Source organism: Panthera onca, chromosome A3 (assembly GCF_046562875.1).
Source record: "Panthera onca isolate mPanOnc1 chromosome A3, mPanOnc1 haplotype 2, whole genome shotgun sequence".
Taxonomy (NCBI): Eukaryota; Metazoa; Chordata; class Mammalia; order Carnivora; family Felidae; genus Panthera; species Panthera onca.
The window spans coordinates 123,776,158-124,061,567 of NC_138341.1; the positions used below are offsets into that span (position 1 = coordinate 123,776,158).

The window sequence follows — 285,410 nt, forward strand, 5'->3', positions numbered from 1 at the left end:
TCCCCGCCTGTGCAGCACGTGCCGGACGACTTGTAGCCACACTGGGAGACATTGCGCTTTTTTTCTTAACCCTACGTCCGTCTATTTAAAATTGCCAACACCGACCTTTGTCTATTTATGGAGAAAAGTTGAGAACAGAAATGCAGTCTATCATCAAGTGTGTGTGGTTTTCGGGTTCGGTTTGGGTTTTGGTTCTTAGTGTTGTTTGCAGCTGTTCCCTGGCCCTGGCGGGTGTCCGTCCCGGCGCCCAGTGCTTCTCTCCGTTCCTTTCTAATAAAACTTCCGAAAAGTTGAAACTCGGTCTGTTCCTTCATGCGCTTGGCGAGCCAGACCCAGGCCTTCCGAGGTGCCTTGTGGCAGCAGCTCTGCCCTCGACGCCAGCGGCATCTGGGCCCAGCGTCACCTGCCGTTTACTCGCCCGGAGGGGAGGGTCTGTGTGGACGACTGCGCCTCCGTGTCGCGTCTGCAGAAGTAGGACAGCAGTGGCGCCCACACACGCCTGCCGGTGACGATGGCGGTCAACGGGGGCAGGGGGCTGGCCGCGCAGGGCGCATCTGCCTGGGGGAGGCGAGAGCTGGGTTCGGGGAGCCCTGAGGATGCTCCCAACCTGAACGTAAGGGGCAGCCCAGACAAGGGCGTCTAACCCAGATTTCCCAACAGATGTTCAGTGGTGATACCAAAAAAAAAAAAAAAAAAAAAGTAATAATTATGTGACTATTTTAACTGTATCTGGAAAAATCACAGTTTCTTGGTATGGAGGAGCCCTCCCATCCCCACCCCCACCCCGTCGGCTCTCAGGGCCTCTCCCTCTGCCACCACCCATCACCGTCACCTCCCTTCTCCCAGATAACAGCCCCAGGGCTGGGGCGCAATCTCTCTATGAGCAGTTTCCTCACTGGAGGGCATTTTGTAATCCACTTTGGAAAAAGAAAAAAGAGAACCAAACCAACAACAAAAACAACATGCTGTCATGTCAGTAGCATCATTGCGATGCGAAGCATAAATATTTCATGTGGTTACAATTTCCTTTCCTGTGTGGAGCTTGTCAGTAACACGGTGATGACTTAGTTTAATATTCGACTCTTGCTTCTACATTTGAGAAAACAGTGTCATTGGGATCCACACAGACAACCCAAAATGATGAGTGTAAAGCTCTCAGGTTCTTGCCGGCCCCCCATTGCTGCCCTGGCCTTTGGACGTGTCCACGTGCCAAGGCTGACCTCTCCATTGCAAGGGGCGCTCCGAGATGCCCAAGCGGAGTCTAAATACCCTGCCTGCAGATGTCAGGGGTTGTCCGGTGGCACCCCCAATCTGCCAAGGCCAGTCTGCGTCTGGACCTTAGAGCGGTGCCCCTGACATTGTAAGGACCTTCAGCCCCTGCAGCCCACCCGCCCTGTCCATGGAGACGACCCTTCCAGGTGTCATGCACCTGCTTCAGATTTTTCCACCTCCTCCTGCAGACAGACTGGCATCCCAGCAGAGGCACAGCTTGGGCAAAGGCCAAGCCTCCAGACCCCAGAGGAAGGGGTGGCTGGTCCCAAGAGTGTCCAGCACTAATCCCTCCCTGGAGCTCCACAGGAAGTTCCACATTAGATTGGAAGATGGACAACACGGCACGGAGGGGCCTTCCAATTACTCTTTAATTAAAGAGTCCACAATGTGGGCGCCTGAGTGGCTCAGTCGGCTAAGCGACTGACTGTCGATTTCGACTCAGGTCATGATCTTGCAGTTTATGAGTTCGAGCCCCCCGTGACAGGCCCTGTGCCGACAGTGTGGAGCTTTGCTTGGGATTCTCTCTCTCCCCCTCTCTCTCGGCCCCTCCCATGTGCTCTTACCCTCTCTCTTTCTCAAATAAATGAACTTTGATTAAAAAAAAGAACTAATCGTGGTCAACAGTCCAGTTACATCTTAAAAAAAAAAAGACGAGTCGCCTGGATGGCTCAGTTGGTTAAGCATCCAACTTCAGCTCAGGTCAAGATCTCACGGTTCGTGGGTTCAAGCCCCGTGTCAGGCTCGGTGCCGACAGCTCAGAGCCTGGAGCCTGCTTCAGATTCTGTGTGTGTCTCCCTGTCTCTCTCTCCCTGCCCCTCCCCTGCTGGCACTCTGTCTCTCTCTCAAAAATAAACAGTTTAAAAAAAAAAATAGAGTCCACTGTGCTGAAATTCAATGTGTTCATTCAGCAACACTAAAAACAGGTGAGCGGTTACTTTCTGCCCCAGCTGAGCACCCGGGATGCCTGGGGAATCGCACACAGATTCCACCCCTAGGAGCTCCCTAGCTGTGGTAGCAGAGAAGGAAAATGGTAACAGCTATAAAAGTGTAAGTGTATATTATAAATCATAAAAATATAAAATTCACGATACTATGTGACGAGTACGAAAAGGGGCCGGGAGAAGGCAGAAGAGGGGCCCCCAGGCTAGCCAGGGTCCGCAGCGTCTTCCTGGGGGAGGCGATATGTGGGCTGCTCCCCATCCAGTGACCGGGACTGAGCCAGAGCACTGACATGTGGTTCTAGAGTGCCGTGCTTTCCTGATTCAGGACCCCCAGAGGCCGTGGCTCTGTGATTGTGATTCTCTGTGATTATGAATCCCAAAGAATTCTCTCTGGAAGAAGCTGAGGCTGAGTCCACAGAGCTGCGTGGGGATCTCAGAGGCAGGAACAGGGGCGGCTGTCCTCAGGTTGAAGGTGAACCTCAGGCGCAGTGCATGTTCTCACCTGCCGGGGTCTGGGCCAACCGGGCTCCCTGTATGGTAGGGGTGGCTGAGGGTGCCATGCGTGCGGAGGTGGTGTGAGCGTGGGTGACGTGCCCCTGTGTGTGAGTTGTGTGTAGGGTGGCGAGGTGTGCACGTGTGGTGTGTCTGTATCTGCAGGCTTGTGCTGCGCACCTGCAGGTCTGCGGGGTGCACGTCTGTGTGGTGTGCTTGTGAGTACAAGATGCAACGTGCATGTGGTGTGTGTACGTGTAGTTGGTGTGCATGTAGGAGAGGACACACGTGTGCACTGTGCCCAAAACACAAATGCATGCGCACACATCAAACTCACACGGGGGCACATTACACACGCCTGCACCCTACGAGCACGCATGTGCACATGCACACACATCACACGCATTCACGGTACATAATGCATAGCACGTGGACGTGCACACCAGACACATCACATACCACAGGCACACAACGCCCATACACACATGTATGCTACGTGTGCGTGCATATCATGCAACGACACCACACACATGAGCATGTGCACACGTACATCATACATATGCACACTATGTTCATACACACAAATGCACCGTGCACATGCATACAAATATCTTCCTTTCACCCACCCACTGGACACACAAGTGCATATATATATATATACATATATATATATATATATATATATTTTTTTTTTTTTTTTAAAGGGGCAGAGAGTCTGAGGGGGTGAAAAGCAGGGGGGGGAGAGAGAGAGAATCCCAAGCAGGCTCCATGCTTAGCATGGAGCTCGTCATGGGGCTCTATTCCACAACACTGGGATCACGACCTGAGCCAAAATCACACGCACAAACCACACAACTGCACATCCTCACGCACGGCACATACGTATCCATGCATAAGTTAATGTGGGAATGAAATGTTCTTGAAAATTTGGAAGAGTTCACATGCAACAAATCTGGCACACACTTATAGGTTCGGGGGCTTTAAAAAAACTGCCCAGCACCTCCGTTATTACACAGCTCTGCTCCCTAAACCTCCCCAAATGAATAACCCCAAAGCCACCAGAGGCAGAAGGGCAGTCACTCAGAAGTGGCGCGCGGTGGTGAGGAGGGAGGCGGGGCGGAGGGCACCCCTGCAGACTACGGCTCGGCTGCCCGCTGTCTGTGTGCCACGTCCCCCTTCCCGCGTCCTGCAGTATTAACTGTGGGTCAGCGTCCCCTGCTTCCGAGGTGCCGTCACGTAAGCTAACGCTCACTGCTGGACCAAGCCGTGTACCTGAAACGTATTTTTTCCTTGAATAATTTTCTGCTTTTGCTTCTCGTTTCTCGAGTGGTCACTTTCCCAGTCTCTGCCACACGAGCCTCTGGGACCTCACGGCCCTGTGACTCACTCTGCCTGTGCTCGGATGCTGGTGCCAGTCCGTCCTCTTTCTGGAGGTGGCCTCGCCCTGAAGCTTCCTTTCTGTGCTTGTGATTCGCAAACCCCTCTGTTGTCGCCCACCAGAGGGTCCTCTCCTTTCTGGGTTCCATCGAGCCCTCTCTCTGGCGTCGCTTCTCCGTGGTGGCGGGGCACATCTGCCCCTGGCTTTCTCAGAGAGGGCAGATGGAGAATAAAGGTGCAGTTCCGCCATCATTTTCATTCTCCCTGCGCCCCCGGCCCATGGTTTGACTGGGTGAAGGTGTCTAACTTTCTCTGCGACCCAAGGCACTGCTTCATGGCCTCCTGGTCTCCAGCTCTGCTGCTGGGGAGACTGCTGTCATCCGCTTCTCCGCTCTTTGTCACTTCATGTTCCCCCTTCCCTGGTAGCTTTCAGATTTTCTGTCTCTACATCTCGAGACGGCACAATGGTGCACGTTTTGAGGGTCTTTGCTGTGCCGGCCCCGAGTGGGCCCTTCCAACCTGCAGCGAGCTAGATACGGCATCTCGCCTCCAACTTCGGTCTTACAGACCGTATTTTTGTAATCAGAAGGCAGGAACTCGGCTTCCTGGCGCTCTTGTCCATGAAGAAACGGTAGCGCCCATCACTAATGGGAGGAGGACGTGGGGGACAAAGCACTTCAGGTAATTGTGCCCCGGAAGTGTCTCGTGGGGGTGGGGGCTGGGAGGACAGGGTCATGCTCCCTCATCTTCCTCTCTCAGGCTGGCCCTTGGCCAGACTCACATCCCCAGCTCAGCCAGCCCTTGTCTAAGCCCCCGGCCGGCCCACCTTCCATGAAGACAGAGGACCAGTTTGCTAGGGGCGCCATAATGAAACACCACAGACTGGGTGGCTTACACAACAGACATTTATTTTCTCACAGTGGAGCCTGGAAGTCCAAGATCAAAGTGTCGGCAGGCTTGGTTTCTTCCGAGGATCCTCTCTTTGGCTCGCAGATGGCTGCCTTATCTCGTGTCCTCACCTGGTCTTTTCTCTGCGCACAAGAGCCCTTAGCATCCCCCCCGTGTGACCAGATTTCCTCTTCTTATAGGGACACCAGTCCAATTGGATGAGGGCCCACCCTAATGGCCTCATTTTGCCTTAATCACCTCTTTAAAGGCCTCCTCTCTAAAGATGGTGACCTTGTTAGGTACTGGGGCTGAGGGCTTCGACATAGGAGTTACAGGGGAGACACAGGTCAGCCAGAACAGAGTGGTTGGGACTGATTAGAAATCCCACAGTGAGGGTTAAGTCCACTCACCGGTTCAAGGGCCAGGCGAAAGGGAACTGTAAGGACACAAACTGGGAAGGATTCCGCCCGGGCGCATAAAACAGCCAGATCACTCCACTGGGAGAAGGCTGCGAAGTCCAAATGTGCCTCGTCTGCCTCCAGCTCACCATCGTCCGTCCCAGGAGACCCACGCATCTGATGGTGCCTCGCGTGCTGGAATGACTCAGAGAACGTTTCCTCGCCTGTCAGGGGAGAGCGCTGAAGGACAGGACTGCCTCCCACATCCCTGGCATGACACTGGGCCACAACCTCTTGTCATCTCTCCCGGGTGCCTCCCCAAACCAGATCTGATTCCAGTCCATGAAATGTTATGAGCACCAATGGAGGTGCAAATGCAAATGACCTCAGAGTCGGGCAGGTAACATAAACAAACGACTGAGGCAGGATAACAGGCCAGGGCGCGGCCGAATGGAAGGTGCCCTGCCAAAAAGCATTCAAACTCAGGGTGTCTGAGGACACCGCGCAGGCCAAAGCACAACGAGCTTGCCAGCCCAGTGCAGCCTCCGGGCAGTTCGCGCCTCCTACGAGGAGACGGTGAAGAGATGGGCCTTGAAGACAGACCTGGTTTTGAACCTTAGCCTCGTAGTTGCAAAGCACAATCGTGTTTCAAATCACAGAGCTGGTGTGAGGAAAATATGAATTAATGTATGTAAAGTGCTTAGTGCAGGGCCTGGCACATAGTAAGTGCTTAATTTATAGTAGCTGTTATTACTGTGGTTAAGTCGGTGGATAGCAATGGTGATGAATTTTGTGTAAAAGCAGCCTGCCTTCTCAAGAGCGCATCTGTGAGACCACTCATGTGTGGGGCCGTGGCGCCCCCAGGTGGTCAACATCGATAACTGCAGTGCAGTGGAACAGGCCGAAGAAAATGGTTAGGGGCCAAGTTAAGCTTTAGGGTGAGACAACGGGTTTGCGTCCAGTTCTGCTGTGTGCAAGTAGGTGACGGGCATTCACCTGCACTCTCACCCTCCGTGTCTCCAGCAACTAGAATCCCATGGAGCGGCCCTAACAACTTAATGATACCGTCCGCCATGCAAGGGATATGAATACCCCCTAGGAAGTGCTGGCCATGATCCCAGCATGATCCTGCCGCGATGCCAGCGCGACGGCAGCGTGAGCCTAGTGCTCAGAACACCACCGGCCCCACACTGCCAACATCCTTCCATCTTGTGGGGAGGAGAAGGTGGATGCCCCTTTGTTATTTACTTTTCTTATTGGGTGGAGCTGACGGGTGACTCTGAGTCCCTGACCGAAAAGAGACGCCCCCTGTGGATACCTGAAATCTCACTGGAGCCAAGTATTCTTTTGATAACTTTTGATAACGCTTTGCTCCATCCAGACTTTTTCACAGTGACAATCCCCCTGTAACTTGCAAATGCCCAGATGAGGATGACGGTGCACCAGCCGCTTTCCTCCCAGACAAGAGGGGCCCGGGGGAGACTGGGGGTGAGGGACGTGTTGTGTTGTCATGATCTCTAGAGAGACCCCCACTCCACACACACACCTTTCACCCCACTTGCTTTTCTGCCCCCACAGGCGACTTCCTTCCTTCCTGGAGACCAGAAGGGGATGAGGGGCCCGCTAAGGGAGGCCTTCCTAGAGCGGGACGCCTGCCCTCCAGCTGTCGAGCCATCCCCAGGAGGTGGAGGACCCGAGGCCAGGCCTCGGCTTGGGCTGCATTTCCCTCTGGCCCAGCCACCCCCACACCAGCCCCGCTCACGCCTCCTCCCTGGGCTTGTTTTCCAGGAAACTGAAGTTCCTTCTGTCCAGATACCCAGAGGGGCCTCTGCTTGCTCCCTGAGCATCGTTTCCTACTGCCCTGGAAGATTCCTGCCAAGACCCTAAGGTAGTGGTCAGTGATCATAGGCCCTGGCAACGCCCACAGGGTGGTTTCAAGTTCCCCTTTGGCACAAGACACCTTAAATGAACACTGGACGTGGCAGACGACGGGAGGCACTTCCCGGAGCTGCGGCTGGCCAGGACTGGGACGGTCTGTGTGCGGCACCTGAGCCACCAGGGGGCGCCCGACTCTGACCAACCTTCCCTGACTGGGAGACTCCAATGGGGGCTCAGGAAGGAGCCTTCTTTATCTTCTTTTTTTCCCCTTTCCCACCCCCGATGAGCCTTCTTTTCAAACCATCCAAGGCGATTCTAATGCAGTCATCCCTCTGCCCCTACCCCTCGCTCCCACGTCCTACACACACACCCCCCCACACATCCCCACCCCTTTGGGACTCATGGGGTCCTCCATCAAAATGCAAGGGGGCTTTTGAGAGGGCTTGGGCAGTAGTGTGGTGTGCAGCCATGATGACCCATGTCTCCATCTCTCCACTTCTCTCTCGGCTGGGCTTTACTACATAAGCGTCGACATTTTGCGGAATCCTCACTGCAGTTGGACATAGCTATTATTATTTCCCCTGCTTTATAGATGAGGAAACTGCGGGTCACAGAAGACAAGTAAGGGGCTGAGCAGGACTGCAGGCCAGGAAGACCTAACCTCAGAGTTCAGGCTCTTTCTTCTACCATACGCTGCTCAGGGAAGGTTCTGGAAGTCTGCTTTAGAAATTCAGGGTTTGTCCTAGAAGGTCTTTGATCTGCCCCACCAGAACTGAAGCCCTTTGGCTGCCCCTCAAGAGGTTTTAGAGAAACTGTGTGTGTGAGAGAGACAGGACCCCCAGCCTCTCTTGCCCCCCTTGGCCAGTGCCTCAACCAGGGCCCACAAGCAGACACCACAGCCCCACCGCAGCCCACGAGCAGATGCAGGTTTATTATTCCACAGACCACAGCATCCTGAACCGTCACCCCAAACACCAGCTCTAAAAGTAGGCCTGGGAGCTCTGGTGCCTGCAGCTTGCCCCCAGCCCTGGGCCAGACCAAAACCCCGGCCGTGGTCTCAGAGCTGAGGCCCGGGGCCCCCCGGCCCCAGCAGCACCCCCAGCCCAGCCGTCATCTCTTTGGAGTCCAGAAAAGCCCACACACAGATGCAGAGCCTCGGGCCGGCTGAGGACGGGGGAATCTGCGGGCTCCCCTCCAGAGAAATGCAGTCCCAGATTCCAACCACCCCGTGCAACATCAGGAGCCCTCAAAACAGCCAGCGTGGGGCTGGAGGAAGCTTCCCAAGTACTGAGGGGGAGAGGCACAGCCGACCTCTCATCAGAAGCAAACTCGAGGTTCGACCACGGCACCGAAGCCCCAAGTCCACAGACACAAAGGCTGTGGAGCGGCCAAGGCAGTTCTGCTTGGACGCCACTGCCACAATCCTCCCTGGGTTTGGAGGGGCCTAGAAGCCTTTTCCTCTGTCCTCCCAGGTGCAGGGGCCCCGCGAGCCCTCGGCTTGCACCCGGCCCCCCAAGCACAAGGGAGCGGAGGCCTGGGGTGGCTCAGAACATCTGTAATGAGCTACATGCAAATACCGTCTTCTGCCAAGCAAGCCAAGGGGCTTAGTATCGAACAGACCGCACCCACCGGGGCCCCCAGACTTGCTCTCCTCTCCCCGGGAAAGCCTGTCTCCGGCACCTGCCCCAGAGTCCGCCCCGGGAAATCTGCCTGGGCTTCCAAGGGCTTCCATGCCCACTCTCCCCTGAGCTGGCGATGGGCCCTGGTGAAGGAAGCGGCACACCAATTCACAGGTGCCCCGCTAGCTTTATCGTGGCAGCCCCGGGGCTCCTGGAGGGTGAGCCTAAGCACTCTGAGCACACTGGAAGCCTGAACACAATGCCAGCCTCAGGCTCAGGCACGCCAGAGAACAGGGGCCATCCTAACTGCCCCTATGCCTGCTTCCCACCCCCACCCCGGGGCCACCTGGTCAGCGGCCTCCCGGCTAAAGGCTCCAGTGCCTTGCGTCTCCCCATCCTCTATGGGTCCAGCAGGGAAGCTAGCTGGACCGGTGGGAGGAGACAGGAGCACCGTATCCCGGGGTTCTCAAACCAAGCGTGTCTGTTTCCTCTGTTGTCATCCAGAACATCTGTAAGCAAGGGACGGAGTGGATGCTGCGTGGAGACCACGGAAGGCAGGGCCTCTGCTCTGTGGGCAGCTCTCTGGCTCGCCCACCACAGGGATCTGCTGCAAGTTAAAACAAAGCAGGGGAGGGGTGGAAGGAGAGGGGCTGGGAGTTATATTACTGTCCTGGTTCAGTGATTTCTCCCGAAACACACGAAAGCTCAGGGAAGGGGGACCCCGGCAGCAAGGCGAGGGAATGGATGAGGACGAGGGACAGGAGCGCTCAAGAGACCGGGGCTCCTCCTTCGAGGCCTCCCCTGCCACAGGCACGGAGCTCCTGGAGGATCCCCAGCACATTCTGTTCCTCTGGGCACCACTGGCACCCAGCATAGGCGCCACGGGAGGCCTCCAAAATGAACGTGGTGTGCACGTGAGCTGGATCCCGGGGCTCCAGGTCCAGAGTCCAGTCCTCCTTGGCCACCCTGCCTGGCAGCGCAGAAAGACGGGTCCTCACATCCTCAGCAGGAACTCCTCTGCAGAGAGACAGCAAGAGGGTCAGGCGAGAGAGGGAGGGAGGGAGGAAGTGCTAACTTGTCCGGTACGCTCTTCCCTGCCCTCCTCCTCCTCACTGCCTTCCACCCTTCAGGTCACAAGCTGTCAGTCCCTGCAGCCATCATTCCCAGATCCCCTGTAAAATGAGGCCCCTGCAGAGCTCAGCACTCACCCCCCAGGGCAGCACCTACCAGGCTAATGTCGTCACCGGCTATTTGCAGGGTGACTGGACAGGGATTTTCTTCTCCTCCTCTCCTGGGACGGAGTAGGAACCTCCAGCCCACACTAAGCTAGGATCAAGGGAGGGGGTCTTTGGTTGGGAGCAGGGCAAGAGGCAGAAACTGTTAGCATCACCAAGCACAGGCTTTATGGTGTAAAGGCTGGTCCCAGCAGGCAAAGATTTTATTTGTGGTGTGAGTACTTCACCCTGAGACTCATGAGGGCCACTTTCCCTCAGGCCAGCCCAGCCAACCTCCTTTTCCCAGGACCTTACCAAGCCCTCCCAGCTCCATCGTGGGGAAACAACTGACAGCAGTTGGGGGGAGGGGGGGAGTGTTTCTAGAAAGGAGGACTGGGGGATGGGGAGGCTGGGGGTGGAGGGATTACAGACTGAAGCGGGCAAGAGAGAAAGGGAGGGCAGAGAGAAGGGGGCCTGCCCATGCCAGGCAAGCTCCGTGAGACTGTGAGAGTCTGGGGAGAGAGTCAAGAACTGTTTTGCCTGACATCCGCATGTCTGACTTCTGCCTGTAAGTTAAGGGTTTACTTTCATCTTCACCCTGTTCCTTAGGGCAGGAGTGTGTCCCTCCTGGATCTCTAAATCCCAGCAGAGAAGTGGCCCAGTAAATGGTGATACATTAATGAACAAGTGAGTGAGTGAAACCCCCAGTGCTCACCTGACAGGGAGCAGGTGCTCTGCACGTGTTGAGATAACGAGGTGTGTGTGTGTGTGTGTGTGTGTGTGTGTTGTATTGGGGAAGGCACCATCTATCAAATCCACACTCTAGGTCCCTGCCTCTGTTGGGGGATGGGCCTCAATGAGCTGCAGGACAGATGCCCAGTAGGCACCTTCCCTCCTCCATCACCCTGGTGCCGAGAGCTCTCCACAGGCTCCCACCCCCTGGTAGACCCACCTGTTAGACCAGGGTCAGGTCAGGAGGTGAACGAAGAGGATGGCCAGGCCGATGTTAAGCAGGATCACCATGCAGATGAGGACAGTGTTGGGGACCTGGGAGCAGTGGAGAGAAGCTGCCTGAGTTCCCATGGCCTCTGAAATACCCCCTGCCCAAGTCCCTACAAAGCTGGACAGAGGAACAGGAACTTCCGGAAGAACCCTCCTCTGAGCACCCCGCATTTTGCTCACTGCTGTGTCGGGCAACTGGACAGCAGACCATCAGGGCTGGAAGGATTCTGGGAAATGATTAACCAAACCATTTAGGGTCCAGGTCGCAAAGCACAACAGTGGGCAGCACTGGAACTGGAAGCCAGGAACACGCCTTCCTTTCTGCGAATCCCCGCTGGGCCGCATCCATGGGTCCCACAGACCTAGCTTCATTCTGGTCCCTGAGTTTGCAGCTCCCAGCCCCTTCTAATAAGCCCTACTGGGCCCTTCCTCCACTGCCAGGAAGCCCTCCCTGCTACACTCTGTAGCAGATGCTGCTGGTGCTCAGCTCAGATAGCCCTGGTCCCGCAGATGCACTCACTCCCTGCCCATCCCCAGCTGCCTAGGGCTCCCAGCACCCCCTTCCCCAGAGCACTGCCTCTGACCAGAGGGACCAGAGGGAGAGGCCTGTCCCCTGCCCCAAGGTGCGGGCCTCTGCAGTGAAAGTTACCTTCCCCATGCCTCCAGGGATCAGGCTACACTTGACTAAGCCCACATCCCTGCTGGGGATTTCCCTGCCCTATTCTGTGCGCTCGCCCTTCCCACCCCCAAATCATCCTCACTGGAATCCCTCCTGAAGCCCAGCCACCCTGGGGGACCCGACGTGGGACACCTCCTTCTGCCACAAGCTTCACTCACCTCCTCCACCTCCACCTCGGCCTCCGCTGCCTGCGTCGCCTCCTTCCGAGCCTTCTTCTTGGCCCCCGCCTTGGTCAGCCCTCGGGCCTCGGTCTTGCGGGCCTTGGCCTTGGGCTCGGCTTTGGGGACGATGGGCTTGGGCTCCAGCTTGGCGGGGGAGTTGGGCGCGGGCTGGGGGGCCCGCACTGGGGCGGCGGCCGGCGACGGCGGCGCGGAGTCGGGCCCGGAGGCCTCGGGCTCGGGCTCGTCCTCGAAGGGCGGCGGCGCGGGCGGCGCGGTGCGCACCGCGTAGCTGTGGTAGCCCCGGTACAGCGCCACCTCGGGCTCGCGCGACGGCGCAGGCGGCGGCTGCAGCGCCTCGATGGCCATGTGATCGGTGGCCGGCCGCGCGGGGCTGCGGCGGCCCGCGCCCTCGGCACCCGGCTCCCCGTTCCAGGCGCCCGGGCTCGCCGGGCGGTCCTTGGTGGCCCCCGGGCGGGGCCGCTTGGGCTGCGGGGGCGTCCCGGCCGGCGACGGGGGGCCGCCTTCAGGCCCGGGGGGCTCGTGCTCGTGCAGCTGCGGGCTCTCGCGGGTCCGCTGCTGGGGGCCCGCGGCCCCTGGGCCCCGCTCCGGGGGCTCGAGCAGGCTCTCCGAGTTCTCCAGGATCTCCTGCAGCAGCCGACGCTTCTGATACTCCGGACCTGCCGGGAACAACCGGCGAGGCTGGCCTCGAACCCCGGTCCCAATAATGATGACCCTGGGCAAGCCATTTAACCCCAACCTCCTTTATTTACTCAGCCAGCAGCTTCCTACCACCTGGCCTGTGCCCAGCACTGTGCCAAGCAATTTCCAAACAGTAGCTTGTTGAGGTGTTTTAACAACGCTATGAGCTCCGTGCTATTAGCCTCATTTTTACAGATGAAAGAAAGGGAGGCTCGGAGAGGTGGCATCGCTTGCCCCAAGTCACCAGTCTGACAAAGGGCAGAGGCAGGCCCAGATCCAGTCCGAATGGCTCCAGAGTTTATGTTCTTAACTGTGGCACTGGTTTCTTTCCACTCCCTTATCTGAAAAGTGGCCTAATCATACCTACTTCACAAATACTAATGCAAGGTTTAATTGAAAAATGCATGTAAAATGCAAAGCTCAGGACCTGGCACAGGTGAAATTGGGGCTGGGAGGTGTCGTTCTTCCTGGGACCAGCAGGGGGAGCGCTGTGACGGGAGGCAACTTACAAGTCTGCGCTCCAAGGTCCCCCAGCCAGTCCCCAGTGGTCTCCTTGCTACAGCCAGAATAACATTCAGAAAATACAAGTTTAATCGTGCCACTTGCCATAAAGCCCTTCAATGCGGAGAACGGTCGCCCACCTCCTGGGCTCCCACTGCTCTACCCAGGCGCCAAGTCTGTATCTGAGTCAGGGGCTGCAGAATCCTTACTCCGCAGCCGCATTTCCCACCACCTCCGCTGCTTGTTTTACCATCTAGCTGGCGAGGAAGCCTGCCACTCCTTTCCGTTTCTGTGCCTTTGCACCCACAGTCCCTTCCTCTTGATGTGCCGGTCCCACATAGCACTACATGGTGCAGTGATTCTCAACGAGTGGCCCCAAACCAGCAGCACTGGCACTTCCCAATCCTTGTTAGAAAATCACACTCATGGGCTCTATTCCAGACCTACCGAATCAAAACCTCGGGGTGGGCCTGGTGTTCTGTGACACGTTTGAGACCCACTGATCCGAGGGCAGCCTTCTCTAACACCGCCCCGCCTGGAGATGTAACTCCCTGGGTTATGTGCTCCCTATGAGCGCCCAGAGCCCCCGTTCCAACCACACAGAACGTACGCTGTGTGGAATTTAATCGTGAAAGGGAGACGACAGCCAACACCAACAGTTATTGAGAGCCTGCCATGGACTAGGCCGTGTGCTCTTCACCTGACGTGCATCTAATCTGCTGCCCAAAAAGTATTATTCTTACTCCCATTTTACAGATCAGAAAACAGGTTTACAGAGGTGAAGGAATTGAACAAGGTCTCTGAGCTGGTTAGCAGTGGAGTCAGGACGTGAATACATGCCTCACGCCCTGATATGCTGTCTTCAGGATTCAATGCTCCTCTAGATTCTGGATCCCGGCTTTGTACCCCAGAACCCAGCACAGTGCCTGACACACAGGCAGCACTCGATTAAACTGAAAGTGACGCGCAAGACTGGGAGGGCTTAACGCCTCCTCCTCCACAGAGACCTCTCCCTTCACCACGCTTCATCAGCTCAACTGCCCTGCCTGCAGCAGAGAGAGGAGGCAGCCAGGAGTGGGGCCAATGTGCAGCTGGGAGCCTCTGATTCCCCACCACGACCTCAGCATGGGTCCCCTGGTGTCACTCTATCCCATGCTGTCACAATCCCCCGTTCTTGGACTCACAGACATTTGTGAACCCACCTGGGTATCTCAGCTTTCCAGCAAACAAACGAAAAGAAAAATGGTCCAACCCTGGGGGCCTCCCCTCACCCTGTCCTGCCCGTCCCCTCCCTGGGTGGCCCTACCTGGCTGGTAGAAGTCTGGAGCCAGCTCCCTGGCCAAAGTGCGGGCAATGCTGGACTCCTGGTTGGCAGCCACGGCGGCCTGTTCCGCTGCCTCAGCTTTGGCCTTGGCGTGGCTTGTCCTACGGAGAGAACATGGTAGAGACTCAGAACCCTCCAGAAAACCAGGCCTCTGCCCACAAAAGACAGGCTGGCCAGAGCATTCGTTAACTTGGGCTGTCGAGGAATATGTATTGAACCCTGTGGCCCAGACTGCTGTGCACTCCCTAGACCATTCCCTCTTCTTTCTGAGCACACAGGCCACATGTCTCTTGCAATCAGTGTGGTCAGGCAACTGAGTTCTGGCCAACGCACTGTGGGAAGACATGACATATGCTGTTACCAGGCTGGGCCCATGAAAACTTCTTCTGCAATCTACATCCTCTCCTTTTGCCCTGGTGCTGGTTGGATGGAGGAAAAGCCAACACTCCAGAACAGGAAACTTAACTTCTTTTGGGTCCCAGACCCCTTTGGCATCTGGTGATACTTATGGACTCCTCCTCAGAATAATGTTTTAAAATGCATAAAATACACAGGATTACGGGGCGCCTGGGTGGCTCAGTCGGTTAAGCGTCCGACTTCAGCTCAGGTCACGATCTCGCGGTCCGTGAGTTCAAGCCTCGCGTCAGGCTCTGGGCTGACAGCTCAGAGCCTGAAGCCTGTTTCCACTTCTGTGTCTCCCTCTCTCTGACCCTCCCCCGTTCATGCTCTGTCTCTCTCCGCCTCAAAAATAAATAAACGTTAAAAAATTTAAAAAAAAAAATACACAGGATTACAAAGGGACGCAATTATACTGACACACTGTTACCGAAATACTTAAAGCAACAAATTTGTAATATAATGTCTGGGTCCTTCCTCATTAACACATTGAACAAAATATCTAGCAAGCGTATCAACTACACTCATTTTAAAGTATAGATTAGCATAAAGGGTATTTCAAAGATATCTGCAGTAGGGGCACTGGCTCAGTCAGTGGAGCGTGTGACTCTTGATCTCTGGGTTGTGAGTTCAAGCCCCACACTGGGAGCAGAAATTACTTAAAAAAAATAAAATCCCTTTTTAAAAGAAGATATCTGCAACAATAATAATGTAATGTGAAAGTGTATGTGATTTATACCAGTGACAAAGTCACATATATTTCTTCATTTTTTATTTTTATTTTTGAGTCAGAGAGAGTGCAAGAGGAGGAGGGGCAGAGAGAGCTGGAGACACAGAATCTGAAGCAGGCTCCAGGCTCTGAGCTGTCAGCACAGAGCCCAACATGGGACTCACACTCATGGACCATGAGATCATGACCTAAGCCAAAGTTGGATGCTTAACTGACTAAGCCACCCAGGTGCCCCAAGTCACAGATATTTCTAGTACTATGGTTTTTTGCCTACCTCCATAATTTGAAGCAAATGCTAAATTTCAGTTAGAAGTTAGTACAAATAAGATAATTTCCCCCTCTGTTGTAGAAACTTTTGGTGCTCTGCCCAGATCCCTTCGCTGGGCAAAGGCACCACCCCTAGCTCCTGTATAGGCTGCTAATGGCTCATTACTGTCCTAGAAAATTGCACCCAACAGAAGCCACATTGCTCCAGAGGTCAAATCGCCACCCACTCCAATCAAGCAGCTCACAACTAATGACTGATGACACCCCCCAGGCCCCTCTTGACCCAGGAGGAACCAACTCTGTGGTAGCCACAGAACACTCCCCCACCCCCTGCCGTGGGGTCAGGCTGAGGCGGGACTGCAGGTAAGATTACATCCTTGTTGGGTTCCCTACCCTACTCTGTTTCTGTCACCCTCCCCTCTCCTGAAAACATCCCCTCAAAAAATCATCTGCTCATGGGGCACCTGGGTGACTCAGTTGGTTAAGCATCCAACTCTTGATCTCGGTTCAGATCGTATCTCACAGTTCTTGAGATGGAGCCCCATGTCGGGCTCGGTGCTGACAGCACAGAGCGTGCTTGGCGTTCTCTTTTTCCCTCTCCCTGTGCCCCTCCCCGGCTTGCGTGTGCACACACGCTCTCTCTCTCAAAATAAATAAACACTTAAAAAAAATAATCTGCTCAAGAATCCCCACCTCAGATTCTGCTTCTAGGGAATCTCACCTAAGACAGCATCCAGGTTCACAGACTCCCTGAATTCCATCCACAGAACCCGCTGTGAACCCCATGTTAAGAGACACAGTGGAAGGAACCGAGGTCCAGAGATGATTATAGATAATGCGAAGTTCCCTTCCCATAGTCCCACACTGGAATGTGGAACATTTAGCCATTACATTTAAACATTCAGTGTGGAACATTTAAAGAAGCCTTAAATGTTTATTGTGTTAACACCTGAGATCTGGGAGATGTTCCTTTCAGCTGTTAGTCTAGCCAGAAGCACCTACTAAAATAACAACTCCATTGTGGGCCAGACACAGTTCTGAAGGAATTATCAAGATTATCTTATGTAATCATCATGATGCCTTAGGGAGCTGGTGCTGTTATTATTTTCCCTATTTTACAGAAAAGAAAACTGAGGCACAGACAGGTTAAATAATTTGCCCTGGGTCTCAGGGTCATTAAGTGCAGGAGCTAGGAATTTGAACCCAGGCAATAAGGCCCAGGGCTCGTGCTCGAGCACTACTCTGGAACACGTGCCACCCCGGGGCACTGAGGACAGAGACCTGAGGATAAGACCAGCCCTGTCCCTGCCCTCACTGCCAAGTGAGGCAGGAAGGAGGTAAACAAAACAACAAAATGTATTAATACAATGCAGTTAAATAAAAATAACTTAACTGCTGTTGTGAGAAGTGCCATGAAGGAAGTGCCATGAAAATATAGAAAAGGTACAGCACATATACTTAAAAAAAAAAAAAAAAATTCTAGAGCAGGAAGACAAATAGATCAGTGACAGATGTGGGACCAGGGAAGGTTTCTTTGAGAATGTGACATTCACTGAGATGAAGAAAAACATAAATTAGACCCATAACAGGAGAGGTGGGCACAACAAGGCAGAAAGAAGAAAGAGCATGTGCAAAGGCCCTGAGAAAGAGGAAGAGCTCAGTGCTTTGGAGAACTAAACAAATGAGTGTCCACATCTGCTGATGAGACACACCTCAGGGAGCTGACGTGTGTCTTTGCATCTCAATCTCCAGTATATCGAATTGGGCCTGGAATAAGGGAGGACAGGCCCTTTACCTACGTTACCCCTTCAATCCTCAAAATGTCTGGGAGGTAGTTTTTACTGTTTGCACTTTACACATGGGGAAACTGAGGCTCAGAGAGGTATCTTCTCAAGGATGCAAAATAATAGTTAATACTTACAAAGCATTTACCACATGCCACGGGCTTTATAGAAACCAACTCATTTGAACCCCCAATAACACTGGGTAGCAGATATTAATACCACCACCCCTCTTTACTGAGGAGAAATCCAGGGCACAAGGCTTTAAGGAACTAAGGCAAACTTATACAGCCAGGAAGTGACAGAGCAAGATTTCGAACGGAGACATTCTGGGATCCAGGGTCTGTACCTTTAACTGCAGGCTGTCCGCTCACCCAGTAGGGAACAGTGGAGTTCAAACCCAGAACCCTGTGATTTCCAAGCCCTGCCCTTGCCACCTTGCCACAATAGTGTTTATACTGACAGGGGCGCCTGGGTGGCTCTGTCGGTTAAGCGTCCGACTTTGGCTCAGGTCATGATCTCGCAGTTTGTGAGCTCAAGCCCCTCATCGGGCTCTGTGCTGACAGCTCAGAGCCTGGAACCTGCTTCAGATTCTGTGTCTCCCTTTCTCTCTGCCCCTCCCCTGCTCACGCTCTGTCTCTGTCTCACAATAATAAATAAGCATTTTTTAAAAATTAAAAAAAAAATTCTTTACTGACAGAAGAATACCTAAATATGGGATGTCTGTCTGACTTGGTCAGTAGAGCCTATGACCCTTGATGGGGTTGTGAGTTCGAGCCTCACATTGGGCATAGAGTTTACTTTAAAGAAAATGAACACTTAAATGAACTCACGCATGTGCACAGGTATGCGTGGAGGGGCAGCACAGGGAACGGTCAAGAGCACAGCTTTAGATTCCAGTTCGGATGCTGCCAAGGCTGGGGCTGAAACTTAGGAGGATGCCAAAAACTCAGCAAGCAAGAGAAAACAATGTTTTAAAGCAATATTTTAAAAGTCAAGAATAATGCCAAAAAATCCTTGATGAACAAGTTGTGAACAAAATTTAAAGACTGGATCAGACCCTGCACTTTGCACGACCTTGATCACTTCACCCTAGTCCTGATCCCACCGTGACTCTAGGACCTTGGGTGAGTTGCTCTGCCTCTCTGTGCCTCAGTTTCTTCATTTGTACAATGGAAATAATAATTTCCCCCTCTTGGAGTTGCTGTGAAAGCTCATGATTTAAGAGGCAACATATGAAAGCGTTTAGGCCACGATGTGACTGAGTGGAGGTGCCAGTAATGGTGGTGATGGTGGTGGTGAAGGTGATGGTGGAGGAGGAGGTGATGAAGGAGAAGAAGGAGGGAGATGAGGTTTATGACATCAAACCTGAGTGTGGTACATGCATATCCCAGGTTCATATTTGCCTGCGCACGAATGCATGTGACTCAAACTCCTAAACTTTCCAGAAACACTTCCCTGGCAACCTGAAACCCCAGGTCGGGGGAGGAGGGAAAGTGCTGGGCAAACCTTCAAACAGAGAAAATGTCCTTTTTTGGTAACGCAAGCTGGATGGTGCTTGCTTATTTCCTTGGTGCCCTGGGAAGCTGTGCTGCAGGACTCCTCCTAAGGCCAGACAGGCAGCCTGCACATAGAGCCCCAGAAGATCTGGGGAGATCAACCGTGGACACCCCCCAGAGCAGCCAGACAGGGGTTGAGAAAGGGGCGGCCACACGGCCCAAGGCAGTGAGAGCTGCTGTGTTCACAGGAAGCTCGCTGCTCTTTCCCATGTCCATCAGTCTGGCCGGCTGACCCCCTTGGTCTCTGGTCTCAGGAATGGCTGCCACCCTTCCAGCCAGACACTCCCGTGTTCTCCCACGCCCTCCTCCTCGGCTCCTTGCGGCAGCCACGGCCATCACTCACCAAGTCCCCTCTCCTAGTCCTGCGAAAGCTCCAGCATCCACAGCCTCTCCCTCCTTGTGTCACTGCTCCTCAAAGCCCCCGTGTGCTCCCTACAACTGATCACAGTGGCATCGTGGGCTGGCTTAATCCAGACGTCCAGAGGCCTCAACTCTTGCTTAAAATCTTTGCAAGGCTTCCTACCACGCTCAAAATAAAGCCCAAGGCACTTAGCGCAGCCTTCCAGCTTCTCCAGATCCTCCGCTGAGGCCGTCCTGATGAGCGTATCACCAGCTGCCGTCTCAGCGCAGCCCTGGCAGCTCACAGGGTGAGGGCGGGGAGCCTGCTGTTGCCCAGAGGCTCTTGTAGGTCAGGGCCACTCACAGTGTGGCCCATCACCCTCCTGGCCCCTCATCACCTGGGAGCTCATCAGAAATGCAGGTTCGCGGGCTCCATCCCAGACCTACTGAGTCAGAACTTCAGGGTGAGGAGCCCAGGAACCTGTGTTTTAGAAGTGCTCCAGAGGCTTCCACTTCTCACTGAAGTCTAAGAAGCATGTGCTGGTAGACGGAGAAACCAGCTCTAGGCTGGGCAGCTCCCAGCCTGCTCAACTCTCCGGGAGCCTTGCTTGAGTGCTTCTCCTTAAGCACCAGGATCCCTTCTCTGGGTTCAGGTCCTGCTAAGGAAATGCTGGACCTGTTTCTTCTCCTGTGACCACTCACTGTGTCTGGGCTGAGACCGCTAGGGGAGGGTCTCCAAGGATGGCTCTGACCTACGGGAAAGGGAACCAGCAGAAACTGGGGCAGGGGGAGGGGCAGGGATCAGTCACTCTTCTTGATTTCATTGGGATTATCTTTCGTCAGCGGGGTTAAAAATAAGGCTGGTGGTTCTGGGACAGGGGCAGGGCGATAACCCAACAGAAGTGCTTCTGAGAGCATCCCCCGCACCCCAGCTCCTTCTCCTCACTCCTAGCTCCCTAACTGCTGGCTACAAGTCGTCTCCACCAGGTGTCGATGGCTTCATGGACCAAGGGAGATACCTGCTGGAATCATCCCCAACTCCGTGCCTTTGTTCAGGCTGTTCCCCCACCTGGATGGAAGGCTCCTTCCCCTCTGTCCACCCTCCCAGTCTTAAAGGGCCAGCTCAAAACCCACTTCTATATATTGATTCATTCACTTAATATAACTTTCTGGAGTGCCTACTGAGTGCTAGGAGCCATTCTGGGTACTGTGGATCTAAGAGCAAACCAAGCATCTAAAAACCCCTTGCAGAGCTCACGTTCTAGTGCAGGGGGGTCGGCAAACTGCAGCAGCGGGCCAGCCAGTGCTGTCCGTGAACAGAGACTGGTTTGTATATTTTTGAATGGTTGAAAAAACAAAACAAGAGTGATATTTTCTGACACATGAAAATTACATGAAATTCAGAGTTCAGTGTCCATATAATGTTTTTTGGAACCCAGCCACACCCATGTGTTGACACATTGTCTAGAGTTAAGCAGTTGCCACAGAGACCGTGTGACCTGCAAGGCCAAAAATATTTACCACCTGCTCTTTGACAGAAAAGGTTTACTGACCCCTGTTTTAATGCATTCACTCAACAACTGTCTCTTCTACGACTACTTTCAACACTATTAACATCTGTTATTTGTTGACTACCTTGTGCCCAGCTCTGTGCTATGGCTGCTTTACACAAATGACCTCAGAGAGGTGGAGTCACTTTCTCAAGGTCACACAGCTAGAAAGGCAATCAGCCCGAGCTCTTACCCATTACACCAAGCTTCCCCCCCCACCCCCCCGCCACTTGCCAGTAACTCTGGGCCAGGTGCTGGGCCCAGAGATGGGGATCAATAGGACCCAGCAGCCACCTGAGCCTAACGCAGCCATGCCAAGCCAACCACACAACAGCCCTGCAAACCAATGGATGAAGAGAGATGCAGAACAAAGCCTCTAAACTGCTGGGGAGAGCCGCTAAGAAGAGAGAAACTCCAGCTAGGTAGCTTGGGTGAGGGGTCCTAGCACTGCCCCCTTGCAACCAATCTTTGGCAAGTCTGAGCTCCCTGAACCCCGGTCTCCTCATCTGTAAAATGGGGATAATAACAGCAACTGCCAGGCAGAAATGATGTAAGAAGTAAATGAACGGACAGTCATCTGGCCCTTAGAGCAGTGACCCGGATGCAGGAAGACCATACAGTGCTTGTTAATAAAATAAATAAGCATACTTTTTTGGAGAAGCCTAAAAATCCTGGACCACGTGCCGCTGAGTTGTTTAAAAAAAAAAAATTAAAACTTTTTTCGTTTTTAAAATGAAAAAAAAAATCTTCAGAACACAAAACCTCTGGTATGCCTGCAGGACAGAGGCAGATAATGAGTCTCCAGCTCAAACCTCTGCCAGCCTCTCTGGAGGCCGCAGAGGTGGCCGGCAGGGACAATGCTGCCAAGTGTCTTCCTGTGGCGGGGGATGCTTCAGATGCCACTGCCCTGCCCTCTCCCAAAATAGCCCCTCGCCCACAGCTCTGGCTGGCCGTGGCCACTTCCTCCAGAACAATCATGGTCAGAGTAATCACAGAGAGGAACCACAGCTGGGGTGAAGAAAGCCCCCAAGGATGTAGGCAGGGGCACGGTCAGCGAGTCTTGACAGAGGAGGGAACTTCCTCCCCTCTCCACCCCAGCCCCAGGGCTTCATTTGGCAAATGGGGCGAAGTCCCTCCAGGAAGCCCCCCTCACCAGAGGGGTTAAGGGCAGAAGCTCCAGTCTAAATAATAGCACCATCACACTAGAGGTATCTGACCTTTGCTCACCGGTCTCAGTTTCCTCAACTGTGAAATGGGGATAATAATACTTCACAAAATTACTGAGAGTCTGAAATGAGCATAGACGGAGCATTTAACAAACACTAGCTTTCATTATCATGGTTTTTGTAACTATTATAACAATGCTTCCCAGCATTTCTCTTCCAGAATTCTATGGACTGCCAATAAATTGGGATGTAAATATGCATTCTTGTGGAAGGATATGTCCTCTGAACGCTGTTCCAAGATTCACCCATTCTGTACCTGTGTCCATACTTTAATCCTTTCTTCTTTTTAATTTATTTTTATTTTGAGAGAGAGAGAGCATATGTGAGTGGGGCAGGGACACACACACACACACACACACACACACACACAGAGAAAGAGAGAGAGAGAGAGAGAGAGAGAGAGAATCCCAAGCAGGCTCCACACTTAGCACAGAGCCCAACACAGGGCTTGAGCCCACAACCCTGGAATCATGACTTGAGCCGAAATCAAGAGTTGGACGCTCAACTGACTGAGCCACCCAGGCGCCCCCATACTTCAATCCTTTCTACCAACAAATGTTATTTTACCGTGTGCAACAACTGTATTGAGTTTACCTGTTCTTTAGCTGATGGACATTCGGGTTGTTTCCGCTTCTGCCTGCTGTGAATAATGCCGGTATGGACACTGGTGTACCAGTTTTTGTGTGTCTGTATGTCTTCACGTGTCATGGGTGCCCACCGAGGAGCAGAATTTCTGGGTCATGTGTTAAGTCCATGTTCCGGCTGAGGAACCGTCAGGCTGGTTCCACAGTGGCTGCACCATTGTACATCCTCCCCGGAACATAGGAGGGCTCCCATTTCTCCACATCTTCGCTAACACTTGTTATTATACCCATCTTTTAAATTTTATTCATACTAGTGGTTTGTGAGGTGGTGGTGACAGTGATGATGGTGGTGGAGGCATCATTAGCCATTGGGGAAATGTCCACCTGCATTTTCCTGATGGCTAATGACGTTGAGCATCTACTCACGGGCTTCGCGGCCATTTGTGGATCTCAGGAGAAACGTCTCTTCGGATCCTTTGTCTTTTTTAAATTGGGTTTTGGTATATTTTATTATTGAGTAGTTAAAGTTCCTTATATAGTCTAGATATAGTCCCTTATCAGATATGGTGCCAGTCATGTATTGCAAATATTTTTCCGTCCTGCGGCTCGTCTTTCCACTTTCTTGATATCATCCTCTGCAGCATAAAGGTCTTTAAGTTCAATGCAGTCCAGTGTATCTGTTTTGTTTTTGTTTTTTCTTTTGTTGCGTGTGCTTTTGGTGTCAGATCCAAGAAGGCTTTGTGTAACCTATGGTCACCAAGGCTTACTCCCGTATTTTCTTCTGAGAGTTTCCCAGTTTTCGTGCTGATGTATAGATCTATACATATGCATTGCTTCTAATAAGAAAAATGGGAAATAACCTAAGGGTTCATGCCGCCCTGTTGAGTTAGGTACTACCACCATTGTACAAATGAGAAAACGGAGTCACAGAGAGCCTAACTCACTTGCTCATTGCTATTAAAATGAGTGTTGAGCCAGAAGGAAAGGAAATCGAGTCTGGTAGGAGACAGACAAGACTGAAAAGTCCTGTAGCAAAGCAAACAGAAGTCAACAGAGTAGGAGAAAGCCCATCCACCGTGTTACGTGTTCATAATTTGTCTTTTGTTACTTTCATATTATATAAAAAAGATAAAAGGTACAGGGGTGCCTGGGTGGCTCAGGCGGTTAAGCCTCCGACTTCGGCTCAGGTCATGATCTCATGGTTCGTGAGTTTGAGCCTCGTGTTGGACTCTGTGCTGACATCTCAGAACCTGGAGCCTGTTTCAGATTCTGTGTCTCCCTCTCTCTCTCTGCCCCTCCCTTGCTCTCTCTCTCTCTCTCTTTCTCAAATAAAGATTTAAAAAAATTTTTAAAGGGTATAAAACGACATGACTTCATTGTAGAAAAGTTCTGAAAATCAGCAGGTTTTCTTTTTTAAAAGAAAAAAATGCCATCAATGTTTTGGTATTTTGAGGTGGGTAGGAGCACAGTTGTAGGACTGTGGATGACTTACTAAATTTTCTGTGCTTTGATTTTTCCATCCGTAAAATGGGGCCATGAATAGCCCTCACTTCATTGGGTTGTTGGGATTATAGAGTGAATTAATGTAACAAAGCATTTTGAAGCGTAGGCTCTATGCAAGAGTTTGAAACTTTTCCATAAAGTGATTTTGTTCCAGGTGAAGTGGGCAGCTACACCTGCCACCTCCTCAGGGCCCCAGAGAATACCCCTGCCTTGGAAACCCAGCCTGGAATTCCCAGGCCGTGGACATGAGGTCTTCCAGATCACGTTATGTTTTGTTTTTTTTTTTTTAATTTATTTATTTTGTGAGACAGAAAGATAGCACAAGCTGGGGAGGGTCAGAGTGAGAGAGAATCCCAACCAGGTTCCTCCACACATCAGGGCGGAGCCCGATGGAGGCTCGAACCCACGAGCTGTGACATCATGACCTGAGCAGAAACCAAGAGATGCTCGACCCACGGAGCCACCCAGGGCCCCCCAGATCATGTTTTATAGCGACCCTTCTCCCCTGCCGAAAGAAGGCCTCCTCCGTCCGCATGCCAGCAGGTGTGTGTGACCCCCGCCCCCAGCCTAGAAGGCAGAGGCAAAGTAGTAAGAGTTGCTGTTTACTGAGTGCTATGTGCCAGACATTTGACCTATGTGGTCAGCTGAATAATGGCCCAAGGATATCCCCATCCTAATCCCTGGAACCTGTGAATGTGACCTTATATGGCAAAAGGAGCTTTGCAGATGTGATTAAGGATCTTGAGATGTGGGGATAATCCTGGATTATCCAGGGAGGCCCTAAAGGTGATCACGAGTGTCCTTATAAGAGGAGGCAGAGGGAGGTGGGATGGCAGGAGAGAAGGCGAGGTGATGACAGCAGCAGAGACTGGACATGAAAAAAAAAAAGAGGGAGGTGCCTGGGTGGCTCAGCCAGTTAAGCGTCTGAGTCTTGATTTCGGCTCAGGTCACGATCTCCCGGTTCACGGGTTCGAGCCCCGTGTAGTGCAGAGCCTGCTTGGGATTCCTTCTCTCCCTCTCTCTGCCCCTTCTGCTCTCTCTCTCTCTCTCTCTCGAAATAAATAAATAACCTTAAAAAAAAAAAAAAAGCAGAGACTGGAGCGGTGTGATGTGAAAATGGAGGGGCCATGAGGTGAGGAATGGGGCAGCCACTGGAAGCTGAAAAGCCAAGGAATTGGATTCTCCCCTGGAGCCTTGAGAAGGAATTGGCTGTGCTGACCTTGGCTGTAGTGTGGTGAGACGGATTTCAGAATAAATCTGTGTTGTTTTAAGGCCCCACATCTGTGGAAATTTGTTATGGCAGCAACAGGAAACTAAAACAACTTGTGTGATCTCCTGTCATCCTCAAAGACAACTCACTTTGGTGGGGGGGGGGGCAGGCGGGGAAGAAACGCAGGCTCAGGAAGTCATTTGCCTGAGGCTCGTAGCTGGAAGTGCCAGGGCCAGCTGGACCTGCGTCCAGGGCCGTCTGGCACCAGAGCCTTTGCTGGCCCGCGTGTCTGCTGTGCTGCCTCCGTTCAAGCCCACGTTCCAGGAGGGCACAGCGGCCACCACCCAGCCTCTTCCCCAGGGGCAGCGTGAGGCCCTGAGTCCCTGTGCCCCTCCGAGAGGGCCCAGGGCCAGCAGTTACTGGCGGTGAGAACCCTACTTCCCCAGAGAAAGGCTAGTCCATCGGGGCCTGGGGACTGCTGGCTGATTATGTATGGCTGAGGTGTGGCTGCACTTTGGTAACTAGTGAAATGACAGGGAGGGGACCTGGGTCTTGCACCCCTCCCCCAGATAAAACTGGGTCCTGCAGTCCAATCTGGAACCTGGCTGCCGCCAGGGTGGCCTCTTCTGCATGGGCTGGCAGATAGACCTTTGGAGCAGCACAGAGAAACTTCCTTTTTAAAACGTTTATACCAGGTTTGAAAGCCAATTTTGTAAATTATAAAAGCAGTAATATTAAAGCTGCAGCACCTTGAATCCACTGAGCTCCCTATGCACAACCCAGCTTTTAACAGGGCCGTGAACACAGTAATGATTCAGTTTTGGGGCACAGCGCTTGAGAGTGTGGAACCTGCAATCACACTGCCTGGGATCGAACCTGACTCACACACGAGGCTGTGCGGCCTGGAAAAATTGCTTAACTTCTCTGTGCATTCATCTCTTCTTCAGAACAATGAGTGTGGCAGGCAGATTTCTCAGAGGGCCCCTGGCACTCACACCCTTGTCTAATCCCCTCCCCTCGTGCATGGGCTGGACTTAGGCTCCTAAATAAAAAAACTTGGGAAAGGTGATTCGTTTATAGAAGACAGTGACTTCTCTCTTGCTAGCAGCTTCTCTTGCTGGCATTGACGGGGACATCCAGTGGCAAGGAACTGAGGGCGGCCTCTGGCCAACAGAAGTGAGAAACTGAGGCCTTCAGTCCAAAGGCCCACGGGAATATTCAGTTAAGCGTCCAGCTTCGGCTCAGGTCATGATCTCACGGTTCGTGAGTTCGAGCCCTGTGCGGACAGCTTACAGCATGGACCTGCTTTGGATTCTGTGTCTCCCTCTCTCTGCCCCTCTCCCGCTCACACTCTGTCTCTCTCTCTCTCTCTCTCAAAAATGAATAAAAACATTTAAAAAATTAAAAAAAAAAGACTATGTCTCTCGTGATATTGTGATTTATAAGAAATACAGCTGACCCTTGAACAAAGCAGGGGTTAGGTGCATCAACCTCCATACAGTCAAAAATCCAAGTATCACTTCTGACTCCCCAGAAACTCAACTACTAATAGCCTATATTGATCAGAAGCTTTACTGACAATCTAAGCAGTTGATTAGCACATATTTTGTATGTTATTTGTACTGTATACTGTATTCTTTCAATCAACTAAGCTAGAGAAAAGGAAATGTTATTGAAAACCATAAAGAAGAGAAAATACATTCCCACTACTGTACTTTATCTCTTGAAAAAAACCCGTGTATCAGGGGACCCGTGCAGGTCAAACACCTGTTATTTAAGGGTCAACTTGAGGGTCACTCAGATGACCAAAATATATTTCTCATATATATTTGATCTTCATTCATGGTTCCTGTCTCATGGTTTCCAAAACTCTTGGAATTTCCTGAGTGATAAGAGCAATGGGACAACCTTTTGTTACAAGATTCAGTCTCTTGTCTCCAGTTCCTGAAATCACTTCAGAGTCATAAAAACAAAACAGGTGTCTTGATATTCATAACAAGACCCTTCCCACCACACCTGCGTTTATGATAAGGAGGTGACTTTTGGAAAGCACCTAATGATGGAGGCTGGTTACCAGGGGCACCAACCAAGAATGGAGGGTTGGAACTCTCAGTCCCACCCAGTGATTTCAGGGGAAGGAAGAGGGGCTGGAGGTTGAACCAATCACCAATGGCCAATGATTTAATCAATTGTGCCTATGTAATGAAGCCTCCATAGAAACCTAAAAGGATGGTGTTCAGAGAGTTTCTGGGTTGGTGAATATGTGAAGGTACAGGAAGAGTGGCACGCTTAGGGCACAGAAGCCCTGCACAGCTCTTAGAAACTAGTAATCTAGAAATAAATTGTTTCTCTGAGTTCTGCGAGCTGCTCTAGCAAGTTAATTGAACTCAAAGAAGGGGTCATTGGAACCTCCTACCTACAGCTGGTCAGTCAGGAGCCCAGTGACACCCTGGACTTGCAAATGGCATGGGGGGATATGCCATCTCGTAGGACTGAACCCCTGACTTGTAGGCTCTGATGCTTTCTCCTGGTAGATAATGTCAGAATTGAGCTGAATTCCCAGAGCCCCAGCTAGTGTCGGTGAACTGCTTGGTGCCGTGGGGGGGAACCACGCCCCCCACCACCACATGTTGAAACTGGGTGCTAAGACCCCTTACTACCTCCTAGGGTTGCTACGAAAATTAGAATATACACAGCAGTGGCTCGCACAGAGGGTGCACTAAAGGAGTGCACTACTACAGATTTTACACTTAAATAATTTTCTGTGTTTCTGTATATTCGTATTTAGCTTTCAAACTGCTCAGCTTTTTCCTTTAGAAATTTGGCATCTACCTCTTTTCAGTGCCAGTGATTCCTCTTCTGGGAATCTGGCCAACAGATACGCTGGAAATGACATATTGCAAAGGCATTTATGGCAACATGGTTTGTAACAGCAAAGGACTGGAAACAAACCCAAAGCTAGCAGTAGGGACCTGGTTAACTACGCTCTGGTACGGCCACTTGAAGGACTTTACGCAGCCAGTACTAAGAATGAGATAGATCTTTAAAACAGAGTGAATCCTGATAGGTCAAGTTATGGAGCAAGGTGTAAATTAACATATATTGTATGCAACGCTTGTGTAAACAAACAAGTGAGTTTGCTCTTCTATATGTGGAATATTTCTGGAAGGATAGATAAGAAATTGGTCATAAAGGCTGCTTACTGGGATGGGAACTAGATGGCTGGGGGTGGGGGGAGGTGGAAGGGAGGAAGATACACATGCGTGAGCACACACACACACTCTCATTTGAGCTGGGGACTTTCCTTTTGCCTCATCTCCTCCCCCCTCAGCTCACACATCATTCTCCACCCTGCTCTGCACCCTGGGTGACCCTCCTCCACGGTCTGCATTCACAGCGCCCTTGCTCTCTGGCTTCCAGCTGGGTTTAGCTGATGGGGGCACCAGCCGAGGGCTGGAGGAGGGAGAGGGAGCGGCTCCCTGTTCCTCTTCAGGGGGGTTCTCTCCTCCACAGCTTGCACCCATCGGCTCTAATGTAACACCATTTCCTCCCCTGGCTCTGTCAGACCCAGGGAACTAATGGCTTCCCATCATTGCTGGTCCTGGGTACCTCAATATCCTGGTTAATTTCCTGCCTACCTGGTATAAACATCCAGTTATAAGATGAATAAGTTCTGGGGACCCGATATAGAGCATGGTGATTATAGTTAGCAGTAGCGTATTATATGCTTGAGAGTTGCTAAGGGAGTAGGTTTTAAATATTATGTGACACAATGGAGGTGTTAGCTAATGCTAGGGTGGTAATCATTTTGCAATATATAAGTGAGGCAAATCAACACCTTGTATACAGTGTTATATGTCAATTATAGCTCAATAAAGGTGGGGGGAAATCCAGTAGCTTCATGAAACTGTCTGCAGCTGAACTCTTTGCAAATATCCCTTCCTGCCAGGACTCTGACTGATACAGCCCTTTTAGATCTTTTGAATGTGCATATAGTATTCCTATTGCAAGATAGATAGATAAATAAATAAAATTTAAAAAACCTAACATCTATGACTGCTAGGATTTTTAAATGATCTAATTTATTCCTGAAAACAACCCTAAAGGATAGTATTATTATGTCCACTAAATAGACAGGGAGAGCCACATAGCCAGGAAGCGCTCTAGACCCCAGGTTGGCCTGATTCCCAAGCCTGTGTCAGCCAGTGTAGGATGGCCCCGTCTCACCTGCTTACCCAGCAGGAAGAGGACAAGGACTGGGCTAAGATCCAAGTTTCCCGATCTGGTCCTGCTCTATCCGATGTTCTACAATGTTTTCTTAGAACCGGAACTTGACTAAGATGTATACAGCAGAGGGATATTAAAAATATTGAGCAAGTGCTATGGGGGGTGGGCACCAACCAATGAGAGTAGTGTGCCAGGTGGTTAACCACTTAGTTGCTGGGTCTGGGGAAGTCAATATCCTGGGCAAGAGGCCAGGTGTACAGGACGGTAATGGGAGGTGGAGAGCACTTAGGGGGCTCAGGGGAGCTGATGGCTGCAAATTGACACAAATCAGACTATTACAAAATGTTAACAATTGGTATGATGCTACAGGAGTGTTCAGCTGGATGCTAACCTTGGATGTAAGTTTTCCTTCTTATGCCCCATCTGGTTCAGGAAGCACTCCCCAGAGTCTACCCCCAGTAAACATGATCTTGACCCTCTGCCGAAGCCCCCTCAGTGCCTTTCCCAGAGCCTGGAGGATGATGTAGAAATGCATTATTATGCTATGCATATGATTTCATGACCTAGCCCCTGCCAACCTCTCTGGCCTTCATTTAAACCAGCCCTCCAGACAGCCAGAAATTTCCAGGTCCCCACATGTGCTCTACTATTTTCACTTCTGGGGATTTTACACAGGCTGCTCCCATTCCTGGGAACACCTGTTCCCTCCTTCATCTTGTCATCTGGCAAACTCCTATTCATCCTTCGGAACGCTCTCTCAGGAAAGCTTACTCTGACTGCCAGCTCTCTGTTCTTGCAGTCCCCTGCACTTAGCTGCAAGGTCACTTTCTCTTCCTCCACTTGGTCTGTGAGCCCCCAAAAGGGGCAGGAGCCTCACTGCTGTGTTTCTACCAAAGCAGTAGCAGGTACGTAACAGGTGCTCAGTAAATATTTGTTAGGTAAATGTGTTATATGCATTACATATTGGACTGTGAGACTCACACATCTCTTCTCATTTAATAACACAGTTATAAGATGGAGTAACGGAGACCCAGAGAGACCTGTGTGATCATTATTTTTTAAATGTTTATTTATTTTGAGAGAGAGAAAGAAAGTGCACCTGTAGGGGAGGGGCAGAGAGAGGGAGAGAGAAAAATCCCAAGCAGGCTCCATTGTCAGCACAGAGTCTGCCACGGGGCTCAAACCCACAAACCGCAAGACCATGACCTGAGCCAAAATCAAGGACACTTAGCTGACTGAGCCACCCAGGTGCCCCTGATCATTTTCAATATTTGAAAATTAATCATGCTGATGGTTAGCTCTGTTACAGACATGTTAGAAGGGTCACTTACTATGTGACAGGCTCCAGTCTAGGTGCTTAGACACATTACATCACTAAACACAAACAACTGGATGGGAAATACGATTATCACCCTCGGTGTGCAGATGAGAAAGCAGGACTCTGGGCAATTTCAGTAACTGGCTCGGGGGCACACGGCCAGCCAGGGATGGGCATCCTGATAGTCTGGCTCCAGAACCTGTGTTTCTCTGACACCCCACTCTGCTGCTGTTCCACAGTGTGGCCACAGGCTCCTTGAGGGACGGCAGCAGGCCCTGCTTCTGGGCACCAGCCCAGACCTGGGTACACAGTAGGTGCTCATGGAAACTTCGGTCAATCGAGCTGACATAAGAGCATGATTGCACACCAGATATTAACACAGGGTAAAACCCACACCCCTTCCAGTCTCTTGCTCTGGGAATCTGAAAGGCTTCAGACAGGCTAGGAATGGCTCTCTCTACAGGGCCATGATTGTCACTGTGCTCCAGGAGGGGACAGAGCCCGCCGGGAGATGGCCCCATCTTTTGTCCACTCTGCTGCCTGGGTCGCATCCAGTGAGAAGGATGCTGAATCCTGAGAGCCATCACCACATTACTAACAGACAACACATGTTAAGCCCCTACTGTGTGCTGAGCACGATGCTAAATGCGTTACTCCACTGAAGCCTCACGATATTCTCCAAGGTAGATATCACTATCGATTCCCATTTCACTGGTGAGAAAACTCAGGGTGACGAGGTTATGTAATGGATCCAACCCCCACAGCCAATAAAGGGGGAAAGCCAGGAATTCCAGTGTGGCTACCGCCAATATAAGAAGGTGGGAACATTAGTTAGTTAGTGTTGGGATCAGAGACCTTGGCTTCAAACCCCAGCACCCTCTGTTCCAAGTTTCATGACCTTTGCCAAATCACAAAACCTCTGTAAATCTCAGCCTTACCACCTGTAAAACGGGTTGATAATTAGCCACCACTAGAATTACTGTGAGGATCAAGTGAACTGTGGAATGTGAAGTGTATATTCACTCCATCGTGACAAGTATTTACTAAGCCCCAACTGTGTGCCAGGTCCTGGGGTAGATCTGGGAGTATAGCCATGAGTAGGAGACATTTACCCCCTGGAGGTTACAGACTGGCTTCACTCAGTGCTCTGTGTACCATAGGTACCCTGAATGGTAGCTACTATTTTTGTAATTATTACTTAGAGAGTGATTTTTCTCCCCAAGGGTTGAACTTTCCATTGGGATTGCTGGTCCAAGAGCCCACTGATCTGGTTCCAGGAGTGCTCTGCACGCCCCACGCCCCCACCCCCGCTGCCCCCCAACCTGCCTGGTGAGCCAGCCAGTCATGGCATCCCACAGGCCAGAGTCAGCAGACATCTCCTGCCCAAATAAGGACAAGGCGCCCAGGAGAGCTTTCTGTGAGCCTGAGGAATGTGACAGCTGAGGCCTCCCTGCCCAGCACCCTCCCCCACCTCCGGCCCCTCCCCAGGTGGGGCTTGGGCTCTGGCATTCCAGCTTTTTCCAGAGCAGTCCTGAATATCCCCAACACCCCCCTCATCCTACTCCAGGCTGCTGTGAAAACTGATAAGGAGCCTTGGGAAGGAATTCCAGGCAGCGACAACTGTTCCTGGGGGCTGGCATCTCTGTCACCACAAGGATGGGGAGGAAAAAACCACAGAGAGGGGCCAAACCCAGCCCCCATCCTACAGAATCGCATCCCTTGGTTCAAAAAGCATTTCCAGAGATTTTATTTGGCTCAGGCACTGTGCCAGACTCCAGAGGAGAATCTGGCTCCATTGCTGTCCTCCTGTCACAAAACTGTGTCACAGCAGAGTCCTGACTAGGATAAGTGTGTGGGGTGGAGGAGGGGGAACACATCTGGGCTTGAGCACAGGATCAACAAAAACCTCTTAGAAAATCTGAGCTCACAAGCCACACTTTGGGTGAGCATGAGCCCCACCTCTCTCTCTCTCTCTGCCCTCGAGGGATTCTCTCTCTCTCTCTCTCCCCCCCCTCTCTGCTCCTTGATCACTTGCATCCTCTCTCTCTCTCTCAAAAAAGAAAAGAAAAGAAAAAAGAGAAAAGGAAAGGAAAGGAAAGTTAAAGGAAAGGAAAGGAAAAAAGAAAAGAAAGGAAAAGAAAAGAGAAGAAAAAAGAAAAGTTCATGCTCAGATAGTGGTTGAGCGAGAACACTCTGGCCCCAGATGATCTGGGTTCAAAACCTAGCTCTGCTTCTTCCAAGCTGTGTGACCTGAGCAAGTTACTTTTATCACTCTGTCCCTCGGTTTCCCCTTCTTTGAAAGGGGTGAATAACACAACCAACCTCATAGGGTTGGGAGGGTCACATGCACTGGAATGTGCAATGTGCTTAGAGCAGTCAGAGGCTTTGTTTAGGGTGACTGGAGAGCTTATCCAAACCAGGGAAGCTGAGGGTGAAGGGGAGGCTGCTAATAATTACACCTAGCATGAGTCAGGACCGTCCCAGGCACCTGAAGCCGTGTGGTAATCTCAGCCTTGACCACACTAAGGTGCCAGCTGAGGCTGGAGACAGGAGACTGTGTCTGTTACTCTGTAAGCCCTGCAGCACTGGGCAGACCCAGCACATGGAAGGTGTACATAAGGGCTGTTGAGCTTTTGTCTAACAGATCTGATATTCAGACTGTTCGGGAAGAATAGATAACCCACACAAGGAAGACCTGAAGACATTTAAAGCTGCAACTTTGCTCAGAGTCCAAGGGAAAAGTCAAGGATTTCCGTGCGTTAATAGAGATGTTTATTAGACTCTTCATGTGGGGTCCATGCCTGGGCCCTGAGGTGGTGGGGTGAAGGGGGAGGAGAAAGAGGTGTCTCAAGGGAGTAAAGAAGCAAAGGATTCCATTCCTAGTGGCCAACCACGGTTGGCCGGGTAACAAGGAAGGATTTGGAGACAAGGCCAGAGACACAGAAAAGACACCATCAGGGAGGAGTCAGGTTGCAGGTGGCCTGAAGGATATGTTCACAGGAAGGGATCCAATGTGGAGAGGGCATGCCAGGGAGGGCACGCGGGTCTGCCTGGGCAAAGGCAGAGAGGTGGGCAGGAAAGGGCCCTGTGGGTAGGGAAGGGCATGTGATGGCTAAGAACCAGGTCCTGGGACCAGATGCCGGGGTCTAAATCCTATCCTCGTCCTTCATGCCCTGACTGACTTCCGGCTCCTCACATGACTCTATTTCACCTCACTTCCTGTAGCAGGAAAATGGAGCCCTGCGAGGTTTCTGGAAGCTGAATGAGACAGTGCCTGTGAAAGCCCACTCAGTTTGTGGCATGTTGCAAACATAGGACGTAAGCTCCACGAGGAAGGGATTTTTATGTTTAGTTCATTGCAGAATCCCTGGCACCTAGAACAGAGTCGGGCCCAGAATAGGTGCTGAATAGAACTTTGTTGAATGTAGACACATTACCATCATCATTACTGTGCAGTGATAGGCCTGCCTGGCTGGAACAGAGGATGGAAACAGAGGGGGAGGGATCCGCCTGAGCTCACATGGCCAACAAGTCACAGAGCATAACGGCCCCCCTCACTGGGCTCCTCAGCCCCACCTTGTTCCATCCCTCTTCCTGCCCACCCTGGGCAGGGTGCCTCCTGGGTGCCTCCTACGTGCGTGTGGGCATCCAACAGTGCAACGGGGGACACAAAGGGCACCGTCCTGGCCATAAGAAGCTGACAGACACATAGAGCAGATCGACAGGAAAACAATCTAGTTTGGATAATGTTCAGGCTCCTAGAGCCGATGGAGGAATTGAGCCCTGGGCGAGCCACGTACGGGAACTGCTCGTCCAAGCTCTTGCTCGAGACAGCCCATCTTGTCACCTGTCTTCCCAACTCTGCACTTCGGGAGCGTGAAATGGGCCACGGTGGCAGTATTTACACCACGGAGATCAGCGGCCTCCAGGAAACAGGCTCCCACCTCCCCTCGCCACCCGCCCCTCCAAGAGCTACTTCCTGAGCACACGACTCCTCGGAACAGACATGAACTATAAAACAGTTAACTGTCTCCGCACTTTCAGACCCTTGTGTTCCTCCTCCTCCCGGGACAGTTCCCACGACTTTGAGAAACAGGTTCCCAGCTTTCTAGCCAGAGCTCTTGAGGTTTTCCATCTCTGACTATAGATCCCCTATCTATCACAGGACAATTCGGGGAGTGGCATCGGTGCATAAAAGAAAACCTGCAATCGGCTTTAGGAAGGAGGTGGGAGAGTGGCTGGGGCTGTGGTCATGCTCTCCACACCCCTGTAAGCTGGTCAGTCAGAGAAGACAGGGAAGAAGTGAGGAAAGGCTGTTCTAAATAGAGGGAACTGTGAAAGCCAAGGCACATGAGGTGTTAAAACTAAGAGACACACAGGGTGGCCTGGGTGGCTCAGTCCGTTAAGCATCTGACTCTTGATTTAGGCTCAGGTCATGGTCTCTCGCTTTGTGAGATCGACCCCTGCATCGGGCTCTGTGCTGACAGTGCAGAACCTGCTTGGTATTCTCTCCCTCCCCATCTCTCTGCCCTCCCCACCCCAGTAAATAAATAAACTAAACACACACACGCACACACACACACACACACACACACACACACAATTTAAGAAACCGAGAAAAGTTCAGCCTGATAATGTTAATGTCATGAGTGAATGAAAACATAGGACAGAGGCAGATGATAAAGGACCTTGAGTGCCATGTTCGCTAAGCTGAGACCAGTTTTCAGTTCATCGAGCCGGTTTCCTCTTCTTCCTGGGCACACACTTAGGATGTTCCCCAGCCTCCCTTGCAGAAGGTGTGGTCCTGTGACTGGATTCTGGCCAATGGAATGTGAGAGGACATGACAAGCCCTGCTTCCTGGCTGGCCAATAAAAACCACCCACTTGCATCCTTCCGGGTGTTCTCCCTTTTCACTGGCTTGATGCAGAAGAGCAGGTCAACCCTGGAAGCCAAGTGTAGAAGATGGCGGGGCCACAGATGGAAGGAGTCCGGGCACCTGAATCAATTGAAAGAGCGCTGTCCACCAATGAGGGCACCAGTTTTGGATTTTATATGAGCAGGAAACAAATTTGGGCTTGATCTGTTCCCCTGTGTGCGTGTCTGCATCCCACAAACGAATGAAGAGATGGCAGAAGATGAGGCTGGTCCTGTGCTCCTCCTCTCCACTCTGTGTGGCTCCTCTTCCAGTGCTCTCCCAGCAAGACTCAGCTGTGAGGTAAACCATTTGCCACAGGAGGACAGAGCAAGAGGAAGCCATGTCCTCTCTGCACAAGATCCAGGAAGGTACCTGTTAGTCTGAACGCCCATCCTTTCATAAGAGCCCCTCAGGCTCACTGAGAAGTCAGTCACTGACAAGCATTGAGTGCCTACTGTGTGCAAGCCTGTCTAAGCTCGGGCGCCTCTCACCCAGAATTCCACAGAGTCTGGTCCCTGGACCACAGGCCCTTCAAGATCGACTTTCCCTCTCTCTTTCTGAGGATCCGGGAGGAGGGAGAGGAGAAATCTGTCTCTTCAGGCCGATGTCTATAAAGTGTGGAATGCTTACCACGGGTAGGACCAAAACTGATAGGTGGTACCAGGACATTCATCAGGTAATACTGTTCTTTAACATTCAAATTTCAGGGGCACCTGGGTGGCTCAGTCAGTTGAGCGTCCAACTTCAGCTCAGGTCATGATCTCACAGTTCACGAGTTTGAGCCCTGTATTGGGCTCTGTGCTGACAGCTCAGAACCTGGAGCCTGCTCAATTCTGTGTCTTCAGCCCCTTCCCTGCTTGCGTTCTCTCTCTCTTTCTCAAAAATAAAAAAATAAAATTCAAATTCAAATGTCCTGATTTCATCAATGAGAAAGACTCCTCTGATGCTTATATGTCTTTAATGAGTCTCTTACCTTTCATTTTTTAGCAGAGAGTGCACTGTAGCAAGCAGTCTTGATCTGAGCTTTCAGTGAGCAACAGTCAGAGGGATGGTTTAATGATGCTTTGCTCCATTGTATTTTTCTCTTCTTGTGTGTGTGCACACGCCTTTTTATTCTTTTTCTTTTTTTGCTAACTTTTTATCTAACACTGGATTTCTATTTATGGTGATGTAAAAAGTTCTTTTATAAAAATAAATGTAGGTTTAAGAAAGTTAAAAACATTTTTAAAACAGCAAGGAAATAATAACCAGATGGCACGTGGTTACGGCACGGCTTAGGAAGGTCCATCAGTGATTGGCATTTGGGAAACCCTGCCTCACTCCATGCTGCCACACCTCTGTGCCTTTGACCATGCTGGTCCCTCTGCCCGCTCTTCCATGCTGACCTCATTGGGCCGCCGTGGCCTTGGCCAGGGCTGAAATCATTTCCCAAAGAAGCTGTGGCAACAATAGCTGCATGTGGCTGGGGCATGGGAAAGGCCAAGCAAGGAGACGAATCTGGGTCGGCTATTTTTCCCAAGGACAAGTAAAGGAGAGTTCAGTGCTCCAGGAAACAGACCCACAGAGGGCAGGGACCTACCCAAGGTCATTCAGGACATCAGTGGCAGAGGCCTTCTCGCCCTCATTTAATGTGGATGGGAAGATAAAATGGGACAACCACTACAGGGAGCCTTTGATCCAGTCACTGCCCTTTGGGGAATTTATCCTAGAGATACACTGACCCGTGGGAGAAATGGTGAGTGTCCAGCTTTATTTAACATAGCAAAATTCCGGAAGCTACCCAGATGATCATGTTCAAGCATGAGGGGCCTGATTAAATCAATTGTGACCCAGCCATACAATGGAATACGACGCAGGTGTTAAACTGGTCAAGGTCTTTATTTTGGAAGTTAGGGAAAGATCTCCAATTCACGCACAGAGAAGAAAGCAAAGTTCAGGACAGTATGCGGGATATGCTATCTTTTGTGTAAGAAAGAGGGAAATAGGAATCCAAGTGTGCATTTCCACCTCAGGTGGAACTGTATGAAACTGCCATTTTGGAGGTCAGCCATGGTCCATTTCCTGGGTCCCACCTGCATAGTGGGATGCACAAAGTAACTGGAAGGAAAGAAAAGAAACTGCAAACAGTCGCTGCCCATGGGGTGTGGAGGTGTCCTCACGAGGAGGACAGGGAGAGGAGATGGACTCAACATTAAAAAAAAAAATTTGTTTTAGTTTATGTATCTTGAAAGAAAGAGAGCAGGTACAAGTGAGCGAATGCAAGTGTGGGGGAGGGGCAGAGAGAGGGAATCCCAAGCCCGTTCCACGCTGCCAGCTCGGAGCCTGACTCAGGACTCCATCCCATGACCGTGAGATCGTGACCCGAGCCCAAACTAAGAGCTGAATGCTTAACCGAGTGAGCCGCCCAGGTGCCCCTCTACATTTGTGTAACTGTGGGGTTCTGAACCAAAGGAACATGTGACCTATTTAAGAAAAAATAAGGGAAGAAGTAATTCAGGCTCCAGGGTGGCTTTTCTGCTACACGATGGTTGTCTCTGTACCCACCCCAGTTGGGGTGATTAGGCAAGGACTGTTCAGGCCTGGAGCTCAGCGGGGCTGTCCCAGGTTAGCCTCCGACAAATCCCCTTCTCTGGCATTTCTGAGCCTCTCCCAGGTGGGTCAGAGCTGAAGGGCCCCCACCCCTAGCCAGGCTTCTAGCAAGGCTGCAAGTCCTACAGGGTACAGTTTAGGCAGCGGGCTTCCACGATCTTGGGGTAACACCCCCTTCCCAGTCAGGGTTGCCCGAGCCAGGGCTGATGGGAACGGCGCTCAGCAGTAATGTGACAGCCCTCACACAGGATGTGGCTTGGCCAAAGGTGGCTGTGGAGATGGATCCCACTGAAGCCCCTCCTCTTCTGTGGCCCCACCCCACATCCCTTCTCGAGATGTACAGAGAGAGGCTCTCCCTGGAGTGACTGCTGGCATTATGGGAACACCATGGCGACCCCAGCCGAGAGCTCACCTGGTCCGGGCTCCCTGGTTCCTCGTTCAACACCACCAGAAGGACTCACTGAAGTAAGAGCGGTAACAAGTACAATAATAAAGACAGCAACTGCCTCTACAGCGTGACTGCTGTGTGTCAGGCACTGTGGGTAGTTCTTGGGTTACCTTGTTTGGGCCTCACAACACCCTTAGCAGTAAGTACTAAACTGCTTTCCTCCACATTCCACAGCCCAAGGAGCCAGTGTTGTCTATCCGGCCCCCAAACCTGTGCTCTGACACCAGATGATGTATGTCTGTGCCTCTGTTTCTCCACCTGGAAAATGGAGTCAGTGAGGAGACCTGAGAGCAGAGGCCAACGAAAGGGAACCTGGGGCAGTTAAGACAGTCTTTAAATCTCTGCAGGGATGTGGGTCAAGGGCAGACACTGCCAGCTGCTCACCAAATATCCATTTTCTCCATGCTCCCCACTAACAGAAGGCTAATCTTGTTTAGGAAACATGTCTGGCTAAAAATACTCATTTTCCCAGACTCCTTACATGCAGTTAAGGCCATGCAATCCGTTCTGGAGAATGAGATGTCAGTCCCTGGGGTGGGGTTCACTTACCCATGAAGAGGAGTTGTTGCCTTGTGACCTCTGCCCTGGAATGCAGAGGTGAAGCCAGGGGATGTGGTGGCCATCTCTGAGGACGAGGGCACAAGACACATGCTCAGGAGAGCAGGGGGGGGAAGACAGCTGGAGGCAGGTCACTGTGGGCATCACGGGGCTGCCGCGACAGCCTTGTATGGCCTCTCTGATCTTATGGGAGAAGGTCAGCCCAGACGCTAAGACACTAAAGGCAGGTTCTGACACCGGCGGCTGAGTACCGTTCTAACTGATACAGGCCCCAAGGGCAGAACTGGGTCTGATGCTCAGAAGGTACAGAGAGGCAAAACATTCTTCTGGTTTTAGCAAACCCAAGTCAAAGCTCTCCAAGGTTGGCCTGGACCTTCTCAGGAGGGGTGTCTCCTCTGCCTGGAGATACAGAAGCAGTGACTGAAGGCCCACCTGGCAAGGATGCTGGGAAAGGCATTCTGACATTGTCTGTGTTTGCATGCTTTAATCATACCCACTTTGGGAGGTGAGGAAAGGACCCCCGGATGTGCATCCAGCTATGGACGGGCAAGGTCGCAGGCCCCACCAAGGCACTGTCCAATAGGGCTTTCAATGGGGGAAACGGACTCTGTCTGTGCTGTCCAATGCAGTAGCTACCAGGGCTTGACACATGTCCAATGCAACCTAAGAATGGAGCTTTCGATTTATTTCATTTCAACTAACATAAACTTAAACTGCCACACGTGGCCAATGGCTCCCATGCTGATATAGTGACGTGTCCTTGCCCCAGCCCCACATTCTCTCTGGCCTCTTCTGCTACTGATCTCCTCTCCCACTCCACATCAGCCATGCTGGTCTCCTTGCTGTTCCCAGAGGACACCAGGCACATGCACACCTTGGAGCTTCCTCCTGGCTCTGCCCGCACGTGGCTGGGCTGCTCTTCCCCCAGACATCCCACCGGCTGATTCTTTCAACTCCTTTGTATCACTTTCTCAAGGAGGCCTGCCCTGACCACTTATGTAACAAGGCGGCTCACCCCCTACCCCATGCTCTATAATTTACTTCTTCTGTCTGCTCAACTAGAATTTCAACTCCATGAAGGTCAGGATCTTTAGCTTTCCTTCCCCAAGAGCCTAGAACACTACCTGACACATAACAGGTTCTCAATAAACATTTGTTGAATGTATCTGAAGGCTTAAATGAGCTTTAATGAGTCAAATGGAGATGTTGAGACCTTCCCATCATGAGATGTTTGGGACCTAACCTTAGTCAGCAACACCTCCTGAGCCCCACTACGTGCTGGGTGCCATGACAGGTGCTGGTACCAGGCAGTGAACACGGCAGGCAGGACCCCTACCCTCAAGGAGTATACAACCTAGCAGAAAACACAGGATGGATACAGACAATGGCAGGAGGGCTGCAGTTGAAGCAGGGGCACATAACACAGGGAAGCCGAACCAGAAGAGAGCTCAGAGGAAGCAACATTTGAGCTGAGTGAGGCCTGATGAATGAGAAGGTGTTGTTAGCAAGGTAAAGAGTAAGGGCCATTTCAGGCAACATGAACAGTATATGCAAAGGACCAGAGGCAGAAAAGAGAAGAACCCTTTGGAGGAACTGTGGCTGAGGCTGGGTGACAGGGAGAGCACGTGAGATGGGGCTGGTGGGGTCAGCTGGAGCCAGACAGGAAGGGGCTTATGGGCCAAAGAAAGAAATCTGCAATTTCTCCCAGAAGCAGACATCCCCGATGCCCATATCACATCTCCTCAGTGTTCTCCTAATTTCACCTGCTGCTGTGGAGGGAAGTTACACACATTCCCCTGGCACTGCTGGTGTCTCACCCAAGCACAGCTTTCTGCTTTCTGCCCAGAGCCTACTCTTATGCTGCAGGAGGCCCCTGCAACCCCACCCCAAGTGCAAGCACACCAGGAAGTAGACAAGGATTTATACCCCCAGGGGAAATCTTCAGGGACTGGGGGGCTGGAGTGGGTGGGCCATGCTTTGTCCACCCACCCTCCATCCTTCAGGTGACAATCTGGGGGTGTTCTATACTAAGGTCCCAGCCCATCCATTCCCTGTGGCCTGTAGTAATGCCTCAGCAATACACCCTTAGACTGGCTTTTCCTTCTTCCCTGTCTCTACTCTACCCACTTACCCCTCTTACCTTCTTCCTGCATCACCTCTCAAATCAACTACCTGTACCCAAATCCCTGCCTCAGGCTCTGCTTTTGGGGGAACCCAAACTAAGGGCCCCAGGAAAGTTTTGCTTACCAGAGTGGCATGCTCAGGCTTACATTTACAAAAGCTCACTCCAACTGTTGTGCAGAGAAGAGTACAGGGCAACAAGAGGAGTGAAGAGCTGCTGAGGGGCCCTTACAGTTCTGCAGCGAGAGGGGCTGGTGGCCAGCACCGGGCTGGTGATAGTGGAGACAGGCAAAAGGGGCTGGAGACACGTGGATCCCCCTTGGGACCAGAGGCTTGGTGGCAAGGTGGGGTGGTATAGAGGCTTGGCCCGTGCCTGCCTGACTGTGAGAACCAGGTCCGCCAAGTTCTATCCCTCAAGGCCAGCCTGGCTCTGGAGACCAGTTGCAAAGGCACTATTTTTAGAGAGCTGGGTGTTTACTTGAAGGATTTGAAGACTGGGCTTTATTTTTAACTCCTCTCCCAATGGCAGGGACTCACTGGTGTGGACTTAGGAAGTCGAGTGGAAGTTGGACTGGGCTTTGGAAACCCAGGGGAGCAAAAGGGCTTGCACTTGGGGACAGATGAGCTTGGAGGAAGAGCCTGCTGGCCTCTCCATGTTCCGCTTGCCTGAGTTTCTGATGATAAAACTGGCCATGGCCTCTACTCACCAAGCACCTGCTGAGCACCAAGACCATACAAACCCTCTAAGCACACTCCCTCATTTAGTCCCCACCATGACCTAGGAGGCAAGGCTGACACTGTCCCCACTCTACAGGTGGGAACATACCTCTCTAGAGGCTCAGAGAGGACCAAGGACACACAGTGATGTAACAATGTGGGATTCGAACCTCAATTTCCCCATCTTCCCAGCCTATCCCCTCAACTACTCTGCCATACAAAAGGCCAGCCAGGTGCCAAGGCCCAGGCACCGAATGTCAGATGGGCAGGATAATGATTTGAAGCTGAAGGACTTCCCCTCTTTCACCTGTGCTTAAGCGGGCAGAGTCCGGATCTGAGAATTCAAAGACTGGTTGTGTCAGTTATTTTAGGCCTTTGGGCTAGTTTCCTGGCCTACACAATGGGTTATTTATTACATATAAACAGCACCTCACTGTGAGGACTAAATGAGATGGTGTGTATAAAGGGCATCAGCACAGAGCCTGGCACACAGTGGTGGGAACGGGGCACTGATCTGTGCCAAGCACTGACTTCTCATATGCCCACGAGGCAGGTTCTCTCAGGATCCCATCTTAGAGAAACGGAGGTACAGGGGAGTCACTAGCCCATGTGGCCAGCCAGTGTCCAGGACTAGAACCCAGGCAGCCCAGCCCTGAGCTGAGCCCTCGAGCCACTGCCTTCCCTCTGCATCCCCTGTGCTGCTGGAGCTCCACTCAAGTGCCAGAGTCAGGGGCCAAGCACTGGCTTCGTGTGGTCAGACCTTTCACAGGATGTGGGGAAACACTTGCATTGAAAGAAAGCAGCATTCTTCTCCTGAACGTGCAGGCTGTTGGGCCTGTTTTCTGACTCTGCTATTGAGGCTAAAAAATCAAGCTGGAAAGGTTCTGGAACGGGACTGCAAGCCTAGTTTATAAGGGCTAAGGGTAGGGGAGAGAAAACCATGCCTTTCCACCTCCCAGAGCCCTGTTCTCTTCCTAGTTGATTTGTTAAATGTGACCCAGAAGTCAACTGAGATTTCACCAGAGCCCTCCAGCCATGCCTCTCTCTCTCTCTCTCTTTCCTCTGCCCCTGGTTCACTGCATGCCCCTGGTTGGGTGCCTCTCCCTTTCCAGACCTTAGTTTCCCCGTCTGTGACATGGGCACATTGGGCTGTGTTCTCCCTAAAGTCCAGTTCTGACAGGCTTTTTCTGAGGAGTGATAGGAGCTCACTGGGTCTTTTCTCTGGTTTCCCTTTCTCCAAGCTTAGAACGTCTGGCTCCCCCAAGTACACTGCCTCATAGTTTGAACATCTTCTTGCTGCCAGGGGCCCAAGTAAGGTCTTCTGTCTCCCCAGACCACTCAGCTCAGAGGCCGGCCTTGGAGTCACAGCTGCCTCTTGTATGTCACAGGAGACCAGCTCTGACAACTCAGGACATTCCATTCACCCCAGTCTTCAGTCTCTGGGAGCAAAGGGATTTTGTCCACTGGCAATTCTCCAAGGAGGGATGTGATGGAAGGCAGGAGTCGAGTGTCAGGGGCCTTTCCAACATCCTCAAGACCTTCTGCAGGGAGTTTAATCCCCCTCAATGGAACCCCAGGCCAAGGAGGAACCTCAAGAGGCAAGCTAAGGGCTAACTTTTGCCTCTATGACCATGGGTAGTTGATGGTGGTCACTGGGTTTATGGAACACCTGATTGTGCTCAAATAATTTGGCAAGGATGCAAAAGACTGATGATACATGGTGTTGGTGAGAGTTTGAGGAAAACCGCCCTCCTGGGCACTACTGGTGGTGGGGGGAGGGTATAAATTTGGTGCAACCCCTTAGGAGGTTAACTGGGGCTCTGGTAATAATAAAAACGCACATTCTTTTTGAATTGGCAATTCTGCTTCTGGGACTGTAACCCATAAGTGCAGATCTGTGCAAGCAAGGACAGGCAGAGACATGGGGGGCATGCCAGCAGGCTAACAATCCAACAATTATTCTTAAATATCTATTGAACAGATATGGTGGGGGGACATCAGACAGGAATGGTTTGGATTTCTGCTTGTTTGTGTAAATCCTTGAGTACTGGAGGAGAGAGACCACCATATTCACATTTTGACAGTGAACGTCAAGAGTTCAGTTCCTTGCAAAGACCCGGGTTAGCTGGCATCATATTTCCCATGCATTCCAAGGACGGTCGAATGTCCCTGATGGAATAAGGGAACGGGCTAAGCCATCCCTTTCGCCAGCCTACTCTTCTGTGAGCAAGAGTATGTGTCCAAGCAGGTTCACTACAGCCTTTTTTGTCAGTGTGAAAGCGTGAAATGGTTTCAATGTCCCTCAAGAGAGATCTGGTTAAATAAATCATGGTATTTCCAAACGACGGAATAGTAAGCAGCTGTTAAGAACAGGGAAGATTTATGTGTAGAAGATAGGAAAAAAAACTCCTCAAAACACATGAAGCCAAAAAATCAAGCTAAAGACCATTATAGAGGTAATCCTCGTTGCAAAAGAAAACAACAAACTCAGAATAGGTAAGAGGAAGAGGGCTGTAAGTGAACGCTTAACAATGGTCACGCCGGAGGTGTGGCTGAGACAGAAGTAGGAGAGGGGTTTGATTCCTTTTTTATCTTTTATTATTCTGAATATCATTTAATTTTAACAAGTATGTTGTTCTGAGCAATGTAAAAAAAAGAAAAGGAAAAAAGAAAAAGGAGAGAGAAGTTCGCTGTATGTGAAATGGTAGTATGGTGGAGGACGATGCAGACGCTGGGGCCAGAATCTCCGCCCCAGCACTTACTAGCTGTGTGACTTGAAGCATATTAAAGAAATCTCCATGTGCCACCATTAGCATGAGATGAGTGAATTCAGCTGGGCACCTAGAGCAGTGCCCGCACACCGCACGTCTGACACTCCTCAAGCTGGCATTCACAGCCCGTCCTACCCTGGCCCTCGGCTGCCTTCCCAGCCTTATCTCCAGTCTATTCCCCGCCCGCTCCAGCTCCCCATGACTCACTGCTCCCAAAATACACCACACACGTTCCCACCTCCGTGCCTCTACCTGAAGCGACCTTTCTCTCCCTCTTCTCCATCCGGCAAACTCCCAGCCAGAGTCACCCAACACCTGCAGGGAGCTTTCCCAGACCACCCCCGGGGCAGTTCTTTCCTTGGACCTCCCTCCAACCCACGATGGGCTGTGCTGAAGCCCTGTCTGTCTTTGCCACTAAGCTATGAGTCCCCAGAGGATGCTGACCACACTGGTCCACTGGGTGCTCTGTGCCCCAGCACAAACCTGGCAAAGAGTAAGTGCTAATCAGTATGTGAAAGAAAACCTGCCAAAGGTCAGATAACAGTTAAGAGCATTCTAGAACCAGGTCTTCTGGTTCTGGGGTGTCAGTTCCCAGTTCTGCCATTACTCAGCTGAATGACTATATTTAAGATACTTAACCTGTCTGTGCCTCAGTTTCCTCATCTGTAAAGTGGTAAAATAGTACCTTCTTCATAGGGTTGTTTTGCGGATTAACTAAGTTAACACACATAAGGTACTTAGGATCCTGCCTGGCCCTCAGAAATAAGGACTACATGGATGTTTGTCAATTGAAAATGAAATAAACAAATTGCCAACATCCTCCTGGTTGTTGGTCCAACCAGGTCCAAGGCCTGGCCCTCTTCCCCCTGGGTCTGCATACCCTGGTGATTCTGGAAATGAGGGTTGGCAGGTGCAAAGCCCCAGCCGGAAACAGGGCCAGACCCATGTGTCTTATTGGTCTAGGACAAACCTCGGCCAGGCGCATATAGGTCTTTCATACCTGTCAATCTCTTGCCAATGTCTCTCTTTAACAAAAAGAGAGCAGACTTCTGGTTTAAGCACCTTTGGTAGTAACAGTTTGACCTCTGTTTCAGAACATGATATTGGTTTTCCATTTTCAACAGTGATTAGAAAGTCTTCCTTTTCAATAAACATATATAAGTACTTTTAAGTAAGTTGATCTAAAGAAAGATATTAAGAAAGTAAGTAGAAAGGGGATGGGATGTACCAAGAATTGGGATGGTGGCATGCACAAGGGGCAAGTTTCGGAAACACAGTTCTAAGGACTGTGACAGAAGATGGGGCTTTCCCTCAGGGCAATTTCATTCTCAGGGAAGACGCTTAGATTAGTACAGAATGATGCATGATTCACAGTAAAGCTTATACTACCTTGCACGCCTTCAACACATAGGCCCTTTACGTGGGCTACTTTTTTTTTTTTATTCTCTTCAACAACACTTTGAAGAAGGATTCAATTAATTCTCACTTGACTGAAGAGGAATGTGAGTTTCAGAGAGGTGAGGTAATTTGCCTAGGGTCACACTGCTTATAGGGAAGCTGAACCCAGATTCAAACCTGGGTCCATTCAACATCACAGTCCGAACTCTTTTTTTTTTTTTTTTTTTTTTTTTTTTTATTTTTGGGACAGAGAGAGACAGAGCATGAACGGGGGAGGGGCAGAGAGAGAGGGAGACACAGAATTGGAATCAGGCTCCAGGCTCTGAGCCATCAGCCCAGAGCCTGACGCGGGGCTCGAACTCACGGACCGCGAGATCGTGACCTGGCTGAAGTCGGACGCTTAACCGACTGCGCCACCCAGGCGCCCCTTCACAGTCCGAACTCTTAGCCACCATAACACACACGCTCCTGCTCACCCGACAAATCACCTCCCAGGAACCTGCAAACCAGGTCTAACCTTACACTCAACTGGGGAACTTCCAGGGCCAGTCCAGGGAGGAGATGTGGGGGCGGGGAGCAGAGGAGCAGAAGACAGGCCCACTCAGCAGGTCCTGTCCTCAGGGCCACACTGATGTCACCCTGCACAAAACCTGAGGTGTTCCAAACCTCACACCCTACGGCAGCTGAGAACTCCTGCAGGGCCATCCCCTGGCTCTGCCCTAGGGACACAAGAGCAGGAACGAGAACAAGAATACTACGATGACCAAGCAAAGCAGCTAACATTTACTGGGCTCTTCCTCTTCCAGTCCTATGCTAGTGCTTCACGTGCAATCTCTGACTTAAGGTAGTATCATTATTTTCCTTTTAGAGATGAGAGAACTGAAGTCTGGAGATAAGATAAGATAAAGCAAGCAAAACACAAGACCAAAGCAGCACTCTTAACCCCTCACTCCCTGTGCTCCTTATGGAAGGGAGCCATTTATCATCACAGAGCTGGCATAACAACCAGAAACATTCAGGCACTCCCCAAACATCCAGCTTCCCTCCACCAGGATCTATAACCTTAAAAGGCATTACAAAAAGAATTTTTAGTGGCTCCTGGGAGGCTCAGTCGGTTAAGTACCCGACTTCGGCTCAAGTCATGATCTCACTGTTCATGGGTTCAAGCCCCATGTCAGGCTCTGTGCTGACAGCTCAGAGCCTGGAGACTGCATTGAATTCTGTCTCTGTCTCTGTCTCTGTCTCTGCCCCTCCCCCACTCACGCTCTGTCTCTTTCTCTCTCAAAAATAAGTAAACATTAAAAAAAATTTTTTTTAAGTTTTTAGCCACAAAATCAGAAGACCTGAGGCTAGTTCCCCCTCGACCACTTAGTGGCCACAGGTATTTCTCTGTCCCTTTCTTACTGCGACTCTCCCATCTGGTCAGGGAAGGGGTTGGACTATCTCCTGGAGCCCTGGATGGGTCTAGAGCAAAACTGTCCAATAAAAATACAATGTGAATCACATACGTAATTTTTAAATTTTCTAACAGCCACATTCAAAAAAGTAAAATGACACAGATGAAATTAATTTAATAATTATGTTACTAACATTATTAACTTAATAATAATATAATGATACATTCTACCCAGCCCAATATGTCTAAAGAATCATTTCAACATGCAATCAATATGAAAAATCAATATAAGATTATTTTATACTTTTTTTCTTGCTAAGTCTCCAAAACCCAGTAAGTGCATTTCTCCCTTAACAGCACATCTCAGTTCAGATCGGCCCCATTTCAAGAGCTCAGCAGCCACCGAGAGACTACCCTATCGGTGACTGCAGGTCTAGAATCTTTTTCAGTCCATAGCCCATTTTAGGGGGACATACTTTCTCCACTTTCTCTCTTCCCCCTGGAAAAGCTACCCCAATCCTAGAATCTGAGCTGACAAGATCCATGGAAGCCCAGGACCAGGAACTTGAGGCCACAACAGAGAGAAACCCCAGGTCTGCCTGGGCCGAGGAGTCTGGTGGCTGCTGGGGATGCCCCCTGTTGCTCTGCAGCTCGATTACTCACCAAAACCCCTGTGAGGGAGACAACCCTGCTTTCCCTCCTAACCCAAAGATTCCCTTAATTGGAAATTCAGTCTGAGCTTCAAACGGAGCCAGGGAGCTGCCCCCCACATGGCAACAGCCCTGTAGGCATACAGGATGTGTTCCCTAGACCCACGAGGAATCCAAATCTTCCCTGCGCTCCCCTCCTGGCAGACCTTGTAGAAGAAGCCAGATACTACCTTCTCACTCCCAAGACTCAGTTCCCAGTCTGGGCCTGGCAGCTCCAACAGAGCTCGTCACATTCAAGGGCACAGGATTTGGCAGAAAGGACAAGGAGGTCAGGGAAAGCAAGGGGGGCAGAGACGGCGAGATTTTGCCCCCAGCAGGGAAGAGCTCAGGGGAAACCCCTCCTTCTTCCCCAGCTTCCCTTTCCTCACCTTCCAAACCAAACATGTTAGATGATGACCATGACTGCTTTGGCTCCTGGCTTCTCTGCACCAGACGTTTTATAGGCATTAGCTCATCTACTGCTCAAAACAACTCTAGGAGGGAAGAAGATCCGGGGTTCAGAGTGGCGAAGCAATCTGGGCAAAGTCACACAGCTCTGCAGTAGAGGAGCAAGAACTCTAACTCATGATCTCCCAAATCAAGAGCCCAAGCTCTTACCTATTGTGAGCTCTGCCACGTCCCAGGGTGGCCCAGGACAGTGCTGGTTTATGCCTGCCATAACAATACACGCTTGGCGTAATAATTTAAAATGTTCCCTTTGGAGGAAGGGACAGATCTTCCTTCCAGAAGAGTTCCAGCTAATGTATGTTGATACTCCTCCCTCTGGAGCTTCATTCCAGAACTTTCTCCCTCTGAGGTGTGGACTGAACCTAGTGTCTGCATTCCAAAGAACAGAGTGTGGGAAGGGGGAAATGGTAAGACACCAGGTGATCAAGGTTAACATCATCTGTGACAAGTCATGTTGAGACCTGTGTCCTGATATGATGTGATAAGGACACCTCACCTCTACATTCTTCTTCCCCGAAACCCATAACCTCCGTCTAACGATGAGACAAACATCAAACCGAGGGACATTCTACAAAACACCCAGCTGGTAGTTCTCAAAACTGTCAAGGTCGTAAAAAACAAAGGAAGGCTGAAAAACTGTCCCAGACCAGAGAAGATTAAAGAGACACAACAACGGCAATGCTGGACACCGGATGGAACCCAGGAACAGGAAACGGACAGCAGTGGAAAAACCAGTACAATTCAAACGAAGTCTAGAGTTTAATAAATAGTAAGGTACCAGTGTTGGCTTTGACCAATGTATCATGATAATGTAAGAACTTAACACTAGGGGAAACTGGGCAGAGAGTATGGGTACTTTTCTGAAGATTTAAAAATACCATCTTTCTGTCTTAATGCTACTAACTGCTCACACATTCACAGCAATTTAAAGTTCACAAAGTTCAGAGATAGCAAGACGTGTTGTTTAAAGCTTTTTAGAATCAGAAACGTCGGGGCTGAAGCCTTCGTTCTCTCCTTTGCTTGCCAGGCGGTCTCTGGCATATTATGTGCCTTCCTGGGCCTCAGTTTCCACATCTGTATAATGAATTCACTAAATGACGACTGTGACTAGTAATGCTTACTGAGCCCTTGCTCGGTGTCCCACACTGTGGCAGATACTGTGATGCGCCACCCAGTTTCCCCTTCGGGACTGAAGGACTTATTTCTCCTCTCCTCCTCTCGGCCACTCAGAGTGATACTGGCTGTCAGCCCTGTCCAGGGATTGCCCTTGGCTGAACAGAACCGTCCAGCCCCAGCTCACACCCTTTTCTTTCTTTCTTTTTTTAATGTTTATTTATTTTTGAGACAGAGAGACAGAGTGTGAGTGGGGGAGAGGCAGAGAAAGAGACACACACACACACAGAATCCGAAGTGGGCTCCAGGCTCTGAGCTGTCAGCAAAGAGCCCGATGCGGGGCTTGAACCCACAAACTGTGAGGTCATGACCTGAGCCAAAGTTGGATGCTTAACCGCCTGAGCCACCCAGGTGCCCCTCACACCCCTTTCTGGAAGGTAGCTGCACCCAATGCAGAGGGTGTAAAGATCCAGCGACCTCACCTCAATTAGGGACAGCTCTGAAGGTCATCTCCACAGCAGCGTACCCCTCGTGGTTGGCTGAGGCCTTTGTAGGGACTGCACTGCAGCCCAGCGTCTCCTGCCCAATCCAGCTTCCTTCCCTTCCCCACAAATGTTGATCCTGAGTCCTCCCCATAAACTTGCTGTACCCTGATCTCCACCTCAAACTCGGCTCCCAGGAGAACTCGCCCCGTGACAGGGCTGTAAACCACAGGAGCTGCACTGTCTTTGTGAACCCTCAGACTAACCTTATTTTTCAAGATGACACAATGGAGGCTGAAGAAGAAAACGGACTTGGCCAAGAGCATACAACAAAGAAACAGCGGTACCACAGGTGGGGAAACTCAAGCTGGGACAGGCAAACTGATCCACCCAGGTCTCAGCTGACAGAGGACAGATCCGGGATTTGGTCTTAGGTTGGCTTAACCCTGAAGACCAAAGAGCCACAGCCTCCAGCCCAGGCCATTTAGAGCCACCAGCAGGATTGTCATGGGCACCAGGACAGACAAATGCTTTTCACCACTGTCCTGTCACACCCACTGATGTCCCTGCAGCTCACTCCACATTTGTGAGACGGCAATAATAACAGTACCTACCTTTTTGAGATGTTACAAAGATTAAGTGAGTTAATATAAGGTCTCAGTTAAGTAAAGGTCTCAGAACAGTGACCGGCCCATAAGGAGCCCTTTATAAATGGCAGGCTAAAAACAAATCCCATGAGCAGCATATAGCTGCAATTGCAAGATGTTCTAAGAAAACGTCCATGCAGTTAAGTGACAGGGACTGGGTTTCATCAGCCCTCTAAGGGAGTCAGGCTTGACCTGAAGGAAGAGTAGGAATAAGATGGGCAACAAGATGGGGCGCCTCAGTGGCTCAGTCGGTTAAGCGTCCGACTCCTGATTTCAGTTCAGGTCATGATCTTGTGGTTCGTGGGTCCGAGCACCACGGTCTGGCTCTGCGCTGACAGCGAGAGGAGCCTACTTCTGATCCTCTGTCTCCCTCTCTCTGCCCCTCCCCCACTCACCCTCTTTCTCTCTCTCTCAAAAGAAAGAAGGAAAGGGAAGGGAAGGAAAGCAAAGGGAAGGGAAGGGGGCTAAATAGAAGTGTAGGAACCAGATTTATGAAGAGCCACTCACTACCTGGGTGATTTGGAACAAGTCACTTTATCTCTCTAAGCCTCATTTAGCCGATCTGTAAAATGTAAATAAAAATAGTACCCATCTTATAAAGTCCTTAAGGAAATGAAATGAGTCAATATTTATAAACTACTAAAATAGTGCCATGTGCACAGCAAGAGCTATAAATGTTTGAAGACAACATTAGAACCTTTTCCGAAGTACAATGAGAAGACATGGAGGGATCTGAACATGAATGAAAGGGTGGTTGCTGAATGGATACAGGTTGTGCCTGGTTGTGCCTGGACACAGGGCTGGTAGATGGATGGGTGATAGCAGCTGAGTGAGTGGAAGTTACAGTTGGACACTGGAGGGGGTCGGATAGACGGATGATAGATGGGTGCTTGCGTGACTGGGTAGGTGGGTGGGACTGGACGTTGTTTCAGTGGATGGAAGCATGGCTGGGTGATGGGGGTGGTTGGATAAATGGAGGAGACTTGGTGAACGGAGGTGGCTAGGTGAATGAATGCATGGATGGATGTTAACATGGGTGGCTTGGTGCAGAAATGGACCCACAAACGTCTGGCAAACTAATCTTTGACAAAGTGGGAGAATATCCTGCGGAATACAGACAGTCTCTTCAGCAAATGGTGCTGGGAAAACTGGACAGTGGCATGCAGAAAAATGAACCTGGACCACTTTCTTACACTATACACAAAAAGAAACTCAAAATGGATGAAAGACCTAAACGTAAGACAGGAATCCTAGAGGATTGCTAGAGAAATCCTAGAGGAGAAGGTTGGCAAACCCTCTTTGACTCTGCCAGCCGCAGCAACTTCTTACCCAATACATCTCCGGAGGCAAGGAAAACAAAAGTGAAAATGAACTATTGGGACCTCATCAAAATAAAAAGCTTCTGCACTGCAAAAGAAACAGTCAGCGAAACCAAAAGGCAACCAACAGAATGGTGGAAGATATCTGCAAATGACATATCAGGTAAAGGGTTAGTATCCAAAATCTATAAAGAACTTATCAAACTCAACACCCAAAAAACAAATAATCCAGTGAAGAAATGGGAAAAAGACATGAATAGATACTTTTCCAAAGAAGACCTCCAGATGGCTAACAGACACAGGAAAAAATGCTCAACATCACTCATCATCAGGGAAATAAATACAAATCAAACCCACAATGAGATACCATCTCACACCTGTCAGAATGGCTCACATTAACAACTCAGGCAACAACAGACATTGGCAAGGATGCGGAGAAAGAGGAACCTGTTGGCACTGCTGGTGGGAATGCAAACTGGTGCAGCCACTCTGGAAAACAGTGTGGAGCTTCCTCAAAAAATTAAAAATAGAACTACCCTAAGACCCAGCAATTGCACTACTAGGTATTTATCCAAGGGATACAGGTGTGCTGTTTTGAAGGGGCACATGCACTCCAACATTTATAGCAGCACTATCAACAATAGCCAAAGTATGGAACAAGCCCAAATGTCCATCGATGGATGAATGGATAAAGAAGATGTGGTGTGTATACACACACACACACACACACACACACACACACACACACACACAATGGAATATTACTCGGAGATCAAAAAAAATGAAATCTTGCCATTTGCAACTACATGGATGGAACTAGAGGGTATTATGCTAAGTGAAATTAGAGAAGGACAAATATCAGATGACTTCACTCATATGAGGAACTTAAAATACAAAACCGATGAACATAAGGGAAGGGAAGCAAAAATACATTAAGAGACTCTTAAGTATAGAGAACAAACTGAGGGTTGCTGGAGGGGTTGTGGGCGGGGGGATGAGCTAAATGGATAAGGGGCACTAAGGAAGACATCTGTTGGGATGAGCACTGGGTGTTATACATAGGGGATGAATCACTGGATTCGATTCCTGAAATCATTATTGTACTGCATGCTAACTTGGATGTAAATTAAAATAATAATAATAATAATAATAATCAATCAATCAAAAGATGGGTGGCTTGGCGGATAGAAGTAATAGGTGAGTGAACATGGGTGGCTGGTGAATAAGGGGTGGATGGGTGGTTGAATGGGTGGGTTAGTCTAGGCGGTTGGGTGGACAGGTGGATGATTAGAGGGTTGGGTGGGTAAAAGGATAGAAAGTTGGATGGGTGGGTAGGGGTGGAGGAGGAAGTGGTTGGGTGGGTGGGTGGTTGTCCAGGTAGATGTTAGAGAGGCTGAGTGACTGGAGGTGGTTGGCCTAATGGAGGAGTTGTTCAGGCGGGTAGTTGAGAAGTTAGGTGAATGAAGGGGCTGGGAGAATGAATGGATGACTGGGTGGCTGGACGGGTGGCTGGGGGTTGAATGTGTAATCAGAAAGTGGAGTGGGTGGTTGGGGTGAAGAGATGGTCGTCCAGGTGGCTCTTAGAAAGGCTGGATGAACGGAAGGGTTGGATGAATGGGTGGATGGACAGGGGACCAGAAGCACCTCCAGTTAACTCTCTAAAGGTCGGGGAGAAGCCCTGACGGTGAAAGAAGCAGAACAGCCTTGGAGACCGGGCCTCCAGGGTCGCCCTGCCCCCGGGACCCCCTTCCCCGGCGGGGCCCACCCCGCCTGCGCCCAGCCCCCGGGGGCCTACCTGGAGGCGGCGATCTCGGCCTTCTGGCGCGCGATGGCGGCGGCGCGCTGGGCGCCCTCCACGCTGTGCTCCACCTTCTGGCGGACCTTGCTGCTCTTGAGCGGCAGCACGCGGCGCTTCGTGCCCTTGACCAGCACGTTGTGGCGGTACTTGCCCTCCTCGCGGTGGCCGTCGGGCAGCGTGGTGCAGCCGTAGCCGTGGCGCAGGTTGTCCAGCCACTCGCCCTCGTAGCGGAGGCCGCTGGAGCGCTCGCTCACGCCGAAGCCCGAGCGCTTGTCGTTCTTCCACTCGCCCATGTAGGTCTCGGTGGTGGTGGCGTCGATGTCGGCCTCGAAGGGCGCGGCCTCGTCGGCGCCCTCCGCGCCCTCGGCGCCCTCGCCCAGGCTGGCGGTGGACGCGGCGTCGCTGGCGCCGGAGCTGAGGTCGCTCTTGAGGAAGCTGACGCGGCTGCGCTGGCTGCCCAGCGACGTGCGCGACTCCGCGCGCCTCAGCCGGCCCAGCAGCGCGCCCCGCTGGAAGAGGCCGCCGCCCTTGGGCGCCCGCGCCGCCTCGGCGTTGGCCAGCAGGCTGAGCGCGAAGCCGCCGCGCGGGATGGCGGCCGGGGGCGGCGTCGGGCCGTCGGGGGCGGGCGACGCGGGCGAGTCCGGGGCCACCGTGCCGTTGCTGTGCTCGCTGCGCAGGGACGAGAGCGACGTGCGCAGCGGCGAGCGCACCACCACGGCCATCCCGTAGGGCACGCTCTGGCGCACGCCGTAGCCGTGGCGCATGCCGTTGGTGAACTGGCCCTGGTAGGTCCCTGCGGGCGAGGAGAGGGCGCGTCAGTGGGCGGCTGGGAGGGCCCTGCGGGCGCGGGGCGAGGCGGGCCGGGGCGACGAGCGCGCGGGTGGGAGGGCGGGCGACGCGGGGGGAGGGGGCGCGTGGTCCGTGAGGGTGCGAGGACAGAGTGCGACCCCCCCTCTGCGCAGCGCAGTGGCGGGACTATTCCCGGCGGCCACAGTGAGGTCGCGCGAGTGGGCGTCAGCGTGTGACGCTGCGTGAGCGGGCGAGGCCCCGGAGTGTGTGCGGTTAAACGAGTGAGTGGTCAGAAGGAGTCTGCGGGATGGTGTGAATATTTCTGTTGGTAGGAGCACAGCAAGGTCACGAGTGTGCCAGGCGGGGTGAGTCAGTTTTAACATGCGAAGTTGCCCGAGCAGATGAGGTTCGGTGAGTGTGAATTTGAACGAGTGCACAGATTGTGCAAGAGCATGAGTGGGCAAGACAGTGAGTTTGTGCCCTAGTGTGAATATTTGCATTTGTGGGAGTGTGCAGGGTCCTGGAAGCCTGTCAGATCATGAGTGTGCGAGGCAGTGTGTGCGCAGAGGGTGACCAAGATCACATGAGTGTGATGTAATGAGATGTAACGTAAGGTCATGCGAGTATTTGAGGTCTTGAGTATGAAAGGAAAGGCAAAATTGAGTGAGGGTGCAAAACCAGTAGAGGTTCAAAGCGTGCAGACTTGTGGGAGCAGGTACATCTATCTATGTGTGAGGTTAAATGCATGCACATAGTCCATAGCGTGCAAAGTGGGCTAAGTGCCCAAGTTCCTGTGGAGGTGACATCATGGGGATGTGAGATGTTCTAAGTATGCAAGGCTGTCTGAGTGTTAAAGCACAGAATAACATGTGGCACTTGAGGCTGAGTGTATGAGGCTGTGGGCAGCAGGGAAACTGAGACCATGTAAGACCGTGTGTATACAGGATAATGGCATGTACAAGGAGGTATCATCAGTGCAGGCCTTGCGTGTCCATCGGTGTGAGCACGTGAGCTCCTGGGAACAAGAGCCTATGTGAGTAGCCTGCCAAAAGCCAGCTCCCTGCCTTCATCTTTATGCCTTCAGCATGCAGGACAGTATCTGCCATAGTGTTCACGGAGTTGAGGGGGGAAATTCAGAGCCTTTGTTTTAACACGAGCTGATACTTTACCCTGGTTAACCAAAAAAGGCCCCAAATGGCCTTCTTCCCAGCAAATGCCCAGGATGGCTAAGGAACTGAAACGGCTGGCCAGGTAAGGGATTCCTAAACTCAACCCAACAGGCAGGCTCCCGTTCGGGCCTTTGCACTGGCTGGTATCTCTGCTTGGAACTCCTTCCCTGCAGATACGCTTCATGTCTCTGCTCAGTGAGGCCTATCCTGACCACCCTATTTAAAATTGCCATCTGCTTGAGCACAAGCACCCTTATCTACCCCTTATCTACTGTTTTCTATAGTATGTATCCTCTTCTAACATATCATATGACTTAATTGTTGCATTTATTGCTTTTCTTTCCTCACTAGAATGGAAATCCATGAGGGCAGGGATCTTTCCTGTTTTGGTCTCTGATGTAGCCCCAGCATCTACAATAGGGCCTGGCACATAGGGGTGCTCTGTAAATATTTGCTGATTGATTGGCTGAACCTCCCCAGAAACTCCATCTCATTGTGTGACCTTGGGCAACTCTCTTCCCTTCTTAAGGCCTCGATCGCCCTGTCAATGACATGTTAGATATGAAACTCTCTAAAGTTTGGCCTAACTCTGAGACACTGGAATTCTAGAAGGACCTGCATTGTGACTCTGCAGGGGAAGGACAGCATGTCCCTATGACTCTATACTATCTGGTCCCTCCCAGCCCAGGCTACTCCACCTTGGGCCCCTATTCCCACCCCGCCCCCATCACTTTCTGCATGAAGAGACTGCATTAAGAGTCATGTACAGTGCCGAGGGCTCATTTAAACATCTCAAAGTTCCTATCAGGTGGGTCCCTTGATGATGCTCATTTACAGGAAAGGAAGTTGGTGGTCTGAGAGGTTAAGTGACTTGACCAAGGAGGCAGAATCCAAACCCAAGTCTATCTGATGCCCGAAGTTCACACTCTGAGCCCCCAGTTCTCTATCCTGGATGCCCTTCAGAAGCTCTAAAAAATACCAGTTTCTGGGCCTCACCACCAGAAAGTCTGGCTTAATTTGTTTGCAGCCTCTCTACAGGCAGGCACACAGCCAGCAGTGAGAGGGACATCAGAGCTCTCCTCCTGTCAGTGACCAGCCATGGAAAGCCAATGACCATGGAATATGAGCTATAAAAGGGCCAAAGAGAAGTGGAGAGAGAGAAAGGAGATATCACTGGACATGATCTCATAGAAGAAGATGCAAATATGATCTCCATTTCACAGGTGGATGATTCAGAGAGACTGTGTGACTTGCCCAAAGTCACCTAGTAAGGAAGGAGCAGAACTGGGGTATGAACCCAACGTCTGACTCAAGCTGAGGAAGTGGGAAAATGGGTTTGTGTGGCAGGTGCAGAGAGCAGAGCAAAGAGAACGTGGTCCAGGGGATGAGAAAGTAGAGAGTTAAAACTAATGTGTTCCCCTTTCTAAGCTCATTCACATGTGGTCACATTGTATGGGAGGCAAGGGGACAGACAGAAACTTGCAGTCAGAGACAAACTGATCTCAAATATCTAATCTGGAGAACCTTGGACAAGTTACTTCTTCAGATTTTCAATTTGCTTATCTGGAAAATGGAAAAATAATACCCACCTTCTAGGGTTTGGGGAAGATTAAAAAGGAAACAACAACAAAAAAGGAAACAACCCCGGGTTCCTGGGTGGCTCAGTTGGTTAAGCGTCCAACTTCAGCTCAGGTCATGATTTCATGGTTCGTGGGTTTGAACCCTGCATTGGGCTCTCTGCTAACAGCTCAGAGCCTGGAGCCTGCTTCGGATTCTGTGTCTCCCTGTCTCTCTCTGCCCTACCCCTGCTTGTGTTCTGTATCTCTCTCTCTCAAAAATAAATAAATTAAAATTTTTTTAAAAAATGGAAACAACCCAAATGTCCATCAACTGGTAAATGGATGGACGGTGGTCAGCCACACAGTGGAATACTGGTCAGCGTTAAAAAGGAATAGACTGCTGGCATATCCAACATGGATGGATCTCAAAAACATGCTAAGTGAATAAAGCCGGAGATGAAAGAATACAAACTGTGCGATTCCAACTACATAAAACCCTGGAAAAAAAACCCTAAAGTATAGTGACAGAAAGCAGATCTGTGGTTACCAGGGCTGCAGGTAGGAGGGATCTACCAGAGAGGGGTACAAGGGAACTTTCCGAACTGATGGAAATGTTCTACACCTTGATTGTACTGGTGGTTACACAGGTGTATACATTTGTCAAGACCGTGCACTTAAAATGAATTCTCTGCCTGGAAACTATACCTTGATGTAATAAATAATCTAATTTGTAAATAAATTTTTAAGAAAAAAACCACTCCAGCACAGCATTCTGCAAATAGCCATTGGAAAATCCTGTCAACTCTCCTTTCCAAGTGATTCTGAAATCCGGCCACTTCTCACACCCCCCTGCTACTAGGCGGTAGCCTGAGCCACTGTTGTCTCTCGTCCTGGATTTTCATAATGGCTGCCACACTGGCCTCTCTCTGCCCCGTGCGTCTCTGTCCATTCCTAGCTCACTAATCACAGGGATTCTGTCCAAATGTAATAAAGTCAAAAATCACGACACTGCTCTGCCTCTTCTCATTCAGAGGAAAAGCTGAAGTCCTTAGTGATCCACAGACCTAACCTGATCTCATCCCCATCACTCCTCTGTCCTCACATCCCTCCATTCCTCCTTTCCCTCACTCCACTCTGGCCACAAAGTCCTCCTTATTGTTCCTCCCGTTCCATGAGCCATGCCCCTGCTTCGGGGCCTTTCTGTTTGCTGCTCCCTCTGCCTGAAACAGTCTTCCTCCAGAAATCTGCACAGCTCACTCCCAGAGAGGTATTTAATGGTTCCTATAAGACCCATCCAAGGTGACAAAGCTAATAAATGTACCAAAACTCCCATCCATGTCCAGCTGTGCTCCTTACTGTGCTCAGAAGAAAGAAGAAAAACAAATATTTGAAAGGAGAAAGTGAACAAGAATGGAGCAGAGAAGTTGGTAACCTGGGAGAAAGACAGAGGACATCTAATCTCTGGGTTGGACACATTTGTGAAATTAAATCAACCAATCTACCTTTAGCTTAAAGTTGGCGTGAGATGGGCTGACATGGTCCCTTTAAGCCCAAGAGAAACTGAGATTGCTCTTGGCCACCAGCTGGGGAGGAAACGGCCAGGCTATATTAGGAAACTTACAAGCAAGTGGCAAGAGGCACAGACACCCAGGGGAGACTGGGAGTGACGGGGCCCTGGGAAGGGGGAAAAGCCAAGTGCTGGGGCCATCCCCAGCCTGACTCTCTCTAAGACAGGACAGCTCTCCCTGGGGACTGGAAGAACGCAGCATCTGCATCTGAAGAGAGGGAAAAGGAGGACCCTGCCCACAGCCATCTGGCTAAGATGAGCTTTCTATGGAAGGAAGTGCTTCCTGATCACCTTTGGGCTGGCCCCTCACTTGGCCTTGTAGACTCTACAGGGATTCTCACTGCCCTCAGGGTAAGAGGCAGGATTCTCAGCCTCTGACCCCCTCTCCAGTCACATTTGCCTTTCCACCTCAGGACCTTTGCACATGCTCCTGCCGCCCTCCACCTCTTCTCAGCATGCTCTTCCCTTCTCTCTTCCCCTGGCCAACTTCTTTTGATATTTCAAGTTTCAGCTTAAATATGACTTCATCCAGGAGGGCTTCTTGAACCCTGCCCCCTGAGTACTGCCATATGATGTCATGTCTCCCTGTTCTTCTTGGCACTTTTCCCAATTGCAATTAAATAACTGTTAAGGTCATTTGTCCACCATAAGCCTTTCCCACTGGACTTTGGCTTCCAAGAGGGAGGGAGCCATATCCAGCTTATTCCTGCTATGATCCCAGCATCTAGCACAATTCCCAGGCCCAAGGAAGCCTACAGTAAACGTCTGATGAATCTGTATCTTCTCTGCAGTGATACCCTTCCATTCTTCCAGGGGCAGGAACCACATTTTCTTTTTTCCTTCATGACTCAGCACATGGTAAGTACTCAATAGTGACTGGCAGTGGCTGCCAATGTGGTCAGGTCTAGATTTAGCAGCCCAAACCCTGGAAATTATTGGGGTACATGTAAAAGGCTGGTAAATACAGTTCTGTCCCTCAGACCAGGCTCCTAAAGTTAATAAAACCTGAATATCATCTTCCCCCTGCAGTTGCCCTTCTGGTTTAGTACAGAATAAGCTGGGTTTCAACCTTGACTCTGATGCCAAATAGTTCTAAAACATGTCGAACTATTTAAGCCTGCTGAGCCTCAGCTTGTCCTTCTTAAAATGGAGATAATGATACATACTTTAGATCATTGTTCATTCACTTGTTTGAATTTAACGAGTATTTGCTATGGACCTGGAATTCTTGGTGTTAGATACTGGGGACACAGTGATAAATAGACATGATCTCCACCCTCAAGAGGCATAGAGTTGAGCGCCAAGGATAGACTAGATTTAAGCAACCACCACAGAAATAAATGTTAGGCAGCCACACCAGTGATGCAGAGTGATAATGGTCCAGGCCTTAGGTGGTGAGGGAGGATTGGCGGACCAAGGAATAAATGAACCGTATGAACACAGTAAGTGCTCAATAAAGGCTAGTTTTGGCAGGCTAGAATCTTTGCTCAGAAAAGCTCGCCCAGAAAGGATTAACTGGAGAGTTGAAAAGGAGCCGGGGAGGAGAGAAAGAACTCAGAGGGAGAGAACGAGCCCAGCTCCAATTTTCCACCTACGTCTGCTTGCTTGTAAGAAAGCAGGCTTATGCGCTGGGATGCCCAGGCTTGGCTGCTTTGGCCACATCTCTGACCCAGGAGGCCTTAAAGTTTCTGTCCTTGGGAAGAAGAAAATTTGGGGGGGGGGGGTCTCTTCATCAATGAGACCTGCCTCCACACCCTCTAGACACACATGAGAGAGTAGTTTCTGGAAACCATATTTATAGTACAAGATCCACCCTTTGGGGGAGAGATTATGACTTAACTGACGTGGACACTGGAGTTTTTTAAAGCACCTCTGATGGCTCAAATATGCAACTTGAGTAAGAGCTGCAAAACTCTACACTAGCCTCTCGTTAACCAGTTGGCTCCGTTCCTTCTGTCAAACCTGTGACATGCCGTACCTGGCAGGTGTCATGCAGATCCCAGTGGTTACCCAATAGTGGATTTCTCCTTTGCTGATGGAACCTCGTTCTGTTCAAGGGCCCAGACCTCCTTCCTGGGCCTCAGAGAAAGGTTCCTTATCCAGGGGTAAATCCTGATTGCTCTCAGCCAGACTTCATGTCTACTTACCTTGCCAATGATTGGATTCGATGTGAGCATTTGATGAAATCCAGCAGTGAGACCGGAGGGAAAGTTTGCTGGGGGGCGGACCAGGGAGGCAGGAAAGAGTTCCTAGTTCTTTTAAGGAGAAACATGCAGGCATATACTCTTCTGCTGCTGGGTATTGCTGCATGTGGAGGTGACCCCTGGAGCTGTGGCAGCCAACCTAGTACCATGAAGCCACTGAGAATAGAGTTGACACTATATGGATGCAGAGCAAAACATGGCAGGACCCTGGGTCCTTGTTGACATTGTTGAGCCTCCAAGTTAACCAATCCTGAGACTCTCCTACCTCTGGATTCTTCTTTATGTGAGATTATAAATATCCTTATTGTTTAGGTCTGTGCTGTCCAACATGGCAGCCAGGAGACACAGGTGGTTATTGAGCACCAGATTGCAAAGAATTGGCACCAAAAAAATGTAAAATACATCACTAATAATTATATATTGATTACATGTAGAGATGGTATTTTGGTTAATGGGTCAAATAAAATATATATTTTTTAAGGAGGCTCCACACCCAACATGGAGCCCAACGCAGACCCTGAAATCAAGCTGAGATCAAGAGTCAGATGCTTAACCAACTGAGCCATCCAGGTGCCCCTAAATAAAATATATTATTAAAATTAATTTCACCTTTTTTACGTGTGGCTACTAGAAAATTTTAAATTACATCTGTAGCCCACATTATATTTCTATAGAAAATGCTTGTTTAATTCACTTGGAGTTAGGGTTTTCTGTTTCCCACAGACAAAAAAATATCCTAACAGGTATCGGTGTCACCATTGTGATTTTATAGTTGGAACAATCGAAACTAAGAATTTAAATTACTTGCTTCAAGTATAGCAGCTGTTGGTGGTCACAGCCAGGTGTCCTGACCAGTGCTTTCTCCTCTACGCCTCTAGGAATCTGAGAACATCCCTTACGAGCTAAAGGTTTGCAATCCTTCATCCAGACCTCAGCTCTGAAGGGAGCGGACCATTTCAGAAACCCAAGGGAAGTCTAGGAGATCCAGAACCCACTTTGACCAGAGAAGAGACATGTGGCCCAGACCAGGGATTCTGCCTCCAAATACAGAATGGACACTGAGAACATCACCCCCTCTGGCCAGTGACACCTGCCTATTTCCAGGAAACTGTCTGAGGTCTGAACACCAGTGTCCCTGGAGGGCTGAACAGAGATGGAGAGAGAAGAATCAGGGCTAACTCCTCTCCTGTGGTCCCCGCTGCCTATGGAAGTCCTGACCCGACAGTCCATTGTCTTCATGACCTGGTCCCAATTCACCCTCCTAGTTTTGTCTTCCCAAATCCACCAAAGCCCAGCTTCAAAGTCATCTCCTCCAGAAAACCTTCCTGGAGTATCTTTTTTCCTCCATACTCTCATTGCTTGAGACATTTGTCACTTCTTACCTCTTATACAGCTATCTCATCTATATCTTATCTATTTGGTCTAATAGCCATTCTTGGTCCTTCCTCAAATCCTTTCCCATAGTGTCAGATGTCAGCACAAGATCTTTGGACAGGACTATGGAAGTGTCATCAGCAGATCTCAGACATTGTTTAAGATGGAGAATGGCAGGCAGGGGACTGAGCAACCGAGAGTCCAGAAGTCAGTGGCTCTTGTCCAGGTGCACCAAAATTGGGCCATGTAAACCAGGAATGCACAGCAGTGAACAAGCATGCCCTTATGCCACAGATACCTATATAGATGCTCCTAAATATAGGAGACCCATCCCAGCTCAATTCTAACCCACCTTGATAAATACCATGGACCAGTGTCCCTGAGAAAGCAAGCCAGGCCTGAGACATCTTTGGGGGCAGCAGAATAATGGAAATTGTTTGGGCTTTGGAAACAGACGGACCTGACTCTGAATATTTCTTTAATTTCCCCCACTTCTCTTTATCTTCACCCTGTCCATCTAGTCCAGGCTGCACCAGTGCCTCCTGGTTAACTACAACAGCATCTCCCCTGGTCTCCTGCCTCCCCTGATGCTGCAGTCCACCCTTTGCTGCTGCCAGAGTCGTCATCTTAATAAGATGTAGATCTGATCAGGTGACCCTGCCTAAAACCCTGCAGTGGTTTCCGAGTGCCTCAAGGATAGTCTTGGGTCCCTAGGAAGCCAAGATTGCATGTGAGTGATTTTGGGGGAATACTCTTGGGATGAGCATCTGTAAGGAAGGAAGGAAGGAATCTTCTGGATTCAACTGCAGAAGAAGTTGAACTTCTTCAAGTTGAACAAGCCAAGGCTTGTAGTGATCCCATGGGGATCTCTGGAGCTAGTATGGCCCTTCAGAGTTGTCCAAAGAGGCTGGGTCTTTGGACTCCTGTATCAAGCAGTCATTAGCTCTGGGTTGCCCACTGAGCTAGGCAGCTCCTTCTGACAGACAACAGTGCCTGGCTGTGAGCCATCAGCGACCAGTGGTCCTGGCAGCAAGGGGAAGGAGGACTCTGCCCCTGGCGGGTATCTGAGGGTGTCCTGCCGCGTCTACTGCTGGAGTATTTACATGGGTTCTCTAGCAGAGGTCTCAGACTCTCATCAACAAATGTTTGCTCCCTTCACCTCATGGGAAAGGATTGCAAGGTAACCAGTCATCCCAGTTTGCCCGAGACTGAGGGATTTCCCAAGATTAGGAGTTTCAGTACTAAAACCAGGACAGTTCCCAGGCAAAGCAGGCTGCTTGGTTACCCTTCATCTGGGTGAGAAGGAAAAAAGGGCATGTCATATTAGCACAATGTTCAATGGTGTGCTGGTAGAATAGCTCTTCGGAAAAATAAACAAACAACCCTGATTTTGTAGTGCTAGCCAATTTCCATCTTGTAAGTATACCCACCGCGGCCAGACAGGCTACCAACAGTTGAACAGCCAGCTTGCAAAATTCCTGAAAATTTAGTAATGGGCTCTCATGAGATGGTAGCAACTGGTGCCAGCACCCGTATGTAATACAGACTGGTATGTTCCTGATACCTACAAATGTGCAGCATGTTCACTGACAACCTCAACTTCAAGGTGAGACTATCTCAATCCCGAGAATAAGTGGCCCTCCGAGACCACCTAGTTCAAGGCAACAAGTAATCTGTCATATGGTCCATCTCTTACCCACAGTGTGTCCACAACAGTAATTGCTAATCAGTCATGATCCTGATATGGCTGAGCATAGGACCCCTTATCACATCTTCAGGTAGCTATAGTCAATTAGCTGGTGTTGCATATAAGAAAAAAGTGACTTACCCTTGGGAGTAAGTGTGGTTCAGCCCCCTCATTTTACAGAGGAGGAAGCTTGCACACAGAGAGGTGGAGGGGCCTGCCTAAGGCCACACAACCCGGCCATAGCTCATCTGAGATTAAAGAATAGATCTACTGCCTTGCCAGCTCTTTCAATCCCGCCTCGCTTTGAACTGCTGAATATCCCAGAATGGAGAGGAACAAAGGGGGAATCTTTTGAGATCTGAGCCTAGATTCTGGGGAACTTTGCTTAGAGCCTCCAAACCTTTTTTGTACCCTGACAGTTTCTTTTCTTTTCTTTTTTCTTTTTGTTTTTTGGTTTTTTTGTTTTTTTGTTTTTTTTTTTTTTTTTTTTTTTTGAGAGAGAGAGAGAGAAGCAAAATGAGAGGGAGAGAGAGGATCCCAAGCAGGATCTGCACCCCCAGCACAGAGCCCAATGCGGGGCTCAAACCCACGAACCATGAGATCATGCCCTGAGCTGAAACCGAGAGTCAGACGCTCAACCAACTGAGCCAACCAGGCGCCTCACCCTGAAGGCTTTTTATTTGTATATGTAAGTGTTGTATATGTGTTGGTGGGCAGGACACTCTTTAAAAATATAAAAGTTGGGGTGCCTGAGTGGCTCAGTCAGTTAAGCATCCAACGTCAGCTTAGGTCATGATCTCACAGTTGGTGAGTTCAAGCCCCACATTGGGCTCTGCACTGTCAGCTTCGGATACTCTCTATCTCTCTCTTTCTCTCTCTCTCTCCCCCTCCCCAACTTTCTCTCTCTCAAAATACAGAACTTGGAACAAAATTATAAAAATCATATATGCTCACTGCACAAAATTCAAACAATACAGGAGTATTTAAAATTAAAAACAACAACAACAACAACAACTTGTGTACTATTTCCCCAGGGTGAGAAGGGTAATCACTGTTAACAATCTAGGTCCTAAGAGGCCTTTTCTGCTCATTTACAAGGATATACATATAACAAATAGACTAAATGTTTAGCTGTTCCCCCACTCTACCATTAGCCCCATCACTGAAAACACTGCCTAGCACATAGCACTCAATAAATATTTGTCAAATGGTTCTTGTTCCCTTAAAACGTCTTAGTATAGGTGGGTCTGCCTTTGTCTTTTTAATGGTTTTAGTACTTCATGGCATGGTTCTCTTGAGTTAGTGTAGCAGGCCTTTTGTGTGAGCGTTTAGACTGCATTTCTTTTTTCCCATAACAACCCCAAGGCCTTGTTCTCTGGCTTGCCTGCAAGGTGGCACCAAACTCCCTTCCCACGGCTCCCAAGTGCTGCCACCCATCAGAGCTCCACTGTCCCTGGTTTCCCGGGATCACCGAAAGGCAACCCAAAGCGGAGAAGCTGGCAGCATTTGTGACCAGCTCCTGGGAGCAGAGTCAGGTTACAGCGGGTGTAGGACAAGTCCCCGTGGCCTGCGGGGCTCCACCATCCCCACATTCAGAGGCTGCTACCCCGGATGACACCCCACAGCTCACACAAGAAGCAGGGAATTAACCAGGCGACATCACCTGGGTGCTGCCAGCTCTGCGGACCAGTCACCTGGGTGAAAGTGCCTTTGCCAGGCTCTGAGTCGGCTCAGTAACCCTGAGGGCCTGGGAAACCAGAAATAATTGGGTGTAGGGGAGGCAAAAAGATATCAAAGGGAGAGAGTCTGGGTTCAAAGGAGGCCCCCCATGGTCATTCAGGCCCCCTTTTTCTAAATTTTTTTTGAATGTTTGTTTATATTTGAGAGAGAGAGAGACAGACAGACAGAGAGAGAGAGAGAGAGAGAGAGAGAAAGAGCAAATGGGGGAAGAGAGAGAGGGAGATAGAGAATCCGAAGCAGGCTCCAGGCTCAAAGCTGTCAGCACAGAGGCCAATGCAGGGCTCAAACTCACAAACTGTGAGATCACGACCTGAGCCAAAGTTGGAGGCTTAACCGACTGAGCCACCCAGGCGCCCCATTTCAGGCTCCCTTTCTATGCTCAGGCCTGCCCACAACCCTCATGCCCAGGTGGCATGTGCAATAGGCATCTCTCACCCACGACGTCCAACACTGAGCTCCTGACCTTCCCTCTTCGAACTCTTGGCCCATCTCAGGTCAGGGCAATGCCATCTTTCCGAGGCTTAGGCCAAAGCCTTGGAGCCATCCTGGACTCCTCTTTCTCTCACTCCCCCTATCTAATCTATCAGCAAAATCTATTGATGCTACCTTCATAGTAGATCCAGAATTCAGCCACCTCTCCACCTCTGCCGCCATCAGATGGTGGCCCAAGCTTGTATTCTCACCTGTCAGTAAGCTCACTGATTTGTTTCCCTGCTTCTACCTTTCTGCACCACCTCCTCTCCCCAGTCTCTCAACAGAGTAGCCAAAGGAATCCCTTTAAACAAGATCTGACCATGTCACTCTTATAGGCCTCATTTTTCTCATAGTAAAAGCCAGATTCTTATGATGGCCTACAAGGCCCTGCATAAACTGCCTCCTCTCCACACCTTCCTGGCAGGAATGGTGTATATATAGGTGATGCTGTGCCCTCCTCTGTACATCCCATCAAGGGCCTATGTTGTAAGACCGTCCTGTCATCAGTGATGTGAAATTTGATCACTTTACTAAGATGAATCCTTTACCCATAAAGGATTCAAATTTAATTAAAAATAAAAGTCTTAAAAACATCATGTGTGCAGGGGCACCTGGGTGGCTTAGTCAGCTGAGCGTTTGACTTCGACTCAGGTCATGATCTTACTGTCTGTGGGTTTCAGCCCTGAGTCGCGCTCTGTGCTGACAGCTCAGAGGCTGGAGCCTGCTTCGGATTCTCTGTCTCCCTCTCTCTCTGCCCCTCCCCCACTCGTGCTCTGTCTCTCTGTCTCTCTCTTTCTCTCAAAAAATAAACATTAAAAAAATTTAAAAAAAACCCATCGTCACTGTGCATGCCAAATAGAGCATTTCCTGCAGGCTGTGTGCAGCCCTCAGGCCTCAGTGTGTGACCCCCACTCTACATTGCCCAGATGATGGTCAACAGCATAGGCTTGGATACTTCCAGGCTCACGGTGCTCACTACTTGCCTGGGGAGAAGGGGTTCTGGCCTTCCCACAGCCCCCGGATCATTCTATAGATTTTTCCAGGTGGGTCTGGGCCAGTCAACTCTCAGTTATAGAGGAACGAGTAGGGGTCCTGGATGCTTCATTCGTGACCAGACCTAACTGTCCACCTACTCTGTGGCTCTAGCTCCAGAAGGGGTAGAAGAGAACAAGGGTAGCCCTCTGGTCTAGGGCAGGAAGCAACACCATCCCCCCGTTCAGCCTGCACCCCAACCTCAACCAGGGCCCTCAGAAAATGAGGCTCAACATTCCTCACAAGGGTGTGGCAGCAAGGGCTGGTCCAGGGAACAGCTGTTGGGGACATGGAATTAGCAGGCTCTGGAAACAAGCAAGCCTCATGAATCCCAAGGGCCTGGCCTTGGACAGGAGCATGTGTGCAGAGACTTGGCCAATTGGACACACACATCACAGAAAGCAAAGCTGCAGAGAAGAAAGACTAATTGTGTCCACTTCCCTGTCTCCCTGAGGGTCTGCTCGGCTCTCCTGGGGTCCCAGATAAAGCCAAGAAGCTGCCATGACAGCAGCTCAGCCGGCTGTCACACTGGCCCTCTGGCTGTGAACTGGGACATGAGATTTTCAAGATGAGGTTAAATTATGCTGATTCTACATTCGAAATGGAATCGTGCCTGGCAGGAGTTCCATCAACACTGGCAGGACTCAAGGCAGAACTAATTGAATCAAAGTCTTAGCTTATTAACTGCTCCCAAGTCAAAAGCTAGTTTCTGTGCTGAAACAGTCTCCCCAAAACAGCTGTGGTTCAGACCATCCTGAATTAGTTCACCCTCTAGACGGTGAAGGGAATGCAAGAAAGGAGAATAGTTTCAGCACTTTCTATGTGCCAGGCATTATGCTAAGTGCTTTTTATGTGTTATCTCATTCCATTGTTTCAGCCATGTTTTGAAGGAGAATGTGATATCCCTAAGGGAAAAAAGGAAATGGAAGCTCAGAGTGCCCACGTTCAAAGATTTAGGAAGTGGCACAGCAGGGGAGCACCTGGGTGGCTCGGTTGGTTGAGGGACCAACTTCAGCTCAGGTCATGATCACGTAGTTTGTGAGTTTGAGCCCCACATTGGGCTCTGTGCAGACAGCTAGGAGCCTGGAGCCTGCTTTGGATTCTATGTCTCCCTCTCTGTCTCAGCCTCTCCCCTGCTATCTCTCTCTCAAATAAATTAAAAATAAAAAATTAGAATTAAATTAAAAAAAAATTTTTTAAAGAAAGAAGTGGCACAGTGGGCATTTGAACCCAGATCTGGCTACTGCAAGCCCCACATGCTAAGTCCCACGTGCCCCTCTTAGGACTTCCACGCTTGATTTTTAATAGCAATCGAGAAATTTTAAACTAAAAGATGTTCCTTTTAAATCTGAAAAAGAACAAAAAAAATCCCACTGGAACTAAAAAATTAATTTAGCAGGGTAAATTAATTGATTCAAAGTCAATGACAAAAATAATTGCATTTCTATAACCTAGCAATGAACAATTGGAAAAATGAAATTTAAAATTCCATTTACAATATCGTTTAAAAAGCTTGTAACTTTATTCAAAGAAAAAAAGTGTGCAAAACACTGAAAACTCCAAAACATTGCTAAGTGAAATTAAAGACTTAAATAAATAGGGACTTATACCACGTCCATGGATTGGAAGTGTCACTACTGTTAAATTATCCATTCTCTGTAAATTGATGTATAGGTCTAAGGCATTTCTTTTAAGTTTTTGTTTGTTTGTTTGTTTTTGAGAGAGAGGGAGTGAGCAGGGAAGAGGCAGAGAAAGGGAGAGAGAGAGAATTCCAAGCAGGCTCTGCACTGCCAGCATGCAGAGCCTGATACAGGGCTCAAACTCATGAACCACGAGATCATGACCTGAGCCGAAATCAAGAGTCGGACACTTAACCTACCAAGCCCCCCAGGCACCCTAGGTCTAAGGCAATTTTAATCACTTTAATGCCTATCAGTCTTTTTACTAGAATGAACAAGCTGATTTGATAATGTATATAGAACCGGGAATGACCTAGAAGAACCCAGCCATAAGCAAAAAGAGCAAAGTTGGAAGATTTACTCTGATTTTAATATTTACTATAAAACTGACTATAGGGGTGCCTGGGTGGCTCAGTCGGTTAGGTGTCCATCCAACTCTTGAATTCGGCTCAGGTCATGATCTCATGGTTCATGAGTTCGAGCCCCTCATCAGACTCTGAGCTGACAGTGCAGAGCCTGTTTGGGATTCTCTCTCTCTCCCTCTCTCTCTGTCCGCCCCCCCTTGTGCTCTCTCTCTTTTTTTCTCTCTCAAAATAAACTTAAAAAATAAAATTTACTGTAATAAAATAAAATAAAATAAAATTTACTGTAAAGCTCCAGTAACAAAGGCAATGTGATATTGGCATAAAGGTAGACAAACAGATCAATAGAAAAGATATTCCTGTGGATAATGAATGGATGAATGAATGAATGAATAAAGTTGCTTCAAGGAACACATATCCCAGGCCCAGATAATGGGACACTAGGTATTGCTCAGACCCAGATCCTGGCAAATCCATTTTGCTCCCATGTTCAGAGTCAATTGGGCTAAAATGAGCTTAAGCCATCAACTTTAGGCAAGAGAAAGAAAATTGGATCCAGAGAGCAGAAGCTTGGGTTTTTGACCCAGTTGTCATAGCTAAACATGTAATAATAATAATAATAATAATAATAATAATAATAGCACTAACCCACATGTTAAATTCTGTTCTAAGTGCTATACTCTATCAGGGCAGAGTTTAATTCTGTCAACAGGATGGAATAAAAGAGATAATAGCAAGTACTGCATATAGGAGGGGAAATATTTTTCAGTGATATATTTCAGTTTTACATTTGTGTGTGTATGTCTAGAATTACAATGTGAAATACCTAACTTATAGCGGGTTGTAGTCATAAAGATGTAAACACCGCTAGGGTAGTCAATGAAAGTATTAAGAAGCCTGAATAGTATAAAACGTGTAAGATTCTTAGCACAGAGCCTGGCACAGAGTAAAGACACAGTAAGTGGCTCATGCAGATATGGCCGTTGTCAAGGCCTGCTTCATGAGCATACCCCCTGTGTCATAGCTCCAGGCTCTGCACTTAGAAGGCCCTGCACTTGGTTTAATTCTTGGCTGTCAGTGTGTTGAAATTCTTAATGATATTGAAGAAGGGGTCTTGCGTTTTCATTTTGCACTAGGTCTCACCCATGGTGTAGCCAGTCTTATTTTGTATAGTTGTTTATTGTTTATTAAAAATAGTTATACTGTGAAATATTTAATTATCACTTACTACCATCCGATTCTATGTCTGCCTCTTACTAGCTAGAGGACCATGAGTAAAAATACAGTGCTTAAATCATCTGTCTCTGTTTCCTCGTCTATAAAATTGGGGTGATAACAGTACTTCCCCACGAGGTTGTTGTGAAAGTTTAAATAACATAGCGTGTTCCATGCCAAGAACAGCACCTGGCACATAGTAAGCACACCAAACATATTAACTATTATTATTACTATTGGCTTTATGAACAAAGTCAGCCTTGGGCCTGGTTTTTCCACTGCACATTTGGGGGAGGGGATTGCTGACTAGATAAGTAAGTAGTTCTAGAACTTATTGGAGCACCAGATTACTTTAAGAATCTGAGGGCTCTCTGAGGAAAAACACAGATAACCCATATGCATATGCACACATATTGCCTGCACCCTGATGGGCCTTTGAGGCCAAGGCACGGGCCCCAGATCAAGAACCTAGGAAAGCAAAGATCGCCAATGGCCCTTCCAGTCCTGGAGTCTGTGAGTCCCTGGGGTGGAGACAGCTAGACCGTCAAAGGAGCATTACTACTTAAGGCCTGGGTGTATGCTTGCTTTGGAGCTTTAAGTCAGCAGCTATTTTTAGTTTTGCTATATATGGCCAGGGCAGGAAGAGGGCTGTAGGCAGGGGAGGGGTGCCATGAGGCTTATAGCAGGGTTTGGGACCCCAGGGGGCACCTTTCCTTCCATCTTCTCCTTCCGGGGGGGGGGGGGGGGGGAGGGTTGCTGGAGAGCTTAATTAACCCCCAGCTGAAGTGTCAGCCTTGGAGGAGAGGGAGAGTCTGTGGACGTGGGAATGGAGAGGCTTGGATGAGGGTTCCACGTCAAGTCACTTTAGAATAGTGATTTTCAAATGTTTTTGACCATGACCTGCAGTAGGAAATACATTTATACACACATCATGTAAGAAATACACGATGCATGTAAACACAGAAGTTTTTATACACACACACACACACACACACACACACACACACACACACACATTATATATGTACATATATCTTCAGCTGAACAAATGTTTCAGGAAACAATGCTTTCTTATCCTCTGTGAAACACTCTGATTTTTCTGTTCTGTTCTTTCATTTCTAAAAATGCAGGTCATGACCCACTAAATTGATTTTACTGCCTATTAATGGGTCAATACCTCCAGTTTGGAAAACTGCTGTTTCCTTTGGTTTATTTATTTTTATAAATTTTATGAATGTTTATTTTATTTATTTTGAGAGAGAGAACAAACGAGCAGGGGAGAGGCAGAGAGAGAGAGAGGGAGGGAGAGAATCTCAAGCAGGCTCCATGCTCAGTGCAGGGCCCGATGTGGGGCTCGAACTCATGAACCATGATATCATGACCTGAGCTGAAATCAAGAGTCGGACACTTAGCCAACTGAGCTACCCAGGTGCCCCTCCTTTAGTTTAGAGGAGGCAGTCACCTGCGACATTTGACCGCAAGGCAAGGTGGGGACTGGAGGAAATGGAACATATTGTCCCTTTGATCAGTCCTTCCGAAAACTGGGGATGAGATGCAACTTTCAGCTTTATTTCCTGGATGGCAGTAAGTTCTGGACCTCCTGACCTGTGTGCACTGTTCTCTCCACCTGGGGCACTCATCTCCCACCCTTGTCACCTGGCTCACTCCATACTTCAGAGCCCGGCTTGCCACTTACTCCAGGAAGCCTTCCTGAATGCCTCAGTCTGATTAGTTGCCCACCTCTTCCTCCCTTAGTTCCCAGTACTTTCCTGCCTAGTACCTAACACACTATAGTACAATTTCTTGTTAGATTCTCTGGAAGATAGGGACCTTGCCCATCCTGTTCATGTCTATACTCCTCCCTCCCACCACCAGTATAGTATAGAGCTAGCTTCATAATAATCACTCAATGCATATTTATTGAATGAGTTAATGAAGGTGAATAGTAATTATAGCAACTACCATTTATTGAGTACCTGTTTATCTCATGAGAAATCTTATGAGAGATTAGCATAGTCCATTTTATTGGTGAGGAAACTAAGGCTCCAAGAGATTAAATAATAGGATAGAGCCACAATAATAACCCAGGGCTGCCTGACTCCCAGCCGTTTCTAATCACAGGATCTTATTTGTCCACATTCTCTTCAGCACTACCCAGGATGGGGCAAAGGGCAGGTCCTTAACAAACCCTCGGGGAACTGATGACAGGTTGATTAAGGAGATTTTCCGAAGCAGTGGCCACATCTAATTTTGGAGAGTTGCACCTCGTGTGTGGCTTGGGAGAGATCTGAGGTTTCCAGGGCCGCTGGATGTGGGACTGTCTCATTCGGAAGAAGAGTCTGGGCCTCTGACAAACCAGAGGAACAGGCCTTCCAGTTACCTAGCCTGAAGAGCTCCTGTGCACACCCAGAATCAAGCCCTGGGCCCTGCAATGCCTACGTGATCTGGCTCACACCTTCAGCTCCAACGTCAACCCCTGCCTGTCCCCCTCCACTCTACTCCTGCCACCCTGGCACTCTTGCTGTTCCTCAAGCATGCCAAGTCCAGTCTTGCCTCAGGGCCTTTGTGACCATCATTCCTTCTTCCTGGAAGTCGTTACTCTCTCCCTAGTCCTCCCATCTTGCTTCCCAGGCTACACCATCCAAAAAGTCACCCTCTTCCTTCTCTGCTATTTGTTTCATAACTTTGCTTGCCCACTGCCCTGGCTCCTGGAACTTGCTGTAGGATGGAGCCTGACACCTGGTTGGTGCCCCATAATATTGGTTGTGTGAATGAATGAATGAATGAATGCATGAATGAATAGGTTTCCCCCTTTAAGACACCTTAGGGAAGGAACATTTGGCACCCTGTGCACCACTCTGCATGCGTATCTGACACCCAGCAAGCACTCAAGGATCATCTCCAAGTTGTAGCCAGAGAAGCTGAGGCCTGCTCTCTACTTGTCCCCAGTGCTCAGCGCAGTGTCCAGCATAAACATCCAGTGAATTGAATTGCACCGAATTGCAGACATTCAGCAAACGGCTGATGGTCACCAAATTAGGAAGCGTGGAGCCAGAAATTGTCCTCAGCGCTGTCCAATTCCAGCCAGTGCTGTGTAGCTGCCACTGCACCCACAGAAACTCCAGGGACGCAACCTCATTAACATGCAGATGCATTTGAGGGTGGGTCCTCACCATGGGCTCACCAATGGGCAGCCCAGTCAGGAGTCCATCCTGTACGTGAGGCCCCTCTGTGTATGCCCACTAGCCTCAGCTTGAGCACAACTTCTGCTCTGGGCTGGCTCATGCCCCTTCCTGCCCCCTCCCCAAACCCACTCTGGGACTGTCCACTGCTCACCCTCTGTCATAGTGATATAATATAACTATGCATGCATCTGACAGATGCCAAAATATATAGTTCTGAGGTATCTGTGTTAGCTCCTCTTCCCCATGGGGCAAGTTACGGAGACTTCATAGAATTATCCTGAGCTGGGGGGAAACTAAATGACCATTTAAAGCAAGAGCCAGCCAATTCTCCTGTAAACAGTTGAATAGTAAATAGTATTGGCTTTGTGGGCCAAAAGGATATTATGCAGGGACTTTCATACAATTTCCACATGTCACAAAGTAGTGTTCTTCTTTTGATTTTTTTCAAATATTCCACCCTTAGCTCACAAGCTGTACAAACACAGGCAGCTGGCCAGTTTGGCCTGCTATCTGTCATTTGCAAGCGCCTGATCTAAAGCATTGCTTCTTAAATTTTAATGTATATGAAAATTTCTAGGCGGGCTTGTTAAAGCAAATGCCTAGGCCCGCCCTCAAGATTTGGATTTGGATTCCGAAGGTCTAGTTGGGGCCCCTGATTTTGAATTTTGAATTGGTGGATAGATGATGCTGATACTGTCTACTGACCACATTTTGAGCAGCGCTGACATTCTAAAACCGATTTTGTGGATGAGGAAACTGAGGCTCAACTAAGTGATACATGCAGTTGTACCCAGTGGATGATGTGATGATATCTTCTCTGCCACTCCCCACGGCTGTTTGCCACAGAAAATTCCTCTCCATTCCCTTAACCCATCGGGCACGCTCATGCTTTTGAGCTTCTTACTCGTTCTCTCCTGCTCTCACACCCTCTCTAAAGCAATTTTCCCAACAAGATCCAGCTCAGATGTCACCTCTTCTAAAGCAGCCCCTGACCTCCTCAAATCTAACTTCTCTGCCACAGCACTCTGTACCTACTCATGTATAATGGCTTGTTTAAAGCCAATCTTTGAAGCCTTGGGCTGTATCTTATTCCTCTTTATATCTAACTCTTTTCATAATACCTGGCAAATAGGAGGTACCACAGAAATATGCACTAAATGAAAGGATGGATAGATGGATGAATGAATGTGTGAGTGGATGATTAGATGGGTGGGTGGGGGGATGGATGGATAAGTGGGTAGATGGATGGGTGAATGAATGAACACTTCATGATCTATTGCTTGAAAATAACTTTCATGGCAAAGTTGAGATTAGACCCAAATTCTTCTAGAGCACAAGCCAGAGTATATTCCATGGCTGTTTGTAAGCCTAGCATGCAAACAGTAGTAGTTAGGTTTTACTGAATGTGTGTTGAGTGTGTATTTATACAGCAGGTCTTGTCCTAAACACCGCTGCCAGCCCTCTCAATGGCCCTGTCATTGGCCCCACCTTTACTGACAAGGAAATGGATTCTGAGAGAGGTAGGGCAGCTTGCCCGGTGCCACACAGCAAATAGCGTCCTGGCTCCTCTGATTCTGTGTCATATCGCCCCTCCTTCTTCCCACCCTCCACCAGTCTCCCTCACTCATCGCCCCCTCTGCGGGGCCCCAGGCCGGGCTCACCTCCATCTGCATAGGTCTCCGTGCCGTAGCCATCCTGCAGGCCATTGTTCCAAGTGCCCTCATACTTGGCACCGCTGCTGCTGCTCTGTCGGGTTCCGTAGCGTCCCTTGAAGCCGTGTGTCCACTCGCCCTTGTAGAGCCAGCGTCCCTTGGTCTCTATGCCCAGCCCATGCCGTTTGCCCTGGCTCCAGTATCCCTCGAAGGTGTTCCCACTGGGCCAGGTGTAGACGCCCGCCACTTCGAAACCAAAGTTCCAGGAGCCCGAGTATTCGCCCTGGCCCTTGGGGCCCGTGCACAGTCCATGTCCATGGGCCTTTCCCCCCTCCCAGCCCCCACAGTACGCCCCGCCATCATCAAAGTCAAAGCGGCCCCCACTCATCTCATCGTAGCCCCTGACAACCTCACCGTCCTCCAGCGTGGGGGAGAGAGGGTGATGGGGGGGGGGGGTGCCAGCGACACTCTCCAAGCACACTCAGGGCTGGACGCCCCTGACTCACCACTGTGCCCCAGGAGGGGGAAAGCAAAATGCCACCAGAGACTGAATGAGCCCAGGAGCCAAATCAGCACTGGGTCGGCTGGTCAGTGCCATGCCTGGGAGGCCCCCACTCAACCAGCCAGAGGAAGGCTGCCAGTTGGGAAGGAAGCAGGAGGGCAAGATTCAAAGTCTCCATAGAGCGTCCCAAGTCTGGCTTCCCTGGAGTCAAAGGAAAAACGGTGTGATCCCTTTAAGAAGCACAGTGAAAGGGGTGGGGTGGAGGGGTCCCCAGTCTGTTTCAAAGTGGAGAAATTCCTCTTTGGTGACAGCCCCCAGCCCGAGGCTGAATTCCTGCAGCCGGCTGGCCCCCTTCTCCACCCAGTGGGTGTGCGGGGCTGTCCATCTCCCAGCCGCTGCCCCGCCCCTCTCCAATCCTGCCCTCCTCCTGGGACGGAAAGGTCAGTGTTGCCCTAACAAGGCCATTGGATCTCTGAGGCTGCTCCCAAAATAACCCCCTGGCCAGCCCAGCCTCCTTCGAAGCGGGAGGGGTGTTTCAAATTGGGCTAGTGCTCCAGACCCAGCCGAGAGGCTGGAGGGGCAAGGAAGGGCAGCGGAGAACTAAGTGTAGGCAGCTGGGACAGTTTGGTGGCTTTTCTTCCCCTGGGTATGAGCTCCCTTCCACCTCCAGCGTCCCTGGCTGGCCGGAGTCTGCAGAAAGAGAACAGGCAGAGGGATCGGGGAAGGGAGGGGAAAGGAGGACTAGAGGAACACCCAGTCCTGGAACACTTAAAATCCCCCAGAGCAGAGCGATTGGCAAATCTCAGCCCCACCACCACTCACATGCCCTAACAGGACCCGGGGCTATCCACGCTGCCAGCCCCATAAAGGAATCTGGTGACCTAAAGAGAAAGGAACGGGCATGGTTCACATATGCTTTTGAAAGCAGAGGAGGGAACTAGGGAAGAGAAGTGAGGTTCTGGAAACAGATTCTGGAAGATAGAGCAAATCTGAGTCCAGGGCTCACGCACAACCCCCAGTCCCCCTCTGCACCCCTGGGAACACCTGGCAAAGAGCCCAGAAAAGGCACCGATGGCTCCCTTTCTCTCTTCTCTGAGGGGCGAGGAAACTGTCTTTATCTCTGAGACACAGGGTTGCTGGTTATTTGGAATGAGGTTGTCTTAGCGGTACTCAAAGATCATGATTTTTTAAAAATATCCCCTTTCCAAGCTTTCTTTCTCTGGTGTCCTCAGGGCCTGTGAGGCCAGACTTCAGAAAGCTCTTGGGGCAGAGTCGGGAGCAAAGGGCCTGCGTGGATTCCTAGCACTCAGGTTCCCACCAAACTCCAGTGAAAGGGACAAATAAATCTCCGTGACATGAAGCTGTGGCCAGGACTAATGATTGGAAATCCCAACTGAGCCCAGGGTTAACAGGAGTATAGAGTAATTCTGGGAAAGGTAGGAGACACCAAGAACAGGAAGTGGGCGGGGGGTGGGGGTGGGGAGATGTAGAGATATGGAGAGGGGGGAGGATAGAAATCACTTAAAAAGGAAGCCCAGAAGGCATTTGAGAACTACTGGACTATTATCTGACTTCAAACTTATCAGACATACTCCAAATCCCACGATGACTCAGGCCACTTGAAGTCACTGCGGAAGATTTGTCCTTGTTTCAGAAATGGACAGAACATGATGTCTCCCTTCATCCCAGCTGACTCCAGTTCTTACTGGTTCCTTCACTGTTAAAGAGCCCCATCTGGGCCCACGTTTCATCCCCAGGCAGAAACACCCAGCCTCTGAGCTCACCAACACCGGCAGCTTGCCGAGCTGACGGGCAGCAAGTAGCAGTAGGTAAAGACTGCATCGTCTAGGTGTTTGACTCACCATCCAGCCAGTGAATGGATTTGACTGACAGATTTTAAGAATGCCTCGCTGCCGGCCCAAGAGAGCTCTGCTTTTGCCACTTATCACCAAGGTCACTGGAGAATCACAGGTTTCTTCCCAACTCTGCTCTCAAGGGGAGAGGGGAGAACCGCTCACAGTGGAAGTTAGAGGGGTTTGAATTGCCCAAGTTAATACTCTTTGTAGTTAAACACTAGGCAAATCACCATAATCCTGTTCTAAGACTGGGGGGCTGCCGTGTCCTACTGTGCTGTTCCACCTGATAAATTTAGCCACTGTTCATCCGTGCAGCTCCCTATGGTGGTTCCCTACCAAGGGTGGGTACACTTAAGATTTAAATTCAACTCCTGTTGAACTTATAAACAGATTCCAGAGCCCTCTCCCCCAACCCCAAATCAATGATAGATTGTTCCGGGAAAAACCTCAGGTAGTTTTATTCTTTTTAAAACTCCTCAGATAAACCCTTATCAGTCAGTTAATCGTCCAACTTCGGCTCAGGTCATGATCTTGCCTTTTTTGAGTTTGAGCCCCACGTCGGTCTCTGTGCTGACAGCTCAGAGCCTGGAGCCTGCTTTAGATTCTGTCTCTCTCTCTCTCTGTCTCTCTCTGCCCCTCCCCTGCTTGGGCTCTCTCTCAAAAATAAACATTAAATAAAAAAAAATAAAACTTCTCAGACGGATCTGACTCATTTCTGGTTAAGAACCATTGTATGGAGGCACCTGGGTGGCTCAGTTGGTTAAGCATCTGACTTCAGCTCAGGTCATGATCTCACGGTTTGTGAGTTCAAGCTCTTCATTGGGCTCCGTTGCTGATAGTGTGGAGCCTGCTTGGGATTCTCACTCTCCTCTCTCCCTGCCCCTTCCCCACATGCATGTGTGCTCTCACTCTCAAAATAAATAAATAAACAACAACAAAAAAGAATCACTGTATGTTTTTAAATTAAGAAACTCTTTCTTAATAGCATTTACACATTCGTGAATCCAGTACCCTATAGGTACTGGATAAGTATACGGTAGGTAGTTGTGGATTTGTGTTCAAATCCCAGTTCTGCCCCTCACAAGGTGTGACCTTGGACCAATTGTTAATTTCCCTAAGCCACAAACCCTTCAACTGTAAAAGTACCTGTCTCAAAGGATTATTAGTATTCAGGATAACAGTATCTTCCTTCTTTGGTTGGGTGAGGATTATGTAGGTTGGTATCTAAAAAGGCTTAGAACACACTAACACCTAATAAACATTAGCTAATTAAAAATTATCCTCACATGATAAGTTGCTCTTCAAATAGAATGCTTAATAAGATAGTCACCAATGAGTTGAGAGTCACTGCCTAAATACCAAACCCCTTGACACGGAGGCATTCCTTACTCTACACAGTCCATGTTTACTCAACCTTGTCCTGTGGTTTGTCACTTTTTAAACTGATAAACCATGTTATTGGTAAAGGGACACTTTGATTTCTTAAAAGTTTAAGGAAATTTTTTGCCCAGTTTGGTATTGGCCTTAGGTGATTAGTGTCGAACTTCTCACGTTTTTGCCCCTCCCTTTAAGCCAAATGCATTTCAGGGAAAGGGCGACCTCTTGAGGCCATCCGTGTCTGTCAACAGATTGTCGTCAGGAAAACCAAGTTCCTCAGACAGAAGGGAATTTACTAAACTTGGAATGAATTCTAAACTGCTTTTAAAGGTAGCTGTCCCATTCTTGCTTTTCCCCAGGTCTTTCCGTGCTCCGTGGTTCTGTTCTTTGATCAGAGAGGGTAATCATTCGCTTCCTGTTTCCTTCTCACTTCGCAGGTGGGACTGCTTCCTAGAGAGCCTGGAGGGGAGGGACCCGAAAATCCAGAAGAGAGAGAGAGGGTCTGCACCCAGAAATCCACTGGAGTACTTCTCAGCTGCAGAAGCCCCGCCTCCCCAGACAAGGTTGCTGGCTGGGTTAGGTGCCTTCGCACATTCGGGCTCTTCCTCCAAAGTAAGTTGTTTGAAGGATTAGCTTCATTTCAAAAAAAAAAAAAAAAAAGCACGAACCCCGTACTAAGTGCCCGGCACTCGGGCCCATCCGTGTCTGCCCAGCGCCTGCACATTGTAGGTGGTCACCTTTCCTTCTCTGCACCACTTGGCAGCTTACAACTCTCTTCTTAGTTAAATGCTTTTTCACCTGGCTGATAGGCCTGCTCTCTCTGTTCTGCTCCTGCCTCACTGGCTGCTCCTACTTAGTCTTTGGCTAGTTCCTTTTCATTCTGCCGACTTCTCTACCGTAGGAATATCCCAGAGCTTGGTCCTCTGTCTGGTTCCTCATCTACATTCACTTCCTAGGAGGTCTCCTCCAGTCTGAGCTTTAAATGTCCATAGGCTAACGACTCCTAAATTTGTGTCTCCAGCCTATGCCTGCCTCTCTGCTGATCTCTAGTCGTAGGTCCACCACCAACTCAACATGGCCACAGGGTGTCTCATAAGCACCTCGGAAGACAGGAGCAAAATCAGACTCCCGACCTCTCCCGTATCTGCTTCTCGAGCCAACTCCCAGCTTCTGAAATCCTTTAGAGTCCTTAATTCCAGTCTTCCTCTCACACCCTGTATCCAATCCACTGACAAATCCCCTCAGCTCTACCTCCACCATACTTCCAGAATACACCTTTTCCTCTGCACTGCCAAGTGTCCAAGCCACCGAAAGCCATTGCCTGATTTACTGCAGTAGCCTCCTGCCTCCTTGCCTCCTCTTGCCCTGCTCCCTTGGGTCCACACAGAGCAGCCAGTGCCCTCTGTAAAGGCCAGTCTGATACCTCTCCTCCAAACTCCTCTCGCCTCTCCTCACCTCTCCTCCAAACCACCCAATGGCTCCTCACCTCGTTCAGGAGTTGCAGCCTTTAAAATGGCCTGCGAGGCCCTCTGTGATATGCCCCTGCCCCATGCTTCTGTGACCTTGCCTGCCTCAAGCCTCCTTGTCATCTTTGCTGTTCGTCAGGAATGCCCTTCCCCCAAATATCCACGAGGCTCACTCCCTCACTTTCTTCAGGTCTCAGCTCAAATGTCACCCACCTCATCACAGGAGCTTCTCTGACCACCCTGCCCCCTCCCCAAGCCCTTATGATCTCGGAATCCTCTTCTCTCCACTGAGGGCAAGGGTGTAGTTCTGCTCCCAGCATTTAGTAGCACGTGCCTGATGCTGTAGGCACTCTAGGAATATTTGCCGAATAAATGGGATGAATGAATGTTCTGTTATTAAAGGCACATTGTCAGGATGCTACTTTTGAAAACATTAGAGTAAAATTCCTCAATCCACGATCTGGGTGCATTCAAGAAAGATTGCTTCAGTAAACTGCACTTGCAGAAGGTCAAGTGTTCCAATGTGAGACACTCATGTGAAAGCTGGCCCAACTGGGTCTAAGCAGAGTAATTTTTAGCCTCAAGATTCATATTTTGAGAAGATTTTGACCGAGGTGTAAATACTTAAAATCGATTCCCATGAATCTGGAATGCTTAGCCTTCGTCCAAGTTTGGATTTCTTTAACAGGTTACTCAGCCACTGGAACTTTGTCCTGACACCACTCCTCATGACAACTGTGAAAGGAAGGTGCATCTTTCTTCGTTCCCTGGTGACTGTTCTGTTAGCATACAGAATTAAGTAAACAACCAGGTCACCCGATTGAAAAGCAAACTAAAAAGGACTTGAGACTTAAAGATGAGGAACCATCTTTATTCAAGTAACACGCTAAGCCCGATTTGCTCCACTCTCGCCAGTACAGAAGGTAAAGCAAGACACGGGTCGTGGAGGTGAGGGGGTGGGTGGTAGACACCTTTACAACAGAAACTATAATGGCCTCAATTAGTGGTTCTCAAAGTATGGTCTAGGGATCTACTCTTCCAGGAGGTCTGTGAGGTCAAAACTACTTTCATATTAACATGTTAACCGCCTTTTTCATGCCCATTCCCCCAAAAGTGTAGTACAGAATTTTGTAGAGGTCACACAACATGCAATGTTCACAAGAGGCTGAATGCAGAAGCAGATAGGAGACTAGCTGCCTTCTGCTGAGCCAAACATGAAAGAAATTTGCAAAAATGTAAAACACTGCCACTCTTCTAAGATATTTTGTTAATTTTTCAATTAAAAATGTTAACGTGTAATAAAACCACTACTTCTAAATCGAGTAATACATTATTTTTTTTTGAATTTCTTAGTTTGAATTTCTGACATGGTAAATATTTTTAAGTATAACCCACATGAACAAAATCTCTTTGGCATCCTTAATTTGTAAATGAGTCATGAGACCCAAAGGTTTCACAACTGCTGCCTTAGGGATGTGGAACAGCATTCTTTCGGCTTATCATTATTAAGAAATCTCTCCGCTTCCAGGGCTATGATGGCAAGGTATCGTGCTCCCTTGCTTGAACCATAGCCTTCAGATGTCACTAAACTCATGCTAAACTAGGAACGAGCAGAAATCTCCCACTACTTATGTTCAGGGCTTTTCCAGGCAATACCCTTCCCACCTCACACAAGTACCGATCACATATGTGTGAAACCCAGACCTCACATTCTTGAACCAATTCCAGTCAGTGGGATGTTTTAGTAAAGAAAACTTGTTTCGTAATCTACATAAAAATGAAACAAACTTTCTGTTAACGTGATGTTAAAATGGCTGGACAGAGTCTCACTAAATCTGATGGGAATGCTTAGGATGGTTTGAATTAAAATGTTAAGTTATGTGGGGGGCACCTGGGTGGCTCAGTCAGTTGAGCGTCTGACTTCGGCTCAGGTCATGATCTCCCATGCCTGAGTTTGAGCCCTGCATCTGGCTCTGTGCTGATAGCTCAGAGCCTAGAGCCTGCTTTAGATTCTGTCTCCCTCTCTCTCTGCCCCTCCCCTGCTCTCTCTCAAAAAAAAAAAAAAAAAAAAGGCGTTAAAAAAAATCAAAACATATATATGTGTGTGTGTGTGTGTGCATATATATATACGTATATATAAACATATATATATATATAAACATATATATATATACGTATATATATATACGTTATCTGGTATATGTAAAATCCACTTGGAAGCCACCTGAAAAAGTGGGATTCATCCTCCAGCTGAAACTCAGGATTGTTTTTTTTAAACCAAATTTTGGAAGGAATCTTGGGATGGCCAACCAGAAATACAGGATATATAGCACGTACAAAATAGTTTCAGGGTTGCTGCCAGGGAGGAGGGCAGTGCGAAGAGATCATATCCATCCAGAAGATTTGAAACTGAGGTATGAGATCCACATTACAACTGACTGAAACATGCCTCACGTGTTAAAATCCCAGAGCTGGAGAAGATGCACGCTAGTTTCAAACGTTACACCCCCTCCTTCCACTGAAGCAGCCCGCTCCCTGCTGCTGCCTACCTGAGGAACACGAAGGTAACACAGCCTCCAGGAGCCAAGCGCCAGCAGGGGTGTTTTGGTGATGGTTAATGATTCTCTCAAACAATACAGGGCAGGCCAGCTAGTTTATTCATATTGAATCTAAACCTTAGGTCTCTGGCTTAACAATAACATTAACAAACCTTGAAAGACACAATCAACTTGTGTTAACTCAGAGATGGTTTAAACCAGTCATATAAATTCTAAGATTCTGGGCTGGCGACTACAGCATGACGAATGTTCGGTCCCGTTACGAAACGTTTCATTTTCCTTGGCTAAAAAATCTTAAACAGATCTGAAAAATGCACTGCTTTACAAAGGCCTTTACCATATAACCACTGCTACCAGTCAAGCAATTATGGTTTCTTCAACTCCCAGAAACTTTTCTAAATGGGAGGGGTTTTCCTTTGATCTGCTCGCCTTGGTGCGTATGTAAGAACGCAGGGAGTAAGTTTAAAGAATGAAGATGAACTGAGATGCCAAGAAAAGTTTTTATTGCAAGCACAGTGAGCAGAAGGAGACGTCTTCTCACACAACGTGGCCGCAAGGTCTGCCATTAACTAAATCTCTCTGACAACCCTTCATTGGTTTAAAGCATATTAATGAGCTTCTTGCTATCAGGTGTACATCATTTCTGCCATGTGGGACATTTTCTTGGGAATATACAAGTAATATTCCATGTAGCCTGACAAGTCCTCAATGGTCACATCATCCACATAGACTCGAGCTTGCTCAGAACAGGAGCGGGGGGAGCCAGACAGAGTTCTGGTGTGGAGCGACTGAGAGTAGTCCTCAAGCATGGATCTTCGTTCTGGGGCCAAGGGAGGGACACTCTGCAGGCCTGAAAAGGAATAAACTTCCATGTCCTGCCATCTCTTACACTGGCACTCCTTGCCTAAGCATGCACATGGCTTGCCCTGGTTTAGCTTGGAAACGGATTGAAAGTCAGAGAGATCATTGGCCTTGAGACTTGCTTGGGAGACTTGGGTAGCATCAGAGGAGTCTTCCTTCTTACTCTCTGATGGGAGCCTGGGAACCGAAGTTCTCAAAGGCTCAGCAACTGCCCCTGTATGATTAGTATCGAGAGAAGTAGAGCATTCTCCTGCATTGAACTCTTTAGGGGTGGAAATTCCCAGCCCACTGCTGCTATCAGGGGAGTCAGTCTGGCTTTTGTGCTTGAGCTGGCTGCTGGAAGCAGAAGCTATTGTACTGCAATGTATAAACTTTGGAGGATGAAGGACAGGAGACTTAGAACGTCGACGGCGCTGGGTCCTCACTGCTCCTCGTGAAGACTTCCTTGAAGACCTAAGAGGAAAACAACGCACAAGATGTTGGGATACACAGCTCCCCTAAACAGATTCTTTACGATAGCTGGAAATTTACCTCCTCTCCTCTGGAGTCTAGGGTCATAAGTTTCCCCCAAAGAGACGTGCTTATCTCCATCTTCAAGCTGCCTAAGTCGGCATCTCAAAAACTTCAACATCTCCCTATTAGCAAGCTACAGAAATAGGAGAGGTAAAGGGTAGTTTTTAATTGCATTTCTTGGGCCAAACACTGGGTGCAGAACACCTGCCCTGTCCCAACCCTTGGCCTGGGAACCTTTGGCCACTGGGTCTGGGAAAGCACCCTGCACCAAACCACTAGATGCTGTAAAGTCCAAGCTCTATGCCGTGAACGTAGCAGCTTCCGGACCACTTGTGAGGCTGATGGTGCAAATGGCCACTGTGTCATGACTACCAAACAGAGCAGCAGATTTAGGATTCATTTTTTTTTTTTTAATGTTTTTATTTATTTTTGAGACAGAGAGAGATAGAGCATGAGCAGGGGAGGGGCAGAGAGAGAGGGAGACACAGAATCTGAAACAGGCTCCAGGCTCTGAGCGGTCAGCACAGAGCCCAACACGGGGCTCGAACTCACAAACCGTGAGATCATGACCTGGGCCAAAGTCGAATGCTTAACAGGCTGAGCCACCCAGACGCCCCTTTATTTTTCTTTTAAGAGAGAAAGAGAGAGGGAGAGAGGATCCCAAGCAGGCTCCATGCTCAGCATAGAGCCTGACACGGGGCTCAGTCCCATGTCCCTGGGATCATGACCTGAGTGGAAATCAAGAATCTGACGCTCAACAAACTGAGCCACCCAGGTGACCCAGGATTCGTTTCCATCGCTAGTAACAGCTGACAAACAGATTTAGACTCCCTCAAGTTTTCAGGTAGTGGGAATTATCAGACATTCTATATAACTTTTAATAAAATATTTAAATAAGAGAACTGAGCAAAGGCAAAAAAAAAAAAAAAGAGAGAGAGAGATAGAGACAGAGAGAGACTCAAAACCGCCAAGCAAAACTGAAAACAGAACCAAAAAGAACTTTAAGAAATAAAAAAACTGTATTTGAAATTAAACTAACTGGATGGGCCAAGGAGTAGAATACATAGAGCTAAGGAAAGAAACAGCGAACTGGAAGATAAATCTGAATTATTCGTAACAGGACTGAACCAACTGTGGTCTGCGGGTCAAATCTGGCCCCCAGCTGACTCACACTGTGAGCCACGGAGACCGGGCAGGGACACACTCCACCCTGTCCTCTGCTCCCTGTGCCTGCCCTCCCGGCCAGGAGATGTGTCACACCACTGCCTGGTCCCACGCTGGCCGCCATCTACATGCTAGGGCTCTGCTGTCAGTAACTGTTGGGCCCTGAGAGGTGGAATCTCAGTTCCAGTCTGGCTTGTGCTGGGCTCTCTGGAGGAAAGAGGGGCATGCTGGAATCCGGGTACCACTGGGGCACAGGATAAAACTGACTCCGGTATTGCCAGGCTAGTCATTTCATGCGGACACTAAGCAACTGAACACAAAGTATGTCCACCAGCCAGAACAGTGTGCATCAGGCAAATGGGGCAGGGCAGGAATTTTCTCACTTATATAAGTACCTACGTAGTATCCTTAGATCTCACCTCTTGGCCTCCAAAACCTGAAATATTTACTATCTGGCGCTTTACAAAAAAAGTTTGCCTACCCCTGACATGAGAGGTAGTAGAGGCTTGAAGACTTGGAAAAATGTAAAAGAAGTTAGAGATATGTAAGGGGTGCCTGGGTGGCTCAGTCATTTAAGCATCCGACTCTTGGTTTAGGTTCAGGTCATGATCTCACTATTTGTGAGTTCAAGCTCCACCCACATCAGGCTCTGTGTTGGCAATGCAGGGCCTGCTTGGGATTCTCTCTGTCTCCCTCTCTCTCTGCCCCTCCCCCACTTGCACTATCTCTGCCTCTCTCAAAATAAATAAATAAACTTTAAAAAAAAAAGAGAGACAGAACTATTGGGACCTCATCAAAATATAAAGCTTCTGCACTGCAAAGGAAACAATCAACAAAACTAAAAGGCAACCGACAGAATGGGAGAAAATATTTACAAATGACATATCGGATAAAGGGTTAGTATCCAAAATCTATAAAGAACTGACCAAACGCAACACCCAAAAAACAAATAATCCAGTGAAGAAATGGGCATAAGACACTTTTCCAAAGAAGACATCCAGATGGCCAACAGACACATGAAAAGATGCTCAACATCACTCATCATCAGGGAAATACAAATCACAACCACAATGAGAGACCACTTCACACCGGTCAGAGTGACTAAAATGAACAACTTAGGAAACTATAGATGCTGGCGAGGATGTGGAGAAACCGGAACCCTCTTGCACTGTTGGTGGGAATGCAAACTGGTGCAGCCGCTCTAGAAAAGTGTGGAGGTTCCTCAAAAAATTAAAAATAGCACAACCCAGCAATAGCACTACTAGGAATTTATCCAAAGGATACAGGAGTGCTGATTCATACGGGCACATGTACCCCTTGTTTATAGCAGCGCTTTCAACAATAGCCAAATCGTGGAAAGAGCCCAAATGTCCATCAACTGATGAACAGATAAAGAAGATGTGGTTTATATATACAATGGAATACAGGTTGGCAATGAGAAAGAATGAAATCCTGCCATTTGCAACAACGTGGATGGAACTAGAGGGTATTATGCTAAGTGAAGTCAGGCAGGAAAAGACACAGATCATGTTTTCACTCATATGTGGAACTTGAGAAACTTAACAGAAGACCATGGGGGAAGGGAGAGGGGAAAAATAGTTACAAACAAAGAGGGAGGCAAACCATAAGAGACTCTTACATACAAAGAACAAACTGAGGGTTGATGGGGGGACAGGAGGGAGGAATGGGTGACAGGCACTGAAGAGAGCACTTTTGGGATGAGCACTGGGTGTTGTATGTAAGTGATGAATCATGGGAATCTACCCCCAAAACCAAGAGTACACTGTATATACACTGTATGTTAGTTAACTTGACAATAAATTATATATTAAAAAAAAAGAGAGAGAGGGGCGCCTGGGTGGCTCAGTCGGTTGGGCGTCCGACTTCAGCTCAGGTCACGATCTCGCGGTCCGTGAGTTCGAGCCCCGCGTCAGGCTCTGGGCTGATGGCTCAGAGCCTGGAGCCTGCTTCCGATTCTGTGTCTCCCTCTCTCCCTGCCCCTCCCCTGTTCATGCTCTGTCTCTCTGTCTCAAAAATAAATAAAAAACGTTAAAAATAAAAAAAAATAAAATAAAATAAAATAAGAAGAGAAAGAGAGAGAGATGTAAGATAGAACAAGAAGTCTGGAATCTCTGAAGGTAAGAAGACAAAGCATGGGAGACAAGTGATTTTTGAAGAGATAATGGCTGAGAAATTTTCTGAATTGATGAAAGAAGAGATCTACAGATACAGGCAGCACCCTGAAACAGGACAAATAAAGAGCAATCCACATCTAGACACACTGTAACAAAACTGTAGACTCTCCAAAACTGTAACATTTTAAAAGCAGCCAGAGACTAGACAGATTATTTCCAGAAAGAACAACAGTAAGACTGAAAGTAGTACTTTTCAACATCAACAATGAAGCCAGAAGACAATGAATATCTTCCAGTGCTAAGAAAAAATAACTCAGAACTACAGCTTCAGCAAATCAGGTGTGTCTTTCAAGAACAAGGATGAAAAAAAAGATATTCTCAGATAAATCAAAGCAAGGTATATTTACCAATAGAACTTTATGTTATACAACAGGGAAGAAGGGTGAGGGGGACACCATTCAAATTTATTCTATGGGTAGTTCTATAAGAGGCCCTATTTACTAACAGACCTTTGCTAAAGGAATTTCTGAAGGAAATACTTCAAAAGAAAGGCACCCTGTATGGAAGGTCTGAGTTACAAGAATGGTGAGCAAAGAAACTGTAAATGAGATAAAACTAAGCAAACACTGCTTATTTAAATAATAAAACCTAATTTGTGAGATTAAAAAGAAGCAAGAAAACTAAAATATTGGGAAACTACACATGGACATCAGGAGGTCAAAGTGAAAAGATTACAAGGAGGAGGATTAAAATACAGTTGGACCCTTGAATAAGACAGGTCTGAATTCCATGGACTCACTTATACATGGATTTTTTACAGTACTTGTAAATGTATTTTTTATTCCTCATGATTTTCTTAGTAACATTTTGTTTTCTGTAGCTTACTTTAAGAATGCACTATATAATACATAAAGCATCCAAAATATGTGTTAGTTGACTATGTTATCTGTAAGGCTTTGGGTCAACAGTGGGCTATTAGTAAAGTCTGGGGGAGTCAGAAGTGATACATGTATTTTTGACCTGCAGAGAGATTGGTGCCCCAACCCTCATGCTGTTCAAGGGTCACTGTAATAACTTTTGTCTTTGTTAAGCATGTATGGTGGAATTTCAAGGCGAATTACTAAAAGAATAGAAACACAGCATATAATTTGTAAGCCAGTAGAAGGAAAAGTGGTAGAGGGGGAAAAAAACACACCCATTTCAAACAATTTTTTAAAAGGTGAGGAGAAGAGGGAAGGTATAAGAAGAGTAAAAAACTAACAAACAAACACAAAAACAGAGAGCAGGACAAACAGCATAAAGTAAAATGGCAGAAACAAGTCTAAATTTATCAACAATCAAAATAAATAAATGCACTGAACTCAGCAGTTAAAAAGATTATCAGATTGAATAAAACAAAACAAAACAAGCCATATGTATATGAGACACACACATCTAAAATTTTAAAACACATAGTGGTTGAAAATAAAAGATTAAAAAAAGATGCAACACGCAAATACCAACCAAAATATGACTGGATTAACTATATTAATTCTGGACAAAATAGACTTTAAACAAAAGCCATTAGGAGGAATTAAGAATGTCACTATATAATTAAAAATCTCAATTCATCAGGAAAGAAAACATTCTAAGCTGGTATGAACCTACACTGTAAAAACCTAACAAAACAGCTTTAAGATACATAAAGCAAAAATACAGAATTTAAGGGGAAAATAGACAAATTCACTCCCATGGGGAAGATTTCAACATATATGTCTCAATTACTGATAGACTGAAAAAAAACTATTGAAAAAAAATTACTGGAAAAAGATTCAAATACATTTAAAAGCTTGATTTAATGGACATAAAGAAAACCCAAGAATGATGACAGAAGACCCATTCTACTCAAATACACATAGGACATTTAAAAAAACTGACTATGGACCAAGCCATATAGCAAGTCTCAGCAAATTCTCCATTAAGAACAGCTCTTCTCTAATCACTGGGTCTTGGGTTCTGTATCTAACATACTCTTTTCTGGATATTCAGGGAAGAAAGTCCAATACTAATTTAAAGTATTTGGGATCGGGGTGCCTGAATGGCCCAGTCGGTTAAGCATCTGACTGGCTCAGGTCATGATCTCGTGGTTGGGGAGTCTGAACTCGGTGTTGGACTCTGTGCAGTTTGGGGCCTGGAGCCTGGAGCCTGCTTCGGATTCTGGGTCTCCCTCTGTCTCTCTTCCCCTCCCCAGGTCACACTCTGTCTCTGTCTCTCTCTCTCAAAAATAAACAAACATTAAACTTAGAAAAAAAATAAAATAAAGGATTTGGAACAAATGCCATCTGCAGTAAGACGCTCTCACCCATGCCAACTGTCTTTCGATGCACATGTGGTTTTCAGTTTGGCATCATCTGCTGCTGTTCTGACCGATGCTCTGGCATTTGTGCCTTCTCCAACAGACAGAGATGCTATGGACCTGAAGAAGAGAACAAAGTTTACCGTTTACAAAAAACCGAAAGGAGGAGAACTTACTGCTCTCACCAACTTAAACACAACTTGTATTAATACCTTTCTTCCTTCTCATTTGGGTTTCTCAAAAAAGTGCTGCTTTTATAGCAAATTTTCCTCTAAAACCAAATTTAGGGGATGCCTAAAAGCCCACGGTTGCAAAATCACAAACCAAATAGTAATTCCTAAGTATGACTAGCAACAGGATATAAACAGACTTTTAGGCTGTTTATCTGGGGCAGATAAGGCCTTATGTCCACAGAGAATGCTGATGACACTGACCATTTATTGTAGGTAGAGGCCAATCAGAGCCAGGAAAACTAAGCTGAGGGGCAAAACCTTCAGGGGACTAACTTAAAAATGAGTATTTTTTACAACCAATAAACTTGAAATATTACTGACAGTTCAATCTTTGCAGTTTAAAACTATACAAGTAATATGGGTTCCCAGTAAAGAAGATGAAAAATTTTGAAAGAAAAGAATACCTATAATCTCACAACCCAGAGATTAAAATTTTGGTATAAATCCTTCCAGACCTTTTCAATGCACACACACACACACATACACACTGGGCTCCTGCTACACATGCTGTGGTAGTAATAAAAATCCTTTAGAAGGAAATATTAATCTACTAAAGTAAAAAGATGTTCACTGAAATAATCTAAAATAAAAAGGAACTAGGAATAACTTAAATTCCCAGTAGAAAATAGAAAATACTACATTATATAAGTGATGACACATCTATTCAATGGAATATTAGGAATTTTAAAAAATTAGGTGTACAAAGAACTTCTAATGACAGGAGAACACTAATAACATTAAGAGAAAATAGCGTAGATAAACAACTATACGTATATTATGATCTCAACTATGTAAATATACTATATGATATTACATACTGATGGTCTAGATGTTAACAGCATTAATATAAACTGTGATTTTTACTTCCTTTTTGTTTTTGTGAATTTTTGTAATAGAATGCATTATTTTATAATCAGATAAAAAAGATTATGTTGTTTTATAATATATATATAGAAATTTGTCCTGATAAAACAAATACCATTGGGAATCAAAACCTGTTGAACAGGATAGTGCTAAATTCCTGGCAAGGCTTGGGTAGTTTATGAGTCAGGACCTCAGATGTCCCATTTGTAAATCAGCAACAATATGAAACAACTAGAAACATATGATACATTACACAAGTCCTATTCTGCTTAGTCATGGTAATGACTCACCCCTTCTACTCTTATTTGATTTTCTCAAATGTTCTCCATCGCTCCTTCCCTTTCTGTAATTTTACTCCAGGCAGATCACACACTACAAAGATACAATATTTGACCACAGGCTTGAAGACAGATATCTTCAAAGGTTTTTGTTGTTGTTTTTTTTTTTTTTTTAAATGTTCCATGTCCCAGGTAATTTTTAGGGGTAGTGAAATAGCTTAATTTTATGTTCTAACTTCCTAAAACACCAGGAAAGAAATCTGTGTATGAAGAGTAACTCATATGAATTGATACGTTAAGGGATTTATAAGTATATGTGTGTGTGTACATTACCAGCATTATTCCCATACCAGATATCACAAAGGAACGTGACCATAATCTGGAACTCCGTGTTCCTCTGCTTTTTGTTTCCCAAAATGACTTAAAAGGTACTGTTCAATTTTAATGGCAGATGACCATATCGGAAAAGCTACTGGGTGGAGAAAGAGATTTATCTGAAGTGTCAGGGAAGCAAATGTGAGCACCTTTAGCAGTTCTTGTGCAAATCCATTAGCACAAATCTTCTCACCTGGCAGGCCAAACCCAAAACAAATGGTATTAGCAGTAAGCAAACAGCTCTAACAACAACTATTTCATTTTTACTGTGTGCCAAGTACTGTATACAACTCTTCATGTTGTCTTCAAAGCAGCATATAAAGGAAGGGTTAAAAGCACCGGTTCTGGAGACAAACTGTCTGGGTTCAAATCCTGACTCTACCACTTCTCACCAAAGTGACCTGTGGCAAGTGACCTATCATCTATAGCTCATCAGTAACCTGGAATAAGAGCAGTATCCATCTTCTAAGTCCGTAGTGAGGATTAAGTAACGTGCACAGATGCTTAAACCAGTGTCTAGGGCATAGTAGGTGAGTGATAAATCCCAGTGATTATTACTTGTTGGGAAGTGTTCTACTCTCAGCTTCCAGTGTTTATTTTCCATTGTGAAAAGAAATATTCCTTATCTATCAAAGATTTGAGATTTTTTTTCTGGCCTGGGGTGAAGAATGGGGATGAAAAGAGTCTGGCACAGAACATTTTGCAAAGAGTGAAATATTAACATTCAGACAGCAGCTGGTCTGCAGGTGCTCTAATTAGTTTGGCCAAAGGGTCCGAGATTATTGATCTCAGTGACAGAACCCTAATGAATAGAGGTTTCCATAGTGATAGGCTCAGCAATCAGAGCCCATGAAATCAAGAATGTCTGCAGATTTCTATCGAGCCAATTCACTTTTAGGAAAAAAAAATATGGTGATTCCCTAGAGACGTATGAGGAAATTCCCGATGGGACACTGCTTGATAATTTTGATGAAAGACAGAGGTGGGGAACCCTCCTCAAAGCTAAGGGAAACCAAAACACCCAACTTGGGAGTACAAATGAGCTGCTATTTTTTCAAAATTTAACATTAAGAGTTTCTTAAAAAAAAAAAAAAAAGTTTCTTGTATAAGTAAAATAATGTTGTGCAAAATTAATTTGGTAGAATGTCACACCATTAATGTTTTTATCTTCTATGAATAATGAGAAATTTCAGAAGAAAACAAGATCTTCTTCAGAGGAAAAGGCTATTTAAACCTAGTAAACAATCCCCAAATAATATATTACATATTTAATTACCCTGAGGCATCCACTCTTAATTTCTTGAAAGCAGTCTGTAGACTCTCCTCCTCTCCATCCTTGGCTTCAGATTTCATTGTGAAAGTTTTTACGCTACTATGGATGTTGCTGTTAATACTAAAAAATAAAATAAAAATAAAATGAGCAAGATGAAAACAGGCAGGTTCAAAAGTATACCTTTTGTTAAAGTCTACATTCCTGATACTATTACTGCTCGTTGGGGGGGGGGGAAAGCAAATTTCTATTTCTAAAAGGAAAAGCTTCAGTGTAGACAACAGGGGACTGTAGGTTTTATTTGTTAATAAAAGAAAAATGAAATGATACAGAAACATATATTTATTAGAACAGATTTTTTTATTGTAGTTGACACGTTATATTAACAGTTTCAGGTGTACAACACAGTGATTCAACAATTCTGTATCTTACTCAATTATTATCATAGAATTTAAACTGTCCAAAAATACTTGATGCCAATATTCTATTACACAGTTTTGGAAACTACATCACCTGAAATCTGTTTAAGCACACTTTTTAACAGGAAAGTAAAAAATCTGGTTGCAGAGATCTAGAAACCCACAAACAAAATGTCCTTTGCATCAGAAATACGGTAAAAGTGAAAACCTCAACCTATATAGCACTTCCGATTCTTTAAGATGATACTGAGTATTTGTGTAGTCCAACCCTAAGTATATCCCGTTAAGTGTAACTTCATGACACACAATAGCATTTCTCTAAAACAATACTGACCCAGACATCAATATTCACATTCATTTAAGTATCCATATTCAGATATCAAGATGTTACCATTGTGAAAGCAGCATTACAAATATGTTTCAATGATTACTGATTATTCCAGACTCTACCAATAAGGCTGATCCCTTCATTTTTATTAGCTTTGAAGCATTTTAATTATTACACAAGAAAGAGAAAATAAATGAACTATGCTTGCAACTCAGAGATAAATAGAACAAAGTTAGCCAAAAGATAAAGGTGGGAAATAAATATATATAATAAAAATAATAATTTATATATATGTAATTATAATAAAAATAATTTATATGTATAAATTTATATGTATATTTATATGTATATGCATGTATACATATAAATATATTTATACATATAAGTTATTTTTCTGATCTATATATATATACACACATATATACACATATACACACACATATATATGTATATAAATTATTTTTCTGTAGAGGCACCATTAAATGACCTCCATTTAATCAACCAGTTTGATTAGTGAGAATTCTCCATTCTTCCACCTTGATTTTTATATTTAAAGAAAGAAAAGGGGAACAGGGCCCAACCAAAGCAATAAGAGACACAACAGAGAAGTCTGTTAATAAATCCTTCAAAATCTAGTTTCCTGACTTTTTCACTCAAGACAATTAGCTAATATCAAATCTGAACAAAAAAATAAACAAATTAGTATCTATGAACATACCACAAAGAATCAAAAAGAAAAAAAGGTAAAACGAAAAAAGAAGATGGCGGATTTGTGAATTAAAGGATTAACTTTACCTCTTCCTTATTTCTAACCTGCTAACCCCATCAAACCTCCCCCCACCCCCCCAACCTCCCTACGGCACTCTCAGAAGGAGCAGTGCCTCTCTGTGGACCCTTGTAACTTCTCTGATTCCTTATCTGCTCATTTCTCAGGAGTGAGTTTGAGGTTATTGTGAGACCTCTAATATTCCAAAGGTCAGGGTGTCATAATATGTTTGATATAATGTAATCATGTAGTGCCAGTGGTAGAATAAAGAAGCAAGAAATTAAGACTATTCCTTTCATTTCACTTATTTACTTACATGTAGAAGAAAGTATTTTAGGCAGATCTCTCTGGCATACATTGAAAAGTCTCCAAAGAATTCAGCTAGCTTTTACTGCAACTTCTTAAGTCAAAAAATTTAAACACACTCCCCACATATTTGGCTGATTTATTTAATCAGTATATGAACTTGAGGAAACATTATCAATTCCCTATTTCACTGGTTTCTAATTCTTTTGGATTTAGAGCAGGATCCTCCCCCAAATACGCAATAATATCCTACATATCTGGGGAGGGAGGTGAGCAAAGATCACAGATCCCAGTATTTTTGAAGCTCCACAGAACCTAAAAGAGTGCTACTGTAGATTGTAAACAAATTCTTCCTGCTGGCAGAACTAAATTAAAGTTTGGCTTATAGTTTTCCTCAATTATTTTATGACCAGTCAGTCAATGCTCAGACTATCAGCCCTGACAGAATCAAACAATCTGAGACAGTCTCCCCATCTCCTAAGACCCCACACAAAACCTCTTCTAGGACTCTCTGGAAATCAGTACACATCACATCTAAATATACACTGCTGAATTCCACAGGCAGAAATTTATTCTGTCCACAAATATTTACAGAATTCCCACCATGTGCTTTAACACCAGACTAGATGTTAAAACAGAAGGATAACCTGACACATAACAGGGCTGTGAACGCCATTCCTGTAAGGACTGGACTCTCAATCCTGCCCTAACATTGTGCTAAAAAGCTCTGCACCCAGATATGTAATTTTTAATTATATAGTGCTAACTTAATTGCACTGCAGGTGACCTCTAGATGTTAATACAAACTTAGTTAACATTCTTGTCGACACACTAAAAGATTATTTGAAAATCAAAATAAAAATTGGCTATAGACTAAAATTTTAGGAATGAAGCTCTAAGCTATTTCCAATATTCTGACTAGGCATCTTTTCCCTAAGTTATATTAACCCAGAGCAAAGGTGAGTCTTAGACGTGATCTTAAGAGCTAAATCAGAGCATGTTTGTAATTACAAAAGGCTCATAATGCTCCTCTGTATTCCTAGCTTCCCATTCACTCAAAACTAACGCCGGGACACTTGTAATTGGTTTGGCCTTTTTTCATTAATATTAAATTTGTGAAGACATTCTTGCCGTTTTCACTGCGCTGACTTCTTGAAAACGGAACAATCCCCAAAGAGATCAAAGGCCTATTAGAAGTTACTTTGTATTGTTTTAAGTTAAATCACAAGGGGCAATTTAACTTTGCCTCGGATTTTCCCCATCCTTTCAAAAATGACAAAAATTTTCTAAGTTCCTCCATCAAAAGGGCAAATTCCTGGTTTTCTCTGACTTTCAACGAATAGCATGTGTCACAATCTTATTTACATCTTGTAGTTTTAACCAAGACCTCTTTGAACCTCAAGCCTAAGTCCAAACATCCAGGACCCTGAAAAGACCTGAGATCGATCAATAAAGGATCCCCGCGTAAGCGTGTCATCACAATGTTAAAGATTTAGAAACTTTCCCAGCCTCCGGGTAAGCGTGGAGTGCGGGAAATAAAATCCTGTACAGCAACTCCCTAAGACGCAAACAAGTCTTGGTAGAAACAATTGGCCCCCAGATCAAAACACACACCTCTCTCTACCCACTCTCTCACCCCCTACACTCTCGGTGCTAGAGTCAAAGCACGAGGTTAATTTTGTCTCCCTCCCCCCCGCCCCGAAACTGGGTCGGTCGCGATTAAACGCGATCTGGGGAAAGGTCAGAACTGGGGTGGAGGGGAGGCTCGGGAAGTGGGGAGCGAAGGCCCAAGCTATGTCCGCCCGGGATCTCCAGCTGGAAAGGTGCCCCTGCTGGATACTCCCCGAGCCAGGATGGGAGGCTGGAGTGGCGCCGAGGCGCAAGGGATGCAGGAGGAGGCGGGAGCTGAGCCGAAGAGGCAGCCAACGAGGCTGGGTCTCGGAAACAAGCAAGAAAGGGCGGGAAGGGGCAAAGGGCGGCCAAGGAAGGCGAAAAGGGGAAGCTACTGCCGGACGGGAGCGAGCGGAGGGGCGGGACGCTGCGGGGTCCACGGGGGCGCGGGAAGGGGAGAGACAGCGGAGCTCGAGCCGGGCCAGGCCGCGGCGGCCAAGGGGGCGCGGAGAGGCCCAGGCCCGGCCGGGCCCAGGCAGTCAGCGCCGGGGGACGACGCGACGAGAGGCGGGCGGGCCCAGAGGAAGCCGCCAGCGGCCAGGCCGGGCGGCCAGGGCGAAACGGGGTGCCGCGGCCCCTCCCGATCACCTCCAGGTACTCACCTCCTCGCAGCTGGGGCACTCCGGGGATCCACTCCCGTCGGTTCAGATCGTCTCTCCCCGATCGCTGCGCCTGACTGACCCGGATCCAAACCCGCGGAGGGGGCAGCCCGCGCCTCCGGGGTCTCACTGCGCCTGCGTCACTCAGGCACACGCCCCGCCTCCAGTTCATGCTCCACCTAGCCTAGTGACTCGGCAGCGCGGTAGGCGGTGGCTGCGCAAGCGCGAGGCGGCGGCCTAGCCTCTCAAACACCTCGCACCCGCCCCTCTCGGAAGCACGTGCATCTACGTCATTTCCTGTTATTCTCTTCTCTGATTCCTCGGTCCTAGGAGGATTCGCTGGGGACCGCGTTTGGGGCGTGCCCGCTTCCTCCTCTCTGTCAGGTGAGTGAGTAGGCGCTGTTCTTCGCTGTCGCCCAGCAGCCTCACTTCCCGGGGTCTCCCTGCGCTTGGTGCTCGCCCTGGAGTCACGAAGGCAACGGAAATTCCGGTGCCTGAATCAGGGTGGGGAATCTTCGCGGCACCGGAGCCCCGCTGAGCTCTTGGCCTGAGTCTCCTTGGTGCTAAGGAACCGGACCGCCTGCGACATCTCCAGAGCTCAGACGACAACCCTCGTGTCCTGGACATCTTTCAAGGCCTGCAGAGATGAGGGGAGGTATCAGACACGGCCAGGGCTATGGATGTGAGGCTGGAATTGGAATGGCTCTCGTGCCCCTGTTGTTTGACTTGAAACATCTGCTTTTACCTGGCTTGGCCTCGGTTTCTCCAACTGTTAAGTGAGGAGGAAGTTAGACTATATATCAGCGAATCTCTCCCCCTCCCTCCCCCTCCCTCCCCCTCCCTCTTTCTCCCCCTCTTTTTCAGGCATGGACTCCTTTAAAAATCTGAGAACTCGACAGAGAAATGCACACATACACACACACAGACACTAAATTTTGCAAAAAGGTTTATAGGGCATTCACCCAAGTAAGTGATTTTTCAGGGATCTTTCCATTTGTATGACTCTGACAGTTGCTCAAATGAAAGGCAGAGAAGGGGTGATGTGTGCAACAGTTGCAACCACCCCCCGCCACCCCCCCCCCCACCACCGGGACTGGTTCCACTGAAGCAGCTGTGCCTCTCTCATCACTCGCCATGGCACGGTTCCACGTCTGTATTTCCCTGGGCTTTGTGGAAAATATCGCTTTCCTGTATAAAATTGGCTAGAATTGGTTGTGGCCCAGCACTAGGGTGAGGGTTGTTACCTGAACCAAAATGGGACCCTTCCACCCCCCGCCCACTGATACTTAGGTATAGTCACCTAAGTAGAGAGGCTGTGAGAAGTAGTTCAGTCTGTCCAGCTTAACCACGGCCAGACTTTGGAATGCCTGATCCACGTCTAGGAATTGAATCGACAGGTCATTGTACAAGGTTGTTGAGCATAAAGTGTGTAGTGGGCCTTGGGTATAACATTTTAAATTCTCCTTGTTCATACCAAAAGTTTAATAATTGACAGGGGATGAAAAAACTTGCTAACTATAAAGTTCCAACATCAGGTCTAATGATGCTGATAATAATGGCTCCCCTCTACCATGCAGCAGCCATGTGCATGTTCTCTCATTTAATATTCCTGGGATTGTATACATCTTACAGATGAGGATGCCTGGGACTCAGATCACTTGTTCTAGCTCCCCTTGTCCTGTCACCCAGTGCTAGAAGTAACTGAGTCAGGATTTAATATGTCTCAAAAGCCTGTCTGTATACTGCTGCCCCTTTTTCAACATCTCTTAGGAAAGAAGAAAGGAGGGGGGGAAATGTGGTGCATTTTTTTCTCAGAAGTTGTGAGGTGAGTTGCATCAAGGCTAAATATGTGGTATTAAGCCATCATACTTGAGGACAAGAACTGTGTCTAGGTCAGTAATGAATCTCCAAAGCCAAACACAATTCCTGAGGTTAGTATGTGCTAAATACAATTTTGGTGAATTCTTCCTTCTACCTTAGTTCCATCCATTATGGCATTAAATACTAACAACCAAAAAAGTTTCAAGTGCTTCATGTAAGCATAGCTCCATCATAAAGTCAGATGCTTTCTGAGAATGTGGCTCATTACTCAGGGAGTATTTGGAAGGTGAGAGCCTCTTGGGAATACCAAAGTCTGTTAACTCACACCACTTGCTATGGCCTGAAATCTCAAGTCATTACATACAGGCCTGACTCATTGTGTGGTACCTCATGACCGAATGAGAGAAGCTACGAAACATGTGATCGAGGAAACAAAAAGCCAGATATGCCTCCTGTTTTAGCAACACAGGGTCTTTCTAGCCATGGAGAAACCTCTGAGCTTATTTGCAGACTTTATGTGTATTTAAGAAATTGACTTGGTATTAACGTAACGCACATAGCAATGTCATTTAATCAGAAAGCTAGAGCAGCTACAAAATTCCTTTAGTAGGACTTCTTATTTCATGTATCTTCTAACTGATTGAATAGAGGAGACTTAATTTCATCAAATTATACTGCAAAAACAATCTGTCTACATAGGAAGATAGCTTTCAATTTTAAAAAATAACTTTGGGGGGGCGCCTGGGTGGCTCAGTCGGTTGAGCATCTGACTTCGGCTCAGGTCACGATCTCGCGGTCCGTGAGTTCGAGCCCCGCGTCGGGCTCTGGGCTGATGGCTCAGAGCCTGGAGCCTGCTTCCGATTCTGTGTCTCCCTCTCTCCCTGCCCCTCCCCCGTTCATGCTTTGTCTCTCTCTGTCTCAAAAATAAATAAACGTTAAAAAAAAAAAATAACTTTGGGGGTGCCTGGATGGCTCAGTCTGTTAAGCATCCAACTCTTGATTTTGGCTCAGGTCATGATCTCATGGTCATGATAGCCTGCTTAAGATTCTCCCCCACCCTCTCTTTTTCTCTCTCTGCCTATCCCTGCGTGTGCATGCACTTCCTCTCAAATAAATAAATAAATAAATAAATAAGTAAGTAAATAATAAATAAATGACTTTGGAGAAGGTAAGTTCAAAACCTTAAAAAAAATTATTTTCTCAACAATGTGGCTGCCATCCTACCAGTTGGTAATCTGGAATCAGGGTCTGAAACATTTTATTTTGTTTTTTAAAAAATTTTTTAATGTTTATTTATTTTAGAGGCAGAGAGAGAGGGAGACACAGAATCTGAAGCAGGCTCCAGGCTCTGAGCTGTCAGAACAGAGCCCGACGCGGGGCTCGAACCCACGAACCGTGAGGTCATGACCTGAGCTGAAGTCGGGCGCTCAACCGACTGAGCCACCCAGGCGCCCTGGTCTTAAACATTTTAAAGCTCAAATAAGTTTATTTGTTCCTTACCTTGATGTAATTTTTAAGATGACTTTGGAGTAGATGATGGTGATGATAATGATCATATGTATTCTGATTTACAAGGACTGTTTCATTTAAACTTCATAAGCAATTTGCAAAGCAGTTGCTATTTGTGTCCGCATTTTACAGCTGAGGAAACTTAACAATCAGAGCAGTTAGATAATTTGTCCAAGGTCACACAGCTTGTAAGTGGTAGAATTGTGATTCAAATCTAGGCCACCTGACTGTACACCCAACTTACTGATCACTGAGTTACACCACTTTTCTTAGCCTCAACCCATCTCCCCTTTATACACCCTAAGTAGATCAGGCATACTTACCTTCACCTAGAAAATACACTGGGCTTGAGGAAATTGGCTGCCCAGGGTCTGGGACTGTGCCAGCTACACTTGACTTGCCTGTCCTTGAACTCACCAGGCACATTTCCCTCTTAAGTGTTTTGTATTTGATGTTCCCTCTGCTTGGAACGTGGTTTACCCATAACTTTTCTCTTCATTCAAGTCTCTGCTCATATTAGTTCCCCAGCAGGACTTTCTTGGCTACCCCAGAATGCCTCTTCATTTGTATCCCTTCAGCTGGCTTTATTTTTCATTATAGCACCTAACACCTCCTGACGATATATATTCATTACCACTCCCCTCACTACAATAGAAGGGACCTGAGAACAGAGACTTTGTCTCTTTTGTTTATCACTGCTTTTGTCATTGAATCTAAGATGATCTTTCCCACAGTTTAGCACTCTAAAAATCTGGATGTGTCTTATAATTGACAGTTGTGACCTGATAGCATTTGGTTTTTTTCTTAATTATACCTACAAAAGATAGTGAGGGTTTAAAATGACGGTGTCTTAGAGTTGATGAAAGTACAGTGTATTCTCAGGGCCCAAACTCTTGCCTGGCACAGAGTTGGCACGCAGTAATTACTGGTCAAGTGAAATCATTGACTGCTCACTATGTGCCAGAAACTATTTAAATATTTTTAATCTCCCCCATCATGCTGTTATGAAATATTTCTGTTACCAAAGCAACTTGGTAGTGGGTAGTAAATATGTGGTGTCATTTTGGAAGTCTGGGAAAGAGAGCTGCATCCTGGTCTCTGCTGTGGGACCGCAGTATGTTACGTTTCCTTGTTTGTCCTCTGTCCCCACTCTTCTTTCACAGACTTTAGTGACTGCCTGCTGCTTGCCCAGTGCTGTGTATAAGCAGAGGCATAGGGTGCTGTGTGTAAGCAGAGGCACAGGGTGCTGCGTGGGCACCCAGAAGGGTTGCCTAGCCTGGTCTGGAGGTGCAGAGGGATGTCTCCAGGCTTCCTGGAGGAAGTTCTGTCTAAACTGGGTTCTGAAAGGCAGGCACTGACCTCGAATGTGAGAAGGGACTAGGATGAGAACGGAGAGCATCCAAGCCAACTCCAGGAGAGAATCGTGTTAAATAGCTTGCATTTTGTCCTTAAGCAAAGAAGTGATGTGCCAGTGAGCCATATATATCACTCTGGCAGCCTCTTAGAAAGCAGATGAGGAAGGAGGGGGATGTAAGGCCAGTTTGAAGACATTTGAAATAATGTAAATGAAGGCCAGAACTGGAACAGTGGCTAAAGTGGGGAGAAGCATCTAAGGAGCCCTGGCATTTAAAATTAGCACACTTGGCTGGGTATTCTGGTCAGAGAGCTGTCTGGCCTGAGTGAATGAGTGGCCAGTAGGTGGCACCATTCACCAGGGAGGGAGATCCATGAAGTCAGTAAGCTTGGGGAATGGGTGAATTTAGTTTTGGGCATAAGGGGTTTAACGTGCAGATCGAAAGCAGACCCATAACCAAGGGTCTTCATCTTAGAGGCCATGTCAAAGGGTTTATTTTCAGAATCGTGGAGACTATGGAAGAGAAGAGAAAGGACCACTTTATTTTAGAATGATTACTCTGGTTTCAGCCTGAATGGCACAGTGATCCCATCCTGAGTTGGCAGTGATCTCTAAAGAGCAGGTGGCTATAAGAATGGAGAGCATGTTAGCAGATTGAAAGTTGTATACATTAGGCTTTGGTGAGAGATTAAATGTGAGCAAAAGTGGACAATGAAAAGCTGCTTTCTGGATTGAGCCACTGAATGGGTATTATTGCCTATTTCTAATGTAATCCTACTGAATCCATTTGACGGGGAACAGATGAAAAACGATATTTAGATGGAGGATAATAATAAAAGCTAGTACTTTTACGGTCTGCAAACCCGGTCTGATCCTCCCAACAATCTTACGAGATTACCTTTATCATCTTCATTTTCCAGATGAGGAAACTGAAAGCAAAGTACAGTAACTTGCCTGAGGTCACAAAGTTAGTACGTGCTGAGCTAGAATTTGAACCAAGGCAGTCTGGCTAAAGTCTGCTCTCACCACCTGACTGGAGTGAGATGCCTCTACATGAGGAGCTCCCTTTAGTCACACTGAACTTGAGAGATCTTGGGGCAGCCCTGTGGAGACCTGGGTTGGGGTGGAGACAGCCTGGACCTTGTGTTCTGAGTTTTGGATCCTGGCAATGTATTACTTAGGCAAAATAACAACCAAAAATGTAAAGAGCCCCTGCTCCAAGGCTGTTGAGCTAAGCATTTATGTAGGCGTTCATACTTTACCGCATCTGCCAATTGACTAGGCAATGGCAGGTTGAGTTTTTTAACTTAAGTCTTGATAAGTCTCCAACTTATTCTACATTTGAACTGTTGGATTATGGTTTCCTGGCTCCAAGAATTCTTTCCTTGCCCTGCATGGTCTCTTAACCAATCTTCCCTCTCAGGCATTGATGCATAGCTATAATTTGTCAAAATATTTCTTCATTCTCTGCTTATACTTTCATGAACATCTAGTTCTGCCTGAGGGAAAAAGAAAAGATTTCACTAGAAAGGTACACCTGTGTCCTGAGAAGCTTTGGATATGAGGTCTGTTTCTGTCTTGGCCCGTCTCTAGAGCCATGCCTTCCCCTTTTCTCTAAGACCGGTCCCTACTCTGACACCACTTTGCTTCCCATCTTGCCCCCGTTCTCAGGAGACTCAGTCCATTTTTCCATATATGCAAACACATACCGTGTCTTCCCCCATCCTTTAAAAAACAAAATCAATGGGAAAAAACCCACAAAACCCAAGCCCACAAAGGCCCCTACTACTCAGATACCCCCTAAGGCTCCTGTCCTATTCTCCCCCTTAGAACCATAGTCAGTATCCCTCCTTCTTCACTTCTCTCTCTCTTCAGCCCACTGCAGCCCGACTTCCATCCCTACTGAAACACTTCTTGCCAAGGTCATGAGTAACTTCTTCTTGCCGAAACTAGTGTCTCTTTCTCAGTTGTTAATGTTGCTTGAGTTCTGAACATTGTCTGACACTAGTCATGACCTCCCTCTTAACTCCTCTTCCCTTCTAGCTTGTGTGGCCCTGCACCCAGGGCCATGCTCTTAGCTGCTCCTCCTGTGTCCAACTGCTGGTCCTCAAGGGCCTCGCCCTGCCACCCTTCCCATCTCACATCCTTGTCATCCTGGGATGACGCTGTGACTCTCTTGGAGAGGCTACCAGAAAGCTCACTCTGCAAAAGGGAGTGCTGAACAACCAGGCTTTCTCAGACTGGAGACCAGAGCTTCTCCGGGTGCCAGGAGTTCACAGGCAGCCTCTCTGGGGCATCGTGTTCAGAGTGATTTGGTCCCACACATTTTTCATTCTTCTGTGTCCCCCTGTACAGTAGTCGGGTTCCTCGTTTGGCCCCTTAGCAGCATCACATTTTGCCTGCTGCTCCTTGGGTGCGAAACCACACAACTTCGTGTTTCATGCAGTGTCACCTTGCTCAGACTTCCATCCTCCCCCAGTCCTGGGGGGCTTCCCTCCCTTCTGGTTCATACACAGTTTTGCACAAATATGCAGTATTTTAGAGTTTTCTTCCCTCCCTCTTCTCCTTCTGTCCCCCCCCCCCCCCACACACACACACACGCGCACAGAGTGGCATCTGGGCAGGAGAAGGGGGCAGCAGATCTGCCCTTTGCTGGTCTCCGCTGCCATGTGGCTGCCCTAGACTTGTCCCTAGGCATTATGGATTCTGGTGGGGCCCAAGATGGGGCTGGCCTGATTTCGTTTCTGAGCAAAATCATGGAAAGTGCTAGTGTTTGTAGTCATGAGGTCCTCGTGTGCCGCAGTTCTCACAACTTGTCTCCTGACCTTTCCTCGTCTGCTCTGCACGGCACTGGGACAGGTGTGCACTTCCAAGTCACTCACATGGCACACTGGTGAAAGGGAAGGGAGAACTGCTCTTGTCCACCACATCCTCTCCTGGGGCTACTTGTGTAGCCTGGGTGCCAACCTGGTGCCACGACCCGGCCAGCATGGGTCTTCTCTGAGCTGCCCGTGCTTGCCCCTCGGCTGTGCTCAGAGAATGGGGCACCAGTGTCCTCCAAGCTTGTCTAGATGCTTCTAAGCCCCATGCAAGGGATCTGGCCTTAGAGAAAGGCGGACCAGAACACTTGTATCTGTTTCTTGTCCTCCTCTTTCTCCTGAGAAAGCCCAGAAGGCCTTTTATGGGAACTTCTCTTTAATCTTAGTGTGTCACCTCCACACTGTGACTTCTAGAAAGTCTATCCTCTCACCCTCAGTTTGTGCTCTTGATCTATAAAGAGTTTGGAAATTAAAAAACCCTTTTTCCTCCCCACAAAAGCCAGATTTTAAGACTCTTATCTCACTATGGACTCAAGAAAATGGAATTTCAGACTCAAAACCGAGCAATGGCTTCCCAAGCAGCAGAGGCCATTCACTAAATGGCTGGGGGCACTGCAGGCTTACTAGGAATCGTGAATTACCTGTAACAGAAGTACAGGTTTTGACCTCAAGAAAAGTTCTCCTTTAGCTTGATAGATGTGCCCACTTCTTGGATAGCCAGGCACTTTGATTTCCAGTCTCACCAGCACTACAGAGAACAGGTAGGGTACTTCTCCAAAGGAAAAGATGGGTTGTTCTTACCCAAAGAAAGGGATCGGGGGCAGGCGGACAGATCCCTGTATATGTACAGGGAATCTACACAGACAGCCAGAATAAATACATATGTCATTCTGAACTAAGGAGAAGGGAGCAGGAGCCTGGGACTCCAGAAGAAAGGAATGCGTTTCCCAGAGTGATAAAGTAGATGTTGGTAATTAGACGTTTGTCCTGCCATGCAGATGGGTCACTCAGATAAAGTTTATCTCTGCTAATAACCCATATTCTGGGAAAGATCCCCAATTTAGATTCTTTTGTATAGTTAAAGGGAGGGGCAAAAGTTTCTCTTGAGCTCACAGGGTCTCTGTTGCCTTCAGCTCACAATAATCTTCATGTCAAAATGGCCATCTTGGGGAAACCTGCCCTTGGCCCCTGCACCCCTCACCACACTTCTGTGTCCCGTGTCCTGCTGGTTGTCTCTACATGGATGTTCCACAACGCCTAGTGAAACGAGATGTGTTCAGAATCTAACAGGTTATCTTTCCGCTGAGCCTAGTCTTCTGGCGTTTCCTGATCCCTTTCCCACTGTACTGGATCAAATTGGATCTGATTCACCACCTTCCATCCATCTGGCTCCTAAGTTATTTAATACCTTTTGTACTTTGGAAGTATTTTTAATGTATTTATACATTATTTTTTAATAAAGCATAATTTTCACAAAAGAAAAATGTACCTCTATAGAAAATTTGGAAAATATAAAGAAGAAAATTGTATGTCCTTCAGCCCCAGCACTTGGGGACGACCACTATGAGCATTTTTGTCGCGGGGCTGCAGAGTGCCTAAGAGCCGGACCAGCTCTGTTCACAATCTGGCTTCACCACCCCCACCCCTGTGTGTGGCCCTGGACATGCTGCCCAAGCCCCTGTGCTTCCATGTACTTTTCTGAAAAATGGGGATAATGATAGTACCCACTTTAGAAGGCTTGGAGAGAGTTGAGTGAATAACAGGCTAGGACACTGCCTGACTCATAGTACCTCGTAGCTGCTATTATTAATATTACTATTATTTTAAATGTATATATTTTAATTGCTGATAAACTGTATATACGGTTTAATATTCTGCTTCTTTTCATTATCTATTGTAAGCATTTTCCAGGTCACACATATTCCCCAGAAACATGACTTACATGACTGTATAATGGTCCATCACTTAAATACATTCATAATTTCCTCTGTAGTTGACCATTCCTCTATGTTTGGACAGTTGGTGTGTGTATGTTTGCTATAATAAAGAACTCTGATCTGAAAATCCTTGTTTATGTGTGTATGTACATATAAAAATGTTTACGTTTGTGTCTGTATCTACATCTGACCATAAGCCTGATTATTTTCTTAAAATAGGATTTTACACCTGAAGAAGGTATGGGCTGTCTAAAGTCTCCAGTAATGTGCTTAGAAATTACATAAAGGCAAGGTTATCAACCACTCACACACTCAGGGCCCCCCTCACTACACCCCCTCCAGCATGAGATGAGCTCCTTTAAGTCTGCCCATTGTTGCTGCCATATTCTTCACAAGGCTTTGCCGCATTTCACTGGGATGGTAGGAAATGGAATTTTGCCCCATGTGCTTCTGCATACCTTACTTTTTATAATGTTAATAAATTGGGGTACCTGGGTGGCTCAGTAAGTTAAGCGTCTGACTTCGGCTCAGGTCATGATCTTGTGGTCCGTGAGTTCGAGCCCCGCATCGGGCTCTGTGCTGACAGCTCAGAGCCTGGAGCCTGCTTCTGATTCTGTGTCCCTCTCTCGCTTTGCCCCTCCCCCACTCATGCTTTGTCTCTCTCTCTCGCTCTCGCTCTCGCTCTCGCTCTCTCTCATGAATAAACATTAAAAATATATATACATAATGTTCATAAATTAACTGAATACTCCCATAAATCCTGGATGGACTATTAACTTGCTTACTGCCCAGTCCATTTTCCTGTGAGTAGAAATACAATCCATGGTGCTGGCAATACACTTCACTTGTTTCCTTGTTCCTCTGCCCTAAGATGTTTAGCATTTTGGCATCTATCCCTGGTGACAGCGCTGAGCCCAGAGCCCTGTAAAAGGTTCTGTGAGAACCTGGCTCAGGTAAGGTACTAGCTTAGGTGGATTGACCCATTTTCTGAACTCTGTATGGCCTTCTCAGCACATTGCAATATATTGCAAATCATTGTACGGTGTTTCAGATTCCAGTTTCCATTCAATGCCTTCTCCCTTGCAGTCACCCCAGCAGTGTTCATTCTAACCAACCCCATGGGAAGAGAGCTAGAGTTTTATTTTGCTAAAATAAAATCAACTGGGGGGTGCCTGGGTGGCTGAGTCGGTTGTGTCCAACTTCGGTTCAGGTCATGATCTCACGGTTCATGGGTTTGAGCCCCACGTTGAGCTCTGTGCTGACAGCTCAGAGCCTGGAGTCTGCTTTGGATTCCGTGTCTCCCTCTCTCTCTGCCCCTCCCCCTCTTGCACTCTTTCTCTCAAAAATAAACATTAAAAAATAAATCAACTAATACCTTTAAGAGCTTTATATTTTACAAAATGCATTCACAAATGTGATTGCTTTGAGTCTCAAAACAATTCTGGGAGTTAGGTACATTTATCTCCATTTTACAGATGAGGCCCAGAGAAGTGAAGCCACTAGTTGAACTGGTGAGTGACAGGGACAGATCTCAAACCGGCCTCTTCCTAAAAACTGACCTTTGCCTGCAGCAAAGGAGAGCCAGAAGGAGGAAAATGAATGCCCTTGGGGGCAGGAATCTGAGCTCTGCTGGAGTGGATTGAAGTGGCCACAAGTAGGAGCACTGGGACAGGACAGACTTGTTGGGCCCATGGTTGTGAGAGCCTGCGGCCAGACCTGTGCCTGTGACTTTGGAATCTCTGGGACTGCTCCCTGGTATGGACCCTTGGGCAAATACTGCACTCCCTGAACTTCAGTTTCCCCATTTGCAGGATGAAAATAACTACTCCTCTGCCAACTAGAAGAATTGCTTTGATGATCTGGTGCCGTGGTGCCTATGATGCTGCTGTGGGATCTTCAAAGTGCAGGGCACGAGGAGTCCTTTAAGCCAGGTTTACTTACTCCAGGTGAGGGCAGGTGGGACTCCAATGAGGGTTCCTTTCTTTCCTTTTTTCCTTTTCGACTTCTTATTTTTACCTTCGTTATTTTATAATGTCCTTGTAAAACGATGCAAGTGATTATGAGATTAAAAAAAACCTTTTTTTTAATGTTTCACTTAATTTTTGAGATGGGTGGGGTGGGGGGGAGAGGGGCAGAAAGAGAGGGAGACACAGAAACCGAAGCAGGCTCCAGGCTTTGAGCTGTCATCACAGAGCCCAACGTGGGGCTCAAACCCATGAACCATGAGATCATGGCCTGAGCCAAAATCCAACTTAACGGACTGAGCCACCCAGGTGCTCTGATTATGAGATATTTAAAGTAGAAATAGAAAACCCCAGGTACTCCCTCACCATCCCCCCCACCCCGGCCCCTCACCCCCATATCCTGCTCTGCAGAGAGATAGCCACAGTTTGTGGTTTAGTGCACCTCCTTCCAGGCTTTAAAACCATGTATCCATACATATTTTTATGCATATCTTTATATATATACACATATATATGTATATGTATATATATGTGTGTATATATGTATATGTATATATATGTGTATATATGTATATATATGTGTGTGTATATATATATATATACATATACATATAAACACATATACATACACACACACACTCACTTATTCATACAATTTTGTTCTTTAAATTAAAAAAAAATGTTCTATACACTGTTCTGCACCTTGCTTTTTTCCCCTATAACAATTTTATCTTGAAGACCTCTATATCAGAGCTGCCTAATTCAGTTGTATGTCTGGGCATTTTGTAGATAGATAGATAGATAGATAGATAGATAGATAGATAGATATTTAACCAATTTCCTACCAATGTTATTTAGATCATTGCTAATTTTTAAAATATTACCAATAGTACTGTATTAACCATTAGTGCCATTAACCATTGTTACCATGAGTGCTTGATGGACAAGTTTGTGCCCCTGTAAATATATTCTGAAGGGTTATCCTTGTGATACACATTTTAATATCTGATAGGTATGTTAAACTGCCAGATTCCACTCCCACCGGTGGTGTTCGGGGTGTCCTTTTGTCTTCAGTGGCTCTGTGGGGGGAGAGGGTGATTTTGTCCCCCCTTCAGGGGACATTTGACAGGCATTGGAGACATTCTTTGTTGTCACAGCCTGGGAGGTAGTGCTGGATGCTACTGGTGTCTAGGGGACTGAGGCATCCAAGGATAAACAGGACAGGTTCCGCTGCAAAGAATTATGTCAGTAGTGCTGAGGTTAAAATACCCTGGCCTACACCTGTGCCAGTGCTGGATATTACCAGTTTTTTAAGCTGGCTATTTCTGATAGTTTGAAAAAATGATACCTTATTTTGTTTTGTACCTCTTAAAGAGAATGGAGTTATATTTACTGCTTATGTTATATATTATTTGAATTTGTTATGACGAATGTGTATTAATTTTGTAATTTTCTAGTAAAGCCACCGAAGATTTTTTAAGCAACACCTCTTTAATTATTACTATGCAATCTGTCCTTAAGATTTTGTCATGTAGGGGCACCTGGGTGGCTCAGTTGGTTAAATGTCCAACTCTTGATTTCAGTTCAGGTCATGATCTCATGGTTTGCGAGTTCGAGCCCCGTGTCAGGCTCTGCGCTGATGTGCAGAGCCTGCTTGGGATTCTCTCTCTCCCTCTCTCTCTGCCCCTTTCCTTCTCCCTCATGCTCTCTCTTTATCAATAAACATTAAAAAAAAAAAAAAGAGTCATGTAAGTGCCTGTTTGTCTTTCCCTGAGAAGGTGTAGAAAGAATCCCTCAGTGTAGGCCTTGAGAACTTGTCAATGCTCACATTCTCTGGCCTTCAGAATTTCTCTACTGCACTTCCAAGGCACCTTCTCCCCGTGAACACCCAGACCCAGGAGCCAAGTCCAAGAATTATATTAGCCCAGAGATATTCTTTATCACAGACCAGGACCCCCAAATGAAATGTATTCTGCAGCTGACTTCAGGACACCTAGAATACCCACCATGGACTCATCTGCCCAAATGCCAGGAGAAAAAACAACAATAAAAAATCCTCATGCTTATTTCTCAGCTGTGAAACCTGAGATCCATTCACCCTGTGAATTGTCCAGCCTGTCACAGCTGAGCCAAGCCCGTGGTGCTTCTGCAGAGCCTGAAGCTGCTGGCATAGGTTCTGATGCAGCATGAATGCTTTCACCTTCCCTCTGCTGGGTCCTATCAAATGGAAAAGGAGTGGAGCCCAGTCCTAAGTGCTGCTCAGCATGTCAAGGACTCCTGGAGAAGTGCCTACACCTTTCACTTAGCTCAGAGAAGCCGGAGCCATCCTGGAGGAAGTGTGCACGGACAACCTCTCAGTAATCCCGGATACTCCCAAGAAAGTGTCCCATGTGGCAGAAATGGCACAGACTTGCCTGCAGCCTTTGAAGATCACCCAACAGCAGACTTTCAAAGTGGGAATATCGCTCCTGGCCTAGTGCCAGGTCCAGGACTTCTGCCAGAAGTTCTGTGCCTTTGATCTGCAACCTGTTATGGTTATCCAGTAAGCAAAGGCATATGCGGAGGCTGCCTGGTCTGATGGCTCTCTCCACTCTGAAAGACACAAGTCATGTCAGTGAAATGAAGCATCCAACCTGTGAGGCCAAGAATGCCTGGGACACCCCTGCATTGCTATCTTCATGAGAGAAAACATTTAGAGGTTCAACATGGGAAGGGAAGGGAGTGATCTATGAGAAAGAACACCCATCTGCAAATCAGGGGCTGAGTTCTGCTCTTATCTCATGTACCCTGGGACAGATAACTGTTTTTCTCTAAGGGCCTCAGCTTCCTTGTTAAGTGGTTGTTGGAAGCATTCACTCTGTATTTCAATGTGCAATTTTCTCAAATAATAACATTGCCAACTAGATAAAGCTGGCTAAAATAAAGGAGAGATCTAAAATAGAGTTTAAAACCAGTCCAATATCTGCTGGTTGGTTTTTCTCATTCAAAAGTAATAGATGTTCAGAACAGAAAAAACAAAACAGAACAAAACAAAACAAAAAACCAAGATATGGCCAAGCACAAAGTAGTTCATAGAGAACATTGCCCTGGAGATCATGCTGTTGGCATCATTCTGGGATCCTTCCAGATAAGAGGTTCTTAACTTGGATTGTTTGGATGGGCTTTGTGGGAAGAGAGCCCCTGAGTGATTCAACAACCCCCTTTTGTGGTCCATTTAGGATATTTGAGTTGTTTTGCCATTACAAAGAATGCCATGCACATACAAGCTGGGTGAAAAAGAATTAGCACTTAATGAGAAAGCAAGCAGAAAAAATGGACAATTTGAACACCTGACAAAGGTGCTTTAAAGGGCACAAAAGGATGCCAAATTGTCCCACAATGCACAGAAATTACCAATAAGAGACAAATAGATCAATGCTCACTTTAAGCCATTTACGTTTAAGTTAACACATACTTACTGGACAGGTGCTGCTGTATCTGTTCCAGGTGCTGTGGACTCTACAGGCAGCCCAGCCACTGACCTCACAGCTTTCAAACTGGTGGAGACCGACACGGAAATTATTTCATGCAGAAACTGTCATTTGTGTTTAAGCAAACTACCTTCATGCATGATTGGCACAGTAAAACCCTGAATCATTTTGTTCCCCAAGCTCTTCCTGACCCAGCCTCCCAGCCTCTGAGGGCCTGCGTGTTTCAGCCTTGAGGAGAGTTCTCCTTCCAGTTCACATCCAATCCAGAGGTTCCCTCCAGGTGCCCCTGAATGGAGGCCATTCAACATTTATTTGTCCTCTTCAGAGAACAGGAAGTTTACTACCTGGATTTGAACTCTACTCGTTTGAAACTTTTCCCTCTATTGAACTACATCCTCCCTCCCGGTAGGCTCCTCTGATTGGTCCCAGAACCTCACAAAACAAGCCTGCCTTTATCTCCAACCTGCAGGTCTAAAGAGCTTTTAGATCTTTGGGGGAGGCACCCAATCCCATGGTCTGCCCCCAAGACAGTACCCAGCATCTGTGATGTCCTTCCCTGGCAGAATAGGCCTGCAAGTCCCCTGTTGATTCATCAAACCATGCGCATGCCCAGACTAAACAAAGTATCCATGAACAGATGGTCACGGCATGGGGGCAGCAAGGTCCAGACCTTTGAGGACAGATTATGCTAGTGACACTAGAAAACTTCCTGCAGCTTCAGGAGGGTGGATGGGGACAGAGAGAAGATGAGCCAGCCCTGATTGGAGGACCTAATTGGCTGCCCTCCCAAAAAGAGCCTGTGTGCCTGGAACGGTGCCTCCCACACTAATGTGTGTGCTAATCTCCTGGGGGTTTAATTCAGCAGTTCTGGCGTAGAACCTGAGATTCTGCATTTTTTTCTAAGCTCCCAGAGGTATGCTGATACTTCAGGGGATACTTTGAGAAGCAGAGCCCTAGGGCAGTGGTATCATAATACCCAGGAGGAGCTTTAAAAATACAGAAAGTTTGGCCTACCCCAAAGTGACTGATTCAGTCTTCTGGTCCATTTATTAACAAGGTCTCAACCTAGACTGCACATTAGAATCATTTGAAGAGTTTTTAAAATGTTGCTTCTCAGGGTAGAGACTCACTTGTCTTTCTCTCTCTCTCCCTCTCTCTCTCTCTCTCTCTGTCTCTGTCTCTTGCTGCTTTAGTTTGAAAACCTGACCGGCCCAATTTGTTGTGGGAGCAGAGGTTCCCAGCCCTAGCTGCACATCACCTGGGAGAATAATAAAATGTCAGTGTCAGGTCACCTCCCTGCAGACCCACTGAATCAGAATTTCTAGGGGTTAGAGCCAAGAGATGAGCATTCCACAAAGCTCCCTAGATGATTCTGAGGTGAAGCCCCTGATGTGGAGTCTGAGGGAAGAATATTCTGGGATTCCTGATACAGATACAGGTTACCACATGCTCTCCTAAACATTCAGGGACTTGAGTGTTTAACAAGTGCCATGGATGACTTATGAAATGGCAACTTTGGGAAACACTGGGGTAGAGGAAAGATCCCTGGATCAGAGTCAGAAAGACCGTGCTCCTGGTTCGAGACTTCTCACAGGTCACAGGCTCATTTCCTCATCTGTAGAATGGAGGTGATGGTAATTGCATGGGGCAGAGATGGGTAACTACCCCAGAGGTCTACATACGCAGTCTATAGGACAGTTTGTGTTGAAAACTGGCTGTCACAGGCTGTCACAGAGACTACATTTCCCAGCTCCCCTTTACATTTAGGTGAGGCGGCCACATGACTGAGTTCTGCCCAATGGAGCAAGGGCATAAGTGAGGAGGGCTGCTACCCATAAAAACCTTCCACAATGTCCTCTGCTCTCTCTCTCCACTGTCTGCCCATTGGATATTAAATGCCCACTGGATAGCAATGCCTGGGTGATCTTGGAAGCCACATGGGAGGGTTAACAGAACTCTCTGCCCTTCTAACTTGCTGCTAATTGGACCTCATGTGAGTGAAAAATAAACTAGTGTGTAAAGTCACTGTGATTTGGCAATCTCTTAGAGTAGCTAGTGCTTTGTTAACTAACATACTGCCCCTAGGATTGTGGCAAAAATGATCTCATGCAGAGGCTGCAAACTGACAATGCGAGGGCTTGATCTAACCCACAAATATGTTTTGTTATTTCTGTGCCAGCCAGTGTTTTTGTTTTTGTTTTTTTCTCAACACATTTTAAAAGGAGAGATTTCATGTGATCATCTGGATCTCCAGGTTCCTGAAAACCTGGGATAGCTGGCAGCCATGTTGCAATCCACCGTGGGAGTAATCGGCTGGAACAAGGAGCAGCTGTGCACCAGGTGGAGCATGTGCCCTCCCAGCCCGCCATGTCCCCGCCACACCCTTAGGGCATTACTGGGGCCCTGGTAGCTTCCTGAGTCAGCAGGCCCTGATGTAATAGATGCAGATATTAGATGCATTCACTGTTAGGATTTTTTTTTAAGAAAAAAAATCTGTGTATTTATTTTGAGAGAGAGGGAGAGAGAGCATGTGCGCTTGAGTGGGGGAGGGGCGGAGAGAGAATCCCAAGTAGGCTCAACACTGTCAGCCAAGGGCCCAACTCAGGGCTTGATCCCATGAACCGTGAGATCATGACCTGAGCCAAAATCAAGAGTCGATGCTTAACCGACTGAGCCACCCAGGCGCCCCCCACTGTTGGGATTTTTCATAGCACATTTCTTCAGGTGACTTCTAACTCCCAGGAAAACCATTCATCCTGCCCAAAACTTGGAAGCAAAATCTCCTGAGGGATCTTTACAGGCTGTAAGGATGTGCTCCACCCCCCTCCCACCCCACCCCGCCCATAGCCAGGGCCCTTTCAGCATCTGCTATATATGGAGACAGGGGTGTGTGGAGAAAAGGGCTCAGGTATATCTGGGGATAGATCAGACAGACCTGGATCCTGACCCCAGCTCTGCTTCATCTTAGATGGTGACTGGGGTCAGGCAGTTCGTGTTTCCTGAACCTCTGTGATCCCATCTGTCAGGTGTGGACGTTAGAACTCTTCTCATAGGATTTCTGTAAAGTGTCTGGCGAAAGGACACTTAGACCATGTTAATTCCTTCTCCTTTCCCAGGCCTGGTTTGCCCCCGGGAGTGAGGGAGAAATCAAGCAGTATCTTTAGAAACAAACAAACAAACAAAAAAAACCCAAAACCAACTTCAAATTATTTTTAAAAGATATAAATAAAGTTCCATTGTAGCTGTATTAGTCTGCTCGGGCTGCCACAAATTAGGGTGGCTTAAACAATAGAAGTGTACTTTCTCACAGTTCTGGAAGCTGGAGTCCAAGATCAAGGTCCCTGTAGAGTTGAATTCTACCTCTCTTCTGGCTTATAGACAGCCCCCTTCTCACTATGTCCTCACAGGGCCTTCCCTTGGTGCTTGCTTGAGGAGATTGTGATCCCTGGTGTTTCTTGCTCTTGTAAAGGATTGGGACCCTACCCCTATGACCTCCTTTAGCCTTAATAAGCCCCTTCATCACCAAATACAGTCACATGGGGATTTTGGGGGGGGACAATTCAGTCCATATTAGAAGGAAGACTGGAAGATCCAACAAAGAAAAAAAGAAGCACGCGTGATCTCCTCTTGCCCGTCTCCACTCACTGTGATGTAAACCACTTTTACTGACTATCCTTCTATAATTTATATACTTTAAAATTTAATTGTATGTATTTTTTGGTAACCTGCTTTTTCTTCTTTTTGTATTTTAAATATTATAGTAAGCTAAACTAAATAGAGTTTTTAGAGTAGCATATATAATTATAACCTGTTTTTAATTGTAACCTTTAAGTTGTAACCTTCCTCATTTGGTAGATATAAATTATTCCATGGTATGAACATACTCTAAGTTATCTAATCCCCTATTGTGTGGACACTTAGAACTCCATTTTCTATGGACTTGGATGTTAGCTCTTGACCTGGGCTAATAACTTCATTCACCTGAGCATCAATGTCCCCATCTGTGTTATCAAGATAGTAACGATACCACCTCAACTGAGCTAATGACTAAAAAGTGCTTAGCCCAGTGTCTGGCACATGGAAAACCCTCAAAGCTGTTACTATAATAACATACATATTATAATACCAGTGGTAGACCCAAGTGAAAAAGTTCCGTCAGGCTCTCCATCTCGCTGTGCATTGAGTTCACATTCAATGGCAACCCCTTGATGGCTGAGTCCATCCCTAGTTCTCATGGAAGAAGGGCAGAAGCAATCCCATCACTGACAAGGAACAGCTAGTCTCCAGTGTGAATTCATACACTGGACTGTCAGTGTATGTATTTCAGGGTTTTTCAGATTCCCGGCACCCAAACTGAATGTTATTTTCCTGATTCAAACTCTCCAGTGACTCCCCAGTGCCCTTAGCATGATGTGATAACTCCTAAATGTGGCTTACCAGGCCTGGCATGACTACTGAGCCTCAACTGTGACCCCTGTCTCCAGCCAGATGAACAGCCACGGGTCCCTGGAACACCCCACCCTCTCTCACCTCTGGGCTTTGTCCCTGCTCTTCTCTCTGCCTGGAACACGCATCCCTTTCCCCATCTTCTTGTATCTGGCTAATTCCTCCTCATTCTTAAATTCTCTACTTAGACATCCTGAGTAGATGCTGATAGCGCCCTACCTGTGTCCCCTACTTTCACCATTTCTGTGCACACCAGCTGACCCCCAGCTGGCAGCACCCACATTTATGGTCTGAGGGCTTTTCGTAGACCCAGGAACCCACTCTGCCGACTGCGGGGCAGGCCTGAAGTGCTGGGGAATTAACACTCCCTGCAAGGAACAGCCTTCTAACAACGGACTGGCAGGACTCGGTGTGTAAATACCCTGGCTCTCTTCCTCCTCGGGAGGGGCTTTACACCAGCCTCAGAGTTTCACTGCGGGATTAAGCTCCAGGCGCCCATGGTGCTAACTTGCTTGAACATATACCTTCCAAGGCCGCCTTTCTTGTCTGTGTCATCCTGCCATTGCCCTCCCAGAGTTTCCTTCTCCCAAATTAACTGCTTGTCCTTGCATTCTTGTCTCAGGATCTGCTTCAGAGAAACCCATACTGAGCGCCATGGCTCCTGAGAGCCTTCCTTGGCAAGTGGGGCAAGCAGATGTCCCTCCCTGACTCTACCACAGCCCCAGTCCTTACCTTAGCACAGCACTCGTCACATTGTGGTATAATTGCCCGGGTCCCCACAGAAACACAGACAATTCACTGGGACAAGTTAAAATGGATGGGGAACATTTGAAAAGATGGTCAACTTCACTTATGACTTAATGAAACTCAAAGAAAGTATGCCAGCCGATAAATACACATAGAAGGGCAAAGTTGAAAATGTTTTTACAGCCTCTGATTCAGCCAAGGACCATCAATGGAGGAGAAACCGGATACCCATAAGGTCCTGGTGAGAAGAGGCAAAATGGGCATTTAAACATGGAGAGGGGTGGTTACCACTCAAATCCAACTTGGCGTCATTAATAGTGGGACAACAAGACATCGTGGAGCTCCTGCCACAAGGCAGAATGAAGCACATGGCACCACCCACGAAGGAACGATTAAATGTTTGCCCCCAAAATGCTTCACCCGAATCTAGTCTTCCCTTTAGACCCAAGTACTAGTTTATAGGAAATACAAGGGAGAGTATGACAAGTTAAAGGGCAGAACAGTGACCAATCAGACCCCCAAGTGGAACATTCTACAGGACACCTGGCCTAGTCTCTCTGCGAGTTAACACCGTGGGGAAAAAAAATAAAAAGAAACAAGAACCATTCTCCAAAAAGAGACTTGAGAAGTAACAACAGAATTCATGGCATGGTCCCTGACTGGATCCTGGTTCAAACAAACTATGAAGATCATTCTGGTACGACTGGAGAAATATGAGTATGAACTAGATATCAGGGCCTTACTGTGAATTTTTTTAATGTGAAAAATGTGTTGTTTATGTGAGAAAATGACCTATGCTAGATATAAAGTATGTAATACTGAAGTATTTCACCAATGAAGTATCATGATGCCTATAATTTGTTTCAAAATACTTCAAACCCTCCTCCCTTAATTAAACAAACATGGCAAGCTTTAACCAATGATTGTATTCAGGTGATGGATATATGGGTGTTCATTGAGCTGTCTTGTTTGCTATGTCATATGTTTGAAAATTTTTTATAATAAAAACTCAAAAAGGAAAAGCAAATAAAAACCGTGATACACCATTTTTTACCCAGAGATTCAAAAAGAAACAAAAAAGTTTAACAGTACACTGGGTTGGAAAAGTGCAGGGAAATGGCCTTTTTGTGGATTCTTAGTGGGGAGCGTAATATGGAATAGCCTCTCCCGAGGGAACTTTGACACAGGCAAATTCTTTTTTTTTAATTTTTTATTGCTTTTTTTAATGTTTATTTATTTTTGACAGAGAAGACAAAGCATGAGCGGGGAAGGGGCAGAGAGAGAGGGCGACACAGAATTCGAAGCAGGCTCCAGGCTCTGAGCTGTCAGCACAGAGCCCAACATGGGACTCGAACCCACAGACCGCGAGATCATGACCCGAGCCGAAGTCAGACACTTAACCAACTGAGCCACCCAGGTGCCCTAAGAGACAAATTCTTTGGTCTAGCAATTCCACTTATAGGAATTTGTCGTATAAATTATACTCAAACATGTGCACAAATCTGTATGAATAAGGATTTTTACTGCAGCATTGTTTTTTGTGTGTGTGGTTTTTATGTGTGTGTGTTTTGTAAGTTGGCTTTACCCCCAGCACAGAGGCCAACTCAGGGCTTGAACTCTAGACCCTAAAGTCAGACCTGAGCTGAAACCAAGAGTCAGAGGCTTAACTGACTGAGCCCCCAGGTGTCCCTGCAACATTGTTTTTATAACAAAAGATTAAAACAGCACATGTGGCATAGGAGTTGTTACATTTATTATGGCCTGTTCATACAATGCAGACTGTTAGTATGGGCTAGATCTGTGTTGATAGGAAACTCTTTCCAGATATATTGCTAAGTGAAAAATGCAAAGAGCAGGTCAGTGTCTGTCTTATTTTTCACTGTATTTCTGATACCACTGAAGTGACTAGCACACAATGGGTGCACAATGACTATTTGTTGAGGGAAGGAATACACATTTGAGGTGTAACTGCTGTGGCATGGACACCTGTATGCATTCAGGTTGAAGACCCAGATAGGGACTGTGGGGCATCCCAGTAGGGTGGGGGCTCATGGCTCTGGTGGTATAAGAATTCACCCAAGGCAGAACAAAAGAGATAAAAGTTTATTGAATACACTGCGAGGCAGCACTTGTGAGACAGCAAAGGGGAGACTGCTGAGAGGTGGTGGCGAGGGGCTAAAGTTATAGGGTGGAGTAAAAGAGTTATGGGGATGTATGCAATTGTCCTTTTTGGGTAACCTTAGGAACTGTGCCTGGTTGCAATTGGTCTTTTAGGGCCTATGGCTATTTCACGGTGGCTTGTTTAATGAACCTGTTTGCATCAGCTCGGTGGTCACTCTGGGCCCTTTTGCCTCGCTCTACATTCCATTGCTCTAGTCTGTTGCCTAAAAGCAGCCTCTACAGGGACCAGATTTTTCACCTTGATGGAATATCTAAGGTCTTACTTCCCTGAATTCAGACATTTGAAGTTTTCCTCAAGACACACCATATCCTTCTTTGTAAAACCAAATCATGAACAACAATATACTTTGAGGAAAAAGAAGGAATAAAAATTTCCTGAAAGGGTGACAAAGAAGTTGCCGAACCAGGAAGGCTAATGTGGCAACTGGGAGTTAATAGAAAATGTAGCTCCAAGCCTCCTGGCAGCCAAAGCAAAAAGGGAAACCCATGGACCACAGAACTTTTGTTGTCTGGTAGAAGGAAGGACACTGATTCCTCAAGAGCCATGCTCATCAATCTGAAAGGATGATGTGCTAAGGAGTCCTTGCTTGGTAGCATCACATGAGGGAGGGAGGGCAAATTGAGAAGCCTATCTCCCTGGTGCATCTATTTGTTCAATGGTAAATAAAACAATATTTATATCAAGGGAAGCACGGGTGTATTAGGGAACTTTATATGAAACTCCCATGAATATTAAGCATAAACTAAGTGACAACAGGGCATTACAGGCTTTCTTGGGCTCCTGTAGTTGTGCCTCAGTCTCCTGGGTGAAGATGTGACCTTGGACCAATGACTTGACATTTCTGAGCCTCACCTTCCTCCTCTAGTAAAAATGATTATTGTGCAGATGAATGAGATGATGCGTATAAAGTGCTTGGGTTGATAAAAAGCTTGCTGTGCTGTTGTTTATATCATTATCATAGTATCATGACCTTATCACTAAGATCATATATTCTGGAGCCAGACAGGCTGGGTTCGAATCTCGGCTCCACCGCTTACTAGTTAGGGGACCTTGGACAAGGTCACTTAGCTTCTCTGTGCCTCAGTTTCCTCTTCTGTAAAACGAGGCTCATAGGATTATTGTGAGGACTCAGTGAGTTGATGGTTGTAAAGCCTGGGCACACGGCAAGTGCTATGTAAGCATTTGCTCTATATTTCATAGTTTGTTCCCCTCTGCCCTTAGAGATCCTTCAGGAGAAATGCTAGGAAACAACAGCTCCAAAGAGAGAAAAGCTATTTCCAGACACTGATTTATACAAGGAATGGGTCTCTATAACACCAGGTGTCCTAAGAGGTATTTGCTTCTTGGAAGACTGAGAATCAGAATGCGTTAACAATGGTGGAGTCTTGGCAGGTGGCTGGCCAGATATGAGCTATTTGGGGGACATGGCCCATTCTCCTGTGGCTCCTCCAACCCTTCCACGGAGCCTGACGGAGGGGACTGGTAGCTTTTCTAGCAGGGGCCAGGGGCGTCCCTAGGGGAGGAGGAGGGAAGGAGATCCCGGGATCCCCCGCGCCCCTCCCCCACTTGCCCAGCGAGTAATGACATTCACGGAGAGGGGAGGGAGGGAGCGAAGCAGAGGGGCAGGCTCGGCGAGGCCATGTGATGCTGGGCGAGAGAGAGCCGCCGCCGCGGAGCCTCCTTCTTTCCTCCCTCTGATTCCGGGCTGTCATGGCGACCCCCAACAACCTGACCCCCACCAACTGCAGCTGGTGGCCCATCTCTGCGCTGGAGAGCGATGCGGCCAAGCCGGTGGAGGCCCCCGACGCGCCCGAGGCGGCCAGCCCCGCCCATTGGCCCAAGGAGAGCCTGGTTCTGTACCACTGGACCCAGTCCTTCAGCTCTCAGAAGGTAGAGCCCAAGGGAGCAGGGGAGCCGGATGCACCCAGTAGCGAGGAGGCTTGGGGGAGGGGATTCAGGAGGAGGAAGGGGTCCGAGGACCTGGTGAGAGGCTGGAGGGTGGGATGTGGGGGTTCGGGGACCCGGAGGATGGAGGATGCTGGGCCGCTCTCCAGGGAGGTGACTGGCGCTGTCTTGGGCCCCAGGAGCACCGTCCCCAATTCTGGGAACATCCATTCTGCCTCTTTCCCTCCCAGAAAGACCTGGTCTGTTGGAGGGCTGAGAAGAGAGACAAAGGCAAGGGGAAGGGAATGGGCACTGCTGGGAAGGCGGCCTGTTGGAGGGGGCGGCTGCTGCGGGAAGGGAGGAGGAGCGCTTCCTGGGATCCAGCCTCCAGCCCCGGTAGCCCGGTTGTGGGCCTCCCTCCACGCTGCTGTCCTGGATACGACAGGCCCTCCAGATCACAGCTTCTGCCCAGCTGGGAGCCTTCCTCTGGCTGGGGCTTGAAGGGTCTGTCCCTGGTCCTCTCCCGCACCCCCACTTATCTTGAGCTGAGAAAGGAGTTAACCCATCTCCTAAGGCAAGCTCAGTTCGGCCCCTAAAATCTGTTTTGCTCTTAAAGACAGAGAGGGCCCCTCAGCGCCTTCGCAGACCCAGTTGAGCTGGGTCGCAGTTGGGAATCCAGCCTGATGCTGAGTTATCAGGGTTCCCGCTTCCTGGGGGCGAGGGCCAGGCACAGCGCCTGTGACAGGGGCGCCTCTAGGGGCGCAATCTCCCACCCTAGGCGGCTGTCCGTCAGTGGGGCACGAATTCAGCACCATGGCCAGGGCCCAACAACGTGTGCTGCTGGGTTCCAAGTGGCACCCGTTGTCAGACCCTGGGATTCCTCTTCTCCCTGGGAGATCCTTTTGTTCCATTCACTCATTTTCCAGATAGAGAAACAGGTTCCGTAAGGAGAAAGGGCCTTGGAGCCAAAAGACTTGGGTTTGAGTCTTGGTCCAGGCTCAGTTCATCATCTGGAAAATGAATAACAATAATTATAATAATAGCAGCTACTTCTAATTCCCAGCCCTTCTCAGAGTTGCTGAGAGAGTTGTTGAAAAGGCAGTATAACTTCGTGTTCTAGACTGGCAGTACTCAAACTTGAGCATACATTGGAATCACTGCATGGTCCTGGTTAAAACACAGACTGCTGGGTCCCACCCCAGATGTTCTGATTCAGCAAGTCTAGAGTGGGGCTCAAGATGCTGCATATGTCCAGCCAGCTACCAGTGATGCTGATAAAGCTGGTCCACTGATCCCCCTTTGAGTAGCTCCAGTTTAGAGTATAGGCTGAGGCCAGACAGTCTCCAGTGGAAGAGCCATCCTCCCCAGTAATTCACTGTAAAACTTTAGACAGGTCGCCTTGCCACTCCAAAGCCTCAGTTTTATAATCTGTAAAATGGAGCTAATGGCAGTACCTTTCTCAGAGGGCTATTTTGAGGGTGAAATAAGGTGACACAAAAGAAGTGCTGATGGCAGTGCCTGGCACAGGGTCAAGTTTCTGATCATTATAGGTGTGATATCACCACAGTGCTAGTTGAAGGAGGGGTCAAGTTAACCAGGGCCACTCTAGGACTCATCCGTAAATTTTACAAATGCCTGCTGAGCACCTACTGCATGCCAGGCTCCGTGCAAGTTGCTGGAGTTTGGAGATGTATCGGACTGACGTCCAGATTTCAGAATACCTTCCTATCCAGAACCTCAGGATCCAGACCCCAGTGATTGGGACTGGACAGGGGACAGAGGGATGGTACCTTCCATTACCATTCCCAAAGGGAGCTTCCTGCTCCTCCCCTTGCCCCCATGGAAGATTTCCTATTCAGCCTGCACTCAGGGCTCAGGTAGCCCCTTATTCAGGCATGGGACTGCTCACTGCAACCTCATTTGTGACCAGGCCAGCCTGGGAATCCTCCTGCCTCCCCGTCCATGGACTTCCCGTTGCCTGGGGGCCTGTGGTGGGCTCTAGAGACAGTGTGTCCTGGTGGAAAGGGCATGGGCTCTGCAGTCAGATGGTCTTGGATTCCATTCTCATCTTGAGTGCTTACTGGCTGTTTGACCTTGGACAAGTCACTTAACCCCTCTGTGCCTCAATATCCTCATCTGTCAAAAGGGACTTTTGCATCCAACCCTGCAGAATTCCTGAGGGTTTGAGAGGACATGGACATATGTTAAGTGTCTGGCACATAGTAGGAGTTTAGCAGGTGAGTTTCCTTCCTTTCAGTCCCAAAGGGCCCTGCCTGCATTCGGGGAGCAGTTCCCCTTTGTGGAGCATCTGAGAAGCCTGTCCTTAATGGTACATGAATAGCAGAAAATAGCCTACCCCCAAGAATGGTGGTGGCTCCATGGGACATCTGGGGACTATTCCAGAGCTAGAGGGCAGCAGGACAGTGAGGGGAGCCAGAGCCCAGACTCTGGGGCCAGACAGCCCAGGGTTCAGTCTCAACTCTGCCACTGACCAACTGAGTAATTCTGGGTAGGTTGCTCAGCCTCTCATGCCTCAGGCATCACGTCTGTAAATTGAGAAAAATAACAGCACCTCCGGGATAGGGCTGTTGTGAGGATTCAGCAAATGTATCCATTAAGTCACCTAGAGCAGCACCTGGCACACAGAAAGTGCCCAGTAAGCGCACTTACATTTACTAGACAGGAGAGCAAATCCTGACTGTGCCACTTCCCACTGCGTGACTGTGCACGTGTCTTCATTTCTGTAAGTCTCCTCTTCCTCCTGTGTTCAGGAGGAACGGTTCCTACCTCAGAGGGCTGTGAAGACTGAGATCATGCATGGTCACACACTTCGCACAACGCCTTAAAAATGACACGCTAACAGTGAACTTTCAGGCACCATCATAAGTGATCATTTGAGGCCACAGGGTTCAAAGGGGGTTCTAAATGCAAAGTGTAGATGTTAGCTTGCTTCTGAGGCTGTTTCTGGCCCCCCCCCCCCGCCACCTTCTCCTTGGCTTGGGGGGGTGGGGAGGGGGCAGAAGGGTGAGACTGGAAGGGGCAAGAGTCAAGACACCAGCATCCAGTGCTGGCATTCTCATTCACTAGCTTGTGGCCTCAGGTAGTTCCTGATCCTCTTTGCTCCTCAGTTTCTTCCACATGAAAATGGACTACACGTTGATACAACTTGAATTCCTCCCTCCCCAGGAGGGAAGAATTACCCTGTCTCTGTGTGTCCCCATCCCTTTGAGCATCTTTCTGTCCTCACACCAGGCAGTTTTTCAAAAACCAAGATTGCTATTTACTGGCTGTGTGACTTGGGACAACTTAGCGCTGTCTCTGTGGCTATTTCCTCTTTTATAAAACGGGCATGATACTAGTACCTACCTCATTAGGCTTTTTGTGAGGATTAACTTAATTAATACACATAAATGTCTTAGAGTAGCGCCTGGTACAGAGAAAGCCCTTTTTGGGAGTTAGCTATATTGTTGTGATTTCCACCCAGGTGAGCCTCTGAGAGCCGTCCTTGGCTTCCTGCAACAAGCTTGGTTCAAGTTTCCCTTATTCCATCCTCTCAGGGTCTGCCCTTTTCTTGGAGGTACCTTTGGGGAGAACCTGGCCCAGCCTTCTGCCCCCAGGAGTGAGAGGCCCAGGTCAGGGTCCTGTCAGAAGACAGTCCTGACACCCAAGACTGAACAGGTCTTCCAGAGGCCCCTCTCAGACATGGCAGGAGGAAGTGAGAATGGAGGGTGATCTCTACCTCCTACCCGGGCCTTGCCTTTCAAGCTCTTGGGCACTGGCTCCTAGCCCGGTCCACGCTGCCCTTGACAATTTGCCCCACCCCCACCCCCAGAGGCTCACAGGTGGCAACCACAGACCTCCCCATTCTTCCCAGAAGCCTGCAGTGGCTCGCCAGGGGCCTCCAGGAAAGAGCCAGAATCCTCGTCATGGCCTCAGGCTCTACCTCAGGATCCTAACCTTCCTTGGGTCGCAGACCCCTTCATCAATAGAGGGGAGCCTGTGAACCTTTCTCAGAATAATGCTTTTAATGAAATAAAGTAAAATACATAACATTACTAGAAGGGAAGCCAATCGAAGTATAGCTGTTGACATCCTTATAAAAAAAATTCATTATGTAATAATATATGTTTCTGTATTAACCCATTCTATAACCTTACCTGGTGGCAGGACTGATCACTGTAGTGTCGAAGTCGTGATGAGTGTAACTGTAGCAATGTGAAGTGATGAAAGTATCTGATGTCTTGTGGTGACAATATTTCAGGCATTGCGAACACTACCATGCTTTGTCGCCCACGCTCATAATTGAAGAAAATGATAACTGTCAGTATGAGATTATTGAAAGTAAACATGTGATTTCCCCATCTTAGTTCAAGGAGCCACGGAATTTATTCACGGAATCTGGGGTCTTGATTAAAATGCCCTGTGCAGGGCCTCATCCCCTCTCATCTCCCCGCCCACCCTGTTCCAGCCACACCGGCCTCCTCATTGTGTTTCAAACATGCCAGACACGCTCCTGCCTCAGGACTTTTGTGCTGACTGTTCCCTCTGCCTGGAACTCTTTTCCTCAGATCCCTGTGTGGACCCCTCCTTCACCTTTATTAATTAAAAAAAAAAAAAAAAAAAAAGGATGTTTGAGATAAATACACTGAAGCTCAGAGACTCTTAAGTGTCTTTTACAAAGTCATACAACAACTAAATGGTTGGGCACAGACTCCAAGCCAGCCCATTGCAATTGCCTGGTGAGGAGGGACAGTCCCGACTCTGAAGCACCAGTGAGCTAATTCCATGCACCCGCGGAGAAGATGGTTTGCCCAGGGGTGGCTGATGTCTGGTCACACTGAGTGGTGACCACCAAGGCTGGTCCAGCCTCCAGGATGCAGAGAGGCAGATGGCCTTGGTGACTGCATGCCCTTCCCCTGGACCTGGCTTCCTCCCACACTCCCCTCCCCCGCAGGATGGCACACGGTTCTGGCCTGCAGCTCCGCTAAAGGAGAAAGTCTCCTTGGCCGCCTGCCGGCCTGACCCTGAGGCAGCTCCAAGCAAAACTCTTACATCTCTAAAGATAGTCCCCTCCCCAGGCACTAGCCCCATCTGGCACCCTCACTAGAGTTCCAGGGCAGGACCTGGGAGTGGTCCCTGGGAGCAGGTGCCCTGCCAGGATGCAAGGCCAAATGTCCGGACCTGTCAAGGACAGAGGCCTGGTTTGGTTTCTGTTTCCATCCATTCAGCGGTCCCAGCTTGGCCTGGAGGCTGGATGGCTGGGCAGAGCGCGATGGTTCAGGGCCAAGGATGCCAGGATGGGCCGGAGGAAGGGAATGGGCAGTTCCGCTCCAGCCAAACTCCAGCCTTGATGGCTCTGGGGCTCCTCCTGGGCTCAGGCAGGAGAATATACACATGCACACTCACCTACACATACACACAAGGACACACACTCACACTTGCATATGCACACTCATATCCACACTAATGCACACGCACTCACACAATGCTTTAATACTCACTCAGACACTCATCCATACACACCCGCACTCATGAACACATGCACACACACACACACACACACACACACACTTGCACACTCATGCAGTTGCTACTCACGTTCAGGCTCACGCATGTATACACTCACACACCCAGACCCAACAGATGCCACCCCCGGTGCTCTCTCTCTGCCACAACTCCTCCGCCTCTCTTAGAATCAGCCATTCCTCCCACTGTCTCCTGCGTGGTCCGAATGTAGCGTCAGCTGGCAGCAAGGCGCTCCTCCAACGTGGAGTCCAGCCCTCATTCTACTCATGATTAAAAGGAGGCTCGGGAAGGGGCAGTGACACTCTAAGGTCACATAATAGCATTGCTGTGGCAGAGACAGGGTGAGGACTTCCCAGCCCCATCTTTAGGACCTGCTTTTGGCTAATGGAGCAAACGAATCTGTGAATGAGCATTGGGGCCTCAGGGGCTAATTACTTCTTCCTCCCCACATGGAAAGAGGTGTTCATGTTAGCTGTGAGGGTTGGGCATGAAGTACTCTAGGACACCAATCATGATGGTGAGTGTGTGTGTGTGTGTGTGTGTGTAATAATGATGGTAGAATCCATGTATTAACCTCCCGTGCTGGGACGTTATCCATATGATCCCATCTCAACCTCATGTCAAGCTTGAAGGAGTGGATTACATTTCTCATCTTTAGAACCTAAGATTAGAGAAGTCAAGTAACTCATCCAAGATCACACAGCAAATAAACAGCAGAGCCAGGCTTCAAGTCTAGATCTGTCTGCTTCCAGAACCTGATCTCATGCAAGTAGCTAAGACACAATATGCCTATGGGGTGCCAGGCACTGTTCTGTAGGGACTAATGTATCTAATCCTCACGGCAGCCCTCTGCGGGAACTGCTAGTGGGACTCTCATTGGACAGATGAGGAAACTGAGGCACACAGATGTAAAGCCAAGTCACCCAGCAAGTAGGTGCCAGAGCTGGGATTTGAACTGACAGTCTGGCACCGAGTCCAAGGTCCGACTATGACACCATGCTGACCCTTCTGAGTGCTTAACTCCTGGCATCTGGGAGGGAGGCTGTGGACATCCAGTCCCAAGAGCTACCTACCGAGTGTGTGTGGGGACACTGATGCTCAAGGAGAACCACTTTTGCTAGGCTCAGGGATGCCCTCCCTTCCCCCTGCCCTGGAGCCTTTGGTAGAGTCGCTTGCCATCTTTTTGCTGGGGAATTTGGACAAAAGTCATCTTTCTGAGTCTCAGTCCACAAGCAGGGGACAGTTGGACCAAGTGATCTCTAATTATCTTCCAACTCAGAAATGTTGGGCTGGGTTAGGAGCAGGCCCCAGCCTCAAGGCTCTCCATTAACTTCTACCAGCTCAAATATTCATCTGGGACCCCCTAGAGACATAGGGAAAGACTAAGGAGGGGGCAGGCCCAGGACTCCCTGAAGGTGCCCGCAGGAGTCAGGACCCACTGTTTCCGGTTTCAGGTCTACTGCTAAATTGCTGTGTGACTTTGGGTAAGTTACTTGCCCTCTCTGGGCTTTGGTTTTCTCATCAAGAAAAACAGGGAGATAGCCTCTGTTCTACCCTCTTTTGGGAAGCTGTTGTGAACAACAACCAGATGGGAAAGTGTCTGGGGGCAATAAAAGGCTCAGCTGATGTTGGCAAATTATTTTCCACCTTGCTTTGTTTCCTAAATAATTTGAGAAATATTGCTATCGATCATGTTGATGATAAGAATTCCTATGAATTTCCTGGCCAGATGTACCCCTGGAGGCCAAGCTGAGTGTCCAGTCATAATAGTGAAACCATGACTTGAGTGCCATCTATGTGCCAGACACTGGGGTGGTACTATTAATACTTCCGTTTTGCAAATAAGGAAACTGAGGCTCAGGAAGTTTAAGGAATCTGCCCAAACACACACAGCAGAGCCAGGAATCCTATCCCAGGTATGTCCAGCTGTGAAACCCAGTCCCATAACTATGAGGGAGCCCTGACCCTTGGCCCCAGATAGGGCTGTGTTCCTCCCACCAAGAGGCGCAGGGCCCTGGGAGAGTCCACCTGCCCAAAGAATGAGCAGGAAGCAACAGTGCCCCCTCCTGTGTGTGACCTCTGACCTCCCTTCCCACATGCCCCACCCCACCTGGGCAGAGTGTCCCCCGTGCGTCCGCCCGCCTTCCCCGCTCTGACCCTGGCGCCTGCAGGTGCGGCTGGTGATTGCCGAGAAGGGCCTGGCGTGTGAGGAGAGGGACGTGAGCCTGCCGCAGAGTGAGCACAAGGAGCCGTGGTTCATGCGGCTCAACCTGGGGGAGGAGGTGCCCGTCATTATCCACCGGGACAACATCATCAGTGACTATGACCAGATCATCGACTACGTGGAGCGGACCTTCACAGGAGGTACGGCCGCCACACCCACAGGGGCTCAGCCACAGACCCCAGGGACCCCACAGAACCTTGGGGAGCCTGAGGAAGCTCACTGGGACTGTGGACAAGGCCCAGTCTCCCCCAAAAGGAACAGCGGGATGGCAGACAGGGCTCAGATGCCCACTGCCCCCAGGGACCACAGGGCCACAGGTATGGCCACAATCCTTGGGATGCTACAAACCCTATCCCCAGGACTCCAGGGAAAGGGCTGGCCCAGACATGGCCCTAGGAGCAAAGGGGCTACAACCTCCATCCCCAGGAGCTCTGGAGTCAGAAGCATGGCCACAGGCCCTCCGAGCCCCCGGGCAGGAGCTGGACCCAGACCATCCTAGCCACCAGGAGGGGCTCAGGTCTTCTGGGGATGCCAGGGCACAGGCAGGGCCCAGCCCTCTGAATCCCTATAAGCATAGTTAGGGCCATGGACTCCCCAGGAACCCCATAGACCTGGCCCCAGGTACCCCGGAACACTGCAGATGTGAGCAGGGCCCAGACACCCTGGAACACCACAGGACCCTATGTCCTCTCCTGCCCTCCAGCCTTCTTCAGGTTCAGAAGCCCACTGCCTATAGCAGGTGCTGCAGACCACAGCTGAGAGGGGTCCAGGGCCCAGACATGCACTGTGGAGAAAGAATACGAATTAGTTGCCAACAATGAAGAATTAAGGAGAGTTCAGTTTGTTTGTTTTTTTTATTTTTTTTTTATTTATTTTTGGGACAGAGAGACACAGAGCATGAACGGGGGAGGGGCAGAGAGAGAGGGAGACACAGAATCGGAAACAGGCTCCAGGCTCCGAGCCATCAGCCCAGAGCCTGACGCGGGGCTCGAACTCACGGACCGCGAGATCGTGACCTGGCTGAAGTCGGACGCTTAACCGACTGCGCCACCCAGGCGCCCCAGGAGAGTTCAGTTTTAAACATCCAGGTTTCTGGCTTCTCTTGAAGCCTGCCAACACTGGGCCTAGACTCCCATCGGGCAGCCCCTCAGCAGACAGCTTGGCAGGACTCCAGGGAGGTGAGGTAGGCAGGCAAGACCACTAGGATCCCCTTGTCAACCGGGGGGAAATTTTATCTCAAGAGCCCGGGGAAAGGGGTGGCACCTGGGCCACGACGATTGGGGTCCCAGCACACCGGGGTTGAAGGACAGGGTGCCAGAGCCCGGTCTGTCTGAATGAGAGGGGTAGGGGGCCGGGGCAGGACCCGTTGCCCCCCAGCCCAGCCCCGGCTGTGCCCCACAGAGCACGTGGTGGCCCTGATGCCTGAGGCGGGCAGCCCACAGCACGCGAGGGTCCTGCAGTACCGGGAGCTACTGGACGCGCTGCCCATGGACGCCTACACGCACGGCTGCATCCTACACCCCGAGCTCACCACGGACTCCATGATCCCCAAGTACGCCACGGCTGAGATCCGCAGTGAGTGCCATGGGTGACCCCTCAACGGGAGTCCTTCCCCTCCTCCACATCTTCTCCCCACTGTGTGTCTGTAACTCCCCCTCTTTTATCCTTCCTGGTCTCCCTCTTCCCGTCCCTGCCTCTGTCTCCACCCCCTTTCTCTCTGTCTCTGTTCATCTCTCTGGCCCTCGCCCTGGGTGTCTCGTGCTCCATCCTCTGTCTCTCTTCCTTCCTCCCTCCTGCTTGCCTTCTCTCCACCACTCTCCCTGGCCGTCCATCTCATTTACCCACTTTCAAACCAAAACGTCTCTCCCTCCCTGTCCGTCTCATTCCCCTCTCCTGCCCCTCCTCTTATCCTGCCATCCCGTACAGAGGCTGTGGGCTGTCTGCCTTCCCAGAGGCTTGTCTTGTCCGTGGAAAGCTGGAGCACGTTTGTACTGGAGGAGTCCCAGCCCCAGACACCTGGGGTCAGGGCCCAAGGAGGTCAGGACTAGAGCTGGTGATCCAGGGCAATGAGCGACTTCAGGGTTGGTGTCACCAAGGAAGGCTGCCCAGATATGTAAGGCCCCTGTGAGGTCTCTTGTTTCTGATTGAAGCATCACCCACGTCCTGTCCTAGCTGCTAGTCTGGACATGCCCATAGCCTGGTTCATCTTTTTGTTTCTAGCGCCTGGTCAATGGGGGTTAGATTAAATCAGATTATCCATCAACAGTTATTTACAGACTTTGGTCCAGGCCCTGTGCAGACACCATGGGATCCTATAGACAGATGAAGTGTGATGATTCTAAGTAGATACTAGGTACTTAGTTAATGGTCACTTCCTCTCAAAGGCGTGAGCTGTTGTTTAAAGTGGGAAGGGGCAGGTTGTGGAACTTGATCTTGTCCCTTTAGAGTACCCTTGAATAAGACCTGGAATCTATCAATATCATCTTGTCTCCATTCAGTCAACACTTATGAGGTCTCCTATGACCCAGGCGCTGGGCAGGGGTCTGGGGACCAATGGGGACAGTCACAGCTTCTACCCTCCCAGGGTCACAGTTCCATCACAGATAAGCAGAAAGACAAGTGGCCAGGTAATTGCAGTGTGGGACTAAACACATTTGAACAACTTCTCAGGAGGACAGTCTGGCACCCTATATCAAACACAAAAAGGCCCACACCGTGGAGATTATCCTGCAGTTACGATTGGACGTGTGCACCAAGAATCACCATTGCAGCATAGGTGGTAATAGCAAGAAGTTGGAAATAACTCAGCAGTGCATGAGTTGGGAACTGGGCAAAATATTCTAGTATTCCCACAATAGAATACTGTACAGCTGTTTAAAAAAATGAGTATAAGGGATGCTCCCTAAGATATGTTAGGAAGTAAGAATAAAGGAAGGCAAAACAAATGCATCTAGTGTGCTATCATTACTATATTTAAAAGGGTGTTAAATGGATACCCAGGTGCTTGCAAACACAAAGATACACGAGAAGCTGCCAATAGGGTTTGCTTTCAGGAAGCAGAACTAAGAGACCACAGACTGAGGGGGGAGAGATTTACTTTTCACTGCACATTCTTTAATATTTGAATTTTTAAATTTTTTTAATGTTTGTTTATTTTTGACAGAGAGAGAGAGAGAGAGAGAATGAGTGAGGGAGGGGTAGAGAGAGAGGGAGACACAGAATCCAAAGCAGGCTCCAGGCTCTGAGCTGTCAGCACAGAGCCCGACGCAGGGCTCAGACTCAAACCACAAGATCATGAACTGAGCCGAAGTCGGATGCTCAACCGACTGAGCCACCCAGGCGCCCCTAATATTTGAAGTTTTAAACAGGTATACATGTATAACCTGTTCAAAAACTAATTGGTTAAAAATTTTTTAACCAAAACCAATCAGTGTTATGGTAAAGGAAGCATGGAGGCTATGGGAAGATGCCCATTCCAGCCTCTGGGGGCCTGGAGGGCTTCTGAAATGCAGCAACATCCAAGGATGACCAGGAGGTAGGAGGGGAGGGAGAACCCTTTCATTGAGGGGGAAGAGAGGGTGTAGTGTGTTCAGGGAACTGAAGGAAGTTCAATGTGGATGAAGTGTAGTCCGAGGCAGGTATGAGTGGCCATGCTGTGAGTCTGGGGAGTAGGCCTGACAGATTTGGAATTTTGCCCAAAGAGCAGTGGAGAGACAGGGATGGACAGTGACATGATCTGATGTGCATTTTACAAAGTTCCCTCACTGAGTTAGGAGGTCCTGGCTGTCATCTAGGTGAGCAATGACGGTGGCCAGGACTGGATGGAGGCAGTCCCTAAATGCTTCTGGGGGCTGGAGGCACTTCCTCATTCCACCCTGAGTCATTTAAAGGAGCCTAGAAGGCAGTGAGGGGTCCAGAGAAGGCCTACCCTGCTCCTTCCTTTGAGAAGAGACAAGAACTCAGGGCCCCAGCCCAGCTGGGAGAGGAGAGGGATCAAACAGAATGTAGCAGTCATCCTGCAGTGACCCCTCCAATCAGTCCAAGGTCTTTCCTTGGCTTGGGTTGCCCTTCTAGAGTCTAAAGAGAGCCACGTGTACACCTCTGGATGACTGGCAAGAGATAAAATGCTATACTTGACCTTCACGTTCATAAAATATCAATGAGATTTAATATAGCCCCAAAGCTGGAAGGTCTGGGAGCATATTTACTGGTTTTTCTAGCAGGCTAGGAGATAGGGTGGTAGATGGTAAGACGTCAGAGGGCAGTAGCTGAATACCTGCAGTCACTCATTCACTCACTCATTTTATTCATTCTATTCTATTCATTCATTCATTCATTCATTCAACACTCACTAAGCTCTTGTTCTGTGCCAGGCCTGTACTGTGTTTTAAGGAAACAGGTGAATCTGACATAGCCACTGGTATCCAGAAACTCAAATTCTAGTGGGAGACATATACATTCAGAGAGAAGTACATCAGAATCTCTGTGGATAGCATTACAGGGTGTGAACTGCGCAAGACCAGGGGGCACTTTTCGCACAGATTGGAATGTGAACGGATTGTTGCAATGGCATCTCTGATTACTATATTTGCATTTTTTGGCAGAAATCTGCACCATGGGCACTGAAGGACAAAGGCATTGGATTGTCAGACCTCTCAAAGGATCAGGATGGGATTTTTGGAGGAGGTGATCTTGTGCTGGATCTAGAAGGGGATTTTCAGGAATACAGGAGAAAGCTATTCCAGAAGGTAGAAGTAGTGTGAGCAGAGGCCCTGAGGTTTGGAATGGTCTGGCACATTCAGGCCAAGCATTTGGGTGGATGAAATGTTTCCTCAGTGAAAGGTGGAGTTGGTGAGAAGAGAGGAGAGGGATCCTGCTGGTCTTTTAAGGCACGTTGAAGAGTTTGGAGGTTATCCGAGGTCAGTGAGGAGCCAGAGTGGGTTTTAAGCAGGGAATGGCACGGACAAGTGTGTATTTGAGGAAGACCTCTTCAGTGTGAGTGGGAAGAAGGGCACAGAGTGGAGAGAATGCCAGTGCCTGGGGCCAGGTCAGAATCATCCAGTCTGAACTAAGGGAGTCAGAGGGTTGAAAAGGAGATGTTAAGTATGGGAAAGAATAAGAAGGAGGAATCAATAGGACGTGGGACTGATTTTGTTCAGGGAGGAGGTGAAGGAGGAATTCAAGGCAACCCCCAGGCATCTGGCTTAACTTGGTGTGGGGGAGGGGTGCTGCAGTTAGGGGAGAATGCAGGCGAGGAGCAGGGGGAGCAGGGAAGATGGTGAGGTCTGTTGGGTGAGGTTCAAGGAGCCTAAGAGATGGCTAAGTGGAGTTGGGGCCCAAGGGAAAGGACCAGGCAGGACTGGGGCACCACTGTCCACCTGACTAACCACACCCCAGACTCACTGGCCAAGAATTCTGGAGAAACCCCACCCCAATCACAGAACAGACCCTAGGATCTTATCCTGCTTATCGTTTACTAGTGTGGGATATTTAGCCTCTCCGAACCCATTTCCTTAACCACAAGAAAGAGTAGGGGGTGGCATGCACTGAAGCATGAGTCTGTCCAGGTTTATAACCTATCTATTTCTGGCAAGCTCCCACTCATTCCCGAGTAGTCCCCTCCTCAGTGGGGTTTCTTGATGCCTTGTGCCCCAGGCAGGTGGCCCTCTATCCCACAGCATTCTGTTCACCCTTCATTGCAGATTGATGGTGCTTTATCCTAGAGATTTCTTTGTGTGTCTGTCTCTCCCACTAGCCTGAGCCTAGGGCAGGATGGCATCTCATCCATTCCCATGTTCCAGCCTGTTGTGCCTACCAAGTGTTGGCTGTCCATATTGTTACTTTTCAGACCAACGTTTGAATGGAACCTACTCACAAGCTTGTGGAAGAAGGGCTGGGGGTGGCACTGGTTATCAGAAAGATGGGACCTTCCTTATTCTCTCCCCAGGACATTTAGCCAATGCCACCACAGACCTCATGAAATTGGACCATGAAGAGGAGCCCCAGCTCTCTGAGCCCTACCTTTCCAAACAGAAGAAGCTCATGGTGAGTGCTTCCAGACCTGCTCAGTTCCACTCCCCACTATCTTTCCCATGGAAAAGAACAAAGGCGCGAGGCTGGTTCAAAGTAGAGGATCGGCTGATGACATGAAATGAAAACAACACTGGCTTGTTTTTCCAATTCTGTCTCCTCTTGTCATTTACTGGCTACTTAACCTTGGGCAAGCCACTGTCTCCCTGGAGCCTTGGTCTCCTCATGTCTTAGGTTGTGTCCCTAAGAGCAGAGCATTGGACGGAGGTTCTTGGATAAGAGTGACATTGAGGGAGCGTTCTGAGGAGAACCCTGTAAGGGTGGGAGGGATAGGAAAGAGGGAGGGGCCAAGTTCACCTCTGCAGCATGAGTGACACCACAAAGTTGATCCACCCCAAGGCAAGGGGCAAGCCTTTTATACTGTATCCGTCAGTCAGTGGTTACATATTGCCTGGCGGGGGCTTGAGGGGCCTGTATCTCCAGGCAGCTTTTCTTTGGCTGAGAGTAATTCTCAGGAGAAGGGGCAGCAATGAGCTCCTATCAATGAACCCTTACAGCAGTTGGTATATGAGAGTGTCAGCCCTGTGAAAGAGGTCTGGCCAGGACAGCTGAGCTCAAGGGGCACTGAGCACCAGATGCGGGTGCTTCGTAACCATGGGGCACCCTCTACACTGAAGGGGATGTTTGGAGGCTGGGTTTGCCAAAGAGCGTCTGGGTCAAGCTCCTTCAATCCCTGGTCACCCAGGCTCAATGGAAGCCAACTCAACTCCTCTGGCTCCTGCCTGTCCTGTCCCCAGGCCAAGATCCTGGAGCACGATGATGTGAGCTACTTGAAGAAGATCCTCGGGGAGCTGGCCATGGTGCTGGACCAGATAGAGGCGGAGCTGGAGAAGAGGAAGCTGGAGAATGAGGGTGGGTGCCAGCTCTGTCTGGGGTAGGTGGGTGCTGGAGCCCATCCGGCCCACCTGACCCTGTTTAGTTCCAGCCCCTTTATCCCAAAGATGTCAGAGGACCTCCCAGGTCATTAGAATCATGGGCCATGGAGTCAGATACACTTAGGTTTAAGTCCTAGCTTGACCACTTGGTAGTTAAGTGATCATGGGTCAGGTACTTCACCTCCCTGGACCTCAGTTTCTCATCTGTATAATAGGGATAATAAGAAGACCTGCCAAAAGTGTTGAAATGTTACATGAAATTATACACGAAGAATGTTTAGGTTAATGCTTAGCACACAGTAGATGCTTAACAAACATTGATGGCAATGATAATGCTGGTGGTAGTTGGTGATCAACATGACCCACCACATCATCTTGCCTTCCCCTGCTCAAGGATGCATTATGGCTCTTTCTGACCTTGATCTTTCTGTTTAAGTGGCTCTCTGGACCCTAAGTGTGCAACCTCTTTCCCATCTCCACAACTTTGCTCCTGCAGCTCTTGCGGCCAGGAGTACAGTCTCCATGCCACTCTGCTCCTTTCTCCTTTTATGTGCTGTCTTTGCTACTTCTCTTCTTCAAATTTGATTCCAGACCTTCTCGTCTTGCCCTGTTTTAGGTGACCTGTTAGTCTTGTCTCCTCAGCTGTGCTAATTTATGGAGCCTATGCAACATGGAGCGCTACACTCACAGCTTCACATGCACACCCCATCTGAATGGGAAAACTGTGGGGCACAGTGCTGTAACAGATGGGTTTAGGAGCGCCTGGCTGGCTCAGTCGGTAAAGCATGCAACTCTTAACTCAGGGTTCGAGCCCCACATTAGGTGTAGAGATTACTTAAAATCTTAAAAAGAAAAAAAAAGAGAGATGGGTTTAGAGTCAGGCAGGTTTAAGTTAGAGTTCCAGCTTTGCCGCCTGTACTGCGTGACTTGGACAAGTTGTTTTCCCTATTGGAGCCTCAGTTTCTTCATCTGTAGAATGGGATGGTAAGAACACAACTTAACGCCATCTTGTTGGACTCTTATAAAAAGTAAATGCACTTTGCACGTTGCCTGGAACATGCTAGTTTAAACATATAACAGCTAACAGCATGCACATTCTCCATTTGAGAAAAATGAGGCTCAGAGAGATACGTGGACGCGCTCAACATCACACCGCTCATAAATGGCATGGTTAGGGCAAGAACATGTTCCCTCTTGACAGGTCCAGTGCTCTTCCAGCATCTCGTAACTGAGGCAAGCACAAGGTACACATAGATACCTAGAGTCCTGAATAGGGACATTGCCATGAGTTCTAAAGTCAGGGCCCTAAATCCTCTGTAGAAAAAAGCATGGCAAGGCTTAGTAATGAAACTAATATACACATCTCAAGAAGGGACTTTCTCCTTCCTGTCAGGGAAGGTGCTTAAGGGAGCCCTTACAGAAGAGTGCTCAGAGGCCAGAAGGCATGGCGTTTCTAAGACTGCCTTTGGGGTCAGACAGAGTTCTAGCTCTGCCATTCTCTCATTGGTCGACCTTAATTCTCAGGCACATCTTATATATTCATGGGTTAATTTGCTTGGCTGCCATAACAAAATCCCATAGACTGGATGAGTTAAACCACAGAGATCTATTTTCTCACAGTTGTGGAGTCTGGAAGTCTGAGTTCAAGGGGCGGGAAGGTTTGATTCTTCTGAGGCCTCTCTTGGGCTTACAGAGGCTTTCTTCTGTGTACACACCCCTGGTGTCTGTGTGGCAAAATGTCCTCTTCTTACAAGGACACCTCAGATTGGTTAGGGCCCACCCTGATGGCCTCATTTTAACTTACCTCTTTAAAGGCCCTTTCTCCAAATATAGTCACATTCTGAGATACTGTGGATTAGAGCTTCAACATATGAATTTTGGAAGGACACCGTTCAACCCATACTGCTTTCATCTTTAACAACACTTACTGTGTGTCGAGTACTATTCTGTTTCACATAGTTTAATCCCCATAGCAACTTTAGGAGATAATATGAGTAACTACGATGAAGAAACTAAGGCACAGAGAGGTTCAGTAACCTTCCCAAGGTCACACAGATAGAAATGGGGGAGCCTAGATTTAAACCCTGGCTCCCAGAGTCTGAGTTTTTAAGCTCGAGCTCTGCCACTTCTTCTGTGATAAAATGAAAGCCTATTCACAGGGCTGTTGTGCGGCTCAATGAGAAAGTACGTGAAAGGGAATAAACACCTGGCCTGACACACAGTATGGAAATGTCCACAAATATTAGCTGCTGATATGATCAAGGGAGACACAGAGTGTGACCTAGATGGAGAGCAGGGTTGATAGTCCTAGAGAACAGCTTTGGATGCTCAGGTGATCCCTAGATTGGAAGCCTCCTGACCTCAGTCTCTGTGTTCGTCATGAGCTCTTCCAAGAGGAGGCAACATTGCACTGCTTCATGGCAAGATGACTGGGGCTGTTCCAGATGGGGATGTTGGATAGTCCTGTGTCCCTCCATGGCTGGGGGAGGTAGCAAAGGTCCAGGAAGTAGCTGGGCCCACATGGTCTCTCACTCACTCACCCACTGGGGCATCCCCAAACTTCCCTGGGGGGATCACTCATGCCCTCCACTTGTCCCCTCGTGAGGCAGAGCCCAGGGTTGGGAGGTATTATAATGTCACAGCTAAGACCCCTAGCATGGAGCCAGATGACACTGATGTGGGTTCTTGATCAGCTGTATCCTAGTTCTATGACCTTATGGAATTCACTTCACTTCTCTGAGCTCTTCTACAAAATGTGGGTAATAATAGAATCCAACTTAGAGGGAGGTTGTGAGGGTTCATAAAGATAATGAGTATTGGTCACTCTCCACATTACCTGACTAAAAGTAAAATGTTCTAGAAATAGCAGTTTCAAAAATAATTACCATTACCATTCTTTCATTCATTTATTGTAATATTTCTTGGACACCTCCTGTGTGCCATGTCCTGGGGATAAAAATGCAAGAAAAAACAAGACATTGTTCTTGCTCCCATGGAGTTTACAGTCGTATGGAGAAGAAAGACATTAATCAAATAATCCCATCAGTAAAAACAGAATTGTACACAGTGGTAAGTGTTAAGATTAATAATGAAAAGAGCAGGGAAAATCTGATAAAGCTTCTCTGAAGAGGTGACATTTCAAATAAGATTTGAAGGATATGGAGGGGCCAGCCTTGTGAAGAACCAGGACAGGTGTGTCCCACACTGAGGGGATACCATTGCGGGGGGGGGGGGGGGGGGATAGCTGGGAGCTCTCCAGTACTTGGCTACTGTGTGCTGAGTAATAGGGAGAGTGGCATGAGTGAGGTTGGAGAGAGCCAGAGAGATGCAGGATAATGGACCTGTATTTAGAATTTAGAATGTACCCATATTTATATTTTATTCATATTTAGAATTTAGATTTTATACTATATACAAATCCATCCAATGGGGAATCCTTGGAGGGTTTTGAGAAAGGGATTGTATCAGTTAGCTTTTGCTGCATAACGAATAAACTCTAAATCTGAGTGACTTAAAAGAACCTTTTATTTGTTCATGATTTGTGCTTTGGCAGTTTGGGCTGGGCTCAGCTGGGATCGCTTGTCTCTGTCCCACATGCTGGTGGTGGTATCACTCAGGTATTTGTGGCCAGCTGGCAGTCAGTGACCTCCCTAACATGTCTGGTGGCTGGCTCGCTGTTGGCAGGGCCAATGGGAGTAAGTGGGCTACATGTTGCTCATCGCCCAGAGGCTAACCCAGGCTCATTCGTATGGTGGTGGTCAAAGCCATTTCTGAGCAGCGAGGGAGCAAAGGCTCAGCACATAAACCCTTTTCCAGCTTCTGTTTGTGTGGAATTTACTAGAACCCCGTTGGCTAGAGCAAGTCTTGATTAAAGGGGTGAAGACTCTGCCTCTTGTTCGCAGAAGCAGCAAAGCCACATGCATGCAGGATGGGGGAAATTGGTGGCAATTGTTGCAATCCACCAATGGTGAGGTGTTCTGACTTTAAGGGCACTCTGGTTGCTGTGAGAATGGATTTCAAGGGAGACTGATGGAAGGTTGTCACAGCAGCCCAGGAGGGATGATGTTGGCCTGGACTGAGGAAGTGGCAGGGGTGATTGGGAGGCGTGGATGGACTTGAGAGGCATGTTGGAGACAGAATGAACTGGAACTTGCTGAATGGTCGAGTGAGGTGGGAAGAGTAAGGAAAAGGATGACTACTGGGTTTTGGTCTGAGCTACTGAGTGGTGCCATTTCCTGATATGGGCAAAGGAGGCTGAGTGTTCAATTTGAGGCACAGTGAGTTCAAGATGCCTTTCAGACATCCAAGAGGGGGTGTCACATAGCCATTAGTATTCTAGTCTGCCTTGTAATGGAGAGGCCGGAATCTGAAGAGAGATTGGTGAGACTCCGGCATATATGTGGTATTTAAAGCCATAGAACTGGGCAATTCATCCAGGGAGACAGTGGAGAGAGACAAAACAGAGGAGTCAAGGGCTGATGTGTCCTTTTGCTGCCCAGCAAATTTCCCCTGAATTAGGGGCTGAAACAGGAACAAAACCCACATGTTTTACATCACACATTTTCTGTGGCTCAGGAATTCTGGAGCAGGGTAGATGCTGGTTCTAATTTATGGTTGCATGATGCAGGTTGCGCTCAAGCTTGGCTGGGGCTGCAGTCATTTGAGCTGGAGACTCCACTTCCCAGATGGCTCAGTCACGTGGTTCTTTTTTTTTTTTAATGTTTATTTACTTTAGAGAGAGAGAGCGAGCGAGAGCGAGGGGAGGGGCAGAGAGAAGGGGGACAGAGGATCCAAAGCAGACTCCACACTGACAGCAGCGAGCCCAATGTGGGGCTCGAACTCATGAACCGTGAGATCAGAACCTGAGCCCAAGTCAGACCAGGCGCCCCTCGTTCACATGGTTCTTCACTAGAGGTCTCAGTTCCCCGCTGGCCATTGGCAGGAGGCCTCAGTTCCTCATTACCTAAGCTTCAGTGGGGCTGCTTGAGATTCCTTACAACATGGCTGATCGCTTTCCCCTGAACGGGTGAACGTAGAGAGAGAAGCAGCCACAATGCCTTTTATGACCTACTGTTGGAAGTCACTGTCACTTGTGTCACATTCTAGTCACTAGAAGCAAGTCACAAAATACAGTCCATATTCAAGGGGAGGGAAATTGGGTTCCATTGGAGAAGTATTGAGTAGTTCGTGAGCGTATACTTTTTTTAAAGTTCACATGCTTATTTTTGAGAGTGAGCATTTGCACGCAAGCAGGGGAGGGACAGAGAGAATCCCAAGCAGGCTCCAGACCAGGGGCTTAAACCCGCGAACCGTGAGACCATGTCCCAAGCTGAAATCAAGAGTTGGATGCCCAACCGACCCAGCCACCCAGGTGCCCTTTGTGAGCATATTTTTAAAACTACCACACCTGCCCTGAGATCCCCCCACATCGAGGAGAGGGTAGAGGCAGAGGAGCCAGCAAAGCCGACAGAGAGAGGAGCCAGTGATGTAGGACCCTTGTGTGAATGGAACCCAGAAAGGATTGTGCTTTAAGGAAAGAACAGTGTCAAGCCATGAATTTTGTCTCATGGCTGTTGGCTGTGACCTTGCCAAGGGCAGTTTAGTTGGAATGTGGGGGCTGAAGGCTAAAGAGTAAACACGAGGTGAAGAATGAAGACACCTCTTTTGCGACGTTTAGCTGTGGGAGTAGAGAGATGGGATGGTACCTGAAGAAGGATGCGGGGTGAAGAGAGGAAACTTTTTTAAGATAGGTGATCCAAGGGGCGCCTGAGTGGCTCAGTTGGTTGAGCGTCCGACTTTGGCTCTGGTCATGATCTCGCGGTCTGTGAGTTCGAGCCCCTCGTCGGGCTCTGTGCTGACAGCTCAGAGCCTGGAGCCTGCTTCGGATTCTGTGTCTCCCTCTCTCTCTGCCCCTCCCCAGCTCATGCTCTCTCTCTCTCTCTCTCTCTCTGTCAAAAATAAACATTAAAAAAATTTTAAGATGGGACATCCAAGAGCATATTTTCAAGCTGGTAGAAGTAACCCAGTGGGAGGGAGAAATCAGTGCTGCAGGATGGATGGCACCCAGTCCAGGAGGGGACGCTAGGGACCTGCTTCAAGGCAGGGGCCCCATAGGAAACAGGGCACCTCGAATCAGGTAAAGGTGAAAAGCACTTAATCAAAGGACTATTTACAAATATGTGGGCAGAATGCAGGGAGAGCACAGGGACAAATGCAGTGCCCTGGGCCTGAGGTCGTGAGGTTGTGAGGTGTGGGAGCAGCGTCAGGAACCTGGACAGAGAGGCTGTGTGGAGAGGGGAACCCCCTGGCAGGAGCTGTGACCTTCAGTCTGTGGACACACCCAGTCCGTGGCGATGCACAGAGAGGACACTGAGGGAAGCAAGACTCTGACCTCACTCTCGCCCACCCTCCCATCTCCTGCCTCTGCTCCCCAGTGGCTGGAGCCAGAGGGTGTGGAGCCCCACCGGTTTTTCCATCAAGTCATTCTCCTGTGGCAGAGAGCTGTGCGGAGAAGGGAGGAGAGCAGGTCTGGAAGGCAAAGGGAAGATGTGTGGCCTCGGACGGGGGGTGGTGGGCAGAGAGCCACAGAGGACCTGGCCACGAGAGGAGGTGGCTGGCGCCCTCCACCGCGAGGTGGCCCAAGGTAGTGTGCATGTAGGTGACTGGCTTTGTAGGTTTCCTGGTTGGAGTGAGGGCTTTTCTGGCTGAAGGTTCCTATTTTCTTTTAATTTTTTTAATGTTTATTTATTTTTGAGAGAGAGACAGACAGAGTGTGAGCAGGGGAGGGGCAGAGAGAGAGGGAAACACAGAATTCGAAGCAGGCTCCAGGCTCTGAGCTGATAGCAGTGAGCACAACACGGGGCTCGAACTCATGAACTGTGAAGTCATGACCTGAGCTGAAGTTGGACGCTTAACTGACTGACCCACCCAGGCACCCCTGAAGGCCCCTGTTTTCTTTTCTTTTCTTTTTTTTTTTTAATTTCTTTTTAGCGTTTATTTATTTTTGAGACAGAGAGAGACAGAGCATAAACAGGGGAGGGGCAGAGAGAGAGGGAGACACAGAATCTGAAACAGGCTCCAGGCTCTGAGCTGTCAGCACAGAGCCCGACGTGGGGCTCGAACTCACGGACCATGAGATCATGACCTGAGCCGAAGTCGGACGCTTAACCGACAGAGCCACCCAGGCGCCCCATGAAGGCTCCTGTTTTCTGAACGAAGCACGCGGCGGCATCATCAGCTGAGTGAGGACTGGGGACAGAGTGTGAGGAGAGGAGTGTGGTTGTCTTTGCAGGGCGTGGGGAAGCCAGCCTACTCCAGAACTATCAGAGGCCCAGGCATGGCTGAGTGCTGTCTTGGGCTTTGTGGTTATGAATCTGAGGCATAGCCGGTCAGTGTCACTGTCTCCAGCACACTCAGCTGGCAGACTCGGAGAAGGCACAAGACAGAGTTTGTCCAGGGCTGGGGGCTTTCCGAAGGGAATGCATAGCTGGAGGGGAGGGGAAACCGAATGGGTCCGGCCCTCTGGTGACATACCAGATGTCTACATACGTGGTGGTCATGGCTATCAGAATTTGCCCACAGACGTAAACACAGGCATGGCCACACTTAGATAGCGATGTGCACATACATGCTCGTGAGCATCTGTCTGCAGGCCAACAGCCAAGTGGATGCGGGCAGACACTTCACGTATACACGCGGGGATTCCACACCACATGGACACAGATGCCCAGGTGTGCGGATATCCACGTGTGTACACACAATCAGCCGCGGGGACCTGAGCAGGCAAACACATAGGCCAGCAGACACATAGATCTGCACACAGACCCAACAAAGAATACACCTCTTTGTTTCTCTTTTTAGAGTTTATTTATCTTGAGGGAGAGAGAGAGAGAGTGAGTGTGAGTAGGGGAGGGGCAGAGAGGGAGAGAATCCCAAGCAGGCTGTGCACCGTCGGCACAGAGCCCAACTCGGGACTCAGTCTCACAAAGCATACGATCATGACCTGAGCTGAAACCAAGAGTCGGATGCTTAACTGACTGAGCCACCCAGGGGCCCGAGTGTATGTGGAGATACATGCATACGCGCTTTTTCATCCGCACACGGAAAGAAGCAGTGTTGTGTAGTGGTTGTAAGCACAGACTCTGCAACCAGATGGCCTGGGTTCAAATCCAGGCTCTGCTCTGCCGTGTACTAGCTGTGTGGCTTTGACCAAGTTACTTATCCTCTCTGTGCCTCAGTTGCCTCATGTGTAAAGTGGGGATAATAATCCCTACTTGATAGGGTTGTCATGAGGATTAAGGAAATTACAGCACGTGCTCTGGTTCATCTCCCACCTCACAGGCTGTTCCTTCTCATGTGCCTTTGCTGGCTTCTCCTCGTTCACTGGAGAACCTTGGAGTGCCCCAGCGCTCAGTCCTTGGTCCTGTTCTCAAACCTGTCTGTCTCTTCCAGTCTGTCACTGGGGTCTACAGGCCCTTGGTCCTGCCTCCTTTCACTGCCCCTCGCCCCCATCCTGATCTCACCCTGCTCCGGACCTAGCAGTAAGCTCCCACCAGCAAGAGCACTCCTTGGCCTGCACCATCGGCTTCCATGCCCTTCTCTTGCTTTATCATACTTTGCAAAACCTCAAACATGGTTACACCCGACTCTTGACCTAGTCAGCACCGGCACCTGTGAACCCAAGTGTGGCTAGAGAAATACACGTGCATGCAGGCTGGTCTCACTTTGGATTCAAGACCACTAGCCTTAGATGGCTCTCCGGCTGCCCTGGGCCACCCCTGTCCCCCTCCCCAGGTGACTACTTAATAATACTTTCTTCTTCCTCCTCAACCTTCTAACCACTGCCTCCACCCCTCCCCTCACTGACTGTTTCTATATCACTGAGAAAATGGAAGCTTTAGGAGGAGACCCTCAGATCTCTGACCCCACAACCTCTCCCTGACCAGCATCAGTGCCCATACACAAACCACGTTTTAGCAGCTCGAAGGTGCACCTCTGTTATGTCACATCTCAGCAGCTCTGAAATTGCAGTGTTTCTCACAAAGTTTAATTGGCACCATTGTTCTCTCCAGGGTGGATGTCTTACGTTTGACAGCAACTTAGATTTGATGAAACGTAGTACCGCACACTCCCTCGTATTCCCAAGAGTGAACTGTCCTTCGACTAGTACCTCTTCCCCGTGAATACTAGCCATCCCGTTCAAGGACTCACGTCAGTAATTCCCTCCACTGTCTTTTGTAGTGTCATCCCCTCTCTGCTAGATCATTCCCATCAACATCCTGAGTTTCCTCTCCCAACCTGCAAAGACACTCTGGACCTGTCTCTCATATTGGCATATCCTTCCCATTACAGCGAAATTCCCTGAAAGAGTGACCTTCGCTCACTGTCTCCAGTTCCTCTCCTCCATTTCTCTCTTGAACTCCTTCCAACCAGGCTTTCAGCATCAGCATCTACTCTTGTCATGGTCACCAGTCACCAAATGCCACCACAGTTCTCAGCCTCCTACTTGACCTCTCTGCGGCGTTTGAACACAGCCGGGCACTCCCTTCTCCTTGGGACACTTCCTAACCTTGACTTCCAGGATAACACAGTCTCCTGGTTCATCTCCCACCTCCCAGGTGCTCCTTTTTATGCTCCTCTGCTGGTTTCTCCTTGCTGCCCAATATCTAAATCTTAAAACTCCCAAGCTCAGTCCTTGGTCCTATTCTCAGATCCGTCTGCACTCACTTTCTCGCTGATGTCCCCCCACCTCCATGCTGATTATGTACACCTGAACTAGGTACATGTACCTCTAACTGCTGACTCATCATCTCCCTTTGGCTATCCAATGGGCATCTTGAAGGTTATGTTGTTCAAGAACAAACTTCAGATTATTAGGGCCTTCATTACACTTTACCTCCTCGTTCCATGAAACCATCAACCCCTCAAGACACTGTCTTGTCCTGTGTCATGTCAGGTCAGGTCTTCATGTCCAGCACATACATAAACATGTGTGGGATTAATGAATAAATGAATGAACAAGAAGATGCAGAGTGAAAGGGATGGAAGGGATCAGGCTTTGATGGTGGAGGGCATCAGATTCAGGAAATTTCTGAGCTGAAAGGGACACCTGCTCAAAGATGCAGAAGGAAGCTTCCTAGGACAGCAGACCTCACAGGAAGTGGAGGCAGAGAGGAGGCAGAGGGGAGTCTCCAGGCATGAGACACAGCAGGGGCAAAGGCCCGGAGGTGGACAGGCAGCTCCTCTGGTCTCCTACATCACCTTTGTTCAAAACCCCGTCATTCTCCCCACTGACCATGTCAATGTCCAAATTCCTTTGCCTGGTTTTTAAGCCTTTTCACTAGTTTATCTGCATCCACTTCTCTAATCTTGACTTCTCATGAATCATCCACTTATCCACTGGGTCCCCCAGGCCAGCCATGCCCATTTTCAGTCCCTCCAGCTGCTATGTTGAGAACACACTCTAGGAAGTCCAGGGCAGAATCAAGAAGACCTTGTAAGAGGACATGATGATAACCCAGGTAGGAGAGAATGTTTGTTTGGACTAGGATGGTAACAATGGAGGTAACATCACACTCTGGATGTATTTTGAAGAGAAGCCGATGGGAATTGTTGACATACTGTACATGAGGAATGAAAGAAAGAGGACTCGATGTGGCATGGGGCTGTGGCCTGAGCAACTGACAGGGTAGGCATGTGGCTGCTGACATGGGGAAGACTGTGGTGGGTTTGGAAGTGACTATCAGGAATTCTATTTTGGACAAACCGAGCTTGAAATGCATAGTGGACATCCAAGTGGAGCTGTAAAATGGGAAGTAAGACATAGGAGGCCAGAGTTTAAATACATATATTGCACTTAAAAAGTCAGTTGGTTCAAAGAAAAAATAGTAATAGAGGTAGTATAAGCATAAGGCAAACATCATTAAAGCTGTATGGAAGTGAGTGACCTCGGGGCAGTGCTGTGGCGGGCAGGCAGAGACTGGAGGAGTCCAAGGGAGAGAAGTCCCATCAGCTTGATGGGACGAAGCTGACCTGTCCACCCCCATCTCCTCTCCCTTCCCCCCAGGGCAGAAATGTGAGCTCTGGCTCTGTGGCTGTGCCTTCACCCTAGCCGATGTCCTCCTGGGAGCCACCCTGCACCGTCTCAAGTTCCTGGGACTGTCCAAGAAATACTGGGAAGATGGGAGCCGGCCCAACCTGCAGTCCTTCTTTGAGAGGGTCCAGAGGCGCTTGGCCTTCCGGAAAGTCCTCGGAGACATCCACACCACCCTGCTGTCGGCTGTCATCCCCAACGCGTTCCGGCTGGTCAAGCGGAAACCCCCATCTTTCTTTGGGGCGTCCTTCCTCATGGGTTCCCTGGGGGGGATGGGCTACTTTGCCTACTGGTACCTCAAGAAAAAATACATCTAGAGCCAGGCCCGGGCTCAGCGCCTGTCGGTGTCTCTGTACTGTGTGATTCCCAGCAAGCTCTCAGTAACGCACTGTCTCATGAACACTTGGACAGCCACTCCCCACCCCGTTTGGAGTAATTCTATCGTCAATGTGAAAACATTCCATAGTTTAGAAGTAGACGTCGCCAATGCCGTGAGTTGAGGCCACGGCTCTACTAAAGGAGAGAAAGAGTGAGCGTGAGTGTGAAAGAGAGAGAGAACAGAAAACACGAATGCCTTTTCTTTTGATTCAAGGTCTCAAGATGGAACTGTGGGGACTGGTTAGGATCTGAGGTGAGTCCCAGGCTGTTTGATCCACCAGGGCCCAGATTCTGGGAGGTGCTGGGGGCTCAGAGGGCCTGATCCCCTCGCCTCCCCTTCCCTCTTGCCCAGGGAACTCTTCCACAGGACAAAGCCAACATCAACACTTGACTCTTCCAAGTGGTGCCTCCGGCTGGGGCTGGGGCTGGAGACCGCGGACCCTGGGGAGGCTCCTGAAGACCCCAAGGGGCTCCACTCTTCTCCTGCACGTGGACTGAGACAGCACTGGCACAAGCCAAGACAGTGGCACCCAACCACCAGGCCATGCCTGGGACCGACACCATGAGCACGCCCTCTCGTCCCCTCCTGATTTGGCCAATGTGTTTGCTTTACCAGAAGTCCCTGGAAGAGCACCCACCCATCACCTCTTCCCGCTGGGGTTGACTTCCCACCATGGGAGGTGGACTTGCAGCGAAAGCCATGTTGACCTTCTCTCAGAAGGTCAGTCCTGGCCTGTGTGCAGGGGTGGGTCTGGAGGTGGATGGACTCAGGTCCTTCCCTCTGCCTCTGCCAAAGCCACCTACTTTACTGCCCACCTTCCCCATCACACGTGGGGCTTCCCCTGTGCCCCACCATGCCACATGGAGCAGGGGAGTGTGGTGTCTCTGCATCCCTGCTGCCCTCCCTGGTCGTGTCTCACTTTCCTGTGCCTTTTGCATGTTGGGAGAAGGTCTGGGTGTCACTGCCGCTCATGCTTAGAAACCACCGAAAGCCCCCAATAAAGCATTCAGGAGGAGCAGTTGCTTTTCATTTCTAGACCTGTGTTGTCCATCCATCTCTCCTTTCCAAAGTTTGGGGCAGAGAGGCAGAGACTCGAGGTTCAGATTCAGCGGTTCGCAAGAGCAAGCAAGAATAAAGTCCGGGTCTCAAGTTGCTGGTTGTGGAGATGGCTTCTGGGTGGACTTTGCAATGTCCTGACCTTGGCATAAACCCACCTCACTTGGACACAGGGCTTCTCAGTTTACAGAGCATGTTCACAACCATCTGCTTGTGTTAACTTGGACATAGACCGGGGTATACCCAGGTCACATTCCCAGAAGGGAAAATGAGTTAAAATGTCTGAAGAACATTAAACCAGGGATATAACTTATAGAACATAAAGCATAGTTTATTGATTTTGCAAAAATGTATAAGAATTTGCCCATTTTTTTTTTTTTTTGTGATGAAAAGAAAAAAATAGCCAGGGCCCTGATAGGACAAGCATGGGACATAATAGAGTCACCATCTGGCACTGTCCACCCCTTAGGCTATTCAAACATCTACACAGACTCTCCACATAATTAAACTCCACTTAAGAACAATGACATCATGCCTAATCCCGATGAGGTTGACTGGTCTGCTTGCACCTTCTCTCCAAAATGAGACTCACAAAGCCTCATCAGTAACATCACTCTGGATGATATCGGATTCTACTTCTGGAGGGCACAGGCACTCCTCAGTATACTGTAATCTACATATTAAAATGTTAATTTATCCATCACTAGCATTCCTTGTATACAATGTAAACACACACATAACAAGCGAGGAAGAAAATCTGCATAGCTGCCAGAGTCCTCATGTCTGTTGTTGATCCCAAGGCCATTGTTGATACTTATAATTTCTCTTTTTTCCACTAGCTATCCCATATTCTCTTTGTCTGAGGACCAGCACCTCATGGTTGGGGTATTTTATCTGACTCAGGCTTTGGTGGTCTTGAGTTGCTGTGGTCGTCCATTAATCTTTTACTATTGGCCATGGAAATACCATGGGACACCCCAGGGAATCCTCTACTTCCTATACATAGTTTTCCATGCCACCATTGCAGCAGCAACCCCATTTACCCTCGATGACCAGGACCAATAACCCTAGTCTGTAAACTTTTTGCGTGTAGTTTCAATGGTAGGAGATCAAAATGGCCAAATTATAATCTCAGCTTCTACTAATTTAGTTGAACCATTGATGTATTCCCCAACAGAAGCATTCCTTCCTTGGGAATTATAATCTCTAAACCATAAAAGTCCAAAGATTCAGGAATGGATAGCAACATTTTTGTGAATGGGCTATTATGTGCAATAGTGAGAGCTAGTCTCCCATTCCCACCTCAGCACTGCTGAACCTATGTTTTCTGTATGGGGAAGGAACAGCACTGTGGGCCATACAAAGTTTATACTGCATCCTGTAGTACATCACCTCAACATTGCAGTGTCTCCTGGCTGGTGCTGTAATGGAGTCTTTAATAGGCCATTTCAATGTTCTATAAGCATAGCTGCTTCTAGATAATAGAGCACATGGTAAGACCAGAAAGTTCCACAGGTATAATTACGCCGTTGCATTTCTTTTGCAGTGATATCAACCCCTTGGTCAGAAGCAATATTGTATGGAATACCAGGACTGGAGCCAAGATGTCCGTGGATGTCGTGGTCAAAGAAGGCAAATCCATATATAGGATATACAAATTGCTGCTCGCTGCTCTCTCCATGATGGAAGGGGTCAATGTGACCAGTTTGCCACTAGGTGGCTAGTTCCTACAGGGAATGGCTCCATATCAGGAATTCTGTGCATGTTGGGTACTTGATGCTGGTATTACCTACATCAGTCTTGCTGAGAGGGAGTCCGTGTTGTTGTGTCCACCTAGAACCTCTAGCTCGATCACCATGGCCATTTTGTATGTGAGCCCATTGAGCAAGCACTAGGGTGGCTGGGGGAAGGGAACGACTTGTATCTACAAAACAAGTCATTTTGTCCAAATATTTGTTAACACGCTCCTCTACTGAGTACTTTTGGGGGAGATACAAATATTCTCTTTCTGTGCCCATTGTTACAGATTCGCCCACATTCTTTCTTTCACAGATATCCTGGTTACCAATCCTCCATTCTTGCTCTCTCCATGCTCTTGATCATCCAGCCAAACCATCCATTCCATGAATATGTGTAGATCCGTCTTTCTGGACTTCTGTCTCCATCTAGATATAGTGGACAACCACAGTTACTGCCTGAAGTCCTGTTCACAGTGAGGATTCTCCTTCTCCAATGTCTTTGAGGGCATTCCCCGTGGTGCTGCAACCACCCACTTCCAGTTGGTACCAGGATTGAGATTTTTCTTCCTCCATCATTTGATCAGAGTGAGTTTGTCACAAGTCCTTAGGTGTTGGATGAGGAAGAGGTGGTGAGGTGGCAGGAATAGTTGGCATCCTCTGAGCTGTTTCACTTCCAATTGATAGAATGCTGCTCTACGTACCCAGCCTTATGGCTTGATCAATCAGATGGCATCCAGTTCACGACAGGCAGCTCAGGTTGCTTAGTCATTTGGTGTCTCATGGTCAGGTGTTCAGTCTCTTCCAGGGCCCAGTAGCAGGCCAGAAACGAATTTTCAAAAGGACAGTTGTTATATGCAGAAGAGGACAGGACTTTGTTCCAAGAGCGTGGGGGTATGTGCTGAGAGTTTCTTCTTAGGGCTGGCTGGAGGCTCCACCCACCATGTCTAAACCACAGACAATTTCAACACCATTGGATCTGCTGGGTCATTCCGAGCATCTGAACTGCAGCCTGCATCTACTTTGGGATCCACCCAAAACCAGAAGTCTTATGGGTTACCCTGTAAATGGTTTGGAGCAACACACACAAATGGGTGAACGTTGCCTCTCAAATCCAAACAGGGCTACCAGTTGCAGTGCTTCCATCTTAGTGGCAGGCATAGCAACTTCTTCACTTGGAAGGCATAGCCTGACATTTCCTAACCCCCGGGTCCCTAGAAATTTTAACAAGGTACAGGTTCCTGAATGTTCCTGAGGTTTATATACCACCCTCTGGCATGTGTGGGTCTTTCTAAAGCATCTGGTGCACTTGCCATTTCCTTTTCACCGGGAACAACATGATGTCATCAACATAGTGGGTCAGTGTCTTATTATGGGGACATCAGGGTAATCAAGGTCTCTATACATGAGATTACAACAGAGAACAAAAAAGCTGACATAGCCCCACAGTGAGAAGCTACTGCTCTGCCCAATAACAGCAAATGGCTTTTGGTGGTCCTCACCAAATGGTAGAGAGAACAACAGTTTCCAGACCAGATGTTGCATTAAAAGTGTTAGACACTGTGTTGATTTTCTTTAGTAAAGAAGCCACATCTGAAAAAACGGCAGTTTGAGTCACCACCTGAAGGAGTTCATGATGAAACATGACCCTTCTCCAGACCCACCCATTTTCCAGTGTTGTAACTAGTCTAGTGTGTGGGGGCATGGGGAGTTCCAGGAACTTTCCCTGGTCTACCCGAATAGCTCTTCTATCTAGTTGGAGAGGTAGAAATGTTGGGATGGCCTTAACACATGACTTTGCCTCGGGTGATGAGTGGAGGCTTAGCCTGGGATGGGGGGAGGCAGTGACTGACCAGCAGGAAGAGGTGGAGGTCTGTCTGGTCCTGCTGAGACTGTAAGGTGACTGCCCACAGCAAAGACTGAGAAGCAGTCAATCTCAGTTTGGAGACAGGGTCTTCAGCTGTTAGAAGAGCTGGCAGAGAGGCTGATGCCCAACTGAGCTGTGTCTCCACCAAACACCTAACACATTAGGGCATCTCCCAGGGCATCTGCCTGGAGAGCAAGGAAGCCAGGCCTGGAGAAGTGGGAATAAAGGAGATGGAGTACAGCAGGCAGGGAAGGCAGAATTGTTACAATGACCAAGTGAGTTTTTTGTTGTTGTTTTGTTTCGTTTGTTTTTTTATTACAAAAAAATGTTTAATGTTTATTATTTATTTTTTTCTTGAGAGAGAGAGAGAGAGAGAGAGAGAGAGAGAGAGAGACAGCATGTGAGTGGGGGAGGGGCAGAGAGAGAGGGAGACACAGAATCCAAAGCAGGCTCCAGGCTCTGAGCTGTTAGCACAGAGCCCGATGCAGGGCTTGAATTCATGAACTATGAGATCATGACCTGAGACGAAGTCGGACGCTTAACCACCTGAGCCACCCAGGCACCCCCAAGCAATTTTTAACAAGAGGGAAAAAACAAAACAAAACATCAAGACTTAGGAGAGTGGAAATTCAGTTTTGTCCCATTAATGAGGGGAGTGGTATAAACTGGCCTGGAGTCTGTCTCCTGTCTTTGTTCAGGAACCCAGATTCCTTCCATGCTGTTTCCCCACCTTCCTCCTGTGCATTGTCCTCATTCACAGGGCACGCGAGGCCCAGGTTTTATCTGATCAGAAGGGAAAGAGAGGCTGGAAGAGTGTGTGTCCGGTAAGGCCTACACTTGAAAGAGGGTCACATCACTTCCACTCACATTGCATAGGTGAGAATTTAATCGCACGGCCTTTCCCAGCTGCACAGGAGACTGGAAAATGTCTGCGGTTGCACAGCATTGCTAAGGAAGGAGAGAACAGATCTTGGTGCACAGCTAGCAGACTCTAACACAAGGAATAACTGAATGAGATGAGGCACAGGCAGGTGGTTAGAGAAAATCATAGACTCAAAGTCCAGGCTGGGAGACACCATGCACGTCCGCCCACCTGTTCTGCATATGGGGAAACTGAGGCCCTAGATGGGCTGGTTTCTGGTTTGGTCAGGATCCCACTATGAGTGAGCTAAAGCCAAGAGTCTTTTCCCTGGTCCCATTCTGTCTCTTGGAATGTCATGGAGAGAACCTAGGGTGGAGGACAAGAAGAATCAATATGCAAACATTTGCTCAGAATCCATCAGTTGCTGAGCCTTCTGTGAGGTGCCATGGAGGGAAGCAGAGAGGAGGAGGTTGTGGGGCTATCAGAGTTCAGTCACCACCACCACCCAGACCGTGGTAATGGGCATCCCCAAAGTTTACACTGTTGCAAAATGTCTCTCCATCATTCACAGGTCCGTAGCGGGGGGGACAATAAGGCCATATTTTCTTCAGCTCACAGCTTTTACTCCCAAAGCCACAGAATACTTGTCCAGGTCACTTCAACATATCTCCAAAGACCTGTTTCATCTTTCCCTCACAATCTAAGACCACACTGCCTAGAGGTCTCAGTTTTCTCATTTCTAAAATGGAGTTGATAATAATAATAGCTGCCATCCATTGAATACTAACTATGCCCTAGGAAATTCACATACATTATTTCTGACTCTGCAAAACATAGACTTTTATGTTTCACTGATGAAGAAACAGAGGCTTGGAGAGTTAAGCACCCAAGGCACAAGGGGTAGATTGGGTTGCTGGATTTCCTAACAGGATTATATATCCACAGCTTTTGCCATATAATTTTGTAGCATGTCCCACTGTGGGTGGAGTTTTCTTTATTTCCTTTCCTGCAGATGCCAGGCTTGCCCATATGACCACCTTGAGCCAGTGGAATGTCAATGGAAGGATGTGACACAAGCAGCGGCTTGCAGGTACTGTTCAATTTGTCTTAGGCTTTCGTGCCCCGGGGATCATCACAAGAACATGCCCCACGTATTTGCTGCCCTTTTAGTCTGGACCCCAGACCTGAGCCCAGCTGTGGCCTGGAGCAGAACTCACTAGTTAAGACCCGCCCACGTCAGTGAGTTGCAGTTACCTGTGAGCATCTGTGGTCATAAGCCATCACGCTGGGGGAGGTTTGTTACAAAGCATTATTACAGCAGTAGTTGACTAATACACTGGCAGAGCTGGGATATGAAACCAACTGTGTTAGAAGCCAAAGACCTTCCTGTTTTCTCTATGGCCTAGGTTGAGATAATACAATAAAAACGTCAGGCACCAGATTTAAAAAATTAGAACAAATGCTAGTTGTTACTAATTTAATTCAATGTTGCATTTTTAAAATTATATTGGTGACACCAGCTCATTTTAGGGTTCCTGGGGCCATGCAGGGGTTACAGGGCCCAGGCTTCTGAGAAAGACAAAGCTCTAGCTTTAGCTCTAGCTTCACTAGACAAAGGTGAATCTCTTCAGTAATAAGCAGCCCTCGTGGGTGCCTGACATTTTAAAACTTATAAAATATTTTCCCATCCATGATATTCATTAAGCCACCCAAAGACTAGTGAGGTAGAAAAAAAGTCCTATCCCCATTTCACAAGCCCAGAGAGGCTAAGTGACTTGCCTAAGGTCACACAGCCGTGGACAGGCAGGAGTGGACAGGCAGGATTTGAATGCAGTCTGCTTGCTCTAATCCAAAGCTTCTACTAACTCCAGATGAGAGTCACCATTCACCCCTGCATTAGTCCCCAGGAGCAGGGGAGTATCTGGCAGACACAGAGCAGACACAGAATCCTCAGGCAATTGGAGCAGAAGTCAAAAAGGGATGGAAGGGTGGGGGTGGGGTGGGGCGGTGGGTGGTAGCAGCTTGTTTGGGCAGGACCTGAACAACACTGCTCCAGAAATTAAGATGCTTATGAGGGGTGGCTCCCAGGCTTCTCCACCTGCTTATCTCCTAAGCACTCAGACACCTCAGCCACGCCCTGGCAGAGAAGACGAGGGAAGGCAGGCTCCGTGATAAGGCACCCAGCCCAGTTCCCCAAAATAAGCAGCCTGGAAAGCCGGGTCAGCCAGCCTGTAGCTTGCCTGTGAGTGGACAGCACCTCAAACGGGGAGACCTACTTTTCCTTGCCCCCAAATCCCCACGGATAAACAGATGGCCTTTCCTTTCGGCTCTCCTGGATAACACCTCTCTTGCTCTCCCTCATCCCTCCGTGAGCCCTGAAAGCAGACCACAGACTCTCAGAGGCCCCATTCCCACGCTAGGTCACTGGGACATGGCCTTCTACATTCATTACCTGTCCATTTTAATTACTTCTGAGTTGATCAAAATTAAAGTGCTGACATGTATGGGGTTCCTTTCTTCTGATTTTAAAGTAAGTTATGGTAATGATGGCACGTTAGACTTACTGTGCCCTTGAAGACATGTGTATGGTACTTCCAATACACTAGGTCCTGTTCTAATCCACTTAAGATATACTTTACAGGTATCTATTCATTTAATCCTCATGACAACCCTATGAGCTAGGTACTTATATCATCCCCATTGTACAGATGAGGAAACCGAGGCCAGAAGATTAAGGAATTCGCTCAAGGTCACAAAGCCAGAGTGCGTGTGGCAGAGCCAGGATTTGAACCCAGGCAGTCTGGCCGGAGTCCACGTTAATCTCCTCCCTCTTTTGCTTTTCTAAGCACTTTATACAAACCATTTCTGCCTGGGCTGTGACAAGGTCAGAGTAGGCTGGGGGCACACCGTGCTTTAGAATCTCAGCACAGCTTGGGAGTTGCTCCATTCAGTGCCTGCACCCAGCTGGACGAATCCCCCCAAAGGCACCATGTCTCTTTGAATTAACACTGGACCTCGCACAGTGCCTGGTTCCCTCAGTGTACCTTCAACACTGAAGCCCTGAATGTTGGGTGAGGGAAGCCACCATCATCCCGACCTTACACTCCCAGGAGGAGAGGCTCGGAGAGAATGACTGGAGAGAGGACACAGAGCTGTAAGTTCCAGGCAGTGCAAATCTGAGTCTGCCTGCCTCCAGATTCCGTGCTGATACATCACTGATTCTTTGTAGTGACTGCACTGTTATTTTTGATATAGTTACCGTAATTTGGTAGGACAACAGATCGTGACAACATCTCGCTGTTACACGTTGCCGCAATGAGGTCTTTATACTCGTTTGCCTGCTTCTACACCCCTTTCCACAGCCCACGGCCCGAGACAGAGGTTGCTGGGTCCACCCATTTTAAGTCTGGACACTACTAGGTTACCTTCTAAACACGTGGTACTAATCTACTACCTCCCCTCTCCCCAGGGAAGGAGGGCACCTATTTTCTGTGCTGTGTGTTCAACTTTCAAAACTCAGCGACTGTATTAGGGGCTTTGGGGACAATTTCTGAAGGTGACTACACTGCACAGGGTTTCTCTGAACGGAACCTACCCCTTCCCTGGTCAAAAGTGATCTGTCAAAAATGGCTTGAGTTTAGAGACTTCTTTTGGTAAGGCCTCTGGAGTTCATCCCTCTGGGAATGAGGCTCAGCTCCCCATGTCCAGTAAGTCCGGATGAATGCATACAAATCAGGTCTGAACTACATTAGGCTATGGATGCACAGAAAAGCGGGGGGTGACAAAGAGCACCCAGAGGTGGGCTTCTCCATCACTCACTAGAAAACCAGCTGCCACCTCAGCTCTGAGTAGGAGTTTCTTTTCACGTTGTTTCCTAAAATAGGATCACAACCAGCTTGGGAAGCAGAACAGAGAAAGGGAATAGAGCAGACGCGTTGGTGGGATTACTCAGTCCACCCCCCTCTTTTATTGGGTAAGGAATTGACGGCCAGGGATGGTGACTGACGAATCCAGAGTCACACAGGAAAGCAGAATCAGAAGTGGCAGCATCCAGCTCAAAGCCAGGTAGCCTCACCTCTAGCTGCGGGCTCTCCATGCTATAGCACATCCATCACCCCTGCAGTCCTTCATGCCTTTCTTCATGCTCCATTGCTCTGGAAAATGGGGGGAATGTTATGTTCCTTGAGAAGGGATGTCTGGATAAAAGTCACTGTAGCATGTCTTTGTGCCTTTGTGCGTCCTGTTCTCACTTGCTTGGATTCCCTTCTCTAACTGCCTGAACTCCTCCCCACCTTCAAGACCCAAAAGAGTGGTTATGTTCTGTGAAAATATTTTCTAATTTCCCAGGGCATCTGATTGTCCCCTGCTCTATGTTCCCAGGCCCTGACCTTGCCCCAGCACTCAGAACATTTCAGGGGCACCGGAGTGGCTTAGCCTGTTAAGCGTCCGACTTTGGCTCAGGTCATGGTCTCGTGGTTCATGAGTTCAAGCCCCAAAACCGGCCACTGGGCTCCGTGCTGACAGCTCACAGCCTAGAACCTGCTTCAGATTCTGTGTCTCCCTCTCTCTCTGCTCTTCCCCTGCTCTCTCTCTCTCTCTCTCTCTGTTAAAAATAAATAAACATTAAAAAAAAAAAAAAACACTTGATGGTGGTTGTTGATTCCTTTTGTGTCTCGTCCACAAGACTGAAAATTCCTCTAATGCACAGATGTATCAAGTTCTCTGCAACCCCAGCACCTGCCTGAAGCTCTGAGTGGACAGACTTTGGACCACAAACTCCAGCGGGGAGAGAGTTTATCCTGACCATCAGCTCCTGGCTCACAGTACGAACTCAGGAAGCTTGGTGCTGCTGACGAAATCTGCAGAGGGAAGTACAACATCTAAGGAGCTTTTAATCCTACAGCCGTAGAGCTTTCTGGAGCTTTCAACAGACACTACCTGGAGGTGCCAACCAGGTAAGGCTGACAAACGAGTAGGCAGGCACTAAGAGGTCTAGGCCTCCAGGGCACAGGGCACTCTCACAGCCGACCTCATTGGAGTGGACTTTGTACCCGCTCGTCAGTGTTGCTCCCATGAGGCTCAACTCCTCTCCTTCTGCCCAGAAAACTCCCAAATCTGGTTGATTCAGACCTCAGGACTCTCAGACATAGCTATGACACAAAGGGAAGGAGTAAATCAAGCTAAGAAATGTATGACTGGAAAACAAAACCAAAAAAAGAAATAATATGACTGAACATATACTTGGTTATAGAATTGAGGAGGAAAAAAAAAAAAAAAAAAAAAAAGAGTAACCATAGTCATGAAACACCCTGTATCTAACGAGTAGCTCAAGTAAGAACTATACCATTTTCATAAAGTAGGCTGCGCTTTCCTGGTTCTGGACTTTCTTAAGGGTTTTAGAAAGGAACACATGAAACACGGAACGTGGGATTTCATTATCTCCAGTTTACTTAATTTGCTTGTTTACACACACGATCTGTGTGTATGTAACAGTGGCAGGAGCCAAACTCTAAATACAATCTGGTACTCAGACTATGACAGATGCACATGGAAAATGAGGTGTCAGTGAATGAACCTCAGGGTGGAGACGCCAAACAAGCATGGTGGTATTCTGGGATCACAGATGCCCTTCCAAGCCTCTTGCTCAGCACCTGGGGACAACAGACACTTTTCAAAAGATACAAGACTATTTCAACAGGAGACCCAGACCCCAAATGGTACTCAAAAGTAGATGTTAGTTTCCCTGCCTCCTCTAAGGAGCCAAGAAGTTCTAAAGGCTTTAGGTGAGGAAAAAGGAGATGAGGGATTTTGGTCCGCTAAGCGCATGTGCTGGGTGTTTTACATACATCATTTCCCGTAATCCTAACGTATCATCTCCATTGTCCAGGTGTGGACACGAAGCCTGCCTGTGGTCAGACACCTCTCAGTGGTGGTGCCAATATTTGAACCCCATCTCGCATTTTCCTAAGCCCAAACTCTTTCACCAAACCACGCTGCCTCACAGAGGGGTAGGGAGCACGTTCCCAAGGAAAAGGCGAGGGTGCTAAGACTGAACAGGAAGTGATAGAAGACTGCTCAGTACACAAGGGTCGGTAACTGACACTTTCCACAGAGTTACTTTTAATGCTGAGCCTGAATCAGATCTGCTAGGGGGAAAATGTCTGGGTATTTAAGTGTGACAAATAGACACATAGAGTCACCTTGTATCTGCTGCCTTCGGTGCTGAACATGAAACTCAGGAGAGACTTCAACCCCTTCAACAAGACGACCCCCTCCCCCCCCCCCCCCCCCGCCGCCTACTCTACCTCCCCGTTTACAGACGAAAACTCCAAAGGGCAAAAAAAATCTCATGGGGCCCGTCATATCTTGCCAACGCTCCCAACATCCCAAAGCACCACGGGTGACACCTCCGAAATCTCAGAGCCAACATTTCTGCCACCTTTTGGTACAACGTATCATACCTCACATTTTGATCGATACAAATTAACATGCAGCCTGGTGGGATACCAAATATATATTTTAAATACATCTTTATAAGAAATACAATTTACGCTGAAGATTTTTCAGGCCTCAAGCTCCTAACATGTAAGCTTGAGTTAAGGCAGTTAAGTGTAGTGCTTGTCAGGCTTAGCTCTGAGGGAGAGAAGGAGCATCAAGGAAGCTTCCAGGATGATTATCCAAAATGCGAAGGGCTGGGTATAAAGGCCTAAGGAGACAGTAAATAGGCAGCCTGCAACCTGTGGAGATGACGGGTGGCGGGGGAGTGTCTTATCACAGAGCTGTAACCGTAACTTTGCGGGTGAAGGTGACAGGCCACAGAAGGACAGGCTGGACACTGAGAAGTGTGCAAAGGGGGAAAGGAAAGACCGATTTCAAGGCCAGCTGAGCAGGCCCAGTTTGGGTCTGGTGGAGGGTAGGGCCAAAGTCGTGCCGACATTTAACAGGGACATTTTTGTAAACAGTAGGCTTCCTGCCATCAGAGACAATGGAAGACGTTTTCCTTCACCTCCAATTTATCATAATCTTGTCCAAAATGTAAAAATTCCTTGGGCCACAGCAGACTGGTCAATGTACTTATCAGCTGAGTCTGAAGGACACCGTTCAGCTTACACCACTGATGCGTGGTCAGGAAAGTTTCAGTGCAAGTATGCATTTTGCAAAGTTACTCTGACTCAGCTTAAATTTCATCAAGTTAGTATTAAAATGTCTGCTTTCAGGTTTTATTCTTAATAGAGAAAACAGCCCCATGAAGCGAGGGGGACTTTAATACCATAATCCAGGAGTCTAGTTTATAAAAAGTAAATTAGTGTTCTAAGAAAACCCTCAAAGCTATCCACACACGTGCCAAAGTGCAGCATCAAGGTTGTGGGTTATCGTCAAGAGTTTTGTCAACACAGAACAAACGCCATAGTTGTTATTGAAAACAATAAAGCATTTGCTCAAAATAGTAGGAAAAAAAGGTAACCTTATTGCTCCAAAAGCCAGTAAAACTGGGCAACACAGACAGAAAACTGGCAATGTTCGTTACACAAAAATCATCCAATACTCAGCCACAGAGGCACTCCAGTTGAACTGTTTTGGTAGGTAATCACAAGCCAGTTGTGATATAGAACATTCTGAGGATAAACAAATACCACCACCAGAGAGTATCTTCAGGCAGGTGGTTGTTTTATAAAGAACCCTGCTGGAAATAAATGCTTACGCAAAGCTGACCAGAGGGCAATATTATTAAATAACAGCGTTAAGTCAGCCATTAAAGTACAAGATGACTAGAATCAGGGAGAGAATGACAGTGGCAGAGAAGGGTGCTGAGGCCCTGGCCTCCCCTCCAGCCACACAGTGGAGGCCTTCCTGATTCTGTCGTCTCTCTGAGCCTTAGCTCTGCCCTCTAGGGACCAAAGGGACATTCCAGATTAAGGTCAAGTCTTGCCAGGGACAAAAAGTGCCTGACTGGGAAGGGTGGTATTTGTGACACAAGATGACATGGCCAAGAAGTGTGGGGATTCAAGTCCCTCCCCAGACTCCACCACCACTCACCAAAACCGCCTGGTGAGCAACCTCGCTGAAGGAGGACTGATACTTTAGTCAAGTAGCCAAGAAAAATCATGAAAAATACATTAGCCATTGCCCTGCTATCTATCACCCCTTTTGTTTCTCTTTTATTCCTTGTAACTGTCTTGCTTCAAATTCAAAGTAGAGCTCTGGGGAGGAAGTCCTGGGGAAAAGGGTTTCAGATACCAAAACCCATAGGTCCCGTACCAGCCCAGCAAACCGAACAGGGTGCCAAACAGTTTCTGGGACAAGTCGTGGAAGTAAACGGCCGTGCACAGAAACATCCACACCCAGATGAAGGTGAGGAAGCCCAGGGCCACCACCAGGGTGGTGATGGCGGTGTGGAGGCAGTGGCTTCGGTCCGTCTTCACCTCATGCAGCACAGCCATCTCCTCCACAATCATGAGGGCGCAGAAGGTCAGCAGGAAGGAGTGGCCTGAGATGTCAAAGCCGTGCCAAAAGCCTCCTTCCCCGTGGCACTGCTTCTTACTCTGGTGCTCCTTTCTGACCCCCTGCAGGGCCGGCGACTGGTAGCAGCTGCCCGTGTAGTGTTCGATGTTGGAGAAGAGAGCTGTGCAGACATACCAGATGGCCGTGCCCACAAGCAGGGTGCTCAGCCGCCGCAGGACCAGGCCGGCCTTGCCTGTCAGGTGGTAGTTGGTGAGGGCAATGAAAGGCAGGAGGAGACAGAAGGTCCAGGCCCAGGCCAGTTTGACAAAATACCTGGCAGAGGAGGAAAGTGGAAGTGAAGAGAGGGGACATGGTGGAGAGGAAACAATGTCATGACTCAGGTCTCCAGACTCGCAAGGGAGGGGAACTAAGAAAAGTTGATAACAGCTACTGATAGCTACTTCACTTACTAAGTTCTTTAAATGTAATCTTTAAACAACTCTAGGAGCTGGCTACCGTTACTATCCCCATTTCACAGATCAGAAAACTGAGGTACACAAGTATTGTGCCCAAAGCAGAGGTCATAAGTGGTGCAGCCGGGATTCAAATCCAGGGCCTGGGATCTTAGTCTGTGATCCAGGCTCTGGGAAAGTAAACACAAAGAACACTCCCACTTACCCTGGGAAGAAAGTCTCACTTACCCCATTTTATAAAGAATGTGAGGCTCAGAAAAGTTCAATAACCTGCCCAGGGTCACAATCAAACCTCCAGCAAACCCAGAGTAAACCAAGGTCTGGCCAGCCCCAAAGCCCATGTCTTTTCTCCCCCACACTGTGGCTCTTTCCTACATGGCAGAAATGATCTCAGAACAGAGCTTGAGTTCAAGTCAGAAGATCAGGTTCAAATCCTGACTCCGACTCAACTTGTTACTACACTTCTCCAGGCCTCAGTTTCCCCAGCTGTAAAGATAGAGCTGAGGAGGCCAAGTGAGTTTTGAAATCCCTCCCAGAGCCAATGATTCACTGGTTCCCTCCAATTAGCAGAGGCTCGGAACCAAACATCAGAACCTATGGTTACCCACACACAACAGGGACTCGTCTGCCAGGCTGCTTGGCTCCCAGCTCACCCAGGCCAGATAAGGTGGCAGCTGCCTGCCTGTCCCCCCTTGCCCATCAAAGGTGGCTGACCTGGGGACCGGCCACAGGAAACACACACGCAAGAGACTTGGGGCTAACAACCACACTCATCATCCATCTATTCTTAGCCCAGCCTCCATGGAGGCGTGAGGAAGGAAGGGGGGCCAAGGACAGGATGACTTTCTCCCGGGTTCCAAAGGCTTCTTACACACCACCCAAGAGCCTGACACTCACTTCTTCCCTGGGACTGATATGCAAGGATCTTGCCAGAGCCAAGATCTGTCAGGCATTTGACAAAACTGCTGCGGAGAGAAACCGGGGTTTTATGCAGGTAACGAAAGTTAGGTTGACTTTTGGGAGATGCTGCTGACACTGTAATTCTAAAGGAGAATCGAAGTTCACTTCAAGGGCCAAGTCTTATCTTCCAGAGTTTCCCTTTAAGACCGCAACAGTGTTTTTGTGCAATAAACTTAAAATCCAGTCGTTAAACAAACAAACAAAAAGGCGTGAGTGGGTGGAGTTAAGGAGATGTCTCAAAGAGCCCCACTGGGCTTACTTTCCTGGGCCACTGCCATGAACTCTGAGTGGCTGAGAAGGTCCCAGGAGATCCAGGGGAAAGGTCAGAGGCTGGAGGGTTCCACTCCTCGGGGACTGTCTTGGAGCGGGAGTTGGGTCAGAGGCCGGGGCAAGGCTCGCAAAGGTTGCAGAGTCAGCAGGGGAAGGCAGGTCTTTCACAGGTGGTGACGGGATTCTGTCACAAGCTGGGACGGGGGGAACTTAGCGTGGGGTCTGATACAGGCAGGCAGGAGGAGAGAGGTGGCATCTCCCAAGCAGGTCCAGGGCTGACTCCGGACTCCACGGGGAGGTGGGGGCTCAGCGACAGAGGCTAATTCAACGCCCCATCCCACCCCACACCCCGACAGGCGCACACAGACACGCACACAGCCCTGCAAGTCACTCCCTGCCCAGTCAACTCAGGCTGGCTCGTCTGGGCGTGCAAACGCCAACTGCTAGTGACACTAGCTATTCGGGGGATCCCTCGGTCGCGACACGCGTGCAGATGCACCTGTCACGACGGGGAAGGCCTCCCCTTCCGCTGACTCGTCCATCAGGGCAGCTAAGCCCCGGCGGGTCGGCTATGGCGGGGACAGGGGAGGACCCGGGACGCACTCACACGTTGAGGACGTTGCGCTTGTTGCTGAGGTAGCTCTCGGGCAGCGGGGAGAGCTCCTTGAGGAGGGAGCCCGCCAGCATGGAGGCCGCCAGCGCCCAGGGCAGGTAGCGCCGCACCGCCGCTCGCACCAGCGTCCCCCGGAGGAACCTCGCGCAGCACTCCAGATGCTCCATGCCCGACCTCGTCGGCCACCGTCCGCCTCCCGGTGTCCTCCCGGCTACCGTCTTGCCCTTCGCTCGGGAAGGCGCCGTGCCTCCTCTTGGGCGCATGCGCGCCTCCCGTGAGCCCCACCCCTCGCGGGGCGCTCGCGCTCCCCCTCCTGGCCACTGACGGCCTCTGCAGGGCGTCCGCTGCGGAACGCCGCGGTCCTTCTCTCACTTCTCCCAGTCCCGCCGCCAGGTGGCAGCCTCGGAGTCTTCTCTGGGTCTGGGAAAAAGCGCTCCGGGAGTATTTGCTGGATACCGGAAAGAGTTAAGTGCAGTGTTGTAGGGATTGGAGCAGTGGTCACAGCATCATTTAGTCTCCTTTGGAAGCTTGGAGACACCTCGCCCATCTGCGCCTTAGTTTTCTCATCCGTAAATGGGGAGCCAAGAGGAGCTCAACCCTTCCCAAGAGTTAGTTTAGGACCCCGAGGTCATTACGGTGATCCAGGTATAGGGACATGAGATTTCATTCTATCAACTAGTCGTTTCATTTTAAACAACTAGTGTATTGAGTGAAAATGCTGGACTCTGGGGGTTAAGGTCAGATGAGAGTGTTGGTGACTCAGTTGCTCAGTTTATCACAGAGCTAAATCCTCTCACCCCCATCATGGCTGGGTGCCCAATTCAGTGTTTCTCAAACTTGTGACTTTTTTTGTTTTTGTTTTTTTTGTTTGTTTGTTTTTTTGTTTTTTTGGGTTGTTTTTTTTTTTTTTTTTTTTTTTTTTGCTGCTGTATCAGTTTCCTCGGACCGCTGTAACAAATTACTACAAACGGCTTAGCTTAGAGCAACAGAAACTTATTTTCTCACAGTTCTGGAAGCCGGAAGTGCCAAGCTGTTGGCAAGGAGGGTTCCTTCCGGAGGCTCTGAGGGAGACTCCTGTCCAGGCCTCTCTCCCAGCTTCCGGTGACTGCCTGCAATCCTGGGCGTTGCTTGGCTTGTAGCTGTGTAACTCCGGTCTCTGCCTCCATCCGCACACAGCCTTCTCCCCTCTGTGTGTCTTTCTCCTTCTGTCTCTAACCAGGGTAATAGTCCTTGGATTTCGGGTCCACCGTAAATCCGGGATAATCTCATCTTGAGACCCTTGATTATATCTGCAAGGATCCCATTCCAAATAAGGTCACATTCCCAGGTACCAGGGGTTAAGACACATCTTTTTGAGGATCACCATTTAGGCCATTACGGCTACCTTAGCTGCTTTTGCTATGTCCACATACCACCAATACTAATATTTATTTAAAGCTTTTCTTTAAACAACACACATTTCAAACTCAAATACCTCCCGAATAGCTTCCCGAGCAAAAATATCCTTGAGATTATGGATTATGTGTGCCAATTGTATTTATCACAAATAAACATTTATATTGAAATATTCATTATCACTAGCTGTCTAAAATATTCCCATGCCCCTAAATCAAGGATTCATCATCACTAGCTGTCTAAAATATTCTCATGCCCCAAACTTGGGAAGCGCTGACCTGAGGTCAGGAAGCACTGACCTGAGGTCAGGAAGCACTGACCTGATCTATGCCTATAATGGACTGACATTTAAAATCCCTCATGCAGAAGGGCACCTGGGTGGCTCAGTTGGTTAAGCATCTGATTCTTGATTTCGGCTCAGTCATAACTCATGGTCTTGAGATTGGGCCCCACATCTGGCTCTGTGCTGACAGTGTGGAGCCTGTTCCGGAGTCTCTCTCTCTCCCTGTCTCTGTCTCTCTCTCTCTCAAAAAATAAAAACAAAATTTAAAAAAACCTCTCATGCAGGGAATTAATAAACTAATGAGAACAACAGCATTAATTCCTTAGAACCATCTCAAGATGATCTACATATCTGAAAATCACATTTATCTAATTGGGGTTCTTCTGTAACAAGATATCTCTGGGCCTTCAAAAAGTTACATTCTTAAAAATATATATATATAATGATGATCACACCAGCTTGGCTTTTCATGGTTGGGAATGGGAAGTACACAGCTAGAAAGATCTCATTTGTGAAGGCAGCTTGTAAATAGTATCTGAAATCATCTCTATCTCCTGAAGGTTGCCAGATGCTCAACCATTGTTACTTTCCATGGCAAACTGCATAATGGTCAAGAACAGGGAGGTAATTGGATATTATTAAAGCGGTTCCATTAGTGAAAATCCAGATGCTGATCCCGCACTCCAAGAAAAGGTGAAAGGGCTCTGCGTGAACAGAAACTCTAGACATCACCCAAATGAACTTTCAAAAGTGTACCTCCTGAAACTTTCAGGGTTTGTATTTCTGTACAAAGGATATGGGTTTTTTCCATTTAAGACTATGTAGTTTTATCCCTGGAGAATTTTGCAGACTAGGTTAAACCCAGACTTGAAAAATTATACGTCTTTAGAGCAGTTTTCCTTCCTTCCTTCCTTCCTTCCTTCCTTCCTTCCTTCCTTCCTTCCTTTTTCTTTCTCTCCCTCCCTCTCTTTCCCTCCGTTTATTTCTCCCTCTCCCTCTCTCTCTTTTTCTTTCTTTCTTTCTTTCTTTCTTTCTTTCTTTCTTTCTTTCTACCTCAACCCATATTAAGAAATATATGTTTATGTTGTGAACTCAGTGTTGTCCTGGAGCCAACTATACAGGCCTGTGACAGCAGATTGTTACATTTTCAGGACTTTGGCAAGATGATTGTTAAACATGGCCATTATTAAAAATTACATTGTCTAAACTAACAATGAAACTCAACGTTAATATTCAAAACCCATTGTTTCCTAATTACCTATTCTTACGTATTCTAATTACCTGTGCTTATTATCTATGCTCTTGGGGTTACTTATATCTGTTGTATCTGTATGGCATGTTACTGCGCAATTTTCCCAACTACACATTCAGTGACATCACACTGGTAGCTCAAAACCATCCGTGGTGGGAGTCTTTTCACCAGTTACTACAAATCAGGGCTTTATTTGGTTTGTTGATTGTGTAGATTGAGATACAACTCCATTTGTCAAGTATGGTTGAACTGAAACTATAAATTATCTACAGATACAAGAGTCCAGCAAAAAGCGATGAAAGAGTTCTGTGAGAATCAATCCACTATATGAAATTTACAGTGAAGAATACTTGTATATTTTATTATTTGTAAATTATGTGCTACACATTCTGTATGTTGAGAAAACTTTATGAAAAACCTATGTATATATATACTTATACATTTTCTTAGAGAGCTAGTTGTTAAACATTTGTCAACAAATCACTGGCTGTAATCCAGTAAGCACACAAAAATAGTATGTAACATATGAATGAATATACATGCTAATAGATAAATAGACATAGCTATAAATACAGCTTCATGACAGTTCATGACAGAATTTGCCTCTGCTGGGTGTGAGGCGCTCTCATATTTTCTGTTTAGTCATAAATTCAATTTTTAGAAATGCTGGTCATGCCCCCTGAATTATTTTACAACTCACTAATAGGTAGGGATCTATAGTTTGAAAAACACAGAAGATTTTAAGGCACTGGAGGACAATGCCCCGCCCTTCCCCACCAGAGGGTGATAGAAGGCCACAATTTCCAGAGTTCTTCCCTTCCTGCTGCTTCCATGGTACCACCTAATTGCCGATTTTCATTCCTTCTTTATCTAGTCAGCAATGACTTAAAATCTAGTGGTCTCTGACCTCAAGGAACTTAAAATCCAGTGAAGGTGATCATCATTCATTTACTCAGCCAAGCAACATTTATTAAGTTACTAGTGAACCAAGCATTGGGTTAGATGTTAGCACTTCCAGTGTGTTGAATAGGTGAGTTTCCTTGATAACCAAAGATTTATCACCCTTTGAAAACACAGTTTGTTCTAGTTGGAAGCAGAATCACTAAGTGTGGAATGGTTGCGTGGAAATCATCAGACGTTACCATTATGCTGTAGCCAGCTTGGACAGGCATATAGATATACATATATATGTATGCATATATACACATATATACATATATACACACATATATATGTATACATATATACACATGTATACATATATACACACATATATATGTATACATATATACACATATATACATATATACACACATATATATGTATACATATATACACATACATATATATACACACATATATATATGTATACATATATACACATATATACATATATATACACACATATATATATAAGCTCAAGATTAAATAAAAGGAAATATAGGGGGCACCTGGGTGGCTCAGTCAGTTAAGCATCCGACCTTGGCTCAAGTCATGATCTCGCAGTTCGTGGGTTTGAGCCCAGTATTGGGCTCTGTGCTGAGAGCTCAGAGCCTGGGACCTGCTTCGGATTCTGTGTCTCCCTCTCTCTCTCTCTGCCCCTCCACTACTCACACTCTGTCTCTCTCTCTCTCAAAAATAAACTTGAAAAAAAAATTTTTTAAAGGAAATATAAGTTTGTGCTGCCTTTTCATAAAGAATTTTTCTTCTTTATAACATTATACTGTAGTGCCACTGATTTATAAGGAGATTACATTCTGCCTGAGTAAAATAAAAAAAAAAAATCTGAGTGTTTGTTTTCATTGGAAAAGAGATCTTTATTTTGACAATGATCTCGGTCTGTTTTAAAGTATATTGGTCTGAATCGCTTGATTAAATGGCAAAGAGTAGAAGGCCTTTATGAATTAGGAGTATCATTAAGGACCCTTTAAAAAAATACACTTTAGGGGCACCTGATTGGCTCAGTTGGTTAAGAGCCTGACTCTTGTGGGCTCTGATTATGAACTCTTGTGGGATTGAGCCCCAAGTCAGGATCTCAAGTCGCGCTGTCATCGCAAAACCTGCTTGGGATTCTCTCTCTCCTTCTCTCTTCCCCTCTCTCTCTTGCAAAATAAATAAATAGACTGTAAAAAATACACTTTATAATTTACTTATTCATTTGTTAAAATTTCTGTCTCCCCTACTTGAATGTCAATTCCAGAGAGCAGGGAACATTGCCTTTTTTGTTCACTGATGCACCCCAAGTGTCTAGAACCATGGCTGGCACCTACTAAGCACTCTTTTTGTTGTTAAATAAATTAATGAATCCTTATTAATATGCTTATGTAAAGGAAGTTATTTTAAACTTAAATTGCTTTTTTACAAACTGAGGAGAGATGACAGAGAATAATAGTTATAAAATTATTATTATTTATCTTAAGATCAAAAAGATTATAAATCACCAGGAAAGAGATTTTCTGGTCCATAAAGTCTGAACAAAGCTGCAGCAGAATGACAATGGATTAAGCAGAGGATGCTCAGAGCCACTGAGGAAGAGACCACATAGGCCCAGGGAAGGGTCAGGGAAGAGTTCTTGAAGGAGATGATTTCTATCTAAGTGGACATCTGAAGAAGAACCCCTGATGGGGTTCGACCCCTGTTGTCCAGAAGAACAGTGGGAAGCGATCATTCCAGGAAGAGCGACCAGCAGGTGCCCTTTAGTTGGCTGGTGTGTGGGAAATAATTCACTCTGGGTTGGGGGAAGGGGTAGGCAGCCGGGTAATTCTCCCAGTGGGCAGCTGGCTCTGTCCACAGCTCCTGGCCAGCCAGGACCAATTGCTTCCTTCTGAACTCTCCTCTGCAATGCCTCCCCCATTCCTAACCTCTGGCCACCTCTTTCTGGCCGGAGGGGACAACCAGCCACTCCCTGGGGTGAGGCAGCTGAGCAAAGCCTGTGTCTGCCAGAGGCCAGACTGCTAACTCGGAGGGGATTGTGTCCTCTGGCTGTGCCCCCAACACACACAACCCCCGACTGCTCATCATGTGGGCACAGAGTCAGAAGGGCTTTGCAGGAGGACAGGGATCTGGCTTTGCTCATCTACAGGCCACAGACACAGCAGTGGGAGGAGCTGCCTGGGACCTACCCCACCCCCAGCACCCCCACTCCCTCCACTGGCCACAGACTCCTGCAGACCCCAGACCCTCCTGTCTCAGGTGGCCACAGGGCTGAGGTTTGGGGTTCTGAAAGAACGTTGGTAAAACTAGAAAGAAAAGAAAGGAACCAAGTATCCCAGTGTTGTTGAGCAGTTACCTATAGGATGAAGGGAGGGCACTGGGATCACACAGAGTATGGGCAGTTTTCTAGTTCTTTACCTGGGGGTTGTCAGATGTTCACTTTTAAAAATGGATTAGGGGCCCTTGGGTGGCTCGATAGGTTAAGCGCCGACTTCGGCTCAGGTCATGATCTCATGGTTCGTGAGTTCAAGCCCCTCATCGGGCTCTGTGGTGACAGGAGCCTGGAGCCTGTTTCAGATTCTGTGTCTCCCTCTCTCTCTGTCCCTCCCCCATTCACGCTCTGTCTCTCAAGAATAAATAAACATTAAAAAAATTTTTTTTAAAAATAAAAATGGAATAAACTGCATATTTGTATTTTATAAATCTAGTACCTATGTTATATTTCACAATTTATGAGAAAGTATACATTTTAAAAAGGAACACCAAACTGGGAATAAAATACTTAGGTTCTAAGAAGAACCCGTTTTATTGAAACTTAACTAAGTGTCTGGCACTAAATGCTTTACTGTATTTGGCTGTTATTACTTCATTCTGCAAAGACTGAGGCACAGAGAGGCCAAGAAACTTAGCCAAGGTCACACAGCCAGCAGGCCATCAGAGCTGGGATTCAGACCAGGGTAAAGTATGCCTCACAGGGTGAAGCGCTTAACCAGTAGCCACCCCTGTCTCCTAGGTCTGGGGGTTGTCGCTCTGACCTCACTGGCCCGCCAAAGAAAAGACGACTCACAGGGTCACAGCACTCTGCAAAGCTTACCACTGGCGCAGTTGGGAAGATTTAGCAGCCATGTGGTATGTTGGTTAAGAACACAGCCAGGCAGACACAGGGTCAAGTCTAGACTCAGGATTTATTACCTATGTGTCCTAGGACAAGTCATTTATCTCTGTTTCTTCATCTGAAAAACGACAACGCTGGAGTGCCAGCCTTGTTGCGGGGATAAATAAGTGAAACCTTATTGTACTAGGTGTGCATACAGTAGGCACACAAGAGATGGTCACCCCTGAAATAAAGACGCTCATCTTTGCTCATAGTAACTTGTCAGACAGGCACAGCAAAGTGTCACTGTCCTCACTGAACAGATGAGAAGTCTGACTCAGTTTTCAGGCCACAGAGTCTCCCCCTGGTCCCTTCCCGCCCCCGCCCTGCTGAATTCTTAGGGTCCGGAGACGGAGCCGGGATGTGGCCGCGGGGCTCGAGCTCCGCGCCCGAAGCAGGAATGTGGGGCGCCTCGGTGGTGGTGGCGAGGGGGGGTTGGGGGGGGAGCTGACACAGAGGCTTTTCCGCTCCAGCTGCAGCGGCCGGCGACACAGCAAATTCCGCGACCACACCTGGCCATGCAGCTGTCCAGGCTGGACCCGGAGGAGGATTCCCCAGTCCTCTAGCCGCCGGCCCCCAAGCCGCGGCCTCAGGCAGGGACGGCGCGCCAGGGCGCAGGATCACTGGGCGCCCCCTCCCCCAGCTGGATCGCCCCTGGCCAGCCCCTTCTTTCAGCTTCCGCATCTCTTTTGGAGGGGAAAGTCGTCTCTGACACCCTCACCCAGGCGGTGAGGGGCTCCCTGGTGCGAGGGCTCTCTCTCTCTGCCCCTCCCCTGCTCTGGACTAGGGTGAGGTGCCCCCTTTCCCTAACGGGCTACGCCCTGGTCTGCTCTCCCTGCCCCCCTCACACTCCCCAACCCCCACTGGCAGGACTGGGCACAGGGCAAAGCAGAAAAGGAGGCCCTCAGGTCATCGCTTGCCCTGTGGCTGGCATGGCCTCCAAGGTCTCCAACCTGTAAGATGTGCTCCCATCTTTCAACTAACCCCTTACACACTCTTACCTGGAGAGTCTTCCCTAACCTGCCTTTTTTTTTTTTAGTTCTTCACACCCACCCAATTCCTGCCTGCCTCAGAGCCTTTGCCCAAGCTCGTCCAGTGCTTGTACTGGTGTCCCTGTCCCGACCCTGTGTCCCAGCTTCACCCCCAACTCATGTCTCCGCTTCTCCTTAATCATCACCTGTTGCTCACGTTTCAACTGGTAGAATGTCTTGAAAACTCTTAGGCCGTGACTCTTCTATACAAAGCTTAGAATCAGCTTGCCAACTTCCTCCAAAATAACTTGGAATTTTGGTTAAATGCGTCCTGAAACTAGGGGTGCCTGGGTGGTTCAGTTAGTTAAGTGCCTGACTCTTGATTTCAGCTCAGGTCATGATCTCAGGATTCGGGGCTCTGGGCTGACAGCGTGAGGCCTGCTTGGGATTCTCTTTCTCCGCCTCTTCCCCACTTATGCTTTCTATCTCTCAAAAATAAATAAGTAAACTTTTTTTAAAAAGCTACATAAATTGCATAAAATAACTACGTAAAGGCTATTAAAATCATGGCCTTAAAAAAAAAGATCCTTTTGAATCTAAAGTGTAATTTGGTGAGAACGGACAACATACTCAAGTTCACTAATAATGGCGTGATGTGCGTCACTGAAGATAGAGACACAAAACACACAGCTCCTTCCCTCAAAGTGCTTATTTGCCCATTGTCTTCCTTTTTATTGTATTTTATTTCATGAGAGAAGATCTTATTGGGCCCATTTTGCGGATGAGGAAACTGAGGCGCAGAGGAATTACATGACTTGCCTCGGGTCCTATGGTGAGGAAGTGGTGGAGTCTGACTCACGAATCTACTCACTGAATCAGTTTGGTCTATGGGTTTGGCGTGTTTGTGTGTGTCTGTTTGTGTGTTTGCACAGAGGGTGTGTTTCCATGGGCCCGGAGTGAAAAGCATCTATATTTGAATATGGATGTGCTATGGGGTTGAGTGGGAGTTTGCAGATGCGTCTGCTCTGTTGGATGCGTCTGCTTCTGCGTCTGTTGACTTCTGTCTGTGTTGATATTGGGGTCTTTGGTTATGTGTGTAGACTGCTGGGGATTTAGGTTGGGTGTATGGGGGAGAATGGATGTGTTGTTGGGGAGACAAGAATGGGATATTTCTGTTGGTATGTGTTTTTTCTTACGTAGGACTTTCATGTTGTACTTGTTGAAAGAACTCTTTTACGTTAAACGAAGACTTTTTTAACCATATATAAGTCCAACTTTTAAAATTAAAGCATAACTTAATTTTAAGTGCTGAAATCTCAAGTATACAACTAGATGAAGTTTTACATACACACACCCTTGGATCCACCACTTGGATCAAAATAAAAGACAGGTGCAGCCCCTCAGTGGGAGCCCCCTCCTGCCCCCCTCGGTCAGTACCCCTCAGCGTAGCCTCTGTTCCCACTTCTGTTATCTTCCATTAGTGTTACCTGCTCTTGCGCAGTGTGTCAATGGAATCACACCGTGTTTCTGTTTGGGGAGGTTAACGGCTAACGTTGAACAAACTTTGGCTTGTGTGCTAACATATATCACACTGAATTTCTCCTAATAGCCAAATAAGGTAGTGTCTATTTATTGTTCCCATTTTATAGATGAGGAAACAAAGGTTTAGAAAGGGCTCAGAGCCAGGTCACGTGTCTGAAACCACAGCTCTGCTCCTTACCCAGTGCTAGACCATCCTGCCCCCTCTTGGGTAACCTGCCAAGGAGGTGACACTGCTATCGGGCTGCAGAGAGAGCAGGAGGACAACCTGGGAGCCCAGAGGTGCTTCTGAGTGTGATTTATTTTCTAAGGCGTGAGTTTCTCTGCATCTGTCATGAGGCCTTTCCGATTCTCCTTGCTGGGCCAGGAACTACCACCGGCAGCCGAACCACCGCTGTGCTGCAGAGACAAACCATGCCACAGGGGTCGACTCCCAGCTCCCAGACTTATTTGCTGTGTGACTGTGGGCAGGTTGCCTCCCTCTTTGAGCCTCGCATCCTCTAACTATTAAAAGGAGATTAAAATCCTCATGCATGGTTAAGGTGGTAACAGATGGAGGATGTCATTGTATAAATGACTCCTGCTGTTATGTTTTTTAAAGCCTGTTTTATTGTAAAATAAAATGAATACAGAAAGTCACACAAAACAGAGAGGGAACCCAATAAAGCAAACCACTTGTAACCACCAGTCAGACCAAGAAATAGGAACCCCTCAAATGTCCCAGCCTGATCACAGTCTGACTTTGACAGTATTTCTTTGTGTTTCTTTATAGTTTTATTGCCCAAGTACACATCCCTAAAGACTATAGGAGCCTTGTCCATATTGAAAAATGTGTATCTTTTAAATCTCTACTGATTCCTCCCTCGTCCCTTGCATTTTCTTAATTTATCTTTTGGAAGAATCTGGAGCATTTGACCTGAAAAGTTTTGAAGAGTCTGGATCATCGCTATTATTTTTCACATGCATTGCCCTCCTTCTAGCTTCCTCCCTCTCCTCCTTGGATTTGAAGTGATGCGGATCTGGGTTCCAGTCCCGAGTCTGCCAGTTGCCGTGTGACTTAGACAAGTCACTTAACCTCTCTGAACCTCTTTCCTCAACTGGCAAATGAGGGACCTAGAAGCTCTCAGCCTCTTTCCTTGAACACCAGACTTCTGTCCTGCAGTCTACTCAAAAGCAACTTTACAGGGTGAGGGATCAGAGACCTGGCTCTGGAATCCAGTTTCCACTGGCACTAGCTGTGTGAACTTGGGCAAATTACTTGACCTCTCTGAGATTTCACTTCCTAGTCTATAGAATGGGGATTCTGATACCTCACCCAAGGAACTGGAGCCCGGCTTAGATAAGATCAGGCCCCTAAAGCATTTAGTGCCCGGCACCTAGTATGTGCTAATCACGGTTGACGGCTGTTGCTACTGTTGTTAGCTGCTCTTAGGGCTACCGTATATTGACCGCCTACTCTGTGTCAAGTGTCTTCAGATGTGCTAACTCATTTTATCCTCACAACAGTGCTGTGAGGCAGCCCCATTTTATAGATGAGGAAATTGGGGCACAGAAAGGTTAAGTAACTTGCCCACCGTCGCACAGATGGTAAGCCACGAACCTAAGTGTCTAGATCCAGAGCCGTGCTGGTAGCCACTGAGCCCTACTGCCTCAAATACGACTACTCTCTGGAAGAATTTCCCTTTGCTTGCCCAAACCCGGAGAGAATTCCGACAGGAAGGAGGGTGACGTAGTAGCTGAATCCAGCTGGTAAAATCCAGAGGTGAGAAGATGTTCTTACCCTAAAATGAGATCCCGACCCAGGACAATAATCTGGGCCATCCCTGGTTATTTCCTGCCCCACCCCTACCGTTTTGATCTCCTGAAAACCTGCCGAAGGGGGCGCGGGAACAGGTTCAGACCAGGAGGACAGCAGAGACGTTCCCACCTGGTGGAGTGGCCTGGGGGTGTTGCTGTGTGTTTACCCGGTGCAATTTTCTGGGTTTCTGTGGATGTGTGAATGTGTGTGGTAGGAGATGATGCTTTTGTATGTGGAGCTGCCTGTCTGTGTCTCTGTGCGGAGGCAGCGTGGCCAGCCTGCCCGGGCACCTGACCCATCTCTGCCATCCACTGGATGTGGGACCCCAGGCAAGTGACTCACCTCTTTGTGACTTAGCTGCCATGTGCATATAAAAGTGGATATGATGACAATATTAGTACCTACCTGATAGAGTTTTTCTGAAGATTCAATGAGCTCATCCAAGTAAGTGCTTAAAATAGTGCCGAGCACTGAGATAGGAGCAAGTATGGATGGCTTATATGTTTTCACAGGATTAAATGTGTAAAGGGTGAGTTCCTGTATATTTATGCAAGGGCACCGGAGGGGGCACAGTAGAAAGGATCTAAGGGGATGGGGAATTGAGCCGTCTCTGTGGTTTGTAGGAGGAGGAAGCGCTTGCGGGAGTGTGTACATGCAGGTGCGTGTGGTGTGTGCCCAGGGGAGGCATGTGCATTCTGTAAACGTGTGAGGATGTTTACTGCAGAGTCCCCATTACCACACAAATAAGCTCCCGGCCCTAGGACAAGTCCCTGAGGCTCTGTGTGCCTCAGTCTCCCCAGCTGTGCCATGGGTGGGGTTACTGCCTCAAAGGCTGCTGTGAAAAGCAGTGAACTGTGGATGTGAAGCTCCACTCATGTGCAAGCCATAGAAGAAGGTCCGTTGAGCGTGCTGACAGAGGGGGGCATAATCGTTGGCGCTCCTGGGTCTGTAAGGGCCAAGGCTGTTCGCGTGTGCCTACCCTGGGCTGCAGAGTTCCCCCTGGGTGCCGTGGGTCCCAGCCTGCCATAGGCGGGTAAGCCCTCAGTCCAGCTTTTTTCATGGGACATCTGAGGCCCAGAGAAGGATAGGACCTTACCTCAGGACACACAGCACTCTGGAGGCAGAGATGGGGCTAGATTGGAGCCCAGCCCCCTTGTCTTTCTGGCACGGTGGTGAAAGCCTGTCCCGGACAGGGCCAGCACCCACAGCCCTCACTGCCTCGGCCTGCCCCACCTCCCCCAGCGTCCAGCAGGCAGCCACTCCGGCAGGAAGATGTGTGCTTTGGCAGCAGGCACGGTCTGGGCCGGGAGGCTGAGGCTGGGTGGCTGCCGAGGGCGGGAATGCCATGTGTCTGGGGAGAACCCCAGCCCCCAGCGCTCCATTGCCACCTGGCTCAGCTGGGGACCCCGACACCGAGTTCTGAGGATTCTAGAGGTCACTGGAAGAAGAGGCTGAAGGCTCACAAATGCTTCGACTTTGGGTGTTTTTATAGAACCTCTTTCCTGTAAGTCTACCGTCTCCATTACAAAAGTGTTGCTTGTTATTTGTGAAGAATACAAGTAATCAGAGAGGAGAAATTAAACTCCTGTCTTAACCTAGAAATACAGCAACTCAGAGACCAAAGGGGCTTTGACAACACACACGTGCACATGCCTGTATAGACATCTGCATGCTGGTGCATGTGTCTGTGCAAGCACACACACACACGCATATGTGCACGCACACACACACACACACACACGCACAGAGCACAGGCTGTGTACCGGCATAGTTCTGAGCGCTCCACAATGTTAATTTGTTTTATCTTCACAACAGTGCTAGAAGGTAGGTACCGTTATTACTCCCATTTTACAGACGAGGCACAGAATGACTGAGTAACTTGCTCAAGGACACCCAGTTAGTGAGCGAAATAACAGGGATTTGAACCCAGATCCATTGCTTAATTCATTAGGCTGCATGGTGCTCCGTTCGAGTGGCATGCTAGTGAACATCCTCCTGGGCTCTTTCTCTGGGCTTCGATGTTGGTTTGGTTTAAAAAAAAATAGCATCCTTAGAAACAAACAAAGAAACCCAGAAAATGGCGCCCTTTTTACATACTAACAGGGCTCTGGGGTCAGACTTGGATTTGAATCTTGTCTCTATTGCAGACGGCTGGCTTGGCTTTGGGCTCGTCCCTTCATCTCTTGGGCTCAGTTTCTTCACCTGTTAAATGGGGAGCTATAGTATCTGCTTCTGAGGGTTGGCTGAACTTGTGTGTGTAAAGCACTCAGCCCAGGCCTGGCATATAGTAGGTGCTCATTAGATGGGACCAAGTCAATTGCCTACTCTGAGGCTGGACGGCTTCGTAGGGAAAACAAAGAATACTCTCCCAAAGCAAGGTGGCCTTAATGTTGGGGTCTGGAAGGCAGAGAAAAGCCTCTGTATCTGGGGTTTCTAAGGTAGGGGTGCTATTTCCTCCTGGAGTCCCTGCCATTGTCACATCCCTACCCCAACCAGCAGCTCAGCCCAGCCCTGCACACCCCAGGTGGAAGCAGGAAGAGCAGAGGCGCCAGAGGGCGGGAGAGGAAAGCCCACAAACGGGCAGGCGGAGCCTCGGTCCAAGCCTGGCCTGGCTGGAAGGGGAGGGGGCTGTGGGGCCCGGACGTCAGATGCCATCAGCTCCCAGGGGACCGTTAAAGTCGCGGCGCTGCCAGGCGGGCCAGGGTGTCTGCAGAGGTCCCTGCCTCCTCGACGCCCGCTGCAACCCGCCTGGGCTGCCCAGCCTGGGTATGCGCCCCTAGGAAGCCTGCTGCGTGGTCGTCCGCACGCACGCCTCTCTCTGGCTGTCTTCTCTTTAACTGTTTTCTCCCTCGTCTTCTCTGTTCTTCTTTCCCCTGTCAGAATTTTTCCCTCTGCTTCTGTCTCTCCCATGCTCTTTCTCTTTTTCCCCCGTCACTGTCTCCCATTCTCTCCTTATCTTTCCACCTTCCAATTTCCTTCATCCCTGTTCTCTGTATCTTTTTTTCAGACGACTCTTGGGTCTCTTCTCGTTTTTCTTCCTCTCTGCTTCTCTTTTTCTCTGCCTCATCCTCCTCCATCTCCTCTGCCACCCGATTCTTCCTGTGTCTCACTCTCAACCCCCAAAACACAGCAATTCAGGGATGACAGGGCCTGGCAGTATGCCCCGGGGAAGGTTGGCCCTGCCCTCTGAGGGCATCGGTGGAGCCCACTTGGAGCAGGATTGGTGAAGAGGGTGTCCGGGCTGGAGAGGACAGGTGTCTGTCTCCTGGGCTCGTGGGATGGGACCCTGGCTTTGATGCTAGCTCCATCTGTATCACACGGCCTGATCAGGATTAGCTGCTGTCCGGGCATTTCCCTCCATCGCCCGATCCACTGAGTCCACTGGGGTGGGGAGGACAGGGTGTGGGGGCATCAGGACTAGAGCTGAGTCAGGAGATCTTTGCCAAGTTCCCATGGGTGAGTTAGCACCCTCAGGGTGGCAGTGCTGGAGAACGCTCAGGGTTTGGTGCCCTCATGCCCACCCCCTCCAGGCAGCCGGCGCTGACTGCACGAGGTGACGCGTGACCCTTCCAGCCAGCTATGCCCCTGCTGCCCAGCACCGTGGGCCTGGCAGGCCTGCTCTTCTGGGCAGGCCAGGCAGTGAACGCCTTGATGCCCAATGCCACCCTGGCACTGGCCCGGACCGAGGGCACAGCCGTGTGGCCCCTGAGTGGCCTGGGGGTGCCCCGCTACCGGCGGAAGCGCCACATCTCTGCCCGGGACATGAGTGCCTTACTGGATTATCACAACCACATCCGGGCCAGTGTGCACCCACCTGCGGCCAACATGGAGTATATGGTGAGTTCCCGTGCCTTCCCCTGTGCCCTTTCCAGCAAATGTCAGTCAACTCAGTGTGTTCTGGAAGGGCTGGACCACTTGCCAGCCTGGCCCCACTAGCCAGTATCTCGGTGTCTGGGTCCTGTGCAAAGGGCAGGAATTCCTCTCCCCATTTGATAGATGAGGACACTAAGGCCATGCGCACAGGTTGTCTTGGGAAGTGGGGTCAGCAGACTGCTGTTTATGGGGCATCCACTGTGTGCCTGCACCTCACCTACACATAACCCTGAGGGTTCTCCTCTGCCTTCGACGTGGAGATTGCAGTCTCCTTTATCCAAATAAAGAAACCGAGAGGCAGAGATTTGCCAAAGGTCATCTGGTTGGGATTCTAACCCAGGTCAGCCTGCTGTGAAAGGTTGTGGTCTTAAACAACACAATACCTTGCCCAAGGATTTTGGCTCCCTGCTGGGGTCTGCAGGGGGTGGGTGGCTGGAGCGGTCCATGCTATTGTCTCTTTGCGGCAGGGGTCTGATGGACACTCACAGACTGTACTCAGCAGGCCTGTGGGGGGAGAGTTTGGAGCAGCGGGGACTGGTACCTGGGGTCTCAAGCTGAAGAAAACTGGCAGCTGAGCGGCTGCAGAAGCTGAGAGATGTTCCCTTAAGGAGGCAGGACCAGCGGCTGTCACCCCAGCCCTGCAGAAGCCAGACTCTCAGAGTGGAGGAGGGGACCTTTCTCTTTATCACAGTCCCTCCCCCAGGACCTTTGTCTCAAACCAGCCTGGAGAGATAGGCTTCTAGCCCACCCACAGATTTCTTTACAGAAAGAGATGGCCAGTCTCCCCGCTCCAAGACAAACATGTGCTTCTCAACAGCCTGAAAATCCCTATGCTTTTGCAATGTGTCCATTCACTTAGGTAGTAACCGCTGCTCAGAGGTAGGCAGTACGCTAAGCCTCATGGAGATGCTGAGAACAGGATGGAAAAGGTGTCTTCCCTCATGGGGATGATAGAAAACAAACATCCACAACATAACAAATGGGTAATACAATGTCAAGTAGGCATAAGGTGTTGGGGAAGGGCGGGGATAGGAACCAGAACGGCAAGCAGCTAGAGGTGGGGGAGTCATTTATTTGTTCATTGACTGACTCATTCGTTTATTAGCACAGGGGCTGGCACACGGAAGGTCCTCCGTTTTTCAAACAATGACACATTTATTGTGCACCAGCGTGTGTGTAAGGCACTCATCCCAACGAGTGTTTAATTGTTGCATGCGTGGTGGAACAGAGAGAGTGAAACAGCTCACCGTGGACCCCAGCAGGGTCAGTGGATGTGGGTTTGATGTTAGCATGCTCTTTCCCTCGTTTTACCCCTTTGGTGCACGAAGGAAACATTCCTCTGCATTCCCGAAGAGTGTCAGTTGGACAACCCTGGAAACATGTTTGGACCCCTCTCTTGCTATCCCTGTGACTTCTTCACTAGCTGCCTTCTGCCCGCAGGACAGGCATCTGACTAAGTATCCTTTGCCCAAGGAATCCTTTCTCTCCCACAGCCTCCCCAAAAGTTCCTGTCGCCTGTTTCACATGCTCACACCCACCGGGATCGTAATGATTGTTTAATGTCTCATTTCCTTGCTAGACTGTCAGTTCTGGGTGCCTAGAAATATTGTTCAGTATTTGCTGAGTGAACAAATATGATGAATGAATGAATAGTATCTCAGAGAATCCTAGGAAGTCAGAGTGGAAGGAAACTGGTATTTTTTTTTTTAAAGTGGTCCTTTTTCAAGTTATAAAACTTGCAGCAGTCACACATTGGAAAATTATGAAGCTGTTGGGAGGGAGGAGGGCGTTATTCTTTATGTGTTGATGTGGAATAGCCACTAAGATAACCTGTTTGGTTGAGCAAAAGCAGCCAGGAAACTGATAGAAGGTCTGGTTAGCTGCCATTTGTCAACAAAATGTATAACTTTTATATTAAATACAATTATATATTTATATACACTTATGTAATTTTATATACTTATATAATTATATGTATTATATATAATCATATATTTTACATATACTTATATAATTATATGTATGCATGTATATTCATGTATATATACTTGTACAGGTATAGAGTGTTTCTGGAGGAGGATGCCTCTATGGGGCAGGACAGGTGGGGGAGGAAGTCGAGGATTAAGATGAGAAACTTTCGGGGCGCCTGGGTGGCTCAGTCGGTTAAGCGTCCGACTTCAGCTCAGGTCACGATCTCGCGGTCCGTGAGTTTGAGCCCTGCGTCGGGCTCTGTGCTGACCGCTCAGAGCCTGGAGCCTGTTTCAGATTCTGTGTCTCCCTCTCTCTCTGACCCTCCCCCGTTCATGCTCCGTCTCTCTCTGTCTCAAAAATAAATAAACGTTAAAAAAAAATTAAAAAAAAAAAGATGAGAAACTTTCTACTTTTCCTCCTTTAGGCATCTCACATATTAAATTTGTGCGTGTTTTCACTATTCAGGAAAAAAAACCTTTTGAACTCAAAATGCTTAATGTTAAAATAAACACATTTTAAAAATACAATAAATAAAATAATAAACCAGTTCCCTCCCCATCACCCTGGGCTCAGTCACTTCCAGAGACTGCTAGGAACTCCCGCACAAACACCACAGAGCCCGCTCAGAGCCGAGAGCCCCCAGTCTGAAGTCCAGAGGCGGGAGTGGGGGTGGGTACCAGACGAGGAGTGGGAGGTCAGGGTGGATCTTGGCTCTGGTGTGGACTTGCTGTTGACCTTGATGTCATAGGCCTTCTCTGACTCTTAGTTTTCTGATTTGTCCAGTGGATTTGGTACAGGGTTTCAAGCAGATGGAGGAGAAACAGGACCAGGACAATGCCCATCTCAGGACACCGCTGGGATAGTGGTTCCCCCTCCTCCCCGCCCACACCGGTGCCCCGGCCCCAGGGAAGTTCATGGCCTTTCTTTCCCCAGGTCTGGGACGAGCGGCTGGCCAGGTCTGCCGAGGCCTGGGCCACCCAGTGCATCTGGGCCCACGGGCCCTCACAGCTGATGAGACACGTGGGCCAGAACCTGTCCATCCATTCTGGCCGGTGAGTGACATTTTTCCCTTTGTCCTCTCGGTCACTCGATGAGGTCACGGAGCACGGTGGTGGCGGCAGGGTAGCTCCTCCATTCCCCAGCCAGTGTGCCTTCCATCTGCTCTGCCTCCCCAGGTACCGCTCGGTGGTGGACCTCGTCAAGTCTTGGTCTGAGGAGAAGCGGCATTACTCGTTTCCTGCCCCCAGGGACTGTCGCCCACATTGCCCCTGGCGCTGCAGCGGCCCTGTCTGCTCCCACTATACCCAGGTACCCCTTTGTTGGGAGGAAGGGCTGAGGGAGAACAAATCCTGGGAGCCTAGAAGAAAAAGAATGTGGTGGGACAGAAATTAGAAATAGACCAGAGGGGGTGCCTGGGTGGCTCAGGTGGTTAAGCGTCTGACTTCAGCTCAGGTCATGATCTCTGGATTCGTGAGTTCGAGCCCCCGTGTTGGGCTCTGTGCTGACAGCTTGGAGCCTGGAGCCTGGAGCCTGCTTCAGATTCTGCCTCCCTCTCTCTCTGCTCCTTGCCTGCTTGTATTCTCTCTCTCTCAAAAATAAATAAATAAACATGAAAAAAATAAATAAATAGAACAGAGGCCCTATGGACTTCCTCTCACACAATAAGCATATTCCTGGAAGGTTGTGTGTATGTTGAACTCAGCTAATTGCATCTTGCATTGAGTGTCTTGCATGGGCCCGACCAGATTGTTTGACCCCCAAAATGGAGATGTGTGGTCTGACGAGTTCAAGAATGCTTTTGAATTCAATAGGTCCAAACACTTTCTAGTATATTCTAAGAACCCCACTATCTTAAAAAAAGTGGTAAAATAAAATGACAAAATTGTAGTATATTTTGAGTGTTAATATTGAATATGTTACCACTTGTTACACATAAAAATATAATGCCATGTAATGTAGGAAATGGGACCGAAAATTCCCATCACAGGACCGATATTTTCTTTTTCTTCTTTTTTCTTTTCTTTTCTTTTTGAGAGAGAGAGAGAGAAAGAGAGGGAGAGAGAGTATGCATGAGTGGGGGAGAAGGGCAGAGGGAGAGAGAGGAAGAATCTTAAGCAGGCTGTGGAGCCTGACTCGGGGCTTGATCCCACAACCCTGGGGTCATGCCCTGAGCTGGAATCATGAGTCAGACGTTCAACTGACTGAGCCACCCAGGTGCCCCAGGACCAATATTTTCTTTCAGTCTGTCTATCTCTCTGTGACTCATTTGGAATTAATGTCAAAACTCTACATTGGAGACCCTCTAGGAAATATGAGGCCTAGACAATGTCCTCCCTGATATCCCAGAGGACATTATTAGCTTCACTTTACCAAAGAAACTGAGGTGCGGAGTGGTGAAATGACTTGGTCAAAGCCACACACTAGTGATACCGAGATTCTGATCCAAGGCTGTTTAACTCTAAAGTTTGTGTTTTAACTCTAACACAATAATGATTTTCAAGCGGTAGTCACTAGGGAACAAAGAAAGAAAGAAAATTAATAGAACAGTATAGAAAATATTAACATATGTCACACATGAAAATATTAAATATGGGTTCACAAAACTTGTGTTCCAGCTGTGTGTGTGTGTGTGTGTGTGTGTGTGTGTGTATTTTGTGCACTAACAATTGGAAATTCACTCCTTACCATTGGTGGTAGTAAAAAAACAAAAACCTTGAGTAACATTATAGCACAATGTGTCTCCAGGAACAGGAGGCAGATGGCTTCCCCAGAAAGACCTCACGTAATGCCCACACCCTGAACCACAGCCAGGAGCCTCCCCGTGCCAAGGGGCCTGGGTCCGCCTGAGTTCTTCTCAAAGCCTCCCCTGTCATTGTCCTTCCTCAGATGGTGTGGGCATCCTCCAATCGGCTGGGCTGTGCCCTCCACACCTGTGGCAGCATCAACGTCTGGGGCAACACCTGGCGTCAGGCAGTGTACCTGGTCTGCAACTACGCCATTAAGTAAGTGCAGCCCCCAGGCAGGGGGCCGTGGGGCACAGGGGTGGACCCTGAAGGTGGAATGGGCAGAATTCAAAGAAACCTCAAAACCATACAACTTGGTAGTTTTAGAGTCAATTGATAATTCTTTTTCTTTACCCAAATCGCAAAAGTGATCGGGAGACAGAGGACCAAGTCAGGTGGATAGGCAGCCGCGCTGACGAAGTCAGTAGCAGAGAAAGTGGTTGAGATGTGCCAGGCAAGCAGGCTTCAAATAGCTCACTCTCATATCGGACCTGCACACCGATTGACTGGGGACACCTGACAACCGCAGTCCTCTACCAGTTAAGTGCATTGCTGGCCCCTCCAAGCTCGTCACAGGAACAGAGCAACCGAGAACACACGCTCCCTGCAGCCACGCAGATCCCAAGGGAAAGAGAGGAAGGCTAGAACGAGCACACTCAGTTCCTTCCTCCAGACTCTCCAATCAGCTTGGTGGGAGGGAGGTCACGAGTGGCCTTCGTATGTAAGCCTCTTGGAAACATGGAGAAAGAGGAATGGAAGTTACATCCAACTTACACTATACAAATTTGCCAACATTACAGACTCTCATATGAAAACAAGAACAGGGTCACCTGGGTGGCTCAGTTGGTTAAGCATCTGACTTTGGCTCAGGTCCTGATCTCATGGCTTGTGAGTTTGAGCCCTGAGTCAGGCTCTGTGCTGACAGCCCGGAGCCCGAAGCCTGGTTCCAATTCTGTGTCTCCTTCCCTCTCTGCCCTCCCTGGCTCATGCCCTGTCTCTCTCTCTTTCAAAAAACTAAGTAAACATTAAATAAATAAATAAATAAAAACAAGAACAAATTCTAAGTAAACATAATATTTAGAATTTCAAAATCACATGCTGATAATCACCTTTTACTCTCAAGTAGTCCTTAGCCATTTACAAAATATTTTTCACCTCGTTATCTCATTGAAGAGATGAAAGAGAAAGAAGGAAGAAAAAATGGGAGTGATACTGGGAAACTTTTTTCCTTTTTTAAAAGAGTAAGAAATTGAGGATCAGGGAGGTTAAGTAACTTACAAAAGTCACAAAGCCAGGAGGTAGCAAAGCTGTTTGAAACACAAGTCTTGATTTCAAGTTCTATGTTCTTTTTTGTTTTTCAGTTTATTTTTGAAAGAGAGAGAGTTAGAGAACAAGCTGCAGAGAGAGAGGGAGACAGAATCCCAAGCAGGCTCCATGCCGCCAGCACAGAGCCCAAAGCAGGGCTCAAACTCACACAACATGATATCACGACCTGAGCCGAAATCAAGTCGGAAGCCCAACAAACTGGGCTACCCAGGTGCTCCTCAAGTCCTATGTTCTGTCTCCTACATTATTCTGATATTCTGGAAGTCATTGGTAGCCTGAACACAAATTCTCAAGCCCTTTACCTGTTAATGGTGACGTCTATTAACAAAGTATCAGCCCAGCTTTATCAGACACAAAAATACAAAGCAAATTTCGTTACAAATGGCTTAAGGGGCTGTTCCAATTTGCTGATACATCAAACTTTTGCAGCATTAACAGCATAATTGTTAAGATTTTTATTATCTGGAGTCAAGACTGTCAGGGTTCAAATTTGTGATTTAACTTCACTTCTCCATGCCTGTTTCTCCACTTGCAGAATGAGAATAAAATAGTCCCTACTCGTTATTACTGAGAAAAATAAATGATTTGACCCAGGTAACACCTCCGGGCTCATGATAATGTCAGAATATATGTTGATGCTTACTGCTGCGACCACATCTGGGTTTAATGTCCTGCTCTACCATGTGCATATGAGGACTTTGGATAAGGCATTTCATCTCTACAAGCCTCACTCTCCTCTTTTAAAAGAGGGCTAATCCTGGGGGCAGTTGGGTAGCTCAGTTGATTGAGAGTCTGACTTCGGCTCAGGTCATGGTCTCACATCTCTTGAGTTTGAGCGCCGCATTGGGCTCTCCACTCTCGTCGCAGAGTCTGCTTTGAATCCTCTGTCTCCCTGTCTCTCTCTCTCTCTCTGCCCCTAAATAAAATAGGACTAATCCTACTTACCTCACAGAGCATCACAGCACATAGTTGCCCACAGTACATGCTTAGTAAATGGTGGCCATGATTATAACTAGGTTATAAACTCTTCAAAATAGACCTAATTCATTTCTATATCCCTTTACTACAATGATTTCAACCCCCCTTTTTAAAAGCAGAAATTTTTCCCCAGTGGTTAAATTAAATAAAAAAAAAAAAAAAGAATGACTTTTGTTCCATCACCCCCAGGTGTCCCCACCTCCCCCCCCCCCCACTGCCCCCAAACTTCCAGAAGCACCTTTTGAAAACTATGGACTCACAGCATCTGGCACAAGTCTTGGTGCCCTATAGCTGCTCCTGAAGTGTTTGTTGAATGAATAAGTGAGTGAACTCCATATAAAACCAGAAATGCATACTTCTCTAAGCACTTTGGCTGACTTTATTTACAGTCATTCAACAATCACTTTTGGAGATAAAAGGTATCCTTTCTGCCCACAAGGAGTATTCATATGAAGTGCGAGAAAATAAGGCAAAGTTAACTAACAGTGGCGAGATGATGAGGCAGTCATGAGCAAGAGCTAGGGAATGATTTTAGGCCTTGAGAAGAGGAGGGAGAAAAAGAAAAATCTGTGGGCTGGGATGGGGAAGAGCGGGTATGTAAGTTGGATCTGTTGGAGCAGTCTGGAACACCTGCCCAAAAGCTGCACATGTGCTTCTGTGAGCTGGGGGGTCAGCCAACTAATGGCTCATGGCCAAAATCTTGCGTGCTGCTAGTTTTTGTAAATAAAGTTTTATTGAAACACAGCCACACCATTTATTTACATATTATCCAGGGCTGGTTTCAACGCAGTAGAGATATACGGCCCACAAACCCTAACATATTTACTATCTGGCCCTTTACATGAAAAAAATTGCCAACCCTGGGGCACCTGGATGGGTCAGTTGGTTAAGTGTTTGACTCTTGATTTCAGCTCAGGTCATGATCTCACAGTCATGAGATCAAGCCCCGCATGGAGCTCTGCACTGATAATGCGGAGCCTGCTTGGGATTCTCTCTCTCTCTCTACTGCTTCCCGGCTCATGCATGCCCTCATGCGTGCATTCTCTCTCTTTCTCAAAATAAATAAATAAACATTAAAAAAAAAATTGTCGACCCCTGCACAGGCAATGGGAAGCCACTAAAAGTTTTTGAGCAGGAGAAAGTGATGAAAGTGGTTTGTTTTTAACAGCTTTATTGAGATACAATTCACATACCATACAACTCACCCATTTGAAGTGTACAATTCAGTGGGTTTTGGTATATTGTTACATTATTAATTTTTTAAAAATATGTGTAACATAAGTTTTGCCATTTACCATTTATCATTTTTAAGCATACAGCTCAGCGGCATTAGTTACATTCACGATGCTGTGCAACCATAACCATTATCTGCTTCCCAAACTTTTTCATCATCCCAAAGAGAAATTCTGTAAACACTGAACAATCAACTCCCTATCCCACTTCCTCCAAAAGGCCATCATGGTCTCTTGAAAGGACTAACTCAGGAGCAGGTAGGATGGATTTGGGATCCGGCTGTTGAAGAAACGGACAGCAGTGGCCATGATGAGGCTTCAAGGGCATGTGCCCCCATGATTGAATTATACTCGTCATCTGATTATTCTAGCTTCTATTTGCACAGCACTTTTGAAGGTCATAAAGTGTTCACACATTTTTGCAGATACCATTTTATTTATTTATTTATTTATTTATTCATTCATTCATTCATTCGAGAGAGAAGGAGGGGCGGGGAGGGACAGAGAGAGAGGGAGAGAGAAATCTCATGCAGGCACTGTCAGTGCAGAGCCTGACGCAGGGCTTGATCTCACCATGGCGAGATCCTGACCTGACCCGAAATCAAGAGTCGGACACTCAACCGACTGAGCCACCCAGGTGCCCCTCATTTCTTTATTTTATTCAGAAGAAACGAGGTGGTTTATTCTGTTACCAGCTGGGCAGAATCCCAGACCAGAACTCAGAGTTGCCTGAGTCAGCGATGGGAGGTGGGGTGGAGGAAGTAAGAAACCCAGCACTTACTGAAGAGTCGCTTATTTGTCAGGCATGGTGCTGGGTGCGTGCACACAGGGCTCCCTTATTTGATCTTCGCTGCATCCCAGTGAGAGAGAGAAGTCTTCTCTTGGTTTTATAGATGAAGAGACCAAGGCTTACAGATGTGACTTGCCCAAGGTCGCATAACCAGTCAGTGGCGGTGCTGGGATTTGGAAACCTGTGTGAACGTTGCTCACATAACTCTCTGTCCCCATCTCCTTGGGACCTTTTCTCTTCCAGGGGCAACTGGATCGGCGAGGCACCATACAAGATGGGGCGGCCGTGTTCTGCCTGTCCCCCAAGTTACCAAGGCACCTGCAGCAGCAACATGTGTTTCTCTGGACTCAAATCCAATAAGCTTCTGTGGTTCTAAATTTCCCCAGGGCCCCGGCGGCGCCTCTGGCCTCCTCCAGAGGATCGCTTCCCAAAGACCAGGTCAAAGAATAATTGTTTTTTTAAAGGACATAATTGGGTTCACTCCTCTGATCTGAATTTTCCCTCCTGACTCCTTCCATTCCCAAAATGTCCAGCATGTGCCTGAAGAAAACAACCTTTTCTTTCTTCCTTCCTTTCTTCCTTCCTTTCTTTCTTTCTTTCTTTCTTTCTCTCTTTTTCTTTTCTTTTCTTTTCTTTCTTTCTTTCTTTCTTTCTCTCTTTTTCTTTTCTTTTCTTTTCTTTCTTTCTTTCTTTCTTTCTCTTTCTTTCTTACAGCTTTCTTCTCTCCAACTTCTGGCAAAAAGGCCCATATCTTTCATTGACTCAGTGCTCAGAGAGCCAGGGCTAGATGGGGCTGCCTGGCCAACTCTCAGGTCCCAAACCCACAGGTCTTTGTCCATCCAGTGAAGAGTATTTCTGAAACGATCTTTAGCCTGAAACCCACTTTCATTCACTCAGTAACAGCCAAACTTTGAGGACTTGTGGTTCACTCCCATTGCGTGTTACTGGAGCCACCTGTCAAGCTCCCCTTTTACAGATGGATACACCGAGGCTCAGAGGAGGGTGTGACCTACTGATGGCTTCACACTTTGTCTGCAAGGGCACCCAGCTGGGAGCTCAGGTCCTGACATGCCCTACAGACTGTCTAACTCCTCTCTGAGTGCCCAGATGGAGTGCAAAACCAAAGCTCAGCCCATGCCGCCTGAGAGAATTGTCTTCTTCTGAGCCTGTCTTTTTCTCTACCACTCCACATGTTGGTCTGTCTATCTCTCTCTCTCTCCCCCACATCCCATAGAGCCTCATTCTCATTCCCATAAACCATTTCCCCCTCTCCCCGCCCCACTCCACCCAGATATCATAACACACAAAAGTCCTTTTGTTTCCAGAGATAGTAAAATCTCCCCCACAGACCTTGCCCTCCAGCTGGGGACCACTCCCTGCCTGACCAGAGAACACTCCATTCAAAGACCTAGATGGAAAACAGCCCCTTTCCCTAGACTCCTTACATCGTGCTGAATGGAGTGAGTTTTCTTCCCACTGGTCATTCCCACCTAGGCCACGACCTGTGCATGCCAACACCTCTCCACCCTCTGTCCCGGGCCCCCAGTAAAGTCCTTTGAGATCTGATGTGGTGGCTCTTTCTGGTTCCTCCTTCTCTTAGGTCTCAGAAGGGGTCAAAAAAGGAAGGAAGGGAATTGAGGAGGGGGAGATGGAGTGAGGGCAAAACCAGCTCCAGAGGAAGACCAGGAGAGGGGGCTAACGGCCCCTCAGCCCCTGTTTTGTGCCAGGCACGACGAATAGATCAGCGTGCAAGTGCATGTGTATGTATTACTGTTCCATTTTACTGGTGGGAAAAGTGAGGCTTAGGAAGAGTGCCCATTTCCAAATGCGGGAAACAGGTGAAGGGAAACAAGTACACTGTTGTGAGTTTATTATTCGCAGATTATATCCTTCCTACTTTTTTTTTTTTTTTTTGGATGGAGTATTTTCATTTGTAAAACAGTGGTGATGATAAATGTTAGTTTTTTAAAAAAAATATTGGGGCGCCTGGGTGGCTCAGTCAGTTAAACACCCGACTCTCGGTTTCAGCTCACGTCATGATCTCACAGTTCATGAGTTCGAGTCCCGCATCAGGCTTTGTGCTGACAGTGTGAAGCCTGCTTGGGATTCTCTCTCTCTCTCTCTCTCTCTCTGCCTCTCCCCCATTCGTGCTGTGTCTGTCTCTCTCAAAGAAATAAATAAACCTAAAAAAATTATTAACGTCCTTATGTTGGGGGGAAAAGGCTTGCCACCCTATGCCAATTTCCCAAAATGTTCTGGAAATTTAAGTGGCATGAGATCCCCTGAATTAAAAGGTATGCACAAGGTTATATAGCTAGTAGGGAGCAGACGTAGTATTTGAATTCAGCTTCATCTGCTCTCAAAGCCTGTGTTGTTTGGACATTGCCTTCCTGTGTCCCAAGTACCAGAAGAATGGCAAGGACAGTCACTGGCATCTATGAACTGTTTAGTACACTCTCAAGCTCATTGAATTATCACAGCTATCTTAAGTGATAAGCTCTGTTCCCATCTGCCCTTTACAGACATAAAAACTGAGGCTAAAGAAGCTGGATTTGAATATGTTCTATGTGACTCAAAACCCCAATGTCTTAACCCATTTGCTCTCTGCTTCTCAGCTAAGAAGGGAGAAACTCAGAGACTGGACAAAGGTAGGGACGATTAAGCAAAAAGTGACATTGTAGGGGCGGGAATTCCAGGTGACCTCCCGGGCTTCCCTCTCATGAAACTGCCCTTGAGCAGAGCCCGCGCTGACCAAGAAATGAGCAGGTTGGGCTTGCTGATGCTAGCCAAGCCCTGGACCCTGCAGACCCAGGGTGAGGGCTCAGGCTGAGAGGAGTTGCCATAGCATCCTGGTTTGTTACTTTGCTGTTCCCACTGAAGGGCAACAGTGCTTCCCACTTTCTCCTGCAAGAAATCTGCAAGAACATTGAAGCCTCTGTAGTATTTTACTTTTTGAAGATTTTCATACCCCGATCTCATTTGGTTGCTCATTCACCAGCTGAGAGTGTTAAGAGCATAGACTCTGGAGCCGGATTGCCGAGGCTCAAATTTAACTTCCGAGCTAAGTGTGCTTGGGTAGATTACTGTGAGCTCTCAGTGCCCGTCTCATCTGTAAATGGGGACACTAATAGTATCTGCCTCATGAGGTCGTTTAAAACATTAAATGAATGAATACATGGACAGCACTTAGAACAGTGTTTGGTATATAGTAAGTACTATAAAAGTGTCAGCTCTGAGCACAGTGGTCCCTAATATATGTGGCTCACAAGCCATATCCGGCCCACTGCCTGTTTTTATAAATAAAGTTTTATTAGAACACAACCAAGCTCATTTGTTTTTATATTGTCTATGGCTGATTTCATGGTCCCACAGCAGACAGGAATAGTTGCAAGAGACCGCATATCTAAAACTCAATATATTTGCTCTCTGGCCCTTTATAGAAAATGTTTATTGACCCCTGAGATCTATAATGTTCCCAGGCTCCTAGAGCTTGTAATTCCAGTGTGACAGGGAGGCATTAAACAGAAGATGAATGCAAATACTTTATTGTAATGGAAGTAAGTGCCATCTGGGAGAAGAACAGGGAATTACAGGCTCCCATAAGGACAAGGGGGCAGGAAGCTAGGGGAGAGAGCACAGGGCTTTGTCAGGTTCTAAAAGATGCCCGCTGGGTGAGAGGGACAGGGAGTGAGCTGATCCTGGGAAGAGAGGCAGGGGCCAAGTCAGGCACAATCTTGGAGCTTCACCCAAGGACAAGGGGGAGGCACCACAAGATTCTAACAGTGGGAACACATGTCAGATTTGCATTTGAAAAGATAATTCTGGCTGCATTCAAGAGGAATAGACTTGGCAGGGTCAGAATGGATCCTGGGATCCGGGTGAAAGGCTATTTCAGTCATCCAGGTGAGACATGAGGATGACTCCTACCAAGATGATGGCACTGGAGACAGGGAGAAGTGGATGCCTTTGTGAGATGTTTAAGTGGAATGCAGGGGGATTTTGTAGTGGTTGGGTGCGGGTGTGAAGAAAGTGGAGTAGAGAAGGGTGCCATTTTATCAAGATGGGGAATTTAGGGGAAGGGGTTTCGATGGAAGTGAAGACCAGGAGTGCAATGATAGGGGCATATCATATTTGAGATTGTGAAACATACCAGTGGAGATATCTAGGAGGTAGATGAAGCCAGTTGGATATATGAATCTGGCCTCCAGAGGAGAAATTTAGGTTGAAGATACATAATTGGGAGTCATGAGTATACAGTTGGCCTTGAGGCCATGGTAATGGATATGATTATGGGAGGAGAGACAACAGAATGAAAAACAAGAAGTAAATCTAGAATTAAGCTCCAAGTAACTTTAGTATTTAAAGACAGGTCGAGAACATGAAATGTCAAGAGACAGTCAAGAAGGAAGGAATCCAGAAAACTATAGTAGTGTGGATGCTAACGGAAGAGGAGTCAACTGTCAAATGCAGTAAAATGTCCTTTGAATGCTTCAGTAAGAAATCATCTCTTCCACCAAGGAAGACTGTGTGTGTGTGTGTGTGTGTGTGTGTGTGTGTAAGGGGCAGTTGGAACAGAAACCAGACTGAAGTGGGCTGTGTCACAGGAGACGGCAAAAAAAGAGAGCCCTGGTATAGGCAACTATTTTGAAAGTTCAGCAGTGAAGGGAGGAGAGAGGTGATATAGTGGCAGAGATGGGAAGGAAGTTATTAAGGGAGGATTATTTATTTATTTATTTATTAAAAAAATTTTTTTTAACATTTTATTTTTTGAGAGACAGAGAGAGACAGAGCATGAGCAGGGGAGGGGCAGAAAGAGAGGGAGACACAGAATCCAAAGCAGGCTTCCAGGGTCTGAGCTGTCAGCACAGACCCCACGTGGGGCCTGAACTCACAAATCATGACATCATGACCTGAGCCAAAGTCAGACACTTAACCGACTGAGTCACCCAGGTGCCCTGGAAGGCTTTTTTTTTTTTTTTTTTTTTTTTTTTTTTTTTAAATAAAAGAGATATTATAGCATATTTCAGTATTGATAGGATTCTGCTTCTAGAAATTTCCTATAGATATACTCCCCACATGCGGCTCAAGACCTGTGCAGGAAGACATTCACTGTTTGTAGTGACAAAAGCCTGGAAACATCCTAAATGTCCAGCAAGAGGACACTAGTCAAATCAATTATATTCACACAACTGGATCAATACTCAAGTGAATGAGGTAGGTATGCCAGGACGGACATAGCCCTTAGATACCAAGCGGAGAAAGGAGCAAGTGGCATTAGAGTGTGTTTAACACGTTCCCGTGCATTTTATGCATTTACATTTGTGTCTATGCATTAGTCAGCTTGGGCTACCATAACAAAATACCATAGGTCAGGTGGCTTAAACAACAGAAAACGATTTTCTCATGGTTCTGGAGACAGGAAATCCGAGATCCAGGAGCCAGAATAGTTGGGTTCTGGGGAAAACTGTCTTTCTGGTTTGCAGATAGCCACCTTCTCACTGTGTCCTCCCACAGTCTTGGAAGGACACTTATCCTATCAAAGCAAGACCCCACCCTTATGACCTCATTTAACCTTACTTACTTCCTAAAAGTCTTATCTTCAAATACAATCACATTGGGAGGTTAGGGCTTCAACATAGGAATTGGGGAGGATACAATTCAGTCCACAGTAGTGTGTACGTGTGTGTATGTGTTTAATTTCCGGAAATATAAACAAGAATTTGTATTATAGGAGATGGGCTTATTGTTCATCATATGCTGTTCGCACAATTTTCTTTTTCTTTTATATTTCTTTTAACGTTGATTTATTTTTAAGAGACAGACAGAGTGTGAGCAGGGGAGGGGCAGAGAGAGAGGGAAACAGAACTGGAAGCAGGCTCCAGGCTCAGAGTTGTCAGCGCAGAGTCCAGTGTGGGGCTTGAACCCACGAACCGCGAGATCATGACCTGAGCGGAAGTTGGACGCTCAACCGACTGAGCCACCCAGGCACCCCTGCACAATTTTCATTTTTAATACGCGAATGTATTACTTTTTTCATTAAAAAAAAAAAAAAACTAGTTTAAAACAAGTGAAAGCAAAAGGAAAGATCATGTCACATGGTTAAAGTTAAAAAGACTGACAACAATAAACAGCGATAAGGGTATATAGCAAACAGGAGCTCTCTTACCCCACTGGCAGGAATACAAAATGGTATTCATACAAAAGTCTGACCACTTTGGTGAGTTTGAGAGTTTGAGAGTTTCTTATAAATTAAACATACACCTACCTGATCAACCAGCAATTCCTTTCCTGGAAATTTAACCAAGGGAATGAAAACATATGCCTTCATGAAGGCTTGTTCATGACTATATGTAGCTGTGTAATCACAATAGCCCCAGACTGGCAACAACTTCAATGCCTGTGACTGGGTGAACCAGTCACAGAGTATCTATTCAGTGGACTAGGAAGTAGTACCAGGGGACCTGAATGTGGGTGAATCTCACCAACATTCTGAGCAAAGGAAGCCAGACACAAAAGAGTAAATGCTGCCTGATTCTATTTCTATGATATTCTAGAAAAGACAAATCTAATGTAGAGTGACAGAAAGCAGGTCAGTGTTGCGTGGAGAGGGAGGTGCTGGAGGATTAACAGCAGGGGAACAAAGAGAAGTTTTGGGGGGGTCGTGGAAATGTTCTGTATGGGTTCATACACTTACCGAAGCTCATGAAACTGTGTACCTAAAAAGAGTGCATTTGATTATATGTAAATTATACTTTCAACAGACAGTTGATTTTAAAAGTCTAAAGAGGGAGAGGTCAAATATGTAGGAGAAGCCCCATGGGCTCACGGTGGGTTCCTGAGCAGGGGGAAGAGGCAGGTGCAGACCAGGTGGATCTGGGTGAAGGAGGTGCAGGTGAATTTGGGTGAGGCGTTTGGGCATGTCCAGGTTTAAGGCTTCTTCTCTGTGCAGAGGTAGTCTCCTCCTGCTGAGGATGAGAAAGGAAAAGTTGCGAGGAGTGAAAAGATTGGAAACAGAGGGGCGCCTGGGTGGCTCACTCGGTTAAGCATCTGACTCTCGATTTCAGCTCAGGTCATGATCTTGCGGTTTGTGAGTTCCAGCCCCATGTCGGGCTGGCTCTGCACTGACCTCACAGAGCCCGCTTCGGATTCTCTGTCCCCCCTCACCGCACCCCCCCCCCCACTTGCTGTCTCTCAAAAATAAATAAACATTAAAAAAAAAAAAAGATTGGAAATAGAGGTAGAGACTAGACAAGCCAGAAGAAGGGAAACAGTATAGAAGCTCAGGGTGGCATGGAGGGGTCTGTCGAAGCTGGTGATTTCAGAATCCCAAATCAAGCCACTGGGCACAGTGCTGGGACAAAAGAAAAGGGACTGCTCCAAAAGAAGCCAGGGAGCAGGTGTGCATGCAAGAGAGCTGAGATGTAGGAGGGCTCTGCCGTCAGAGAACAGAATGCAGATTTCAGCAGTAGTTGCCTTTTGAGTAAGAAGGAGACCAGTGGACCAGGAGAGGGGGTGGGCAGAGTCTGCCATTTGGTTTGTGTTTCTCCGTCCCTCATCACGCTCACCGGTTTGTAATCAGGTCTGTGTCATAATATCTTTCAATAATCTTTACTATCGTTTGATGAATGCCCATCTCCCCCAGTCGTCCACAAGTTCCATGGGTGCAGGGCTGATGCCTGCTTTGCTTGTTTCTGTATCCCTGGAGTCTAGCACAGGACCTGGTATACAGTGGGTGCTCAGTAAATATATATTCGATGAAGGGGAGACTGTGGTTTGTAACGCTAACTCAACTCCTCTGTCACCAGCTGTGAGATTACAGGCAGGCCACGTCTCTCTGTGGCTCAAGTTTCCTCACAGAGGCTTAATTTAAATGTGGCAATACCTGTGTGCTACTCCCAGCATCCAGTATGTGCTCAATAATACAGTCCTCCACTCCCCTCCTTTTCTCTGCTACCCCTCCCTCCTGCCACAATGCCACACCCATTATGAGGAGCCATAAAACCCAACCCAGGTTGGACTCTCACCTCCTCATCGCCTCCTGGCCAGTCCCTTACCTCAAGTTGGGGTGAGGGGCTGATGTCCCCTACATCTGGCTCCAGGTGCCCCCCAACCCCAGAGAGCAGGACTGGGGCCCAAGTGGACCTCGGATCTGGCCAGGTTGCCATTGCCATGGTAACAGTGACAGTCCTCAGCCGCAGGTTCCCTAAGTGACTGGTTACTCTTTAACATATCCACCCACCTTGGGTGATTAGAAGAATCAATAAGATAACCAGGCGGTGGCAGCTGGCTGTACTCACTGCCTTCCTGGTGGACTGGCTCCCGGTGGCCCTGCTGCCGCTGTGTGTGGGGCCCGGCTCCTCCATGCCCCCGCGTCTCTGGCTGGGTGGGCTCGGCCATGGTCAGTGTGAACGCGCCCCTTGGGGCTCCAGTGGAGAGTCCCTATGGTGAGTGGGACCAAGGGTCGGGTGGGGGGAGGACTGGACAGGGCAGGACCGTGGTCAAGTTTGGGAGGCCATGGGACGCCCCATTATGTGTTTCCGAGGAACGCAACGACTCTCTAGGGTCTCCTCCAGAATGGCAGGAACCTCAGGGGATGCATGTGGCTTGCTTCGCTAACGTCCCAGAGGCATGGCAGATTTGGTCTGGGAAGGGCTGGGAGGGGCCGTAGGAGCCCCCCCGCAGGGGCTTGTTCCTTTCGCCTCGGCCAAGAGAGACTGCTTTCCTGGGCACGTGTCCCAAGGGTCTTTCCAAAATTCCACAGAGGGCGGGGCTGGAAATACCAACCCATTTGCCAGGGACGAGTGGAAGCCGACCGGAGCCTTGCTGGGCCTAGCACAGAGCTGGCTCACGGTCTAGGCGGATGGGACCCCGGGGGAGGGCGGGGCAGGCCGCTCTGATGAGCTCTGGATAATTCACCAAAGGGAAGCCAAGTCGAGCAACACAGCGTGGGGCGTGGGGCGTCGGAAAAGAATGGTCTCTTGCTAGATGTATGAAACTTAGGTGCAAGGCCAGGGAAGAACGTGTCACTGAAAGGTGAAAGCTTGGGCTCTGTGGCTGGGGTGACTCCATACTGGAGGTAACGCAGCAAACGTAGAGGATGGGTAAACACAGCGTGATGCATCTTTAGCAAGGAATGCTAGCCCATTGTTGAGGGAGCAAAAATGCAGATCTGTTTGCAGATAGGGAAGGACCTCCAGGTTACACTAAGTGAAAAAAACAAACTGAAGCACTGTGTGTAGCATTTTACATTTCTGATAACAGAACGGATATTCGCATGTATATGTACACACACGTTTGTATTTGCATAGAAAGCCAGTAGACAGACAGGAAGAGACTGGTAACAGAGTTGTGTTTCTGAGGAGGGAGGTTCAATCAATTTTTTTTTAACCTTTTCTTGCACATTTTGGATTTTTAAAAATTAGGTGCGTTTTGTTAAGAGATTTAAATCACACAAACACACATAGTGTTTGGCCTCTGGAATCCAGGCTCTAGTTCTGTGACTTTAGACAAATTATTCAACATTTCTGTGCCTCAGTTGCCTTCTCTTTCAAGTGGAGATAGGATGTCTTACAGGCCCTCATAGAGGACTAAAGGAGACCAAGGGTGTAAGCCCTAGGCACCAGGCACATGATAAGGACTCAACAAATATTGTTTAATATTGTCATTAGCTGAGGACAGATGGCCTCAAGGAATCAAGGACTGGTCTCCTGACTGGTCCACTGGGATCTTTCTTTGACCCACCACCAAACAGAAGTTTGTGCTATAGTGGAAGGAGCAGAGGCTAAGGAACCCAAAATAGCCTGGGGATCCATCCCGTATACCAGCTGTATGACCTTGGGCAAGTTACTTCCCCTCTCTGAATCTATTTCCTCACCTGGAAAATGGACCTATCTCACAGAGGGTGGTGCAGTGAGAGGAGATAGCATAGTTGAAGGGCTAGGCATGTCTTAGGTGCTCCATCCAAGGTTGAAACACAATTATAAGACTTGGTTGACCCTGTAGCCAGAACAATTCTGTGTCTTGCATAGGGACCAGATAGTCAGCTGCTGTGGAAGGAGAGCCCCAGGCCACAAGCCAAGGCTAGGGATGAACAGAAGGCCCCCCACATTTCTCCCAGGGGAGTACTATAATAATATAACCTGACAGCCTCTCACGTATTCCAGGTCTATGTACTTTGTAGGGTGGCCTCATGCCCTTTCATCCCGACCTGTACGCAGTGCTCACCACAAAGCAAGTGTTCAACACACATTTGTTGGATGGTTGGATGGATAGATGGTTGGATGGATGGATGTTCTATGCCTATTACTTTAATTCCTACAACAGCTGTTCCAGATAATAATATTGTTATCTCCGAGGATAGAAGAGAAAACTAGAGCTCAGGATTGTTTAAAAAAAAAAAAAAATCATCTGACTTCAGTCCATTTGTGACTCTCTTGACTAAGCTACAGATCTGGGCTGGGCAGAGAAAGGAGAGCTCCTATGGCCAGATTTGTAGCAAGCATCAACAAAAGAACATTGCTGTCCTGGGACAGCTGGGCATTTGTTTGTGTGTGTGTGTGTGTGTGTGTGTGTGTGTGATGGTGGCTAAAAGACCTTGCTTTCGAGATAAAGTAAATCTGGGTTAGCATCCTGGATCTGCCCCCTCCTTTATTTTTCAAAGCTGTGTGGCCTATCCCTCTCTGAGCCCCACATGTTGAATGAACTAGGAAGCTCTAGGGAAAATGCACCTTCTGAAAAAAGAAATGAGTGTTTTGAGGAGAACCCCTTTTCCTAGGCTCTGTAATCAGGATAATACTAACCCCCCACCAAAGGCTGCAACCGCAGAGGTAAGCTGTAGGGGAAGGGATGAGGTCCACAGCAGAGCCTCAGGAGGGGCAATGGCAGGCAAGGCTGTGGAGAGGATAACATGAGTTAACACACGTGAGTTAATACACAAGAGCTCAGCGTCGTGCCTGACACAAGGCAACCATGCAGTAAATGTCAGCTGCCGTCTCACATCTTTGAACCCCAGGAGGACAGTCTTTAGGGAGCTGATCTTTGGTGGGGTGATGCTGGGTGTACTTGACCTTCCCCTGGACTTGCGACACACTCATGGCACACTGGCTTCTGGTTTGTAGCTCTCATCATGACTCTGATCAGACAGCATTGGTGTGCGTTGTGGCCTCTGTATCCCCCACTCGACTATAAACTCTGCGAGCCTTGCACGTCTCACACAGCGACTGGCACAGAATAAATGCTCAGTAAGCATCTGTTGGATGCATGAACTGAGGGAGGTTTTAAGAAACAACCCTATGACAACCGTCAACAAGGTCAGCCAGACCCATGCTCTACCTTTCTGTCTCTCTCCATGCTCACCGTGCAGACCCAACGTGGCTGGCATGGTGCGGGCATCACGTCTGCCCTCAAGCTCCTGAAGCTGGAAGGGATAGTCCTTGAAGTACTTGTTTCTTTTATCAAAAAGCAAAATTTCCCCAGAAACCTCCCAGGAGACTTCCCTGGTTCAAGGAAAGCTGGGAATTCAAGGGTCTAGTGGAAAGAAATGGGAAAGCCAAGACTGGCTTCGACCAATGATACTGTTTTCTTGAGGTCTAGCACGATGCTGTTCCAAACAAAATCAGGGTTCTCTCATAAGAGGGTCTCTCAGCTTCAGCACTATTGACATTTTGGCTCAGATGATTCTTTATTGTGGCGGCTGTCCTGTGCGTTGTAGGATATTTAGCAGCTTTCCAGACTTTGACTCATCAGATGCCAGGAGCATTCTTCCCCCATCAGCTGTGCCAACCAAACATGTCTCCAGACGTTTCTCGATGTGCCCTGGACACATATAACACTACTGTGGTATAAGGAAGCAGGGATAGCTTCTGCATGATGTCTGCCACAACTGAATATCCTGTGACTTTTCTGCTGTGGTTATTTGCTTCGGGTGCCAGGGTCTAGCTCAGAGGCAAATCTGGAGCTGCCCTTAGCAATTATGAGGATAAGATGCTATTGTGTGCTTATCTGTATGCTACCCAGATTTCTGGCTTCATTCTTTTCTTACCCTTTCCTATGCTTTTCCTTTTCACAAGTTCCCCTTAGCTTCCCTTAATTATCTGTCTTGGTCCTTTGGAAGTTTGTCATTTTTGTAAGCATTTCAAATCTCCTTGAGGGCAAGGTCTGTATTTGTATGATCTTTGTTGTTTTATTCTAGGATACGCTAGGACTTGGACCTATATTGACTTTGAGGGAGGTTTATTGAATGAATGAATGAATGAATGAATGAATCAGAAAATGGATGGATGAATGAATGGATGTCTGGGTGGGTGAGTGGATGGGTGGGTATGGTGGATGATGGATAAATGGGTAAGTAGATGGATGGGACGGTGGAGAGATATGTAGATGAATGTGATAAGTGGATGAATAAGCAATTGGTTAGCTGGGTGTGTGGGTGGATGCACAGATGGATTCGTGTTTGGATGGATGATATAGGCTGGGCTGGGCTGGGCTAGCAGAATCTGCAAGTGCTGAGGACAGAACAAGTAAGGAGACTGGGCGCTTTGGCCACTGGTCGACAAACCTCAATTAGGCCAACGACATGAGCCTCAGGCCGGATCAGAGGCTGTTGTCGGGGGCAGTTTGGTTAAATGGCACTCCCACTGAAAACTGTATAAGTGGTTGACACTTTCCTTCGCCATCTGATTCTGAATTTCTTCCTCCATCAAATAAAGTTGGTTGTCGTAAGGATTCGATGAGGTAAGGAAGGAGAAAAGTATCATAAACTAGAAGATGCTTCATTTCCTCGAAGGGCTGATGGGCCCAAAGTTGGGTAGGATGCCAGAGGCTGGCCAACTGTAGGACTGTGTCGGATGTCAGGCACGGCTGTTTCCCTATGTAGAGTCTCCCCCATCGTTTTCCCTTTTCTCACCTCTCCACATCTTTTCCCATTTCACCTCAATTTAATTTCAGCCTCTATGGTTCACTGGTTCACAAACCTGACTGCATATAGAAAACCTCCTTATCAACGACATATTTTGGGGCCCCACCCCAGACCTGGTGAATCAGGATCTCCTGGGATGAGTTCCAAGAATCTTTAATTTTTTACTAAGTCCTTACGTGATTTGCGATCCAGCATAGAAAACCATTGTCTTATTTTGTGCCATTTTATAAAGGGAGGATATGGGTACCCAGAATGGGTCCTGTCTTTACACAGGAGGCTCCTGCATTCACTGTCACTGTTCACTTATTCACTTTTTCAACAAACCTCTACTGAGGACCTATGGAAAATAAAGCATTCTGTTAGGCACTGGGGGAATGGAAGAGAATAAAACGTGGCTTCAGATCTTGGAGAGCACCCAGTCGGGTGGGGAAGACAGACAGCCCAGCCACAATGAAAACAGAGTGCCAGGATATGGATGGATAGGGCATGATGGGGACACAAAGGAACTTAGGAGGAGGGCAAGAGATCAGGGACCTCCTGACCGTGGAGGAGTGGACTGATATCGAAGCTAAAACCCAGAGGTTTAGTAGGAATCAACCAGGAGAAGAGAGGGGAGGGGACACCATATGCAAAGGCCTAGAGCCGGGCCTAATCTGTACAGATTTTACTAGCACTTGACTGCAGCTCAGTCCCTTCTCTGAAAGTATTCTGGGACTTCTCTAATTGTTTCATGAAAGATTCTGAGATGCTTACGTGCAGGAACTATGCCTTCCCTTTCTTTTTGACTCACACTCCTTTTGCATGAGGGTGGGCCTGGGAAGAAGAAAGACATCTGTCCCCATTTAAGCCCTTCCTATGTAACAGGCTGGACTCTGGTTACTTGAAGTGCTTTCTTCCTTTTATTTATTTTTTTACATCTATGTATTCATTTTTTTTAACTTAAAAAAATTTTTTTAACATTTATTTATTTATTATTGAGAGACAGAGAGAGAGAGCATGAGCAGGGGAGGAGCAGAGAGAGGGAGACACAGAATCTGAGGCAGGTTCCGGGCTCTGAGCTGTCAGCACAGAGCCTAGTGCGGGGCTCGAACTCACAAACTGCGAAATCATGACCTGACCGAAGTGAGATGCTTAACTGACTGAGCCATCCAGGCGCCACTAACTTTACTTTTTAGAGAGAGACCGTGAGTTGGGGAGCAGGGGGGAGAGAGAGAGAGAGAGAGAGAGAGAGAGAATCTCAAGCAGGATCCACTCTCAGACAGATCTTGATGTGGGACTTGATCCCATGACCCTGAGATCATGACCTGAGCCGAAATCAAGAGTCAGACCCTCAACCTACTAGGGTTGCTGTGAGAATCACAGGAGGTTTATATGTGGAATGGGGGGGGAGTGTCTGGCTCATAGAAAGTGCTGTATAAATTTTAATTATTATCATAATATCTGCAGAGTATATACCCACTACGTGAAAGGGACGGAATGCTTACTGTGTGTTAGGCATCTTTTAGCTGCTGTGAGACAAACTGAAATGAATGAGGGATATGTAACTGGTCATTCCAGGATGTAATTGTCTGGGTGGAGAGTCAGAACGAAGCTTAGTTCCAAGCCTTCACGTACCCTCTGGAGCCTGTCAGGGGGGTATGCTCTTGGGGGCTCAGATCATGCACACAGGCCTGTGGGAGCAGATGGGAGGCGTGGAAATGGTGGGCACAGACCCGTCCTTGCCACAGACATGGGAAATGGCTCTGGCCCCAGCCAGCTTTTTGTGATCCCACTCAAGTCCTTCTGTTGGGTCTCTGCCTCCTCTTCTGAGAAAAGGAGGCATGTTCCTTATTCAGGGGTCATCATACATTATTCACTGGAGCCCTAGGAGTCCAGAAGGATGTCTCAGGGTTCACTTTTGAGGCCAATGTGGGTGTTCAAATGAACCGGGCTCCTAGCCTCCCCCAGCCACAACCTCTGGTTCAACCAGAGAAGCTCCATGTTGACTTTGAATGAAACATGTGATGAAAGGAAAATTTATGGTTCATAAATTTTTGGAAAGCCAGAGAACCAGTGTGTTTCAAGCTGCGATCCTGACCCATTAAAGGCTCATGCAACTTATTGGGTTTATTATTTAGGGCAGCACTAGCTGACGTAACAAACCCAAAACGTAAGTGAGAAGTTTATTTGCCTCTGTCACATAGTCATCCAGGGATCCCAGAAGTGACCCTGACTCAGAATGACATTTATCATTTCTGCTCACATTCCATTGGCCAGAATTAGTCACATGACTTTGGCCAAACGCAGAGGAATCTGGGTTGTGTGGTCCCTAGTAGGCCAGCTGTTTTCCAGGAATAGCTCTATAAACTATGGAAGGGGGAACATGAATTTATTGCTACACAGCTGGCCACCTCTGGCTTGGGGTCATGCACACACACACACACACACACACGTGCACACACATGTACATGCACACACAGTCATATATGTATCACAAATGTGAATATACAATTTTTAACATCAAATATTTCAATAAAAAATACGCAGATACACAGATAGTGATGCAGTAAATGTGACAGAATGCTACCTACCAACTGGTGACTCAGTGAAGGATATGTCCATGTTCACTGTACTATTCTTTCAATCTTTAGTGGGTTTGACGTTTTTCAAAGTACAATGTTGGGGGAAATATAACTGTTAAAGTTTGCCAGAGTTATGAACAGAATAGAACAAGATAGAAATAGAATAAGATTTAATTTAAGCTTCAGGGCTTTGAATTGTAACTTTAATACAGGAATCGGCCAACTTTTTCTGTAAAAGGCCAGATGGGAAATGTTTGGGGCTTCACAGGTCAGGAACTGTGGCAAGTACTCAGCTCTGCTGTTATAGGACCCTGGCTGCATGTAAGTAGCCATAGGCAACATGTAAATGAATGAATGTGGCTGTGTTCCAATAAAACTTTATTTACAAAAATAGGCAGTGGGCCAGATTTGACCAAGAGGTTTTAGTTTACTGACTCTTTCAAAGACTTTGAAGCAGATATTTTTTTATTTTAAGCAGATACATTATTCCTAGAGTTTAATTCAACAGCCTTCATTAGAAATTATAGATCAGCGTGTCCAAGCTGTTAGGGATCCCAAGTCTGTTAATGTCCCCTCACTATGCTGGACAAAATAATTTCAGCACATTTGCTGTTCACACAATTAGCTCATTCTTTCACTTTCATTTCTTGCCTTTTCTTTTAATAAAAATGTACTATTTAAAAAAGTATTTTTAGGGGCACTCAGCTAGCTCACTCAGGGGCGCATGTGACTCTTGATCTCAAGGTTGTGAATTTGAGCCCCATGTTAGGTGTAGAGATTACATAAACAAACAAAAATTTTCCTTGAAGTATAGCGTTTCCTACAGAAAAGAACATGAATTATTAATCACAAACAGATTAGTGAAATTTCACAAAGATGGCCACATTTTAAAAAATGAAGTAAAATATAATAGAAAACATCCTACTATATCTCCTGTAGCAAGAGTAAATTTTGCATGTGTGAACACTTTGTTTCATTTATATATGTTTATGGATCCGTGTGTAAGGTTGTGATAATAACAAACTTTTATAAAGTACTTTCTAGGGCTTTACCCATATTAACTCCTTCTCTTCACAATGACCCTGTGAAGTAGATGCTATTAATGTCATTCCCATTTTACAGATGAGGAAATGGAGGCACAGAGAGGTCCAGTCACTCAGTGAAAGTGACACAGGCATTAAGAGGCGATGCTGAGTTTCCAACCCAGGTAGTCAGGCTTCAGAGTCCCTGTTTTGACTACCACCCTGTATAGAGGGTCATGGTCAAAATGGTTCAAATGCCACTGGACAGAATGTTCCCAAAGGTTCTTTATAGACTTAAAAATAGTGTACTTTTCCTTAGGTGTACCCACAGGGCACAGGGGCTGATTTTAGGTAGTACATGGACAAACATTTTAAAATCTTGTTAAGTTTATATTACTGTGTGTTAGAAAATTTTATAACTAGCGTTTATATTATAACTAGCATTTATATTAAAGCATTAATATAAAATATACTTTTAAAAATTAAGATACTCATCAAAAGAAAGAAAAAGATCAAGTAAATAATTACAGGTAAATAAAGTACAGGTAACAGGTAGATATGGTAAAGATTGCAAAGAGAAATAAAAATGCCTAGGACTTTGGGGTCAGATACTGAACTTGGCATCACATGGCCCCAGATATGGGTTCCGGCTCATTCATATTCTAGCTCTGATTTATTTGATAGTCTATAGTACTTACTATGGACCAGGCACCATTCTAAACAATATGTAAAAATCACTTCCTTTAATTCTTACAACTGCCTATTGAGGTAGGTAGGTACTGCCATCATACCCATTTCTCAGAAGAGGTAACAAAGGCTCAGAAAGGTAACTTACCCCAAACCACACAGACTTAAAGAGGCAGAGCTAGGATTCAAACCCAGGCATTGCGTTAGTAAGAGCGATGCTGGCTGGTGTAACAAACACACCCAAATGTATGATGTCCTTCACACAGGAACCCCAGCTCCTTCCATCTTGGCTGGAAGATGACTTTTATGTTAACCACTGCACTCCCACTGTGATGGGCAGAACTATATCACTTTGAGCTCCATGTGTTCTTGTGAAAAATGGGTTAATAATGCCAGTTCTGCTTACCTCTCAGGATAGCTCTGCAGGTACAACCAGTGTCATATATAAAGTGAAAGGATTGTTATGTTGACCAACACGTATCTTACAGGGTTATTGTGAAGATTAACTGAGACCGTGCAGGAAAAGCTCTTGGTTCATATACAGATGACATCAGCTGTGAATAATAGCCACGTTGTTATTAAAACGATGAATATAGGCTTATCTCCAAATTGGGAAATAGTTCTATAGGATCTTTCCTATTAGCAAGTTAACACATTACATCTAAGACTGAAAAACTGAGAAGTAGTAGTATAACCAAGATAGGTAGAAATATAGAGGAAAGCTAGCTAAAATAGCTGCCTCTGGATGGTGGGAATCAGGTTCAGGAACGAGTTGGTGGACAAGTACTATTACTGATTATTAGCTTGGTAAGAGTATTTTATTTTTTTCAACTGTGCACCTATACAGCTTTGATTAAAATTTTGAAAAAAAAAATTAAAATGGAAAAAAGAATAAACACTATTTCAAACACGTTCAAGTGTACGTGGAAACAAGAGCCCTGGGGCAGAAAGCCCCAGAAGGGAAAAGCAGAGTTAAGGTTCATGTTTAAAATCCCTGCTGAACACCTTTCAGCACCTTTCTGTCTCCCAAGTTCTTTTCCCTAACCTAAGAGGCCCCATGCAGTCTGATTCTTGGCTGTCCCTCTTTTGGTCTCTCCTGTCTTTGTCCCTTTTTCTCACTCTAGTTCAGCCACGGTGGCCTTTTAACTGTCCTTCAATAAGGTCAAGCATATTCCTGCCCCAGGGCCTTTGTACTTGCTGTTCCCTCTGCCTGGAACATCCTTTTCCCTGGATCTTCCCATAATGGATTTCTTCTCATAGTCTGGGTCTTAACTGAAAAGTTTTCCACTTAGAGCAGCCTTCCTGAACCACCCAAATCTAAGACTGCCCCACCTCCACTCATCACTATCAATCCTGTTATCTTCTACAGCTCTGGAATTGTGCATTCATTGATCTGTTTATCATCTGTCTCCTCCACTACAATGTAAGTTCCATGAGAGCAGGGAATCTGGTGTCTTGTTGCTTTTGCTAAATCCTCAGCATGTAGAACAGTGCTTGGCACACAGTAGGTGCTCCATAAATATTTGTAGAATGAGCAAATTCAGACAGGGGCAGCTGAGTTAGTATGCTGAGGGGCTGGATGGGCCAGCGGGATGGGGAGGAAGCTGCAGCCTCTGCCTGGGTTCTGCCCTGGGTAAACAGGCCTCCCTCTGCTCAGACAGCCACTGTTTGACAACCGTCTACTGAGGGCCCGGCCAAGCCTGAGCCGCCACACGGCCAAGGCCCCAGGATTCCCTGGGACAAGCAGCAGAGGCAGCCACACCTTGGGGAGAACTTGTGAAGGAACAGGTCGAAAAGTTATCCAAACAGGCATGAGGAAGGGCGGAGTCTGTGGTGAGACAGAGAACAGTTGGCCCTTCCCTGGGCAGAGCCCAGAGGAGCTGGAGGGAGGCCCTGGCACACCCAGCGGGCAGCTTCCCAGGCTGGGCCTCCAGGCCCCAATTCTGGTCCCTGCTCTGGCCCTGACTTGCAGAGAGGGACCTCAGGCACTTGCCATCTCTGGGTCTCAGTTTCCTCCTCTGTAAACCAAGGGACCAGGGCAGGTCCAGGGTTTCCAAATTTAAACAAACAAATAAAACGGCAGTGGCATTGTGTCTTCAAACAAAATCTTACCCAGAAGCCAATTCCCAGGAAGGATACCATGGAGGCACTTACAGTAAGTGTGGAGGTGCAGGAAGCTGGCCGAACTGTCGCTCCAGGCCCTTTGGAGGAGCCCCGCGTGAAAACCCCCAGGCTCCTTGCTCTCTGAGTTCCTGTGCTGTAGGGTGGGAGAGGCATAGCCAGAGGGAGCATCTAGACTCTTGGAATCAAAATAGATGCAGGGTCAAGCCCCACAGCGTGACCTCAGGCAATTTATTCCACTTTTCTGAGCCTTGGTTTCCCCTCTCTAAGTCTGGCATCATGGGGCATCTGGTTGACTCAGTCAGTTAAGTGTCTGATTCTCGGTTTCAGCTCAGCTCACGATCTTGCGGTTTCATGAGTGCAAGCCCCGCGTCAGGCGCTGCACTGACAGCACGGAGCCTGCTTGGGATTCTCTTTCTCTTTCTGTCCCTCCTCACCTCCCTCAAAATAAACTTTAAATCTGGCATCATAAACAGTACCTCCTTCATGGTATCATATGTTCAGCACAGAACCCAGCACCTAGTAAATTCTCAAAAAGAATAGTGAAAAAAGTCAACGCTGGTTATTAGGAGATGTAGTAGAAATGACCGGAAGAGACAGTTCTCTGTTAGGAGATGGGAAAATATTTAACCACTCTGAACCTCAGTTTCCTTCTCTGTAAAACATGGTGGAGGGTTTCATGGGAGATCAGAGGTTGAGATCCAGCCCAGCCAGTTTGGATTTTTTTGATACAATTTGAATTGACTGCTAACCTTTAGAAATCCCAACTTCCTGCCCCTTTCAAAAAATGGGAGGCTCTGGCAACACTGATTTCCCATAGCCTCGAGGCAAAAGTCCACTGAAACAATTTCAACCGGGTGTGCTTTCTCTAACTTGCTGCAGTCCCCACCATTCCTTTATGTCCCCACACTGAAGTTATACTAGTGAACATAAAACATTGTTTGCTGCACTGTTTTTCCTACAGCAAAGTGTGAAATATGCTTATATACCATATACCACTGAGGGCAGTTGAGTTTGATACCCCTGATTGCTTTGACCAAGCAAAAGCTCATTATTTCTGAGAACAATCTCCTGTTTTATAGATGTACCATTTTTTAATGTGGCTATTGAAACATTTAAAGTTACATACATGGCTTCCATTGTATTTCCGTTGAACAGTGTTGTTCTAGCCCTTTGGATGCCATAGGAGTGGCCGAGTTCACTGCTAACTCATCCCGCCTCCATGTCCCATGCTGACTAGACCAGTCCTAGCCAAACCACTTGGGCTGGTGTCCCTGGCTGGCTCTTCTCCCCTGCCTACATTTATCTCTGGTGTCCCCACCCTTGTTGCCTGCCTGTCTGGAGGACCCTGGCTCCAGAACTCCAGGCCTGTCTTCTAGAATTCTCCACCTGGGAAATCTCACCTCCTAGCCCCCATCTGGCGGCCATTGTGTTTTCTTTATCAGACATTCACATAAAACAATAGTCAATTTGAAACTTCATTACACATCCATTCTTCCGTCTCCAGCCTGCTGAATTTACCCCAAATCCAGTGACTTTGGGGGTGGAGCTGGGGTGGGGAGGAGTTTATTTTTCCCCCTTCTCTAGGGCAAGTCATAGTTTTTCCAGAGATAAGGTAGACTGGGTTTGGGGGAGGGACACAGGTCCTTCTATAGTGAAGGCACAGACTTTGTTTTTGGAAGAGATAATGTCCACAGCTCCCCTGGGGAGATGAGAGAACCCTGAAGGACTCAGGAAGCAGGAAGAAAAAGGAATCTTGGCAGGTCATGAAGACCCCCTTCCCATGGGGCGACCTTGTCTGGTAGTGGCTGAGAACTTGTGCTGCAGAGTCAGGAAGACTTGGGTTAGAGCCATGGAAGCCACATGCCTTAGATAGGTGACAGTACCTCTCTGCCCCTCAGTCTGCTCATCTGTGAAATGAGGATAAGAACAGACCTACCCTAGCACAGTGCTTTTGCACAGAAGTGCCCCATAAATGCTTGCTTTCATCATACCTTTGAAAAAGGGCCCGTAGTGGCAATATGGGATAATTTTAATCATTTTTTATTTTGCCTTGGTGCATTTTCATAATTCTCCTTCCACGAACCTGCTTAAAAAATAATAAATTTGTTAACAGAGAGAGGAGGGCTAAAATTAAGTGGAAATGTCACCCTAACACGGGGCTCCAACGGGGGGCATTGGATCTGGAAACAGGTAAGAAATCTTAAGAGTCTCATCTTCACACACCCATTTAATATCTTAAACCAAAGCTCCAGGAGGAAAGGTGATTTGGCCAAAAGTCTACAGCAAGTTAGTGGCACGGGCAAAACTAGGAAGGCAGACCGTGGAGGTCACTAGGGCAGACCTTCCCAAGGCCACTCAGACAAGAAAGATTCTACTGTTAAATGTCTGAAAAATGCTGGGTTGAAGAGAGCTGTGCACATTTCAGTACAGAACACTTCTCAGAGCCCTTAACGTATGACAGTGTGTCTTCAACAGACAACTCCATTGTGCCCACGTGGTTCATCAGAGCCCCTTGAACATTAACATCCAGTAAAGCTCTCCCTGCTCCCCAAGCAGAGAAATGCTATAGCTTAGATACATGCCTAGATTAAAAAAAAAAATAATACTTTTTTTCAGATATTTTAAATAGTGTGATTTTTAAAAATTACATCTGAGGGGCACCTGGGCAGCTCAGTTGGTTGAGCGTCTGTCAGCTCAGGTCATGATCTCGCTATCCATGAGTTCGAACCCTGCATCGGGCTCTGTGCTGACAACTCTGAGCCTGGAGCCTGCTTCAGATCCTGTCTCCCTCTCTCTCTGCCCCTCCCCTGCTCATACTCTGTCTGTCTCTCTCTCTCTCAAAAATAAGTAAACATCTAAAAAAAAAAAAGTTCCAAAAATTACATTTGAATTGTCTATTGCTGATGTGTAGAAAGTTAATTTTTCATAATACCTTTCCTTTTCTCTTGTGAAGTAGGAAATATTACAAACACACAGGGAAGTACAGAGAACAGCATTGTGAACATCGATGTACCCATCACTCAGTTTTGTGAAATCTTACTGCATGACCATCGTTTCACTGGATTCATTTTTTTTTTTTCATGAAAAGTGAGATATTATACTTAGCGTTGAAGCCCCCTTGTACCTCTCCCCAATCCCATCCCCCTGCCACCCCTCTCGGAGGTGACCGTGGTCAACTTTTGCCGTTTATCATTACCAGGCATGTTTTTATGTTTCTACTACACGTGGCTACGTAAACAATGGATAATGTTATTTATATCTGAAAAACGTATTCAAACGGCATGTTATACGTTTCCCTGAGCAACCTTCTTTTGTTCACTCATATAGGAGCTATTTGGATCTTCCCATGCAGATACAAGCAGGACTAGAGGTCACTCATTGAAAGTGCTGTGTCTGAATGTCCCAAGTGTACTTATTCTGGTTTTTGACAGTGGAGTTGTTTCCAGTTTCTCACTATCTTAAACAGGGCCACAAAGAACATCCTTATGCCTGTGGCTGCGAGCTTCTCTAGGATAACACGTAGGAGTGGAATTTCTGGAGCTCAGGCAGTGGACATCTCCACTGTGATGAGACATTGGTAAGTCGCTCCATCTTGCCCCCCAACTGCCACGTCGGTCAGCAGCGTTTCAGGAGCACCCCAAAAGATGATGGATGTGAAATAAGAACTTGTATTTCCCCTACTACTAGAGGGAAATGCTCTTTTGCCCTTTGACTTTGAACTGTCAGGGTACTTGTTCACATCCTTTGCCCGTTTTTCGGTTACATTATTTACCTTTTCTTATCATTTGAAGGAACTATTTCTTCTATTTTTTTTTTAAGATTTTATTTTTAAGTAATCTATATGCCCAACGAGAGGCTCCACCTCACAACCCCGAGACTGACGTGCTTTACAGACTGAGCCAGCCAGGCGCCCCAGGAACTATTTCTTCCTGATCCAAATCCTTTTTCAGTTCTATTAGCCAAGAATATCTTTGATTAGACCCAGCTTGTCTTTTCACTTCCTTTAGAGCCTCTTTTGTTGTACAGAAGTTTACAGTTACACGGTAGTTACGTTCTGGTTAAATTATAAATCAGGTTGTTAAATTTACTAATCTTTTCCTTTATGGCTTGTGCTTATTGTATCTTGTCCATAAAATCCCGCAGTGCCCTGCGATTGTAAAGATATGATACGTACTGTTTTCTTCAAGTTTTAAAGTTTTGTTTTTCATATTTAGGTGTTTATTCATAGAAATTGATTTTTTAAAGTTTATTTATTTTTGAGAGAGAGGAAAAAAAAAACGCACGTGCATGCACAAGCAAGGGAGGCACAGAGAGAGAGGGAGAATCCCAAGCAGGCTCTGCACTGTTCGCGCAGAGCCCCACAGGGGGCTTGAACTCATGAACCATGAGATCGTGACCTGAGCTGAAATCAAGAGTCAGACACTTGACCAACTGAGCCGCCCGGGGGCCCCCATAGGAACCGATTTTTATGTGCGGTACAAAATAGATGCCATTCTATTTTCCTTCATACGGAGAACCAATTGGCCCTGAACCATTTTTGACCAGGACATCCTTTCTCCATTGACATGCAGTGCAATTTCCTTTTGTCTCTCATTTTCAAATATATGTAGACCTGTTCCTAGGCTCTGTATGTTGTTCTGCTTTTCTACCTCTAGTAGCCACATTAAAAAAAAAATATTTTTAAAACCCAGGTGAGTGAATCCACATTTATACCAAAATTAAAAGTTTAATTTTAAAAAAGTCCCCAGGGTGCCTGGGTGGCTCAGTCCTTAAGCATCTGACTTGGGCTCAGGTCACAATCTCACAGTTCATGAGTTTGTGTCTGACATTGGGCAAGCTCAAGCCCCACTTCAGGTGAGCCCCACTTCTCTCTTTCCCTCCCTCTCTCTCTCTCTGCCCCTCCCCTCTCAAAATAACTTTCTCAAGCCTTCTTGGGATTCTCTCTCTCTCTGCCCCTCCCTGCTCTCTCTCTCAAAATAAATACATAAACTTAAAAAAAAAAAAAAGCTGAATAATATTCCATTATATGTATATATCACATGTGATTTTTCCTGTTTTCCTGTTTATCTGTCGCTTGATGGTTGGGTTGCTTCTACCTTTTGGCTGTTGTGAATAACGCTGGCTATGAAATGAGTGTCAAACATGTCTTCCAGACCATGCTTTCCATGCCTTTGGGTATATACCCAGAAGTGAAATTGTTGAATCAAATGGTAATTCTAGTTTCAATTTTTTCTAAGGAATTGCCAGACTGCCCTCCATAGTAGCTGCATTATTTTATATTCCCACTGGCAGTTTGAAAGGGTTCTGATTTCTCCATATACCCACCAACGCTTGTTATGATCTGTTTGTTGTTTTTTATCCTACCCATTCTAACAGGTATGAAGTGGTATCTCATTGTGGTTTTGCACTGATTAGCATTTCACTCATGATTAGTGATATGGAGCATCTTTTCATGTGCTTCTTGGTCATTCATATATTTTCTTTGAAGAAATGTCTATTCACATCCTTTGCCCATTTTAAAATCTGGTTTTGTTATTGTTGTTGAGTTGCAGGAATTTATATACTCTGGATATGAACCCCTTACCGGCTATGTGATTTACAACGATCTTCTCCCGTTCCACGGATTACTCTCTCACTCCATTCATAGTGTTCTTTGGTGCACAAAAGTTTTTAATTGCAATGTAGTCCAGTCAATCAATTTTTTCTTTTGTTTCCTGTGCTTTTGGTGTCGTATCCCAAGAAATCACTGCTAGATCCAGTGTTGTGAATATTTTCTCCTATGTTTTCTTCTAAGAGTTTCATAATTTTAGCTCTTATGTTGAGGTCTTAATCAATTCTGTGTTAATTTTTATATATGGTGTAAGCTAGGAGTCCAGTTTCATTCGTTGCATGGGGAGACCCAGTTTTTCCAACATGAGTTTGGTTTTGATCGAATTTTAGTTAAGACTTCTGCACCTGAGAGATGCTACTTTGATTCAACCTTTGACTGATTACTGGGATCCTTTCCAGGATAGGTAGTACTTCCCAATATCCAGGATAGATGCACTTCCTGACAGGTAGTCAATTAGCTTGGGCTTGATGCTTCCAATGACAAGACGCTCACTACTTAATAAAGCAGCTTTTCTCCTGCTAGAACTATCGTATCTGGTAGAAAAATCCTAATTCTGGACACAAACCTTTCTCCTTGTAGCATTCGTCTGTTGGTCCTGCTTTGTTTTCTGGGGCTATGAGAAGAGAGAAGCATCTTTTCCAACATAAAGTACTTTGACTTAAGTAACACAACTACACGATAGGCAACTATCTGCCAGGTTATAAGGTTTATCACATTTGCTCCACAAAGCAATTGATTAACAAGTCCTATTATTGATTCCTATTTTGCAGATGAAGCAAATAAGGCTTGAAGAGCTTATAATTTTCACGAGGTCAGTTATGTAAATAGTAGCATTGATACATGGAAGGCAGTGGCCTTGACCATTCTGCTACATTGCCCCTCTCCTCATCCCCAACAGCCAGCCCAGAACTCCTTTGGTTCTTTAGTCTTCAAAGGACATGGTTTTCGCATCCTGTCCCATCCTATGACACAGGAATTCTTTATATATTTTGGATATTAATTCCTTATCAGATATAGACTTTGCAAACATTTTCTCCTGTTCCAGGTGCCTTCTCATGTTGTTGATGGTTTCCCTTTTTGTACAGAAGCTTTTTTTGGTTTCATGTAGTCCCACCTGTTTATTTTTGTTTTCTTTGCTTTTGGTGTCATATGCATGGTCCCTTAAGGGTAGAATGCAGAGGATGTCTTAGCTCCTTTGACCCGAGCACTACATCCTTCCTGATGTCACACAAAATCAGGTTAGAGGTGTGTGCAGCTGCTACCAAATAAAACCTCTAGAACTTAGTCACGTCACCTGCCACTAAGGCAGCTCTCTCCAGCACACTGTCCAGGTGGTTTATTTTTAACCAGTATGGAGGATTTCTCATTCCTCTTCATCGAGTTCAAACATTTCTCCAGGGTCGCGTGGTGGCTCAGTCAGTTAAGTGTCTGACTCTTGATTTCGGCTCAGGTCATGATCTCACAGTTTGTGAGTTCGAGTCCCATGTCTGGCTCTGTACAGCACAGAGCCTGCTTCGGACTCTGTGTCTCCCTCTCTCTCTTCCCCTCCCTTGCTCATGCAGGCTCTCTAAAAAAAAAAAAAACAAAAAAAAAAAACATTTCTCCAAATTCATGTGGATCTTGATCCTGCCATTATTTTATGGCTCACACCTATGCAGAACTCACTGCCTGCCAGAAACAGTTCTAAGTCCTGTCTGTAATTAGCATGATTAATCCCCACAGCCTCCTAATGAGTACATATCATTATCATCCCTATTTTGCCAATTAGAAAATAGTCACAGAGCAATTAAGTAACTCATCAAAGGTCACACAGCCAGTCCATGGCAGAACCAGAATTCAAGCCCAGAAAGTCAGGCTCCAGAATTTGGGCTCTCAGCCTCTATACAGACGCTTCCAAACATCTGACGGGCTCAGCCAGTTTTTTGGGCCCGAAAAGACTGACACGCACTTAGAGACCTCTTTTTTTTTTTTTTTTTTTTTTTTAACATATAAAGAACAGACTAAGGGCTCAGAGGCTTTCACCCGCAACAGTATTATTTAATTCAGGATATGTTATAATAGTTTATATCATTCCATGTATTTTCCCATCGCTTTCTACTTAAGATACTGGTGTTTCACTTGGTAGTAATAACATTTCCTTCTAAAATAAATCTAAATAAAAATAAGTGTGTCGATGTAAGAAAAATGTTTAATATTAGTATGGGAGGTTTCCGAATACAACAAAAATCATAAGGGCCAGAGGAAAATCAGTGACCTTTGGAAAGATCCTGTGCAGTCAAGTTAGGTGAGGCTGTGCTGTAATGACGAAAAGGCCCTAAGTCCCAGTGGCTTACACAGCTGAGCCGATGGCTCACTTACAGTACTTCTCCGTCAGAGGCTGGCGGGGTGCACTCCCCACCCTGATGACTCCATATCCGTACGTGCTTCTGAAACAGCCCCAGCGCGGACCCTTCAAGCTTCTGCCCGGGTGTGACGCACCAGTTGTTTCTGCTCTCATTTCATTGGCCAGAACAAGTCACATGGTCACGTCTAACTTCAAAGGAAGCAAGAAAGAGTAATCCGGTCATGCGCTTGAAACGAGAGAGGAGGAACAGTTGAGAACAGCCGGCAGATAGTGAGTAAAGCAGTCTGAAAGGTGGGTCTAGGAAAGGAGACTGAGTCTGTCTCTGACCACGATGACCAGCCCCACCAAGGGGCCTTCAGCACCTGTTCTCAGAGAAGGGACTCTGGTCCGCCAAGGATAAGACCGTCTGACCGCACCATTCTGTTAAGCCAGTGCTGCTCCCCGGCAGCAACTCGGGATGCCTTTTGGTTGCAGGGTGTTGTTACTTCGTAGAGTTGCGGCTGAACTCTGTGGTCAGGTTTGCTTGTTCCCTGAAGCTGGACACAGCAGTTTGGGCTTCGGCTGAGATAGGATTTGTCACTGCTTTGAAAAGATACCCAGAGAAGGGTAATCGGAAAGGAGAGGAATTCAAAGATAGGGCCCAAGGAACCATTTTCCGGGCAAAGAAAAAAAGAATGTGCAAAGACGCTGAGCCAGACACAAAAGGCTGGTGTGGCTGCAGCCACGGGACTAGGGAGAATGGAATGAAATGGAGGCTGGGGATGCAGGGATAGACACACAAGGTCCACGGGAGTTTTGAATTTTATGAGTTTAATTATAAATGCGTAGGAAGCCATTAAAGTTTCAGTATGGGGGGGCCTGATGCAGTCTGTGTGTAAAGAATCACCCCCCCCCACCCCCGCAAGAGTGGGTGGTAGGGAGAAAAGAAGTGAAAAGACTTTCGCAGACCTTCAGAGATGATACTGATGTGACGAGGTTGACTGTGGTGCAGGTGGAAAGATGGTGAAAATCTGAGTTACTGTTAAAGGTGGCAAGCACTGGATTTTCCGATGATTTGGGAGAGAGGAACACAAAGATAGTGACTCCCAGGGTGTGGGGTGATGGACTATGACAATGCAGGTGTGATTACTATTGTTCTCTTTCAAAGCATGAGGAAGGGGGAGTGAATTGTCCTTCACTAACCTAGTAACTGAACTCCAGTTCTGGTGTGTCTACTCCCAAGGTCCTACGTTCTCCACTCTCCCAGACCCATACATTAATTTCTATAATGGGGGGGATGATATTTAATGCTATTACTATCTTTAAATGTGAAAATACATAAATGCCCCTGAATGCAAATGCACACTATCAGTGGAGCCAGCCCGAGGTGTGGGACCCTACTCAACGGCGCGGGCACGTGGGACCAAGTGTCGGGAATATAAATTTCATAGATGATGTAAGGGCAGCGCCATACCAGCCTTGGGGAGCAAGTTTTAAAATCTTGCTTTCTGATTGGTGCAGTGGCCAAGGGCTGGTGTGTCAATGCGGGGATGTTAGCTTGCTCGGTGACTAAACCCAGAGAGCGGTGACTGGTGAACCGGTCGAGCTGCCTTCCCTCTGGTTTTGGAGAGATTAGTCCGTCTTGGCCTGTGATTGGTGGGATTGTAATGCTACTTCCGCTGTGATTGGTTAAACCTGTGCGGTTATTTGAAAGTTTCTCAGCGCCAATCCAGAATTGGCCACTAGGGGGAGCCCGGGATGCGCAAAGCGAGGCTCTTAGGCGTGTCTGAGCCGCTTCCTCCCCGAAGCCCTCCGGTTCTGCAGCGACAGCTGGTTCTGCCCTGTGCCCTCAGGCAACCGCGGGGCTGGGGTGGGGGTGTGGGGGACGGAGTTAGAACTCCCAGTTCTGGCCCGGGTGGCCACGCTTCTCTGCACAGCCCCTTTGGCCCCTTCCTCTGGCTCCCAGCCCCGCAGAGGACATTGGCTGACCGAGGGGTGGGGCAGAGAGTTGGTGAAGGTTTGTGAAGGCCCAGATCCAAAATGCAAAATTGTGGAGTCTGTCAAAGGAGACAGGGCAGCTCCCCTCCCTCCAAGGCGCCCTCTGCCCACCTCGGAGTCCTTCTCTCAAGTTGAATAGCCTCCACCAAGCCCTTTAAAATCCTTAAAGGACTTAAAATCCTTAAAGGACTTTACGAAAGGAGCATCTCTTTGGGATTTAGAACTGTGCCACGCAGGTCAGGGCCACTAGGGAGATCACCCTCTCCAAAGACACCCCCTGTCATCCCCAGGCGCTAGCACAACCTGCAGTTTCGTCTTGCCATTGCACTTCGTCAGTATTTGAAATTCTCTTTCAATTTTTTTTTAAATTTTTTGAGAGAATGCACGTGCGAGTGGGGGAGGAGCGGAGAGGCTGGGGGGTGGGTACAGACTTTCAGATGTGGGCTCTGCGCTGAGCCAAAGTTGGAAGCTAAACCAACTGAACCACCTAAATGCCCCTGACATTCTCTTTTGAAACATTTATTTGCTTGCTTACTGTCTCTGCATCACACCTCCCCGTCAAAATGTAAGCTCTGTGAGAGAGGGAATAGGGAGGGCCAGACATGCCAAAGAATGCCCAGTTACATTGGAATTTGAGATAAACAACACCTTACTTTTTAAGTGTAAGTATGCTTCCTGCGTTATTTGGTACATATTTATATTAAAACATTATTCGATGTTTATCTTAAATGTACCTGGGCACCCTGCAAGTCTGTGGGGGAGGAATCTTGCCTCTTGCCTTCACAGCTGTATCCCACACCTGCAGTGGTGCACGTGGAAAATGCTGAATAAAGGTTAAATGATTGGATGGATAGAGTCCTTCATTCATTCACTCATTTGTCCATCCACCCCATTATATTAAGCTCCAGCTGGGTCCTGGGAATTTAACAGTAAATGGGACACAGTCCAATGGAGGAGGCAGAGACGCAAGCAGCAACCGCCATTTGACTACACTGTGATGGTGTAAGGTGTTGGGGGCCAGGTGAGCACAAAGGAGGAACCAGGAGGGCTGCCCAGAGGAGGAGTCCACGATGGAGCTTGGAGGGGGAAGGGGAGAATAAAAAGGTGTGACAGCAGCTTTGGGCAGAAGGCCTGGCATGTGCAAAGGCCAGAGCCAAGGCGGAGGCTGTGGGATTTGAAAGAGGCGAGTGGCTAGGGGTGGGGGACCGATGTGCAGTATGGGTGGGGCAATCAGAGAGAGCAGAGGAGGAGACTCGTCCACTGAGTATCCGTACCCAGCAGTCAGCTACAACAGTGATGCTAGGTTGGTATCGCTGTGCCCATTGTATTGATGAGCAAAGTGAGAGAAGTGAAATGCTTGGCCTGCCAAATGAGTGGCAAAAGCTGAGCTTCAGACTCCTGTCTGACAGACTCTGAAGCCTGCACTGTTCTCAAAAAGCCCCTGGGTTAGGGATTGGAACCCCAATTGGAGGATGAAGAAACTGAGGCTCAGAAAGGTAACAGGGCTGTCCCTGTGAATGTGGCTCCGTCCAGTTTCACAGGAGAACACTGAGGCAGTACAAGGGGTGCAGTTTGTCGCCAACCGTCTGAGAAACCACGGGAGGGCGGAGGCAGGACCCAGGAGTCCAGGATGCTGTACTTCCTGTTCCTGTTTGGGTTGGGTCTCCAGGACCCCCTTGCTGAGCCCTGTGGCTAATTCCTTGCATGGGTCCTGGGCGGGTCCACGGTTTCTATGGAGACCACCTCCTACCATCCCTGAAATCTCATTGTGACCAGTATTAAGAGATTAGCGCTGCCCCGCAGCCCTCACAGGGTCTTGGGTGCCAGGGTGGCAGCAGGGGCTCCCCCAGGATGAAGAGGTTGCTCACTGTGCGGGATCCCATAACACCAGGAGGAGGATGTCAGACTGGGGCCAGGGCTTCCCCCAGCACCTCCCAGGTATGGTCCGGACTCCACAACTACCTGGAGAGGAGGACGGGGTGGCGGAAGAGAGACACACGACTCAGGGGAGAAGTCCAGATTTTGGAGCAGTGCAGAGGCCTTGGACCCCTGGCCCCCAACCCAGGAAGGCCCAGGGTCTTTGATAGGCGGATGCCATTCTGATCAAGGCAGATCCAGATTCCCTCAACAAGGTGAGGGGAGCGTTACAGGGTCTTTTAGCTAAAGACCAGCTACCTAATCTCCTTCATTTTGCAGTTTGGGGAATTGAGGCACAGAGAAGGAAAGTGACTGCCCAAAGTCAGTGAGTTAGTGAACTGGAGCCGGTGGGTCACCTGAGCAGAAGGCAGTGATTAAGATGACATTGTCCCCTCTGCCTTGAAGTCCAAATGCTCCTCCCTGACCTCCACAAAGGGGGCCCCCTAGTCTTCTTCCCCCTGGGCTGTCCCATTGGCCATGCTCCCCTTCCCTCCCTCCCTCTCCTCCTCCTGACCCTTCCTGTCTCCTGGAGGCTGGCAGAGACTTCCGGGTAGGCTCCACTCCACCGGAGGACATGGCCGCCAGGCCCTAACTGTCCCATCCAGGGGACATCCCCTGGCTGAGTCACCATCTGGATGACTGTGGACATTTTTTATTCCCTGCTTCAGCCTCTATGTGTCTTCAGGGTCCAGACGCCGTGGGGGCCCTACCAGCCCATCCCCACCCCACCTCCTGCCAGGCCAGCACCAGAGAGATTTAGGTCAGTCTCCAAAGCTCACAGGGCCAGGTTTTCTGGAAGGCCACACTGGGGCCTGGGGGCAAACACGGCTCTGGAACCAGGTAGAGACAGCTCAAAACACTATTGACCCAGCAAGGTGAGCCTCACTTTCCTCCCCTGTGAGGCGGGGGCAATAACGCTTCCTTCCTCCAAGCCTTGCTCTCAGCGGCTGCAGCTGTGCCATTAAATCACCAACTCGAAGTACAGAGCAGTGGAGGGACAGGGTGATAACACCCGATCTGGTAAGCGTGGAACAAACCAGGAAGAGGCGTAAAGAAGTGAGAGGAGTGGTTGCCTGTGGTGAGGACAAGGGGTGGACTGGTGGGCAGTGGGGAGAAGGGGACCAAGACTTCTCAAAGTTTTTTTTATTGTTCTCATTTAAAAAATTTTTAATGTTAATTTTTGAGAGAGAGACAGAGCATGAGCAGAGGAGGGGCAGAGAGAGAGGGAGACACAGAATCTGAAGCAGGCTCTAGGCTCTGAGCTGTCAGCGCAGAGCCCGACGCGGGGCTCGAACTCATGAACTGTGAGATCATGACCTCAACCAAAGTCAGATGCTTAACTGACTGAGCCACCCAGGCGCCCCTTGATTTTTGAACCATGTGAATGAAGTACTGATTCAAAAATTAATTACAAAATTTTAACATGGGACGCCTGGGTGGCTTAGTTGGTTAAGCGTCCAACTCTTGATTTGGGCTCAGGTCATGATCTCGCGGTTTGTGAGTTCGGGCCTCTCCGCTGACAGTGCAGAGTCGGCTTGGAATTCTCTCTCTCCCTCTCTGCCTCTCCCCCACTTGCTCTTCTTTCTTTGTCTCTCAAAATAAAGAAACGTTAAGAAAAAAATTTTAAATAAAAATTTTAAGAAATTGGTAAAATATCACGTAGCAATGACAATCACACATACCTCAACAATATAACAGGAGTATAGCCAAGACTGAGACCAAAGTGCTAGGACTTGACACAAGTCACAGAGAAAGCCTGCCTTTGAGTCTCTGACTTTGACCTGGAAAGGCCTTTTATTTCAAGCCAATCTCGTTTGCCAACTGCAAAATAATGGTCACTGGTACCAAGAATCAGGAGGTCTCTACATGCTAGCCATAGTGCCAGGTGCTATCTGAATATCTTCTCACTGAGTAGACATTCTGACTACCAGGAAGCTGTCATCATTCCCATTTTACAGATGAGGAAACTGAGCCTCACTCAAGTTGCAACTAGTGAGTTGCAGACCATGGATGCACCACTAGGCCTCTCTCTCTTTTTTTTTCTTTTAATTTTTTTTTTAATGTGTATTTATTTTTGAGATAGAGACAGAATGAGACAGAGAGAGAGACAGAGACAGAGAACAAGTGAGGCGGGGGTGGGGTGGGGGGGAGGTGTGCAGAGAGAGAGGGAGACACAGAATCCGAAGCAGGCTCCAGCCTCCAAGCTGTCAACACAGAGCCCAATACAGGGCTCGAACTCATGAACTGCGAGATCATGACCTGAGCCGAAGTTGGACGCTTAACTGACTGAGCCACCCAGGTGCCCCTAGAATCACTTAGGAACTTTAAAAAATACTGATGCCTAGCACCCACTCACCCCAATCCCAAGATTTGATCATTGGTCTGTGATGGGTCCTGGGCATCAATATTCTTTTAAAGGTCCCAAGTGATTCTAATTCACTGTCAGGGCTGAATCGCTGCTTTATGCTAGACAACTTTTCAAATAGGAAACCGAGGCCAGGGAGGAAAATGACCTTGCCCAAGGTCAGTGGCTGGAAGCTGAGCTGAGGCAGGGCTCTCATGGAGCCTTTTTGAAAATAAATAAGAGGTGCTCTCCTCTGGGCAGACAAATTTCCATAGGCACTTGGTTTGGTAAGTGGAACAAGGACTAGATTTCTACACTGACTCACTTCCTTGCACAGAGAAGCTTCATGCAGTGAGCAACCTATACAACTGTATGCAGTTGTACAACCTGTACAACTTTGTGCAGTGAGCAACCTGTACAACTGATTCCTCGCCTGCATCTCAGGACTCCCAAAAGGTACATCTCAGTGACTTTCAGGCAAATATCTGGGGCCCTTCGGTACAAGGGTACAGGGAGACCCAGGGTGGTTCCTGGGATATGGGTTCACCCCTTACACCATGACCAGGGCCTGGGCCAGGCAGGGGCTTGCTATCATCCTTCAGGCCCCACAGGGGCTGGGCAGGCCCCATCTAACTCCGAAGGTCACTTCTGCAGATAAAGTCAGGAACATAATCGGGGGGAGGGGGGGGAGGGAAGGACATAAACAGAACAACAACAGCCTCAGCCCAGAAGTCACAAGCCACCTGGCAGGAGGCAGCCCTCAGAGAGGCCCCGCCTACACAGACCCAAGTCCTCCTGGCTTGCTTCCTGATCATTCTCCAGACCACAGGCTCTACCCTACCTCCCGAGCCTTGTAGTTGGCATCTCCCACAATGCCCTGCTCTCTGGCCAGAGAGGCTTCCATGTCCTTCCGTCATCACTCGCCATGTTCTCCACTTCTGGGTGTCCCTTCTGCCCAGGATGCCACCTCCTCCAGGAATCCATCCCTGACCACTCCAGCCCAGAGACCGACCTTCCATCTCAGGCCTTCTCCCGCCCGCACAGTCCATGCACAGAGCCCGCACGCGCCTCAGGAGGGAGCTTATTTTAACGTCATACTCGCCAACTTGCATTGGGCGCCTGGACGGGTGGTGTGGCCCCGGGGTTAAGAGCACAGACTCTGGAGAGCCAGACCGCTCAGGCTGGAATCCCAGCTCTTGCTTCTCACACACTGTGTGAGCTTGGGCATATGACTCAAACCTCTGTGCCTCAGGTCTGTGAGATGGTGATAAAAATACTGCCTACCTCACAAATTGGTTGTGAGGGTTAACGTGGTAGCACGTGTAAAGCCTGCAAAACAGCTTCCTCAGCATCAGCCATGGTCATCCGTGCTCCGTTTCGTCCTCATAGCGAGCCTCTGAGTTAGGTATTGTTATTCCCAATCGCGGGCGAGGAACCAGATTCAAGAGAGGAGCAGAGTCAGGGAAGGGCCCTGCGTCTTGCTCTGTGGTCTGACACTGAGGACGCGGCCGAGGCGGGCCATAACTTGGAGGCCTTGTTTGCTGCTCATGGCTGCTCCTCAGAAGGCCCACAGGACTCGGGGCCAGGTGAATTCTCCAGAAGTGGCTCTAGGCACCTCTCTGCTCGAGCCAGCCGTGGGCTGGGGGGTGATGGGCAAAGCAGGGCATTTCCAGTGCATCTTGTTCCCTAATGTCTAGAACACATCACCGAGTCCAGAGAGAGCCCCTGTCTTCCTCAGGCTAGCTGGAGACCTAGGACACGGGGGGCGACCTCCTGTCCCTGGATGAGCCCCCATCCCTCCACCATCTGCACACGGAGGGAAGGGATATCCTGAGGTTGGCCCAGCATCTTTCAGGTTCCCATCACCGGCTCTGCCTCTACCTTTCAAAGGAAGTATTAAGGGGAGAGCATCTAAGAGGCAGGCCCTGGGTGAAGCGGGCCTGTGCGTACCCTCCCTTGGCTCCTAGGAACCTCAGATCCCATTTGAAAGGCTCTGGCCTGCACTCTCCAGCCTCTGACACCGCAGGATTCTAGAATCCTATGCTCAAAGCTGCCGCCCTGCATCCCTGTTTGTAAAGCCCCCCCTGCCCCCCCAGCTGCCTTTATCTCTCTTTGGTAAAAGAGCAAATTTGCTCAGGACCCAGAGCAGAGGGAACAAGCAGACTGTTGACTCTTGAGCAAAACCTAGTCTTTGGAGAGCAGGAGAGGAGGCGCTGGATGTGCGTGGGGAGGCCAGCAGCCTCTTGCATAACCCGGGTGGCCTCCTGCCCACCCAGGCCTTTTCAGGGTTAGGGGTGAGGCAAACCACAAACTCATGCCCAGTTAATTTTTTAAGGCAAAATCAACAGGCTCAGCAATGATTAGCAGGCAGGTAATTTCGTCTTAATCGTGCTGAGAAGAGGGAGGAAGGAGGCTTCTGGGGGCCCAAGGATGGGGCTCAGTTATCAGTTAACCACACGAAGGTTGTTTCCTTCCAAATCCGCTGGCCTTCAGCCCTGAGTTCCCTCATCTTCCTCTCGGAAGTACTCCCGTGGCAACCCAGTGGCCATCAGTGATTGAGGGAACGAACGCTCCACCATCCAGGGTCCCCAGGAGGTGTTTCCAGGGCCCTTGAGGGCTGTGATGAAGCACCAGTGTCCTCACAGAGCTTGCGGTCTTCTTGTTAAGGCAAAGCTCCCCCTCCCCACCACTGTGTGGCTTTGAGCATGTTCCTTCCACCCTCTGGGGCTCAGTGAGGGCCCGAAGGTCTGTGGTGAAGCCTACAGCCAGCTGCCACTACCCTGGGGACTTCAGTGTCTCCATCCACCAAATGGGTGGGTTGGCTGAGACACCCTTTCCAGTCTTGAAGTTTTGCGAGGTCATGATTGGATTAAGCCAATGTGGCCTTATCCAGGGTGAGGAGGGTTTCAGGGTGAGGAGGGTTGTATGGGCCGTGCTTTAGGAATTCAGGGGGGAGAGAAGGTGCCCAGAACAGGGAGGGGGCCTACCTGGTATCTGCTGTTGGCACCAGCAAGCGTCAGATCCCAGCTCCGGGAAGAGAGCTGTCCTCTCAGATGGGAGGCAGGGGTCCCTGTGGGGTGGGGTGGAGTAGGGCTGCGGGGATGGCCTGGCAGACCCCAGTTGGCCCAGGATCCCTCCCCCTGGACTTGAGAACTGCCAGGGGAAAGACAGCAAGGCCGGACCAGCCCCGGGCCTGCTGGCTGCCTGGACTGGAGTTTGGTCAGTGGTTGGGGACCTATATTGTGAGAAAGTTAGGACTTTGTCCACAAACTGGAATTTGAAATTTCAAAGGGGCGAAACTGGAGGGCCCTACCCCAGAGTGGAGATGGCTCTTGGCTTCTTTCCCCCACGACTTTTGTTCTTTGTCTTGATAAGTCCCAGTTCCCCGGGTGGTGGGGCGGGGCGAGGAGAGACAGGAGATAGTAGGGTAGTTAGTACCCGGGGGGAGCTAAGATGCCAGGTGGCCTGGGGTGGCCAGTGTCTGGACGATGCCTCTGGATTTGCACGTGCCTGGGGACAGGCTCCTTGGCTCCTCAGACCCCTGAGCTCCCGGCAGGAACATGACAGTCGCAGGCTCCAGGGCTCCAGAATTCTGTCGTCCTTTCTGGGACTCCTGGAAGGAGGCAGAGGTATGGGGTGAAGCCCTTAAACTCTGCAGTCAGATTTGGGCTCAAATGACAGCCCCTCCTTTGTGCTTAGGCAAGTCACTTCCCGTCTCTGAGCCTTAGTTTTGTCATCTGTAAAGCAGAACAGATAAACTGAGGGGAGCAGAAGATTCTTAGCCCCGGGCCTAGCACAGAATCTCTCCAGAAACGTTAGCCATTATTATAGTTTAAAAGAAAAATGTGTCCAGAGTGGCAGCTCTTAACCACAGTCCACACCAGAGGCTTGAGTGCCCTGCCCACAGCTGGGTGTGAGGCAACCCCCCCCCCCCCGCCAGCTGCCCCAAAGGAGCCCCTCTTCCCTTCTAGAGCTCTCCTTCCCTCCTAGAGGCCTCCATTTCACTATCTGCCACATGAAGGAGCTGGCTCTCTTGGTGAGCTCTGAGGGCCTCTGTTATCTGCTGGGAGCCACCTCATGTGGAGTGGGGTCAGACAGCCCAAGGGGCAGGACAGAGGGAAAGAATGGCTGCTGAGTTGATGGCACCGAGGCCGGCCTTTGTATCCCTGGGAGCTCTCCCGAGCAGGGGTCGCTTTGTATACCTGGGAGCTCTCCCGAGCAGGGTTCTGATTGCGACCGATTGTGTGGCTAGGGTGTCAAGGAGTCAATCGCGGGGCGCCTGGGTGGCGCAGTCGGTTAAGCGTCCGACTTCAGCCAGGTCACGATCTCACGGTCCGTGAGTTCGAGCCCCGCGTCAGGCTCTGGGCTGATGGCTCGGAGCCTGGAGCCTGTTTCCGATTCTGTGTCTCCCTCTCTCTCTGCCCCTCCCCCGTTCATGCTCTGTCTCTCTCTGTCCCAAAAATAAATAAAAAACGTTGAAAAAAAAAAATTAAAAAAAAAAAAAAAAAAAAAGGAGTCAATCGCCAGTGACGATAATTGCCTCTGTTATGCCAGATGCCTACACGTGGCGTAGCCTACAGCGTCCCTGCGAAGAAGGCATCAACCCATTTATCTGCGGCCAAAACTAAGGCCGGGTGGGGTAGGACCTGATGTCATAGTTTGGGAAGTTGGCAGTGCCCGGATTTTGACCTAGCTCTGTCTGATTCCAAGGCCTGTGGCTTATTTTATCTTTTTATTTGATCTTCACAACAAACTACACAGTAGGCCCATTTTACGGAAGGAGAAACTGAGGCTCCAAAATAATAACTCGCTTGAGATCACAGAGCCAGTTGATCTCACAGGTGGAGTGTTGTTTATATGGGGGACATGTATCTAGAAGCCATTGCTTGGGGTTGGCTGAGAGCGAAAGGAACCACGTACGTAATAGATTGGAAAAGCTCGTGTGTGAGTAGTTAGAGTTCAAGAGTGGGACATGGGCAGGGTATGAAACAGGTTTCTGGACTGTGACTCAGAAGCAGTGGGTCATGTGTGTTGTGCGTTTGGTAAAGTGTTCGTGTCACGGTCTGCGAACTTAGTAGCTTGTCATGTGCAGACTGTCCGTCTGGTGGTTCTTATGTGTGCCGGGTCATGCACGTGACCTGACATGGCTCACCCCAGTTGATCATAGACCTTATTTAGTTCAACCTAAGGTGTCATCTATAGAGGTTGAAAATTTGCCATTTTCGTTACCCATTAAATTCCGATGTGCCGATAATCACGCCCCATTTTGGTAATGAGGAAGTGTGCCTCTTAGAACTGACAAATCGCTGTATGTGCAGGCCACGTATTGCTGGCTTGTGAGGGGAGTAGCTGTGTGTGGCCCATCGCAGGTGCCAGACAGGTGGTAGGACCTGGGCTCAGCCCTGGGGGGCCCCTCCCAGAGCTGTCCCTCCTTCTCCTCTGTGTTTATCCCTCAATCCGGTCTCCTGCCCAGCTGAACTCTGTACCGGCTACTGGAGCCAGGATCAGACATCCTCGGGTAGGCACGGGAGGAATCTGCCAATGGCTGAAGTCTCCTTTGGCCCTTAACAAATGTCAAAGTGCAGATTGGGGGAAGGGGAGCTCTCTCTTCCTCCCTCTCTGGGGGGTCTTGACCAACGGACAAATGGGCCAAGATCTCCCCATTTTACAGATGGGGAAAATGAGGCCCCGAGGGAGATGTGATTTGGACAAAGTCATCCGAACAGTGACAGAGATAGCTCCTAAACGGAGGTCTCCTGACACCAAATCCAGCCTCTCTTCTCCTCTAGAACCATGGCTTCCCCCCACAGCCCCGGTCATCTCAGGCCTGGGGAGACCTTGGAGGGGGGCAGAACTAGCCTACACAGGGCACAGAAAAGGCTTCTAACTGGAAGAATATGAGGGGGGTGCCTCTGCATGTCCTCACACACACACCGCCTCTCCCACTGATTTACCCACACATAAACTCCCCCACATATGTACTCTCTGATTCACCCTTTCCTAATTCACCCACTCGTTCATTGATTCACTCTGTCACTACCTCACCTCCGCGCCCCTCCCTACTCGGCTATCGTTAATTCACCCACTGGTGCTCCGGCTGGCAGAGAGGACAGGCTCCCAGACTCCCAAATCTAGGCCCTTCTGCCCTCGCCTGCGCTTTCTACCTCCTTCATTGTGACCTCACCTCCCCGGCTAGGTGGGGAGCTCTTGACAGGGCCCGAGGAGAGGGCCGTGGGGCTGGAGGGAGAGACAAGAAAAGGGTGAACGCCTGCGGAAGGTTGGCAGGACCAGCTGCAGAATTTGCAGGGCCCCTTGTTCGGAAATCGTTAAGAATTTTGGCAACAGCAGAGCATGAAACCAAGCACAGGGACCTAACTGCTTGGGTGATTGGCTCACAGATGGCCCTTCTGGGGGAGGCGATGGGTGGAGAGAAGAGGGAGATAGGAAAGGGATGGGGCGGGGAAGACGGGACGGGCACTTGCTGGGTGCTGCCTTATGGTTGCCTGATACCATCTCATTTAATACTCAAGCCACCCTTTGAGGTCGATTATGCCTTTTACGGAGGAGGAAACTGAGGCTCCAAGAGGAGAATCATTTACCCAAAGTCCCGATTAGTAGGGGGTAGGCGCCTGAGTGTAATCCAGGTCTGCGGGGCTGCAAGCCTCGTCTCTGGCTGTCTAGAGGGGCGGGGGAAGGAACCAGGAGGAGGTGACGTCTGACCTGAGCAGCTGGTGCTATGGGGGCTAGTGGTGGCCATAGTGGGGTCATGGAGAGCAGGGTGGGGAACCAGGGGTGAATCCATGCTGCTCCCCAGGGAGATGGGAAACTGGAAGGGAGTTCCCAGGAGAGAAGACTGGTGTCTGGGCCCTGGGATTTAGGTTTTTAATTCATGTGCCACAAGGCAGCTCCATCTCAAGAGCATAGAAGGTAGAAGTCACTGATTTGGGAGGTTACTGAATTAGGGCATCTTGGAGGTGGGCTGCCAGTGTCTGAGCATATCAGTTAGAATGCCGGACTCGGGGTGACAGTGACTTGGGGGCATGGCTGAGTCAGGGGTCAAATGAGTGCCGGTGAGTTAGCGTGCCCGTTTTACAGAAATCCATACCTGAATATCGGGGAGTTAGGGCCCCAGCTGTTGTAACAGCACCCTGGTGTCCACCGGGAGCCAACAAACAGCCAAATCCCTGCAGCCCCGCCCAGCCTCTCCTCCAGTGGGGGAGCCGATTAACCATTAACCCCCACCCCTCCCCGGCAGAGCCTCCACCCCTTCGCAGGGGCTAGGCCAAGACTCCCAGCAGATCCTCCCAGAGGACGGTTTGAAACGCAGGAAGGCAGAGGGGGCCCCTGGGAGGAGGCGGTGGGAGGGCGGAGGGCGGGGGCCAGGGCTCTGCCCGGAGCCTTCGGGGTGGGCATCCTGGGCAGGGCAAGCGGCTGAGGTGTGGAAGGGGAGGATGCGCCTCTCCAAAACCCTTGTCGACATGGACATGGCCGACTATAGTGCCGCGCTGGACCCAGCCTACACCACCCTGGAATTCGAGAATGTGCAGGTGTTGACGATGGGCAATGGTAGGTGGGGACAAGTGTACCCAGGCGTGCCACTGGGGGCGGGTATGCCCAGATACCGGAGCGTGTCTGTGGCACTCAACGCTGGGCCGGGGGGAGAATGACAGAAAATGGCAGGTTGGGCCTATAGGCCAGTATGGGTGTCGCCAGGTGAAAAAAATGTGCCCGGGTACAGTGACCAGAGGCATTCTGGGTGCGGGAGGCCTGAGCGGGCAAGTCCCCAGCGAAAGTAGGCCCCGGGATTCCCGCCTGGCCCTTCTGGTCCCTGTTACCTCAAAACTAGGTCTGCTCAGAGCGTCACTGGAGAGTGAGGACATGACCGTGAGCTCCCCGTTGGCATCTGGCTCCAGTACTTGGGCCCAACTAGGCCCCTTCACGAACCCTTTGGGCATAGGTCCAGAGACATAGAAAGGTGTCTTCTGTCCCTGAAGATGCTGGATGGAGACACAACCGGGTGTCTTTGGGACTTTCCTGGGGTGAACGCCCCGCTTAGGAAAAAAAGGAGTTCTTAAGGGAAGTTTTGCTCAGTGAGATGCCAATCAGCAGTGAGTGCTGTGTGTGCTCATGACTTCCTCTTGGTGTGCATGCACCAGTTTCTGTGTAAGTGTGTTGGGTGGGGGTGTACCGTGTTGGCAAACACATTCCTTCGGGAATTCATTGGCGTATTTGTGCCCGTGCATGCCTGTTCCATGTCGATTTCCACTTGTATTTGGTCATCGAGTGTGTCTGTGTCTGTTGATGTCTCTAGGGGCACATGTGTTTGTCTCGCTTATGTACATAGGCAGCAGTGAATGTATGTGCATGTGCCGCGGATGTGGATCTGTTCGTGTGCCCTGTGCTTTCTGGATGCGTGTCCTGTATGCACGTTCTGTCTTGTGGCCCTGTTTGTACCCACCTGTCTACAGGTGCTCGGTGCACATCCCTGTGCTGAGTGTCCGTACTCTCTGGTAAACATGATTATGCAGACATGATATGCAGGGTTTTGATATTGCCATTTGCCAAAGGAGATTCACATCAGCCACATGTCTGTTTCTCTCTGAGCAGATCTTCTTGTCTGAGTGTGTTTCTCCTCAGGTTTGTATATCTGCTCCCATATCACCAAGAGCACATCTGAATCGGGTGGGAGGTTCTCCTCTGCAAGGAGGTAGGGGAAGGGAGGAGGCCTGGAAGCCAGGAAGCTTCTAGAGGGGAAGGGCCCTAGGCCAGCCCCAGAGGAGAGGTGGCTGGCAGGTGGCCGAGGTCAGCCTGCCACCTGCCTTCCTTCCATGGCTGTGCGGCTCCAGCAGAGGTCTGTAACGCGTGTGGTCGCTTTGGCTCAGCCAGAAAGATGTGACTGCCCTGCCCATGGTCGGCCTCACCAGCTGCTCGTCTGCCCCTGCCATTCACTCACTGTGTGACCTTGGGCATATCATATCCCCTTTCTGGCCTCTCTATCTTCTGTAAAATGGGCTTAATCACCTCAGGTCTGCTGGCCAGCCGCCTTTTAGGAGTGTCCGCATAAGGGAATTGAGGAGACAACACACAGGAAATGGTAAACAAGAAGCTTCTGCACTAGGCAGAGTGTCGTGTGACCCTGCAGGGACATTGTGTGCTGTCACACTCCAGGCCACTGCCCAGCCCCAGACTACTCCCTGGGGCCAGCCCCATCACCCCTTCAGAGCCTACACCTCCCAGGAATCCTGTGCACTTGAGGCAGAGGCCACCACTGGGTGTCCCCCAGACAGAACAGCCTCCAGCTCAGGAGCCAGAAGAATCTGGGCTCAGATACTACCATTGATCCTTCCCAACTATGTGAGCTCTGCAAGCCATTTTCCTCTATGAGCTTCTGTTTCCTCATCTGTCAAATGGGAATAAATAATGGCGCCTGCCTCTCAGAGGTAACCAGAGGATTAAATAAGACAAGGCACCCGGCGCTTAGCACTGGTAACTGATCCCGGCCCCACATGGGTCTTCTCAAGAACGTTCGGCATCTGTAAGAAAGGGCTGTGTTTCCTTATGACATTTGAAGGGGTCTGAGTGTTGGGATCCCATTTTAAATACATCCTGGGCTGGTGCCTCCAGGGCTCCATGGAAAGATCCCCAGCCGTCCCCCACCCCAGATTCAGAAGCAGCAGCAGCAGCAGCAGCAGCAGCAGCAGCAGGGTCTTTGTTTATCAGAGGCCTCAGCAGGCACCCCAACAATAGCAGCACTGGCCAGAGTCGTCCAGCATCCCCGGGGTGTAAATCTGCGTCCTCTACTTAACAACAGTGTGATCACCCTGGGCAAGTCACTTGTCCTTTCTGAGCCTTGGTGTGCTCGCTTAGAGAATGGGTCTATCAGCTGAACCCAGGGGTGAAGTGATACACCAGGCGGCACTCAGCCCCTTCTGCCCAGGATGTAGGAAGCCCTGCCCCCAGCCTCCACTGAAATGACCAGGAGTTGTGGGGTCATATCTCCCCAGGGGTTGGGGGAGGTGAGGCTGAGGGAGAAAGGGCACCGACACGGCTTAACAATTATCCCCATCTCCGGGAATAATTCACCAAGTGGAGGGGGCTGTGCCCCCGGGCACCCTCAGGGGTCTAGGAGATGTTCAGCCAGGCAACAGCAAAGACGCAGTGGTGTCCTTTTATGCCCGGAGGTTGGACAACACCTGCTCCAGGAGTTTGATTTTGCAGGAAAGATTTTATTTCACAAATGCTGATGCAGTGCTTTTTATGTACCAAGCACGTCACATACATTGATTCACTGAATCCTCGTAGGAGTCTTAGCCGACGACACATGGCTAAGAAGTGGGCAAGCTGAGACTGAAGCTTGGCAGGAGGGCTACAGAGCGCGTGCTCTTGACTGCAGCGCGATGCCCCTCTCCGGTTCTCAGTGGGGTGTGCCCTGGGAACTCAAGGTCAGATTCAAGGTTTCTATGCAAACACGTGTGCGCGCCTGACTGTGTGGTGTACATATGCACGCGTTTTTCTGGGGAGATGGCCCATGGCATTTAGTATCTTCTCCAAGAGGGGTTCCGGAAGATGGCGGCGTAGGAGGACGCGGGGCTCACAGCGCGTCCTGCCGATCACTTAGATTCCACCTACACCTGCCTAAAGAACCCAGAAAACCGCCAGAGGATTAGCAGAAGGGAGTCTCCGGAGTCAAGCGCAGACTAGAGGCCCACGGAAGAGGGGCTCCTCCTGAAGTGGATCACCTAAGGAGAAGCGAGCTAAGCCTGCCCCTCCACCCCCCCGTGCACCTTGCCTACCCACCCCAGCTAATAGTATCTTCTCCAAGAGGTAGAAGATTTGCTTACAAAAATATGCTTCAGCTACTGAAATTAACAAAAAAAAAAAAAATTGGAAACAACCAGACCAGTCGAACCACCACCTGTTACAGTGAGGGAAACTGAGGCCCAGTACGACTTGAAGCGAGGGAAAGGAATTTGTCCAAAGTCACAGGTGAGTTAGCAGCAGCAGCAGCAGTAGCACCCAGGACTCTAAATACCCCATCCCCATCTTTGCCACCTGCCTCGTATCCCCCTTCTCAGATTTATAGAGATGCAGTAGATTTTGCCTCTGGGACAGGACATATTCTAGAGGTACCCAGATCCCTGCCACGACCCTCCCAGCAGGACAAATGGGCCACTGTCTTTGGTGCGTGTCTTCCTGTTCCCCGGGACAGTTTGCAAGGCGTGTGGGTACATTGAGAAATGAGGGACAGGACCTGAGCAGGGCCTGAGTAGATGCTACGGTGTGTTTGTCTCTTCCACAGCCCCCTCGGCCCCGTCAGTCACGGTCTGTAAGGGTCAGATGCATCGGAGCGGGTGGCCAGGTTTTCATTACTTCCCAGAGAAAGCTGGGCCCAGCTCTCTCCACCTTGGGGAGAAACAGGTCCTCACAAAGGACTCTGTGAAGTCAGTGTCACAACCATCCCTAAGTAATGATGCAAAACGGGCATTCCGCATGCCAAGGGACTTGCCCAAGGTCATTGGGGGAGTGGGAACCTCGGTCTGAATGAGGCTGAAGCCCCGGGGGGAGACCCCCACGATGCTCATATTGGTTTCTGAAGCTAAACCACCAGGGGTGCAGGGCCTCTGGGACGTGAATTTCTGTCCCTCCTGAGCTCTCACTCTTGTCTCCTCTGGTGCAGACACATCCCCATCAGAAGGTGCCAACCTCAACGCACCCAACAGCCTGGGTGTCAGCGCCCTGTGCGCCATCTGTGGGGACCGGGCCACAGGGAAACACTACGGTGCCTCCAGCTGTGACGGTTGCAAGGGCTTCTTCCGGAGGAGTGTGAGAAAGAACCACATGTACTCCTGCAGGTGAGGAGCCCCTGCTTGGAGCCTTGATTTCTCTAGCTGGAAAGTGGGTCCACTTGAGCTAATGATGTTCCCCAGTTTGTCTACTCCCGGACTAGGTCCCAGGAACAACCTCCTTCTGAGGACTTAAAGCTTCTTCTGGTTTCTTAGGCTTTGGGGACCCAAATGGGAACATCCATTCTAGGAACCTCATTTACTGAGCATAAAGCTACCAGCTGCCCTTTACTGAGCACTTACTATATGCCAGACAAACTGAATCTTTGCATGTATTTAACTGGCCCCGCAAGCCCATTGTTACTTTTCTTATTTAGCAAATGAGGATCCATGAGGCTTGGGATCAAGCCCACTGTGAAGCCTCAGAGGATGGGGCCCATCCCTCAACCCGATGCTTTTCCTGGGGCAAATAGGGGATTGGCCCCAGGCCTTTCCATATACCCCAAGGGCTTCCCAAAGCCTTCCTCGGGATCCTGCCTTCAAAAGCATCTCCCGTGATGAGAAACAACAATAATAAAATAGTGGCATTCGGTTATGAGTATTTGGCATATGGTGACGCTGTGCCAAGCCCCGTCCACATATTATCTTATTTCTACCTGTCAACACCCCTCTGACATGGTGACTATTATTCTTCCCATTTTATAGATGAGGAAGCTGTGGCTTGGAGAGGGCCAGGAACTTGTCCAAGGTCATCCAGCTTGAATGAATGGCAGAGCCCAGGATGATACTCAGGGCTCCACCCATAACCCCTGTGGGGCACTGCCTCTGTTTATGTCCCCTCCAGAGAGTCACTTATGTGAACCAAGTATTGACTCTGAACCATAACCAGGAGCCTGCTATGGGCTCTATCACATTCTGTGATAGCAGTGCCCTGGTATTCAAGGGGCTAGAGTTTCCAAACTCAGTTCTACCACCAGGTCGAGCGATCCTGGGCTACAGGTCACCTCTCTGAGCCTCAGTTTCCCCATGTTCAGCCGGTCAGGGTTGGATTCTCAGGGAGTCCCAGGGCCTTTCTCGTGGTTCACACAGCTCCTGTGATGGAGGCGAGGAGGCTGGGAGTCAACAGGTGGCCAGGGTTCTAGTTCAGTCCTGGGATGGGAGGGCCGTCCCTTCTCCATCCAACCATCCGAGCCCTCTTCAGATTTAGTCGGCAGTGCGTGGTGGACAAAGACAAGAGGAACCAGTGCCGCTACTGCAGGCTCAAGAAGTGCTTCCGGGCTGGCATGAAGAAGGAAGGTGAGCCTCGGCCCTCCCCCTTCCACCCCACCACCCCACCCACACCCGCAGTCCCGGACAGTCATTTACAACTGCGGCCACACTTTATGACTCGGCGACAGGCTCCAGGGTGAATGGCTAATGGCTGAGAGGAGGGAGGGCCTGGCAATCTGACCACAGGGAGGGGCTGGGCTTGGTCTTGAGAAAGATTGGAAGAGATAAACTCGCACTCTGGGGCGCTCAGGTTCCCAGCCGTCACCACCCGTACCTGCCTCACCGCCGCGGGAAGCCCATTTGGGCGTTTTCTCTTAATATACTCTTTCGAACAGGAGGAGAGCAGAGAATGACCTTACACACGTCCACGTATCCACCATGCAGACTCAGCAAATGTGGACAGCGTGGGGTGGGAGGTGGGGGCTTTCTTCCTGAGCTTCCGGTCCCAGGGACAGGTGCACCCGTTCCTTAGTTTTCAGTGTTGAGTATCAGGTGGCCCAAAGTTTTCATGTTTTAGGGAGTGGGAACGAGGTGTCAGACTTGACCTGGGTGGAGGCAGAGGGGAAGACCAGAGCACGTTTATTAAGGTCTTTCCAGGCCTCCTGCCACCAGCAGATGCCAGTCACTGGGCTGGGCTTTTCCACGAGTGATGACGTGGCACCCTAGGTGGCCGGGGAATTGTCAGTCCCCCTCTTCCTGGAGGAGGGAACCGACGCCCAGAGTGGTTCAGCAACTTGCCTAAGGCCACACAGCTTGTCAGTGCAAGATCCGAGGTTTGCACCCAGTGCTCCAGACTAGAGTTCAGTGCTGTCTCGTGGTCCCTCAACGCTGCCTCCTTTATGACCTCCAGACCTCAGGAACATTTAAAATGTTGGCAGCCTGAGCTCAGGAAGCAAAAATCCTTTAACTTCTTCATCTCCTTCTCCCCTCCACTCCCCTCCCCCAGCTCGGGCACCAGACCTTCACCCCTAGCCTGCAGCCGTGTGGCACACCCAGCCCCCCGTCCGGTCCTGTATGACACCCCCCGACACACCGCACCCCAGGGTAGGAAGCTGGGACCAGCCTGCCCAAGCCGACTTCGCCCATGCGAAGGGAGGGCACCCCTCCCCGTCTCTGCCTCGGAGCCCCTGTTCTCCCCAACCCCTCCCTAGGACGTATGTCTGCATGCCACCCCTGAGGGGACTTGCTCATGAGTCCTGTTAGGGAGTTGGGCCTGCTGACCCCTATGAAGCAGTGGGTGGTTCCCAAGGTCCCCTCCTGTTGCCAACTCCACCATGGTAGCTCCCAGATCTGGTAGGGGTCGGGGACTCTCAGATGGGAGGGCCTTTTTCAAAGGTCGACACCCCCCACCTCCCCCTACCCAGTTCTCAGTGAGGTCGAGTCTCTCTCCTCCGAGTTGGGTACCACATTGTGGAGTGAGGAATGTGAGAGGCGGGACTGTGGCATGTGGATGAGCGGCTGGAGGCAAGGACAAGCCTGAGAACTGCAGTCTAGGGGCCTCGTGGTCTATGGTTCTCACAGCCGGTGGTTTTACTCCCCAACAGCCTAAGGTTTCAAGTTCGAGAGCGTGGATGTCTCATGGTAAAGTTTCAGGCCTCGTGACAGGCAGGCAGCAGAAGGATCGACAGCCTTCCTGGGCCGTATGTGGCCTGGTGCCTGCATGTGTTCAGTCTTCATATGTGTCTCTTGCTAAACCTGCAGAGGCGTTGGCATGGGTGTCACTTCAGGGACATTCCTTCTGGACTCTGGTTTTCCCATCTATAAAGTGAGGAAGGTGATACTGGTGCCTTCCAGCTCTGTGAGTCCAGCTACACACTCACTGATGTACCACTCCCCATGGGGACATGTGTGTTTGTTCCCTGGTCCTCCCCTTGAGCTGCCAAGGAGACAGCAGACCCGTGTCCTGGCTCCTGGAAGGGGAAGGGGAGCTCCAGGCCGTTCTGCCTTGGCGTAACCTTGAAAATAGCCAGTGCTTCATGGCTCAGGGAAGGCAGCTTTATGCCAGGAGGATGGGAAGATTGGCTGATGGCAGGTGAGTGTCGGCCTGTAGATGTTGACGCTTATTTGCACGCCTTGGTCAACCGGAAGATCATGATGCATGCAGTAGCTTGGTTGCTTCGAGACTAGGCCAGGGCAGAAAAGTAGTCAGTTGCTGTCACCGTCAAGCTCTGGGAAGAAAGAGGATTACCAGGTCTACCCAAGTCTGCTAGTCCCAACGCCCCTCGTCAGCCTGCTGGGAAGTCCTCAAAGCCAAGAGAGATTCTCAGTGGAAGCCTCCGTGATCCAGAGACTTGGGACAAGTTTTCATTTCTCTTCTTTGATGGCCTTAGGATTCAGGAATTGAAACCCAAAAGTGGTGATGACAGGAAAGCATTTGCTGCAAACACAGGATTTACGGACCGGCCGGGCGTATGCAAGGGCGTCAAATCTACCCCCTCCCTACTTTACAGATGGGGAAATTCAAGCCAGACAGGTGACATGATTGGGTGGGGTCAGGACTAGAACTTGGGTTCCCCCGAGCTGGGCAGACACCAAGCTCCCTGGATGGACATTGGGAGGCTCAGCCTGGAGGCATCTTCTCTGGTCTAGGTTCCTGAAACTTCCTCTTGACCACAGGGAAGGGCTCCAAATCCCACAGGCCTGTGAGTCTTGGCCAGAGGATATTCCATGGTGGCCAGAAGTGGGTTCCCTTGAAGGGAAGAAGACTCTGGGGAGAAAGCTGGGGGTCAGTGGGCCCAACAGCAGGTCTTGAATTCTCTCCTATAACCTGAGACAACACCTACCTGGGTCTTGACTGGCAGACCCGGGACAAATGCCCAGCTCCTGGACGGAAGCCCACTCAGGAAGCTGGGCCAAGGGTGGGTGCAGCAGGTACAGGTTGGTGGTGGGCCGGGGTGGTCTGATGGGTCTTTCCTCAGAACCCCAGCCCAGCCCCCCATGGGCCCCGTCCAGGGGTTCTCTGGGAAGACAGGCTCATCCTCCTCTCTGCCTCTGGCCGGGTCGGTTAATATTCAATAGAAGTTACATTAGGTCCCCGACCCTGCTAATACTGAGCAAACATTTGGAAAACATCATTCCGTGACTGAGCTCTCGCTGGGCACTGATAACACCAGCTAACCTTGAGGAGCCCAATCCGCAGCTGCTGACAGCGGCCCTTTTATTGGGCCCGCCTCCACTCGGCGCCCTGGTGGGTGCGGGAGCTGGCAGCCATGGGAGGGGTGTCGGCGGCGGGCAGGGCCACCACGTGTGCAGGGGAGCAGTCCCGGGAGCCGGTCCTCTCCCGGGAGGTGGGTCGCAGGAGAGATTTCTTACCTGGGACCTCGGTCATACCCCACCCACTCCGGGGCTCCGTTCAGACTCTTTGATTTTCATTCTCTGACTTCAAGACTGTGTGAAATCGAGAGGAAGCTGGATGGCTGCAATGTGGGGGTCCCACAGAGAGAGAGGGCATTGGGCCCAACTGGGAACCAAAACTTGTTGCATTCACCTGACAAACACGTACTGAGCACCCACTGTGCACCAAGCTGCGTTCTAGTCACTGGGGCTACGGCAGCGAACAGGACCATAGTGCTAGCGTTCTGGAGCTTTCCTTCCCATCGAGGGACAGAGAGTAAAGAATGAACAAAGGATTCTACAATAAGGGCCCCAAAGAAAAGTGAAGCAGTGTAAATAAAGGGCAGAGCATGAGGGAGGGATGCCACGTCGGGCAGGATGGTCAGAGAGGGTGTCTCTGAGAAGGTGACGTTGGCACGGAACCAGGCGAGAAGTCAAGAGGCTAAGCTGGGGGGTGGGGTCAGAATCCTTGGCAGAGGTGCTGAGCGAGAGCGGGTGGAGTGGGACCCGAGAAGAGGGGCCACGGTAGGGGTTGTGGCTTCACTCCACGTGGGCCGGGGAGTCACTGGTTTTGAGCAGTGGGGGATCGTGACTGAGTTCAGTGTTAGTGGATCCCCTCGTCTTCTGCGAGGTGCCCAGACGGTCAAGGCGAGGCCAAAAGCAAAGAGACCAGGGAGGAGAGCCTGAGCTGCTCGAGGGAAGACGTAGCAGGGTCCAGACTGGAGCGGGGGACGGGGGAGGGGGCACGCGTGGACTCTGTGGGGATTCTGGACAGCACGTGGGCGTGAGCAGAGGCGGCCCGTGAAATAAAGAGAGGACTCCCAGGCTGGGAGAGGAAGAATAAACTAGCCTATTCCTGACGTGGGCAAGACTGAAGAGGAGCGGGTCTGGGAGGGAAAAAGTTTATAGATGGGGAAACCGAGGCCCCAAGAGAGGACTTGATTTCTACCAGCACACAGAGTAAGTGGCAAATTCCAGACAGCCACCCAGGTCTCCGGCCGCCTCGTGCTCCCTCCTGCCAGCTTCAGCAAAGCCTCGTTCCACAGTGAGGCCTCTTGGACTCTAGGGGACGGCCAGGGCAACAGAAGGTCCATCTTAAATCTTAGGCCAGGACTGACACGGATGGGGACGTGCAGGGAGGTGTGGGGGCCCCCGTAGGTGGAGGCCCAGATCTCTGAGTTCCTGGAGGAGAGTGCACCGGTGGGACGGGAGGGGCCCAGGGCTGCTTCTTGCTGTCTCTGAGGTTAGCCTGGAGCACGTGCCAGGCAGGTGGGGGCCTCCAGATCCCCTTTTCCAGGCCTTCCGTCTCCGTGTTCAGGAACCCCTGGGCCATCTCTGTGTCACCCAGAGGCATTTTTTGCTTATTTTACCCACTTTCATCTGGGAAAAAAGGGCCCCTTCTCCAAAACAGAGCTTAAACATCTGTCATCTAGACAGATCCCCTCTTCAATACTCAAGACCCATCTTAAACCCTCTCCAAGGCATCACTGTGTTGCATCCGTCCGGGGACGGGTGGATCACTCCCTCAGCGCCCCGTTGTGTTGGGGGCAGTTCTGGTGCTTCGAAGTTTCTCCCACGTGCTGGGTTGGAATGCATTTCTCCTCATTCCCACACGCTGAGCCGGGCTCTGCCCCCTGGGTGCTCCCTCCTATTCCCACCACCAACCGTGTTTCCTTTACTCCAGTTCAGCCCTTCAGTATCTCCTGCTGGGTCGAGCTCTCTCCCCTCGCGCCTCACCCGCTCCTCAGCAGTCAGGGGACCACCCTTCCCTCCACCCCATCCCTGGCCTCCCTCCTCATCGCTCTCTCCTCCTCCCAGCTGTGCAAAATGAGCGGGACCGGATCAGCACTCGCCGATCAAGCTACGAGGACAGCAGCCTGCCCTCCATCAATGCATTGTTGCAGGCCGAGGTCCTGTCCCAGCAGGTACTGGGACGACCCTCTACCCACCTGGGGATCCCCCACACCAAGGAGGGGTCTCACCTCCACCCCTGTCCTCTCCAGCCAGGTCCTGAAGCAACAGCTAGAAGGGTCCTGGGATATCACAGAAGGGAAACCGAGTCCAGTGTCATACAGCCAGTTTAGTAGCAAAGGCAGAACTCAAACTCGGGTCTGGCACACTGTGGCACTTTCTAGTCCGACCCTTTGCATGCATGTGTTCTGCAGGCCAAGCAGAGTTTACTGTCATGAGGGCCTGAGATCACCTGAGCCCTAAGAGAACAGATTAGTGCACAAGCAGACAGATTAGCAAACTGGGGCTCAGCCCGTCCCCTGCTCTGTGACCTTGGGCAAGTCACAGCACCTCTCTGGGCTGGTTTCTTTACCTACCAGATGAGGATGATGATTTTTGCCCCGCTTCTCCTGTAGGGCCGAGAGTCTCCTTGGGGTTCTAAGAAGCTGACATTGGGAATTGGGCAGCAGGTGAAGGCCCGGGGGGAGGCCTCCTCCCTCATAGCTGACTTCTTCAGCATCTTTTCTGCTCTCCACCTGCCTCTGAGCTTCCTCCGGAGCCTAGAAGGCATCTGTAGTCCATCTCCCCTTTTGCAGACCTGGAAACTATCTGGGGGGAGTGCGCTCTGTGCAGAGGACAGAGACTGTAGGAGGGCTTGGCCATCCTCAGCATTTTCCTTCTCTTCCCCCAGATCACCTCCCCCGTCTCTGGGATCAACGGAGACATTCGGGCGAAAAAGATCGCCAGCATCGCCGATGTGTGCGAGTCCATGAAGGAGCAGTTGCTGGTGCTCGTTGAGTGGGCCAAGTACATTCCTGCTTTCTGCGAGCTCCCTCTGGATGACCAGGTGAGAGGAGACATGGTCTGTGGGCAGTGGGGGCACTGGGCAGGTAGATCCTGCTGGCCCACCTGGGATATAGCCTTGGACTGGTTTGATTTTATTTAACAAAACACACATGGTGCTCGTGTGTGTCTCGAGCTGTGTAAATCACTATACAAATATTAACTCATTTAATCCATCCAACAGCCCTATGAGATAGGTACTATTATCATCCCCATCTTATAGGTGATGAAACTGGAGCACAGAGAGCTTAAGTGACCTGCTCAGGGTCACACAGCTAGCACCCAGCACAGCTGGGATTAGAACACTGTGCATGCAAGTGTGCTTTGGTGGGCAAGCTCCAAAGTCCAGGCTTCTAGCCACTGCACTCCTGCACGAGACAGGTCTCCTGGGGACATGTTGACAGGGCCCCAGAGCCAGGGATCAGGAGATTTGAGCTTGAGCCCTGGCTCTAAGACTGGTGCTTTGTGTAATCTTGGGCAAATTGCTTCCTCTCTCTGAGCCTCAGTTTTCTTATCTGTAAAGTGGGAATTATAATATCTGCTTCATAAAAAATTAAAGACATCACTATTTGAAATGATCATGTAACGGAGCACCTCCATTGTGCCCAGGCCGCAGCTGGCCTCCCTAAGTGTCACTTTCTTGTATCCCACCAAGATGGTTTCACTCAGCATTTTATTTCCCACGTACATTCTTTGGAATACCAGAAAGGTCCCAGGGAGGCACGGGTACATTTCTGAGGACAGGTGAGTTTCACAGATATTGCAAATGATGGCTCCTGACCAGGCACCCCCTAGGCCTCTGCAGACACTTTCTGGGAAAGGGTCGCTGGACTGGGTCACCTTCTCAGCTGGGAGGGAGGGAGCTCAGGGGCACCAGTGGACAGTGCCCCAGACCTCAGCTCCTGGTGCATTTGCTTCTCTAGTGTGCACATTTGCACAAAACATTGGCAATGTATGTTAGTCTATTAAAGTTTCTGAGAAGTGAACTTTGTGAACTGAACTTTGTGAAACTGAACTTTGTGCAACTGAACTTTGTGAAACCCAGGGCTTCTCAAACTCCCCTGACCCCAGACTCTCCTGGAGCACCTATTTGTATGCTAGGGTCGACACACTGTGGAAACACTGGTGTGGCTGGTCCTCACCTTCACACTGGGACCTGGATCAGATGCTGTGTCCCATAGATCCCTCCCCACTTTGGGAAGGATAACAGGCCAGGGATCTCGGCCGAGTTGTCCCTGCCTTTACCCCTGTTCCTTATGTGCTGGCCCTGGTCTCCTCTGCTGGAGAGTCTGTATTAATGTTTAATCCCTTATGCTCCTTCCCAGGGGCTCAGCAGGGCAATAAGATACCCCCAAGCTGAGCAATTGTTAACCTCAATTTCCCACCCAAACCTCCCTGGCTGGGGCTCAGAGCATTCTTAGAGAGCAGTGATGGGTGGCCAGCAACGCAGGACAATCATTAACATCCCCGCACCCCCTGCCTGCCCACCCCCAGAATAGCTGCCATGTCAGGAGGGCTCCCAGCTCCCCGTTCATGGTGTATAAGGAGCCCATCTTGCCCAAGATAGTTGGGGCACACGTGGGAGAGTTGGGGGACACTGTCCTCCAAAGGACACCCCAAATCTGTCAACATTGCTCCAGGAGCCACTTTCCAAGTTTGCTTCTTCATTTGTTTTGGGCACCAATCCATTGAAACCCAGGAGGCTGGGTAGCATTGAATACAGGGGCTAAGGTCTAGAGAGGGAAAGCGGTCTGCCCCAGGTCGCAGAGCAAGGCAGCCACAGGGCTGGGATCTGACTGCAGGTCTCTTGCCCCCTCGGTTTGAGAGTCACTGGGGTCGGTGGCGAAAGCCCTCCACAGCACCTCGAGAATGGGAGGTGCTTGATAATAAGCATCCTTGGCCTCCTTTGTCCTGGTCGTAGAACGTGGACTCACCTGTAGGCCTCTTTACCATTCTCCTCTTTTCTTGTCACCCTCATAAGGTGTGACCATGGGAGAATAGATGAAGAAGAGCTGGTGGCTGCCCAGGAGGGGCTGGATCTGGAAAGGAAGTTAACTAGTTTGCTCATTCATTCATTCATTCATTCATCCCTTCACCCATTCCTTCCTTTCTTCTTTCAAATAAATATTTATTGACGGTTTATTGTGTGCCAGCTGCCTTCCATGCCTTAGACAGTTTCGCCTCCTTAGAGATTTCTCTGCCCTCCCCACCCAGCGTAGCCCCTCTTGTCCCATATCTCTTTCTCACGTGACTCTCACCTCCCTCCATCTGTCTTGTCCTTCCTTCCTAAGAAGTGTCTGTCGCTTAGTAGGCACTCAACATTTGATAAATGAGAGAAGGAACAATCAAAACATTTTTGCGTCCTAGTTTAGCCTGCTAAAAAAGTCTCCAAAATTCCCCAGTCCAACCTTGCAGACAAGATCGTTGAGGTGACCAGCCTGTGACTATTTTCACCAGTTGCCATTTTTCCCATCCTCTGGGCCTGACATAAACACCAAAGCAGATGGTTCGGAAAGGACTGACAGTGTCCTCCTGGCCGGGCCCCTGCCTCGGACTTCAGTCTTCCAAAGCTGCTTTGTCTTCTCTGCAGGGAAGGAATATGTCAAGCCCATCCCCTGCCAAGGACCAGTGCTCACGCCTTTGCTTTGGGAACCAACACCCATGTCCAAATGCTTGGAACTCACTCTCAGAATCCTAGAATCTTACAATGTCAAGTGAGCAGGTACCCTGGAGATCTTCCAGAGTAGGGATTTCCCAAACACAATTGCACATCAGAATCACTGGGGAGCTTGTTAAATACAGATCCTTGGGCCCACTTTTACAGACTCAGAATCTCTGGGAGTAGAGCCTAAGAATCTGCATTTTACAAAATACTCTTCATAATCTTCCGTAGCTGGTCCACGGGTAGGAGTTCGGGACCTACGGTTTTAGATCTTCCTGCCTCATAGACCCTCTTGAGAGTCTGATGAAACTCTGCTGCAAAAACAAAAACAAAAACACCCAGAATGGTGTTAAGTTTCATCAGGCACAGAAACAAGGCCCAGAGGGAAGAGGCAGCTTGCCCAAGGCCACAGCAGTTCAAAGATAAAGTTAGCATCTGGCCTCCTAGCTCTGAGTGCATGTTCTTTTCCCTTCCAGGTTCCTGTTGAACCTTTTCCAGGTTTTCTCTGTTGTAGGAGGAAGGCGACAGCTTTCTGAAGCCCTTTTATTGTAGTTCAGGCAGGTAAAGGCAAGGGAAGCATTAAGCCAGCTTTCCCAGGGTCACTGAGTTGGCTAGGAGCAACTTTCCAGGGGGTGCAGACAGCTTTTCAGGAGTCCCACGGCCAGACACCATCCCTTTTCTCTTCCAGGTGGCCCTGCTCAGAGCCCACGCCGGTGAGCACCTGCTGCTTGGAGCCACCAAGCGATCCATGGTGTTCAAGGACGTTCTGCTTCTAGGTAAGCAGGCTGCCTGCCCCAGCCAGGGCTCTGCGGAGGGCATACCCAGTGTGGAATGCACCCGGGCACAGGAGACTTCCAAGGTGGCATGCAGGGGCAAGGGAGAAAGATCAAGAGTAGCCTCTTCCCAGGGCACCTGGGTGGCTCAGTCGGTTAAGCGTTTGACTCTTGATCTTGGCTCAGGTCATGATCTCAAGGTTTGTGAGATTGAGCCCCATGTCAAGCTCTGCACTGACAGTGTGGAGCCTTGCTTGGGATTCTCTCTCTTCCTCCCTTTCTGCCCCTCCCCTGCTTGCTTGCTCTCATTCTCTCTCTCTCTCAAAATAAATAAGCAAACATTAAAAAAAAAAAAAAAAAAAAATAGACTTTTCCCAGTGTTCCCATCTGGCTCCTCTACTCAGATGCAAGAAGTGTGGACACCAGGCAAGGAAGGCCTCCAAGGTTAAAGTTAGAGCGAAGTAGGGGTTATCCCTGGAATTGCCCTTGCACTCTGAGTGCTTTCTGGAGCAGGGGCAAGACGCAGCCAGGAATGGCACAAACCTTGGCCTATGTCACGTCTGCTCCCATGGCGTGTTTATTTATTATTTTAGATGCTCGTATAGATCACACTATGGGCCAGATCCTAGTCTTAACACTTTACAAACACTACTCCTTTAATACAATGACCCTAGGAGGTAGGCTCTGTTATTTATCCCCATTTTGCAGATGAAAAAAACTGAAGCACAGAAAGTAATTTATCCAAATATATATGGTTAGTTAGTGGTGGAACTGGATTTCAACCCCAGGCAGTCTAGTTCTAGAATCTGGGCCCTTAACCTTGATGTGTTGTTGCCTCCTAAGTGGCCCTCGAATGTCACTACTCTTACGGGTCATGTCAGAGAATGGAGCACGGGTGATGTGAAAGGCTCCTAGAAAGCCAGGCTCCAGGCCCAGTCCGATGACCTCAAGCAACTCATTCCTTTCATCTGGGCCTCCATTTCTTCATCTGTGAAATGGGCATGATAATCCCCATGGGGCCTTCTCCCATGGGCACCAGTTGCATTGCAGCCGCAAAGGACAGGGCCTACGCAAAGCTGGGGAGAAGGGTACACCCAAGGGGATGTCCTGATCCCCTTTCCTTCCCAACCCACCCAGGCAATGACTACATCGTCCCTCGGCACTGCCCGGAGCTGGCAGAGATGAGCCGGGTGTCCGTGCGCATCCTCGACGAGCTGGTGCTGCCCTTCCAGGAGCTGCAGATAGATGACAATGAGTATGCCTGCCTCAAAGCCATCATCTTCTTTGACCCAGGTACAGTCCGCCCCTCCCTCCCGCCCCCGATGCTCCAGACCCTCTGTCACACTTCTCCTGTGGTGTGCCCTACATTCACAGCCTCCCTCTGCAGGACAACAACTGGGAGAGGCTGTTTGCACTCGCTGTTTCCCAGACGAGGAAAACCAGGTTCAGAGAGCTGATGTGCCTTGACAAGGCACATGGGCTCCAGGGGCTTGGTTCTGTCCTTTTTCTCCTTTCCCTTCTGTCCCCTCCTCCCTTCCTCCTCTTCCTACCTCCTCCCTTCCTTCTTTTCTTTCCTTTCATCTTTTCTCTTTCCCTGAAACGTTTTTACCAAAATAATATCTGCACACATTTAAATTCAAACAGTCCCCCCACTCCACATTCCCTGCTAAAGCCTCCTTCCCAGGGGGCACCATTTCTGATTCTTTTAATTGTTTCTTCGGGCTCTAAATAAAATGCTAAGCCTTCTCCTTCTTGATGTAGCTGTTTCCGATCGCAGTTGCCCTCCTACACTCGTGGAGGATCTCACTGTTCCCTTTCGCCATTCCGTCTTCTCTCTCCCATCTCCTTCCTATATTTTCAGGGCTAGTTTGGTGTCTGCTGATTATCTTTACAATGTTGTTGGCTCTCCTCACCCCATCCCATCTGCTGACTTTCCACCTACATTTTTACAGAATGTCCTTATAGTTATGTCTTTGTGCAAAGCCCGATTTCATTTTACCATATCAAGATGCCTGGACTTCAAAGGCTTGCTTGCTAACTTACCTCCTTACATGTTAGAGGGGACCCACCATGTGCCCAGGCATTGCCCACTGCCCTTAGTGCTAGACCCCACCAACATGGAGATCACCTCCGGTAATAACGGTAACGAAGAGGAAGATGACCACAGTTTCTGGAATGCTCACTAAGGCACCATTCTAAAGACTTGATGTGGATTATGCCACTTCTTGCTTGCAACACAGTACCTCTGAGGTAGGAATTGTTATTATCTCCATTTTGCAGATAAGGAAACTGAGGCACAGGGAGATTGGCTAATTTGCCCAAGGTTACACAACCAGGAGATGGCAGAGCTTGGATTTGAACTTCAGACTATCTAGCACTCAAACCTATATTCTTACCTACTGCACACTCTTCCCCATTTCTTGAAGGGTAAGACTTCTGGTTCTAGTTTCCTTGAGCACCTGGCCCAGGCTTATCCTCTGCAGTGCTCAGCACAGAGCTGGACAGGTAGTAATTGCTCAATAAGATGGGATTATTGATGCTGAGTCAGGGTTAGCAACCTGGCTTGGAGGGGCAGGTGACCTAGTATAGGGCCTGGCATGTAGGTGATGCTCCATAAATGTTTGTTGACTGAATGAAGGAATGCACAAATATGGCTCAGTGGAGTGAGCCCTGGAATGGAAATGTGAGTGAAATTCTCTATCTGCAACTTACTTTTGCATTAAAGAGGTGATAAATGCATTACCTCCATAAAGGTTGAATTTAACTCTTGGACAACCATTTGAATCCCCTTCTAGGTTAAGGATCTAGAATTTATCCATTGATTTTTTTTCATTCATTCATCCTTCCATCCATCTACCCATCCCTTCATCGAGTTACCTATTCAACAAATATTGACCATGCATGGTACTAGGTAGTGGGTTTAAAATGACAAACAAGGGGCTCCTGGGTGGCTCAGTCAGTTAAGTGTCTGACTTCCGCTCAGGTCATGATCTCACCATTTGTGAGTTCAAGCCCCACATTGGGCTCTGTGCTGTCAATGCAGAGCCTGCTTCAGACCTCTGCTTCTCTTGTTCTCTGTCCATCCCCTGCCTTACACACACACTCTCTCTCTCTCTCTCTCTCTCTCTCTCTCAAAAATAAATAAGCATTTAAAAAATTTAAAACAACATTGGGGCGCCTGGGTGGCGCAGTCGGTTAAGCGTCCGACTTCAGCCAGGTCACGATCTCGCGGTCCGTGAGTTCGAGCCCCGCGTCAGGCTCTGGGCTGATGGCTCGGAGCCTGGAGCCTGTTTCCGATTCTGTGTCTCCCTCTCTCTCTGCCCCTCCCCCGTTCATGCTCTGTCTCTCTCTGTCCCAAAAATAAATAAAAAACATTGAAAAAAAAAAATTTAAAACAACAAACAAGACATGCCTGCCCACCCAGAGCTCATAGTCTGGTGGAAGAGACCGTTACATCCCATGTGGCCACTAGCGACAGAAAAGCCACAGAAATCTGGGATATGATGGACACTCATAAAGCAGGCTTGGGAGGGTGGAATGGAGAAGGCTTCCTGGAGGAGATGGAACCTAAGCTGAGACCCCAGGATGACACAGGCAAGGGAGCAGGGAAACAGGGAGACTCTCCTAAGGCAGCGGGAGCAGCATGAGCTGAGGTCTGGTCAGTGGGACCTCAATGCTGATCAGGAGCCCCAAGTCCCCATCATGGATCTACCAAAAGTTGGATGTATGACCTGGGCCAAGTCCTTTCCCTGCTCTCTGCCTCATTTCCCCATGTGTAATGAGGAGGTTGCTTGGTGCCCTCGTGGGTAAGTTCTTGAAGTCCTACTCCTCCCACCCCCCACCCCCATCTCCTGGTTCTGCATCTCAGGAAATGTGACAGAAATGCTTTTCTGCCTGCGTCCAGGAAGCTACAGATGTGCTAGTGTACCCAGGTTCCCGAGGATCCCAAATGCTGTCCTAGCACGGCTAAGGACTCCCTAGGTGACCTTGGGCCTCAAGAGCCGCTGTCAGGACCCCAGGAGCCAGGGGAGAGCTGGATCCTGGCTCCCCAGAGGCTCCGACTGGGCCCCCCTGCCCTCCCTCACCTGTGCCCTCCCCGTTGCAGACGCCAAGGGGCTGAGCGACCCGGGCAAGATCAAGCGGCTGCGCTCACAGGTACAGGTGAGCCTGGAGGACTACATCAACGACCGCCAGTACGACTCGCGTGGCCGCTTCGGCGAGCTGTTGCTACTGCTGCCCACCCTGCAGAGCATCACCTGGCAGATGATCGAGCAGATCCAGTTCATCAAGCTCTTCGGCATGGCCAAGATCGACAACCTGCTGCAGGAGATGCTGCTGGGAGGTCCGTGCCAGGCCCAGGAGGGGCTGAGAGGTGGGCGGGCCCCCTGGCAAAAGATAAGCTTCATACCTAGGCCCCACCTCTCAGCTCCGTCACCTCCTCCCTCTGTGGCCTTGGCCAGATCCCTTAACCTACCTAAGCCTCAGTTTCCTCATCAGAAAAATGGAACCAATGGTCCATTTATTCAGGCACTGGGAACCTAGTGTGTGCCAGTCACTGTTGTAAGTGCTGGAGATTCAGCAGAGATCAAGAGCTCTGCCCTTCTGGAGGTTGCGTGTGAGTACGTGTGTGTGTGTGTGTGCGCGCGTGTGTGCATAAGGGCTCATGGAAACTGACAATAACCAAAGGATAACTAGAGATTTTGAAATAAGCAGGTAATATGATAGAGTGTAACTGGAAAGGGGTCTATTTTGGTAGGTTGTCCAACAGAGACAAACTTCTCTGAAGTGGGACTTTTGAGCTAAAACCCGATGGATGAAAGGAAATAGAACATTTAAAAGCCAAAAGAAAAGCATTCCCGGCGGAAGTAACTCATGCAAAAGCCCTGAGGCAGGAGAGGTTCGTGTGTTCGAGAAAGAAGGATAAGGTCATGAGATGAAAACTGATATGGGCAGACACCAAATCGGCAACATGCGGTCTTGTAGGTCACAGTCAGAAATTTGGATTTCATTTTCATTGCAGAAGAGTGAACATCAGACTACTCTTTTTAGCAAACTACTCTGGTTGCTAGGTAGAAAGTAAATTCCAGGGGTGGCACAGTGGAGGCAGGAGACCCCTAACCATTACTTGTCTCCAGGCCGGAGTAGGACAGTGAAAGCTGGGACGAAGGCATGACTGGAAGAACGCACAGGATTTGCTGATTGACCCGATGTGGGAAGCGAGGGAAGGGAAGAAACAAAGATGAAACCCACGTGTTTGCTTTGAGTGACAGGGACGCTCATGGAATAACTTACTGAGATGAGGAAGCCAGGGGAAAAGCAGGTTGAGGCTGGGATGGTGGCAGCAGTGAGAGACGAGCCAAGAGACTGTTTAGACTTCAGCAAAGCTGGAGATGACTGTAGGTATCCAAGGGCAATTATCAGGAGGAAGTTGCATGTTTGATTGAGTCTGTTGCTCAAGCACAAGTGCAAAGCTCTGGAGGGAAGACAGCTTCGTGGTGCTCCAGCAGTTAGGGGCCATGGTGATAGATACTGAAAAGTGGGCATCAGGGAATTGACAGATTTAGCCGGGCTGAAGAGTTTTTGCAGTGATGGTACAAGACGAAGTGGGCTGGGAGGCTAGGAAGCAGGATCTGAGTGAGGGTACTTGAACTCAGGATTTTGGAAGTGATGTGGTTACTAGTGATGGCTTGGCCCAGGGCCACCTGGGCCTATATTTGGGACTGGATCGTTCTTTTTTGTGGGGGCTGTCGTGTACCCTGTTCGGCCACATCCCTGGCCCGCTACCCCTGAGATGCCAGTAGCACTCCTCAGCAGCACAGCCAAAAACATCTTCAGATATTATCAAATGTCCCCTGAGGGCCCCAGATCTCCCCCAGTTGAGAACTACTGTCAGATGATAACTCATTTCATTTTCACTTTGACCCTGTGAATTATGGATCGAGTGTCATCGAGATCCGGGTCAGGACGGGGGCGCCTGACCGACTCGGTCGGCAGAGCCTATGACTCTTGATCTTGGAGTTGTGATCTTGAGCCCCATGTTGGGTGTAGAGATCACTTAAAAATAAAATCTTTAAAAAAAAAAAAATAGGATCAAGATGGGGCTTGTGCTCTGTTGGGAGATAACAGGGCCCTGTAATCTCATCTGGTTGTAGAATGGGACAATAATGATAATGATATCCACCTTATAGGACTGTTATGAGGGTTAAATTATTTTAAACATGAAAAGTGCTGTGAAACAGTACCTGGCACATATTAGATGCTCAATAATTGATAGCTATCATGGAAACAGTATACTTTAGAGGTCTCTTGCAAGCCCTAAAATCCCACCATTGTCACACCAGTGACCACAGCCATTACCAAACCAACCTATACCTTATATGGTATTATAAGAGCAAAAGTATAGAAATAGGGAAGTACAGGGAACACTCAGGTGCTATAAGTAGGTTTGGCTGAAGCAGAGGCTATCGGGGGGACAAGGCTAAAGGTGAGTTGGCACCAAATTCTTGAAGGACTTGCATGCCAAGGAGATTTGAGGGCCATTGGTTAAATCTCTTATATTAATAGTCAATCAATACACTATTCATTATAATATTTTGATCTCACAGCTTCCTTACACGCTCCTTCTTTCTTTCAACTTCTGTTCTCTTGGTTTGTTGGGTCTTCTCAGTACCCTCATGAAACCTATGGATAGGAGTGGTAAGCCCCAGCTTACTAATCCAGAAATGGGTAGCCAACAAGCACTGTCAGTATTGAATGAACAGGTTTATTGGCCACACCTGAAGATGTACCTCAAGGACCATGGTCTTTATCTCAGACTCTCCATCCTGATTGAGTCCCCTCTTTACCTGCAGGGTCCTCCAGTGATGCACCTCATGCCCATCATCCCCTGCACCCTCACCTGATGCAGGAACACATGGGCACGAACGTCATTGTTGCCAACACAATGCCCTCTCACCTCAGCAATGGACAGATGTGTGAGTGGCCCCGACCCAGGGGGCAGGCAGGTGGGCAACTTGAGCTCTACCCAGCAAGGGATGGGGTTGGGGGCCCAAGGGGGGAGCCAGGAGAAGGATGGGTCTAGAAGATGGGAACTGGGATACAGCAGTTCTCTGTGCTCTGGGGTAAGGAGTGAGGAGTGAGACTGGCCTTTTTTTAAGGCTGTTTTTTTCAGTGAGGTCCTTTACTCAGCGAGGTAATTAATAGCCTTTATTGAATGAAGCTGTCCTTGGGATGAGGGATCCATTGGATGAATATGTCCGTTGGGGCAAGAATTCCATTAGGTGATGTTGCCCATCAGGTAAAATTGTTCTTTGAAGTAAGACTGCCCAGTAGGTAAGACTAGCCATCATACAATTGGATGAGACTACTCCTTGGGTGGGGATGTCCACTGGGGGCCATATATACATATATTTCATTCTGAGGTGAAATCTCAGAAGTGTGAGTTTGTCACTGGACAAAGTTCTTCAAAAAGTAAGATTATCATTGTGATGAGGAGGTCGTCCACTAAAATGAGATTGCATTTCATTGAGATTGTTCTTTGGGAAGGTTGTCCATTGAATAAAGTTGGCCAAGTGGGTCATGGCCAAAGTTAGCTTACAAATGTGTGATGCTGTGAGGCCAATTAGTTTCCATTATCCATCTACCTAAATATCAAAGAAATAGTACTTTTTGAGCCAGTTGGCCAGACCCTTGGGTCTCATCAATTGTTATCCCTTCTCTCCAAGAAAGGATATTACTGTCACATGTCCCATTGTCCTCAAACAAAGTCAGACTTGGGCCCTGGTCTGGGAGAAGCAGCCCAGATCTCCATGTTAAATGGTGGAGGAGATGGGTGTTGGTAGGACCTAGGCAAAAGGCTCTGACCACACCTGGCCCATCTGCAGCCTCCCAGACTAACCATACTTAGACTTTGTGACCTGGAACTCAGAAGGTTTGAATTTTACGAGACCTTAGAGATTATCTAGTTTAATTCTCTCATCTTATAGAAGAGGGAACTATGTCTCAGAGTGGGGGAAGAACCTACTCAGGAGTCTTCATTTATTCCCCAAATGGCTGGAATTCTCAGCAGCCCTGTCTGTCTCTCTGTCCTTCCAGCCACCCCTGAGACTCCACAGCCCTCACCACCAGGTGGCTCAGCGTCTGAGCCCTACAAGCTCCTGCCAGGAGCGATCGCCACGATTGTCAAGCCCCCCTCCGCCATCCCCCAGCCGACCATCACCAAGCAGGAAGTCATCTAGCAAGCCGCTGGGGGTCGGGGGCTCTGCCGGCCCCCCAGCCCCCTCAGAGAGCCCCGGTGGTCACTTGTTCACAGTGAAGGAAGCCGTGACAACAAGGCCAGTCTCAGGGCAGCAATGGAAAGGGCGAAGGGCCCAAGAACTTGGGCTGCGGGCCACATCCCATTGCTACCCTCCACCCCCTGCTCTGGATGATGGGGCTTTGACTTGGGGAGACCCCAGCTGGAAAATCCTCTGTTGCCTTGGACAACTCTTCTCTTGCCAAAGCCACTGCCTTCTCCTTCATCATACCTAACCCCAACTTCTTCACCCCCAAAGGACAACTCTCTGGAGATGACATGGGACCTTGCTTGGACATAGCTAGCTCCCTTTCCCCTCAGACTGGTACTTCTCTCCAAGTACTGTCCTAGTGCCCAGACACAAAACCCTTCAAGGCTGGGTCAGATCGGGGCCTCTGATCCCTCCCTGTCCTGCTGCCCCTGCCTGCAACGCTCCTCTCCACTTGCCACCGTCACCCACCTCAGCCATGCTAATTTCTCCACAGCCACCTCTCCAGAGGCTGAAGAAGACTTGCAGACAACCACCCGGTTATCCCAGGAGCATTTCTAAAGCCCTAGCTGGGCTAGGCACAGCGTAGGAGACTGTTGAGAAGGAAGACACCGTTCCACCTGTAACCCATGGCTCTTCCGTTCTTTGGGACTTGGGTGGGTACAGGGGTGATGCTCCCTACAGGCTGTCAACACCGAGAGGACAATCCAAGGTGGGCAACTGCAACGGGAACTTGGAGGGACTAGGGTGGTCAGAGAAAGCACCAAGAAAGGGGCAGACTGCATTAGGCCTTTAAGGAAGGGCTGGATTTCGGCTAGTGGAGCAGGTGAGACACAACATTCCAAAGTAGGGCAAACAGTCTGGGCGAGGACTCAGGTCAGAAGAAGGGCGTGGGGGGAAGGCAATGAAAAGACTGAGCTGTCTGGAGAAGCCTGGGGGCCTTGAACCCCAGACTGAGGCACTGAGACATGGGCTCCTCGGCCATGACTAGCCGGGAGGATGTGCGGCGGGTCGGGAGGGAGAGGGCAGGCCAGATGGGGGCTGGTGATGCATGTAATGCGGGTGAGAGGGAAGACACCTGGAGACGGCGGTGAAGATGGGTGGGTGCACGCAGCTCAGAAGGGTGTCAGGGAGGAATTGCCCCCCCAGGGCCCGTCTCAGACTCTGCCTCATTCCTGGTGCTGTGTTAAGTGCAGCACATGCATCATCTCTTTCATTGTTACCGAAGATGAAGTTGAGATCTAAGTGGTTAAGTGACTTTTCTGGAACCCCCAGTTCGTAAGTGGCTGAGTCAGGATTTGATCCTGTATCTTCCTGGATCAGAACAGGAGCTCTTGACCACGGTGACTAAAAGGGCCCTTCTGTCCTCACCGTGATCCAGTTTGAGGGGCTTCCTGCCCCTGTCGCCAGCCTCAGAAGCCAAAGTCTTATTCTTCCCAGGGGCCCCACCGATGCCCAGGACTAAGATTGGCTTGGAGCTACACTAATATCTAATCAGGGTCCAGCATCCTGTTTGCTGATGAAAAGGAGAAGTTATAATTGTTGGACTCCTTTTTCTCTCCTCACTCCCCAAGTCCAGGGCGGGTGTCAGGGGTCTGGCTCTTGGGAGATGGACCAATGTGGCCTGGCCATCTGGGAGCGGGATGGTTTGGGGGTGGTTCAAGGGAGGGATGAGAAGGCCTGGGTTTGAGCACATTTGAGAAACATTAAGCCCCAAGATGGAACAGTCAGCATGTCATGTGGAATTTTGGAGGCTTTGGGAAAATTCTGCAAAATGCCACTAAGCCAGTGGGAAGGAAAGAGATGGGTCCTGTGGCTGGCACTGTGCTTAGGTAGGAGAGTGAACAGTTAGACTGGCTACCTATCCCCACCCCAGGCTGACCCTTCTGAGTGGATGGGGGAGCAGGACTCCAGTGCCCCCAAATTCCACCACTGGTGATGGCTCCTTTTTGTGAAAGAGGCATGAGGGGTTCGAGGGCAACATGTCCAAGGGAAACCTCTACATCTCCAGTGGTCCCAGGAGCAGCCTACCCAAGCCACCAAGTCAAGTCCCTGGTGCCAGAGAGACTGCTCCCTACTCAGAGCTCTCAAGTCTTCCCCAGCCCCTCTCTCTCTGGGTCCCCAGAAATTCCAGCCAGGGAGCTCAGACTCATCTGGGACAAGGTGAGGAAGCTGGAACTATTCTGTCATTGCGGTCATTCACACTCTTTGCTCCTCTGCCCCCCAAAGTCGCTCGGGCCTCTGTCATAGGAGTGAATCGAGTTAAGAGTTTTCCACAGGATGGAGTTGGAGTAGCAGTGGCTTTTAATAGTAGCAAAATCTTCTGGGTCAGGGGTTCAGTCCTTAGCCCCAATTAACCCTGCCAGCAGGAGAAATCCATTCCATTTAGATAATTTTACTGTAATGTGGGAAGCACAAAACAAAGAGCAGTTTGCTTTTCTGATTCTGAGGACATGGCATTGAAAAATCCCTCTCTCTCACTCTCTCCTCTCTCTCTCTCTCTCTCTCTCTCTCTCTCTCTCTCTCTCCCCCCCCCCTTCTTCTCTCTCTGCCACTTGAGTTCTGGTCCTAAACAATGAAATCTGAAGGACTAAATAAACAAGGGTTGGGAGGGCAAGCATGGACCCTGAAGTTCCTTCCCTGAGACAGCCTCTTCTCCAGGCAGCTCTCAGAAGCTTCCAGAATCTGCATGACTCCCCGCAGAGTAGACAGAGGAGAGGGTGGGAAATGGATGCTCCTAGATTTTTGTGATGACCAAGCCAATTGCTTTTGCCAAATTGTTCTGTGATTTGCCCTGATCGGGATGAATTGTGAAATTCACATCAAGCAATACTGGAAGCGGGCTGCTTCCTGTGGGTGTGAATGCCACCAGCCCCTGTGCTGACACCTGAGCCCCTGTCACTCTGCCGCCCAATGGGGCAGAGAAGCAAAAAAACATTTCTTACTCTTGTGTGTTTTAACAAAAGTTTATAAAGCAAAATAAATGGCGCATATGTTTTCTAAGTCCTTGGACGGGTGTCCTTTCTACCTTTTCGGGTGTTAGAAATAAGGATGAGAATAGTCAGAGAGTTCTTTATGATATGCAAAATGTTTTTATATATATTAGTGCTTTTTTTTACATTATTGATTTTTAATCTCACATCAAGAGATAAGCAAGTTAGCATTATCAACAATAGCCAAACTATGGAGAGAGCCTAAATGTCCAACAACCAATGAATGGATAAAGAAGATGTGATATATATATATATATATATATATATATATATATATATATACACACACACACACACACACGTTATATGACATATATGTTATATATGTCATATAACATAACATATAACATATATGACATATACATATATGTCATTGCAAATGGTAAGATCTCATTACATATTCCATTAAATGGAATATTACTCAGCCATCAAAAAGAATGAAATCTTGCCATTTGCAATGACGTGGATGGAGCTAGAATGCATTATGCTAAGCAAAAGTAGTCAATCAGAGAAAGATAAATACCATATGATTTCACTCATATGTGGAATTTAAGAAACAGAACAGATGAACACATGGGAAGGAGGGAAGAGAAGGAAACAAACCACAAGAGTCTCTTAATAGAGAACATGGGTTGATGGAGGGAGGTGGGTGGGGGATGAGCTAGATTGGTGATGGGTACTAAGGAGGGCACTTGTTATGATGAGCCTTGGGTATTTTATGTAAGTGATGAATCACTGAATTCTACTCCTGAAACCAATATTGCACTGTCTGGTAACTAGAATTAAATAAAAGAAAAAAGAGGTAAGCAAGTTGGACATTATTATCCCCAACCCCCTTTATAGATGAGAAAACTGAGGCTCAGGGGAAGTGATTTCCCTTGAGAGGTAGAAGTAGGAATCTAACTCGGATGCCTTGATTCCAAGTGCTTACTGTGTGGGGAGAATGAAAGTCAAGCCTTCCTCTTGGAGAGGGGAGGGCTGAGTGGGGAGAGAGGGGAGGGCTGAGCGGGGAGAGAGGGGAGAGAGGGAAAGATCTGGAAGAATGGAAAGAGGGTCCAAGATGGAGCCCTAATCTGGGTCATTTCCAGGGACCTGGGCCTACTGCCAGCAACAGGGGATAAGAAGGCACGGGGAGATTTTGTAAAGTTGAGTTGTTTAAAAAAAGAATAAAGGTAAGGACACACTCAAGAATTTCTAGCCAGGTCTGTAGCCACCTTGGTCCTTCCCCTGATAAACCAGGCAGGTGGTCTCACACCTTGGCCACCACACACCACAACCTCATATGCAGTCGGGGGTGTGCTGGAGAGCCAATTGTTAGCTTCTCCTCCCAACTCCATGTTTGGCAATGTGACGTTTACACCACAAGAACTTCAAGAGCTACAAATCAAGGCTTTACCCCTGGAGGGTCAGTTGCTACACATCACCAGCACATCAGGGCATTCAGGGATGGGAGTAGAGCATGCGGGGTGGCTGGACTGTGGATGCCCAGGCATGGGAATGCTCGAGGATGAGGGTGGAACAGGGTGACCCCGTCAGCTTCCCAAAGAAGGGTGTCAACGGTTCTGGGCTGGGAGTCACAGATCAATGTAACATTGGTCAGGTCACCCCTCTTTTCTGAGACTCATCTGTCAAATGGGAATGACAGCTCCCTTCAGGAGTGTTGTCAGGATTAAATTGAATGAGACCATAGTAATTGTACGAGCTGCTGGGTATGAGGTGCCCACCCACCAGGGGTTCAGTGAGAACTCTGTACCCAGACCCTTTCTAACAACAAGCTAATCATTAAGTTCTCCAGCCTCAAGAGGACCCATTAGCTGCCTGCAGATCCATGGGGCCACTCCTGCCTTCCCCTGTCCCTTCCCTCCTCTCCTGAGCTCCAGGAAATGTTTTCCATAACGTTGTAACGGAAGCCTTGTCCATGCCGCTGCCAGCATGGAGTGGGGGTTGGAGGCCAGAGGAGAAGCTTCTGCGGTCCTAGAGTGTGCTTAATAAATCCATATCAAAACCATAAACCCTGGGCTGCCATAAATTCCTCTGGCCTTGGTTCCTCCACCTAATCAGCCCTTTGCCCCAGTTAATCACAAATCTCAGCGTGGGCGGCCAGAGCTTCACGTTTGATTTCCATTTCAGTTGCAAAACATCAGCTTGGGTGACAAACAGAAAATCCCATAATCTCCAGTATAGAGTTCCTGAAACCAAGATTCGGAGAGGCCAAGGAACTTGTCCTAAGGCCTAAGGCACACAGCTAGTGAGCAGCTGAGACAGAACTTGAATCCATGTGGCCTCACAGAGAGTTGGGAACTGGCCCCTCCTACAAAGGTTGCTTCCAAAGCCATGACACTAAAAGCTTTTTATCCCATTATTCCAAATGGCGCCCCATTGCTCAGAGTGGGGGTGAGAAGTGCAAGATGATAGGCTGCATGAGGATCCAAAGGGAGTTCCACGCTGTGTGAATGGCCCATCGTCCCAAATTGGTGGGGATGCCCTACTTCCTCTTTCACAGAACCCAGATCACCTTTGGTCTACATTTCTTGCATCAGGGTGTCTTATGTAAACGCCCAAGACGTGGTCTAAGGGACCAGAATCCCAGTATCCCAAGCAGCTATTTGATGATAGTGAAACTAAAACCCAAATCCTGAGTCCAAGGACAACATTTGACTTCTTCCTCTTTTCCAGGCTTTGCTGGACATAATTTAATCCTCACAATAACCCCCTGAATTGAGCACTTTGTTATTCTTTTTCACAAATGAGGAAGGGACTTGCTCAAGGTCCATAACTGATATGACAGTGGAGATTCAAACTGCTAGTTGTCTGACTCCAGGGGCCACTGTGATGAAATCGAAGAGGACATTGATGACTCAGTCACTGCATGGTGGGCACAGAAATAGTCAATGGGCAAAGCCTTGTGCCAAAGCATCCTTGAACCAAGGGAGTGAGGGCGACAGGCAGTGAGATGGTAGTTTGAGGGAGGGATTGCTGTGGTCTGGGAAAGGGATGGTGTGCTCTTGTAGGAGAGAGATTCAGGGGCTAGGAAGGTGGAGAAAAGACAGAAGTGCATTCGAGATCGAGAAGAGAGAGCAGAACAATAAGTTGGGGCAAACAGCAGGAAGTGCACCCGTGGGTGGGAAGAAGGACAGGGACCCGTTTCCTAACCCCCAGTCACTGCACGTGCCACCTTGAGCTTCCCTGTACCCGAGTACCCCGTACATTCCCTCGCTGAATATTTGTATTTAAATCAATTGGTAAACATTCTCTTTACCCAGATCACTGACACAAGTGAGAAACCAGAACCACTTGCCATAAGTAGGAGGTGGCTGCAAAGGAAGAGTGAAAAGAAAGCAATTGTCCTAAAGTGCAACAGGAGAGGATTACCCAGGGGAAGCTCTGCTCGTTTTTCCTTCGAACAGGAAACGGACGAGTATTTAGGGAGATGTTGAAGTCATGTGCTGTCCAATGGAGACTTTCTCCAAAAAGGTTTCAGAAGGAAGTAAGACCTGTAAAGACACAGGCTTTGGGGACAGTGTCACTTAATGTTGTCATTATAACCCTAAAATCACTCAGCATGCCACTGTGTGATGCTATGTGGCTCATCCGTGCCAGGTGGTGGCGACCTCAAACCCTGGGCAACTGGAATTTCTTCTGCGGAAATGGGAAGCCACTGGAGATTGTGGCTCAGGGCAAGGCTGTGGCCAGATCTGTACTTTTTTAAATTGTTTATTTTTGAGAGAGTGGGGGAGGGGCAGAGAGAGAGGGACAGAGGATCTGAAGCGAAGCTGGCTCTGCGCTGACAGCAGAGAGCCCAATGCGGGGCTCGAGCCCACCAGCTGTGAGATCATGACCTGAGCCGAAGTCAGACGCTTAACTCACTGAGCCACCCAGGTGCCCCCAGATCTGTATTTTTAATTTTTTTTAATGTTTATTTTTATTTTTGACAGAGACAGAGACAGAGCATGAGCGGGGGAGGAGCAGAGAGAGAGGGAGACACAGAATCGGAAGCAGGCTCCAGGCTCTGAGCTGTCAGCACAGAGCCCGACACGGGGCTCGAACTCACAGACTGTGAGATCGTGACCTGAGCCGAAGTTGGACGCTCAACCGACTGAGCCACCCAGGTGCCCCAGATCTGTATTTTTAAAGGATCATTCTGGTAGCTTCATGGACTGGAAGACTGTAGGCGAGGAGACCTGTGAAAACACTCATAGGTGGGACCAGGTGACAGATGGTGGCAGCAGAGATGGAGGGGAGGGAACCAATCCAAAAACTGCATGTCCACTCCTTCACTCACTCAACACACATTTCGTGGGTGCCTACTATGTGCTGTGCACAGGTGAGAGGACACAGTCCCCGACTCCGTGGGGTTAGCTTTCTAGGGGGAGCAGCAGACGGCGTTGGAGCGAATAAATAAACGAAGGTGATTTCAAATAGTCACATGTCAGACTGTGAAAAGACAGCTAAGTCCTTTCAAAGTAAAACAAGGTAGGGGTGTCTGGGTGGCTCAGTCATTTGGGTGTCCAACTCTTCAGCTTAGGTCGTGATCCCAGGGTTGTGGAAACGAGCCCCGTGTTGGGCTCCATGTGGAGCGTGGAACCTGCTTAAGATTCTCTCTCCTTATGCCCCTCTCCCCTGCTAGTGCTCTCTCTCTCTCTCTCTCTGAAATAAAATTTTTAAAAAAGTAAAACCAGGTAATGTGAAAGTATCAGTATAAAATAAAAATAACAAAACGGTAATTTGAAAGGACTGGGAATGAGATAACATCAGACTGGGGGGGTGAGGGAAGGCCTCCCTGAGAGGTGAATCTGCACCGAGGTCTGGAGGACTGTCTGTAGGACGCAGAGCTTGGGAGGGGTGGGGGGTAAGGGTGGGTAGCTACGGCAGGGATAAAAGTCCGGGTGGGAAGAAGCAGAGCATACTGGAGGATGAACAAAAAGGTCAGGGTGGCTGGAGAGGAGCAGGAGATGACATCTGAGAGGCGGGGGGCAGGACCAGGTGGGGCCTGCTAGGCCACGAGAAAGATTTTGGATTTTATCAAAATGGGAAGCTCTTAGAAGTTTGTTTTTTTTTTTTTTTTTAATTTTTTTTTAATGTTTATTTATTTTTGAGACAGAGAGAGACAGAGCATGAACGGGGGAGGGGCAGAGAGAGAGGGAGACACAGAACCGGAAGCAGGCTCCAGGCTCTGGGCCATCAGCCCAGAGCCCGACGTGGGGCTCAAACTCACGGACCGCGAGATCGTGACCTGAGCTGAAGTCGGACGCTTAACCGACTGAGCCACCCAGGCGCCCCTCTTAGAAGTTTTTTAATAGGAAGGTGATGCAATACGACTGTGTTCTTTTTTCTTTTTAAGCGTATTTATTTATTTATTTTGAGAGAGAGAGAGAGAGAGAGAATGAGCAGGGAGGGGCATAGAGAGAGGGAGAGAGAGAGAATCCCAAGCAGGCTCCACGCTGTCAGCACTGAGCCCAACCCAGGGCTCGATCTCACAGACAACAAGGTCATGACCTGAGCCGAAATCAAGTGTCGGACGCTTAACAGACTGAGCCACCCAGGCATCCTGACTGTGTTCTCAAAAGGCCACTCTCTGCTGTGTAAAAAAACAGACAATATGGAACAAGAGCGGAAGCAGAAAAGCCCAGAGGGGCTGTGTGCCATGGTCCGGGGGAAAGAGGACGCAGCCTGGACTACACAAGGTGTAGGGAGGAGTCTAAGGTGACCTCAAGCCCCTTGCCCCCTGGTCTATACACACTATGTCTCAATTATTCAATCAGACACTAATCTGGGCACTGCTGTGAAGGGATTTTGCAGATGTGATGGAGGTCCCAAACCAGCTGGCTTTGTGATAGGGAGACTATCCTTGGTGGGCCTGCCCTAAACTGCTGAGCCCTTAAAAGGAGCTGCGCTCTTTCTGGAAAATGAAACGAGAGGCGTGAGAGGGATTTGAGGTGGGGGAAATTCTCCACGCCGGCTTTGAAGATGGAGGGGGCCCCACAGCAAGGAATGCAGGCACACTCTAGAAGTAGAGAGTAACCCCCAGCTGTCAGCCAGCGGGGAAACGGTGACCTCAATCCTACAACCACGAAGAACTGAATTCAGGCAACAACCTGAATGAGCCTGGAAGGGGATCCTACCCCACAGCCTTCAGGTAGGAACGCAGCTCAGCCCAGGTGGGAACGCAATCTTGACTTGGGCTGTGTGAGACCTTGGGCAGAGAACTGTGCCATATGTCGTGCCCAGACTTATGACTGGACAGTGAGATAATAAACGAGTGCTGTTTCAAGCCACTAAGTCTGGAATAATGTGTCATGCGGGACTGAGGATGAATACAGGCGGTGGTGGGGAGACGTGGCCAGATTGGAATTCGGGGAAGTGGCACCACCAAGAGCTTGCTAACGGGTGGGATGTGTGAAGAAAATAAGATACGTAGCTGTGGTACTGGTGGTCCTGATCATTGAAATGAGGAAGACTGGGGGGTTGCAGATTTGGGGAGCTGTCGAGTTGGGGAGCTATAGGTTTTTGGGAACTATAATTTTGGGGAGCGGCAGAATTGAGGACAGCTATAGATTTGGGAGGCTATACATTTGGGAGACTGTAGATTTGGGGGAACTGTAGATTTAGGAAGGTGTAGATTTGGGGCTATCGATTTGGGGGAGCTATAGAATTGGGGGAACTATATATTTGGGACTGCAGATTTAAGGACCTCTAGAATTGGGGGGCTGTAGATTTGGAGAACTATAGATTTAGGGAGCTATAGATTTAGGGAACTATAGATTTGGGAGGCTGTAGATCTGGGTTAGAAAACAGAGTTCTGTTGGAGATGTTTTGTTTGAGATGCCAATGACACATCCAAGGAATCATTGGATATAAAAACCTAGAGTTCAGGACAAAGTTGGGCTGGCGAGAAGTCCAAGTCGTAAGCATAGATGTAATTTAAAAGCCAAGTGGGAATATTGCTCAGTAAGAAAAAGGAGCAAACGGGTGATACGAGCAAACTGGATCTCAAATGCATCATTCTGAGTGTAAGAAGTCAGGCCCCAAAGTCTACACACAATAGAATCCCATCTATATGATATTCTGGAAAAGACAAAATTCTAGAGTCAGGTACTGTGGTTGCTAGGCGTAAGGGCTGGGATGGAGGGTTGAATGAATAGGACGGGGCATAGAGGGAGGGGATCGGGTAATGAAAAGTTCTATTTCTTGACTCTGGTGGCAGTTACATGGCTGCACAACTGGGCAAAACTTGCCGAACGATACGTGAGAGAGAGTTCAGTTTTAGAATATGGAAATTATACCTTATATAAAAAATGGAAGAAAAACAATCCCTTGTTGTTGGAACTCATTTGAAGAGGGAGTGTAGCCAGCAGCGATGCAGGGGAGGATTTCCCTCTGGACCACTCCACCATCCATGGTGAGGGAGAGGGATTCACGCAATGTTGGTTGCAGGCCTACTGCGTGCTAAGTGCGCTGACAAGTTCATCGTCTGGTGGAACCACCTCATTGAGGCCGGGAGGCAGCTTAAATCGACTGTCCTTGTTGTACAGACGAGAGGAAGTGACTTGCCCTGGGTCCATACAGAGCATGTAATAGTGGCAAAATGAGATCCATACTGGGGTACCCCTGCAATCAGTTCCCTGTTTGTTGAATGAATGAATGAACAAATAAATATCACTGTGCTCCAGGTGCTGGAGGCATGACCACCAGGTTCAGGCTGAGGATATGAGAACACGGTATTTTTTAGAGAAGTCGGGGCCATAAAACTTGTTCCATTTCCCGACTTGTGCAACGCCCAGCCCCTCCCCCCGTGGCTCTGAAATTGCTCCCCGGCCTTGGGAAGGGCTCCCGGGCTTATCTCAGGGGGAGAGTGAAACTGTAAAAGCCTTTATGGCTTGAGATCATGTCTGGCAGGGGCAGTGATTGTTGCCATAAACCTGCACAGCCCTGTGAGGGCGATGCCCTGGGACAGTTGAGCAATGCCTAGGGACAGCCACTACCGAGCCGGGCACATGAGGCCTGTGGTCAAGACTTGTCACACGCTTACCATGTTTTATCCCCGCATAAACCCCGGGAGGTTGCAGTTATTGTGATATATTTCTAGGAAGCACCTTTTCCCCCTGAAATTAGGATGTGTCTGCAAGTCAATGGCATCCTGCAATCACTGTTGGTGAGGCCGGTGGCACTCATGACCTGGTTGGTTCTGGTCGTTACTTCCAGTGGCCTGGCTGGACAGCTACACACCCTGTATATTTCATCACAAACAATTTGAGGATCTTTGAGGAAGGGAGCTGAGTCCTGGTCGTTTCCCGAAAACCTTCCGTTGGCACCTTCTGATAAGGGCAAGAAAGCACCAGCCTCCAGCTCGCAGAATAGGAGCAAGCAGTTCGAAGAAGATCCTAGAGTCTGCAGTGGGACATTCTTTCAAGAAATGTGTGATACAAGCTTTTCATGGTATGGAGGGTAACACTGTGTGAAAACCTATGGACAAGGAAGATTCCAAGGGGCAAAGTTATCTAGATGAGCTGGATGCTGACTGTGAGGAAGCTTTAGGAGTTCTCTAACTCATGTATCTCATTTATATCTTCCTTTGTATTTATGCACAAGGGTGACATGTGATTTGTAAAACAATCGAAGTAAGTCTCTGAGCTCTTTATTCGTTATAAAATTAAAAAAATCCTAAGTCATAAGAAAGCGTTATGTCACAATTTAATGGTCAGTGTGTTTTCCTTCTTAGTGGTAAGCCGAATGCCAGTGTCTTTTACAACAGAAGCATCTTAGGTTAGATTCTACCCATTTCACAGATGGGAAAAACAAGGACACAGAGCACAGGGCAAATAAGTGGCGGAGCCAGGATTCTCTTTGACAACAGACTATGTGCTCTTCCTGATACCCAAGTCTGTCTCAGCAACCCCAGCCTGACCAAGCCCGTGACCCCAACCTTCGAGCTCTCTCTAGGACTGTGGTGTATGTGCCCAACACAACCCCACTTTTAATCACCTGGTCTTGCTCCAAGAAGACTGGACTCTTGCCTCATTTTACAGATGAGGAAACGAAGGCCCAGAGAGGTTGCCTGACTCTCTCAAGGTCACACACAGGTCAATGTCAGGAAAGAGTCTGGAATCCAGGGCTCAAAATCCAGTATTCTTACCAGCCTCACAGATTTCCTAGATCCAGAAAAGTCAGGCAGAGATGGGAGAGCAAGGCTCTCAAAGTGGGTCAAAAGAAAGGACAATTATGACAAGAAGGATTTCCGAGTTCTGAACACATAGCAAAATAACGTAAAATGTCTTTACCTAGGTCTCGTTAATACCAACAAGTTCTGGGATAGCTGTGCGTAGAGGGGCGGCAGAAGCACTGTCTTGCTCAGAGGAGGGAGCCAAAATACACCAGGCACCTCTTCCATCCCTACCAGATCCGACCTCTCCCCCTTAAGACCCTCCAGTGGCTTCCCACCATCCCTAGAACAAAATTCAAACCCTTTACTGGGGCCCTCAGGCCCTGTATAACGTGGCTCCTGACCACCCCTCCAAAGTCATCTCCTACCACTCTGCCCCTCAGTCACTTGACTCCAGCCCCCTTCGCCTCCTCCCTGCTCCTCAACACACCAAACCTGTTCTCATTTCACAGGCTTTACCCTGACGTTCCTTTTTTTTTAGAACACTCACTCTTTCCCCAGCTCTTCCCCTGGCTGCTCCCTTCTAATGATTCGAGTCTCTGTTCAAATGTCACCTTTTGAAGAGGCCTTCCCCGACCAACTTAGCTAAATATAGAAGACTCTGAAGGCTATATGGTCTCTGTTGCAACTGCTTAAATCCGTTATAGTGTGAAAGCAGCCATAAACAATACATAAGTGAATGGGAGTGACTGTGTTCCAATAAAACTTTATTTACAAAAGCAGGCAGCAGGCTAGATTTGGCCAATGACCATTGTTTGCTGACCCCTACTTTAATTTATTGTCTTGTGTGATTTCCTTCATGCTTACAACTATATGAAAGTATCTATTTATTTGTATATTGACTTATTGTCTTCTTCTACCCTTCCCCCTAGACTGTTAACTCTAAGAGCATGGACTTTGTCACTACACCACCATGGTAACCAGCCTCCAAGATGGCCTCCAATGAGCCCTGCTTCCTGGTATTCACATATTGTGAGGTCTTCTCCCAAATTGAATAGGGCTACCCTGTGTAATCACTAGGATACTGTGGAAGTGAAGGAGTGTGATTTTCAAGCCAGGTTAAGAAAAGCATTGTGACTTCCATTTTGCCATCTTGGATCACTTGCTCTGAGAAAGCCAGCAACCATGTTGTAAGGACACTCAAGCGGGTCCACATGGGGAGGAGCTGAGGCCCCCCTGTCAACTGCTAACAATGTGGATGAGCCCTCTTGGCAGTGGATCTTCCAGCCACAGTGAAGCTTTCGGGTGACCATGGCCTTGATGGACCTTCTGACTGCAACCTCATGAAAGACCCTAAGCCAAACTACCCAGCTAGCCACTCCTGAAGTCCTACCACATAAAAACTGTGACATAATAAATTGTTATTGGTTTAAATCAGGATAATTTGTTACGCAGCCATAGATAAAATACAATTGCCAGCACAGTACCTGTACATTGTATACACAATAAATATTGGCTAATAAATAAGTAGGGTGCTTAATACATATGATAGAGGGACACATTATAAAAATCAACATGTGAAAGACATCAATGTAATAGTATATACACATATGGAAAAATAGAAATTTAATATACAGAAGAGCACAAGTAGGGCTTTCCTAATCCACTAACAGTCCTTGGACGAGTTGCCTGTACAAGGATTCTTCCAGCCTTGCGATCTTTCTTCAGGGAGTCTCGGTTCATGTTTCTAACGCTCTCTAAGTTGATGATTACGTGATTCTGAGATTTCAGGTTTTTGCCTCACCAAATCCGTGATTCTCAAATTTTGGGATTCTGTGATTCTAACATATTATGATTTATTTAACTATACATATCTTTGTTCAGCAACTCTTCTCTGCAGGCACACTCCCAGGAGCTACAGGTTCAGGAGAGAAAAGATGACCCCTGTTTCTGCCTTCCTGTATCTCATGTGGCTGATGGGGACACAGGTAAGCACATGCGCATATGTGGTACATAGTGAGCCCCCGTGTGGGTAGGCACAGGAACCGGGGTGGGGAGGGGCTGGAAGTGGAGAAGGAGGCACAACTCAGCATCTTTGAGAGGGGCGTGAGCAGAAGTGGCTTCCCAGAGGAGACGGGAAGAGAGAGGGAAAATCCCAACCAGAGAAGGGGGCACTGGTGCACGCTGTGGTCCAAGTGGAGGGAACAGCAAGTGAAAAGGTCCAGGGGTTAGGAAAAGGGAGAGAGAGTGGCATATCTGGTAAGATGAGGTCGGTATAGAGTTGGTGGAGGGGTGCTGGAGAGGAGCAGAGTCGCAAGAGACTATGGCCGGGTGACAGAGGACCTAGTAAACCATGTCAAGAAGTTTGAACTTTATCCTGAGGGCAAAGGGAAGCTAGTGAAGGGTTTTAAAGGGAAGAGTGGCATAGTGTGCTTACAGTTTGGAAAGGTGGCTCAGCTGCTGCGTGCAAGTTTGGAAAGAGGAGAGACCAGAGAGAAGGCTGGACCGAGACCCCAGGTGAGAGAAGAAGAGGCCTAAACCAGATGGGAGAGGGCCAGAGAGAGATGTTTTATCTGCAGTGTTGAAAGGACGGGGGGGTGTGGATTATAGTGGTAACCTGTGAGTGTGGAACTCCTGGACTTGATGACTCTCTGATTCTTAGATCTTGTGCTCAACACTTCATAATTCTTTGTCACAAATTGCCTGTTGATATCACTATACATTTACAATCCCTGACCTCACACTGCCCTGCATCCCTCCTTTCAGAGCCTGTTTCCCCTGTTTGCAAAGCAGGGGATCATCCACACCTTCCTCGAAGAGCAGCCAGGGGAGTGAGAGCTGGTGTGTGGTCAGCACCTGCATGAAGTAGGCGTTTGGTCCCTGGTAGGTATGTTTGCCCCAAGCGCTTAACATATAGGCATTGTCAGGAAAGAACTGGGTCTTGAGAGCACAATAGAGATCAGAACTGAAGAAAAGAGGCAAGGAAGAGCTTTGTTTTCATTTGTTCCTAGCTGCTCCTGCTTCCCTGCTTCTGGCTGGGCGGCTGGTTCCTGGATTTGGTTATTTGCTTCCAGGCACTGACAGGTGTGCCGGTGGGCTGTGGGACTCCCCATATCTGTAGCTTGCTGGCCCTCCAAGCTCCCCCTCCTGGTTCTAAACTCCCCCAAGGGCTGCAGATACCAGCCAGGGGTAGCCAAGAAGGACCTGGTCTTCCCTGGGCCGGTCTGAGCCAGGCCAAGTACTCTCTAACTTGCTCCCAACCCAGCCTACCCTCGAGGCCATACTATAGTGTTCCCTTCTTCCTGACTGTTCTGTTGACTCAAACAAGAGCAGGCCTTTGGAGACAGAATCCTCATTTGTCTCCCCAAAACAACAATATGTAGTCTCTGGAACCACACCCAAGGCTTACGTGTGCTCCCGTCTTACAATGTGTTTCTGGCCAGTGGTTCAACTTCAATTCAGTTTAATCCATAAAACACAGCTGAACAACACAACTGTAGGCAAACCCCACGTTGCTGGCCGGACTCTTGGAGACTCACTCCTTGCCTGGAGGAGGAAATGGGAAACCACACAAGGTTTAGTGAAGGGTTGAGCTTAGACTCCAAAACCAGAACTCTCCGTCCATTTCTTTACCCACAGTAGGGGTTCCACAAACATCAGTGAAATTAAGTCAAGTTAGAAATTTAAGTGACACGTGTCATATACATTTACCAGCTAGCATTTGCATTACTGATTCTAGAAGGTGATAAGAGACCTCAGAGAAAGGTGGCCTCTGGGGAGGTGAGCTGGGTAGGTGGGGTCAGGGGGTGGGGGGGAGGAAGACCTACTTTTCATTTTATGCCCTTTTGTACCATTTTGAATGTTTTATTTTCATCTGGTGCTCGTAGATCAGAGTCAATCAATCAAACAAACAATCATAATTAAATAAACAATTAAGCGAGCCAGGCTCTTTTGTAACTCCATGCCTTTGTACATGCTGTTCCCTCTGTCTGAAATACCCTTTCCCGGGTTGCTCCACCTGGAGAACTCCTATGCCAGTAACAAGACTGATTTCAGTTGCCCAGTGTCTGGGGCCTGTTGCCATGTCCCCGCGATGGTTATTTTCCATTTGCGCATCACCTCCACATGTCCTCATCTGCCCTGCTCTGTGTCCCAACAGGCACCCATGCCTCCTGGCTTCCCACTGGGTCCCTGGATCCCATCAAAGGGAGGAGTCAGTATTAGATTAAAGGGCAGGAGGAGAAAGAAGTGGGGGTGTTTACGCTCCCCATCTCGCCCCTGTTTTGCCTTAATCTTAACAGGGACTGCATTTCTCCAAGGTCCCCACTCTTGTCTTGGTCTGGCTTCTACGGTTCCAGCCGTCTCTGGGAGTGCTAACACTGTTCCCTCTCTTGTTCCTTCAAGCCTTGGTGTGATAACAGCTCCCCACTGTTTCTAGTCCCTGGGTGCCTCCATATTCCTTAAAGTTTCCCTCAGCCTGTTCACGCCTCTGTAAATACGTCCTTCATTAAATTTGCTTCAGTAAAGCCGGTGCTTCTCTACCTGTAATAACGTTGCCCCTAAGGGGACAGTTGGCAATGTCTGGAGACACTTTTGGTAGCATTCTTGGCATCTAGTGGGTGGAGATCAGGGATGGTGCTGAACATCCTACAGTGCACAGGACGGCCCCCACAGCAGAGAATTGTTTAGCTCCAATTAATGGTGCGAAGTTGAGAAACCCTGATTTACACCTTTGAGATGCCAACTGCTCCCTGCTTGGAGCCTAAGAGTTCATGGCTGGGGGGTCTGGACACCCGCTGCCCTCCCTACACTGTGATCTACTCATTTACATGCCCGGTGTTGGCTTGCTCTTAATGGCAAAGAGATGAAGAGACCCAGGCTTTGTCTTCAAGCTACCTCCTGTACCGTGGGGAGAGAACCTGGTCAGCTGGGTCCCTCACCAGACTCGAGTCCTTGAGGGAAGGGTCTCTGTGTCATTCGCCACATAGCCCCAGCGGTAAGAGACATTTGCTGATTGAATCAAATAATCCTTCAACAATGTCTTAAAACAGGCTACAGAAGACAAGGGACTAGACTCAATGACTAAACAGGACCCAGGGAACCTGGGTGGTTTTCTCTGTAACAGAAGTTCCAAGGAAACCACAGTTAGGCAAACATATACAGAATGAATGAATAATGAATGAATGATAGGCCCGGAGACATGGGTGGGCGGGCAGGATAGAAAGCCGGAAGGCAAGAAAGTATCTCATCTCTTAAGTGGGTATCACAATAGAACCCACCTCCTAAGATGACTGCCAGAATAAAATTAATGGAAAGCACTCAGTGTGTTACTTAGTGCCTGATGAGCACACACACACACAAAACCCAGTATCTATCAGCTATCTGGAGGAAGTGATGGAGGAGAGGCTTCAAGGTGGGGGCTGGGGAGGAGCGCCACTAAGAGGGGGCTCCTTTGTACCTCTGGGCATCTATAAGATGGGCAAAATACAGGTAAGATTGGTGCTTTGCAGAAATTGTATCATAAGGGATGCTTTAGGGGTTCCACGACATGTGACCCTAATACTATTTTCAAAATCAAATCTATAGGGGCGCCTGGGTGGCTTAGTTGGTTGAGCGTCCAACTCTTAGTGTCAGCTCAGGTCATGATCTCACAGTTCGTGAGCTCAAGCCTTTCATCGGGCTCCACGCTGGCAGTGTGGAATCTGCTTGGAATTCTCTCCCCTTCTCTCTCTGCCCCTCCCCTGCTCACTCTCTCTGTCTCTCTCTCTCTCAAAATAAATAAACTTAAAAAATTAAAATGATAAGTAACTAACTTATATTGAATACTTATTATGTGCTCGGTGCTTTCCTAATGACCTTATAAGAATTATCTCATCTACTCTTCATAAGAACCCAGTGAGAGAAATATTATTAGCATCCCTCTTTGTCCAGTGGCACAGAGAGGTTCTGTAATTGCCTGAGGTCACACAGCTCCTGAGTAATAGAGCCATGATTTGATTCCAGGTTGTCTGGGCCCAGAGTACCCATATTTAACCATGACCTCTATTACACATATGACTATATTTTAAAAGAGCTTTTGAGATGAGATAATGGCAATAGTAGTAACGAGGAGGAGGAGGATGGAAATATACATTTAAAACATTTTTTTTGAAATGGTAATAATGGCAATAAATTTTTTGAGCACTCAGATGTGAATTCCAAAGTTCGACCCAGTGGAGACAACTTATATTCTAACCTGGGCTGCCAGATCCACTCATTGTGTGGACCTCACAATAATGAGCCACCTCTGCTGGATTACAGCTGGAGTGGAAGACTCGAATATTTACAGGACCAGCTGGGCTATGTTGGTGAGTGAGGCGGGCCTGGGTGTAGTGCAACAGGGGGTGGTGGGGACTGTGGCAAAATGGGAATGGAATGCACACAGTGACTGGGAGCAGCCATCCCTCAACTCTGGGCACGTGAAACTGAGGGCCCAGTAACGGCAGACCTTCCAAAAGAAGCCGGACATCCACCGTTCACAGCAACAAATTTAGTGAAAACAAAACAAAAGCACTAGGTGCATGAAACAAAACTTATCTATGGGTCAAACCCAGTTCCCTGCCCACTATGCCCCATGTGCTGTTAAAAAAAAGTCACTATTTGAAATTATGGCATACTCATACAATGGGACAGAATACAGCAATGAGAATGAATGAGCCCTAGCCATAAAAAATATGGATGAATCTCAAACATAATTCAGACACAAACGAACACCCCCTGTACATTCCAATTCCTTTTTTTTTTTTTAATTAAAAAATGTGTAATGTTGGGGCACCTGGGTGGCTCAGTCGGTTAAGCGTCCGACTTTGGCTCAGGTCATGATCTCTCAGCTTGTGAGTTCGAGCCCCACGTCGGGCTCCGCGCTGACAGCTCAGAGCCTGGAGCCTGCTTCGGATTCTGTGTCTCCCTCTCTCTCTGTCCCTCCCCTGCTCACATGCTCTCTCTCTCTCTCAAAAATAAATAAACATTAAAAAAATGTTTAATGTTTATTTATTTGGGGGGGGGAGGGGCAGGGAGAGAGGAAGAGAAAGAATCCGAAGCAGCAAAAATAAATAAACATTAAAAAAATGTTTAATGTTTATTTATTTTTTGGGGGGGGGAGGGGCAGGGAGAGAGGAAGAGAAAGAATCCAAAGCAGGCTCCAGGCTCTGAGCTGTCAGCACGGAGCCCGATGCGGGGCTCGAACTCATGAACCGCGGGATCATGACCTGAGCTGAAGTCGGACGCTTAACCGCCTGAGCCACCCAGGCACTCCTGTACATTCCAATTTCTATAAAGTTCAACAACAGAGCAAATTCATGGAGGCTGTTAGGAGTCAGGAGTGTGGTTACTCTTGTCAAGGGTAGTGAGCAGCCGAAAGCACAAGCGGGGCTTCTAGGGGGCTGGCCGGGTTCCAGTCCTTCATCTGGGCGCCAGTGACAAGGTGGTGACGGTGCTCTCTTTGTGATGATTATTGAGCTAACGTGGGCTTTGTGCATTTTAAAAACGTGTATTTTTTATTTTTTTAATGTTGTTTTTTTTTTTTTTTTTTTGAGACAGAGAGAGACAGAGCATGAATGGGGGAGGGGCAGAGAGAGAGGGAGACACAGAATTGGAAGCAGGCTCCAGGCTCTGAGCCGTCAGCCCAGAGCCCGACGCAGGGCTTGAACTCACGAACCGTGAGATCACGACCTGAGCCGAAGTCGGACGCTCAACCGACTGAGCCACCCGGGCGCCCCAAAACGTGTATTTTTTAAATGACATAAAAATTTCAAAGCACACATGCACACAGATTGTTACCATTTGGAAATACTTGTCTGGATGGAGCAGGATTGCGTTTTGATATGAAGGAAACCAAATGCTGGAATAGTTGGATTTGGGAGGCCGGCTTCCCTGCAGGAGGCGTCTGCTGGCTCTTTGATGGATAAACGCAAATAAAGCAATCGTCACGTGTGCCCTGTCTTGAAATTAAGGTGTTTAATAAGACGCCTTTGTTTTTCTCAATGATTGCTTTGTATACCCGTGCTGAGAATCATGTCTGTTTCGTTCGTCTGGTTTACCCAAGTTCTCAGGTGTTTGAAGTTATAAAAATAACTTTGTACACATTTTACATATCAGGCTTTCATGGGAAGCTTAAGGTTCTAAAATGCTGCCTCTCAGAAGCAGGCTCCACAAGGCAGGATGGCTTCGGGGGTGGTTCACCCACGGGGATGGGTGGCCCGGGAGTGGCGGCACTTGAGGACGGAGGGAGCACGCAGGAGTCACCGCAGCCATTTCTCCAAGGGCGTGTCTCCATTTACAAAGGGCCTTTTCATCTTTCGTCATCCCTTCAGCAAACATGTCCAAGTGCCCACTCTGTGCCAGGTTACAGGGTGTAACGTTCGTCCAATAATCACAAAGACGGAGCTACCAACAGTGGCAACAGTCGTGAGAGCACGGGCCGGAGACCCTTGCTGGTCTCTGCCCTGCCCCCCAAGCCACCCAAACCCGCCCCTTCTCACAACCCCACTTGGCCACCCTGGCCTGGTCTTCACCATCCCCAACTCTGCAGTCGCCACCTCGCTGCTCTCCCTGCCCCACTCGGACCCCTAAATCCATTCCCCACAGTGTTTTTTTTATAAAGAACAAATCAGAAGACCTCACCTCTACCCTACCCCCAACTCGAGAATTATACCCATGCCGCACAGAGTGACACATCTCCTCCCCACCAGCCCTGTGTGGGCCCTGATCACCTGGGCTCTCCTCTCTGCCTCCCTCTAGGCATGCGGATCCTGCCTCAGGGCCTTTGCACTTGCCCTTCCCTCTGCCTGGATTCCTCTTCTCCCCCATCTTTAAACGGCTACTGTTTCTCATGATTCAAATGTTGCCACAAATGTCACCCACCCCCAAGCAACTGGCAACATAGGAGCCTCTTTGGCTGGGTGTTGTGTACTGCCTGAATTTTGTACCATGTGCCTGTTCAAATAAATTGTTAGTTCAAATCCAAGTGTCTCCTTGGAGAGGCTTTTCTGGAAAACAATCTTCCCCGCTAGAATTTTCCCTTATGAAGTACTAATTGCCTTGGCTTTTTTGTTTGTTTTGTTCTGTTTTTAATCTCTTTTTAGTTTATTGTCTATTTCCCCTTCATGAGAACATGGACTTTACCTTGTCTTACCTGCTATCCACTATAGTCCTGGCCCATAGTAGGTGCTCAATAAATATTTATTGAATAAGTGACCAAAAGAAGGGAGGCTGGGAGGGAAGGAAGGATGCCTGCGACAGTAATGGAGATTTAACCCGACAGAGCTGGGGGTGGGAGGCTTGGGCTTAGCTCCAAGCAAGGGGAACGGTTGGCAGTCAGAGGGCTTCGAGAAAGCTGGGCTGATGGGACTGGAGACGAGAAGGCCAGGGTGTAAGGCAGGCAAGATACCCATTTTACAGATCAGGAATCTGAGACTCAGCAAGGGTAAGAGACTTAACCAAGTCATCCAGTAGGCAAGGGTCTGGGTTTAGAATTCAGGTCCCAACTCAAGGTCAAATAAAACCTCACAGTGATTGAACATGTGTATGTACTAACGTATGAGATGGGTAGTATTATCATTTCCGCATTTGACTAATGAAGAAACTGAAGCACAGAGAGATTGAGCAACTTGCCCTAGGCCATCCAGCTTGGCAGTAGCCAAGCCTAAGGCCTTTCCCTGGCTCCCAGTGGTTCCCAGTTTCCACCTCCCAATTCTCCCACAGCCTCTGGCCTCACACAAAGTTCCAGTCTGGACACGGAGGGGCTGTGAGTTTAAACACTGACCCTCTCTGGAGGGGCAACGCCAGAAACCTTCCAGGACGTGGGTTCCCCTAACTCCAAACCAAAAGACAGTACAACTAGCCCTACCTTTAGGGCTGCTGGGAGAAAAAAAGTGATAAAAAATAATTATAGGACTAGTAAGTGATAAAAATAATTGTAGGGCTCCTGGCAAACAGCCTGAGCTATAGAGATACTGACTAACGACAGCAGGAATTTATGGCCCTGTGGGCCCAGTCTTTTAGAGGCTGGGGTGATAGGAGCCGGGGTCATGAATGGGGTCATAGGCAGAAAACTCCCAGCAGCCCCTTCCTATCCTAGCAGCCCCGGCAGGGAAGCAGAGGAAGCAGAGCACAACCTCTGAAGCCAACACGTCGCAAGCTAGCTGTCAACTCTCCTCTGCCTCAGTTTCTCTAACCCGCAAAAGTGTCCAGCGGCGGCACCTGGCACCCAGGGCTGTGAGGAGCACTAACTGAGGAAACTACTAGAAGGGCACCGATACAGCGCAATTGCTAAGTGATCCTTCTCAGAAAATGCTCCGCACACGCGCACTACACCTGCTTGCGGTTTTACAGTCTGATTTTTAAATAGACCCAACAAGATATTGTAGGCAGCTTTCCACGTCTGCAAGCTCGTTTCTGAAAGTAAGGTTTTAAGGGCTGAGCAGCTCACTCACTCTAGAGCCCCCTCCTCGCTGCGGATCCACACTGCGCCCTCTAGAGGCTGTTTATTTTCTGCCTGCGTCTGTCCTAAGAGCTTTCTGCAGATCCCTAAGGCAATCCTAAGGCATTGAATGAAACCAGGGCTCACGGACAGCAAGGCACTCAACCGGGGTCGCAAAGCTGGGCCGCAAAGTCTAACATTTAGACTCCAGAGGCAGAACTCAAGACTGAGAAGCACTGAGAAATTCAAAAGGGTTTAGAGTCAGGGGCACATGACTTTGAATTCCCGTTCTGCCAGTACTGACTGTCACCTTGGGTCAGCGCCTTAATCTCCAAAACATCGGTTTTCTCATCTGTAAAACGGGACTGCTGATAGCCATCACACAGCGTTGCCACAGAGACTGCTCCAATCTGGCAAATAGCTGCTGTTTCTGGAACGGTAATGTGTGTGGGGCTCCGTGTTAGGTGCTTTTCAGACAGTATTTCATTTAACTAATAAGCACAGGCAAAGCACCTTGCAGGCAAACAGCAATGTTAGCTCTCCTCGAATGAGCATTTCATAAGGGCAGGGGCTATGGCTGTTTTGCTCCCTGTGTGACTTCAAGGTCTAAAACAGTGCCAGGTGCACAGTAGATACTCAACAAAAATTGTTGAATGAATAAAGGACTCGAATGTAGCCGAGATCAGTGACAAAAGGGCTCTGTTACTTACTGGGTAGGTGTAAAGACTCAAGCCTCTACACCTCTGAACTTCAGTTTTCTCCTGGGTCTAATGGGTACAATGACACTGGCAGCATTTATTGAGCACCAACTGTGTGCTGGGCCCTGTTCTAAGTGGCTTATATCTCCAAGTGGTAATACCCCCTTTAAACCTTACAACACTCTTTGAGGTACTATGATTAGCCCATATTAAAGTTAAACTAGCAGAGGCTCAGGGAGATTGTCACTTGGCTAAGGTCTCATGAATAGAAGAGGTGGAGCTGGAATTCAAATCCCCGAGGCCTCTGATGCACCTGCAGAGTGCACCTGCTGAACATTTCTATAGTGCCTCTTTATTATTATTATTATTATTATTATTTTATTAAAATTTTTTAAGTTTATTTATTTATTTTGAGAAAGAGAGAGAGCAAGCAGGGGATGGGCAGAGAGAGAGGGAGAGAGAGGATCCCAAGCAGGCTCCACGCTGTCAGCACGGAGCCCGATGCAGGGCTCAAATTCATGAACCATGAGATCATGACGAAAGCCAAAACCAAGAGTTGGATGCTTAAATGACTGAGTCACCCAGGTGCCCCTATAGTGCCTTTCTAAGAGTGACCCTTCCTCCCCCCCCAGCAGCAGTAGAAAGAGTAAATACACGGAGGTATATTCGTAGAGGGGAAATACTACACAGTAATGAAAAAGAGTAAATTACCAGTAACTGCAACAACGTGAGGGAATCGTACAAGTACGTCGAAAGGAGCCAGCTGCGAAAGATACTAGAGTTGCCAGATAAAATACAAGATATTCAGGTGAATTTTCATTCCAGGTAAACAATTAATTTTTTTTAGCATAAATATCTCCCAGGGGAAATTCCAACTTAATTGGCATTCTGGATTTTTATGTGCTAAACGTGGCAACTCTAAATATTATGTATGTGTGATTCCACTTACACGAAGTTCAAAAGCAAGCGAAATGAATAAATGGTGCTAGAAGTTAGGATAGCAGTTGCCAGGGGTGGAGTAAGTAGAAAGGTTGTAAGACAAGTTATGTATCAAGGCACCTGGGAGGCTCAGTTGGTTGAGTGTCCTGCTCTTGATTTCGGCTCAGGTCATGATCCCACAATTTCTCTCTCTGCCCCTCTCCTGCTCATGCTCTCTTTCAAAATAAATAAATAAACTTAAAACAAAAAAGCTTTAAAAAAAAAGCGCTGTATATCTTGATCTGGACGGGAGGTTACCTGTGTATACACACTTGTAACAATTCACCAAGCTGTATACTTAATATTTGTACATTTTACAAGTTTTGTGAATTGTGACTCCTTAAAAAAAAAGGTTTAAAAATTTTAAAGAGCAGTACACCCTATTTAAACAATCTTTAGTAAGAGTATCTGATGGGGTGCTCAAAAGGGTAAAATGAGATAATATCTTAGCACGTTTTAGGAGCTCATATTAAGAACTCAATGAATGGAAGCCACTGTTAAAAGTGACAACATTCATGTTATTATCACCCCCTTTTGTGATTTTCTCTATTGCAGATTGATTGGAGTGCCCTCAAGTGTCTACATTTTGTCATAGCGCCTCAGTTACTGCAAAGAATACCCTTTACCCAAGTTTGGAGTCTCAATTCTGAAGGGCAGTGCTTTGCTTTTGCTCCAGAAAGCAGAAGAAAGTACCCAAATTCACATCAGACCAAGGCTCCCAAGTCCAACTCTAGCCCTGCCCGTGGTAGTCCCCTGAAGTTTGTGAGAAGACAGGCAGAAGGGGACGCACAGGGCCCTATATTTCACTGTCCGAGCACAATTGCAAACATCTTGTTCCCAGGAACTCACATGATCATATTTGAAAGCAGCATTGGACAGGCTACACAAGCTTTCATGTCAACAATCACGGCCGCTTCCATGTGGGTGCTTTCAGTGGGTGCTTCCTATGTGCCAGATACCATGCAAGGAAGGAGATATATGTCCATTTTCCCCCCTTTTAATCCTTAAAATGACCTGTGAGGCACAGATTGTTCGTAGCCTGCTTTTTTCCTCTTAAGAGTATGCCTTGGGCATCTTTCCATGTCAATAAATATAGCTGTGGCGGTAGGTACTTGATTCAAAGGCTGAGAAACTTAAACAGTCAGCAGCCACTGCCCAGGTAAAGATCAATAATAGTTAACATTTATTGAGTGCTTTATTACACACCAGGCCCTACGCTAATTGTTTAACACGAACTATCTTTCATTTGATCCTAGAGGCAATCTGGAGGTAGCTGCTAGTATTATTCAGATGAGGAATCTGAAGCTCAAAGAAGTAAAGGAACCATCCAAGGTCAGACAGCTGGTGTAAACGGCAGAGCTGGGATTCAAACCCAGGTGGGTCTGATTCTGGTGCTGGGCTCTCCACCAGCATATGGGAAGGACAATATGGGGGAGAACACAAGGGAAGGTCCCAGAGTGGAGAAAGGAGCCACTGACAAATCCTGAAGGCAGAAAGGCAGTGTAGACCGAGGCCGGGGGAGAGGCAATTTCTGAAAAGCCCTAGATCACCATGGAAGGGATGGAAGGCTTCCTGGAGGTGATATCATTTCGACTGACTCTATGTCTCCAGCCAAGAAAGGAGGGCTTTTAATAACTCCCAGCCCTTGAGTGGTTTCACATCAGACACACATGGCTTCACATACTAATTATGCCACTCTCTAGTTGAAACACACACACACACACACACACACACACACACACACACACAATATTGAGGTATCATTGATGTACAATAAACAACTCCTATTTAAACTGCATGATTTGCGCCACCTAGGCGGCTTAGTCGGTTAAACATCTGACTTTTGATTTTGGCTCAGGTCATGATCCCACGATTCGTGGGTTCGATCCCCACGATGGGCTCCGTGCTGACAGTGCAGAGCCTCCTTGCTCTGCACTCCTTGCAGGGCCCGTGCTGACAGTGCAGAGGGATTCTCTCTGGGTTCTTTCTCTCCCTTTCTCTCTCCCTCTCTTTCTGCCCTCCCTCCCCCTCAAAATAAACATTGAAAAATTGCATCATTTGATGAATTTTGACATATGTACATACCCATGAACCTACCACCACAATCAAGATGATGAATATCTCCATCACCCCGAAAGTTTTCCGGGGCCCCTGTGTAAGCTATCTCCTCCTAACCACACACACCCCACTCCCATCCCCATGCCACCATGGTAACCATGGAGTACTTTCTTTTCACTCTAGATCACTTTAAATTTTCTGCAATTTTATAGAAATGGAATCATACAACGTGTACTCTTTTCATCTGGCTTCCTTCATTGGGCATCATTATTTTGAGATTCACCCAGGTTGTTACACACATCCATAGTTTGTTCCTCTTCATTGTTCTTTTTACTTATTATATGCATATCAGTTCGTTTATCACATTTCCCTGGGAAAGAACATTGTTTTCCCCAGTTTGGGGCCATTACAGATAAAGCTGCTAAGAACATTCAGGCGCACGTCTCTGAGTGACAGATGCTCTTGTCACCGGAAGGCAGGTGCCAGGGAGTGTCATTGCTGAGTCATGTAAGTGTATGTTTAACTTCTTCAGAAGCCGCTGCAAACCATTCTCCAAAGTAGCTGTGCTGTCCTGTGTCCCCACCAGCAGCGTAAAGAGTCTCAGTTGCCAGGGGGAGTCTTCTCCATCTTAGCCATCGTAGCTAGATGCCCTAGTGTTTCTCAACCTGCAGACCCCACTGGTGGCCCCTCAGCCTTTCTGGAGCCCAGTTTCTTCATCTGTAAAATGGAGGGAATCGTAACAGCGTCGAAAGGCAGTGAAGCTGGCACATAGGCAACACAGCACAGGGACTAGCAGACCGTCCGTGTTTCCTAAAAGCTGGCCATTTTATTAGTTGGCCCCCGGCCATCCCATGGTCTGGGGCCTTACCCCAGGACACACCTTCAAACTGGGTGGTAAAAGCTGCCTCCTTTGCATGGAGTCCATGCTCCCAGCCCGGAGGAAAAATGAGAGCAGCAGGGAAGGTTCCAGGCACCATGCTGGTGCTGTGCATGGCTGAGCCTTATAAAGCCTCAAGGTGAGTGGTTGTTTTTTTCTTTTTCTAACTTTACATACGACAAAACTGAGGTGTGGTAACCAGTCGCTGGCCAAGGTCACACAGCACTTAAGTGACTGCTGGGATTTGAACCTCGGTCAGTCTGCTTTGGGGGCTAGAAGAATCGCTAATGGCATGCCTGGCCAGCAAAATGGCCCAGTCACAAAAGTACCTCCTGAGGCTCAGGGCCATCGTTAGCCAGGTTCTCTGGAAACAGAGTCTGAGGCAGGGACTGAGTGTGTGTGATTTATTTTTTTTTTAATTTTGTAAATGTTTATTTATTTTTGAGAGAGAGAGACAGAGCATGAACAGGGGAGGGGCAGAGAGAGAAGGAGACACGGAATCTGAAGCAGGCTCTAGGCTCTGAGCTGTTGGCACAGCTCACAAGCAGCAAGATCATGACCTGAGCTAAGTCGGACACTTAACTGACTGAGCCACTCAGACACCCCAAGTACATGTGATTTATTAACGGGGGAAACTGTAAGAGAAGGAGGAACTCAGGATAGGAAGGAACCGAGCAAAGTCGTGCTCTCACATAAAGTCCTGTGAGGGGGCTGGCCTGTTGTACGTCTGGACGTCTGTCCGTTGGCTGTGAACCACTCTGTGGGTGACGAGGGTGAGCTCTTGGGTGAGGTGACTTCTGAGGTCATAGTGCTCAGGAGGAGACAAAGTAAGCCATTAGACACCAACAACTGAAGCATCTAGGAGGATGGGGGTGCTGGCCCCATAAAGGAAGGGCTCCAGAGGTTCCCAGAGGCACCCACACACTTCTAATGAACCAAACTCCAGAGCGTTCTGGAACATTCACTTCCAGGCTTGTTTTGGAGAACTGTCCACCTTGCTGTAAGCAGCATGTTGAACAAACCCGACCTGTGACATAATCAAAACACACCTTTATTTTTGTCTCCCAATGTCCCTTTTAAGATTAATTCAGTGAAGCGACATTTTCTTTGCCACTAGGTGACAATTCATCCCCCGTTACTTTTCTGCTCATTCTCAAGACACAGACAATTCTATAATCACTCTAGGTCACAAACACAGTAGTGATTTAGAAATTAGAATGTCCAGTAAAGCTACGAATCAAAACTCCCAGCTTGATTTGGGGTTAAAGCTTCTCCCCTCAGCCAGCTTGGCCCTTCTTCGGGCTGGCAGCCTACCCACAGTGGGAGGAAGGCGGGGAAGGTGGCTCCTCTCTTTCTCATCCCCTTCCCCACAGGTGGGGCTGAGGGGGCTGGGGAGAGAAGGTGAGGGGAGAGGATGGCTCTCACTTGACCTGCCACCATCTTGGCTGGCTTTGAGCTCTCTGGGTCTAAGAGACATTTTAAGCTGCCCCTTTTCTGTCATGGGATGCTGTTGTGGGCTCATGGGGATGGCCCAATGCTACAGCCCCTTCTCACCCTTGACCTTGATGGATGCACCTCTCTTCCTAGGGGTCCCTAGCAACTCCTTTCTCAGCCCTAGGAACCTGACATCCAACCCTAGCTTTTCGGTGCTACTACTTCTCTGTGCTTCCACAAGGCCCTAGGAGACAGGACCCAAGCTGACCCTGTGCTCATGCTGGTCCATGAGGAATACTTGGAGAACCTGGGAGCGTGGGCTGACCTCAGCACCTCCACACTCTCCAGCTCCTTCACCAGTGCAGCTGGGCAGCCCATTTCTCCCAACCTCTAGATGTCCCTGCCCACATCAGACCCCTGGGTCCCCACACAGGGGCCACATATTAAGCTCTTCAAATTGTACCCCCCTCAAGAGCCCCCATCACTCAATTCCACTCTTCTAAGAAGATGGCCACCAAAGGGTCGTTGTCCTCTCTCCCTGCCACAGGAGAACCATGAGTGGGTGTCGGGGCAATAATACATATCAGGGTTTTAAGTGGTCATGGCCAAACTTAGCAGTTGTGGGCTTTGGACTGTGCTCTTGAAAAGTTATCGATGGCTGTCACAACAGAGCATTTGAGCTACAGTGTACAAGTTACATCCACCTCCCTGGGCCTCTGTTTTCTCCTATCTTCATGAAGGTGACAATACCTACCCACAGTGTTGTTATGGGGACTGAGTGACATAGTTAATTTATAGTGTTGCCAGTATTAGGGGCACCTGGGTGGCTCAATCTGTTTAGCTTCTGACTTCGGCTCAGGTCATGATCCCACGCTTCATGGGTTCGAGCCCTGCATCGGGCTCTGTGCTGATGGCTCAGTCTGGAGCCTGTGGATTCTCTCTCCCTTTCTCTGCCCCTCCCCTGCTCATGCTCTCTCTCTCTCTCTCAAAAATAAAAACATAGGGGCGCCTGGGTGGCTCAGTCGGTTAGGCGGCCGACTTTGGCTCAGGTCATGATCTCACGGTCCGTGAGTTCGAGCCCCGCGTCGGGCTCTGTGCTGACAGCTCAGAGCCTGGAGCCTGTTTCAGATTCTGTGTCTCCCTCTCTCTGACCCTCCCCCGTTCATGCTCTGTCTCTCTCTGTCTCAAAAATAAATAAACGTTAAAAAAAAAATTAAAAAAATAAAATAAAATAAAAACATAAAAAAATTTCTAGTGTTGACAGAACTGACTCTCTAGGATCTCACAGTCACAGACCTCCAACTCCGTCCCTGGGTGACTGCTGACAAGTGATTTTCCTCTCTTGGCCTCAGTTTTCCCACCTGTCCAATGGTACTCGTAAGAGCCCCTATGTGATAGCATCTCCACAAGGTTGGTGGAGTGAATATATATAAAGTGCATAGCACAGTGCCTGGCATTTGGTAAGTACTCAGTACTGCTGGACGTTAATAATACAGTGGAGGGTGGGCTGGGTGGACTCCTAAGCTGGTACTTGTGGGGCAGGGGATATGGAGTCTCCACTCTTGCTGGTCCCCTACCATTCCAGGCCCTGTTTTGGAAATGCTTCAGCCCAGCTGGGATCTGGGGCCCCTGGGAACAGATAGGACTGCCCGTACCTCCAAGCAGTCATGCTGACTCAGATTTAAAAATCAATGTGTGACCAGAAAAACACAGCTGGGCTCTCACCTCTCGTGGGAAATCTGCACAGCCAGCTGCACACATGTCTTTATCTCAAGCTCAGAGAGGTGGCCAGCCCTATTCTGGGCCCTGATTCCAAGATTTGTGAGCAAAAAGCCTTGCACACAGAGTAACAGAAGTCTCTGTCTCCTTGAGGCATGCCAGGCCTATGGGTCACAAGCTTCGCATGACCTCGTGGTTGGGGTCAGGCATGTCTGGTGCTTGCCAAGCCCTTGACTTCTCCCAGCCCTGGTCTGGACACTTCTCAAGCCAAGTCAGGCTCTGGACGGCTGGTTGGGCAACCCACGACCTCAGACTGGGTCAGATCCATCAGATGAGCATCTGTTGAAGAGTATGGAACATTTTGTTCTTTAGAATCCCAAGGGCCAAAGAGTATGAACCCTCCCCATCCACAATTTATGCCCCCCCGCCAACTACCATTTACTCTGGGCAAGTTCCTTTGCCTCAGTCCAATTTTCCCACCAGTCAAATGCAAACCAACAAGCACCTTTGCCTGCCAGGGTTGTTGTGAGATTCAGATAATGAGTGTCAGGGGGTGGCACACACTGGCAGGCACTTGATGGGGGAAGTTATTCGGGCAAACAGGGACGCTGGACCAGTACGTTATATATGCGGGGTTGGCGGTGGCGGGGGGCGGGGGGGAGCATAGACTATGGAGGCAGAGTTCCTGGGTTCAAAACGAGGCTGCTGCACCACCTTCTTCATGACCACAGGTGACTTCTCTGAGTCTCCATTTCTTCTCTGTAAAATGGGAATAAAAATAATAGGGTTACGAGGATGCAGTTAGATGAGATGTACTGGGAATAGTGCCTGGAATGTAATAATCACTTAATAAGCATTAACTACTTTTGATGAGTCAGACATGTTGGTAATGGTGCTGAAATCACACCAGTAAGGCTGTTTGACAGGATTAACAGGGAAGAGAACTCATATTCATTGAGTACCTACTATGTACCAGGCCATATCCATATATTCAAACATGTGTATACGGACACACACACACACACACACACACACACAGTGAGGTAGGTAGTTCTGTTTTCATCTTTTAAAAACTTTATGTTATGAAACAAATCACAGATGTGGAAAATCATACAAATTAAATTTGTAGCTTGGTGATTATTTCAGGGGCAAACGCCCTCATAACCAACACCCAGGTCAAGAAATAAAACTTTGCCAGTGACCCCAGAAGCCCCTCCATGTACCCCATCTCAATCATAGCCCTCCCCCCACAAAAGTAATTAGTAGCCTGACTTTTAGAGTAATTATTTCCTTGCTTAATCATTTGAGTGTGCATCCCTAAGATACTGTAGTTCAGTTTCGCCCATTAGAAGAAACGAAGCATGTGTTTTAAGCCATAGATTCCCCTTATATCTCTTTCTTTTCCTTGAAATTTATCTGTTATGCTGCTTGACCCATAGAGTTCCTCAAAGTCTGGATTTTGTCTCTCAGATCCTCACAGTATATAGTTCAACATGGCCCTTTGACCTCTGCATTACTTGTATATTAGCAGCTGAGTCAGACCCAGTTTCCATCCCTCTGGTGTGATTATAGGTAGTCCTGGGTTCTTTTATCAAGAAGCACATACGTGGCTGGAGTTTGCTCTTTTTTGATATTACCTGCTACTGGGTACAACAGCTACATACATTAATTCATGGCAGCTGGCAAAATAG

General features: G+C 48.5%; 7 protein-coding genes and 2 long non-coding RNA genes across 27 annotated transcripts in view; 6 read left to right on the forward strand and 3 right to left on the reverse strand.

Moving 5' to 3' along the window:
• Window positions 1-8,157: 8,157 nt before the first annotated feature.
• Window positions 8,158-77,405, reverse strand: JPH2 (junctophilin 2). Its single transcript, XM_060618390.3, has 6 exons — window positions 76,263-77,405; window positions 54,563-55,358; window positions 14,428-14,546; window positions 11,919-12,598; window positions 11,032-11,126; window positions 8,158-9,882 (listed from the first exon to the last, which is right to left on the reverse strand). The coding sequence occupies exons 1-5, from the start codon at window positions 76,639-76,641 to the stop codon at window positions 11,046-11,048; spliced, it is 2,055 nt and encodes a 684-aa protein (XP_060474373.2). The 5' UTR covers window positions 76,642-77,405; the 3' UTR covers window positions 8,158-9,882; window positions 11,032-11,045.
• Window positions 55,373-82,843, forward strand: LOC132669082 (uncharacterized). Its single transcript, XR_009605990.3, has 3 exons — window positions 55,373-55,719; window positions 80,426-80,600; window positions 82,143-82,843. It is a non-coding gene; the product is annotated as an uncharacterized LOC132669082 (long non-coding RNA).
• Window positions 55,759-64,673, forward strand: LOC132669087 (uncharacterized). The gene is made up of 3 exons (XR_009605992.3): window positions 55,759-57,331; window positions 60,441-60,507; window positions 62,732-64,673. It is a non-coding gene; the product is annotated as an uncharacterized LOC132669087 (long non-coding RNA).
• A 1,650-nt stretch (window positions 82,844-84,493) lies between the features above and the next one.
• On the reverse strand, window positions 84,494-98,271 carry OSER1 (oxidative stress responsive serine rich 1). The gene is made up of 4 exons (XM_060618461.3): window positions 98,133-98,271; window positions 94,047-94,163; window positions 91,027-91,140; window positions 84,494-85,326 (listed from the first exon to the last, which is right to left on the reverse strand). The coding sequence occupies exons 2-4, from the start codon at window positions 94,121-94,123 to the stop codon at window positions 84,639-84,641; spliced, it is 879 nt and encodes a 292-aa protein (XP_060474444.1). The 5' UTR covers window positions 94,124-94,163; window positions 98,133-98,271; the 3' UTR covers window positions 84,494-84,638.
• Window positions 98,272-98,365: 94 nt separating this feature from the next.
• GDAP1L1 (ganglioside induced differentiation associated protein 1 like 1) lies at window positions 98,366-151,192 on the forward strand. Of its 7 annotated transcripts, XM_060618426.3 has the most exons (8): window positions 98,366-98,513; window positions 109,381-109,515; window positions 122,127-122,268; window positions 129,960-130,152; window positions 131,414-131,587; window positions 135,960-136,057; window positions 136,840-136,954; window positions 148,043-149,483. In XM_060618426.3, exons 4-8 carry the CDS (start codon window positions 130,047-130,049, stop codon window positions 148,384-148,386), a joined length of 837 nt encoding a protein of 278 aa, XP_060474409.1. In that variant the 5' UTR covers window positions 98,366-98,513; window positions 109,381-109,515; window positions 122,127-122,268; window positions 129,960-130,046; the 3' UTR covers window positions 148,387-149,483. The 7 variants fall into 7 exon arrangements, 5 of the variants coding, with proteins under 5 accessions (XP_060474409.1, XP_060474427.1, XP_060474402.1 ...); XM_060618444.3 differs by lacking the exon at window positions 122,127-122,268 and having other exon boundaries at window positions 129,907-130,152; XM_060618419.3 differs by lacking the exon at window positions 122,127-122,268.
• An 8,202-nt stretch (window positions 151,193-159,394) lies between these two features.
• Window positions 159,395-164,976, reverse strand: FITM2 (fat storage inducing transmembrane protein 2). Its single transcript, XM_060618485.3, has 2 exons — window positions 164,722-164,976; window positions 159,395-162,744 (listed from the first exon to the last, which is right to left on the reverse strand). Exons 1-2 carry the CDS (start codon window positions 164,892-164,894, stop codon window positions 162,129-162,131), a joined length of 789 nt encoding a protein of 262 aa, XP_060474468.1. The 5' UTR covers window positions 164,895-164,976; the 3' UTR covers window positions 159,395-162,128.
• A 13,693-nt stretch (window positions 164,977-178,669) lies between these two features.
• R3HDML (R3H domain containing like) lies at window positions 178,670-189,579 on the forward strand. 2 transcript variants are annotated; one of them, XM_060618506.3, is made up of 6 exons: window positions 178,670-178,818; window positions 179,587-179,889; window positions 182,830-182,948; window positions 183,072-183,204; window positions 184,783-184,898; window positions 189,249-189,579. In XM_060618506.3, exons 2-6 carry the CDS (start codon window positions 179,632-179,634, stop codon window positions 189,379-189,381), a joined length of 759 nt encoding a protein of 252 aa, XP_060474489.1. In that variant the 5' UTR covers window positions 178,670-178,818; window positions 179,587-179,631; the 3' UTR covers window positions 189,382-189,579. The 2 variants fall into 2 exon arrangements, with proteins under 2 accessions (XP_060474489.1, XP_060474481.1); XM_060618498.3 differs by having other exon boundaries at window positions 178,671-178,818; window positions 179,583-179,889.
• A 7,494-nt stretch (window positions 189,580-197,073) lies between these two features.
• On the forward strand, window positions 197,074-256,409 carry HNF4A (hepatocyte nuclear factor 4 alpha). 6 transcript variants are annotated; one of them, XM_060618549.3, is made up of 10 exons: window positions 197,074-197,449; window positions 234,186-234,360; window positions 235,493-235,587; window positions 240,712-240,818; window positions 241,535-241,690; window positions 245,037-245,124; window positions 246,259-246,414; window positions 249,227-249,493; window positions 251,973-252,125; window positions 253,216-256,409. In XM_060618549.3, the coding sequence occupies exons 1-10, from the start codon at window positions 197,401-197,403 to the stop codon at window positions 253,356-253,358; spliced, it is 1,389 nt and encodes a 462-aa protein (XP_060474532.1). In that variant the 5' UTR covers window positions 197,074-197,400; the 3' UTR covers window positions 253,359-256,409. The 6 variants fall into 6 exon arrangements, with proteins under 6 accessions (XP_060474532.1, XP_060474544.1, XP_060474517.1 ...); XM_060618561.3 differs by lacking the exon at window positions 197,074-197,449 and adding an exon at window positions 220,083-220,185; XM_060618534.3 differs by lacking the exon at window positions 197,074-197,449 and adding an exon at window positions 229,820-230,074 and having other exon boundaries at window positions 251,973-252,095.
• Window positions 256,410-267,915: 11,506 nt separating this feature from the next.
• The window catches only part of TTPAL (alpha tocopherol transfer protein like), a 36,151-nt gene continuing 18,656 nt past the window's right edge, over window positions 267,916-285,410 (forward strand). The window contains exons 1-3 of one of the 7 annotated variants that reach the window (XM_060618633.3): window positions 267,919-268,013; window positions 271,685-271,843; window positions 278,888-279,007. The gene's annotated coding sequence lies outside the window, so the exon portion shown is untranslated. Of the gene's footprint in view, window positions 268,014-271,677; window positions 271,844-278,887; window positions 279,008-285,410 lie in introns of those variants that run through there. The other 6 variants (XM_060618676.3, XM_060618657.3, XM_060618667.3 and 3 more) reach the window with 6 other exon arrangements.

Coding starts and splice junctions, on each gene's coding strand:
- JPH2 (XM_060618390.3), bottom strand. CDS start 76,641: ATGAGTGGGGGCCGCTTTGACTTTGATGATGGCGGGGCGTACTGTGGG. Junction 55,359..76,262: donor GGAGACCTATGCAGATGGAG/GTGAGCCCGGCC, acceptor CCTCGCCCGCAG/GGACCTACCAGGGCCAGTTC. Junction 14,547..54,562: donor GCCGAGATCGCCGCCTCCAG/GTAGGCCCCCGG, acceptor TTCTCTCCGTAG/GACAAGCCACGCCAAGGCCA.
- OSER1 (XM_060618461.3), bottom strand. CDS start 94,123: ATGAAATCTGAAGCCAAGGATGGAGAGGAGGAGAGTCTACAGACTGCT. Junction 91,141..94,046: donor TTAAGAGTGGATGCCTCAGG/GTAATTAAATAT, acceptor TCTCTTCTTCAG/GTCCATAGCATCTCTGTCTG. Junction 85,327..91,026: donor TCGAAAGACAGTTGGCATGG/GTGAGAGCGTCT, acceptor TTTTCCTCTTAG/GTCTTCAAGGAAGTCTTCAC.
- GDAP1L1 (XM_060618401.3), top strand. CDS start 122,089: ATGGCGACCCCCAACAACCTGACCCCCACCAACTGCAGCTGGTGGCCC. Junction 122,269..129,959: donor AGTCCTTCAGCTCTCAGAAG/GTAGAGCCCAAG, acceptor TGGCGCCTGCAG/GTGCGGCTGGTGATTGCCGA. Junction 130,153..131,413: donor GGAGCGGACCTTCACAGGAG/GTACGGCCGCCA, acceptor TGTGCCCCACAG/AGCACGTGGTGGCCCTGATG.
- FITM2 (XM_060618485.3), bottom strand. CDS start 164,894: ATGGAGCATCTGGAGTGCTGCGCGAGGTTCCTCCGGGGGACGCTGGTG. Junction 162,745..164,721: donor AAGCGCAACGTCCTCAACGT/GTGAGTGCGTCC, acceptor CTCCTCTGCCAG/GTATTTTGTCAAACTGGCCT.
- R3HDML (XM_060618506.3), top strand. CDS start 179,632: ATGCCCCTGCTGCCCAGCACCGTGGGCCTGGCAGGCCTGCTCTTCTGG. Junction 182,949..183,071: donor CTGTCCATCCATTCTGGCCG/GTGAGTGACATT, acceptor CTGCCTCCCCAG/GTACCGCTCGGTGGTGGACC. Junction 184,899..189,248: donor GTCTGCAACTACGCCATTAA/GTAAGTGCAGCC, acceptor TTTCTCTTCCAG/GGGCAACTGGATCGGCGAGG.
- HNF4A (XM_060618519.3), top strand. CDS start 229,960: ATGCGCCTCTCCAAAACCCTTGTCGACATGGACATGGCCGACTATAGT. Junction 234,361..235,492: donor AACCACATGTACTCCTGCAG/GTGAGGAGCCCC, acceptor AGCCCTCTTCAG/ATTTAGTCGGCAGTGCGTGG. Junction 249,494..251,972: donor GGCCCAGGAGGGGCTGAGAG/GTGGGCGGGCCC, acceptor CTTTACCTGCAG/GGTCCTCCAGTGATGCACCT.